Source organism: Hypanus sabinus, chromosome 2, assembly GCF_030144855.1.
Source record: "Hypanus sabinus isolate sHypSab1 chromosome 2, sHypSab1.hap1, whole genome shotgun sequence".
Taxonomy (NCBI): Eukaryota; Metazoa; Chordata; class Chondrichthyes; order Myliobatiformes; family Dasyatidae; genus Hypanus; species Hypanus sabinus.
The window spans coordinates 166,629,985-166,871,521 of NC_082707.1; the positions used below are offsets into that span (position 1 = coordinate 166,629,985).

At 40.5% G+C, this 241,537-nt stretch overlaps 1 protein-coding gene across 1 annotated transcript; it reads left to right on the forward strand.

Moving 5' to 3' along the window:
- Nucleotides 1–13,524: 13,524 nt before the first annotated feature.
- On the forward strand, nt 13,525–222,862 carry cdc42bpb (CDC42 binding protein kinase beta (DMPK-like)). The gene is made up of 37 exons (XM_059958771.1): nt 13,525–14,288; nt 97,617–97,708; nt 134,303–134,386; nt 141,358–141,453; nt 141,657–141,805; nt 154,452–154,545; nt 156,447–156,647; nt 157,857–158,105; nt 159,729–159,808; nt 162,092–162,258; nt 162,571–162,690; nt 166,494–166,627; nt 168,317–168,559; nt 171,145–171,255; nt 171,542–171,786; nt 173,690–173,795; nt 174,750–174,874; nt 174,982–175,087; nt 180,479–180,627; nt 183,674–183,771; nt 183,899–183,978; nt 186,822–186,920; nt 194,291–194,365; nt 195,052–195,157; nt 195,420–195,556; nt 197,503–197,642; nt 203,214–203,295; nt 204,046–204,262; nt 204,370–204,432; nt 204,701–205,297; nt 211,467–211,564; nt 211,667–211,751; nt 213,449–213,569; nt 213,680–213,797; nt 218,566–218,674; nt 221,179–221,240; nt 221,373–222,862. Exons 1-37 carry the CDS (start codon nt 14,114–14,116, stop codon nt 221,499–221,501), a joined length of 5,142 nt encoding a protein of 1,713 aa, XP_059814754.1. The 5' UTR covers nt 13,525–14,113; the 3' UTR covers nt 221,502–222,862.
- The last annotated feature ends 18,675 nt before the right edge of the window (nt 222,863–241,537 follow it).

Here is a 241,537-nt window from a genome sequence, read left to right on the forward strand (position 1 = left end):
AAGATGGCTCTGAAATCTTCAGTCCGTGTGTTGGAAGCTCACAAAAATATAAATGGCAGAGGAATACAGCTGTCACCAAGTGATTTGCCTTGCTGTTCTTGCATACCATCTGTTCCACAATGATCTCATCAGCCAACCTAGAACTCTGAAAATCAGAGTGGAAGCAAGTAAGCAAGCATGCTTCAGGGACTGAGTCAGAGAGATAGAAGGGGAGATAATGAATGGAGCCTAAGGAGCAGTGAAACTAATCTGGCAATGAAAACTGCAGTTTCATAGCTGCCTTCTTGATCACATGAAATTCTTTTTTTCCCAGAAAATTACGTATGTTGATTCTCACTTTTGGAAACCTGAGAAGAAACAAAGTCTTGGAATTGTGTTAATTTTATGAATATTACTTTTTAGCTTCAGCATTTGAAACATCTCGATATTGTTGTCTGATCACTGGGCTTCACTGCCTTTTTTAGTCACTTATCATGAGTGCAGCTCATGCGCAACAGTGTGGAATCTGGAAGAACACCATGAAAGGCAACTATAAAACCTTAGGTACACCAGCACACTGGTCTTTTATAATATTATCTAACTATGATAAACAGCACAAAAACTATACTGGGGCTTTTGTTGCACCTGAGACTATACCTGCATTAGACCGTAAGACCATAAGACATAGGAGCAGAATTAAGCCATTCAACCCAACAAGTCTGCTCCGCCATTCCATCATGGCTGATCCTGAGTCCCACTCAATTCCATACACCTGCCTTCTCACCATATCCTTTGATCAGGAAATGATCAACTTCAGCCTTAAATATACCCATGGACTTGACCTCCATTGCAGTCCACAGATTCACTACTTTCTAGCTAAAAAAATTCCTCCTTAACTCCATTCTAAAAGGTCGCCCCTCAATTTTGAGGCTGTACTTCTCTAGTTCTAGATACCCCCTACTATAAGAAGCATCCTCTCCACATCCACACTGTCTAGTCCTTTCAACATTTGGTAGGTTTCAATGAGATTCCCCCCGCATTCTTCTAAGTTCCAGCAAGTACAGGCCTAAAGCTGCCAAGTGCTCCTCATATACTAACCCCTTCATTCCTGGAATCATCCTCTGGACTTTCTCCAATGACAACACATATTTTCTGAGATATTACCAGTCTCAATCTGTGAATTAACCTTCTGGGAATCTTGCGTAGGACTCCTAAGTCCCTCTGCACATCTAACATTTGAACCTTCTCCCCATTTGGATAGTATTCCACTTCTCCCCATTTAGAAAATAATTTTTATTTATCTAAATCCTATCAACATAAGTCTCTATTCATTTCCCTTCATATAGTTGTCTAGCCTCCTCTCAAATGCATGTATACTATTTATCTCAACCATTCTCCATGGGAGCAAGTTCCACATTCTCACCACTCCGGGTTACAGTTTTTTATTCTGAATTTACTATTGGGTCTTACATACTTAGCTCCGATTATGCTCTTCTAACAGCAGCCAAATTCTCTGTGTATCCACTTCTTCTTCTTCTTCTTCATAAGCCCCTCAGCACTGCTGGGACATTGGCTTCGACAGCAGCTCGCCAGAGTCCTCTGTCCTGGGCTAAAGGTTGGTTGGCTCTGTGTCTTCCATTTTTACCACATGACTTCATAAAGTCTTCTAAGTGAAAATCCTTACTCTCCCAATGATGAGGTCTTTGGAGATTCTGCTGGCATTTCCATAGTTCTGGAATTAATGGGATGGGGTTGCTAGTCCCATATCAAATCCTCCTCCATTTGCAGCTGAGCTTGGACCCATCCATGGTAGAGTTATGTGTGTATCCACTTCACTCAACCAAAAGTTTTCATTTCCTTAAAATCCTAGGTTAGATCAGACCCAGTCATTCTTTTCTCAAGGGAAGAAAGGCCTAACCTGTTCATCCTTTCCTGAGGTGCCTACATTTACATTTCTGGTATCATTTTAGTAGATCTTCTCCATGCACTTGCCAGAGCCTACGTATCCTTTCTATAATAGGACAACTAGAACTGCAATGCTCTAAGTGTGCTCTGACAGATATAAGTTTAATCTAGCATCTCTATTTTTCAATTCTGTTTAATGAAGAAGATGGTAACAGCAAACAATGTGACCAAAGGTGAAGTCTTTCAGACAGTTCATGAACCTACTTCTTCTTCTTTCAAATATGAATTCTGCTACTAATGGAACCTATGATTTAGAACTTGATGAAGTGTTTTCAGGCCGAATGTGTGAACTGGCACTTTGCAGTCTCCAAGGGTGTTTGGTGAGGTTTCAAGAGGAGAGTATGGCCTGGAGATGGGCATGGGCCCATGATAGACTCCATTTCTTGCTGATATCGCTGATTAGAGAATTGAGCAAGATTGAAATCAGCGAGGATGAGAGTGGAAGGCAAGAGGGTGTTCAGTGCTGTCTGCATGCATTTGACAGTCTATCTCTCGCTCTTTCTTGCTTCTCCTGGCGGCAGGTGTCTGCATTTGATTGGTCTCTCTCTCTCCCTCTTATTTGATGCTGCCAGAATCTTGGGTCTTAAGCAAGGTTTAAATGACACAGTTTGTGGATTGGATTCTGTAGTTCATGTTATGATGTGTTTCTGGTTTCTGATCACTCCTTTTTTTATTGCTATTTTGGGCAATTTTGATTGAGGTGGGCTGGCTCTATAGCCTGCAGTCAATGAATGACAGAATGCTAAATTGAACTGAACATTTCTAATTGTTCAATAACTTTATCATTTGATGTTTTATATTCTGTGTTTTTTGATGTTTGTGTGATTTGTGCTTTTTTGAGCACATTTGGTGTTTGATGATTTCTTTGAATGGGGTCCATTGTATTTCTTTGTTTCATGGTTGTCTATGGGGAAATGAATCTCAGGATTGTATGCTATATATATTTGATAATAAATGTACTTTGAATCTTTGAATCCTTGTTGCTCTAGAAATAAACCTAGGTGCTTTGCTTTTTTGTAGCTGCCCTTGTTAACTGGACAGACACAGGAGAATTAGTTGATGTTGTGTACTTGGATTTTCAGAAGGCCTTTGACAAGGTGCCACACATGAGGCTGCTTAACAAGCTACAAGCCCATGGTATTACAGGAAAGATTCTAGCATGGATAAAGCAGTGGCTGATTGGTAGGAGGCAAAGAGTGGAAATAAAGGGAGACTTTTCTGGTTGGCTGCCAGTGAATAGTGGTGTTCCACAGAGATCTGTATTGGGACCAATCTTTTTAACGTTATATGTCAATAATCTGCATGGAACTGATGGCTTCATTGCAAAGTTTGTGGACGGTATGAAGATAAGTGATGGCCAGGTAGTTTTGAGGGAGTAAAGACACTACAGAGGGACTTGGATAGGATTTGGGCAAAGGCATGGTAGATGGAATACAGTGTCAGGAAGTGTATGGTCATGCACTTTGGCAGAAGAAATGAAAAGGTTGATTATTTTCTAACTGGAGAGAAAATACAAAAAAGAGCATGCAAAGGGTCTTGGGAGTCCTTGTACATGATTCCCTAGACAAATTTGCAGGTTGAGTCTGTGTTGAGGAAGGCAAATGTGATGTTACCATTCAATTCAGGAGGACTAGAACATAAAAGCAAGGATGTAATGTTGAGACTTTATAAAGCACTGGTGAGGCCTCACTGGGACTATTAAGAACATTTTTGGTCTCCTTAGAAAGGAGACGCTGAAACTGGAGAGCCTTCTAAGGAGGTTCACAAAAATTGTTCCAAGATTGAATGGCTTGTAACATTAAGAGGGTTTGATGGCTTTGGGCCTGTATTCACTGGAATTCAGAAGAATAAGGGGTGACCTCACTGAAACCTATCAAATGATGAGAGGCCTTGATAGAAGGGATGTGAAGAGGATGTTTCCTATGGTTGAACTGTCTAAATCCAGAGGACACAGCCTCAGAATAGAGGGTCATCCTTTTAGAGTGGAGATGAGGAGGAATTGCTTTAGCCAGAGAATGGCGAATCTGTGGAACTTTTTGCCACAGACACCCGTGGAGGCTAAGTTATTATGTATATCTAAGGCAGAGGCTGATAGATTCTTGATTGGTCAGAGATGAAAGGATATCGGAGAAGGCAGGAGACTGGGGGAGAGAGGACATTTAGATCAGCCATGATGAAATGGCAGAGCAGAGTCAGTGTGCAAAATAGTTATGGTCTTAACCTGTAGCGCAGCATTTCAAGATTGGTGTGTTGGCTCTCTGAGATCACATTATTCTTCCATCTGACTTGGAGTTACATCTTCCTGATTATGTGAAAAACTTCCTTTGTTCAAAGGTCCAATTTAATGTCAGGGAAATGTATGAAATACACATCCTGAACTGCTTTTTCTTCACAACCATCCATGAAAACAGGGGAATTCCCCTAAGAATGAACAACAGTTAAATGTTAGAACCTTAAAGTCCCCTCCCTCCTGCACGTAAGCGGCAGCAAGCAACAATACCCCCTCCCTCCAGCGGCAAAAAAAAGCATCGGCACTCACCACTGAGCACTTCAAGTGTGAGCAAAGCAATAGCAAAGACACACACTTGCAGTTACCCCAAAGACTTTACGTTTCACCTGGTATATGACATTCCACAGGCTCTGTCTCTCCCTAATAAGGGAAAAAGAGGTGTCTCCATTTTCTCAGCGAGTGGGGAGATGTAACAAACAACTCGCTGATTTACGATGTTAAAAGTCACTTTTTTCAAGTTCTGTGTGCAAAGATCTCAAAGAGCTCGGGTCTCTGGGCACACAGCTGTAGGTATTTTGACTCCCCCGACGACACGTGGGTCTCCTGCCATGACACCAATCTTCAATCCACCTGTTTCCAGAGCCCCAAGATCCTAGGCTTCCAAATCTGAGCTGGACTCTTAGGCCGAGCCCTTGGCGTGCCAAACTACAATGGCCCATTATGAAACCCTGAGAGTGGGTCCCATTCCTGCAGAGAAATGGTCAGCATGTAACTCCATGTCAGGGTCTTCAAAAGAACCCTGAAAGGGAAAAATAAAGATATTAAAGATGGAAATAGAGCTGTTTCTGAAGATGCAAGCAAAGGAGTCGCTGTTTAGCGCCATCATTACTCTGCACCGGAATTATATTGGTACTTGTAATTATATTGCTACCTTCTTTTGGTAACCTTTGCAGGAATAGTAATAAAAAATAGTAATAGACAAATTTATGTTGCTCCCACCAAAATGGGTGTGTCTTTAAGCACTAATCTTTGTGAAATCTACATTTATCCTCACTCAATTACAGCCATGCAGGAACAAATGGATGTTGAGGGAGGTGCAGCCCTCAGGAAGCCTAACCAGGAGGAATAGTTCAAAGTTAATTTATTATTGAGGTATTTATATGTCACCATATACAGCCCTCTGATTCATTTTCTTTCACGTATACTTAATAAATCCATAATAGAATCATTGAAAGACCACACCAACTTGGGTATTCACACAGTGTGCAAAAGACAACAAACTGTGCAAATATGAAAAAGAAATAAATAATATAAATAGATAAATAACCAATAAATATCAAGAAGATGAAGAGTCCTTGAAAGCGAGTCTGTAATTTATCCCCTTTGGTTCAAGAGGGGTAGTGACTCTTCCTGAACCTGGTGGTGTGGGTTCTGAGGCTCCTGTACCTTCTTCCCAATGGCAGCAAAGAGAAGAGAATATGACCTGTGTGGTGGGGTTCCTGATGATGGATGCTGCTTTACTGTGACAACACTTCATGTAGATGTGTTCAATGTTGGGAGGGCTTTACCTGTAATGAACTGGACTTTATCCACTACTTTTAATAGGATTTTCTGTTCAAGGGCATCATAGTTTCCATTCAAGGCTGTGATGCAGCCAGTCATTATATTCTCCACTACACATCTATGGAAGTTTGTCAAAGTTTTAGATACTATGCGAATCTTCACAAGTTCTTAAGGAATTAGAGGCACTGTCGTGCTTTCTTTGTAAGGCATTTAAGTGCTGGGCCTAGGGCAGGTGCTCTGAAATGATAACATTGAGGAATTTAAATTTGCTGACCCTATCCACCTCTGTTCCTCCAATGAGGAAATCAATAATCTCTTCAGTCTTGATGACATTGAGTAAGAGGTTTTTGTGGCACCCTTAGATTTTCAATCTCTCTCCTCTATGCTTATTTGTCACCACTTTTGATTCAACCTACAATAGAGATGTCATCAGCAAACATGAAAATGTCATAGGAGCTGTGCTTAACCTCACAGTCATAAGTATATAGCGAGTAAAGCGGGGAATAGGCACACAGTCTTGTGGAGGACTTGTGCTAATGTTTTTGCCAATCCGAACTGACTGGGGTTTACAAATGAGGAAATCAAGGATCCAATTGCACAAAGAGCTATTGAGGACAAGATCTTGAAGCTTATTGACTGGTTTAGAGGGGATGATAGTGTTGAATGCCAAGATGTAGTCGGTAAAGATCATCCTGATGTATGCAACTTTGTGGTCCAGACGTTCCAGGGTTGGGTGAAAACCAATGAGGTGGCATCTGCTGTGGACTTTTTGCACTGGTAGGGAAATTGGAGCAGATCCAAGTTGCTTCTCAGGCAGGAATTGGTATATTTTATCACCTGCCTCTCAACCTACTTCATCACTGTAGATGATAATCTTTGAGGCAGGTTTCCATATTTTTCATAGGCACCTGTATAAGTGAAATCTGCTTGAAGCAGGTGGGTATCTCAGACTGCTGAAGCAAGAGATTAAGGATCTTAGTGAACATTCCAGCCAGTTGATCAGCGCCGGTTGTTAGCACTTGGCCAGCCAAATGGTTTTCATGGATTCACCATTCTGAAGGCTGCTTATATGTCGGCCTCAGAGATTAAAATCACAAGATATCTGGGGTCTGTAGGAGTTTGTGATGGTTCCTCCATTGTTTGATGGCCAAAGTGAGTACAGGATGATTGATTAGGATGTATGATTAGGATGGCTCATTTTTTGACATAGAGGTACAGGATCACAGGAAGATTATGGATATAGGATGATCCAGTCTGTCCAATTCCTCTCTGTCGATCCACATTTTCTTTACAAGTCCTTATCCCGTTCCCTTGAAGCTGCCACAGTAATACCTCTGATTATGAAACTCAAGTGGGATTCTGATTGGGACTGTCAGGCATGTGTAAGCCATGCTTGTTATGTGGCTGGTGCTGCCATCTTGTAAATGCTGAGATCTTCCCACGGCCTAACTCCTGATGTGCTCTTAGCTGACATCTTCTGCGGTTTCAAGCTAATGCACGCCTCCATCCTTACAGCCATTGAGACGTTTGGGCATGGGGACAGCAGAAGATGAAGCACTTTGATCAGAGCCCAGACTTCCATGTGCCCTATCATGATTTTTCCTTACTTGTTTCTTCCAAGCTTTCATGCCAACAGAGAGCAAGCAGGTAGTTTGCTAAGGCCAGCGATATACTGATTGTCAAGATTCAGGTATCAAGTAGTCAGTAGAAGATGGTGTTGTTACCATGGAAACCCATAATGAGAGTCCTGCATTCAAGTGTTAGCTTACCTTCTTTTAAGCTCCATTCAAAGAGCCACCTTTTCCTAGACATAGCCATCTTTATGCCACTCACATTGGAGACAGAACCCAATGACTTTACAAGTTGTTGCTGTGGGACAAAGCATCTTCCTACATATATCATTTTAGTTTTGCTCCAGAAATATTTTAATGGTTGATAATCCCCGACCTGCAGCTTCCGTCCCAGGTGAGTATTGTCCTTCCACTGCTATTCTTCACCATCAGCTCTTGATGCTTTTTGGACTGTGAGGCACTAGGTGAGAAAAAAAAGCCTCTAAATTAAGAGTTACACTGAAATCTGAACATTTGGTAGGTGTGAGTCCTGTGATGGTGCACTTCAGAATGAGTGAGGGACGGATGAGCCTCTATCATCTGAATGTCCCAGAGGATGAATAAAGGCTTTAAGTGTGTAATATTAATGATAATTTAAGCTGCAAAGGTAAGACTTCTATGGTTATCATTATTCATGTGATTACTTAACTCTTCCTGTTAACTCAAGTCAGAAATGGGTTACATACAAAGTGTTAGAATGAGACAAAATTTGAATATTATGTGTCCAAAATATTCCTTGTTTTCCTACTTCAGAAAGTAATGTATTACATCTTGATAGCTATCTCCAAGGTTGCCTCATGTAGCTGACATTCATTTCTAGTTCTCTACCTCACTTTAATGTTGCATGCCCTTTGCTGCTGCAGGTAAAGACATACAAGTTAGAGTGATATGTGTGTTAAACAGACGAGTGGAGAGAACATTAAATGAAATGATAGCCAACATAGATGGGATGAGAGGGCAAAGTGTGACATTGGACTTAACTTGGAACTTTCTTAAACCACAGTTCCAGCAAGGGCAAATATGAATTTTCATCTGGGACTGATGCCCTTGTAATAACCAGTGCCAGCAAGAATATGACGGAAAGATGGACCTTTGAATGTTGAAACATTCAAGGTACTAAATAATCTCTCCTATTCCTGTGTTTCTAGTAGATTGCACATTGATGGTACTGGACAACTGTGCACGTGATGAAGAGCATAGACCAAGAGTGATTCCAGGAGCTGCTGGGAAGTATTGAATTGGAATGGAATTAAGAATGTAGAATATGTTACAAGTAATGTAAACTTCAAGATGCAGACAAATGCACCAATCTGCTCATTACCAATTTCAATGTTGAACTCTAGAGACAGAACCACATTAAGATGTTGCATTTTGCAGCTGTCTTAAACCAGCCCTTCATTGTGTTGCAGCCAGACTTCTTCCTCTTACTAGAAAAGAAAATAATTCTCCTACAGGTCCTAGTGATGCTTTACTGTGACAATTTAGATGCTTTATTGTGCATCTAAATTCAGACAGACATTTTGTCAGTGAACCAATTCAGCCCAAATGATTGGGAAACCTGGGAATGGAATGGTAATGCTCTCTTACAAACACAGAGGGAAAATATTTTGGGTCACATTCATTGTTGAGCTCCTTAATGTGTGTTGAAGTTAAATTTCAATCCACTGTAGGAAAATGTAAACCAATTAAATCACAAGATTTATATTCCATCAACTGAAATTAATACAATTTAAGAGAGGGGAATGAAGTATCTAACAGTGGCTGTGAAATGTTAATGTAACATGAGGGCAGTGATTCTACTTTTAGTTTTTTATTCTTTTTGTTTCACTTCAATGACCAGCCAGTCTGAGAAGGGTGCAGCAACTGATAATGTGTGGCATCTGGTAAATATGAAAGACGTCAAGAGAAAAACGTTCCATCTATGGGGCCATACCTCGCCTAAAGCAAGGTGGTTGTAGTTTCTGAGTGTCATATATCCCAGTCCCAGACATTGCCTTGGGAATTGACCAGTGAACCAACAAGGCCAACCACTTAAATACGTAGTTGCAGGTATACGTCAGAGGTTAGGTATTCTGTAGAAAGTGACTCTTCACTTGGCATCCCAAAGCCCTTCCTTCATCTTCCAGCCACATCAACTGTGTGCTGGAATAGTGCAGTTTTAATTAATAAAAGATTGAACACCATCCAGGAGAAAGCAGTCCACTTGATTTACAGTACTATGCAAAAATCTTAGGCACCCTAGCTATATAATGTATGTATATAATATAGCTAGGTTGCCTAAGACTTTTGCATGGTTATGTAATAATTTTATGCATTGCACCGTACAGTGGCTGCAAAAAAAAAACAAAATTCATGACTTGTGTGAATGATGATAAACCTGATTCTGATATGGCTTTCCATTATGGTCTGAGAGTGGGAAGGTGGCAGGGAGAGAGAAATTATGTTTGCGAAAATGGGAAGGGAGAGGGATGGAGCGAGATACACCAGAGAGACATTCAGTAATGATAAATAAAACAATTGTTTCGAATCAAGTGACCTTGCCTGGTGTCTCAGGGCTGGGCGTGTCTGCACCTGTATCACTTCCTACCCCTGGCATTCCTTCTCTGCCACCTGTCCCACAGACCTCCCGCGATGCCCCACCTTGCCATTCCCAACATTCATTGCTCCCACCGGATTTACAAATTTGCCCTCTGCTCCACATTGATGAATACAGTCCTGTGCAAAAATCTTAGGCATCCTAGTTGCTGTACATATATTTGCCTGAGACTTCTGCACAGTACAGTACCACCATGTTCCTTCCACCACTGATGCACAGTTTGTGCCATCTATAAATTGCACAGTAGTCATTCAGCTTGGCTGCCCTGATAACTTCTAACCTCTCCAATATCCATCACCAAAAATAGGACAGGTAGATCTGTAGCACCCTCTCCAAGTCACTCATCACTCCGACTCAGAAATATTATCCTGCCCTGATTAAATGTGGAATACAGTTATTATCAGAGTATTGCATTTGTGGGGGAGAAACAAAATGTCTTTGGTCTTCTAATTTTTACTGAATTAGAAGATGGAAGTGGATGGGAGACAGAGAACTTTCATAATCCTCCCCTTGATCATTTGACTTTCCTCCAGGTACTCTGACTTCTTCAAAAGTGTATGGGTTAGTAGGTTAATGAGTCACATCAGGGTAATTGGTCGTGTGGGCTCTTTTGGCCAAAAGTGCCTGTATCTCTAAATACATAAAGTAAACCATATTGACAGCTAAGATTTTCAGCTGATTGGCCACCTCAATATCCATTGCCTATAGCAGTACATGATCGATAATAGAGTCTTTGAAATATCCTCCAAAATCTTACAGCCATTTTTTTTAGCATGCAGTACAGCAGGCAGTGAAGAAAGCTAATGGCATGTTGGCCTTCATAACAAGGGAGTTGAGTATAGGAACAAAGAGGTCCTTCTGCAGTTGTACAGGGCCCTGGTGAGACCCCACCTGGAGTATTGTGTTCAGTTTTGGTCTCCAAATTTGAGGAAGGACATTCTTGCTATTGAGGGAGTGCAGCGCAGGTTCACGAGGTTAATTCCCGGGATGACAGGACTGTCATATGTTGAAAGATTGGAGCAACTGGGCTTGTATACACTTTAATTTAGAAGAATGAGACAACATTTAAGATTATTAAGGGATTGGACATGCTAGAGGCAGGAAACATGTTCCCGATGTTGGGGGGGGGGGGGTCCAGAACTAGAGGCCACATTTTAAGAATAAGGGGTAGGCCAGTTAGAACGGAGTTGAGGAAAAACTTTTTCACTCACGAGAGTTGTGGATCTGTGGAATGCTCTGCCTCAGAAGGCAGTGGAGACCAATTCTATGGGTGCTTTCAAGAAAGAGCTAGATAGAGCTCTTAAAGATAGCAGAGTCAAGGGATATGGGGAGAAGGCAGGAACGGGATACTGATTGTGGATGATCAGCCATGATCCCAATGAATGGCGGTGCTGGCTCAAAGGGCTGAATGGCCTACTCCTACACCTATTGTCTATTGTCAGTCAGATCTTTAGCACCATGTTTTCTGCCTTGATTTAACATTTTGTTGAAGATTACATCTCTGGTAGTGCAGTAGTTTCTTGGTGCCTAGTTCATGTGCTCTTGGGAAATTAATGTTGACTCAAGAGAAAGATGCTACAGACCAAGCAATAGCAGATATTCAAATATTTATGACAATGTGTGCATATCAATAGTTCTTCTTTCCAGACAGATCCATCGCTAGACCAATAAAGTTTCATCATCATTATTTCTGCATGTATATTGTCAAAGTCGAGTTTAATGTCAGATCCACACGTATGCTTACTTGGAATACAGCTTCACCACAGGCATATAGCATCATATCAACAAAATATAAACTAAATATATTTTTATAATAAACTGACACAATTAGAAAAACAAAATCCCTTTTAGTGCAAAACTGTCAGTGTTATTAGTAATAGTGTGCTAAACTGTAGTGATTGTGATTAGTTCAAGAACCAATGGTTGAAGGGAATTAATGGTGGTTCAAGAAGCTGGCGGAACTGCTGCCCAATGGTGGCTGCAAGAAGACTGGATGGTGTCTCCTATAGGCTGATGTGAACTTTTAAAATTAAAATTTAAGCTAAATTTTAAAATTAAATTAAATGTTTGATTCACTAAGGATCAAGAAATATGTTAATATAGAAGTAATTTGAATTATAGTTGCAGATTGATGACTTTTGTCAGAACGCAACACTTACAAATTAATAGTCAGGATGTGTGGATAGATAAGGTATGTCGATGTTAATCATTAAATTGTTATATTTTTGTTTCTGAAAGTCTACTAAGCAAATTTTATTTTAACACTTACTTTTCCCCTAGTGCCAACCAACTAATTTCAGCACATTGATGTCACAATCATGATCTCTGGTTCTTCAGACCAATACCAAAGCCTCATATACTGCACCCAATGGTAACTCAAATAGCAGCATTCTCACCTCCATGAGCTTGTATGGGTTGAGCTGTCCCTCTAGAACGGCATCTACTGCAGGTTATAGTCTAGTATGTTTCATTACCTTGTTGTGCCTTGCAATCCATTCCATGGCATCTAAATTCTCAGATCAATGCCTCCTGTTTAAGCATACAGTCAAGCATTGTACAGAATGCACAGTCATTGTAAGATGATGCATTTTATTTTTATTTCTGTGCAAATATTAATTCAAGTTGAAGTCAAGTAACTCCAGCAATGTTAATTCTTTGAAGAAATCTTTTCCCAAATTAGTTTTTTAACACTGCAGATCACTGAAATTTTAGTGCAGAAAATAAATAGCTGCAGGATGTAAAAGTTCAGGTGGTACCCCGCATCTGGCCTGATACTGGGGGAGTGTCCGGAAAGATTGACAGTACAATGGTGTCTCGGCCAATTTTTACCCGTAACCTTAGTTCAGCAAAACAGAATGTAAAACCTTGCTAAGTGCAAATTGAGAGTAAATATCAAAGGTTATTCACAAGGTACCATGCTCATTTCACAAAAGGCAATTGAGAAACAGCACTGTATTTCGTAATTATTTATAGAAGGCTTGAAAATGAAAATCCAATGATTTATGGAAAGAGTTCCTGGAACTCGGCGGCATCTGGGGAGGCAAAGGGCTAGTCCATGTTTCAAATCGAGACCTTGTATCGGGTCATGCTTCTTAGAAAAGACATAGGGTTAAGACCAACGAAAAATACTTTTCGATGAACGCGCAGCCCTAGATTTTATCCGTTCGAGAAGAGAATAATTACAGTTTTGAGACAAAATACACGGACCAATAAGTACACTATTTTCTCTAAAACAGGCATTAACATTTTTCGATCTAGACACTACGTCTTCCTGGGCACTTGCTATACTTGAATGGAAAGCCATTTTTCCCCATTTTATATTACGTTCAGACCTACAGCAGGGACTATGCTCAACATACCCTCAGGTTAAACTAGCGTGTGGAAATTAAAGTGACAAGTTAGTTAGCACCGAGCGTTGTCTCCACTTGTCCGTCCGTCCCCTCCCACCGAGCCCCCGGCTACCAAGCACGCAGCGTGCATCTGCCGCGACACGTTCCCGACCCTCGCGCTCGCGAGCTCGCTCTCCAGGTTCCACCCCGTTGCCAATGGGGGGAGGGGGGGTGCTGTCAATCAGGTGACGTCTGTCTGTTTCCGGTGGGTTGCTTTGTGGAGAGTGTCCGATTGCGAGGAGTCGGGCAGTGTCGGAGTGGGCTGCCCTTCAATCGGCCCTTATTTGCCCGCACGCGATAACGGGGAAACCCGGTCCGTGACGGCCGATGTCTGGGTTCTGGGCGGCAGGAGGACGAGGATCGAGGCACGCAACGAGGCGGACCGTGGGATGAGCGCCGCCGGCTTCACACTGACGACAAGACGCCGAGGCGCTTCGGGAGAGCGAAAAAAAAGGAAATGAACAACGCACTTGAGCAGCCGAGCTGGCTTTGCAGGGCAGGGCTTCAGTTTAACTAAGGCTTAAGTTTATTTTGGCAGAGGAAAGGATCGATTATTTTTGTAGTGGGGAAAGCGAGGGAAGGAAATATTATGGCTAGCTGGGCCTGAATGTGGCTGATATTTTTTACCTTTTAACTTCAACCATGAAAATGTCTGTTCCTGCGTTTTTAATGTGAAATAAATCACTGCTTTGATCTCTTTCGGACGAGTGAGGCGCTCAACAGTCGCCCTTTCAGGAGGATCGTTTTAGGGTTAGACAAAAAATAAAGTTGAAACGATAAAATGTCAGCGAAGGTTCGACTGAAGAAGTTGGAGCAATTGCTCCTAAACGGACCTCAGAATAACGCAAGTTCAATGAGTGTGGAGACTTTGTTGGATATTTTAATATGTTTGTATAACGAATGTAGCAGCTCGCCTATACGACGGGAAAAATACATCGCAGAATTCCTGGAATGGGGTAAGCAAAACCTTAGGTGATCCGTTGTAACATCATAGGCATTATTTGACCTGTGTCCATATGCGCGATCCAACTGTGTTTACTCTTTTTAGAGACATTTTTTATGAATCGCTTTGATCTTCCCTAGCGATGTAAGCGTCGGAAAATGGTATTTATTAAAACTAGCAATTAGTAATCCATATTGTGTTTCGAGCGTCTAAATGTGGTTCTCTTAAAAATACAGACAGATAAAAATAGAATTCAACACAAAGTTTACCTAATGGTAGTAATTGTGTTTGATTCCTGTATAAAAGATGTTTCCTTACTAACATGAATGACAACTGCTTGATCCACTGCAGTCATTACGGCTTATTGACTTTTATTTACGAGTATCCATGTATTTCACAATTTGAAATAAGTAGGTGGAGAGATGATGCTTAAAAGGTGTGGCGCGTTCCTTCTACCACAAGTTTATCCACATTTTAATTCTTGATATTATTCTTCTGGAGATTAGTTTGCATCTGAACGTTGGAGACTGATATATCGTTAGTTACGTGAGAGTAGTAACAGTTTTAATATTCTGTTTGGTGGTCAGCATTCTGTTCCAAATTAAGAGGATTCACTTCCTGTGCTCTTTCATTGACGTCAGTAATAAGATTAACAACTGAATGGTGATGCATTATATCACATCTGGTACAAAGTGCTAAACTATTGGATATCTCTTGGCTGTGTCATATGTTTGCAAGATTTGCTTTGTTCCAAAGGTGAAAGGCAGTTCAGCTTCACTTTTAAATTGCTTGAAAACGATTTTTTCCACAAAAAGTAGTAGCTTTACAATGTGTACAGTTCAACTCATGGAATCGTATCTTCAGCATTATTTGAGATTCATATCATTTTGTGTAACTATCAATGTCTGCTATAGTTTTGGAAATTGTTAGCTTTACAAACCGGTTCAAAGGATGTGGGTGTAGCTGGAAATATCTGCATTTATGGAGCCTTGAGATTAGATGACTTTTTTCAGACTCGGGTCATCTGCGTGGTGAAGGTATTCCCGCAATGCTGCTCGTTAGTTCCAAGATTTTGACCCTTGACCAAGTACCTCAAAGGAATGATACTTTCCAAGTCAGAAAGGTGATGTTAATGTATGACTTTAGGTGGTAAAGTTTGAATGTGTGGTGGATGCTACTGATGCAGGATTGGCATGTTGTGGTAGCACTTTCTCTTGGTGGCATGTATGGCAGCCATGATGTGTTGGGGTGGTGGATAGAATAAATATTTAATAGTCACAGATATTCAATAATGTACACTGGAGTTCTGTACATGCACATACCACAAATGACAATTTTAATTTTGGACTGATTTGCAAAATGCACGTGGAATATAAAAGCAGTACCATTTTGTCATGTATGCATGAATCAGTTACACAGATTATGTAAATGAGCTTTTCATTATTTTAGTAAAATAAACAATATTTCTCAAGAGGTTTAACATCATCTTCTAACCTGCTTTTAAGTGCATTTTATTAAATTACTTTATTTCAGTGTTATAATTTTGAAGTTAGCTATGTAACATTACAGTTCCCACAGCAGTATTTTTTTCATCAGTCTTTTGTTTAAATCAACCATGCAGATGTATTTAGGATGTTGAAGGATTTTGTAATGCACAATTTGCGCCTTGCATCCAGTAAATTTTATCATATTTACTATGTAGTACTAGACTATTATTTTTAACAGCTGTCAGTGCTATATGGGTCATCTCAAACATTTAAATATCCAGGCCTCTGTACTCATGAGAATATGGGTTGTTCAAGATAATATGGTAGAAAAAACCTTCAACAGTGCAACAATGGTCATTTCAATAAACCTGTAAAATATGTTAGCATGTATGAAATTTTACAGATGTGGAAGGAACTCTACATTTGAGCTTTATCTGTTTGTATAGTTCTTAATTTGTAATTTAAAAATTGTACTGGCTTCAGGTTGGTGCTTTTGTTGTCCTTAGTAAGCTTCTGTACATTAAGTTTATAGTAAAGCTAGCTGTCAGTATTATAGAAATTAGATTTCATGTAGGGGGAGATTTGTAACAGCATATTATGATACTTGTAGAATAAAAATGCGATTGAGTTTTAGTTTTGGCATTTTGGGTAATAGAAGTTCGGTTTTACAGAATTAACAAATCACTGTCAAAATATTTTGAGATGTGGAGTAAAAATTTGCTCTTATGGATTTTATGTGGGGGGAGGGGAAAGCCAATTAAGCCCATTGCAAAAGAAACCACAAATGTTATCAGGTGTTCGCATTAAGAAAAATGGTAATACGGGTCTAGGCATGCATCTCCTTTGTAACACGTGTGTACTGTAATCTGCTTCTGTGCTCTTGGATTTATTCATCTATTAATCTGTAATCTATTTAAAAACACTTCTTGAATGTTACCAGTTATGTAAAGTGACTGCAGCTGTCATATACAGATTTCTAAAAAGCACTTGTAGAAATGTCTTCCATGGTAGTAAAGAGAGAACAAGTAGATGTAATTAATCTGGTTTTCAAAATGCCTCTGAGAAAGTACTACACAAGAAGATGGGGTAGGGAAAGATAACATATTTGATTTTTCTATTTCTGTTTTTTTAACTGCAAGAGAGTTGTGGCTGCAGATCAGTACATCATTGGAAAACGGCCTCAGTAAAGCAGTCAGCATGATCAAATATCCCGCCCAGCCTGGTATTCTCTATTCTTCCCTTCCCATCAGGCAGAAGATGCAAAAAGCCTGAAAACACATACCACTGGGCTCGGACAGCTTCTATCCTGCTATTATAAGACTATTGAACAATTTTCCTAGAATGATAAGATGGATTCTTGATCTCATAATTTACTTTGTTGTGGCCTTTCATCTTGCTCTCTGTGCTTTCTCTGTAGCTGTTACACTTTACTGGAGCCTGCACCACCATTCAGTATGATCATGGCTGATCATCCAACTCAACCCTGTACCTGCTTTCTGATGTTATAATGAATTGATCTGTATGTACAGTATGCTAGGCAATTTTTTCATTGTACCATGTGACATTAATAAACCAATTTACCAGTTTAATCCTCTATCATGAAGATAAATTGGCTTTTGAGCTTGTGATGTAGCTACTAAGATTCCACAGAGATTAGTATTGAGTTTTAAGCAATTCACAGGTCATATTAATGCCATATATTAAAAATATAGACTGTGATAGATTGAGGTTAATCAATAATGCAAATCTGAGTAAGAAAGTGATTGAGGAAGACACAGAAAGCCTGCAAAGATTAAGCAAATGAACAAATGCGAGGGGGGGGGGGAAGAAGAGGAGGTCGTAGTGCATTATGGCAAAATGTGGTTGTCCTTTTGACAGGAAGAATAGGGAAAATTTGAGAAGCCAATCAGTTTTTGTGTACAGAGAGATCTTGAGGTGCAGGTTTATGAATCATAAAATCATTGATTCAGTAAGACAAACAGTTTGGGAGAGGAAAAGTGAATGGTTCTTGGCTTTTATTGCAAAAGTAAGGTTACTTGCTGGAATTGTTTTGGAGAAAGTACCTGGTGTACCATGTACAATTTTGGTATTAATTCCTGAGACAGGCTGTACTTGGTGGTGGTGCAGCTTAAATCTACACAAATGTCTCCTGAATTGAAGAGGTCATTGTGCAAGGTGAGAGTGTATTGGATTGGCCTCTAATCTCTGCAGTTTGGATGCTAAGGACATTATGGAAGTAAGCAGGAAAACAGAAGAAGTTTGGGATCAGTCATGATTTTTTTAAAAGACAACAGATCTGAGCAAGTGCATGATGTATCCCTCTTCCAGGTAGCCATCCTCTTCAATTATTTCACTTTGTCTACATCTTCTGCTTGTTTTTTTTTATCTTGATTGTGTTTCAGAAAATATTGGAGTCTGTGACATGCTGTTTAGAATTAGATTGAATGATCTAGTGCTCTGCTGTCCCTGGAGAGGACCAAGAGCATGAGCTGTCTCGTGGAGAAGACCAGAGAACGGGCATGGGGCTGTGATTGCTTTAATTTTGAACTGTTGAGGAAGATTGACGCATAGAGGTGAATATGGAGGAGGCCAGTGGTTGCTCTCCACGGATGCCGTGGGGTCAGTGGAGGTCGGTAGCTGGGTCGGCGTGGTGGTTGCTCTTTATGAAAGGACTGAGTTTGTGCAGCCGGTCTCCTTGATGCTGACAGATGTTTTAGAAATTCTGATCTTTATGTGATTATTGGACTGTAGCTTATATTGGTCTGCTTCAGTTTTCTGTGTTTTCTCTCTTGTTGCCAGTTGGTGGGTGGGCGATGTGTTAACTTTTGTGCGACGGAGGGGTTGGGGATTTGGGCTCTGATGCTCTTGATATTTTTCTATGTGGGCGATCTGTTTTTTGAGTGTGGGAGAGGGGTTGGGGGTTTGATGCTACAGTTGCTATTTTTTTTGTGAGGATGGGGGTTTGGGGTTTTTGATGTAATAGCTGCCGTTTTCTGGATGGGCAATCTGTTAGTTTTTAGGAGGTGGTGGGGGCTGTTTTGGGTTTGTGAGTTTTATTTCTTTTTCTTTTCCGTGCGGGAGGAGGGTGGGTTGATATATTTTCTTTCAATAACACCATGGGTTTTGTTATTACGTGGCTATCTGGAGAAGACAAGTATCAGAGCTGTATTGTACATGGTGGACACTTTGACAATAAAATGAACCTTTATTGCTTGTTCTTGGGTTTGGTGTACGTTTGCAAAGAAGACAAAAGGGTGAAATTTCTTAAGGTTTTCTGAGTCATCTTTGACAGAAGTTTGTGTCAGTAGGGTTTCTGCTCTGTTTTAATGGGTTTGGGATAGGCTTAAAAATTCTTCGCCTTCGGTGAAAGGTAGTATAGTTGGCCCTCCATATCCGTGGATTCAGCAAACCGCGGATCGCAAAAACCTGGAAGTCCTCTCTCCAGCACTCGTTATTTGAGCATGTACACACTTTTTTCTTGTCATTATTCCCTAAACAATACAGTATAACAACTATTTACATTGTATTTACATTGTATTAGGTATTACAGGTAATCTAGAAATGACTTAAAAGTACAGGCAGTCCCTGGGTTGTGAACGAGTTCCGTTCCTGAGTCCATCTTTAAGTCGGATTTGAAGTCGGAACAGGTACATCCGGTATTATTTCGCGTCAGTTAGTCAAACGTTTTTCTTAGTATATAGTACATATTTTACCTTTCTATGCATATAAAACACTTAAGAAACATATGTATTTCAATAATTAAATCACTGCATTGGTTAGTAGTAATTGTAGCTTTCATTGGGGCAGGGCCTTTCACATGCTCCATTAAAATTGTTCCGATTGTTGACTGACTGTAGCCTAATGCTTTTCCAATGACCGATGGCATTTCACCTCTTTCCAATCGCTTTATTACTTGCACTTTATTTTCAATCGTGATTGTGATTATTTTCGTGAACAGAAACACTGTGGATTCAGAGCTGCGCCGCAAGGTCCTAATGTCCACCACACTGAACATGTTAAATAAAGTCCGAGGTTCCGCTGGGTCCTAAAGACCACCACACTGAGCCAGGTTAAAAAAGGGACTTGAGTATCCACATTTTTTGGTATCCGTGGGGGGGGGGTCTTGGAACCAATCCCCCGCGGATAAGGAGGGCCGACTGTAATTCTATTTGGATAAGATGAGTCAGAAATGGAAGATTCAAGTAGGTCGATTCTGCTTCCTTCTATTTTGATGTTGTGCACTTGGAGTATAATGTAAAGTTTCATGTTTGACAGAGGTAGGATTTGGGAAACAGTGAAGCTATTCATAATATTGTTGCTCTTGCCAGCAGTGCTTCTTCTGAGGGTCAACAAAATCCAAGTTTAATGGAAAATTGGATCTGTATATTTGGATGCCAAAAGAAGCATGTGGGGTAATTGATTAGTTTTGATTATTTCTTAAATAAATCCGCACACCTAAAATGGCTTGATTGGCTTTAAAATCAGAGTTATACAGCACAGAATTGAGCTTTCTGCAGCTTTCCCAGTCCAAGTCAAGCTTTTAGACAGAATTCAGTCCTAAAAATTGAATCAACTGTCTAAATCACAGATGACTTGTATTTTTCATATGATTTTTAAATTTCTTGTTGGCCTTTGTACCTTTTCATAAAACATGGCAGAGGTTGATAGATTCTTGATTTAGTCAGGGCATGAAGGGATATAGGGAGAAGACAGGAGATTAGGGCTCACTGAGAAAGTGGATCAGTCATGATGAAAGGACAGCAGACTGAATGGCCAAATTGGTCTAATTCTGCTCCTATTTATAGCTTATAAAACTTGCAGTTTTTAATTTTAAAAATCTGGAAAATTTGCTTGCAATTTCTACTTACAGAATTTGATTAAGGAGGGTGTTAAGTATGTATTAATAATGTGGTTAGAAAAATGTATGCTGTGCATTTGTCTTGCATCAGATCTTAGTACTGAAGGTTTTATGAGCTATTTATGTTTGGATATTTGTATTGTCTTGTATTGGAACTAAGTCATTTGGGCTGCTTGTATATATTTATATATTTTTAATGTTAAAGGAAGTTTAGATGTTTATCCTCATGGCACTTTTTAACTCTTGTATCTGCAATAATTTTGTTACTATGGTGTTCAAGTTTGAAATAGTTCTGTAAATAATTTAATTAAGGGTCTGCAGATGCATACAAAGTAAGTGGAAATTCCATCACATACTTTGTTAGATTCTTATTCATTTTACAGTTTAGAAAGTGATCATATCAAGGTTCCTTTAATACTAAATATCACTTGCGTTTGCAGAGTTTCAGTTCAGAAATCTCTCAGTAGTATCTAAGAAATTACCATGAAACACGCAGATTTGATACTAGAAAAATGAATTATTGAAAAGAACATTTAATTCTACTTCAAAAATTGTATTTGTCATTTGCCTTGGATGTCCATGAACTCCAGAGATTAACATTTGAAGTTTTCAAAATCAGTTTTTATTCAACCTTGCAAATTTTAGCCTATTCTTGAATTGTAAACAATTTGTTCCCTTGTTTTACATGCATCAGAATCAGGTTTATTGTCACAGATATTAGCCATGAAATTTATGGTTTTGTCACAACAGAGTAGGCTTAACAAGTTATAATAATAAATAAATAGTGCGAAAGATGAATAATGAGATAGTAGTGTTCATGAACTGTTCAGAAATATGATTGCAGAGGGGAAGAAGTTATTTCTATAACATTGAATCAGTTGTCAGTTAACAACATATAGATTTTTAAAAATATTAGCCATCCATACAGATGTTTTGACGCCCTAATTATGTTAAAGTCTGGGAAAAGCAGGTAAAGACATACAGCCACTTTGGGGGGGGGGGGGGGGGAATCTCCTTTGTGGTAGTTTGAAGTAGTTGAGCTAAGTTCCTTGAGTGTCAGATCATAATTTTATTTTATCCAAACTAACTAGCAGACTATCACATATCTAGAGATATGTTGTTTGCCTATGAATTGTTAGTTCATTTTTAAATAACGGATCTAACTCCATATTGTGTTTTATTTTAGTTTATATTTAAGGGCATAATTTACTATTGCACAACATCTTTTCTTCCCCAGAAGGGTTTCACATGCATTGTTTCTTAACCTTTTGTTTCACAAATTTCAAATGATTGAGCTAACCCTTAGACAAGTTAAAAGCATCAAACCTATTCTTGTAACTAAACACTGGAGGAAATACGGAAACATTCAGGCAGGATCTGTTGAGAGATAGTTGGTTCATGTTTCTGGTTGATGTAGCTTTTATCAGAACATGCTTTTATTTTTGGATTCTTCATTGACAGTTTATTTGTTTCTTGTTAAATTAAGAATCTCATGTTTTGATTCAATTGATACCTTCTTCAGAGGATGTGTAAGTACCAAGACTAGAAACTATGTTGCAGGTGTACCTGTAATATTAATACATTAATTTGTTTTGTACAGCACTATGTAATTCTTGTTAAATACCAAAAGCAGCAGTTGGTGGTTATATGTAACAAGAAACACTCTTGTTTAATGTTGATAAAAGGCAAATGGCAAGATTATAAAATGGTATGTTTATGCCTTCCATTCATGGCAGTGCTGTGGGCTTCCTTAATTTTTTTGTACTTGAAGAGATCATGCCTCTGGCGTTTAGGGCAGCAATGAAGGCCCCCCCCCCCCCCCCGTGATGTACGCAGTTATAAAAAGATTCTTGATAGCTGTTTTTGTAACTTTTTTTTTGACCAGTCAGGGTTGTTGGCCTGAACTGAACCCCCAGACGTGGAGGACTGGTGAGCCACTCTTAGTGTGACCTCTTCCCTTTGACCCATTTGGCATGGGCAACCCTACCAAGAGCTAAACTACACAACCCTGACTCCAACCAACATAGTTCTCAGTGACATTGAGGCAAGCAAACCTCCAAACCCTACAGCAAGGTTGTGGTCCTCTTCGAGGACTTGAGGATATGGTGCCTATGAAGTAGTTTAATGGTAGGGAATTTCAGGAAGTGATCCATGAGTGGCAATGGATTAGTGAATATCTCAGCGAGAATGGAGATTACTCAGTGGGAACATTATTAGTGACCTCTTCATGCCTGTTAGTGCAGAAGATGAATGTGGTTAGGTCTAGGACAGGCATGGGCAGACTACGGCCCGCGGGCCATATGTGGCCCGTTAAGCTTTTTAATCCGGCCCGCAGAACTTGATGAAATTATATTAATAAACCTTGTTAATGTTTTTCCCCACAATTCTGGTGTTTTCCCAATAGATGATGCACTCTATGTACATTGACCTTTGTTGAGGTGCAGCGTATTACTCCACATTTGTGCTTTACTCTTTGTTCGGCTCGACATATTTGTGTGAACAGGCGTTCAGCGTCATGAACATCAACAAAGCCAGCCACAGATCGAAGTTAACTGACCAACACCTCAGATCCATCCTGAGTATCGCCACAACAAATCTAAATCCAGACTTTGATGCGCTGGCTAAAAAGGGAGACCAACAACACTGTTCCCACTGAAATTAAAAATAAGTTTCTTCATTGTGTTATGTAAAAAATGCATTTGAAAATATTTTTTTCAATAAGCCTTACATGTTACATGTCATTTCTGTTAAGTGATGGACATGAGTAGTGCACAGGTGCACGTACGTTCTCAAAATAAAAAATGCGCTCCAGATCAAATAACGCGATCCGCATACTGGCGCGCTGTCATTGTTCTGTCTTTGTGCTGGTCGTTGTTGAGTTTTGGCACAGGGGACAATTGAATAAGAAGGAGCAGGACAAGCAGACCTGCATCTCCTACCGTTTGTGAAATAAAGACAGTCAGGAGGAGAGTGATAATGATACTATCTTGAAGGATAACAGAATTTTCAGTGCTTTAAAATAACTGTTACTATTAAAAAAAGCTGTATTTTATTCAATTTTCAGTGTTTTAAAAGTCATTTCAATAAATAGCTAAATACCATGGGACTTCAAAGACAGATATTTTGTTGTAATGCATTTGTTCATTTTCAATTGAAATTAAAGCGCATGTTTTCTACATATCGCATGATATTTTATTTTCTCTTATGAGGTGTATTACCAAAACACTCCGTCCATCTGCTCCTGGTCCGGCCCCCCTGTCAAATTTTAGAACCCTCTGTGGCCCACAAGTCAAAAAGTTTGCCCACCCCTGGTCTAGGATCTTTCATGAGGACCTTCCATTATGATGTTTGTCATTTGTCTAAGAAAATCTCCCTTGGCTGTAATTTGTTTGGGTTTCATGTTGAAGTAATCTCAATGCTATTAGACTACTAATACAATAGTCGCTATTTCCTTTGTTTAACTGTTTAGAAATACACTAATGCAAAGGAAAAAATCCTGCTCCAGTTTGGTGTGTAATTATTTCTAATACACTTCAAATAGTACTTTTGAGTTGAGACCCCTTTCTTGCTTTAAAGTAATATCTTTAACTTCATGTTCTGAGTGATAATCTTGTGAAGCTTATTAAGTATCCTGGGGCAGTTTAATAATTGGTTTGAGATTTTAGCTGTAAATTTGATCTGTTGCCTAAGCACTTGTTGAGATTCCCTTAATTAAAAAAAGCTTTATAATATAAAGATGGCTGGTTTCATGTATTATGATATGATTGTGTTATGGCAAATTTACTGAGTATCACTTGTGTTAAACTTTTCCCTTTTTCTTTCATCCTCCTCACTTTTAGTTACATGATATTGCATTCCCTGCAACTAGTCCATGGTATTGAAAATTTAATGAATAACCTTTCAGGTTAGTTGTAATCAACTAGGTGCAGTGCTTTTGTAAGTCTTTTTTAAAAAAAATGTTAAATAGCAGGTAATATGCACACCCATAATGAGTTCCAATAAACTTTTGTTATTATTCAAGATTGTTTATTGTCATTCAAGTGTAAAGGTGAAAGAATTTATTGTTATTCCGGATCCAATGCATCATAGGAAACACAATAAGCGTAAAGAACACAATTTTTAAAAAAATACAAAAAAACGCAATTATAGTGCTTTTGCACTTCATATGTTGTTTGTTTTTATATATTTGAAATTCCCAATAAGTAAACTGGTATTTTTCTGTGTGCCCATTTGGTAATTTATTGTTCTGAAATGTGTGCAATGAAATTATGTTTCACAATTTTGACACCAGTTTAATAGCAGCAGGAAGTGCAATTCTCAAGACTAGCTACAACAATGCAATTTTTGAGGAATTTGGACAAATTACATCCAACCTCTGAGACATCATTACAAATTACACAGTTGTTGGCTTATAGATGAATAGTTTTGGGATTCTTAATACTTGTAAAAATATTAAGCGGTATGAAGATGCTTGTAAATTTATCCTCGGATATAGTTGTTGTATAAGGTCTTGAAAAATTGGCTGTTATTGAATTTTACATGAAATGGGTAACACATTTAATTGCAACCATTTATAATGTAGTATTAGACCCAGCAGTTTTCCATGAATTTATTGACATTATTTAATCTAGAAATATTATTATTTTGAAAGTGAAATTTTTATTAGTTTGGGAAGCAAAAGTCTGTCAAATCTACAAATCAGAAATTTTGATTCTTTTTGTTTCCATAGATCCTGGATTTTATCGTGAATTATTATATCCTGATAATATTTTTGCTTGGATCATGTGCATGCTTTACGGATATCTTCCATCTGTTAAATTCATTGTGATGGAATAGGCCCTCAACCATCGCCCAATTATTTATACTAATGCTACATTAACCTCATTTTATTCTCTCCATGATTCATCATGTTCCCCAAGTTTTATCATTTGTCTACACGTTAGGGGCAATTTACAGTAGCTGATCAACTGACCCACCCATGTTTCTTTGAGATGTAGGAGAGAACTTGGAGCAGCTGGAGTTTGTTAGTGCTGCTCTGGCGGGGGTTTGAACTAGATTTGCAGGTGAAGGGGAACCAGAGTGTTATAGTAGATAGTGAGGTGGAGGAGGATAAAGGTCATGTGAGAACTACAAGTTATGTGCATGGAGTAAAGCCAGATCTAACATATAAAGAGGCTTTCAGGAAAGAGAAGCAGAATAAAGGGTGTAAAGGTAGTAAGGTAGAAGGGCTAAAGTGTGTGTACTGCAATGCAAGTAGCATCAGGAACAAAGGTGATGAACTGAGAGCTTGGATACATACATGGAATTATGATGTAGTGGCCATTACAGAGACTTGGCTGGCACCAGGGCAGGAATGGATTCTCAATATTCCTGGATTTCAATGTTTTAAAAGGGATAGAGAGGGGGAAAGGGGAGGAGGAGTGGCATTACTGGTCAGGGATACTATTGCAGCTACAGAAAGGGAGGGTAATGTAGCAGGATCCTCTTTTGAGTCAGTATGGGTGGAAGTCAGGAACAGGAAGGGAGCAGTTATACCATTAGGAGCATTCTATAGGCCCCCGATTCAGCAGAGATACTGAGGAGCAGATTGGGAGACAGATTTTGGAAAGGTGCAAAAATAACAGGGTTGTTATCATGGGTGACTTTAACTTCCCTAGTATTGATTGGCACCTGATTAGATCCAATGGTTTAGACGAGGCGGAGTTTGTTAAGTCTGTCCAGGATGGATTCCTATCACAGTATGTTGACGGGCTGACTGGGGAATGCCATACTAGATCTAGTATTAGGTAACCAACTGGGTCAGGTCAGAGATCTCTCTGGGTGAGCATCTTGGGGACAGTGACCACCGCTCCCTGGCCTTTAGCATTATTATGGAAAAGGATGGAATCAGAGAGAATAGGAGAATTTTTAATTGGGGAAGGGCAAATTATGAAGCTATAAGGTTAGAAATTGTGGGTGTGAATTGGGGTGATGTTTTTGCAGGGAAATGTACTATGGACATGTGGTCGATGTTTAGGGATCTCTTGCAGGATGTTAGGGATAAATTTGTCCCAGTGAAGAAGATAAAAAATAGTAGGGTGAAGGAATCATGGGTGACAAGTGAAGTAGAAAATCTAGTCAGATGGAAGAAGACGACATACATGAGGTTTAGGAAGCAAAGATCAGATAGGGCTATTCAGGAATATAGGGTAGTAAAAAAGGAGCTTAAGAAGGGGCTGAGGAGAGCAAGAAGGGGGCATGAGAAGGCCTTGGTGAGTAGGGTAAATGAAAACCCCAAAGCATTCTTCAATTATGTGATGAACAAAAGGATGACAGGAGTGAAGGTAGGACCGATTAGAGATAAAAGTGGGAAGATGTGCCTGGAGGCTGTGGAAGTGAGCGAGGTCCTTAATGAATGCTTCTCTTTGGTATTCACCTTTGACAGGGAACTTGATGACGGTGAGGACAATATGAGTGAGGTTGATGTTCTGGAGCATGTTGATATTAAGGGCGAAGAGGTGTTAGAGTTGATAAAATACATTGGAATGGATAAGTCCCCAGGGCCTGATGGAATATTCCCAGGCTGCTCCACAAGGTGAGGGAAGAGATTGCTGAGCCTCTGGCTACAATCTTTATGTCCTCATTGTCCATGGGAATAGTACTGGAGGATTGGAGGGAGGCGAATGTTGTCCCCTTGTTCAAAAAAGGTAATAGGGATAGTCCGGGTAATTATAGACCAGTGAGCCTTATGTCTGTGGTGGGAAAGCTGTTGGAAAAGATTCTTAGAGATAGGATCGATTGGCATTTACAGAATCCTGGTCTGATCAGGGACAGTCAGCATGGCTTTGTGAAGAGCAGATCCTCTCTAACAAGCCTGTTAGAGTTCTTTGAGGAGGTGACCAGGCATATAGATGAGGGTAGTGCAGTGGATGTGATCTACATGGATTTTAGTAAGGCCTTTGATAAAGTTCCACATGGTAGGCTTATTCAGAAAGTCAGAAGGCATGGGATCCAGGAAAGTTTGGCCAGGTGGATTCAGAATTGGCTTGCCTGCAGAAAGCAGAGGGTCATGGTGGAGGGAGTACATTCGGATTGGAGGGTTGTGACTAGTGGTGTCCCACAAGGATTTTTATTAACGACCTGGATGTGGAGGTAGAAGGGTGGGTTGGCACGTTTGCAGACGACACAAAAGTTGGTGGTGGTGTGGTTAGTGTAGGGGATTGTCAGAGATTGCAGAGAGACATTGATAGGATGCAGAAGTGGGCTGAGAAGTGGCAGATGGAGTTCAACCTGGAGAAGTGTGAGGTGGTACACTTTGGAAGGACAAACTCCAAGGCAGAGTTCAAAGTAAATGGCAGGATACTTGGTAGCGTGGAGGAGTAGAGGGATTTGGGGTACATGTCCACAGATCCCTGAAAGTTGCCTCACAGGTAGATAGGGTAGTTAAGAAAGCTTATGGGGTGTTAGTTTTCATAAGTTGAAGGGTAGAGTTTAATAGTCGCGAGGTAATGATGCAGCTCTATAAAACTCTGGTTAGGCCACACTTGGAGTACTGAGCCCAGTTCTGGTTGCCTCACTATAGGAAGGATGTGGAAGTATTGGACAGGGATCAGAGGAGATTTACCAGGATGCTGCCTGGTTTAGAGAGTATGCATTATGATCAGAGATTAAGGGAGCTAGGGCTTTACTCTTTCGAGAGAAGGAGGATGAGAAGAGACATGATAGAAGTATTCAAGATATTAAGAGGAATAGATAGAGTGGACAGCCAGCGCCTCTTCCCCAGGGCACCACTGCTCAACGTAAGAGGACATGGCTTTAAGGTAAGGGGAGGGAAGTTCAAGGGGGATATTAGAGGAAGGTTTTTCACTCAGAGAGTGGTTGGTGCATGGAATGCACTGCCTGAGTCGGTGGTGGAGGCAGATACACTAGTGAAGTTTAAGAGACTACTAGACAGGTATACGGAGGAATTTAAGGTGGGGGGTTATATGGGAGTCAGGGTTTAAGGGTCGACACCAACATAGTGGGCTGAAGCTCCTGTACTGTGCTATACTATTCTATGTTCTATGTAAACCCACATTGAGATAACAGGCAATGTGCAAAGTCCACACAGTTAGCGCCAGAGTTGAGATTGAATCTTGGTTGCTGGAACTGCGAGGCAGCCGCAGCACTAGCCATATCAAGGTGCTGCTTGGGTTGTATATTGGTAATTAAACAGCAATTGATTTGAATCTAACTTCCTCAATAAGGATAATGTATAGAACAATATTGCTTTCTAATAAATTCATTTTCTGCAATCTCAATGTTGCTGGTAGGCCAGTATTTGTTATCCATTCCCAAGTGCACTTTAGGAAAAGGCTAGTGAGTTACTTTCTTGAACTGCTGCAGACCTTTTGCTATGATGCTGTTTGGTAGGAAATTCCAGAATATAGACCCAGCAAAGATCAAGGCAAGCTACTTTGATGTTGGAAGAGATCTTTTAGTTCAACTGCTGCCTTCGTTCTTGTTTGTAGAGGTTGCAGATTTGCGAGGCATATGTAGTTGCTTGAGCGAGTAATTGCAGTGCATTTTCTTGATGGTGTGCACTTCAGTACAGTGCCACTGCTGTGTACTAGTGGTAGAGTGAATGAATACTTAGGATGGTTGATTGGGTGCCACTGCTTGAAATTTGTTTGAGTCATTGTTAATGATGGGAATATAGTTATTATCTACCGTTATTCAAGACTAGCTATGCAGGACTGCAAAGCTTTATTCTGATCTGTTGTCTCTTGCATGCAGTTTTTGTTTTCTGCAGTTAGTCTTGAATTGCAGCATCTTTATGCTGGTACCTCATCCTTATGTAAGCTTCCAGCAAGCCCCTTACCACTGCATCAGCTAGCTTGACAGTAATGGGAGAATGAAGGATCTGCCATTTCATTTGCTTATCGTCCACAGTCAGTCATAACTGCCCAACTTTGAGATGCCAGATCTGATTTGATACTGCCACACAACCCCGCGGATAGTGACCCTGATGCAAAGAATAGGTATTGCCTTCACAAGGTTTTGTTTGGTCACTTAGTTTTGCTATTGTGGACAGATATATCTAGCACAGGCAGCTGGATGAAAATGTGGTCATGTATTCTTTCTGTGGTATCACCACAGTCTAGCAGATGTATTCTGTATGAATTGGCCAGCTTGGCCAGTAGTAGTGCTTCCGAGCTACCTTTGGAGTTGGATATTGAAATTCTCCATCCAGATTACATTCTGCACCCCTGCTACTTTCACTGCTGCTTCCAAGTATCATCCAATGCACAGAATCCAAACAGATTTGAACTTTGCTGTTTAAAAAAATGTTGAAAATGCGGTTTAACCTTAAAAGTTATCATTTGCGTGACATAAACAGAGAAACCTTAGTTAATTTAGAATTGTAATCTGGAGTGAATTGTTCTATTGAAATATGCAGTATAGTAAATAATCAGTGCAATAATACAGTGATGTTTAGAACTGGGTTAAGTTGGTACATGTCCTCAATGTTGGTTTTAAGTTTATACTTGCTCCTTTATTGAAAGTCATTTCTAAGAAGAAGCATTCCAGTAAAAATTCTGCAGTAACTGATTGACTGGGTGATAGTTACACATTTGTGTAGGGAATTCGAAAGCCGTGAGGCTGAACCTTGACTTGCACTGGCTATTAATTTGGTGCTCAACTACTACAGTAGTTCCACATGAACCTGCTCTCTATTTGTCAGAAAGCAATGTTAGTTTATTGGCATTTGCGGAGAAGTATAATTGATTCCCCGCAATCACTGCAGCTCTTTGCGGAATGTACTACCAAGGAAAAGGGGGTGTGCGTATCTTTATCTTTGCGTTGTTTTAGCGACTTTAAAATCAAGTTCAGCACAAAGTTGCTTCATGGTAAATGTGCAAAGTACTGTCAGTATGTTGTGCTTTTATTCTTCAGTTAATCATTGACATCTTTTTAGTACAGTATTCAAAACTAAGTACCAACTATTTAAGTTTTGACCTATCCATGTTGGCCAGTTTAACATTTTTTGGTTAAACATTGTGTCTGTGTCTTAGGAGATTCCAGCTTTCAAAAGTAAGTGAAGGTTTCAACAATAATTTGAACTTGTATGGTGCCATTAATATTGCAAACTTTTACAAGAGAGTGAAACCAGATTTGACTGGGGTTACATAAGATACTGGGAGAGGTGAGCTGGGTTTTAAAAATACATCTTGAAGGAAGAAGGTTATGTTGAGAATTTCCATACTTCGTACTTGGATACCTTCTTCTTCGAAATGACTTTCAATAAAGGAGCAAGTATAAACTTAGAACCAACATTGAGGACATGTACCAACTTAACCCAGTTCTAAGCATCACTGTATTATTGCACTGATTATTTACTATACTGCATATTTCAATAGAACAACTCACTCCAGATTACAATTCTAAATTAACTAAGGTTTCTCTGTTTATGTCACGCAAATGATAACTTTTAAGGTTAAACCACATTTTCAACATTTTTTAAGGGGATATTAAGTGATCGACACTAGAGCCACTTGAGGTTTCAGTGGGTTGTGATGTTGGAGGAGATGTGAGCAATGGAGAAGGACAAGGCCCTGAAGGCTTTTGGAAAACCAGTATGGGAATTTCTCAAGTGTATATTGATGGACTGGGAGCCAGTTTTAAGTCACTGAGCACATTGGTAATGTGAATGGAGTCTTATGTGAATTAGGATATGTGTAGGAAGTTTTTAGATAAGATTGTCTATTATTAGTGTTTAGGTAAGAGAATGCTTGAGTAATCCATCATGGTGGTAACAGGTGTGGAATAGTTTCAGCAGCACTAAACTGTGGAAGAATTGATATTGATTTTGCAGAAATTAGATTGATGGTCTTGGTGGTAGGGAAATTGTGAGATGGTAATTCATCTTGGGGCTAAATGGGGTATCACTCTTTGAATGGTTTAGATTCAGATTTATTTAACACATGTATATCGAAAAATACAGTGAAATGCATTAGAACTGGATAGTGTTAAATGTGTTAGAACTAGATGTTGCTAACTTGTGTATGGAGCTTTTTTTGTAATATTGCCTGGTCAGCATATAATTTTTTGAAAGCACCAAAATAAAACCTTTTCAGGCCCTCTGATGCCTTTGAAATGTGGAGAAAGGTTTGGGATATATGATGCTCAGTGAATCTGGGATGTGAGAGATACTGGATTTGGTGAGAACTTCACAAGCACAGTAACATCAGAAGATTTGAGGTGTGTATTAATGACTGAGATGAAACCTCTCCCTCAGGTGAAGATATTATCAACAATATCAGCAGATATTAATGCATACTCTAAGTAGCATTATATTATTTTTGATCTATGCAAAAATAGTATCATTTACATTCTTCCATTACCATGCTGTTAAGTCATTTGGTTTTTTTAAAAAAAGATTTTGCTCGGTTGACATCTTAAGAGCTTCTTAAAAATATATTGTACTGTGGATGAGCAGATAGAAACCTTTGTTATTCTGCAGCTATATCTTTTCAAAATGCATTTTGATGTCATCAGAAAATTATAATACATGTGAAATGAAGAAAACAATAAGTCATTTAGTAAACAAGAATAGATGTGATCCTTTATTTTTTGATTGTAGCAGGAAGGCTTTCTTCATGTATCTGTGAGTGTGTGAAGCATTTGCCTGAGCATTTCTGACAGTCACTGAGAGCATTTTGCTTGTACATATGGTGAGAAGTGATTTTTAAATAACTAAATTGCTTGGATAGCAAGGCCTATGTGAAGTCTATTTAAATGACTTTTCAGTCAAGAAAACCATCCATTGTCCTTATTAGTTTTGCTAATAACTATGATGACGTTAGTAGAACAGAGCAGGGATGCAGAAAATCACAAAGCTTACAATCATATAACATCTGAGAGTTGACTAAGATCTGTTATTGCTCGTTTATTTGGTGTTTAAGGTAATTTAGTATCTTTTTTCTCAGAATGTGATATCCTAGCTTTGTAGTAGATGTGACTATATAAAAATAAAATCAACTTGGTCATTTTTGTGTTGCTTGCATATGCAATATAAGAGTTTTGGATGCAGTGGCAAAATCAGTGAGATGTCTAGTTTATGAATTAAAAGTAATTGACTTCCTTTTGTATGTGAGATTAACATTGGTCTTTCCTGACAGTTATCCTCAATGCTAAAAATGTAACAATCTGATTGCTCACAATAGTTTAGTCACCGTCTATTTTTCAGTTGGCGAGTTAAAAGCTTTGTCAAACCTTGCATTGTCAAATAAGGAAATAATTGCACAAGAAGGTCATGGAGGCAACTCTGATAAAGCTTACACAGCATCTGGCTGAGCACTTGGTATAGTAGACTATGGACTAGAAAATGTTACTGCTATCAAGATACTGTACAGTGTATACTGTTTATACAGATCAAATCATTACAGAGTGCATTGAGCTTGAATAAATTAAAATAATAACAATGCAGAATACAGTGTTAAAAGCTACCAAAAAAGTGCAGTAGAGATAAACAATCAAACGCAAGATCATAACAAGGTGGATTGAAAGATCCAGTCCATCTGATCATACGAGGTCCATTCAAGGGTTTGATAAGAGTGGGATAGAAGCTGCCCTTAAACCTGGTTGTATGTACTTTCAGGCTTTTGTATCTTCTGCCGGATGGGAAGGGGAGAAAAGTGGATGTCCAGGGTGGGTGAGGTCTTTATTGTCTGCTTTTACTGAGGCAGGAGGTATCAACAGCACAGATGGGAAGTTGGTTCTTGTGATGTGCTGAGCTGCAACTCTGCAATTTATTGTGGTCACATGAAGAGCAGTTGCCATACCAAGCCATTATGCTCCTTGACAGAATGCTTTCTATGAAGCATCAATTAAAAATTGGTAAGGGGATATGAAAAAGAGAAAATGCTGGATTTTCACCATCTACAGTTTAAAAAAATAGTTTTTTGATGGTTTGCTTAGAAACATCTTACTAAAGGGTTGAGGGTCTGTTTCTGTGCTGTGTGACTATGTTTTCAGCTGACATTTGCTGGATGTAGATATATTTCCATTAGACTCAATTAATATAGGTAGGCAGATATATTCAAATTGAGTTGATTCAGATAGTAACTTCCAGACATAGTTTTAATTTGGTCCATATGTGAGGTAAAGCACACATGCCAAAAAAATCTTTGTTTCTTCCCTAATTCGGGTGCCCATGAATTTCAGAAAGCAGGAAAAGCCCAAATGTGTCAATATTTGTGTGTGCATGTATTCCATTATTGCTCTCTGCAAATAAATCTTTCCTCTGTATGGTATGATCTCATGATTTTGTCACAGATGTGGAATGAAACTGGGAAGGTAATATTTTTGAAGAGGGAGTGTGTTGAGTGTATTTAGTTTCTTGCAACTTCAACACATTTTATTTTGCTTTCAGTATTTCTATTTATGTAAAACAGTCATGATAAATGGATGTGCGATATTAAAAAAAACTATGTGTTAAACCTGTATTTGACACTTTATGGTAGAATGTTCGATTTTTCTTAGTTATAATCGCATATACAGGTTTCCCTCACTATCCGAAAGTAGTGTTCCTATGAAACCTTTCGTAAGCTGAAATGGCAAAAAGTAAAGAAGCAATTACTATTAATTTATATGGGAAACACTTTTCAGCGTTCCCAGACCCAAAAAATAACCTACTAAATCATACCAAATAACACATAAAACCTAAGATAACACTAACATATAGTAAAAGCAGGAATGATATGATAAATACACAGCCTATATAAAGTGGAAATAATGTATGTACAGTGTAGTTTCATTTACCAGAATCGGGAAGACAGCGAGCACACTAGAAGATTCTCACATTTTTTTTATCATACAGTTCTTTGTAAGCATTCAAAACATCCTGCAAACCTGCACTAAACCTACGTACCCTTTCAAAATTAAAGTCATGCTTTTCTTCAATCACTGCAGCACTGTCGATCGTAGTGAAAATCTCACACAGTTCAAAGCTATGGCAGCTTGATGCTGAGCGTAGTTGCCGGGGAAGGAGCTTGGCGGTGCCACTCTCGCTGCTCGGGGTGCGCTGCCTCTATAATGGCTTGCTGCAAAACAAGTGCTGAATGCTATTTTCTCTTTTTGCCTTTTTTCATAAAAGTGAAAATTCTCTTCGGATTTCTTTCAGTTAACGAGATCTTCGTAAAAGCGAACTGGCGTAAAGTGAGCTTTCGTAAAGTGGGGGATACCTGTAATGAAAATAAACAATAACAAATTGTCTTAATTGTTACATCACATTTAACCCATGATCAACAGTTTCACAGTACAGAAAATCCTGTAGAGAAGAATGCTTATGAAGTTTGGAAGTTTATTGTTTTATTATTGTCACACATAGAGGTATAGTGAAAAATGTCATGCATACCATTTGTAGAGATGAATTCATTACTGTAGTGCATTGAGGTAGTAGCAGGTAAAACAATAAGGGAATACAGAATAAAGTGTTACAGTTACAGAGAAAGTACAGGTAAGATAATGAGGTGCAAAGTTGTAATGAAGTAGATTGTGAGGTTGAGTGTCTGTGTATCATACTGAGGAACCATTCAATAGTCTTATCACAGTAGGACAGAAACTGTCCTTGAACCTGGTGGTACCTGCTTTCAGCCTGACAGGAGAGTTAACAAGAGAGAACGTCTGATCGGAGTGTGACATTTAGTTATATTAGCTGCGTAACTGAGGCAGCTAGAAGTATACTCAAAATCTATGGTATAGAGTGGAGCCTAGTTTCCTTAAGGTACTAAGCTGTGTCCACCACTCTCTCTAGTTTCTTGCAGTTATGGGCAGAGCAGTTGCTCTATCAAGTCATGATGCATCTGGATAGGATGCTTTCTGTGGTGCATTGACAAGCTGAGGGTCAAATGGAGCCAAATTTCTTTAACCTCCTAAGAATTAGAGATATTGAGCTCTTTTGTCTGTGGCAGCAGGTCCACCCCAAGAAGTGACATCTTCAGAATCATTGATGTAAACTGATACACACACACACACACACACACACACACACACACACACACACACACACACACACACACACACACACAGACACACACAGACACACACCTGCCGCCGCACTAGGCTCTCCATCAATCTTTGATACTGCACCTTTAGTAATGATGCTAACTCACACTATTGTAAACATTATCAATTTATGCAGTATGCCCATGCATTATTAGTTTTGTTAATTTGTTGGAGGAGTCTTTTATGCACTTATTTTTGACTGAAAATGGGATTATGTTCTACCTTTCCATTACTGATTCGGTGATCATAACCTACCACCACCACCACTCTCATACAAAGTTGACAATGTCCATGGTGACAATGTGATGGTACAGTAGTGCTTAAACTTAATTGTTTTTAAAGTTAAAAAATTATGCTTGGTTAACAAGGGATGGGTGAAGGTTAGTGGGGTGGTAGGGTGATAATGTTGTTAGCACAACCATTGGGTATCAATTTCACATGTAACCCCCTGGGTCGCCTCAGGCTCGCTCAGCTCGTTTCGTCTAGGGGGAGCAGCCTTCGGCCCTGCCAAACTGGGTAATCAGCTGGTGTGGATGCTGTGTGATGTCCCCGCCTCGCCCAAAACCAGACAGTACACCATATGTGATTAAATGAGTACAATTTATAAAGGTTACTATAACTAAGTGATTAATAATGATACAGTATATATGAAGAGAAAAAATAAAGAAAAGGTGCCAAACTTATCAAAGTCCAAACCACTTCGTGCACAACCGTTGGAGCTCAATTTCTGAAGTCTTCTGGCCACTATTCGATCCCCACTGAACTCCTCGACTCGCAGCTCAGGACCCTCCGAGTGGTCAACCAAGCACATCTAGCTTCATCCCCCCTCCTCGGAGTACCTCCCGGCCTCAGACCCCCGCTTGGGGTCCGTTCCTCGCCCAGCTTACAGCATTGCGTCCTCTCTCTCGATCCCCTCGCACCGATCTCCCCAAAAGCCCGTCAACAACAGCTTACAGACTCAGAAGAAAGAACATTAATCCCCATTTGGTTTACAAAGGAATAAAATTCTGGTTATCAGTAAATTTTAACAAACAAGCTTCCAGCACTCTCTCGCAACAAAGAAACATTCCTGCTTTTAACAAACAAAGAAACCCTTTCCCAACAGTAACAAAGAAGAAAAAAGAAGAACCCCCCCTTTACACACACATAGAAAGGTAGTTATGGTTGTTGAGGATTTATCATTCTAGTGCATTCATTAAATGACACAATATGTAATCCCAAGGTCTTGACAAACATCTCTAAAAGCAGTATGCATAACCCACTGTGGTATTCTTTAATTTGAATATACAAAATTTAATAATTAAAAATGATTCATAAGAAATATTGTAGCTGTACATAACTTCAGATTCATGTGGTTGATTCTTAAATAGTCTAGCAAGACACTCAGTGGTAACGTGTGGTGAATAAAACATGACTAACTACCTTGGCATCAGATTCAGACATTGCTTCTGGCCCAGTAGATCTTGCAAGTCCTCCTCACAAACATCTGGAAATGGGTGTCTTAATTGGGGAAACTTCTCCACACATTCATCAAGCAACAGCATGATATAGTTGCACTGATTGATAATACCTTACTCAAAAGTTGGTCCTGGAATCCTTCATCACTATCCTTTAAAAAGTCCTGCTGGCAGAACAGAATCCATTAATGGCATGCAAGTGGGAAGGATTGGGCCTGGAGGTCCTCAGTATTGACTGCAGACTCTAAAGTCTCATGACATCAGATCAAACATGGATAAAAGAACTATGTATTATATGGTTACCACCCACCATTCTCCCAGCTAGAATACAATTCAATTCCATCAGCTTGTCACCTAATCAGTCTACTTTCAGTTGATAGTAAAGCAGTAGAAGGTGTTGATAGTGCTATCAAGAAGCATTTGTTACCAGCTCACCATCTCCCAGTTTGTTTTGACAAGACCACTTGATTCAACTGTCTACAGAAGAACTGAATTCGCAAGATAAGTGAAGAGTATTTATCTTCAGCATTATGGCAGCATTTGACTGAATGTGAATCTCACACAAAGGGAGGTAGTTATGGTTGTTAGGGATTTATCATCTCACTCCTTAAGAGTTTATTGCAAGAGTTCGAAGGACATGTTCCTTGGTCCAATGGTCTTTCGTCAGCATCAGGTAAGGGAAGTTAGGAAGTTAGCTGTTAAATGCTGGATGTTGAGTTCCATGTACAAGTCCTCAGCAACTAATGCCACAAGACCTGGAGAGACAGACAGACAGACATACTTTATTGATCCCGAGGGAAATTGGGTTTCGTTACAGTCGCACCAGCCAAGAATAGTGTAAAAATATAGCAATTTAAAACCACAAATAATTAAATAATAATAAGTAAATAATGCCAAGTGGAAATTAATCCAGGACCAGCCTATTGGCTCAGGGTGTCTGATACTCTGAGGGAGGAGTTGTAAAGTTTGATGGCCACAGGCAGGAATGACGCTCAGTGTTGCATCTCGATGAAATGATGGTGGAATGAGAAAGATCTGGTACATGCTGGTAAGTGGTAAACACGTGCAGTGCAAAAGTTACTGACGGTAGTAATCTGCAAAAAGGAAGAGCCTCAGTGGCAATTCAGTGGAATTGCCATTATTGAATCCTCACCAGCAAGCAACATCTCTGGTGTCACCATTGGCTGCAAACTTATTGAAACAAACCACATACATACTATGGCTGCAAGAGCAAGTTAGAGGCTGAGTATACTGAAGTAACTGACTTTCCTCCCGACACCTCAATGCCTTTCCACCATCTAAAAGTTACAAGTCAATGTGATGGACCCCACCTCCATAGGCTCGCAACATGCCCTCCACCCCTCTCTCTGGCACTGCTCTACTGGCTCCTGGGAGATACGGCACCAACACTACTTGGAAAGTCTCAGACTACTCAGGATAAAGCGCTGTGCTTGTTACCCTGTACTGTCAATATTTAGACTGCAAGAGAGCACGTACTATTGGGTCCAAATATAGCTGCCTCTGTGATGGTGCTGATGGTTGTTTTTTGTTTGCAACCCCAGTAATGCCAAGGTAAGAGTAGGTTCTTCAAACCTACTGCAGAACCTGTAAACTCCACATCTATAGTCTTGTATCATGCCCTCCACCCCTGTCTCTGGCACTGCTCTATCAGCTCCTGATATTTGGCTTTCTTACACTCAAACATCTCTTCAGTCTGATATTCCCAGGCACCATCAGTTCTACCATGACCATCTGCTTCAAGATTTTTTACAGAATGACTATGTCATGCCTCAGTGATGGTGATGATGATGCATTGATGTCAGGGAACTTCAATTGCTTGCCAAATCGACTTTCAGTTGCCAGTCAGATGCCTTGGTGAGCAAGCCTGCTGGTGGTCTGGGCTGAGGCTGTTGTTGATCTCCAGCTTTGACAAAGGCTACGGGCAGTCTGGGTTTGTGGAGGTGCATACTGTTGTTAATGGCTGAGGAGATATTTTCTGCCACTGCCTTCAGCAGGTGTTCATGGCACCACAAGTAGTGGACTTCCCTTAGAGCTTTTGGGTAGCTGCTGGGGATGTGTTCTAGTGTCCCTCTGTCAGGGCAGTGAAGACATGATGGTGACTCACTTTGTCCCAAGCAAAAAGGTGCCGAACTAGGCAGGATGTCATATACAGCCTGCATGATGAACTTGATGCACTGGGGTTTTGCCTGCTAGATGTTGAACCAGGAGATCTTCTGCTTCAGCATACCCTCCCAGTTTGTCTAAACTCCTTGCTGCCCCATTCCTTCCATCCTGGTTTTACGCACTTCCTCGACAGCTGCTCACACCTCTTCTTAGAGCAGTTTGTGTCTTCTTAGAGCAGTCTCTGCCTCTGCCCTGGGCTCTGTCAAAGCAGGTTGAAAGGAAGCTGCACAGTCCTGCCTGACCCAATGCCACTGTCCCTACCAGATCTCTGTGCCTCAGGTGAGACTTCGCCATCTCCACTGCATCCTTGGCCTTCCACTTCCTGCCTTTCCGGACCTCAGTGCTTGGGGTCACTGAAATCTCAGTATAGTGGCAATTCAAACATAGCTGTTATAGAATGGGGCTCTTAAGATGAACTCTTCGTCTTTCAATCTACATAAACCTTTCTCAACCATTTTGCCCTTGAAATAATTTTCAGGTCTCAGAGAACTCCTGAGTGTAAGTTATCAGATCTACAGCTAACACTGTAGTGTGATCAGTAAGTTGTAGGTATAATAATCCAAAAATAATTGTCAATACTCTTGAGTAGAGAATGAATTTTTTTAGCCAGTTTTTCTTGGGGAAGAAAAACAGTTAAGCTTAGCTTACCTTTCATTAAATTAATCTTTCTTTCCCTTTCATAAATTTTAAAAGCTCATAATGGAACCATAATAAATTTCTGTTAAATAACTGGCTTAAGCCAGAATGGGATTTAATTATTCTAAAGGTAGACTCAGTAGATTTAATTTAAATAAAGGTTGTTAATTGATTTTAATTAATGCCATTTACAACATTAAAATTTATTGATAATGTTGAATAGTGAAGTTAGTAAAAACCGTAAACCAAAGCAATATGAGTAAAAATATAGCATAAAACATAACTTTATACAAGACTTTGAAAAAACAATTTCTTACTAAGTGGCATGATCAGGCTCAAATATTGGCCAAGCATGTAAAACCTGTGTTTGTATTTTGCTGTGCAAATACTCAATTCTGGTTTGAACTTGAGCTAAGCACGTAAGGATTTCACCTTTAACTGAAATGAGACTATTTCTGTCCTTTGCTCTTGATGCTTGTTAAACAAGAAAAAGCTGGCTCATACATGTAAGAAGTCGAAAACTCCAGCAAAATGTTCATTGCTTTCCTATGAATGGCAGGATACTCTTCTTTCACGAAATTCCAGAACTTTTCCAGGGGCAGGTCAGTAAATCTCATCTTGAGTGCATGATCATTCTGCAGCTCACAAAGTTCTCCCTTTTCTCAAAGTCAAGTTCTCAGGCTGAGCAGAAGATTTGGAGAAAAGAACCCTTACCCAGTCATACAATTGTGTTGAAAGGGATGAAAATTCTGTTCAATTTTGTTCTGCAGTTCTTCCAGCTGGTTTTCAATAAGATTTGAGACTATCTGATATGCTTTCTCACTCTCAAGCCCAAGCAGCAGTGGAAACATTTCAGGATTTCCTTTTGTAACATAATTTTTCCGAAGATTCAGTTTCCTTTTAAATCCAAGAATCTTGTCATTTGAAGGTAAAACATTTTCTGTAGGGCCTTGCAGAGACTTGTTCATCTGGTTCATATTGTGAAACTTGTCTGCTAAGTAGCTAGTTTCTGCACCCTTTCTTCATCTTCAAAGCACTTAGCAAGTTTGGCCTACTATTTTCTTGAAAGTACTCCTGGAATTCACCTTTCAGCTCAGACACCCTGTTGAGAACTCTTCCTCTGCTAAGCCACTGGATCTTTGTATGTAGCTCTTTGCCCAGGTTTTCACACATTCTCGAGTGAACTGGTCTTTGTTTAATAAAGTTAACCATTTTTGTGCATCATCTCCAAGAGTTTTTGACATCAGTACCCCTCTGAAGAAAGCAGTGTGTTGTGACAATGTCAGGGTTTTCTTTTTTTAACGAGAGAAACGAAACTGCTTATGGAGAACTCTTAAGGAGGTTGCTATCATGATCTCTCAAGGAATCTCTAGCAACCTCTCGCAAAACCCTGGGGCTTCCTGATCTACATCGTTATGGCCTTGCTCTTTATTTGTCTACCTGCACTGCACGTCCTCTGTAACTGTAACATTATATTCCACATTCTGTTTGATCTGTTCCAAATTGTACAACCTTGATACACAGGTTTCCCCCGCTATTCGAAGGTAGAGCGTTCCTATGAAATGGTTCATAAGCTGGAATGTTGTAAAGTGAAGAAGCAATTACCATTTATTTATATGGGAAATATTTGTGAGTGTTTCCAGACCCAAAAAAATAACCTACAAAATCATGCCAAATAACACACAAAACCTAAAATAATAGTAACATATAGTAAAAGCAGGAATGATCTGTTAAATACACAGCCTATATAATGTAGGAATACTTTTCTACAATTATTGCAGCACTGTCCACTGCAGCGAAAATCTCACACAAGTGCTCTCGGCAGCACTCGCGGCAAAAACACAAGACGCGAGTGCTCCTGGCAGAAACACTCTTTCCAGTAACCTTTAAGCTATGAAGCTACTGAATAACACATAAAAATACCCAGTGTATATAAAATAGAAATAATGTATGCCCAGTGTAGTTTCACTTACTGGAATTGGGAAGACAGTGAGGACACCGATGATCTCTTACTATCTTATCTGATCTCTTATAAATCTCATACTATCTTTCCTTTCAGTTAGTCCTGATGAAGGGTCTTGGTCCGAAATGTCGAAATCTTCTCCTTATAGATGCTGCCTGGCCTGCTGCGTTCCACCAGCATTTTGTGTGTGTTGCTTGAATTTCCAGCTTCTGCAGATTTCGTCATGGACACTGATGATGGTTAGGGTGGTGGGATACTGGGGTGTCATGTCATCGTCGTCTGTTTCTGTCAGGGCAGGCAGGTCACCTTCTTCTATGTCTGTCTACCTGCCTCAATGTCGAAGGTCAAGTTTCGTCGTCTGCTGTGGCTGATGTGGAAGGCTTGAAAAACGACAGTATGTGTGACTACTTAGCCTTGCGCATTTTTCTATCATACAGTTCTTTGTAAGCACTCAAACCATCCTGCAAACCTGCCCTAAACCTACGTACCCTTTCAAAATTAGTCATACTTTTCTGCAATCATTGCAACGTCATGCAATTGCTTCCCGTTCAGTTCCTGGACGTCTTCACTTTCGGGCTGTTCGCTACTGCGTTCAGTTTCAATTGTTATCCTTCCTTCTTTATCAGCTCTTCATCTCTCAGTTCTTAGTCATCGGATGCCAAAACCTCTTCAACGTCAACTTCCACAAACCCTTAGCCAAACTCACTATGTCCTTACTTCGTTCACCACGATCAAAACGCTTAATTATGTCTAGTTTTATGCTAAGTGTAACACCCTTACGCACTCTTTTAGGCTTTTCCGATACCTTAGAACTCATCTTGCTAACGGATGCCCAAAATAAATCGACATAAAGCACAGATGTTCACAGGCACGTGTTTAAGCAATACTGGCTAGAATGCAGTTCCAGGGGAGGAACTTGGTTGCTCGGCGCGTGCTGCCTTTTTTCATAACAGTGAAAACACCTTCTGTTAGCGAAAACAGGTAACTAATGTAGGTCTTTCGTAACAGCGGGTTGACATATAGCGAACGTTCAAAAAATGGGGGACACCTGTACGTGTGTATGGAATGAAAGGCATGCAAATAAAAGCTGTTTATTTTGTCTTGGTACATGTGACAATAATAAACCATTTACCAGGTCTGTTATTTGTAAGGAGTGCAGTAGTAATAGTTTCATAATGCAGTCTTTGATTTATTTCTTTTAAATCATGTCTTTACTGATTGTCTTTAATAGAGATAAACATTAATTATTCTATACTGCCATTTTATAAAGAACTTGGAAACAAATATTTGGATATATGTATTAAATCTAAGAATAGGTGTTGTAGAGTAACATTTGGAGAACCTTACAAGGGTCATTCAGTGAGCAATAATTTTCCTTGAGATTAGTCAGTTTCCTGCGCACTTTGAACACTTAGGTTCATACATTTGGCTCTATCTTGTATGAGAGGGTAGAGACATTTGAGTCCTATAAAAAATGAGAAATTTTTAATCTTGAAGGAACTCTTCATTCCTCTTGCAAACTATAGATTAGGTCCTTGTTGAATGAAAGTGAGAAAGCAGCAAATTCATTTACTGAAGATGAATACTTAGTTGTACAAACGATTACTTAAAATGTAAATATCAGATGTTACCCACCAACATTTGGACAGTGCTATCTTTATACAAGCACACATATGTTCATTCTCAATGTTGACTGACTGCTCATGTTTGTAATGTGTATTTGCACGTATGCCTATGGGTGATATCACTGAAATGCAAGTTGTAAATTGAAAAGGTGATTCAAAATAGTATTTGTCACTACAGTTGTAGTAGGTTTTGCCTGAAATACTTGTAGATATTTTCTTTTTGAGTAGATAACTGTGAAAATTTCTCTCTTGATAATCAAATGTATTTGGTTCTTTGCAAATACATTTTACATTAAATGTTGTGTAGATTAAATTGCAAACATACTTAAAATGATGAAGTATCACTTTGAAAATAACATGTAGGAGTTTAGAAGAAGAAGAAGAAGAACACTTACTTTTTTGTTTTTATTTATAACTAGGGTAGTAAGAACAGTTATAAAATATTTTGCACCAGAATCATAGAACTGTTATCACATAGAAGGAAGATATTTGGGGAATGAGACCAATAAGCTTGCTTTAGCCAATCTGTCTCCATTCTTGTGTACATTATTCTCTTATGTAGTCATCCTTTTTCATTTTTGAATCCATTGGTGGTTTTTATTTCCACCTCTCCTGAAGGCATTAAGAAATTCTAGTATGCTGTCTTTTAGTTTGGGTCATTTATCTTAAAGTACATTGGCAAATAGGATTTTTTTTAAGAGTTCTGTATAAATAACATCATTTTAACACTCTGTTACCATCAATACAATGTCCAATTATAATAACACTGATTAAAAATACAAAGTGCCTATGCAGCAGCTGGTATAAAGCAACTACTCGACAATAAAAGAAACCATGCGCTGTTAACTTCTGCACCATTATTTTAAGTTTGGGAATTGGAATGTCAGAATCCTCATGAAAAATGGACAGACCCAAATGCTTTACACTACCATAGTTAGGGAATCCAGACACCGATGTTGCTACCTGGCATGAGGTTTGACAGGCAAGGATATTATACAAGATGTGGCCATGTCACCTTCTGCAGGGGTAACAAGAAAGCTGTCTTCATAGAGTGAGCTTCTTCATCAAAACTAAGCCAAAGTAAAATTTATTATCCAAGTAGCTATAATTTGCTACCTCAGGATTTATTTTCTTGCGGGCATTTACAGGAAAATAAATACAAAAGATTTGATGAAAAACTACATAAACAACAACTGACAAATAACCAATGTGCAAAAGGTGACAAATTGTGCAAATAAATAAAATAATTCTGCAAACTTGAGTTGTAAAGAGTCCTTGGAAATGAGTTTGTAGGTTGTAGAATTAGTTCAAAGTGCAGAGTAAACTTATTATCAATGTAAATAGATGTCACCATGCACAACCCAGAGATTTGTTTTCTTGTGTTCATACTCAATAAATCCAGTAACCATAATGGAGTCAATGAGGGACTGCACCTAAAAGGCTAGACAACCAGAATGCAAAAGACAACAAACTGAGCAAATACAGAAGAAAAAGAAATAATAATAAAAAAATAAATAAGCAATAAATACCACGAACATGAGATGAAGAGTCCTTGAAAGTGAGTCCAAAGGTCAAATTAAATTTATTATCAAAGTACATAAATGTCACCAGGTATTCATCCTGATGGCAGCAATGAGAAGAGAGCATGACCTAGGTGGTGGTGGTTGAGAGGGTGTTCCCTGCTGATGGATGCTACTTTCTTACAATAACATTCCGTGTAGATGTGCTCAATGGTGGGGAGGGCTAGGCTGTATCCACTACGCTTTGTAGGGATTTCCATTCAGGGGTAATGATGTTTTCACACCAGCCTGTGAGGCAGCCAGTCAATATTCCATTCTTTGGCATTGACATTCACAGACAACTGTAGATTACTGTCAGTCGATTGAAATTGTGAAGATTTTATGACTCTTCTGCTAATATGAAAGCAATATGCCACAGTCGTCAATTTATATGGACCAGCTGTTGAAGCTTCAGACAAGGCCAAGAAGCACTTCTGCTTGGACCTTAAGTTCCTAGTTTGCATCACAAGGAGAGTCAAACTGAATCTCCTGGGTGACTTCAATGCCAGTGTGTGAAGGAGCACAACATTCTGTCAGGCCTGTTTGACAAAGAAAAAGTAGGGATGACTAACTCCAGCAGGGTCCTTTTCTTGACAAAATGCTTAGAGCACAGTTTCTACTTAGCAACCTGTTGTGTCAGGGAGATTAGCATAAGACGTCATGGCAACTCCCTGGTCTGAGCAGTGGCTTACAATAGGCTTACAGCTTTGCACATTAACTAGCCTTGTCTCCTGACAGATCTGTTAAATTGATATGTAATGTACTGTAAAAGCAACTGTGTGTGGCTGTGTTCTTCTAGATTACTTTAAAGTCCATCATTTGGAATAATGAGGGACCGCAATGGAATTCCACAATTACTCCATTTAATTTGATATTAGAATTTTTAGGGAATATATCAACATGAAAAACTTTATGTAAAATTTTCAACATTTTCTGTATGTTATATTTAGATCAACAGTTTAATGTATAAATATAGTTCATTAAGAATCCCCATTTTTATTTCTGACAGACTCTGTGCATGGATGACTTCATTTCATGGAGCCTGATGCGTAACATACCTGTTTGTTGCTTCTTGGGTTAATACAAATTCTTATAAGGGAAATTTATCCTTCAGTTGTCTGACATTAAAATAATTCAAATTAATAATTTTTATGTTTTGGGCAAAATAATTGGTTCTTAGTGCTAGAATTGGAATGTGTACAGAGTGTTTTTGACATTTCAGAGAAGGTAAATTCTGTACAACTAAGAATTCTCATTGATAACATTGCATCTCCCACGTGCTTTGTATATGTTGCAGTATATCTGCTAAGCGTCCAATGCTTATTGGTTCGTAAATTTTTAGCAAAATTTTTGCTAATCGGGACCATTTCCAGTTCTGAACTGGAAGGTATAATTATCAGACAAGTTGGCAACCACCAAAAGGACTAGAAGCTGGAAGTAATATGATGTGACAGACTGTAGCCTTTGCCCTTTTGACTTCAGACATGAAAACTGATAGATTCTGGGAAACTGCAATAATATTTCCATAGCAATCAATAAAGTATGAGCCATTTTCTTAACCTAATACACTTAATTGCTTGAAAATTAAGTCCGAGATGTGATATGCATAACTCTTCTGGCTGAAGTGCAAAGAACTAGGAACTACTACAGAACAGTTAATTATTTGGCACACAGATAGTAACTGGTTGCCGCATGGTAGCATAGTGGTTCGCGCGATGCTATTATTGTTCAGTTTATTCTGTGATTTTGGAGTTCATTTCCAATGCCGTCTATGAGGAGTTTGTATGTTTGTTCTCCCTGTGAACTGTGGGTTTTCTCCGGCTGCACCACTTTAATCCCACAGTGCAAAGATGTACCAGCTAGCCTAGGGTTAAATGGGAAGTCCGGCTCATTGTTCTGGAAGGGCCTATTCTGTACTGTTATCTCCAAATAAAATAAAAATAAACTTAAAATAATTCAGTTTCCTAATGTATTTTTTCAGAATGATCTTTCTCTTATCACTCCTCACATGTTCAAACTGACTGAACACCTCCCAGCTGAGAACTGAGTTCTTTGTTTCCCAAGTGAGATAGAAACATGAGGTTGTGATTTGGACAAAAAAAAAACTAGTCTTGGCAATCTGCAATTTGTGTGAAAAAAGAATTAAAAGACTGACCAATTTTGTACACTTAATAATCAATCTGGAGTTATGAAATTATGGTTAGCAAAATTATGGATGAACTAAAATGAGAGCCTAGCTTCAGGGAGTAAAACAGATTACAATTTAACTTCCAACTGATTCTTGGCTTGTGAAACCAGTCATTGAGTGTGGGTCATTCTGAATCTGTACCATTGAAACTACATAGAGGAAGACATTAGAAGAATGTTCCTGCTATTAACGCATTGTTAAGGCATATCCCTATCACTTGTGCACAGTTTGAGACTGAAGGGGTATATTTTGGATATCTGGAGTTGTACACAGAAGTTTTTGGAACAGACACCAGTATTGAATATTCAAAAGGGTTCTGCTAGTTGGGATGTGCTACTATTGTTAATATGTAATTCTGAAAATTTACCTGACTAAATTCAAAATTTTAAAATTAAGTAGGTGATTAAAGCAAAGATCAAAGTAAATTTATTATCAAAGCACCCATATGATACCATGAGATTGGAAAGTAGTTAATCATTTATTGTTATCTTCGCATTGTAGAAGTTCAAAACGTTGTGTCAGCAAAGTGAGATTAGCTTGGATCTTCCTGGACTATCTCTCTTGGTTTGCAATGTGAATAAAAATTTTAATATTCCTCGTTACAGCTTTCATGTAGCTCAGTTTTAGACAGTCACAACAACAGCAATAATTTTCAGTATTTAATCAACCAGATATGAATCAATGAAATCAATTCCTGTGTAAGGAACTAAGTAATAAACGAATATTTTTGCATGTGACAAGGAGGAAACTGAAATCTTTATTTGAAAAGAAATTCCTGGTCTTGACATTGGTAATAACATAGGAATTAAAATTCTAGATAATGTTTTCTCTGTGTGACTTGGTGCATAACTAAGTCACCCAGTACACCACAGAATCAGAATATCACTAGCGGTCTCTACAGAATTGGGAATTATTTGGTAATACAATGGTTTCCTGTTAATTAGGAAACAATGGGACCCATACATTTTGGTCCAATTACGCAGCTGCCCCAATTAGCAGAAGATTCATGGAAATAGTTAAAATGGTATATGTGGAAAAAAACACAAATTACCATTAACTGAGTAACAATTATGTATTTAGTTAATGTTAATCGGCTGCCACGATGAACTGATATGGCCCAATTAATTGGAATCCACTGTATGCTATTTGTGATTTGCAGAAATTAGAGTTTTTCTTACTACTTCAGTGTATAACTTGTGTGCAGTTTCTAAACATTGAGTAATAACATTTAACGCCAAACTTTATTCTGTAATCTTCCTTCCAAGTTATTTCTAATATGTGACCCTTATTTTCTTGTCTTGTTGAGTGCTGAACAGTTGACTTCTGATGGTTAATCGGCTTACAAAATGAAATGGCAATTTTCCAAATGAAATCTTGCTGCACCAATAGTCTACCTTTTTATTCAACTCATTTTGAAAACTTGTTAATAAGAATTCCCACTTAGCTAATTCAAAGTCAGCCTTCTGTTGTTCAGCAGACATTAATTAATAAGTTGATCTCTAAGAGTGCAGTACAATTTTTGTTTCTCCTGTTGCTCACAATAAGTTATTGTTAATTATGAAATGAATTAAAGTTAAATGTATCTTAAAATGAAAACTTTGAAGTCAGAGGATTTAAACTGATTGTGACAACTATCAAGCTAGCGAACTACAGCACTAACATAAGAGAGCCTACAGATGCTGGAAATCATGAGCAACATGCACAAAGTCCTTTAGCAATTTAGCAAGTAAGGCAGCAATTATGGAGGGGATTAAACTGTCGATGGGACCTTTCAGGATTGGAAAGGAAGTGGGCAGAAGCCAGAATAACAGGGAAGGAGTACATGCTGACAGGTGGTAGGTGTGACCAGGTGAAGAGGAAGGTGGCTGAGATGGGGTGAAGAAAGAAGCTGTAGGGGTATGTGGTAAAGAGCTGAAGGAGGGGTGATGGATTGTGGAAGAAAGGGAAAGGGGAGGGAAAGCAGAAGGAGGTGTTGGGCAAATGAGGAGAAGTGGGGTGGGGAGGAAATTCCAGAAGTTAGAGAAATCGATGTTCGTGTTATCGAATTGGAGACAGGCCAGAAAGAATATCAGCCGTTACACCTCCAACCTGCTTTTGGCCTCATCATGCAGTACAAGATGACATGGACAGGCATGGCAGAATGGGAATGAGGTCAAATTGAAATAGATAACCATTGGAAAATCCTGCCTCTTGTGGCAGACTGCTCAATAAAGTGGTCCCCCAATTTGCACTGCATCTCACTGATATACAGGAGGCAGCACCAGGAGCTCTGGATGTAATAAATGATCCCAGTAGACTCTCAGATGAGACCCTGAATGGTGGTGAGCGAGGAGACTTCGGGCAGGTGTAGCACTGGTCATGTTTGCAGGGATAAGTGCCAGGAGAGTTCAAGTAGTTCAGGAGGATAAGTGGGGAGGTTCAAGTAGACAATGGAGTCATGTATTGTGCGATCCCTGTGGAAAGCAAATAGATGTTTGGGGGTGGGGGTGCGGAAAAGATGTGCTTAGTGGTAGGGACCCATTCGAGATGGTCGAAATTATGGAGAATAAGGTTATAACAGTGAGGAAATGTTGTGAGGCAGATGTATTGTGGGTAATGGAGGAGATGCAGGTGAGGGCAGTATCAATGGTGATGGAAGGGGAGCCCCATTCTTTTTTTTTAAAAAAAAGACATCTCAGATGTTCAAGAGTGGATAGCCATATTCCTGAGAACAGATATAGCAGAGATGGAGGAACTGAGAAAAGGGTATAGCATTTACTTGTATCGTGAAGAATTTTTGACTTGTGATTGTGTGCTTAAAGTGATTTTTTTTATATCACAAACCGACTACAAACTTGTATTATCCTGCAACAGAAGTTTCCCATGATCTTTAAGGACCTTGCAACCCCATAAATGGGAGGTCATGAAACATCAATGTGATTTAAAACACTTTTTACACATAATATAGGCTTCTAACACCAATTCAAATTAATTGTATTGAAGTTAGACATTTATTCAATCACTATATGAATTGCTTTATTTGTCCTGCAAATTAGATTACTTTGCAGTGTATACTTCGATGTTTTTTTTAAATTGCTAAATTATTTTATCCAAGTGAGCATTATTATTTCTAAGTGGTTTTAAAAGTGATTTAAAAATGTGTTTTTTATCAGAGGCACTGAAAATATGACAGTGACATTGGCTGTCTAGTATAATGCTACTGCCTGATTTTTAAATCCCTCCAGGACTAACCCATGTACTAGATTGTGTAGGTGGATCCACCTTTTTTGTTCCAGAGGCTTCAGCAGGTGGAATATAGAAGTGGTGTTATGTTCAACTATAGTAAATATAAAGACAGTCTTTTATATAAACACAAAGTATACTGCAGATGCTGTGGTTAAATCAACACATACAAACAAGCTGGATGAACAGCAGGTCGGGCAGCATCCGTTTAAAGGAGCAGTCAAAGTTTCAGGCTGAGACCCTTCGTCAGTCTTTTATATAGTTTTCCACTTCATTTATTTGCTATCAACTGAAAATTACTGGCTTTCTTTGAAGAGAAACCCGGAACTGATCCCCCCATGGATAAGGAGGGCTGACTGTATAAATAATCTTCAAGTGTGGTTGGAATTCTTGTCACCGTCACCCTAATGGATGATGAGGTTCAGAACTCTACCACCTTCAAGGTGATATTTTTTCTTCTCCCTTCTAATCCCTTTATGAATTGCTTAAAATCTGAGAGATTTCAAGTGAAAGCCACAGCTGATTTGAGGAAGACCCTATTCAGGGTCAACTCACACAAAGTTGCGAGACCTGGCAGCATACTGGCCAAGTGCTTAGAGATGTGTAGCTCAGCTAACGTATGTTCTCACTGATGTCTTCAACATCTCTGAATCAGACCACTGTCCTGCAGACTTCAAGGTCACCATTATCATTCCAGTGCCCAAGAAGCCATCTGTATACTGCCGTAATGGCTGCTGTCCCATGGAACTCACCTAAGTATTGATAAAATACTTTGGAAGTCTGGTCAGAAGCTGTATTTTGAGCAACTTCCCGTAAAGATAGTGCCTGCTTACAATGCTCCCACAGTCGACATATTCTGGATAGACCATGAAGCCACGTATTTCTTGTCTTTTATGTTTGTCTTTTGTCATGAATGTGACTCTGGAACTATTGGAGCCTGTGATTTGCAGTTTGGAGATCATTTGGGTGTTTCAGTGCTCTGTATTCTTGAGAGGATTCTGGGAGACAGAGGCAGCATGTGTGAACCTTGTGGCATAATGGGTACAGAACATGGCACGAGCCGATGTTCAACTCCATTTCACTGACAAAGCTTCTATTGTTCACCAATTAAAGCAACGAGGGAGATTGAAAGATCAAGGTGAACGTGGAAAGTGAGCGCTGCCTGCCTGCCTTTTGATCATTGGTGGGATCTCTCTGCTAATGGAGAGGGGAGACTGCCTTTTGATCGCTGGTGGGATCGCTCTGCTAATGGAGAGAGGAAACTGCCTTGTCATTGCTGGTGGGATTGCTCTACCACTAGAGGGGGGGGGGGAGACTACCTTTTGATAGTTCATTGGATCTTTTGAAAAGGTTATTTATGGGATGTGGGTGTCACAGGCTAAGCCAGCATTTATTGCCCATCTCCAGTTGCCCTTGAGAAGGTGGTAATGAGCTGCCTTCTTGAACCGCTGCAGTCCCTGAGGTGTAGGTATACCCACAGTGCTGTTAGAGAGGGAATTTGACACAGCGACAATGAAGGAATGGCGATAAGTCAGGATGGTGAGTGACTTGGAGGGGGATTTCTAAGTGTTCCCAGGTGTCTGCTGTTTTCTTCCTTTTAGATGGTAGTGATTGTGGGTCTGGAAGGTGCTGACTTAGGAACTTTGGTGTGTGTTTGCAGTGCATTCTATAGATGGTACACACTGCTGCCTGTTCGTCGATGGTGGAGGGATTGGATACTTGTAGAACGGGTATGAATCAAGTGGGCTGCCTTGTTATGGATGATGTCAAGCTCCTTGAGTGTTGATGGAGTTGCACTCATCCAGGCGATTGGTGAATATTCCGTTACGCTCCTGATCTGAACCTTGTAGATGGTGGACAGGCTTTGGGGAGTCAGGGGGTGAGTTATACGCCACAGGATTCCTAGCCTTTCAGCTGCTCTGGTAGCCACGGTGTTTATATGACTAGACCAGTTCAGTTTCCTGTCAATGCTAAACCTCAGGATTGTTCTGCTGTCAGAGAGGGAAGAGCTACCTTGCCTAGAGACTGTTACCCTGCTTTTCTGCATTTTGGATATGAACTTGGACTATGGACTTTGCATTCTTATAGTTTTTTATATTTTGTCTTTCGCCCTATCTTTCTCTTTTTTTTATGTGTGGGGAATATGGGGGTCGATGTGCCTAATTCATTTTTGTTCATTTTTTTGTGGGGGGTGGGGGGATTTGTGTGTTGATGATCGTGCTTCTTTTCTTTCTTAGTTTTATGGAGAATAAGAGTTGCAGAGTTGTACACTTTGATAATAAATGAACCTTTATTAGTTCCAGCCTTCCCATCACATTGGACCAGTTTGCATATTGCCCAAATTGATCCTCCAACGATGCCATAGCCTCTTCCCTTTATATAGCCCTGTCCCACCTGGACAATGATGTCAAAATGCTATTCTCTGACCAGTTCTGGATTCAATACAACTAGTCCACAGAAGTTGGTGGCAAACTGTCCATGTTGGGTTTCAACATCTCTCTCTTTAGCTGAATCTTGGACTTCCTGACAAGGAGATAACAGATAGTCTGTATTGGCAGCAACATCTCTGACTCCATCACACTAAACAATGGCGACCCCCCCCCCCCCCCCCAGGGCTATGCGGTCAGCCAGCTGTTGTTCACACAGCTAACACACCACTGTACTGTCAAATCCAGTTCTAACCAGATCATTAGGTTCATCCACGACACAACAGTGGTTGGCCTAATCAGTGACAAGGATGAAACAGCATACAGGGAGAGAGAAGAGGAGCTTGTGGAACGATTTAAAAAAAAACAACAGTCTCAACATGGGCAAGACTAAAGAGATAATTGTGCGCTTCAGGAAGGTGCAGGCTAACCACTACCTAATGCACATCAAAAGGGAGGAGGTTCTGAAGAGAGATTTCCAGGAATTAGGAAGGAAGCTGAGAAGCAGGACCTCCAGGTTAGTAATCTCAGGATTACTACCTGTGCCATGTGCTAGCGAGGGCAAGAATAGTAGGATCAGGCAGATGAATGCGTGGCTGAGAAACTGGTGCAGGGGGCAGGGCTTCAGATTCTTGGATCATTGGGCTCTCTTCTGGGGGAAGAATGACCTGTTCAGAAATGACGGGTTACACCTGAACCCGAAGAGGACCAATATCCTGGGATTCAATAGAGCTGTTAGGGAGGGTTTAAACTAATTTGGCAGAGGGATGGCAACCAGAATGATAGAGTGGAGGAGGGGGAAAAACAGAAATAAATCTAAGATAGTGAGCAGTAAAGATGTCAGGAAGGACAGGCAGGTGATAGGGCAAATTTGCAGCCATTGGGATGAGTTGCAGTGCAATCAAAGCAAAAGTACTAAATACTGGACTTAAGGTGTTATACCTAAATACACGCAGCATAATGATGATCTTGTTGTACAGCTACAGATTGGCAGGTATGATGTTGATGCCATCACTGAGATGTGGCTAAAGGATGCATGTCTCTGGGAGCTGAATGTCCAAGGATACACGGTATATCGGCAGGTAGGTGGGGTGGTGGTGTGGCTTTATTGGTAAAAATGCTACGAAAGAGGTGACATAGGATCAGGTCAGAATCTTTATGGGTTGAGCTAAGAAATCACAGGGGTAAAAGGACCTGATGGCAGTTATATACAGGCCTCCTAACAGCTGCAGTGATGTGGATTACAAATTACAACAGGAAATTGAAAAGGCTTGCCAGAAGGGCAGTGTTATGATAATTGTGAGGGATTTTAACTTGCAAGTGGATTGGGAAAATCAGGTTGGCACTGGATCTCAAGAGAAAATTTGTAGAAGGTCTACGGGATGGCTTTTTAGAATAACTTGTTGTTGAGCCCACTAGGGGATCAGCCGTACTGGATTGGGTATTGTGTAATGAGCCAGAGGTGATTACAGAGATTGAGGCGCAGGAACCTTTAGGAGGCAGTGATCATAACATGAGTTCTCTGTGAAATTTGAGAAAGAGAAGCTGAAATCCGATGTGTCGGTATTTCAGTGAAGTAAAGGAAGTTACAGTGGCATGAGAGAGGAACTCGCCAAAGTTGGCTGGAAAGGGATACTAGCAGGAAGGGCTGCAAAGCAGCAGTGGCTGGTGTTTATGAGAGAAGTGAGGAAGGTGCAAAACAGACATATTCCAATAAAGAAGAAATTTTCGAATGGAAAAAGGATGCAACCATGGCTGACAAGAGAAGTCAAAGCCAAAGTAAAAGCAAAGGAGAGGGCATACAGGGAAGCAAAAATTAGTGGGAAGACAGGATTGGGAAGTTTTTAAAAGCTTACAAAAGGAAACTAAGAAGGTCATTAAGAGGGAAAAGATGAACTATGAAAGGAAGCTAGTAAATAATATCAAAGAGGATACTAAAAGCTTTATCAAGTACATAAAGAGTAAAAGACAGGTGAGAGTAGATATAGGACCCAATAGAAAATGATGCTGGAGAAATTGTAATGGGAAATAAGGAGATGGTGGAGGAACTGAACGAGTATTTTGCATTAGTCTTCACTGAGGAAGACATCAGCAGTATACTGGATACTCAAGGGTTTCAGGGAAGAGAAGTGTGCGCATTCACAACTATGACAGAGAAAGTAATCAGGAAGCTGAATAGTCAAAGGATAGATAAATCTCCTGGACCAGATGGAATGCAACAATGTGTTCTGAAGGAAGTAGCAGTGGAGATTACGGAGGCATTAGCAATGATCTTTCAAAAGTCTATAGATTCTGGCACGGTTCCGGAGGACTGGAAGATTGCAAATGTCACTCTGCTATTTAAGAAGAGGGCAAGGAAGCAAAACGGAAATTATAGACCTGTTAGCTTGACGTCGGTGGTTGGAAAGTTGTTGGAGTCGATTGTCAAGGATGAGGTTACGGAGTACCTGGAGGCATATGACAGGATAGGCAGAACTCAGCATGGTTTCCTTAAAGGAAGGTCCTGCCTGACAAACCTATTGCAGTTTTTTGAGGAAATTGCAAGTAGGCTAGACAAGGGAGATGCAATGGATGTTGTGTATTTGGATTTTCAGAAGGCCTTTGACAAGGTGCCACACATGAGGCTGCTAAACAAGATAAGAGCCCATGGAATTAGGGGAAAGTTACATATGTGGCTAGAGTGTTAGCTGATTGGCAGGAAACAGAGAGTGGAAATAAAGGGATCCCATTCTAGTTGGCTGCCGGTTACCAGTGGTGTTCCACATGGGTCCGTGTTGGGGCAGCTTTTTTTTATGTTGTATATCAACTATTTGGATTATGGAATAGATGACTTTGTGGCTAAGTTTGCTGATGATACAAAGATAGGTGGAGGGGCCGGTAGTGCTGAGGAAACAGAGTCTGCAGAGCGATTTGGATAGATTGGGAGAATGGGCAAAGAAGTGGCAAATGAAATACAATGTTGGAAAGTGTATGGTCATGCACTTTGGTAGAAGAAATAAACGGGCAGACTATTATTTAAATAGGGAGAAAATTCAAAGTTCTGAGATGCAATGGAACTTGGGAGTCCTCGTGCAGGATACCCTTAAGGTTAACCTCCAGGTTGAGTTGGTGGTGAAGAAGGCGAATGCAATGTTGGCATTCATTTCTAGAGGACTGGAATATAAGAGCAGGAATGTGATGTTGAGGCTCTATAAGGCACTGGTAAGACCTCACTTGGAGTACTGTGTGCAGTTTTGGTCTCCTTATTTAAGAAAGGATATGCTGACATTGGAGAGGGTTCCCAGAAGATTCACTAGAATGGTTCTGAGAATGAGAGGGTTAACATATGAGGAACGTTTGACCGCTCTTGGACTGTACTCCTTGGAGTTTAGAAGAATGAGGGGGGACCTTAGAGAAACATTCTGAATGTTGAAAGGCATGGACAGAGTGGATGTGACAAAGTTGTTCCCCATGGTGGGGGAGTCTAGTATGAGAGGGCATGACTTAAGGATTGAAGGGTACCCATTCAGAACAGAAATGTGAAGAAAGTTTTTTAGCCAGAGGGTGGTGAATCTGTGGAATTTGTTGCCACGGGCGGCAGTGGAGGCCAAGTCATTGGGTGTATTTAAAGCAGAGATTGATAGGTATCTGAGTAGCCAGGGCTTCAAAGGTTATGGTGAGAAGGCAGGGGAGTGGGACTAAATGAGAGAATGGATCGGCTCGTGATAAAATGGCGGAGCAGACTCAATGGGCCGAGTGGCTGACTTCTGCTCCTTTGTCTTATGGTCTTATGGCTCATTAGTGGAGAGAATCAGGAGCACCAAATTTCTTGGCATGCACATTACTGACAATCTCACAACACCACCTCTTTAGCCAAGAGGGCACAGCAGCACCTCCATTTCCCCCCAGGCTGCTGGACTTTTTAACACCTTACTGCCACATAATGCATATACGCCCTCTCTAAATGCCTCCCCCCCCCCCTCCTCCCCAGCTCACAGACACCCTCTCATACTGCATTGGTTACTTTTAATCTTTTATTGCTGCTGCTTCGCACATTTATACAAAAGTTTGATTTATTATAGCAGTGACAGTAGCATTATACTGTCTTACATAAACATGCACCTTATGCTTTATGTCATCCTGTCAATCTTCAGGCCATACCACTCAGGGACTTGTGTTAATATAGTTTTATGACTGGATTGTAAGTACATGTGCTGTGTGACTTTATGTACTGTGGTTTGCACTTTGTCCCCAGAGAAATGATGACTGATTTAGCTGTATTTATGTCTGGTTGAATGACAATAAAGTTGAACTTGAAATAAGGAGAGATTTTCTCTTGCATGCCTCTTGTTTAATTGCAACAAGATGTGCATGAAGTAATGCTGCTACTTCACCTCAGTGACTTGGGGTTGTTGATACTGTCTTTGTGGAGTTCACATGTCTTCCCTCTGGTGTGGAAATTTTACACAGCAGTTTAAGTCTGTTAAATAAGTTCAGATTTGCGGGACCAAAAATAAACCTGGAAATGCAATAGTTATCTTGGGTGCACCTGTTTCCTCCCATATCACAAAGATGTGCCGCTCGGTTGGTTGATTGGTTACAGTAAAGTAACCCTGCTACCGTTGGTAAGATAATTAGGTGTGTCTTGATAAGCACTTGTTAGAAAATAGATAGTGGGGGAAAGAAAGGGAGTAGTGGGATTGATGGCATTGTTCTGAGAACCAACATAGATCTGGTGCAGGTTCTGGATCTTTGGGTATAGGTCGTGTTTATTTCACCCATCTTTAATAATAAGGAAAGGTAAACAATCATCTCTGTTTGGCTATCTGTTTGTCAGTATCTGGTACATAAGTACAGCTTATCTCTGTAATTCTGATTAAGGTATCTATCCGCAACATTAATTAATCTTTTGTTTTCAGGTATGAGGCTCTAATGTATTTCTGTAATTTTATTTTTATTTAAAATTGGCGCATATTCACATTCCAAAGAGGAAGTGCCGGCAGCTTCGGAGTATATTAATATGGATAAATGCCTGGTGCCAAGCCATGTATATCTTCAGGCTTTGTGCAAAGCTAGGGAAGAAAATGCAGGGCTTAGCAGACTGATGTGAATCATGTTTGGCCATGGATGAGGTATTGGAAGACTGGAGGTTGGCAAATATTGTGCTTTTATTCAAGAAGTGTTGTAAGAACAAGCCAGCAAATAACAGGCTGGTGACCCTAAACCAGTGGTAGAAAAGTTACTATAGGGGATTCTGAGGGACAGAATCTACCAGCATTTGGAAAGTCAAGGAACGATTTGGAAAATCGTATCTTGCACATTAGTTTTTTTTTTGTTTTTGAAGAGGTAACCAACAGGATTGATGAGAGTAAGGCAGTGGATTTTGTCTGTGTGGACTTCAGCAAGGAACTTGACAAGATACCGTACAGACTAAACTGGAAGATCGGATCACATGAGATCCATGGTGAGCTAGCCAATTGGATACAAAATTGGCTTGCTGGAATGAATAAAAGGGTGGTAATGGAGGTTTGTTTTCCAGATTGGAGGCCTGTGATAATGATGTGTTGATGATCAGTGCAGAGTCCACTGCTTATCATAATAATTTGATTATTTAATACAATTGCAGGTGACATCGGGGCATAACTTTCATGTATATGGTAAAGCCTTAGAGAATGCCCGAGAACATAGAGGCTTAGGAATATACGTACCTATTTCACCAATAGCAGTGACACAGTCTTGACAGGGTGGGGAAGTAGGCATTGACATACTTTACTGTACGTTGGTCAGGGCATTGAGTACAGGAGTTGAGCTGTTATGTTACAACTGTACATGTCGTTAGTGAGAACATACTTGGAGAATTGTGTGCAGTTTTGGTTGCCCAGCTATTTAAAAAAAGGATTCATTAAGGTGAAAAGGGTACAGTAAAGATCTATGAAGATGTTGCTTGACTGAAGGACTTAAGTTATAAGGGGAGTCTGGATAAACTGGGGCTTTTTTTCCCTGGAGTTTTGTGGCTGAGGGAAACCTTACAAAATTATAAAATGTATAGGTAAATGGTCACAGTCTTTTTCCAAGAGTAGAGGAGTCTAAAACTAGAGAAAGGATAAGACAAAGATTTAAAAAGAGGCTGAAGGGGCATCTTTTTCTCATGGAGAATGGTGGGTAAATGGATTGAGCTGTTGGAGGAAGCTGCAGAGGCAGGTTCAGTTACAACATTTAAAACATATTTAGATAGATAGATGAACAGGAAAGTTTTAGAAGGATGTAGACCAAATGCATGTAAATAGTTCCATCCCAGATAGACAACTTGGTTGACATGGGTGAACTGGGCCAAAGGCCATGCATAACTCTGACTCTGTGTTCTGTGTCTACAGTTTTTGTTTCTTTTTGCCTCCTTTGCTTCCTTTTTTCTCCCATCCTGATCATTAAATATCGTTAATTCTGTCTAACTGTAAATTGCAGATCATGAAATAGCTTTGATGATCAATTCTTACATTGTTTGAGCTCAGTCAGTGTTAAAAATAGTTGGTCATGAACATGATGTTATTAATTTTAACCTGTAAATACATGTTGATTTTTTTTCATAGTGGTAACCCTTTGCCATGTGAGGAGAATTTGTACATGAAAAGAAGTGGAGTTATTTCTTTATTAAAGTAGTGCAGTCATGTTGATTTATTACTTTCCCATCTTATAATAATGCCTTGAGACTGGCATTTATGGACAGAAAAGAATTTAGTTGTCTAAACATGGATATTGCATAGAAGGAGTACTCACAGCACCAAAGCTCGTTACTCGGTCTATTCTGTTTGGTCATGACACTTTGAAAGAGGAATCTGATTAATCCCATTTCCCCAGTCTTTTGCAGTACAGTTTATTCCTTTGTTAGATATGTGTCCTATTCTCTCTTGAAGGCTTCTATTAACTCAAGTCTGCTGTGAGTTACTGCTATCCAGATCGTAGCTCAATGGCAGAAAAAATATCTTATTTTCTAGTATTGGATTGTGCTGGATGGGATAGACTGAATAAATTATCTTGCCCATATCTCCATCTATAACAAGTGGGCTGTCAGCAGCAGTAGAAGTGTATTCCACTACAAGGTTTGTTATCTTGTGGTCTAGCTTATCCATTGTAACCAGATTCGGGTTCACTGATGAGTGTGGTAGGACATGTTGAGAGCGGTACCAGGATTGTCTAATAATGAGGTGCCTCCTATCCCCTCAGCTCCAGTGAAGCTGCAGTATCAGTACTTTTATGCTAACTACCAAAAAGAGTTTGCATTTGATAGAACTCAACCAATAGATAAGATCAACATTATGTAACTTCTATTTTACAGATAAAAGGAGAAAGAAGCTCCAAATACGTTCCAACTATAAGTTGGCACTACCAGTATGTTAATGCTAGAGTTAAGGCTGTACCTTTTTGAAGTTCATTCAGCCAGAATTTCTGAGTAGGGGATCACTTCTGTTTTCCCGTTTTCTCTAGTATTTAGCCATGTCTATTGATTCTATGTTGTTATCACAAAGAACAAGTGAGCATTGGATTTAGCTAAGATATGGAACCAGATGGTGTCCCAGCTGTACTGCTGAAGACTTGAGCTCCTGAACTATATCTGCTGATAGTCAAGCTGTTATCTATGGTCCCAATGCACACAATCAGAAGAAGGTGCAGAGGGTTGTAATCCTCCCACCATCAAGGACATCTTCAAGGGCCGGTGCCTCAAGAAGGTGGCATTCATCTTTAAGGACGCTCACAATCTGGGACATGCCCTCTTATTATTAGCATTGGGGTGAGGGTACAGGGATTTTAATACTACACACAATGCTTTTGGAATAGCTTCTTCCTCTCAACCATCAAATTTCTAAATGTCCATGAACCCAGGAATACTATCTTGCCATTCCTCTTTTGTAGTATTTTTTAATTGAAACTTGAAATAATTGCACTGCTGCCACAAAACAAAATTCATTATTTATGTCAGTGATCATGAACCTGCTTCTACCACCACCTGAAGGACAATTAGAAGTGAGTAATAAATGTTAGCTTTACTAGCTACGTATGCCAAAAATCCTGAAAAATGTATTAATTTAAAAAGATGTTACCTAACATCTTTTTTATTTCTATACAGTATTTCTATTATCTTTTAGTTTTATTTCAAATTTCCATTATCAACATTTTATTTTTATGTTTAAATGGTTGGATTCTTTGATTTGCTAGAAGTGGCTGAGAAATCCACATAAAATGAGCAAATTTTCACTACTTAAGCACTAAATTGATTAGATTACTTAGTACTAGGACTGCCTGTTCCCAGAGAATGCTTTGATTTTGTTGTGTAGTGGAAGGAAAAGGCGGGGGAAAGCCAAAAATAGAATCCTACTGAAATTTCAAGGAGACATAATCTCAGACATATAGGGGAAATGGAAATGACTCAGGAATACGCTTGGGGGAAGCATTTTGGCAAATGGTATTTTCTACCAAGACTGCTTTTAGAACTTATAATTCTACTTAGCAACAGATTGGTATTGGTTATTGGTAAATCTGGAATAAAGCAGTCTGGAAAGGTTTTCATGTGTGAGGAACTTCAGTATTTCCAACACATTTTTAATTTTTTATTGATTATTTTACAATTTCTTTAGCAAAGTGTTCACCAGTTTGTATTGATATATGTTCTTAGAACTTTTGGCTAGTTATTGTAAGATTTTTAGATGCATTCAAAGCCAGAGTAAGAGAAAATGTTTATCTGGAATTAGAATTTGTCTAGGAAAGAATATTCAAATGTAAAGATAATACACATTTCTTTGAATTGTTTTGAGTTGTATAAAAATGAAGCACGAAGTGCACTCAGTGGCGACTTTATTAAGTAAACTTGTACACTTCATCAATGCATACATCTAATCAGCCAGTCATGTTTCAGCAACTCAGTGTATAAGAGCGTGCAGACATGTTGTTCAGACCAAATGTCAGAATGGGGAAGAAATGTGATGTGCATGGTTTTGACTGTGGAATGATTGTTGGTGCCAGATGGGGTTGTTTGAGTATTTTGGAAACTGCAGATTCACTGGGATTTCCATGCACATCAGTTTCTAAAATCTGTAGAGAATAGAATGAAAAGCAAAAAAGATCCAGAGAGCAGCAATTCTGTGGGTGAAAATGAAAGGTCAGAAGAGAATGGCCAGACTGGTTCAAGATGACGGGAAGGTGACAGTAACTCAAGTATCTACACATTACAACAGTGGTGTGCAGAAGAGCATCTCTGAATGAACAGTACTTCAAACCTTGAAGTGGATGGGCTATAGCAGTAGAAGACTATGAACGTGCACTTAGTTATATTAAATACAGGAAGAACAGTGGCCACTGAGTGTAACTGTGATGCAATAAATTCATTATACACATCTTGTTGTATTTTTCATTAATTAATCTCCTTCCATGTTTGCCATGTGTATTAACCATGAATTAATACATTTATCTTAAATACATAATATTTAGAGAATAGGGTGGTATTTTGTTACAAGGTCAATTGCATTGTCTTGTTAGAAGTTAGTATATTTTTCCTCCACTTTACTAGTATTTCGGAACATGGAATGTTTCTGCTGGAGTCAATAATTATTCAGAAATTACCACAAGCTGTAATCTCAAGGTTATTCTTTTTGACTGTAATGCAAATTGGATTGAATAGCTTCATGTGTAATTTTGGATGGAACATAAATGGTTTTCTGTTTCACTCATTGTATGACACTTTATTGTTCTCTTGTGATAAACAAGACTGAACTGACAGCTGCATTATTTGATTTTGTGCCAGCAAGCAGACCAAGTATTACCAACATAGAGTTCTTTGATCATTATTTAATCTTTTATTTGTTTTGATCATAAAATATGATCGCTTGTATGAATGTGCAGGATCTGAAGACTAACAGAACAAATTAACTTGGATGTTTTTATTGCTAAGGGAGCTTGAAGGTGTAGTCTAGTTGATGTTCACTTTAGAACACTTGCAATACATGGTTATCAGTGTATTTATGTATCACACTACATTTCACTGTGTTGTGAAATGAAAGAAGAATGTAAAGAAGGTGGTGCCTAATGCCATTTTGGGAAAATATTTATCCCTCAATTGTTTGGTCCAGTTCAAAAAGAACATTGTTAGTCTTTTTTTTACCTAGCATTATGTTCCTTCCTTGAATCTGGGGCTAACTTCGAAGAGTTGAGTTAATTGTTTTTTTTGAAATAAAAAAGATGAATTTTATGGAGTTGGGGAGAGGGGCACAGATGATGACTAAGGACCATTTCATTATTTCTTATTTCATTGTTTCCCTTATTCTATTTGTTCAGTATTCCAGTTTCTTTATAATTATAAAGCATCTTTCATTTGCTTTTTCACTAGAATCTGAATTTACAATTTATGGATAATTTTTTTTTAAAAGCAAAAAAATCTGCAGCTTCAAGTCTTGTGATGAGCCTCACCCATCATTATGTACATAAGTCAAATAGTGTGTTATCATTGACAAGCTGCTTTTAGTTCAGTTGAATACATCAATTAACCTTAACACAATGGAAAAATGCCAGGTTTTCACTCACCCTCTCAATCTAGTTCGAGAGGCGTCTCTATCCTGTTTGATCAGAATGTATCCTTTATTCAACATAATGTAATTTCTGATACAAATGGGCGCTTTGTTATTGTTTCGGGTAGTCTTGAGAATAAACTAATGGTATTTGCGAATGTTTGTGCTCCAAATACAGATGGCTCTTTGTTCTTTGAACGTCTTTTCTCTTTTCTGCCTGATTTGAATCAGTATTCCTTAGCGATGGGTGGAGATATTAATTTTTGGCTTGACCCTATATTAGACTGTTCTTCAAGTAAAACCCCTGTCACTAATAAATCAGTCCTACTTTTTAAATCTTTTTTATCTCAATGTGGTATTCTTGATGTGTGGCGTTTCTTACACCCCCAAGAAAAGGAATATTCATATTTCTCTCAGGTTCATCATAAATACTCTCGAATTGATTTTTTTTTTTATAGATAGAAACTTGCTTCCACTGGTAAGATCCTGTGATTATAAGGAGATTGCTTTGTCTGATCATGCACCTGTGCTTCTGGCTTTAAGATTACCTGTTTACTCTGTACCAAATAGGAGTTGGCATTTTAACTTATCATTGTCATCTGATAAAAATTTTCTAAAGATTTTGGAAAACCATATTACTTTATTCTTTAAAGAAAATTTTAAAGGAGATACTGCTGGTAATACAGTCTGAGATGCTTTTAAAGCATATATTCGTGGAGAAATTATCTCGTACTCTACCTATATAAAGAAAAAAGCTGAAAAAGGAAGGTCTGACCTAGCAGCGATATTAAAAGATCTTGATCGAAAGTATGCTCTATCTCTAGATCCAGGTATATGTAATAACCGTATTGAAATCCAATCCAAGTATAATCTTCTGCTGACTTACCCAATTGAACGACAACTGTTGAGAGATAAAACTCAATTTTACATTCATGGGGATAGAACTGGTAGTTTATTAGCCAATTGCTTAATATCTTTTACAGTTAATCATCAAATCACAGAAATTTTTAAAGATAATGGAACTAAGACATCCGACCATTCTGAAATTAACAATGTAATTAAAGACTTTTACCTTAAGTTGTATCAGTCTGACTCTTCTTCAGATGATACCTATATGAATGTTTTTTTCAGTAATATCAACATTCCTACATTGTCTGCTGATAGTCTAACACGGTTAGATCAGCCTATTTCCAATGAAGAAGTGGCTGAGGCTATACGTGCTTTACATTCTGGTAAGACCCCAGGACCTGATGGCTTTCCTGGGGAGTTTTATAAAACTTTCACTACATTACTTACATCTTATTTATCCTCTGTTTTATCAGAGTCCTTTAAATCAGGTAAACTCCCTCAATCTTTTTATGAAGTTTTTATTTCTCTTATTCTTAAAAAGAAATTAAAATCCAGCTGAATGTTCTTCATACAGACCGATTTCTTTATTAAATGTTGATGCAAAAATTTTATCCAAAATCTTAGCTCGAAGACTTGAAAATATTCTACCATCTATTATATCACATGACCAGACAGGATTTATTAAAAATTGTTACTCACATTTTAATATACGTCGGTCATTGAATGTGATATATTCAACATCCAAAAAAATATCAGAGTGTATATTATCCTTAGATGCAGAAAAAGCCTTTGATAGGATTGAGTGGAATTATCTTTTTAAGACCTTAAAGTTTAATTTTGGGCCTAATTTTATTTGTTAGATTAAATTAATCTACTTGTCTCCTACCGCTCAGATTATTACTAACTCCCAAATTTCTAAGTCCTTTAAATTACAGCGGGGAACTAGACAAGGTTGTCCTTTTAGTCCTTTACTTTTTACTTTAGCTATAGAACCCTTAGCAATAGTACTTCGAGAATCTAAGGACATTTCTGGTATATTAAGGAAAGGTATGTCTCGTAAAATTTCATTATACGCTGATGATATTTTACTTTTTATCTCTAACACTGAAACTTCTTTACCTTTGGTTCTTTCTTTAATCTCCCAGTTTAGTTCTTTTTCAGGATATAAGCTGAACCTACATAAAAGTGAGCTATTTCCTTTAAATGACCTAATGTCATCAAATGCCAAATTTCCGTTCAAAGTTGTTACAAGTCAATTTACATATCTAGGTGTAACAATTACTAAAAACTTCAAGAATTTATTTAAAGAAAACTTAAACCCCTTATTGAATTATGTGAAAAAGATGCTTTCTAAATGGTCCCCTCTTTCTTTATCCCTAATTGGCCAAATTAATTCGATTAAAATGAAGATTCATCCTAAATTTTTATATCTTATTCAGGCCTTGCCTATTTTTATTCCTAAGACGTACTTTGATTCTTTAGATTCAATTTTAACCTCTTATATTTGGAATAATAAACAAGCTCGCTTAAGTAAAGTTTACTTACAAAGAAATAAAGAGATGGGTGGACTAGCCCTACCCAATTTTAGATTTTACTATTGGGTTGCCAATGTAAGGAATATTACTTTCTGGTCCTATTATATTTATCGTAAAGATTGCCCTTCATGGGTCTCCTTAGAAGTTGATTCTGTAAAAAAAATTCCTCTATTGTCTCTCTTCTTGGATCATACTCTTTTTCAGCAAATAAAACAACAAGTAACATAATTGTTGAGCAAACTTTAAGGATCTGGTCTCAATTTAGAAAATTTTTTGGTTTAGTGTATTTTTCATTATCATCTCCCATTCTCCTTAATTTTTTTTTAATCCCTTCCATGACTGATAAAGTTTTTAAAGATTGGGATGATCTAGGTATTAAGTGTTTTTGGGACCTGTTTATCTCAGGATCTCTTGCTTCATTTGACCAATTGTCAAATAAATTTGCACTCCCAAAAACACATTTTTTACAGATACCTTCAAATTAGAGATTTTCTATGTTTCCAATTAGCTACTTTTCCTATAGGTCCTGATAAAAATTTACTGGACGATCTTTTAAATTTAAAACCTTTTGTTAATGGTTCTATTACTGGTATCTATAACTTGTTGATTGATTCTAGACAAGTTAGATAAAATAAAAAAAGCTTGGGAGGATGACCTAAATTGTCAGATTTCTGATGATAGATGGAATAAAATTCTTAAACAGGTTAATAAATCATCTTTCTGTGCTCGTCATTCTCTTCTGCAATTTAAACTGGTTCATAGAGCTTACATTTCTAAATAGAAGCTGTCCAGTTTTTACCCGAATGTTTCTCCACTTTGTAATAAATGCAACTCTGCTGATGCCTCTTTAATTCATATGTTTTGGTTTTGCCCTACAATTGAAAGGTTTTGGCAAGAAGTATTTCATACCTTCTCACAACTTTTTAGTGTCCAATTTGACCAAAATCCCCTTACTGCCTTGTTTGGTATTATTGCAAATGAAGATGTAACTTTAAATACTCCTAACCTACAGGTTTTAGTTTTTACCTCTCTTTTAGCAAGAAGAGCAATCTTACTTAAATGGAAGGAGTCTACCCCTCCTACACATCTTCAATGGCTACGTGATATTATGTCTTATTTAAATTTAGAAAAGATCTGCTACTCAGTCTTAAATTTGAAATAATCTTTTTATGATATTTGCGGACCTTTCCTAAATTACTTTTCCAATTTATAAAGTTTAACGGTGCATAGACTTTTATGTATATTTTTATCTTCTCTTCTTAAGTGAATATGTCTTTTTTTTCCTAATTATCTATTGTCATCCATTTGGTAGTTGGTAGGGGGTTGACTTTTTATATAAAAATTATTTTATGATGTATGACTTATCTTTAAATTTTTGATTACAGAGTGGTATACCTTTATGTGTTATGCTATAACATTTTGATCAATTTTATTACAATATATGAATGTCCACAAGTTATGTTGAGATGTATCTATGTGTTGCACTCTGTAAAGCTTGTTTTGAATAAAAATATTGTAAAAAGAAAAGAAACAATATAAATTGATTTCGGTGGAAGAGACTGGTCGTAAATATAATAGACACATATTACCTTATCTCCTGTTACAAATTCTCTGTATATTTGTGTGTTTGATATAAAGATTTCCATAAAAAACATGTACAAAGCTACAGGAATAGGTTTCGGAATATTTTAGGCAGTATTTATAACTGAAATTTGAAAGGCAGATGCATTTTTATACTACTGTTGCACGTGTGAAGTGAGTGCAACCAACGTTGCGAATTATAGATAGGAAGATTAAGGTACAGGAATCTTTTTTCTCTGAAATTAGTCTAAGCTAGAAAATGTATTTTTAATTTGTACATTTGGTTTGATGCAAAACATTTTTGACAAATTGCTGTATGAATTCATTCTTTTGTTTCTTTGCCCTTAGTTTCCCTTTTTGCCCTTACTTTTAATTATGCGCTCAATCAAATTGGTTCGTACTGAAAGTTCAAATGTTATCAAACTAATTTAGGACATTTTTAATAATGCCTATGTGTGCATTGACTAAGTTCTGAAGATTGAGTTTATCCTGAAATATACAAAGAGAAACAAGTCCATATTAGCCACTCTTCAACAACTTAAAAGATCTTTTCATGTAACTTGCAAAGTGTATGTCCTTGGAATTTGATATTTTTTGGAGCTCATGAATAAATATCTAGACCCAAGTCCCTTGGAAAATATTTGGATAATGCCAAAGACTGAAGTTGAGGTGGTGGTAGATTTTTTTTAAGTTTCAAAGGAAGGGCGTAGTCTTGAAAAAGTATCAAGTGCATTCCTGGTGTATATGACAAATAAACTCTCTCTGGCTTCAAGCTGGGTAAGTGTATCAATTTTAACTAACACTTTGATGACAATCTGCCATCTTCATCGTGGATGATGTCTGGGGTATGTCTAGTCCAGTGGTATTTATACCCCTGTCATCCATCCCTCCTGATTGGTTAGTCCTTATCCAATCAGATTTCCACTATCCCACCTTGTTTAGAATCAAATTCTTGTTCTTACTTAGAGCAAGATAATCGTCTTTGTTAAAATTCTATTCCACTAGATTTATTCAATGGCTTCTTTTTCCTAATTCTCCAAACAGATGCACCTCCTGTGCTTCTTGATGTGGGTTTCCACCGTGTTTCCTGTCTGGCTGATATACACTGTTATGCATTCACAGGGAATCCTGTAAACGCCAGCTGTCCTGAGCCCCAGGTCATTGTTGACTTGCATCAACTGTGATTTGAGCTTCTTTATGGGTTTGTTGATGGTATTAATCCAGTATTTCTTCAGGATCCTGACAATCCTTCCAGAAATCATGGAAATAATAGGGAAGTCAGAAAGTAGCGACAGGTTCCTTCTCATTGTAAGGTTTACTGGTTTTTCTGTTGGCCCTTTTTAGCGGCCCAATTAATTCCTTCACTTTGTAGCCATTCTGTATGGTGGAAACCCCCATCAAGGAGCACAGATGGTGATCTGGAAAAATCAGTGGTAGGAGATTGTTGCATTTGCAATGGCTGTAGGATTGATTTTGAAGGCACAAAACTACTGTGTCGCACCAATGGCTTTTGGGACTGCCTGGTGAAGGAAGCCATTGAAATAAAAACAGAGAAAAAGAATTTTAACAAAGATGAAGTTCTCACTCTAAGTAAGAACTGGAATTCGATTGTAAATAAGGTGAGAGAGTGGAAACCTGATTGGATGAGGTCTAGCCAATCAGGAGGGCTGGAAAATAGGGGTATAAATACCATGGACTAGATGTGCCTTGGCATCATCCCTGATGAAAATGGAAGAGTTTGTTATCGAAATGCCAGTTAAAATCGATACCTTACCTGGCTGGAAGCCTGAGAAGAGCTTACTTGGCATAGTATTGCCTTGTACTGAAAACAAAAATTAAATTTTTACTATAAGCAAAGATTTAAAAAAAATCCTGCTGCATCATATTTGGTGGTTTCAGTTCAGTGCTTATCACTAAAAATGTTGTCAGAATACAGACTAAATTCTACCCCTTTGACTGCATTGAGATTCTGTACTCTTTTGTATTTTGATGTTTGGACAGATGGGAAAGTTATAGACAGAGGTGTTATAGAATGAGATAGCACGCACATTTGACTTCTGCATTTGTACATCCAGGTACCTGTATTTGTAATGAGACAGCAAGGCTCTAATTTCAGATTTAATCAGGTCACCTGCAATTAGTGTGCATCAGAGAAAAAATGTGTTTTTTCATATCATATACTAAAGAGTGACTTATTTTTCTGTTATACAATGAATTAATTTCAGTTGGTGAATTACATTCCTGATATCTCCCAGGAAGTGAACAATAGGCCTTGGTTTTCAGTTTTCCATGAGATAAATTCACGTTCCATGAAGCTGTAGCTGGATTTCTAGAAAGATATTTTAAGAATTTGTGATTGTCCATTTAGGTTTTTTGGCATATTCTCCTTTAATACACTTGAGAAACTGCAGTGTTCATTTCACCTTCTTCATTGAAACCTTTTTTGGAAGGCATGCTATTTGATCCTGTGTACTGTGTTTCTTCGATATCAAATTATTTTCTGAAGAAGTATGGATCTTTTAACTTGGTACAACGAATTTGAAATGATTAATAAAGCTATTTGTAGTCCACGGGAGTAGATTGCGGTTTTGTAGGTATAGCATTACGATCTCAATTTTGGTTTAAAAATATTCATCCCGTTTGCATCATTCCATGACCTTGCTACTTGCTCTTTCTAATGAAAGATCATTGACACAAATGATGCCTGAGCTGTTGACTATTTTCAGCATTTTTCTGTTTTTATTTGCAGCTTTTCCTAATATCTAGTGACATACAACCTGAATTTCTTCTTCTCCCTTTCACTTAGAGTTAATTCACAGAATACGATCTTGTATTATTTAGTTTTAAAGTCCAATTATTAAATGCCACAGCACTGAAATTGAGCCATGTGAAATCAAGTAAGTTTCTTCGTAATCGAGTTTGCCTTTGGCTCTCTTTCTGTCTGCTTCCTGATGCTCAGTGACATCATCCGAAACCACAATGACTTGGATTTTGTGGTCAGTGTGAAAGGAATTGATCTTGTTGCTGACCTTGAAGAAAATACTCAGTCATTTTACGATTTGTATAGCATGGATTTTCACTAAGGGAAGGTGGGATTGCTGTATGACGTCCAGCAGCAGTGACATCATTGAACAGGCAAAACATCTAATCAGGCTGTAGAATTTTCACAGAATTAAAAATATTAACTTTGCATTATATTTTCAAATATTTCTCAGAGAGCTGAGATGAAGATGGATTTAACATAAAAGCTGAAATTAGATGAACACTGTGGAATCCAGTTAATTGGGTTATCGGTTAATTGGGACAGCGGCTTATTTGGGCTAACTTTTAAAAAACAAAAACTAATTGAGAAAATAGCTGGGATTCCCTTAATTTATTTGGGACAGTATGCCACTTAATTGAGGCTGGAGACTGTTGCTGAACAGTTTTTAGCTAACATCTATCATGTGTACTTGTGTGGCCATTAGACACTATACTGTGCTTAGAGCGAACAGTTTTTAAATAGCATTAGTTGTGTGTGCTTGTGTTCAAGAATCTTTCTTGTCACTGTTAGTTGGTGAGAATTAAGCAGTAAGACAATTCAAAACTGTTTTGCTGTCCGTGTTTTCAAGCATTCAGGCTTGGAAATGCCAGAAATAAAACAATTTCACCACTTCAAGTTAGGAACAATGAAGAATTTGAAGGTATCGGCAATCGTCTTGAATATTATAATGGAAACGAAGATTTAGAGGATGCAATCATGGAAAGGGTTGTATGAAGGCATTCCATTATCCACACCAAGTGCCTGCAATGATTTTGTTCATTTACAATCAAAAGAACAAGGCATTGTACACTGGATTAATTCCTACATTGATAACTATTAGGTTATAATACTGTAGTAGTATTGATAGTGTTCTAATCTGTTCAAATTTTCATTTAAATACATAATTTGTTACTCAGTTAAATGGTAGTTTGCCTTTTTTTTATATACCTTTTTAACTATTTCCATGAAATTGGGGCATCCAGTTAATTAGACAAAGATGTACTGGCCCTGATGTGTTCCAATTAACCAGATTCCACTGTATTTCATTTAAATAGGATTAAATATTTATCTAAATAACGGCAGTCCGCACAGTAAATTTTTGTGTGCTGGTGAAATTGTTAGGAAGTGATGGCTATTAACATCTCAGTTATACCTGCAAACACGAGGAAATCTGCAGATGCTGGAAATTCAGGCAAAACACACAAAATGCTGGTGGAACACAGCAGGCCAGGCAGCATCTACAGGAAGAAGCACAGTTGATGTTTCAGGCCGATACCCTTAATCCTGACTGTGCTTCTTCCTATAGATGCTGCCTGGCCTGCTGTGTTCCACCAGTATTTTGTGTGTGTTGTTTCAGTTATACCTGATTCATGAAGGTGTGTTTTTATGAGCACCAGCAGGGTGACTGACTGTAGTGTCAGGATGTGCTAATACCAAGTTGATAACATATTTCATTAATTGTAATCAAACTTTCATAGATGCATTCAATCTTATTAGATGTGCAAGGACATTGATATGTAAACAGATGACATATATTTCTAATTCATTGTTCATATCCCTATCTCCACTTTCTCAAATGTATTGTAGCTTATCCAAAATTGTTGGCTGAATAGAATTTTCCTTCAGTCAAATACTAGAGAAGTCTGCAGCCATGACTTTGGTACTTGCAACCAAGACATTTGTAGAGTTGGTGTTGTATTTAACTCAAATGAGTTGCATGCTCCCAGCTCTTGTAACTTTCATGTCCCATTTTCTCTGGATGTTTATGGCCAGACATTCATCTTTCAGCTGTCTGGTAGACCTGCATTGGCTCCTTGTTGGCAATGTTTCAATTTTAAAATACTTGTGGCTTATAAATTCTTCCATGACCTTGCAGCTTCTATAATTTCATGTAGCTAGACAGCTTCCCATGATCTTTGTTCCTACAATTACATTGTTCTTTCATGTGCCCAAGTCCAAGAATTTCCTGTAAAGCATTTCTTTTTTTAATTTTTAATTTCTTTTTCTAATCTTAGTTCCTTCCTTAATGTGCGTAATTTTAATATCTCTTCAGTGACTATCAGTTTTGTTATTAGATCACTTGAGTTATAGTGGGACATCTTGCATGTTCCTTATATAAATAAATCTTGTTTTAGCTTCAGTTGTCACTTTGCAGCTTTTTAAAAAAACGTGCTGCTGATATAATGGACACACCTTTGTTTGCTGTTTTCGTTTTACTTTATCCATGCTTGAGAGGTAATGCATTTATTCATTTTCTTTGCATTGCAACGGTAAACAATTCTGAAATAGATAGCTAGTCCTTTGGTAGGGGTTTGTTTCTTAAAATGTGTTAATTAACTTTTAATGAATTACAGCTGGATATTGGAAGGCCTGGATAAAATGGATATGGAGAGGAAGTTTCTTTTAGTTGTGGCACTTTGGACCAGAGGGTACAACCTCAGAATATAAGGGCTTCCCTTTAGAAAACAAACAAGGAGGAATTTCTTTAACTGGAGTGTGATGAATCAGTGGAATTTGTTGCCATGGAAGACTGTGGAGGCCAGCTAATTAGTTGGGTATATTTAAAGCTGAGGTTGATCGGTTAAAGGTGTTAAAGGTTACAAGGAGAATGTAGGGGGAATAGGGCTGAGAGGGATAATAGATTAGCCATGGTGGAATGGACTAATTCTGCTGCTATATCTTATGGCTGCATCACAGCCTGGTATGGAGCCTCTAATGCACAGGATTGCAAGAGGCCCCAGAGGGTTGTAGATTCAGCTAGCTCAATTAAGGGCATAACTCTCTGTACCATCGAGGACATTTTCAAGAGAGAATGCTTCAGGAAGATGGCATCCATCATTAACGATTCATACTGTCCAGAACATGCCCTCTTCTCATTTCTCTCCAATGGTAGTAGCTACAGGAGCCTGAAGACAAACACTCAGCAATTCAGAAATTGTTTCATCCCCTTTGCCATCAGATTCTGAATGGTCTGTGATCTTATTATTCAATTTTGTATTGTAATACTTTATGCCTTGCAATGAACTGCTGTTGTTTTTAAAAAAAACTAGTGTTTTATATGAGTGAGAATAAATCTGATTCTGAATATACAGAATGAAATCTCTTGTGCTGTATTCAAACATAATTATAAATTACAGCCTGTACTCTATTTTTGTGCACTTTGCACGGAGAATGCATTTTGTTATTGGAAAGACTTGAACTGGTTTTGAAGATTACTGCTCCAAAATTATTAATGTGATGCAGTAAGTGTTTACAGCATGTGATGTACAAACAGGTTGAGACACAGACAGTGTGATGCCTATAATCTTCTGAAGGGAAAGGAATGTGATATGTGTGGTTAAGCGAGGAATTGCCTTACCCAACCTATTTGAAAAGAAAATGCTCTTTGATCATTGAATTTCAAAAGTGTCAAGTCTGTGCTTGTAAAAGACACAATCAGTTCAATGAATTGAAAAGTATTTGGAATGAAGCAAACATATTAACATTGCAGTGGGAGTTTTTAACTCTTTCTGTCAATACATTATTTTCAGATGACAATATAAAGTGTGACTTTAACCAATGGACTTATAATTTTCAATAATGTGGCCTGATTACTAAATCATTATCCTCATTCATTTATTTGAATTAGTTGGATCTGTGCTGCAATATACATAGATTCATGGAAGTGGAGTAGCCCCTCAGCTTTTCTTTGATATTTTGTTAATTATAAATCTATGTCCTTCAGTTATTTATTGAAATAGAATTAACTGAGAGAGATTTCAAAGTGCAGTACTTGGATGGCAACAAAGGACGTTGTCTATTTTCAACCTTTAACTGGTTAATTAATTTTACCACTATTGTAGTAAAATTTCATCTATAGCCTTCAACAAACTTCCATCTTGAAATCCAACACCCATAATTGTGCATAATATAGTAACAGAGGCATAATTTTTTGCATTTGTTCTTTGTGCATCAAATCATATGGCAAAGATCCCAAATGCATTTATAGCAGCTTTATTAAATCAGACAACTTGTAAAGTACTGTGCAAAAGTTCTAGGCACATTAGATTTTTTAAAAAATATAGTTTCAAATGGTATGGCCTGCACAGAACCTTAATCTCAGACAGCCTCAATGATGTTAAGATCATCTGGAGAAACAGAAGCAAGCGAGACTGGGCGATACTCATTGAGGCAGCTTGCCCTGTTCTTCTTGGGCATTGGTATGGTTGTTGTCCTTTTGAAGCAGGTGAGAAGCTCTAACTGCAACAGTGAGAGATTGAAGATGTCTTGAACACTTGCCACTTGGTTGGTTCAAATTTTCAGTGCTCTACCAGGTATACCATCAGGACCTGACACCTTGTGAGAGTTCACTCTCTTGAAAGTTGTTCTGGCGTTGACCTCCGAGACAGAGATTACCAGGTCAGCAGATGATGCAGGAATTTGCACAGGGGTAGGTCATTCTTCCTTTCAAAGCATGCATAAAAGGCATTAAACTCATCTGGTAGTGAAGCATCACTGCCATTCATTATGTTAGGTTTTGCCTTGTAGGAGGTAATGGCTTGCAAATCCTGCCAGAAATGACATGCAATTTTTATCATAGCAGAAGTAATATTCAAGTAATTTACTCATCTATATCCAAGAATAGAGCTAATTTTATTTTCTGTTGAGAATTTTAAAGTGATAAATCATGCTAGCAGATTTTGTTTGGCTGTGTTTAGTATTAATTAATGGTTAATCTTGGAACATACTAACAGCTGTATTTACAACCTATTTCGGTTTGTATACCCAGTAAACCATGGTTGTGCACTGATAAGTAGGATGAAGTCTAAGGCTTGAGTCGTGGTATCAGAGTCGGCTCTCTTTAGTGCTTCAGTTATTTTGGACTATATTTTGTCCATTAGCAACTTAAAAAATGTTTTAGCTGAGCAACTAACATTGATAAGAGGTCAGCTAAAGTATTTTTAAATTCTATGTCCAAAGCTGATACCGAATAAATACAGTTGGCTCTCCTAATCCATGAGGGATTGGTTCCGGGACCAAAGTCTGTACCTGCTCGAACAACAAGTGCTGGAAGAGCACTTACGGGTTTTCGCGATTTGCAGTTGGTTGAATTTGCGGATGCAGAATTTGCGGATAAGGAGGGTTGACTGTATACCTGTTAGAGCTGGAAAAGAAAGTTAACAAGGGGTACCAGATGTTTCTCTAGTTGTTAAAAACACTTCACTGTAACAACATTCATGATCCAGAGATTTTGGGAGAAGTAGTTGAGAGTCAGAACAAAGTGTAATTTTACTTTTTGATACCTTGAGTTTACTTTAAATTACTAAAAAAGGATTGACAGTTGAATGGTGAATTATGGAGGCCATAGCTAATGGTGCAAATGTTGGGCACATTATGAACTTGTCAACACAGCATAAATAGCTTTACCAATTTCCATGCTATTTAGTTTTTCTGATTATATTTGAATCTGTCCATTACAGTATTAATGTATTACTCAGTTTGTTATGCACCTGATCAATTCTGTGATCAAATCAAGGTGAATAATTACTGTGTCACTTCTCTGATTTGCAGTAAGTTTATTTGATTCAAAAATGCAGACCGATAACACATGGAATGTATCTGGAAACTGGAATTGGTGTTTTATTAATTGTTGCAACGTGTCTTAATTACTTATTAAAACATTAAGTAATTACTCACTTTTTAATCCTTATTAAACCAGTATTTTGGCATGGAGGTTGGAAATTTGTAAAGCAGTGATCATTGCTTTTCCAGATGTTGATTGTTGTAGTAAACACAATGTGAATTATTCACAAACACAAAAAAGTCTGCAGATGCTGGAAATCCAAAGCAACAAACAAAAAATGCCGGAGGACTTCAGCAGGTCGGGCAGCATCTATGGAAAAGAATAAGCAGTCAACATTTCAGGCCGAGACCTTTCTTCAGGACTGGGGAGAACAGGAGAAGATGCCTGAATACAAAAGTGGGGTGAGGGGAAAGAGGCTTTTGTCCACTCTTCTCTCCTATCAGATTCTTTTTTCTCCAGGCCTTGATCTTTCCCACCCACCTGGCTTCAACCTTCACCTTCCAGCTAGCCTCTTTCCCCTCTTCCCCCACCTTTTTATTTTTGTATCTTCATCTATAAACAAAATGTTCTTATGAAAAGAGTTGTTTTCTCATTTTAACTAATCTATACATCCTGTTTTGCTGAACTTTTTTGTAGAAAATGTGGAAATTATGCACATATTGATGTACATAATGGATAATATCAATAGGATTTGCTGAAGGGACTATTTCTAGATTCTTAAAATTGAATGCTATTAGATTTTAGTTAGCAGTTTTCTGTGGTTCGATTAATGGGTGTTGCTAGGAAGTGAGCATTTATTGCATATCCATATTTATCCATGAGATGATATTGTTGAGCTGCTGCAATCCTTCCATGGTTCACAGGTAGAAGGTTCCACAGTGTGACCTAGATTGATAAATGGGTACCTGCTTGGGAGGTGCTGTTGGAATAGTTGGGTAACTGCAGTGTATAGTAGATATTGTGCAACTGTGCATCTATGCTAGAGGGAATAATGTATGTTTATGGGATTGGGTGAAGTGTTAATTGGACTGCTTTGCCCTACGTGAGGTTAAACATTTTGCGCTGTTGGAACTGTACTTTTCGCAATGGTGTCAACTGTCCTATGGTGAGATTAAGGATATCAGCTCCACAGAGTTCATATGCTGAAGCCGTTTGTCAAGGTTTTAGAGTATTGAAAATGAGATCCTAAACATTTTGTAGTATCTGCATTGCTGGTTTAGTTGAGTTTCTAGGATTCATAAGATATGGCAGCAGAATTAGGCCATTTGGCCAATTGAGTCTGCTTCATTATTTCATCTTGGCTGATCCATTTCCCTCTCAGCCCCAATCTCCTGCCTTCTCCCTTCATGCCCTGACAAATCAAAAATCTATCAATCTCATGGACTTCCAGAAGGCATTTGCTAAACTTCTTCGTGTGAGATTATTGTGAGCCCTTTGCAATTACCTGGTTTTCTCACAAACTTTTCTTGCCACTTTATATCTGGAGGTGGCATCACATTGAAAGTATCATATTTATAGGTAGACTGATTTCTTTAAGCCTAGTTGCTGGTGAAGTGGAAGGTAAGGACGAGGTGAACCCATCCTTGTCTTAGGTGAGAGGAAAAGGGATAAAAGCTGTCATGTGAAATATGAAATAACAGTTGAGAGTCCTGTCATCGGTTGAGAATGGTGTTAAAAGTGTTGCCCTCAAAATTTCGAGAGTGCTGGTGTTAAAATATTGTGTTGTCTTCAGAATTAATTCTGGGAACCCAGAGAAACTGGGAGAATGAAGTAAAGCCCTTATCAACAACAATGGGAAGAGGTTATCTTGAGCTTGTAATGGGTATTGTTATTCTTAGGCAGCTATGGACTTAATTAAAGGATTCTTTATACATCAATGCTCCTAAGATCCCTGCTGATTTACTGTTTTACCAGAAGTTGACATCCAAATGCATTATCCCACAGTCATCTGGATTAAATTCCATTTCCAACTGCTCTACCAAATGTTCTAATTATCTAGTCTCACTGTATCCTTGCACAATCCCTGTCACTACATATGAGTCCACCAATTTTCATATTGTCTGCAAACTTGGCGGTCGTACGGCTGACATTCTCATCTAAGTCATTTATGTATTTGTTTTACAAACACTGATCAATGTGGTATAATCACAAGCATAAGAATCTCGGTGATACGTCAGTTGTTGCAAAATTTGAGTCCCCATCCACCACTATTCTCTGCCATCTATGACTAACAGCTACCAACACTCAGAAAAATCAGGTGAGGGTGGAGTCCTGAGTAGGACAGAAGCAAGAACTGTTCCATCTTTCATCCGAAGAAGCTACATGTGTTGGATTAAGCTATACCTTTGATTTGGAGGGGGTGAAGCTGAAGAAGTTGTTATGGGGTTATGAGAAAGAGTTCCACCAGATGAAGGAGGGGGCTGATGGATGAAACCTACTGGGAATCTGTTGAAGAATGAAGTAAGCGGCCTTTGGATGGAGCTGGAGAGGGGTTGGGCATCTATTATGAAAATGAGTTGCCTGGGGTCCATCGGAACATTGAAATCAGCTATTTCAGATGACCAGCCTTTCTGGTTTGTCATGAAATACGGGTAGAAAAATGAAGATTTTAAATCTAGTTTGAAACCTGGATTAGAATGTGAGCACACTATCAATAGCAGTAAGGCCTCCATCGGTCAGGGCCGATCATGGATGTTGCGTTCTAGATGCGTAAGCTTGGGCAGTACGATATGGAGAACAAACTGTTGCTCATGTAGCAAGCTCTCCTTCTCCACATATCTGTTGAACCCAAAGGAACAGCAGAGACCGATACAGTTTGGTACCAGCAGCGTTGCTAGGTTGCCAGTCAGCATTGAACTCAATGTGGGACTGCCTTCGGGACTTCAGCTCCAGATTTCTCCCTCAATGTTTATTCCAGAAGCCGTCTCCATGAATGGGTTCTAGCTTCAAGGCAGTGGAGGTTTGTGATCAGAGCTTTCCTTATCCGAGATAAGCTGCCAACCACGACTGATGAACCTCATCTGCCGAAGCGACTGGTTTTGAGGCACCAGTAACCCGCCTTTTGCACCTTCTCATGTCTGTAGAAATGGTTCAGCCAGGTTTCGTAGCTAAGCCATGTGTGAAGGCCAGGAGATGGATGTGGTTGTCGAGGCTATTTGAGGTGCACATCATTGGGAGCATTTAATAGGAGCTTGTCTACATTACCACTCCTGGCTATAACAGCCTTAAGGAACAGTACTATAAAGCTGTGGATTAGTTCCTAATAATTATTGACAAATGATTTCATCCACTGTACACAATCAACCAAAATAGTGCAGATACCTAGTGCAGATAATGGACTGCCTTCATAGAAAGCTAACAATTATATCCTCAATCTTCATTTTTATTGTAACATTCAAGATGATTGTTGATAACTTCAAATTCTTCATAATTTTTAACATAACAAAATAGTGAAATCATTTCATTTTCACTCTTGGCCATTTCTGGCAAATCCAAGCTTGAATACTTTAAACCACAACTGGTAAAACAGTTCTGAATTGTCTTAACTGCTTGTATCTCGCTAAATATCAGAGACAAATATTGTGCTTTTTGCACGCAAACACACATAACTGATGCTATTTAAAAACTGTATCTAATAGCCACATAGTGGCCTTGACTGACGTGAGTTAAAACCTGTTCAGCAACTGTAGCCCAGCCAATTAAGCAGCATACCCAAATAAATGGTGAGTATTCTTTCTCTTTTTTTTCTTTCTTTAGAGAAGGGGGGAGGGGGGAGGATTAATATTATTTTTCTCACTATTTACCATCACATTTATTCTTTGTAATTTTCTAAAATTTAATAAATAAATAAATATTTTTAAAAAAAAGAGCTGTCCCAAATAAGCAGCAGCTCTGATTAACTGATGGCTCAAGTAACCGGAATCCACTGTACTTTCTATAAGCACCACCTCATAAGAGTTTAAAAATACTGAAAATAGTAATATCAGTTGATATGGTGACAGCAAACTGGAAAAGTTTGGCAGAATGCAAGAGCGATAGATATGAGAAAAGTTATTTGGCTTGTCAAGCCCATTCGCTTCCATTCCATGGAAGTAATAAATGATTTGCAGGGAAATTAAAATATTGACTTTTGAAAGTTATCAAGCCATCCCAGCATATCAAATTAATTTAATACAATATATTATTAAACAATAACTAGTTTACTTCCGACTACTGCATCATCATTCCCAGTGTTTAAAGTTCAGCTAATCTTTCTAAAATAATGATATACCTTTTTATGTCCTCAGATTAAATTAGGGGGATTTTAATAGGATATAAAAGAGAATAATGCACAGTAATTTCCTACTTTGCTGACATTTATTTAAAAAAATAGAATTCCTTATAACTTATCAATTAGAACCCTTGGAAAATTAACTGCCTTTAATGGCAATCCATCTGAAGCATTTTAGTCCAAGGTGAGTCCCAGTTTTTATAATTTGTCTTTTGATTCTAATCAGAGTTTTTGAAGTAAAAGTCAATATCCATGACTTTTCAAATTTTTAAGTGAATCACATTCACACTTTTGAGCACAAATGCAGTTTTGTGACCATCTCCACTAAATGAGTGTAGCTAGTAGTAATGTTAACTGATGGTACATTATACATTTGAGTTTCGAGGAAAATTTCGGTTAATGTTTAACAGTGCTACCATTACCCCTTTCAAAGGCCAAACTAAACAAAGAATGTTGTAGCACTAGAACAGCTTATCCTCCTGTACACCAACGTAAATAATATAACCATGTCCCCGTTCCGCATAAGCAAATATTGGAGCTGGTATTCAAACTGCAGTTTTTATTCATCCAAATTGAAGTGTTGCTGTAAGATGCAAATGAATTGATATTGGACTGTTTATCCATAGTGAGAGATAGTACCAACAGACCCTATTGTTTCAGGTTGTATATTTATCTTTAGTGGAGATATACGAACTCTTAAAAAGCAATATAAGGTGATTAAGAAAGCAATGAGATGCATTTTATTTAGTTCTCATTGGTTTAGAAATACACTCAGTGGCTCATTTATTAGGTATCTTCTATACCAAATAAAGTGGACTTCTGCTGCCGTAGCCCATCCACTTCAAGGTTCGACACGTTGTGCATTCAGAAATGCTCTTTTGCACATCATTGTTTTAACATGTGGTTATTTGAAATACTCAGCCTAAACCCACCTGGCCATACTCCTGATCTCTCTCATCAACAAGGTGTTTTCGCCCACAAAACTGCCACCCTCTAGATGTATTTTGTTACACACACCATTCTCTGTAAACTCCAGAGACAGTTGTGTGTGAAAACTCTGGAAGATCAACAGGTTCTGAGCTACTCAAACCACCAGGTCTGACACCAACAATCATTTCATGGATAAAGACACTTGGATCACATTTCTTCCCCATTTTTGACCATGTCTGCATGTTTTTATTCATTGAGCTGCTGCCGTATGCTTGGCTGATTAGATATTTGCATTAATGAGCAGGTGTACAGGCCTAACTAATGTGGTGACTGAGTAGCGCATAAAGCAATGGGAAGAGATTAAAGTTCAAAGTAAATATAATATCAAAGCACATGTATGTCACCATGTACAACCCTGAGATTAATTTTATAGTGGGCAATAAATCCATTATAGAATAATAACCATAATAGAACCAGTGAAAGTGTACCATCTGGCCATTCAACCAGTGTGCAAAAGACAACAAACAATGCAACTACAAAAAGAAAGGAATATTAATAAACAAATGAGCAAAAATATTGGAAACATGAGATGAAGAGTCCCTGAAAGTGAGACCATAGCTTGTGGGAACATTTCAATGATGGAGTGAGTGAAGTTATCCCCTTTGGTTCAAGAGTCTGATAGTTGATAACTGTTTCAGAACTTGGTGGTGTGAATCATGAAACTCCTGTATCTTCGTCCTGATCGCAGCAGTGAGAAAAGAACCTGGGTGGTGGGGCTCCCTGATAATGGATGCTGCTTTCCTGTGCAACACTCCATGTAGATGGGCTCTTCCTGTGATGAACTGGCGCTTATCCACTACTTTTGTAGTATTTTCTGTCCTGATGTGTTGGAGTTTTCATACCAGACTGTGATGCAGTCAACCCATCCACTTCAAGGTTTGACCTGTCTGCCACACATCTATAGAAGTTCATTAGATTTTTTTGTTGTCATGTCGAATCTTTGCATATTTCTGAGTAGAGGTGCTGCAGCGCTTTCTTCATGATTGCGCTTGTGTGCCAGGCCCAAGACAGATCCTGTGAAATGATAACACTGAAAATTTTTAAGTTGCTGATTCTCTCCACCTCTGATCCCTCCAAATAAGGACTAGCTCATGGAATACTGGTTTCCTCCTCCAGAAGTCAATAATCAGCTCCTTGGTCTTGCTGACATTGAGTAGGAGATTATTGTGTCTATTTCCCTCCTTATATGCTGATTCATTCCCACCTTTGTTTTGGTGTCCAACAGTGGGGTTGTTGGCAAACTTGAATATGGCATTGGATCTGTGTTAGTCACACAGTCTTAAATATAAAGCGAGTAGTGCAGGTAGCTAAGCACACAGCCTTGTGCTGATGGAGATTGTGGAGAGGATGTTGTTGCCAGTCCGAACTGACTGGACAATTGAGGAAATTGAGTATCCAATTGCACAAGAAGAGATTGAGACCAAGGTCTTGAAGCTTATCGATTAGCTTTCAGGGGATAATAGTATTAAATGCTGAACTGTAGTCAATAAAGAGCATCCTGATATGCATCTCTGCTGTTCAGATGCTCCATGATTATGCTGTGGCTTAAAAAATAATCCAAGTAAATAATGAGCAGTCCATTCATGACTGAAAAAGATTACATGCATGGTGTATTTATGGAAATTAATATTTTTATGGAATAAATAATGTATTTATGGATGCTTAATATTTCAGTTTCCAGTCAGGGAGTTCGGTCTATGAAAGCTCTGTGAATACAGCACTGCTGAACACTGAGACAAAATTACTTTTAAGCCAGTGGCAGCAGAGTTAATAGCAGTGCTTAACAGACTAGGGATTCTAAGGATGGCAGACACGGGCTATGTGAGAGGAAGTAGAAACATGACAAGAGAGCTGGGGCACTAGCTACACTGAGAGCTAACCTGGAGTGACTGGCAGAACCACCACTTTTCCTGGCCAACTTCTACTCACTAGAAAATAAATGGACTTCCTGAGATTGAGAATGTGCGTAGAAAGGGAGAAGAAACTGCTGTATTCTGGTTTTCACCGAAACATGACTAAACAACAACATACCCAACAACATGAGATGACAACCACGAGGAAATCTGCAGATGCTGGATATTCAAACAACACACAAAAAATGCTGGTGGAACACAGCAGGCCAGGCAGCAGCTATAGGGAGAAGCACTGTCCACGTTTCGGGCCGAGACCCTTCATCAGGACTAACTGAAAAGAGAGATACTAAGAGATTTGAAAGTAGTGGGGGGAGGGGGAAATGCAAAATGATAGGAGAAGACTGGAGGGGGTGGGGTGAAGCTAAGAGCTGGAAAGATGATTGGTGAAAGTGAGACAGAGCTGGAGAAGGGAAAGGATCATGGGATGGGAGGCCTCGGGAGAAAGAAAGGTGGAGGGGAGCACCAGAGGGAGATGGAGAACAGGCAGTGTGATAGGCAGAGAGAGAGAAAAAAGATCAAACAACTAAATATGTCAGGGATGGGGTAAGAAGGGGAGGAGGGGCATTAACGGAAGTTAGAGAAGTCGGTGTTCATGCCATCAGGTTGGAGGCTACCCAGCCAGTATATAAGGTGTTGTTCCTCCAACCTGACTGTGGATTCATCTTGACAGTCGAGGAGACCATGGATAGACATATCAGAATGGGAATGGGACGTGGAATTAAAATGTGTGGCCACTGGGAGATCCTGCTTTCTCTGGCTGACTGAGCACAGGTGGTCAGCAAAACGGTCTCCCATTCTGCGTTGGGTCTCACCAATATGTAAAAGGCCACACCGGGAGCACTGGACGCAGTATACCACACCAGCCGACTCACAGATGAAGTGTCGCCTCACCTGGAAGGACTGTCTGGGGCCCTGAATGGTGGTGAGGGTGGAAGTGAAAGGGCAGGTGTAGCACTTGTTTCGCTTACAAGGATAAGTGCCAGGAGGGAGATCAATGGGAAGGGATGGGGGGGATGATTGGACAAGAGATGATCTGTGAGATGACTCTGTTCCACACAAATAAAAACTCCCTTTTGGGGAAATCCACAGGAGGTGGAATCTGTGTACATTAACCAAGGTTGGTGTACAAACTCATCTCTAGTCACTGTTCTGGGGCAATTCAACATCTTACAATTAAATGGGGCCATTTTACCTGCTCAGGTAGTTTCCTGTTGTGTTCATCACTGCTGTTCACATACCCCAGGAGTGTTAATGGCAAGGACACACTGGGAGAGCTTTACAGTATTATCAGTTCTCAACAAAACAAGCATCCGAACGGTTTCTTCATCATTGTAGGAAACTTCAATCACATTAACCTACGGGATATTTTATCCAAATTCCACCAATGTGTCACTATGGCCACTAGGGGAGCAAGCGGACTCAACTGTGTTTATACAAACAGGCAAGGTTCTTACAAAGCCAGCCCATACCTTCATCTTGGTCTCTCTAACCACATCTCCATAATGTTAATCCTGGCATACTGATTGCTGCTGAAAATGGAGCAAACAGTCAAGAGGACCATCACAGTATGGCCTAATGAGGCAATCTCTATGCTTCAGGATTGATTTGAATAACTAACAATCAGATGTTCAAGAAGGGTGTCGCATAGGAGAAGGCAGGGACCTTAAGGAGTATGCCTCATCTGTCACCGGCTATATCAGTAAGTGTGTGGATGACATTGGTACCACAATGGGTCATCTCACAGCCCAGTCAGAAACTGGCTGAATGCTGAGGTGTGCTCCTTACTAAAAGCCCAGGATGCTGCCTTCAAGTCTGGTGACAGAGTAGCCAGGAGAACCCTCACCGTGGGCATCAAGAGGGCTAAGACCCCCTTCACTCAAAACAAAAATCAGGAATGCTCGTCTGATAATGATCTCTGGCATATATGGTGGGGCATCAAGGGCATTACTAAGGGCAAAGAAAAACAGCGTCAACTGTACGCTGATGCCTCCTTCCCTGACACTTTATTTAAAAAAAAATCTTGTATGTATGCTTTGAGGCATGCAAGACAATACCAGTCACAAAAGCTACCCCTCTCCCAAGTGAGCAGCCTCTGTCTGCAGTAGCAGTATATGTCAGAAGGACTGTGCGGCGTATCAACCTAGGCCCAACAACATCCCAGGCTCAATACTCCGAGAGTGTGCACACCAGCTTGGTGATGTCTTCACAGCCATCTTCAACACATCACTCATCCACAAACTTCAAATCAACCACTTTCATACCTGTATCAGAGAACTCTACACCTCAAGAACTAAATGACTACCACCCAGTGGCACTGATGCCAATCATCCTGAAGTGCTTTGAATGGCTGGCAATGATACGTAACCAAAACTCCATTCTTACCACATTGGGCACTCACCAATATGTTTATGAACAGAACTGCTTAACAACAGATGCTATAGCATCTCTCGTGCCTGGTTGTGACACACCTTGAATACAAACTTGTGTCAGAATGCTGTTGCTGGATTTCTTTTCAACATACAGCACTGTTGCCCCATAGACCTTGGTGAACAAACGCCTATTCCTCAGTCTAATACAGCTCTGTGCAATTCAGTGTTGGGCTTCTAAATGAGTCAACCTCAGATTTTCAGGATGCACAGCTGCTCCTCCCTTCCCATCATCCTCAACACGCGTGTCCCCCAGAGCTGTGTGCTGAGTCTGTTACTGTATACCTTGCTCACACGTGACTGCACACTCAAACACCCGAGTAAGCACTCTATCAATTTTGCCAATGACATAACAGTGGTGGGGCTCATCACCAACAATGACAAGTTGTTATCCAGCTTCTTATCCATCTTTCCACTTAGAGATGAGCTTGTACAGAGAGATTCTCAGATACAGCTGATGCTCCAAAGTATAATGATAGAGTACTGAATTGTCATGACTAATTTGATTGAATTTTTTGAAGATATAACAAAATTCATTGAAAAGAAGGTGATATAATCTACACAGACTTAAATAAGGCATGTGACAAAGCCCTACAATGGGGGACTCATCCTAAAAGTTAGAGCCCAAGGCAAATTGGCTTGGCAAGTACTGATGATAAAGAGTTGGATTTGTGATTAGAATCCTGTGACTATTTCTGCTCCACAGAAATTAGTGCTGCAGACTTTACTGTTTGTCATACACATTAATGATTCGGATATGAATGTAGGAGGTATGATTACTAGACCGGCGGTATAGTTGAAAGTGAGGAGGATAGCCTTAGATTACATGAAAACATTGATCAGCTGGTGAAACAGGCAGAGCAATGGCAGATGGAATTTAATCCAGCCAAGTACAAGTTAATGCACTTTAGGAAGATGAATAAGGGGAGAGCAAAAACAATGATGGGTGGGCTGTAAGACATAATGAGGAAGAGAGGAACTTTAGATGGATCCCTGAAGGTGACAGAACAAGTAGACAAAATGGTGATGGCAACTGGGATCTTTATCAAGACCACAGAATATAAGACCATAAGACAATGGAGCAGAAGTTGGCCATTCGACCCATCGAGTCTACTCTGCCATTTCATCATGTGCTGATCCAATCTCCCCTTTACTCCCATTCCCTCACCTTCTCACCATAACCTTTGATGCCCTGACTACAGCGATACACAGGGAGGAAGTGTAAGGGCAGGTGTAGCACTTGTTCCGTTTACAAGTGACAGGAGGGAGATCGGTGGGAAGGGATGGGGGGGGGGGACGAGTGGACAGAGGAGTCGTGTAGGGAGTGATCCCTGTGAAAAGCAGAAAGGGGGGGAGGGAAAAATGTGCTTGGTAGTGGGATCCCGTTGGAGGTGGCAGAAGTTACGGAGAATTATACGTTGGAACTGGAGGCTGGTGGCGTGGTAGGTAAGGACAAGGGGAACCCTATCCCGAGTGGGGTTGCGGGTGGATGGGGTGAGGACAGATGTGTGGGAAATGGGAGAGAATGCGTTTGAGAGCAGAGTTGATGGTGGACGAAGGGAAGTCCCTTTGTTTAAAAAAAGAAGACATCTCCTTCGTCCTGGAATGAAAAGCCTCATCCTGAGAGCAGATGCGGCGGAGATGGAGGAATTGTGAGAAGGGGATAGCATTTTTGCAAGAGACAGGGTGGGAAGAAGAATAGTCCAGGTTAGTGTGAGAGTCTGTAGGCTTATAGTAGATATCAATAGATAGGTTGTCTCTAGAGATGGAGACAGAAAGATCAAGAAAGGGGAGGGAGTTGTTGGAAATGGACCAGGTAAATTTGAGGGCAGGGTGAAAGTTGGAGGCAAAGTTAATGAAGTTGCCAATTCCTCCGTCTCTGCCGCATCTGCTGTCAGGATGAGGCTTTTCATTCCAGGATGAAGGAGATGCCTTCCTTTTTTAAACAAAGGGACTTCCCTTCGTCCACCATCACCACTGCTCTCAAACGCATCTCTCCCATTTCCTGCACATCTGCCCTCACCCCATCTACCCGTCACCCCACTCGGGATAGGGTTCCCCTTGTCCTTACCTACCACCCCACCAGCCTCCAGGTCTAACGTATAATTCTCTATAACTTCCGCCACCTCCAACAGGATCCCACTGCCAAGCACATTTTTCCCTTACCCCCCCCCCCCCCACCCCTTTCTGCTTTTCTCAGGGATCGCTCCCTTCGCCACTCCCTTGTCCACTTGTCCCCCCGCCCAAATCCCTTCCCACTGATCTCCCTCCTGGCACTTATCCTTGTAAATGGAACAAGCACTACACCTGCCCTTACACTTCCTCCCTCACCACCATTCAGGGCCCCAGATTGTCCTTCCAGGTGAGGTGACACTTCACCTGTAAGTCGGCTGGTGTGGTATACTGAGTCCAGAGCCCCCGGTGTGGCCTTTTATATATTGGTGAGGCCCGACGCAGACTGGGAGACCGTTTCGCTGAACACCTACGCTCGGTCCGCCAGAAAAAGCAGGATCTCCCAGTGGCCACACATTTTAATTCCAAATCCCATTCCCATTCTGATATGTCTATCCATGGCCTCCTCTATTGTCAAAATGAATCCAAACTCAGTTTGGAGGAACAACACCTTCTATACCGGCTGGGTGGCCTCCAACCTGATGGCATGAACATTGACTTCTCTAACTTCTGTTAATGCCCCTCCTCCCCTTCTTACCCCATCCCTGACATATTTAGTTGTTTGCCTGTTCTCCATCTCCCTCTGGTGTTTTCCCCTCCCTCCTTTCTATCTCCCGAGGCCTCCCGTCCCATGATCCTTTCCCTCCTCCAGCTCTGCATCACTTTCGCCAATCACCTTTCCAGCTCTTAGCTTCATCCCACCCCCTCCAGTCTTCTATCATTTTGCATTTCCCCCTCCCCCCACTACTTTCAAATCTCTTATTATCTTTCCTTTCAGTTAGTCTTGATGAAGGGTCTCGGCCCGAAATGTCGACAGTGCTTCTCCCTATAGATGTTGCCTGGCCTGCTGTGTTCCACCAGCATTTTGTGTGTGTTGTTTGAATTTCCAGCATCTGCAGATTTCCTCGTGTTTACACAGATACCTATCAATCTCTGCCTTAAATACATCCAATGACTTGGCCTCCACTGCTGCCCATAGCAACAAATTCCATAGATTCACCACCCTCCGGCTGTAAGGGCAGGAGTTTATTTGATTAGGTCATAGCTGGGTCACTCTGTAGTTCTGGTCAACACACTTTAGAAAGGACATAATTGTACTGGAGAGGATGTAGAGGAGATTTTCCAGAAGGTTGACGAGTGTGGGCTTTTTCCACTTATGAGGAGAAAATGGATAGGCTGGCTTTGTTTCTCTTGGAACAGTGGAGGCCAAAGACAGACCTAACTGTTACACACAAACCTGAATGGCATAGATAGTAGATAAAAGAAGGCTTGAAGACATAGGTTAATGGTAAGGAAAAAAGAGATCTAGAGGGGATCTTAAGAAGATTTTATTTATTCAATAGGGTGCTGTAACTGGAATACACTGCCTGATTAAGTGGTAGAAGCAAGAATTTTTGTAAAACTTAAGCCACTTAGATGAGCACTTGAATTGCTACAGCAAAGAACAAAGCCAAGTGCTGGTACATGGGATTAGATTTGGTAGCTAATTAATGATCAACATGGCCATGGCGAGTCAAAGGATCTTTTTCCCTGCAGTACGACACTATGAAAGGGAGGAAATATACACAGCTTCCTAACATAGGAAAGTGGAAATGTTTATTCTTTGAGAGTCAAGAAGAAACAGCTAACTTTATAAAAATGCACTGGCATTCATGAGCCTGTTGGCCAACAAGTAGGCTAGATAGAGTAGGAGGGGCCAGAGGAGGAGGTGTTGCATTGCTTGTCCGAGAAAATCTTATGGCGGTGCTTTGGAAGGATAGATTAGAGAGCTCCTCTAGGGAGGCCATTTGGGTGGAATTGAAGAATGGGAAATGTGCAGTAATACTGATAGGAGTGTATTATAGGCCACCTAATGGGGTGCGTGAGTTGGAAGAGCAAATGTGTAAGGAGGTAGCAGATATTTGTAGTAAACACAAGGTGGTGATTGTGGGAGATTTTAATTTTCCACACGTAGACTGGGAAGCTCATTCTGTAAAAGGGCTGGATGGTTTAGAGTTTGTGAAATGTGTGCAGGATAGTTTTTTGCAACAATACATAGAAGTACCGACTAGAGATGGGGCAGTGTTGGATCTCCTGTTAGGGAATGCGATAGGTCAGCTGACAGATGTATGTGTTGGGGAGCACTTCGGGTCCAGTGATCACAATAGCATTAGCTTCAATATAATTATGGAGAAGGACAGGACTGGACCTAGAGTTGAGATTTTTGATTGGAGAAAGGCTAACTTTGAGGGGATGAGAAGGGATTTAGAGAGAGTGGATTGGGTCAAGTTGTTTTATGGGAAGGATGTTATAGAGAAATGGAGGTCATTTAAGGGTGAAATTATGAGGGTACAGAATCTTTATGTTCCTGTTAGGGTGAAAGGAAAGGTTAAAGGTTTGAGAGCACCATGGTTTTCAAGGGATATTAGAAATTTGGTTCAGAAAAAGAGGGATGTCTACAATAGATATAGGCAGCATGGAGTAAAGGAATTGCTCGAGGAATATAAAGAATGTAAAAGGAATCTTAAGAAAGAGATTAGAAAAGCTAAAAGAAGATACGAGGTTGGTTTGGCAAATAAGGTGAAAGTAAATCCGAAAGGTTTCTACAGTTATATTAAAAGCAAGAGGATAGTGAGGGATAAAATTGGCCCCTTAGAGAATCAGAGTGGTCAGCTATGTGTGGAACCGAAGGAGATGGGAGAGATTTTAAATGATTTCTTCTCTTCGGTATTCACTAAGGAGAAGGATATTGAATTGTCTAAGGTGTGGGAAACAAGTAAGGAAGTTATGGAACCTATGACAATTAAAGAGGTGGAGGTACTGGCGCTTTTAAGAAATTTAAAAGTGGATAAATCTCCGGGTCCTGACAGGATATTCCCCAGGACCTTGAGGGAAGTTTGTGTAGAAATAGCAGGAGCTCTGACGGAGATCTTTAATATGTCATTAGAAACGGGGATTGTGCCGGAGGATTGGCGTATTGCTTATGTGGTTCCATTGTTTAAAAAGGGTTCTAGAAGGAAGCCTAGCAATTATAGACCTATCAGTTTGACATCAGTGGTGGGTAAATTAATGGAAAGTATTCTTAGAGATAGTATTTATAATTACCTGGATAGACGGGATCTGATTAGAAGTAGCCAGCATGGATTTGTGCGTGGAAGGTCATGTTTGACAAACCTTATTGAATTTTTTGAAGAAGTTACAAGGAATGTTGACGAGGGTAAGGCAGTGGGTGTAGTCTATATGGACTTCAGCAAAGCCTTTGACAAAGTTCCACATGGAAGGTTAGTTAAGAAGGTTCAGTCGTTAGGTATTAATGCTGGAGTAATAAAATGGATTCAACAGTGGCTGGATGGGAGATGCCAGAGAGTAGTGGTGGATAATTGTTTATCGGGATGGAGGCCGGTGACTAGCGGGGTGCCTCAAGGATCTGTTTTGGGCCCAATGTTGTTTGTAATATACATAAATGATCTGGATGATGGGGTGGTAAATTGGATTAGTAAGTATGCCGATGATACTAAGGTAGGAGGTGTTGTGGATAATGAGGTGGATTTTCAAAGCTTGCAGGGAGATTTATGCCGGTTAGAAGAATGGGTTGAACGTTGGCAGATGGAGTTTAATGCTGAGAAGTGTGAGGTTCTACATTTTGGCAGGAATAATCCAAATAGAACATACAGAGTAAATGGTAGGACATTGAGGAACAGAGAGATCTAGGAATAACTGTGCATAGTTCCCTGAAAGTGGAGTCTCATGTAGATAGGGTGGTGAAGAGGGCTTTTGGAACGCTGGCCTTTATAAATCAAAGCATTGAGTACAGAAGTTGGGATGTAATGCTAAAGTTGTACAAGGCATTGGTAAGGCCAAATTTGGAATATTGTGTGCAGTTCTGGTCACCGAATTATAGGAAAGATATCAATAAATTAGAGAGAGTGCAGAGACGATTTACTAGGATGTTACCTGGGTTTCAGCAATTAAGTTACAGAGAAAGGTTGAACAAGTTAGGTCTCTATTCATTGGAGCGTAGAAGGTTGAGGGGGGATTTGATCGAGGTATTTAAAATTTTGAGAGGGATAGATAGAGTTGACGTGAACAGGCTGTTTCCATTGAGAGTAGGGGAGATTCAAACTAGAGGACATGATTTGAGAGTTAGGGGGCAGAAGTTTAAGGGAAACATGAGGGGGTATTTCTTTACTCAAAGAGTGATAGCTGTGTGGAATGAGCTTCCTGTAGAAGTAGTAGAGGCCAGTTCAGTTGTGTCATTTAAGGTAAAATTGGATAGGTATATGGACAGGAAAGGAGTGGAGGGTTATGGACTGAGTGCGGGTAGGTGGGACTAGGTGAGATTAAGGGTTCGGCACGGACTAGGAGGGCCAAGATGGCCTGTTTCCGTGCTGTGATTGTTATTATATGGTTATTATTATTATTATTATTTTATTATTATTAGATTTAGCCTTAATTACTTGCTGCCAGAAGCTAAGTTTCCCAAGGTCTGGAAACTCCAGTCACTAAGGTTCAAGTGACTCACAATGTCTAAAGCATGGAAATAGACCCTTCAGCCCACTACATCTGTGTTAATCCCACTTACCTGATTTCATCCTTACCTATGCTGGGAAAAAGACTGTCACTATCTACCCTTTTGAGCCCCTTTTAATAAAAAAAAATGTCAAGTCACTTGTCAAGAGTCTTCACTCCAGGGAATAAGAGCGCCAGTCTATTCAGTCAAGCCTTCAGAACCAGCAACATTCCTGTGAATCTTTTCCACACCCTCCCTAGCTTAATCACCCAGTTCCTAAACCATGGCAACCAGAATGGCAGACAATTATCCAAGTGCAGCCTACCAATGATTTGAACAACTGTTGGATGCTTTCCCAACTCCAACACTCAATGCCTTGACTGATGAAGACAAGCATGCTATTTACCTTCCTCACCACCCTATCCAATTCTGTCACCACTTTCAGGGAAATATGTACATGTACCTTACTGTCTTACTGTTCAGAAACACTCAATATCTGCCATTTACTGTGTATGTTCTGGCCTGGTTTAAATTGCCAAAATGCATCACTTTGAACCCATACCAGTTAAAGACTTTCCTGTTGTAAACTTTAGGCAATCTTCTTCGCTGTTCATCATACCACCAATTTTTGTGTCACTTGCAAATGTAATATTACCAGCACTCTCATCCAAGTCGTTAATACTTTATAATTTAATAATATATTAGGAAGGCATTCAAGATTTAATGTCATTTCTATTACACAAATGTAAAGCAGAATGAAATAATTCTTATCCCAGATCTGATACAGCAAAAAAATAAAATAAAGACCTCAATAACAATTTTAAAAACAGTAAATATTAATACAGTATGTAAGACAGCTTGTATACGTAGCTTGATTGTATGTCCATAAAGTGACGCTAGACACAGGAGTGTCTGTGCATAAGGTGACTGACAGAAAATGATAAAGTAGTGGTGGTTGGGGCTGTGGAGAGGTGGGTTAGTGGGTGAAAGTATTGATCAGCCTTACTGCAAGAGGAAAGTAATTGTTTTTGAGTGTAGTGGTCCCAGGGTGGATATTACCCTCACGGGAGTGGGACAAACAAGTCACGAGCAGGATAGGTAGAATCACTTATGATGTTACTGACCCTTTTCTAGCACCTTTCTGTATACATGTCCTCGATGGCAGGTAGACTGGTGTTAGTGATGCACTGAACAGTTTTAGCTACTTCCTGTCTGCTGCAATGCAGTTTCTGTACATGCAGTGATGCAGTTTGTTAGTATACTCTCTACTGTGAATCTGTAGATTGACATGAGTACAGATGTGCATAGTCTAGATCTCTTCAACTACCCCAGAAAGAAAAGGCATTGGTGAGCTTTTTTGATTGTGTAGAATGTATTTTGGAACCAAGAGAGGTTGTACGAAATGTGCATTCCCAGAAGTTTGAAAGTGCTCGCCATTTACACTGTTGTGCTAATGATGTAGAGGGGTTGGGAGTGGTGTGAGTTCTCCTAAAGTTGATAATCATCTGTTTTATCTTGTTGATATTAATGAAGAGGTCATTTGTCGGTGGGCACCAGGCCACAAGCTCTTCCACCTCTTCTCTGTAGAAGTTTACTAAGATTTGGCATGGCATCTAAGACTTTGACAAGCTTCTATAGGCGCACTTTGGAAAATATACTCTGGTCTCATCACAGCCTAGTATGGAAACAATAATGCCCTTGAATCAAAAAACTACAAAAAGTAGTGGTTATAGCCCAGTCCATCACAGGTAAAGTCCTCCCCACCATTGAGCACATCTAGAAGGAGTGCTGTCACAGGAAAGCAGCATCTATTTTCAAGGACCCCAACCACCTAGGCCATTCTCTCTTGCTGCTACCACCAGGAACAGGAACTACAGGATCTTCAGGCCCCACGTCACCAGGTTCAGAAACAGTTATTTCCCCTCAACCTTTAAGCTCTTGAACCAGAGGAGATAACTCAAACTCAACGCAGAACTGGTTCCACAATCTATGGACTCACTTTCATTGACCCTATAACAGTTGTTCTTGACGTTTATTATCTATCTATCTATTTATTTATTTTTATTATTTTGGCTTTTTTTCGCTCTTGTATTTGCATATTGGTTGTTTGTCTGTCTTTGTTCTTTGTAGTTACTGTGAATGCCCACAAAAATGAATTTCAGGGTAGTGTATAATGACATAAATGTAATGGCTCCATCTGTCTAAGTAGACAATGAATTTGCCTGTTTCTGGGACGCAGATCTGGTGATGAATATGGAGATCCTGGGCTGCCCAGACATCAAAATCCCTCTCTCGGCCTCGCAGATGTGGTCCAAAGAAATGCGAAGCGGTACATTTGGCATCAGCTTGGCTGCAGGAGCTGCCGGGAGGTGACGTACCGCCTTAGGGGCTCCACTCTGGATTTGTGTAGGGTTTACTCCTTAGCTTTCTCTTCTCCTGAAGATACCCACAAGGCAGTGGGATCTGTAACCCTAGATAGGGTCCCATACTGGGTACTGTCAGCCGGATCCCGCTGAGCCCAGGACTTGCGTAAGGCAGGGTCGTCACACCCTGTAGTAGTGACATATGGAGCCACTATCCAATACTTCATGACATATATGTATTTTGATAATAAATGTACTCTCAACTTTGAAATAGATTAAAAAATTAAAAAGAAAATTACTTTCCCTAAGAATCAGACCAGCCAACAGATTTACAGGAAGATGTTTCCTGCTTGGCGTTGCTGCCTGCCATACTTCCAGCAGTGCCCTTATGGCAGCTCCAGGGTCATCAGCCAACACTTACAAAAGTTACATAATTTTGCAAAGGGTAGTTGCCTGCATTTCACCTCCACTGCCTTATCACTGGGGTCTTTGAGAGCCCGTTTCCCAGAGTAAACATTGGAAATCTTGACAGAATGGAACTCCACAAGTGGTCTCCGAATAGAATGGAGAAGTTAGTGAATTGGTTAATTCTGTTTCATACCTGTGAGTAAGTTAGGGGCTTCTCTACATGCATGGAAGACCTAGATGTCTTTCTGCTTATGAGGAAAACCTAATAGCTCGAACTACTGAATTCTGTTTGGGAAAGATGTCTGTTTTTTTGGTTTCTGAACATCCATTCCTGTGTATTTTTCTGTATGCAGCTCGTACATTAACTATTTAAGTTTCAAAAGTTGAGTTTTTAAGCACGGTTACTACTTTACTAGTTAATTGGAATTAAAGCAATAGAACATAGAACAGTAGAGCGCAGTAACAGGCCCTTCGGCCCATAATGTGCTAAACTAAATAAATTAGTAATAAAATGGCCAACTAAACAAATCCCTTATGCTTAGATGATGTCCATAATGTATCTGCTTCTACCACCAGGCAGCACATTCCAATGACCCACCACTCTCTGCGTGCGTGCGTGTGTGTGTGTGTGTGTGTGTGTGTGTGTGTGTGTGTGTGTATGTATGTGTGTGTATATATATATATATATATATATATATATATATATAAAACTTGCCTTTAACATCTTCTTTAAAATTACCCCCTCTCACCTTAAGTGCATGCCTTCTGGCATGAGACATTTCAACCCTGGGGAAAAAGATGCTGTCCATTCTATCTATGCCTCTCATAATCTTCTAAATCTCAATTGGATCTCCTCTCAGCCTTGCACTACTCCAGAAAAAACAAGCTTTATGCAGCCTCTCATTATAGTACATGCTTTCTAATCCAGGGACCTATGAACTTGTACCCTAAACGCAATTAAGGGTCTTGCCCTTAACTGTGCTTTGTCTCTTTATATTTGACCGACCAAGGCGCAACTCTTCACATTTGGCCGGGTTAAACTCAATCTGCCATTTCTCCTCCCATATCTACAATTGATCTATATCCTGCTATATTCTTTGCCAGTCTTCTATGCTTATCCACAACACCACCAATCTTTGTATCACCTGCAAACTTACTAATTCGCTCATGTACATTTTCATCCAGGTCATTTGTATACATCACAAACAGCAGAGATACAAATGCAGATCTTTGCGGAGCACCTCTAATCACAGACCTCCAGCTAGAATAAATCTATTTGACCATTACTTGGTTTTTATTTCACCAAGTAGATGTCTTGTGGATAATTGGGAGTGTATTATTTTACATGTAGTTTTATTTTTTAGCATTAGATACAATTGTGTATGTATGGTGGACCATGGCACAAAATGTTAATATTACATCTCAAATCTATGTAAACCTATATTTAAAAAATCATTTCATATGTGCAATAACTGTTTTAATAACCTAAAGTATGCAAATTATTTGAAGGGACCTGGGTGTGGCAAAACAAGATTTTGAACGTTGGTTTAATTATAGGAGTAAGCCTATAAATCTTTGATCTTGCTTAGACCTTCATTAAGCTCATGACAGTTCCTGCACCTTATCTATTTACCACCTAATCTCCATAGCCCTTGCTTCTGTCTTCAGAACTCCAAAAGTCACAGTCCTGATTATATTCAGTGTGCATTCAGAGCTTTTTGGAATAGGGAATTCCTGGGTCTTAACAGCTTTTTAACTAAACAAATTTGTTCTCATCTTGGTTGAGACTTTATCCTAAGATTATGTCCACTTGGTTTAAGAAAACAGCCTCTCATAATCTACCTCATCAGTCTTTCAGAATCTTGAATTTTATGATCACTTATTTACATTCTAAATTCCATACAGTATCTACTGATTTGATAACCAGTTCTCTCCCAAATTAGTTTAGCATATTTATACTGCCTTGAAGACCAATGTGGGGTTGCTCTGTATTCTAAGTACAGTATTGTCTCACCAGATCTCTATATATTGCAGATTAATTTCTGTACCTTGATGCTTAAGCTGTCTTGCAATTAAGAGTCATCTACTATTTGTATGTTAGCTTCTGAGTTTCATGACTAAAGCATAGTTTCCATCTTTAAACTCAAATTCACAAGTTGGTCACCATTTAAAAATATCTCCCTATTAATACAATGAGTTGGCACGGTAGTGTAGTGGTTAGCGCTATGCCTTATAGTACAGGCGACATGGGTTCATTTCCCGCCACTGCCTGTCCATTCTCCCAGTGATTGCAGGGGATTTCTCTAGGTGCTCTGGCTTCCTTCCATAATCCAAAGACTTTAATTGGTCATTGTAAATTGTCCTGTGATTAGGCTAGAGTTAAATTGGGATTTGCTGGGTGGCATGGCTCGAAGGGCTGGAAGGGCAGGATCTGCTCTGTATTTCAATCAATTAAAAACAATCCAAACTCTGCCATCTTTTTGGCCTTTTACTTAACGTGTCTATATTATTTACATTTCAGTGCTGTACCTGGATTTATGAAACTGATATTTGATGTTGGCAACCCATCTAATTCTTTCATTTTTGATCTTTCCAGCAAAACCATTTACTTCTACTGTAAAGGAACTGCGGCTACATCGAGATGACTTTGAAATGCTGAAAGTCATTGGCAGAGGGGCATTTGGTGAGGTGAGCATTCAACAACTGCATCTAATAGTAATCAATTTTTTCCTGATATTCTACTTTTGGAAGTTTCTCTTCTAAGATATTAATAAACCATTTACAAATATGTAATTTGATGTTCTTCACAAAAATGGGCTGTAATGCCCTGGTTAAGATTTTTACTGTTATGTGTAGGTAATTAATTTTAGCAGTTCTGTAAGAGCAGTCTGTTCTGCTTTTGGCCTGTTTGGGTTTGAGCTGAGAGGCGGGGCTTTGTTCAGCTTAGGAATGTGGTGTCAACCAGTCAGGATGGTGAAATTGGGAGAAGGTTCTAGAGAATGCTGGGGGAGTAGCTTTTGTGAGAGCCACTGGTGTGGGTCGAGGTCATTTTGGTGGGAGCTGAGAGAAGACAGGAGGGAAAGATGGCTGAGGATTCCATCCCTGTTGTCCAAAGTGCTATGTGCAGATGAATGACTTCAAAGAGGAAAGACCAGTACTCCCATGGGAGAGCTCGTTTGTTGGAGATGGATTTCAAGCAACGTTTAGAAAGGTGGTGTGTGCTTTCATGTAGACCAAGGGTCCAGTGTGTGAGTTACAGGAAACTTCAAGATGAGCTCCAATTTATGTGTATGTTTGTTTAGTTATAATGGGCCTTTTTTGTTTTTTTTCTATTACTCTTTGGTTAAGTTAATATTTATAAATATACTTAGAATTGTATGCAGTGTATGATCTGTTGTTTCTTGCTGATGGGCAATTGCAGGGGAGCAGTAAATCACACAGTATTCACACAAACTGGGGTTTGGCTGGGTGAGACATTGCAACCTCACGGGTTTGGCAGGACCAAATTCATATACACCATCAACCTACGGAGCCTGAGAAAATTGGGTTTCTCACCGCGGACTCCAGTGGCTGTTAGCAAGGAGCTGATGAGCCACATTTCCAGAGACACCCAGTAAAAAGGGGTTTCATAGTCAAAATGTGGACTGTGATCATTTTTATAGTCATTAATTTTGGCTTATAATTATTGACTGATTCTCTGTACAATTTTGGAGATTTAATCTTGTTTTCATGCACATTATATCTTTTTAGTGTTAAACCAATGTAATTACCACATTATCAAAAGTTACCACTATTTGCCCTGAGGAAGTGCTTTGAACACAGCAAAATGTGTTATGGCAGTGCGAACAAATAATATTTAATTGAGTCAAATATGGATGACCTAAAGCAGATGTAAGAAGCTTGATAAGATCAGTAAGATTTAGGGACTGTCTTAAAGGAGGAAAGAAAATTACAATGAAATCTTGATATAACATGCTTGTCAGGAACAATTTTAATGACCATATTATAAATGAAAATAATTTAATTATGGTCTTGTGGAAAATAGTAGCACTCATGATAAATTCAGGAAGCTTAATAAAACAAGATAGCAAGGTTACACTGTACTGAGCTGAGAAAGAAAGGTTTAGGGAGAGAATTCCAGAGCTTGGAGCCCAGACAGCTGAAGGCCTGACAGTCTTAAGTTCAGGAATGATTCAAACTCAGAATTGCAGAAGTTGAAGATATTTCAGATGCATAAAGCTGGAAAAAATTACAGATCTAATAAGGGATGATGCCATGGAGCAATTTAAAAACACGGGTTAGGATTTTAAAAATCAGCTGGGAGTTTGCAGATGCAGTCTATGATGAAGTACCTAACTTATTGTCAGAAACCATGTGTGTGCTTTTTTTTAAAACCACTTGACCTTAAAATATGAGTTTTCAAGTAGATTGTTCAAGCATCCTCCCCACAACATCCCTCTTTCTCTATAAGTGGTCATATCATTCTGTTCTACTTACTTTGTGAAATAAAAAAACATGAATGCAATTGGCTTCCATAATTGCCACTTTGATTAATTTAGACTGTACAGGAACTAGATTCCTAGAGTAAAACACTGGATAACTTGATTGAAATTACAGCATTTAAAATTGTAGTAACATAATAGTACTATATTGGGGAAGGTATTTTTAGAGGTTTTCTCTCCATTTTTTTGTGCTGGAATTGGATAAAAACCATTTCTTAGTAGGACTGGCTTGAGTTCAGAATCATTTAATGTAGTTTGTGTTTCCTGAAATGGGGTGGAGAACTAACAGCCTTTCTGAGAACCAAGAGGAATGCATTTCATAATTTGTTAGATTCTTCCTTAATAGGCATTGTTGTAACAAAGGGCAGATCATTAGTGACCTCTACTACTGTGCATTATAATGAGAAGTATGATGACTAATTGATAATAGTCATGGACTGTGAACCATTAATAAATCTGTAAATACTATATTAAGATTTATTTATGTTTAACAACCAATTAACGTACTAACCAGCATATCTTTAGTATGAGGAAGGGAACTGGAACATGTAGGTGGTTGTGGGGATAGGGGATTTGGGGTGGATCCTACATAACCACAAGGGAAATGTGCAAACATTGCACAGAGGAAAGTTGAGGGCAGGACTGAATCAAGGTTTCTGCAGCAGTGAGGAAACAGCACTGTGCCACCTCATCATGTGTCAGCTGTTTTAAAATCACAATGACAATTGAAAGATTAGTGATCACAATAAAATTAAAATGCAATAAAAATAACATTAATATTTATTATTTTAAGTTTATTTATAGAATTTTTAAGAATATCAAAAAAGTCATATTTGTACATGCAATTCTCTTAGAGGTGCTGTAGTTACCAGATGAGATTAAAAGAAATTTACTGTATTTGCTGGAAATATAATTATTCCAGATTATTAAATGGTGCAAAAACAATATGTGGCTTCACATAAATAAGAGATTTTATTACGTGGAATATAATACAGCAGTAGAGTAAAAAAGATGAGCCTGTAAAGTAATGTAGAATCATCCAATTGTGCAGTGCAGTACTGCCATTTAATCCCTTGCTGTTTACCCACACAAAGTACTGTAGCTATTTTCCTTTTCAACCTTTTGAATTCTACCATTTAAGGTGCTTCCAACCACTCTTTATTGGCAGTGCAAATTGAGTTTAACTTGTATTTTAAATTTTTTCTTTTAGTCCTTTTGCTTATACATCTTGAATCTGTGGCCTCTGTTAACTAGACCTTCTCTACTATAACCGATTTTTCTTATATTCATGATTTTGAAAACCTCAACCAAATCCTTTTAACAATTTCTACACTAAAGAAAACCTCATATTCTCTCATCCCACAATACTAAAATCCTCATCACTAGAACCATTCTGAAATATCTCACCAGTAGCTCTCTGGCTCCAACAAATGTGTGTCTTAAGTGTTTTACTTGTGATCACAAAACCCTTTCAGACTTTGGTAATATAAAATACTGCAAGTCCGATTTATTGGCAGACCGGCAGGGGAGTTGTGTGTCCTCAACCGTTCTGCGGACCAGGCCCTCATGCCATGGCATTGCCTGTTACAGCCACCCAGGGGTACATAATTTGGGAGATAACAAGCGCAGTGGGTGCACTGGAATCTGTGCTGGGTTGGGGACTGGCCCTTCCTGTTGGTGCTGCTCTACGGTGTTCGCTTCCTGGAAGACAAGCTGGATTGACAGCGACTGATGCACTACAAGACAGGATGACTCACCTTCGTCTGCTGAACCAGTGTAAGATGGGAAACTGCTGCTTATTTGTTCTTGCAGAATTGTGTCTCCAGGCCAACATCCTGTGCGCCATCAATATTCACACCATGCCACTTAGGGACTTGTGCTAATATTATTTGTTGTGACTGTATTTGCTGTTGCGATGTGCGACTGTGTGATGTATATACTGTGTTTTCACTTTGTCCCTAGAGGAATACAGTTGCATTCAGCTGTATACACCTCTATGGTTGAATTACAATTAAACTTGAACTTAATTTTTTTGCCTGTCTCATTGCAGGGAGGCTGCATATGAAGGATGTTGTTGAGTGGCAGCATCACATAACTGAGCTCACTTGCTATTAAAATATGGGACTAAGCCAGTACCCCAGCCAGCATGGCAAGTGGAGCCATTGCTGGGGACTAGGAACGGCTGCTTTAGTGGTCATTAGCCATTAAGTTTGTTACCATTAATAGTTAATTGGAATAGAACCAGTTTCAGTCGGATAGAAACAGATCCAGCCAAGGTATGTTGAATACAAAGCTTAACAGACTAAAAATATATTTAAACAATAGGAAGCCTTTAAAGAATGTCAGCCACAGTCGAGTTATGTTCCCACAAGGGAGAAGGATATGGGAACTGATTGATATTTACCATGCATGATCAAAAAGAGAGGGTAAAGCAACAAACAAACATGACGTACCATGTTATTAACACAACCGAAAACTTGGCTGAATATTAAGTCCAGCGGGGAAAGTTTTTTTAAAAAAAAGAAAATGATCACTGATTAGCAGACATGAGAAAAGTCTGAAAGCAAGCATAAAACAAGGAATCTGAAAATATTTTACAGGCATGTAAACAGGAAAAGGGTTATAAGAGGAGATCAGAGTACAAAAAGGGCATGGCTGATGTACTAAATGCTTACTTGGTGAAAATTAGTGCTGTCTTGGCAAACGATATAATTGAGATTTTTGGGTGGGTTGAAATTGATAAATTAGAGATATTAGAAAGGGTAGATGTACTTGGTGATATAAATGTGATGCTTCCATGCTTGCTGAAGAAATTCTGTGCTTCTGGTCATAATCTTTCCAACATCTTTGAATTCAGTGATTATGCCTGACTGCAGAGTTTTAAAAATGTATAACCTAAACTGGGAAACTACAGAGCCGTCAGTTTAACCTTAGTGGTGGGGAAATTTCCAGAAATAATAATTAGGCACAAATTTGTAGTCTCAGGTATGAGCATGAATTGATTAGAGGAAGCAACATGGGAGTTATTTTTTTGATGAAAGATCAGAGGTTGATGAAGGGAATGCAGTTGATTTGTACTTAAAAGGCTATACGGTCCAATGTAATAGGTTTGTCATTAAGGTTGAAGGTCATAGAGTAAAAGTATAAAGTTCAAAGTAAATTTATTATCAAAGTAAATACAGGTGTCCCCCGTTTTTCAAACGTTTTCTTTACAACAACTCGCTGTTACGAAAGGCCTACATTAGTACCTGTTTTCACTAACCAAAGAGGATTTTTGCTTTTACGAAAAAAAGGCACCGGCTTTATACATGTGTTTACCCCAAGAAAGACTACAATGACCGTGAAACTTTGTGCGGGCAGTTGTTTGTACATGCGTGTATGTGCGTATGTATGTGTGTACGTGCAGATTTTTTTTTCCTCTCCAAATCAATTTTGGCTCACCGTCTTCCTGATTCTGGTAAGTGAAACTATACCGTACATACAATATTTCTACTTTATATAGGCTGTGTATTTATCATATCATTCCTGCTTTTACTATATGTTAGTGTTATTTTAGGTTTTATGTGTTATTTGGTATGATTTGGTAGGTTTTTTTTTGGGTCTGGAAATGCTCAAAAATTCTTCCCATATAAAAATTCCCCCGCAATCGGAAAGTAGAGTATTTCTATGAAACGGTTTGCTAACGGCTTCATAGGAACACTCTACCTTCAGATTGCTGGGGAAACCTGTAAATGTCACCAGATACAACCCTGACATTCATTTGCTTGTGGGCATACTCAGTGTTGTTGTTTCATATGGCAGGTGTTTTTCTCTTCACACTTCTAATGCTTCATATGAGGAAGTGTGGCCTGGGAGGGGCAGAAGCACGTCATTCCATTTGGGAGCTCAGTTAGATCAATCTTCATCTGGCATCTTGTCCGCAGCTATTCCAACATGGATGGCCCTGAATTGGCATTGCCAGCTGAAATCCTTGAAACGCGCAAGCCTCCACAGGATCTCAGCGTGTTGCTCCAGATTGCGGAGGGGCATACTCAATAAATCATAACAGAATCAATGAAAGACTGGCCACCTTGGGCGTTTAGTGAGAGTGCGGAAGACAACAAACTGCAAATGCGGAAAAAAAAAGAAATAATAAATAAGCAATAAATATTGAGAACACAAGACAAAGAGTCCTTGAAAGTGAGTCAGTTGGTTGTGGGAACATTTCAATGATAGGGCGAGTGAAGTTTATCCCCTTTGGCTCAAGTGCCTGATGGAGATTGTAGAGATGTTGTTGCCAATCAAAACTGACTGGGGTCAGTAAGTGAGGAAATTGAAGATGCAATTGCTCATGGAGGTATTGAGGCAAAGGTCTTGGAACTTATTGATTAGTCTTGAGGGGATGATGGTATTGAATGGTAAACTGCAGTCAATAAAGAGCATCCTGATGTAAAGTGGTTAAGTAACAAGAAATGCAGTAGTAGTGAAAGAGTTTTTTTTATTTGAATTGGTGGAAATTCCCCTGGAATCACTGGTTAATGTATATTAATAATTAGGTCTTGGGAGAACAGGGTACAACTTCCAAATTGGCAGATGGCCAAAAACAATAGAGAGGAGGATGGGTAATAAATTTTAAGAGCATATATACAGATGGATAAGCTGGGCAGATAGAGAGCAGATGACATTTAATTCTGAGAATTGTATTTTGATTTTTGATGGCAGGAATGAGAAAAGAGAAAGTAAACTGGACAACACAATTCTAAAATACAGGATTGGAGAGAAGGAAAATAATGTTTAATTTGTTGAAAAGGGTTTAAAAAATAATAAACTATATCTTGCATTTTCTGATAGAACCAAGAAAAAGGGAGTGATAATATACCTTTAAAATGGTAACTCAATCACAACTGAAATATTGTAAAATTAATGCTCACTTTAATATAAATGGTTAATTAGGGGCATCCCAAATAGATTTACACAAGGTAAGATAATTATTTTAATAAAAAAAGTTATTGTCTTTCAGACATGCAAAGTTTCAGAAAACCATGTTGATTTAAAACCTGAAGGTAGGATTAAGAAAAGGATAGAAAATTGATTAGCTTTTCATTTATACCTTCACGGTATGAAGTGTTGCTATCTTGGAATAAAGTGAGGCAGAGCTCCAGTTTTTCCTTCATTTCCTCTTTCTGACTCCTTTAATCCTACTCAGAGCTAGTGATCTTTATTTATAATACATCTTCCGTGATGGTACATGAAATAGGCAGTGTTTGATTGCTTCAGGCATTGTACACTCATGCAGTTCATTGACTATGTATGACTGTGGTACCCTTGAAGATCTTGTGCAGAATTGCATTGGACTGGGGCTAAAATAAAGTTGATGGGAATTCAAAATAGTCTATGAAGAAGTCTTGAGGGATAGGAAACTGGAGGAAGGAGTAAAATTGGTAAGTGGAGAAGAGAAAAAGAGGTAGAATACTAGGAAAAAGTGGAACAAACAAGAGGTTGAAAATGGATCATATGGATGGAGGAAGGGGCAAAATAAGATGAGAAATCAATAAACTACAGGAGAGAACACAAAAATAGTTTCTAAATAAAACTGGGTCCGCTGAGATTAATTATATGCACGATTGGATGTGGCAGCGAGATGTGCCACAGCAGGATGAGAATACAAGATGTTGCTAGAGCATCTGCATTGCATTGGGTCAGGGTTTGTAGGCAATTGTGATAGGTCCACTTTTAATAGCCCTCTTGGAATTTGCCTATTAGTGAAGAAGGAAGCCAGTCCACCCCTCCTTCCGCCCCCCCCCCCCCCCGTTTGAATTGTTAGATGTGGACATGCTGCTGGCATTGGAATCTGAATTCTAGCCGAGGGGAGATGCTGCAAAGCTGTGGCAAAGAGTAAATTGAACAATCTACTACCTTAAGCAGGCAAATAATATTGTCAATTGTATCTAGAGAGGAGGGTAATTAGTTTAAACTGTTTTAAAATACTCCAACAAATTAAAAATTTGTGACATTCTACAAAGATATTTCTAATTTGAATTTTTCAGTCTTGATTTGTCAAATCACTATTTTGTTCCAGGTAACATTGTTATAGATGAGAAAGATCATTCAACAAAATTTATCAGTTGAGAAAGATCCTGAAGACCACTTACTATGTCATCTAATTCTTCCTTTAATAATTAAAATTTGCTTCCCATCTCCATCTAGAAAATTGTTCCAAACATCATTGTTGAGAAGGATTTCTCAGTGGTTCTAAATTTACTGTTGCAGATCTGCATTATTTAAATTTTCCATTCTCTTAATTTTGGATGCTTAAATTTGTCTTCTTCACTTACCTCCTTATCTTTAAAAGGGCCCCCTCAAATCGTACGTTAGGAATCAGTCTTATGATTCTTCCCTGCAATGAGTTTTTGTTAAATGGCAATCAAAGTTGGATGTTGTGTTTTCTATTGTCTTTATTGATTGCTGTAGTGCATTACAAAACATTGTGTAGTAGGGTTCAACTTCAGCTTCTGTTTAATCAGCAATATCTACTTCATTCGTGGAATGTACTTCATCCCAGTTTTTCCTTTATGCAGTGTTTTTCTGCATCTGGTATTATTTAGAGTCGAAGAAAAGTACAGCAAAGAAACAGGCCCTTTGGCCCATTTAGTCCATGCTGAATCATTTAAACTACCTATTCCCATCGACCTACAACTAGAACATAGCCCTTAATATCCCTGCCATCCATGTAGCTATTTAAACTACTTTTAAATTTTGAAATCAAACCCGCATGCACCATTTGAACCGGCAGATCATTCCATACTCTCATGACTGTCTTGAGTGAAGAAGTTTCTCCTCATGCTCACCTTAAACATTTCACCTTTCACTTTTAACCCAGACATGTCTCCAGTTGTAGTCCCATCCAACATCAGTGGAAAAAGCCGGCTTGCATTCACCCTGTCTATATCCATCATAATTTGTATAAATATATCAAATCCCCCTCAAATCTTCTACATTCCAATGAATAAAGTCCAAACCTATTCAATCTTTCCTTATAACTCAGGTTCTCCAGTCCTGGCAATATCCTTGTAAATTTTCTATGTACTCTTTCAACTTTATTTACGTCCTTCCTGCAGATAGGTAAACAAAAATTGCACACAATACTTGAAATTAGGTCTCACCAACGCCTTGCACAATTTCAACATAACATCCCATCTCCTGTACTCAAAACTTTGATTATTGAAGGCCGATGTACAAAAACTTTCTTTACAACCCTATCTACCTGTAATACCACTTTCAATGAATTATAGACCTGTATTCCAAGATCCCTTTGTTCTACCGCATTCCTCTGTGCCCTACCATGCACTGTGTAAGACCTACCCTGGCTGGCCCTACTGAAGTGCAACACCTTACATTTGTCTGCATTAAATTCTATCTGCCATTTTTCCTGCTGGTCTAGATCCTGCTGCAAGCTCTGATAATCTACCTCATTGTCTAGTGCACATCCCCAATCTCGGTGCAATCCACAGATTTTCTGATGCAGTTAACCAAATTATCGTCCAGATCACTGAAGCAGAAGATGAACAACAATAGTCCCAGTACTGATCCATGTGACACACCACTAGTCACAGGCCTCCAGTCAGAGAGGCAACTATCTACTGTCACTCTCTGGCTTGTCCTGCAAAGCAATTTCTATTCAAATTTACCATCTCATTTTGAACTTGATCCACCTCCTATGGAGGACATTGTCACATTCCTTGCTGAAGTCCACATAGATAACATCATTGCCTTGCTTCATCAACTTTTCTGGTAACGTACTCGAAAAACTCTATATGAGAATGATTAGACATGACTTACCACATGAAAAGCCATGCTGACTATCCCTAATCAGTCTATGTCTATCCAAATACCCACATATCCAGTCTCTTAGAAAAACTTACAATAGCTTCCCACTACAGGCTCACCATCCTGCAATTTCCTGGTTTACTTGCATCCTTTACTATATCCCATGAGGTGACGCGGCATGACAGCAGCGGCCTTTCAGACCTGGTGTTACTTTAATTTGATACACAATTTTCGATTTAGGGCACATGGATAACAGAACGGCCATCTACCATCACCAGACACTACTACAATACTGAGATCGTCCAAAAACAAACCTTCACAAAGATCTGCTGGCTGAATTACGCAACTTCAGCTTGCTGAGGGGAACGGGCCTACATTCCTCAGATTTGCCTGATGCTGGGAGCCGGAGGTGGAGACGTTGAAAGCGATGTGCGAGGAAGCAGAAACGAGGCAAACGAGGAGGGGTCCGTGCCAGGCTAAAAGCAAACCCCAGCCGGTCGGCTCTCCCGTCTATTCTGCTCTCCAATGTCCGTTCCCTGGACAATAAAATGAACTACATCCGACTCCAACGTAATACTTGGCGGGAGTACAGAGTTTGCTCCGCGTTTGTCTTCACAGTGACATGGCTCACTGATGGGATATTGGACGCTGCCATCCAGCTAAATGGGCTAGCTTTGTTTTGTTTGGACAGAGATGCAGCTGTCTCCGGTAAGGCTCGCGGGGGTGGCTTGTGTGTTTACATCAACACGGAATGGTGTAAGAACTCTGTGCTGGTTTCCAGACACTGCTCATTGCTAGTGGAGTTTGTGGCAGTTTGTTGCAGACCATTTTATTCGCCACGGGAATTCACCTCTGTCCTTATATTCGGTGTCTACATTCCCCCCAGCGCTAATGCTAAGGAGGCGCTCTGTGAACTGTACGGGGCTATTAGCGAACTGCAGAATGCACACCCTGATGGTCTGTTTATCGTCGCCAGTGATTTTAACCATGCGAACCTTAAGTCACTGCTCCCCAAATTCCATCAGTATATGGACTTTGCAAAGGGGGGGAGAACGCATTAGACCTGGTTTACACAAACATCCCCGACGCATACCGGGCAGAGCCCCGCCCCCACCTCAGATACTCAGACCACAACTGTGTTATGCTAATCCCAGCATACAGACCACTCATCAGACGCTTCAGACCAGTTCAGAAGCAAGTGAAAACCTGGTCAGCAGGAGCCATCTCTGCTCTTCAAGACTGACTGGCACATGTTCAGGGAGGCTGCAACCGATGACGACTCTACCAACTTAGAGGAGTACCAGTGACCAGCTGCATCAGAAAGTGCATTGATGATGTTACTCTGTCCAAGACCATCACTATACGTGCCAACCAGAAGCCATGGATGACCGCAGAGGTGCGTGCTCTGCTGAGGTCCCGCGACTCCACCTTCAGGGCAGGCGACAAGGCAGCTCTAACAACAGCAAGGGCCAAACTGTTCCGAGCCATCAGAGGGGCAAAGCGTGCACATGCCCAGCTAATCCACAGTCACTTCCAGGACAGCGGCGACACGCGGCGCATGTGGAAGGGAATCCAGGACATCACCAATTACAGGACAACATCACCTGACTGTACAGGTGATGCCTCCCTTCCAAATGCACTGAATAACTTCTACGCCCAGTTTGAGGCGGAAAATGACGTGGCGGCGAGGAAATCCACCCCTCCTACAAATGACCAGGTGCTGTGTCTCTCTGTGGCCGATGTGAGAAAAACCCTGTGCAGAGTCAACCCATGGAAGGCTGCTGGACCAGACAACATCCCTGGTAGAGTGCTCAGAGGATGTGCAGACCAGCTAGCAGATGTTCTCACTGACATCTTCAACATCTCCCTGAGTAGCACCTCCATTCCACCGTGCTTCAAGGTCGCCACCATCGTCCCCATGCTGAAGAAGTCTTCAGTGTCCTGCCTAAGTGACTACTTACTCTTACATCCATCATCATGAAGTGTTTCGAGAGGCTTGTCATGAGGCATATCAAGACCCTGCTGCCCCCCTCACTTGACTCCCTGCAGTTTGCATACCATCCCAACCGCTCAACAGATGACGCCATTGCCACCACCTTCCACCTGGCCCTAACCCACTTGGACAAAAAAGACACATACGTTCGGATGCTGTTCATAGAATTCAGTTCAGTATTCAACACAATCATCCCTCAGAAACTGATTGGAAAGCTAAGCCTACTGGGCCTGAACACCTCCCTCTGCAACTGGATCCTAGACTTCCTGACTGGGAGACCTCAGTCAGTTCGGATCGGAATCAGCATCTCCAACACCATCACACTGAGCATGGGGGCTCCCCAGGGCTGTGTGCTCAGTCCACTTCTGTTCACTCTGCTGACCCACAACTGTGCTGCAACACACAGCATGAACCATATCATCAAGTTCGCCGATAACACAACCGTGGTGGGTCTCATCAGCAAGAACGACGAGTCAGCTTATAGAGAGGAGGTTCAGTGGCTAATGGACTGGTGCAGAGCCAACAACCTGTCTCTTAATGTGAACAAAACAAAAGAGATGGTTGTTGACTTCAGGAGGGAACGTAGTGATCACTCCCCGCTGAACATCAATAGCTCCTCGGTAGAGATCGTAAAGAGCACCAAATTTTTTGGTGTTCACCTGACGGAGAATCTCACCTGGTCCCTCATCACCAGCTCCATAGCAAAGAAAGCCCAGCAGCATGTCTACTTTTTGCGAAGGCTGAGGGAAGTCCATCTCCCACCCTACATCCTCATCACATTCTACAGGGGTTGTATTGAGAGCGTCCTGAGCAAATGCATCACTGCCTGGTTTGGAAATTGGACCCATTCTCCTTTAACTTGTCTGATAGGGCAACCATATGCCTTCTTTCAGCCTTCCTGATTTCTTTCTTAGGTGTTCTTTTGCATTTCTTAAACTCCATAAGTACCTCATTTGTTCCTATCTGTCTACACCTCCTTTATTTTTCCTTAACTAAGGCCTCAATATCTCTTGAAAACCAAGGTTCCGTCAGCCTGTTATCTTTATCTTATATTCAAAGAGCACATTTAAACTTTGTACTCTCAAAATTTCACTATATCAAATGTAACCCCAGAGAACAGCTTGTCCCAATCCACACTTGCCATATCCTTTCTGATACGATCAAAATTGGCTTTACTCCAATTTAGAATCTCAACTTACAGACCAGACCTATCTTTTCCCATATTTACTTTGAAACTAATGGGTTATGATCATTAGATGCAAAGTGTCCCCCTGCACAAATTTCTGTCTTATTCCCTAATAGGAGATCAAGTATCGCACACTCTCTCTTTGGGACTTCTATATACTGATTAAGAAGACTTTTCTGAACACATTTGACAAACTTTATAACATCTAGTACTTTTACAGTATGGGAGTCCCAGTCAATGTGTGGTAAGTTTAAAATCACCTACTATAACAACCTTATGTTTCTTGTACTAGTCTGCGATCTCTTTACAAATTTGTTCCTCTAAATTCCTGGGACTGCTGGGTGGTCTGTAATAGCTCCATTAACATGGTCATACCTTTCTTATTTCTCAGTTCCACCCATAATGCCTTTCCAGACGAGTTCTTCAGACTGTCCTGACAGATCACTGCAGTGACATTTTCCCTGACTAGTAATGCCACTCCTCCTCCTATAATCCCTCCTGCTTTGTCACATCTAAAACAATGGAACCCTGAAATATTGAGCTGCCAGTCCTACCCCTCCTCAACTACATCTCACTAATGGTTACCATATCATAATTCCATGTCTCGATCCATGCCTTGAGCTCATCTGCCCTTCCTGCAGTATTTCTTGCAATAAAACTTGCACCATGCACAACCTTTTACACCGTGCACAACCTTTTGCTTCCTAACTTTGAGGTCTTAATAACATCTGTCTCCACAATCTCTCCTCTATCTGTTTTGGCACTCTGGTTCCCATTCCCCTGCAATTCCAGTTTAAACCCTCTTTTTTTCCCCCTCCCCCCCCCCCCCCCACCCCACATGCACCACTGGCAAATTTTCTGCTAGGACATTAGCTCCCCTCTAGTTCAGGTGCAAACTGTCTCTTCTGTACAGGTCTCACCTTCCCTGGAAAAAAGCCCAACGATCCAAAATTGTGATACCCTCTCTCCTACACCACATGTTAGATCTTCCTTCTTCTGGCCTCACTAGCACATGGCCTGGATAATGACCCTAAAATCTCAACCCTGGAGGTCCTGTTCTTTAACTTGACACCTAACTCCCAGAACTCACTTTGCAAAACCTCATCAAACTTCTTACCTATGCCATTGGTACCAACATGGACCATGACCTCTGGCTGCTCACCCTTCCACTTCAGAATGCTGAGGACTCGAACTGAGATCCCAGACCCTGACACCTGGGGGCAACTTACCATTGTCTACAGAACCTCCTTCCTGTTGCCTTAGCTAATGGATGCCCTATCACCACAGCTTGCCTCTTCTCCCCACCCTCCCCTTCTCTTCTGAGTCATAGAGCCAGATTCCATGCCACACACCTGACTGCTGTAACTTTCCTTTGCTAGGTCATCCCCTGGAACAGTGTGTAAAGCGTTATAGTTGTAGAGGATCGGGTGGCCACAGGTGTACTCGGCACTGGCTACTTAACCCTTTTATCCCCTTTCCTGACTGTCACTCATTCTCTTGTATCCTGCACCTTGGATGTAACTACCTCACTATATGTCCTATCTATCACCCTCTCAGCCTCCCAAATGTTCCGGAGTTCAACCAGTTCCAGCTACAAATCCTTAACGAACTGTTAGAAGATGGATGTACTTGCAGGTGAAGTTGTCAGGGACACTGGAGGCCTCCCTGCCTTCCCAGATCCCACAAGAGGAGCATTCAACTATTCTGCCTGGTATCATTGCTGTTCTAGCCATGCAATTACAAAGAAGGAAACAATAAATAAACTGGAAGTGGGAGGAGGAACCTACCGACAGCTTTTTTGTTTCCTCCAACTCAAGCTTCTCCTTACTCCTTACTGAACCCTTGAAGAGCTAAAGCTTTGAATAACCACTCTAACATTGTCTACTCCAGCAATGACCACTCTTCTTTATTTTTATTTGTTCTTGCCCATCCATCCCGGTTGTTGATTGGCCACTGTTCAAAAGCCAAACTGCCACAAATGTACTCATTCGGTGAACCTGAGTGAGCTATGCCTTCTCATGCTTCGGATCACTGATTGTTCATTGTTTAAACACCAAACTACCACAAATCAATGCCTTTCTGTCACTCATCTTGATAATTTCAAAGCAACTCAGTTTATTGGTTTGGTATCATCTAAAAAATTGCCATTTTGCATTGAATTTCTAAGTCCTGTGCTTCAGTCGATATGTGGATCTGGTAAAACCTAACATAAATTTGTGAAAGTGAGTACCAGCATAGTTCCACATTATATTTGATGAATCCACTGCCTTTTTCGTTTAGAAAGGAGATGGTGAGCAAACTCCTGCTGCTACTCAGTCTACATACACTACTGTGCAACTGGGTGTTGGGCTTCCTAACCAACAGGCATCAGATTGTCAAGATACACAACCACTCCTCACTTCCCATCATCCTCAACACAGGTGTCACCCAGGGCTGTGTGCTGAGGGTATTTCTGTACACTTTGCTCACGTGTGACTGCATTGCCGGACACCCAAGTGGTACCATTGTTAAATTTGCCAATGACACAACAATGGTAAGAATCAACATCGATAATGAGGTGGCCTACAGAAAGGAGGTACAGAAAGGAGTACCAGGCAAATAACCTCTTCCTCAATGTTGACAAGACAGAGGAAAAGGTTACTGACTTAAGAACTTGCACCAATTCACCAAAGTTAAAATATGGTCCTGTTCTATTTTCAAGTGTTCACAAAATGAAGTAGCCCATGCCTTTGTGCAGCAAGACTAATAATTGGAAGGTGGTATTCACAGGTGCCATTACTCAACAATAACATCTTCAGTAAGAGAGAGTGGTTGGCTACCCTGCAGCTAGGCCTCTCTTGACTTCTCCCTTCACCCCCATGTTTAGTTCTAGACTCTTAACCTCATAATCCTTCCAGAAGTGTGTTCATTCTATCTTGTTTATTTAAACTGCAGTCAGTTTAGGCCTTGCTTACATATCGTCATAATGCAACAAGAATGAACTCTAAATCAAGAGTGTACTTCAGGTATGGAGGAAAGAAGTACACACAGAGCTTCAAGAAGGGTTAGCTAAGACTTTGTTACTTAGATATTCCAGCCCATTTGGAATTAAGGCCAGCATACCATTTGCCTTTGTGACGGCTGCATGTAATTCCAGGTTTACTTTCTGAACTTTTTGAATTGGCTCACCAAGTTTCATTAAGAAACATGTTTTTTTTTTCCCTTTCCATCACTGTGCGTAACTGCGTATCGTACTCCATCTATAACTGTTTTGTCCACTCGCGTAACCTGTCTTTATCCCTGTGCAAGTGCCATGCCTGCCTTGTGGCTCAGTTTCCAACCCAGTTTTATACCATCAATAAACTTGGGTGCTATACTTGATCTCTTTATCATAAGTTTCTGTTCTGTCCTTAAACCAAACCTTCGTCCATGATAGTGCATTTTCTTCTTTAATACCACATGATCTTATTTAATATTACAAACTTTGGGGGATGAGAGTTAATTTATTTAATTGTATTTTGAAAATCAATATGTATTCCAATCACTTACCTCAATCTAACTGCTGTTCTGGTTGCATCCTGGAAAAAGATCAACTGCAATAAATTTTGCCTTTGTGTAACCATGTTGATTGTTTAGGATTTGTGGAACATGTTTTTTGTGTGAAACCTTGTTGATTTTTTAATTATTTTTATTTTTAAATAGTCTGTTAACATATCCTGTCGTGGTGGATTCTGGCAGTAGGATTTGTATTTAGAAACTTCAAAACCTTTCCATAGTCACAAGGCAATGAGGAATGTGTCCATTGCTGTTCTAATGACATTCAAGAAACTTGATACTATCCAGGAGAAAGGGAAGAGCTTGTTTGGTGTTTATCCTTCACACTCTCCACTACTGAAGCTTATGCCACATCTACTAATAATCAAGGCTAATTTGACAGTACTGTTGAACTTGTAGGCTAGCAAGAATATGGTGTGATGGTCTGTGAAAACACCAACTGCATTCTCCTCCAAGTCAACCATTGTCAGCTGTCCGATTTGTCTGCTTTCATTGGCAGAATAATGGATGGTGTTATCAATAGTGCTGTCAAGTAATTCTTGTGTTCAAGAGTATGCTCACTCCTGCTCAGTTTGAGTTTTGCCAATACCCATTGCATTCAGCATTCATTACAGCCTTTTCAGTGCTGAATTTCAAAGGAGAGGTGACACTGATTACCCTTTAGGCAACTTTAATCATGGTATGTGATGTCAAGTAGCTCTGGTAAGCTGAAGCCAAGGAGAATCAAGAGCAAAGCGTTCCTTTGGCTGAAATCATACCTTGCCCAAAGAAAATGCTTGCAGTTATTTTAAATCCATTTCATCCTCGTACCTGAATATATCCAGTTGGAGTTCCTTGTTTCAAAGTAACAGGGCCTAGGTCTGAGAATGCGGGATGACCCGCTGTTTGACCGACTTAAGTGCTAGGCCAGATTGAAAAGGTCTTGGTGTCGGGGGTGGAAGCGAGGGACAGGCCAGTGTTCAGGGGATGTAACATGCAGCTAATGGGCTCCTGGATCGGCTGCAGTGATGACTGGCCTCATGGCTGTGGACTCACTTTTGTGAATTTCAGTTGTGAATGTTATTTGGTTACTTTTATTGTTTGCATGGTATGTTTTTTGCACATTGGGTGTTTGTAGGTCTTTTTTAATGAGATATATGTTTATTTGTTTTGTGGCTATCTGTAAGGAGACACATATCAGGATTATATATAGTATACATACTTTTGATAATAAATGTACTTTGAACTTTGGAGCTGCATTTTAGACCCAAACATCTTCAGGTCCTTCACTAAAGATTAGAAAATAACCTTTCATCATAATGTTAGAAGCAGAAATGTTTGCTGATGGCACAATGGTGAAATCTATTTGCAACTCCATGGAAAATGAACCATCTGTGACTTTATGTAGCAAAACCTAGTTGACTTTTGGGTATGGGCTGATGAACAGGATAAATTGCTTCAAAAAATATCAGACAATGACTATTTTCAAAAGGGAAGAACTGAACAACTACCCTTGAGATTCAGTGTATCATCGTGTTGAATACCCCAATATTAACATCTTAGGGATTTGGAAGCACTTCATTGGTCGAGGTTGATCATGGGTGTTGCATCCTAGCTGTCTATATGATACACAAGTCAGGACTGTACAATATGGAGAGCAAGCTGTTGCCTGTGCAGCAGGCTCCCCCTCTCCAGGAGTTGCCAGTCAGTATTGAACTCGATGTAGGGCTGTCTTAGGGACTCCAGCTCTAGATCTTTCCTTGGGGTTTACTCCCAAAACCTTGCTCTAAGTGAGATTAGCAGGAGTTTCCATTGTCCTAGATGAGCTATCAACCATGGCTGACAAACCCCATCTGCCTGAAGCGACTGGTTTCAAGACCTTTATGCCCCTGCACCTACCCCACCCCCACCCAGCTATAACAACCTTAAGGGACCTCCTAGGGTTTGACTAAAAACTTTACTGGACAAGCCACATAAATATAGTTGAGTCTAAATATATCTCCTGCCAACTTGCTGTTTCTAATTCATTGCATCAACAAAATTTAAGCATTGGTATTTGTTTAATTCTTGCAAGTTTTCCAGTGGTTACACAGACCTTAGCATTTGCGTTGAAATAGCTGTGGTTTTACACACACCATAGGATGACTGCATGCAGGATATTGTCAGGAGAACAATATTTTCAGTGAAAGGAAATGGTGACAGAGTGTGGTTTCCTGAAATACCTTCTGTGATTTTTACATCCAAGCAAGCTGGTGAGAAATTTTGTCTGCATAGTTTTTGCTTATGTAAACTTCTAGTATGTTTTTTTTGGTTCTGGACCATGGTATATTAGTGAGTTTAAATTATGTAAATATTTTAATGATTTGAATAAAGTGTCACAACGGATTTGAGAACACATGAGCCAAGATGGGGGAATGAACAGAAAGTGGGGTGTATATCAGAGTTATTGCAAGTTTCGGGCTGAATAACTGGATTTGGTCTTTCAGTAGAAACTGCTAAAGCGCTAGTACTGTCTGCTCCTGCTTTTTAGTTTTCACTTAATGGGTTACATAGTCTATCAGCTGCTACGTTGGATCTGGCTAGGTAACTCCGCAGCTGCTAGCTATGTGAAACCTTTATGGGACCCCTTTTAGTGAGATATTACTTGCAATAGAAGAAGGTTGCACTGGAAAGGATGAAAAAATTCATCGGCATCTTCCCTGAGATGGAAGGGAAGATTGGATAGGTCTTAGTTTTACTTGGAGCAGAGCAGGTTTTGGGGCAAACTTAATGGAAATGGCCAAAATTATGAGAGACATAGATAAGGTAGATAGTAAAAAAAACTATCCAGCAGGACAGAGGTGTTTTAAGATTAGAGGGTGTAGGTTAAAGTCAAAAATTAAGATGTTTAGAGAGGATTTGAGGAAGATTTTTTTTACTTGAGGATGGTTGCAAACCGGAATACAATGCCTGAGAAGGTAATGGAAGCAGATATTCATGCAACATTTAAGAAATGTGAATTAACAGTTGAATCACCTAGAAGTGTTCTAAATATAGAATTGGTATAAATCGGGAAACCCAACCTGGGGTCCACAGACCCCTCAATTAATGGTAGGGGTCCATTGGCATAAAAATGGTTGGGAACCCCTAGTATAAATAGATAATGATTATCATCAAGAACCTGTTTCTTTGTTATGTGACTTTATGATTGCATGATTATAAATTGAATGAAATTTGGAAAGTCTTTTATATATTCAGTACTGACTGAAATAGGCAGATTAAATTGGTTCTACATTGTTATTGTTGCATTAAATGAATATTTTGAAAACAATACTTTCGACACCCTTCAATGAGATTTCCACTACCTGACATTACTATGTCTCCCCTCCTCTATCAGTTTTAGTAAGGGCATGCATGCTCCCTCTGTGACTTTATAGTTCAGTCTTCCATCTCCACCAACCAATCCCCTTCTCATGACAATTTACAACTGTAAGTAATGCATCATTATCACTACCCAGAGACTCAAACGCTCATTCCAAATGAAGCAGCAATTTCAATTTAGTGTTCTGTTCAGTGTTCACAATGTGTCTCCTCCATGTTCATCCATGGATTGGGTGACTTCTTTGAAGTATTCCTCTATTCAGACCATTAAGGTGACCCCGAAGTACCAGTTTTTTGTCATTTTTATTCTCCCTCAGACTCACACTTTGACGACTTTCTCCATCCACACTGCTCCAATGATGCCTAATTTGAGGAACAATAACTCCCCTTCTGTCTGGGCACATTGTAACTGTTTGGACTTAGTATTCAATTCAACAAATTCAGGTAACTAGTCTTTTCTGAAAATAAATAGAACTGCTGATGCTGGAAATGTAAAACAAGATGGAAGAAATGCTGGAAATGTTCAGCAGGTCAGGCAGCATCTGTTGAAAGAGAAGCAGTCATATTTTGGGTCTGCAACCCTTCATCAAAACTGGCAAGTTCTTATGTACGGTCATCAATCTGTAACAAATGCTGCCTGATGTGCTGGGTATTTGTAGAATTCTATTTCAAATATCTAAACAACATGTTCCTTTGTTCCTTGCTTCTCTGTGTTACCTCTGACTTTAAGTAATTGAGTTGCTAGTCAACCATGGTCTTCACCTTATCACAGACAATACTTTTCCACCCCTCTTCATGCAGCTTAAAGCGTAGCATTGGTTTCTTATTGTTTCAGTTCATTCATCCAAAATTTATGTTCTGTTTATCTTTCCAGTGCTGCATGACCTATTGAATGCTTTCAGCATTTTCTGGTTTTGTTTCAGATTTCCAGCATTTGCATTTATCACCTCAGCAAAAGTGAATCTAGTGGATTTAAAAACTGTACTAATTTGGGAAAAACCTGTAAAAACTAAGTCAATATTATTTAATATTATCACTGCATGGAGCTGTCAGCAATCATATCCATTCCTGTACCAGACCTTGCTCACTGTTACTGTTGTTTTCACTAACTTTCTTTTTAACTCCCTGGTCTTTTTTTATCTTTCACGTTCTTCGGAATATTAGAATAGCTATGTTGGTGCATATATCTTTTGGTGAGTAATTTTAAAATAATTCAGAACAGAACTGCCCTGTTGAAAATATTGTCTTACAGATGAGATATTAAATCAAGATCTAAATAATAGCAGCACTTAATGGAAGAAAACACACTGCTCCCTAAGTGCGCTAAGCTATACACCTCTTATTTATTGATTATTGGCCTTTTGAATATCACAGATTGCTACATTTGCTAACTTAACAGTGGCCAGTCTTCAAAATTAATTGACTGACTAGAAAATTGCTTGGGATCTTCAGAGGGCATGATAGTATTCAGGAATGCTGTCATTTGTTTACTGATGTATGTATGTATTTATGCCTATGATCTTTAACTTGCTCATAGATATTAGACTTGATTTGTAATTATACATGCCAGAACAAGATTTCTATCCTGAGTGTATGTATTGCCCAAGGAGGCAATCTCTTCAATGCGGTCTACTTGTTCAGACGTTTGTAAAGGTCCACTTGAGTGTAAAAATAAAATCCTAATATAAACCTGACTTGCTCAGGGACACTGTAAATCCATGGCATTGAGGTTAACTTGAAACAGACACCAAGGCCCCAGGCAAAGTTATGACTGCTTTCGTCATTACAAATACAAATGCAAGTTCAAGTTTAATTGTCATTCAACCATACAAATTAAGAAGCAGCATTTCCCTGGAGCTAAGATGCAAAACACAGTACCAACAGTCAGACACAGCACATATAGCACATATAATTATGATAGCAGAAAACATGGTCACAAAACAATGTAGCCCAAGTCCCTGTGTGTCAAGGCCAGCAGATTGATGGTGCATAGATGTTCTCCCAGAGCAATGTATCTACAGACCTCATCATGTGCTAATGTAGCCATAGATAAATGCAATCCAGCTTGTCTTCCACTGAGAAGACACTGGAGGGCAGCCCCAGTGGGAATGGCCAGCCAACCCAGCACAGAATCCAGCAGTACCTCTGCTCTCTCCCATGTTGCCTGTGGCATCTCCTTCCCTGGGTGACTGCAACAGGTGAGCCCCACCCCCACCCCCAGCACAAGGGCTTAGCCTGTGCATCAACCGAGGCCAGGAAGCACCCCTGCTGTGGGTCTCACCAATGAACCAGTAATTCGGACTTGCAATATTGTACATTACTAATATCCAACAGGGTCTTGTGATCACAAGAAAAATGTCACAGAGCCAAACTTGACAAAGGTGCTTAAAACATTTAGTCCAAGTGCAAGCCAGGTCCTTTTTACATGCTGCGGAGGGTGGAGGGGGAAATGCCACTTGCCAGATAGGAACATTTGAAACAAACATCTAGGAAATGCATTTCTAGTTTGGACTATATCCATAACACCAATCCAACCCCCCCCCCCCCACACCTTTCCTGTTGACACCAAGCCAACTTAGAGTTGTCATCTGCAAATAAACTTCATGACCCAGTTGACATTCACCATTGCAGTGCTTCTGCAGCCGTGTCTATATCAGTTTCTCGGCCTTTTGGTACCGAGTTAAACATTGCATGGGAGTGCCTTCATTAAAGGGACTGTCACAGTCCAGAAAGATGGCTCATCACAATCTTCTGAAGGGTATTTTTGGATAGACAATAAATGCTGGTTTTAGTAGAAACACCCACATCCTGACAATGAATAAAAAACATGACATACAAAAAGAATTTGTAGTCACATTAATCTACGTTTAACTATGATTTCTATAGCTTACAAAGCATGATCATGTACAGGAACCAAATTAACATCACATGATGATTAGTAATCATTGAATCAGCAATGTATGTTTGGCTTTGGTGAAAGAAATTGAGTATTAATGTGTACAACAATAATCTTAATAAACAACTAAGGTTGTCCAGTAATTCTATGAGTTAACAATTTCCACATAGACAACACCCCAGGATGCTTCCTCTGGACACAGAGTTCTTTACTTTCAGACTTGTTTCCTATGTATGTCCAGCTGCTATAACAAAAGAGGGAATTGAATGTCTAAGAGTACGTAGGTTTTTCCTTCCTGCCCCTGTTCACCAAAAGAGATTTGAAAGAATTGCTTAGGTTGACTACTGATTGAATCAGATTGATTAAACGATTTTTAAGATCCATGTGCTTCCTCTGCGGAAATTGCCATGAAATGTTTGCCCTTGCTCCTCACCGTCATGTATTGTTTTACTCAGGCAGAATATTTTATCTACAGTATTTTGCAATTCACCCTCTGTAATTCCTAATCTCAAATTCCTGATTAACAAAGCAGAAGCTTTGTATGATACCCATGTTTTTGTGTTTATCATGTAAAAATCTTGTGCTTAGCACACAATAGTTGATACTGAGCTTTAATGCAAAGCATTAAACCAAGCATTTACGTCATTGCAAATTCTAGAATCTACCGTACTCTTTTCTGTTTCTGTTCAAACTACATAATCTCACTGAAAACGTATTCTACAATATTAATTGAAGTGAAACACTAGACTCAGTAATATGTTTACCATTCTGGGCGAAACAAAATAATTATTCTAGTGAAAGCTTTCTGCGGAAGTGTTGCTCGTCAGAAATGTAGACCGGTTTCCCACAAATACTGCTTGACTGGCTGAGTTATTCCAGCATTTCCATTTTGTTTCAGGGGAGTTTTAAATTCTTCAAGTAACTTCTAAGGCTTTGTATTTTGACCTGTGTTTTTACATATTATAGAATACATGCTCCTTATTTATGAAGACCCTTCTTCAGCTTGGTTGAAGTATGTCAGTTTCCTTCAATTTGCTTTAGTTGCAGTGAATAGAAAATCAAAGTTGCAATGAATAGAAAATCAAAAGGAACAAGCATTTTTGCAACAGTTTTCACAACCTCATGTGATTAAAACAATGAATTTTTTGAAATTTTGTCATTGTTGTATCATAACCGGACATGGCAGCCAATTTGTGTATGCCTGTCTCACAGGATGTAATGAGTTGAAAGTCAAGGGAAGACCGCTCAGAACTCTTTTGCATTTTTTAAAAAAGTGGTGCAATGGAAACTTCCTAAACTGAATAGAAGCAGCCCATACTTTTTATTTCTCTTGGGCAATGTGAATATTGAGTATTTTACACCTATTTAAGCAGATAGCTTGAACCTTAGTTTTGAGGTCACTTGAATGTTTTGATCTTTAACAGTATTCCCTCAATAATGATCATAGATTATGCATCAAAGTGTCTAGAATGAATCATGAGCCCACAACCATATGACTGTACTTACCGATGGAGCCATTTTGATGCATGTATATCAACTATATAGAATACAAACATACTTGGGCATCTACTTTCCACACCCCCACCCACCATCCAAATGCCTAACATTCTGTAAGCCACCCCAAGTCAATACTCGTTTTGCTGGGCAGTTACCTCATGTAACGATTAACATGAAGCCGTGTTGATATTTGACATTACAGTCTGATGACATCTGTCCTTGTTAGATTGTTTGATATTTAAGAGGTCTTATATATTTTTATAAATTCTTTACAGCAATGCTATAATACTATAATAATGTACTGTTTTGAGCTGTAATCCAAAGCTGTAACTTGCTTGCAATCATATTCTCACAAATAATCTAGTTTTTTACAGAATTTTGCTGTAGCAACCCAACAAAATGGGTATCACCAACTGTAGTTTCTGTGTGGTGGGTTCAACTTCATAGACTATTGGGTAGAAGCTGAAAGTGAATAAAAAGATTGTGGGAAAATGATAATAGCTGTGAAAATGTGGGAGATATAGTGGAGGTGACTGTTGGGTTGCTAACAACCTTTGAAAAGTTCAGTTAAATGACAGATTCAGATCCATTTATTTATCACATGCATATCAAAACTTACAGTGAAATGTGCTGTATGTGTTAACAACCAACGCGACTGAAGGTACTGGAGAGCCCGCAAGTGTCACCACACATTTCGGCACCAACGTAGCATGCCCATAATGTCAGCAGAACAACAACAGCAAAGCAAGCCCTATTCCCATCTTCCCACCCACTCACAAATACCTCCAACTTCCTTTCCTTGGCTCTGGACTTTCAGAATCGCAGATATTCATCTCCAACCTTTCACCAGTCCTGATGAAGGGTCTCAGTCTGAAACGTTGACTGTTTTAATACCCCTCCATAGATACTGCCTGACTTGCTGAGTTCCTGTAACATGTTCTGGCTATTGCTCAAGCTTTTCAACTCTGCAACTGGATCCTAGACTTCCTGACTGGGAGACCTCAGTCAGTCCAGATCGGGAGCAGCATCTCCAACACCATCACACTCACGGGGGCTCCCCAGGGCTGTGTGCTCAGTCCACTGCTGTTCACACTGCTGACCCATGACTGTGCTGCAACACACAGCTCGAACCGTATCATCAAGTTCGCCGATAACACAACCGTGGCGGGTCTTATCAGCAAGAACGACGAGTCAGCTTATAGAGAGGAGGTTCAGTAGCTAATGGACTGGTGCAGAGCCAACAACCTGTCTCTTAATGTGAACAAAACAAAAGAGATGGTTGTTGACTTCATGAGGGAACGTAGCGATCACTCCCCGCTGAACATCAACAGCTCCTCGGTAGAGATCGTAAAGAGCACCAAATTTTTTGGTGTTCACCTGACGGAGAATCTCACCTGGTCCCTCATCACCAGCTCCATAGCAAAGAAAGCCCAGCAGCATGTCTACTTTTTGCGAAGGCTGAGGGAAACCATCTCCCACCCTACATCCTCGTCACATTCTACAGGGGTTGTATTGAGAGTGTCCTGAGCAAATGCATCACTGCCTGGTTCAGAAATTGCACCATCTTGGATTGCAAGACCCTGCAGTGGATAGTGAGGTCAGCTGAGAAGATCATCGCAGTCTCTCTTTCCGCCATCACGGACATTTACTCTACACGCTGCATCCGCAAAGGAAACAGCATTATGAAGGACTCCATGCACCCCCATACAATCTCTTCTCCCTCCTGCTGTCTGGGAAAAGGCTCTGAAGCATTCGGGCTCTCTCGGCCAGACTATGTAACAGTTTCTTCCCCCAAGATATCAGACTCCTCAATACCCGAAGTCTGGACTGACACCTTGCCCTATTGTCCTGTTTATTATTTATTGTAATGCCTGCACTGTTTTTGTGCATTTTATGCAGTCCTGTGTAGGTCTGTAGTCTAGTGTAGCTTTCTCTGTTGTTTTTTTTTTACGTAGTTCAGACTAGGTTTTGTACTGTGTCATGTAACACCATGGTCCTGAAAAACATTGTCTCATTTTTTACTATGTACTATACCAGCAGTTATGGTCGAAATGACAATAAAAGTGACTTGACTTGACTTGATCTGCAGAATCTCTTTTGTTTACGATAGATGAAAGGTCTTGGACCAAACCATTGACTGTTTATTCTCCTCCGTTGATGCAGCAGGCCTTGCTGAGTTCCTCCAGCATTTTTATGTTTTGTCCTGAAATACAACAGAATAATTCAAAAAACAAATGAAGATTGGCAACTAATGTGCAGAATAAGATAACTGTGTAAATAAAAAAAAAATTGAAAAACTGAATTGCTTGACAGACTGGTGAGCGCATGAAGTTCCACAGTGGTATATAAGGAACAGAAGAAAATGCTGGCCAGTGTTCTCTGCCTCATACTTTTGGTACAATGTACAGTTTATTCCAGTTACTTGATGACGTGGTTAGAGATTTCATTGAAGAAGGAAATTAATTATAAATATTTACTACATTCCTTTGCATTGCGAAAGACTTGGCTTGTGCCCAGATAAAAACTAACAAATTTCTAGGCTTCGGTCCAGTTTATTCTAATGGATCTGGAAGATAATAAAGCTATTGATTGAGCGAGCTGGAGCTTTTCTCTTTGGAGTGAAGGAGGATGAGAAATGATTTGATAGAGGTGTACAAGATGCCAAGAGACATATTTGAGTGAATAGCCAGAGACTTCTTCCCAGGGCAGAAATGGCTAGTATGAGAGGGCATAGTTTTAAAGTTACTGGAGGAAAATACAGAGGGGATGTTAGAGGTATTTTTTTTAACACAGTGCATGGAATACCCTGCCAGGGGAAATAAATTAGAAAAAAATAAGAAACTCTTTGATAGGCACATGAATGGTAGAAAAATGGAGAACCATGTAGGAGGGAAACACTAGTTGATCATAGAGTAAGTTGAAAGCTCAGCACAACACTATGGGCTGAAGGGCCTGTATTATGCTTCATTATCCTATGTTCTATGTTTACTGTTAGGTGGTAGGATTTTTTTCCCAGCAATAAAACAGGCATTCAGCACCAACAGCTTCAGACCTATTGGAACAGATCATGAATGCTCAGAACTTCTTTCTGGAATTCTGCCTATTGCTTCCCAGTGTTCTTCCTCAAAGCAGACAGTCTAGGACTCCAGTAATTGGACCTAATCAGTGGTAAGGGTCCTATAATACAGAAAGGAAGCACCATCCTTGAAAACACCAACAGCTACCCTCTTGCTTTGTCAGTAGTACAAACTAGGAGCGAATTTTGATATTTTTTCTATATATTTTACGTCCATAGACAATATGGTGCATATTTGTTGAAAAGTTAGTCAAAACAGTTTTAAATGTTCTTTGGTTGAATGATTTTAATTTTGAAAAAATACAGAATTCATTGTGAGCCTGCACATGTGACGGAGCTCTTGGGGGTGGGGGTGGATATTTCAGAGTCTGATCACAACTCTTTGACCTTTACCATAGCTTTAGACAGGATCGGAGCAGGCGGTATAGGAAAGTACTGAATTTGGGGAAGACTAATTAAGATGCTGTTAGACAGGAGATGGGAGTGTAAATTGGGAACAGATGTTCTGAGGGAAATGTATAAAGGAACTGTAGAGGTTGTTTAGGGAGCACTTGCATGGGATGCTAGATAGGCTTGTCCTATTCAAGCAGGGAAATGATGGCAGGGTGAAGGAATCATGGTTGACAAGAGAAGTGGAGTATTTAGTCAACAAGAGTGAGGATAGGACCAATCAGAATAAAAGAGGAAATGTGTCGGGAGTTGGAGGAGGTAAGGTCCGTAATGATTACTTTGCTTCAGTATTCACCAGTAAGAGGAGCCTTGATGAAGGAGAGGTCATAGAGAAGTACAACACAGAAACAGGTCCTTTGGCCCATCTCATCCATGCTGAACTATTTAACCTGCCTGCTCCCATTGACCTGCACCAGGAGCTTGGCCCTCCATATTCGAATTATCCATGTACCTATCCAAACTTAAACCTTGAAATCGAGCTCATGTGCCCTACTTGTGCTGGCAGCTCATTCTACACTCTCATGACCCTCTTAGTGAAGAGGTTTTCCCTCATGCTCCCGTTAAACCTCACCTTTCACCTATAACCCATGACAGACATACTTTATTGATCCCGAGGGGAAATTGGGTTTCGTTACAGCCACATCAACCAAGAATAGTGAAAAAATATAGCAATATAAAACCATAAATAATTAAATAAAAATAAGTTAATCATGCCAGATGGAAATAAGTCCAGGACCAGCCTATTAGCTCATGGTGTCTGACACTTCGAGGGAGGAGTTGTAAAGTTTGATGGCCACAGTTAGGAATGACTTCCTATGACGCTCAGTTTTACATCTCGGTGGAATGAGTCTCTGGCTGAATGTACTCCTGTGCCTAACCAGTACATTATGGAGTGGATGGGAGTCATTGTCCAAGATGGCGTACAACTTGGACGGCATCCTCTTTTCAGACACCACCGTCAGGGAGTCCAGTTCCACACCCACAACATCACTGGCCTTATGAATGAGTTTGTTGATTCTGTTGGTATCTGCTACCCTCAGCCTGCTGCCCCAGCACACAGCAGCAAACATGATAGCACTGGCCACCACAGTCTCATAGAACATTCTCAGCATCATCCGGCAGATGTTAAAGAGTCTCCTCAGGAAGTAGAGACGGCTCTGACCCTTCTTGTAGACAGCCTCAGTGTTCTTTAACCAGTCCAGTTTATTATCCATTTGTATCCCTAGGTATTTGTAATCCTCCACTATGTCCACACTGACCCCTTGGATGGAAACAGGGGTCACCGGTGCCCTAGCCCTCCTCAGGTCCACCACCAGCTCCTTAGTCTTTTTCACATTAAGCTGCAGATGACTCTGCTTGCACCATGTGACAAAGTTTCCCACCGTAGCCCTGTACTCAGCCTCATCTTCCTTGCTGATGCATCCAGCTATGGAAGAGTCATCAGAAAACTTCTGAAGATGGCAAGACTCTGTGTTGTAGTTGAAGTCCGAGGTGTAGATGGTGAAGAGAAAGGGAGACAGGACAGTCCCCTGTGGAGCCCCAGTGCTGCTGGCCACTCTGTCGGACACAGTGTTGCAAGCACACGTACTGTGGTCTGCCTGTCAGGTAATCAATAATCCATGACACCAGGGAAGCATCCACCTGTATCACTGTCAGCTTCTCACCCAGCAGAGCAGGGCGGATGGTGTTGAACGCACTGGAGAAGTCAAAAAACATGACCCTCACAGTGCTCGCTGGCTTGTCCAGGTCGGCGTAGATACGGTTCAGCAGGTAGACGATGGCATCCTCAACTCCTAGTCGGGGCTGATAGGCAAACTGGAGGGGGTCTAGGTGTGGCCTAACCATAGGCCGAAGCTGCTCTAGAACAAGTCTCTCCAGTGTCTTCATGATGTGGGTGGTCAATGCCACTGGTCTGTAGTCATCGGAGCCATTGGGGCATGGCGCCTTCAGTACAGGAAAGAGGCAGGACGTCTTCCACAACACAGGAACCCTCTGGAGACTCTGGCTCAGGATGAAGACATGGTGAAGTACTCCACATAGCTGGGAGGCACAGGCTTTGAGCACCCTGGGGCTGACACCATCCGGGCCTGCAGCCTTGCTTGGGTGGAGACGTTTCAGCTGTCTTCTCATCTGTTCAGCTGTGAAGCCCACGTGGTGGTTTCCGGTGAGGGAGGGATGTAGTCACAAGAGCAGGGTGGGGGGCTGTGAGGAGGGGTAGGAGGGGAGAGTGGAGTATGAGTTGGTTCTGATTGTAGTTACACCCAACCTCAGTGGAAAAATCGTGCGTGCATTTACCCTATTTATTACGCTCATAATTTTGTATACCTCTATCAAATCTCCTCTCAATCTTCTACACTCTTGAAAAATACTGTCCTAACCTATTCAGACTTTCCTTATAACTCAGATCTGGCAACATCCTTGTAAGTTTCTGCTTTACCCTTTAAACCTTGTTTATATACTTCCTGCTGGTAGGTGACCAAAACCACACACAATACTCCAAATTATGCCTCACCAGTGTCTTATACAACCAGCATAACATCCCAAAAGTTTATTTTACAATTCTATCTACCAGAGAAGCCACTTTCAAGTAATTATGGACCTGTATTTCCAGATCCCTTTGTTCTACCGCACTACTCAATGCCCCTTCTTTCACTTTGGTTCTACCAAAGTTCAAAACCTCACACTTGTCTGCATTAACTTTCGTCTACCATTTTTAAGCCCATTTTTCCAGCTGATGCAGCTCCCTCTGCAAGCCATGAAAGCCTTCCTCACTGTCCACATCACAAGTTACAGGCCTCCAGTCAGAGGAGCAACCCTTTACTACCACTAGACACAAAATAGGCTGCTGATGCTGTGGTCAAAGCAACATGTACAATGGGGGCAGGGGCCTTATAAAGAAGGGGGGGAGGGTGAGAAGAAGGCTGGTAGGTGCCAGGTGAAAAACCAATAAGAGGAAAGATCAAGGGGTGGAGGAGGGGAAGCGGGGGTGGTTAGGCAGGAAAGGTGAAGAAGAAATGTAAGGGGAAAGCACTATGTGTAGTAGAAGAAGGCAGAATCATGAGAGAGGTGATAGGCAGCTGGAGGAGGAGGCAGAGTGAAAGTGGGATGGGGGAAGGGAAGGGGTGGGAATTACGGGAAGTTGGAGAATTGAATGTTCATGGCAAGGGGCTGGAGACTACCCAGACAGTATATGAGGTGTTGCTCCTCCAACCTGAGTTTGGCCTCATCATGGCAGTAGAGGAGGCCATGTATGGACATATCTGAATGGGATTGTGAAGCAGAGTTGAAGTGGGTGATAACTGGGAGATCCTGTCTGTTGTGGCAGATGGAGCGGAGGTTCTTGACGAAGCGGTCCCCCAATCTGCGTCAGGCCTCGCCGATGTAGAGGAGGCCACACCAGGAACACCGGATGCAATAGATGACCCCAACAGACTCACAAGTGAAGTGTTGCCTCACCTGGAAGGACTGTTTTGGGCCCTGAATGGTGGTAAGAGAGGAGGTGTAGGGACAGCTGTAGCACTTATGCTTGCAGGGATAAGTGCCAGGTGGGAAATCTGTGGGGAGGGACGTGTGGACCAGGCCCCTGACACCGCCCTCTTCAGTCCTGACGAAGGGTCTCGGCCCGAAATGTTGACTGCTTGTTTCCACGGATGCTGCCCGACCTGCTGAGTTGCTCCAGCGTGTTGTATATGTCTCTTTACTACCACTCTGTGGCTTCTCCCACAAAGTCGATGTCTAATCCAGTTTACTACCTCATCCTGAATGCTAAGCGATTGAACTTTCTTGACCAGTCTCCCATGTGGCACCTTGTCAAATGCCTCACTTAAAGTTCATGCACTGCCTTATCTTCATCCACTTTCTTGATAACTTACTCAAAAAAACAGGACAGGACCTACCTGATTATCCCTGATCACGTCATATCTACCCGAATACTTATATCTGACCCCTTAGAATACCTTCCAATAACTTAACCACAACTGATGTCAGACTCACTGGCCTGTAATTTTCTTGTGTATGTTTAGAGCCATTTTAAAACTGTGGAACAATATTGGATATCTTCCAGTCCTCTGGTACATTCCTGTCACTAAGGATGATTTAAAAACCTCTGCCAGGGCCCTGGCATTTTCTGCACCAGCCTTCCATAGGGTCAGGGGGAGCACCTTATCAAGCTCTGAGGATTTATCCACCCTGATTTGCCTTAAGGTGGCAAACACTTCCTCCTCTGTAATCACTGTCATCATAGGTTAATGTGCTGGACCATGTCGAGGTTACTGGAACTTTTGAAAAACATTGTGATAGATAGGCTGGACGGGATATACCTGAAGTTACTATGAGGAATGAAGGAAGAGATTGCTGCACCTTTGGTGATGATCTTTGCATCCTCACTGGCCACAAGAGTAGTACCCAAGATTAGAGTGCAGCAAGTGTTTTTCCTTTACTCAAGAAAGGTAATAAGGATAACCCTTGGAATTATAGACCAGTGGATTTTTAAAGATAGGATATTTGAACATTTGAAAAGGTATGGGATCCAGAGAAACTTGGCTGCATGGATTCAGAATGGGCTCGCCCACAGAAGGCAGAGGGTGGAAGTAGAGGGAGTGAATTCTGTCTAGAGGTCAGTGACTAGTGGTGTTGTAGGAGGGATCTGTTCTAAGACCTTAGCTCTTTGTGATTTTTCTAAGTGAAGAAGTGGAAGGGTGGGTTAGTAAGTTTGAACCTTGTTTTCAGCTCAGTCATTTTGTAGCAAGATTTGTTCTTCCTCCATCCTTCTTGTTAATTCCTCATTACGAATGTTCAGGAATGGATTTAATACCCAATCTGGAATTTGGATCAGGAGGAGATACTGAATTCTCTCTGACATGTCTTTATGCAGCTCTTTCAGGTAGGCACAGTATACTCAATGATCAACTGGTATCCGTTCTTTCTCTTCCAACTCGGAAAAGCTCGTAAATTGGAAATGGTCACAACGACCAATGTCACTCTTAAATAGGGTTTGCTTGGACAGAAATGTAGAGATGACTGATGTGACTTTGATAAGATTCACATAGTTCCTTGCAATAGAAGATTAATTTCATTAAAGTTTGTGAATAATTCTGACAAGTAAGCAATGTCATGCTTAATATTCTTGAGTTGATTACTGAATGAAGCATTTGAGTCTTCAAAGAATTTTCTCATAATTTCAAAAAGTGCAGAAAAGCATCTTAGGCAGTTTTGTTTTGAGAGTCATCTGATTTTTCTGTGCAAAAGCAAGGATTCAGACTGTTCATTGTTCTCAATAAAAACCTCTTGAAATAGTTGAAAATTGAAAGCGTGAGACATGATTTTATTTACCATTGTGACAACAGTATTTAATAATTTGAGCAGTTGATCACTTTACTTTTTTGTGACGAAGATGTTGTCAGTGGATTACACAATGAATGGTAAAAATACTTGGTACAGGTTTTTATAAGAAAATAACAAATCCACAGTGGCGTCCTGTCTTTGATAGTGTCCCATCTGTTGCACAAGAGTCCCTTTGAAAAATTGCTCAACAACCCAAAATATTGACTCTCTTTGTATCTGTGTCTCACCTCCTTGCAAATAACAACTCTTGAACCATGTTTTCATCTTTTATGAAGTGAGCATAACCAAGAAAGATTTGTTGCCTAAGTATGTTGCACAATATGTCTTCTACATTCTCAGATATTTCATCTATTCATCTTTGAACAGAGTTTTCCCTGCGCTAAATCGATTTAATTATTTGGTCTGGTGACTTGCGGTATGTAAAACCAAACTCAGAACTTCCCTTACTGTTGGCAGAATCAGTTCCCCTGCAATTGTATGGAGCTTTCCAGATTTGGCAATGAGCACTTGTGCTCCATCCGCCAGAAAAAGCAGGATCTCCCAGTGGCACCTATTTTAATTGTACTTCTCATTCCCATTCTGACATGTCGGTCCATGGCTTCTTCTATTGCTATGATGTGGCCACTCTCAGGTTGGAGGAGGAATACATTGTATTCCATCCAGGTAACCTCCAACCTGATGGTATGAATATTGATTTTTCAAACTTCCGGTAATGCCCCAATCATTCCCCCATTCCAGTTTCTCACTCTCACCTGCTTATCACCTCTCTCTGGTGCTGCTCCCCCTTCCCTTTTTTCCATGGACTTCTTTCCTCTTCTATCAATTTCCTCCTTCTCCAGCCCTTTACCTCTTTCACCAATCAGCTTCCCAGCTCTTTACTTCACCCCACCCCACTCTTCTGGTTTTACCTGTCACCTACTACCTTGTATTTCCTCCTCCCCTCCCCCCCCCACCTTCTTGCTCTGAATTCTTATCTTATTTTCTCCAGTCCTGAAGAATAAACTTGGCCCAAAATGTTGAGGGGGTTGGAAAAGGAGGATGAGCTGCAAAGCGATGGGTGAAGCCAGGTGGGTGGGAAAGGTAAGGGGCAGGAGAAGAAGCAATCAGAATCAGGGTTATTATCACCAGCATGTGACATGAAATCTGTTAACTTAGCAGCCGCAGTTCAATGCAATACATAATCCAGCAGAGAAAAAAAAATTAAAATTAATAATAATAATAAATAAACAAGTAAAACAACTACAATCTGATAGGAGAGGACAATAGACCACGGGAGAAAGGTAAGAATTTTATTTCTTACATCTCACGTCATGAGGGAGTTAAAATTTTTCAGTTGCATCTTTGTTGCCACGTACAAGCAATAAGGAAGGGAAATGTGGAAGGATATTGCCCAAACACTAAGATTGTAAACATAATTGTTTTGTATACATGTATGTACAGAGAAGGATGGGCACTAGGTGAAAGTGATGGTCAGGTGACGGGACGAGTTAAGAGACCAGAGTGGAGAATAGAAAAGAGGGGAGGGGTTGGAAAAAAATTACTAGATTGATGTTCATGCTATTAGGTTGGAGGCTACCTAGATGGAATATGATTTGTTGCTTCTCCACTCTGAGAGTGGCCACATTGTGGCAAAAGAAGAGGCCATGGACTGGCATGTTGGAGCAGGAATAGGGATAACAATTAAAATGTTTTGCCACCAGGAAGTTCTGTTTTTGGTGGAGGGAGCAAAGGTGCTGAATGAAGTTGGACCACCAGTTTGGCTCGTGTCTCACCAATGTACGGGAGACCACTTCGGGAGCAACAGATACAGTAGAAGATTCCAATAGATAAGCAGGTGAAATGGTGTCAGGACTGACTGAGGCCCTGAATGGGAGTAATGGAGGAGGTGAACAAGCAGATGTAGCATTTCCGTCACTTGCAGGGAAATGTACCAGGAGAGAAATCAGTGCAGAGGGACAAATGGCAAGAAAATCATAGAGGGGAGTGATCCTTGTGGAGAGCGTAGAGTTGGGGTTAAAGATGTATTTGGTGGTAGGATCCTGTTGAAAATGCCAGAAGTTATAGAGAATAATTGTTGGATGCGAAGGCTTATGGGATGGTAGGGGAGGACGAGAGGAACTCTGTCCCTGTTAATGCAAAAGAAAGATGGGGTGAGAACAGATGTATGGGAAATGGGGAAGGTGCAGTTGATGGCAGCATTAATGGTGGAAAAAGGGAAACCCAATTTCTCATGCCTTCCAGTCTTAAAGGTTCTTGCCCTGAAAGGTCAACTGTTTATTAATTTCCATCAATATTGCTTGACCTGTTGAATTCTTCCAGCATTTTGTGTGTGTTGTTCTGGATTTACAGCATCTGCAGGATTTCTTGTATTTATGAGCATAACCAGGTGATTGTATTAAAGCACCTTTTACAATTAGTGAAGATGAAATATTGCAAACCATTAGCAATTTTAGTGGATTATTAGTAGATGGTCTTTGATATTGCTTATAGTAAGTCACTGACTACATTTCATAATACATTTATTGGAGTACTTAATAGGGATAATATCGAGATAACTGATGTACAGGCACCGAATAAGTTAATACTTTTAACTGGCGAGAGATTAAATATATACAGCTTTGTCCGTTCATTCTGTGAGCCTGTATTTATGTAATTGTTTATACAGTACTGTTTAAAACTGAAATATAATGCAAATTGATTTGTAATTGCATAATGTTAAGCACTGTGAGGGTGGAATTTTGTTTGTTGTTGAGGAAATCTTGGGTCTGGCTTTCTTAATGAACTGATCGTGAAATCTGGAAGTACTGGAACAGTGTTCCAGTCCCTGTACAATAATAAAACTGTTTGACAACATGGGAAGAGCGTTTGCCTGGAATTCCTGTGAGTTGTGAGCCTGGGATTCATCACAAATGACGAAGCGTAAGCTCTGAATATGAACTTCGAATTTCTGTTTTACTAAATAATTTTGGATAGCAGTGCATAGCTGATTAAAAACTGAAAAATAAGTCCCAACTGATAGTTGACAAAATGTCAATGCAGCATTCTGAACAAAAGTACGCACTACATAGACTTCTGCTGCATAATCTAAAGGCAATTAATTAAGTACAAACTCTTGGAAAAGGTATAAACTCCAAGCTTTGGCTGAGATTTTCCGGTTGGACACAAAATAATGAGTTGAGATTTAATGTGAATAATTATAGTCTATATTATGAAAAGGCAGAAAGCATAGTTTTCTTTCTCACTAGCTAAAGCATTTATAAGCAAAGGGTTAGATATGAGATGATTAGCAAATAAATCAGTAACAGTGGAAGGTTTGATGCTACTGAATGTTTAAAATTTGGAATATCTACCCAATTACTTTGGATTTGGATTTATTAGTAGCTTTTGGAAAATAATTGGATAAGTTCTTGAAATGGGGAAGGATGATCTGGATATGGAGAAAGAACCAGGGGGCCGGGACAACTGTATTCTTTGAAAGGGCCAAGTAGGACAAGTACTTTACTGCTCTGTACGTTAATTGCAAATGTTTTAATGTTTTTGGAACAATGTGCAGGAGCTGTCTAGTTTTTTTTCAGAATAAGATAATGAAAAAGTAAAGATGACTTTTATTAAGATTGATTTGTAAACAGTTTTAAAATGATGTCCTTTTCAACATTATAGGTTGCAGTGGTGAAAATGAAGAACACTGAACGTGTTTATGCTATGAAAATCCTCAATAAATGGGAAATGCTGAAACGTGCTGAGGTAAAAATGGCTTAATGTACATTTAACTACATATTATTCAGTGACGGGTTCTAGGACCCCTACTCTGTGATTTATATAAATGACTTGGATGAGGAAGTGGAAAGGTGGGCTAGTAAGTTTGCAGATGACATGCAGGATGATGGTGCTGTGGATAGTGGAGAAGGTTATCATATGCTCCAGTGGGATATAGACAGGGTGTAGAGCTGCATGGATAAATGACTGACAAAGTTCAATCTGGAAAAGTGTGAAGTGATGCACTTTGGAAAGTTGAACTTGAAGACAGAGTGCAAGGTTAATGGCAGGATTTTTAGCAGTGTGGAGGAACAGGGTGATCTTGGAGTCCATGTACACAGATCCCTCAAAGTTGCCCCACAAGTTGATATGGTGGTGCAGAAGATGTATAGTGTGCTAGCCTACATTAGTCAGGGGATTGAGTTCAAGAGCCGTGACCTGTTTTGTAGCTCTACAAAACTCTCGTTAGACCACACTCTGAGTATTGTGTTCATCTCATTGACGACAGGGGAAAATAAAACAGATGGAGCAGCTGGGGAAAAGGGAGGGTGGTGAGTGGGGACATATAGGCTGAAAGTTCTGAAATCTGAAGATGATAATGTGAATTTTTAAAGGAGGGATGAAGGGCAGATATAGTCAGATAGGATAGGGGATTTGATGGAATAAGTGTATGAGTAATAGGTGGGTGGAACTGGGAAGGGGGATGAAAATGTGTGATTGGATTGGAAGAGAGAATTAAAGGGGGGGTGGAATCAGAAGCAGGTTGAAAGGAGAGATCAGAATCAGGTTTATTATCACTGGTATACAGTATGTCATGAAGTTTGTGGCAGCAGTACATTGCAATTCATAATAAAAATGATAAGTTACAGCATGAGATTTATATAAAAATAAATTAAAACAAATAGTCCTAAAAGAGAGGGGAAAAATAACTGAAGTAATGTTCATGGGTTCGTTGTCCATTCAGAAATCTGATGGTGGAGGGCTGAAGCAGTTGCTGAATTTTTGAATGTATGTCTTCAGGCTCTGATACCTCCTCCTTGATGGAATGAGAAGAGGGCATGTCCTGTGTGTTGGGGCCCTGAATGCTGGAAGCTGTCTTTTTGAGGCATCATCTTTTGAAGGTGTCCTGGATGCTGGGGACGCCATTGCCAAAGATAGATCTGACTAAGTTTACAACTTTCTGCAGCCTTTTCTGATCCTGTACAGTGCTCCTCCTCCATACCAGATGGTGATGCAGCCATTTAGAATGCATTCTGTGGTACATCTATAGAAATTTATGAGTTTTTGGTGGCATAAACAAGTCTGCTGAAACTTCTAATGAAATATAGCTGCTGCTGTGTCTTTTTTTGTGACTGCATCAATATATTGGGCCCCGGATAGATACTCAGGAACTTGAAACTGCTCACCCTTTCCACTTCAGATCCCTCAATGAAGACCGGTGTGTGTTCTCTGAACTTGCCCTTACCTGAAGTCCACAATCAATTCCTCAGTCTTACTAATGTTGAATGCAATGTTATTGCTGCAACACCACTCATCCAGCTGATCTATCTTGCTCCTGCATGCCTTTTCATCACCATCTGAAACTCTGTCAATAATAGTTGAGTCATTGGCAAGCTTATAGATAGCACTTGAGCTGTGCCTAGCCACACCATCATGGGTGTAGTGAATAGGGTTAAGCGTGCATCCTTAAGGCGCACCAGGGATGATTGTCAACGAGGAGGTGGTGTTATTTCCAAAGCACACAGACTGTGATCTCTCAGTGAGGAAATCAAGGATCCTATTGCAGAGGGAAGTACAGAATCCCAGGCTTTGGAACTTGTTGATCAGATTGAGACTAGGGAAATGCTGGTGGTAAAGGTACCTGAAATTGGCAAATTTAGTATTACCATTGGGTTGCGCAGTGCCCAGGCAAAATATGAGGTGTTGCTTTTCTAGTTGGCCTTGGGCCTTGACCTGCCAATAGAGAAGATGGAGAATAGACAGGTTGGCAAGGAAAGGGAAGTTGAAATGGTGTGCAACTGGAAATGTGTCTCCACTTCAGTTATCAGCCTTTTAATCCTCTGTATTGATTCCAAAACATTAAATGCTTTCTTGGATAGGGAGACCCAGTATTGATGCAATACTCTAGGTGTGGTTTCATAAATGCATAATTAACTCAGCAAGGTAGATAAAGTGGTGTCCTAGATGCTGTGGACTTGGATTTGAGAAGATAAATCAGTATAGATAAGGGATTACCTCACAGACAGAAAACAAAGAGAAAGGATAAACAGACAGTTTTAATTTTGGCAAACTTTAAACAGGAGGTGTTTACTGCTGACTGCTCAACAGTCTGCATTAATACTTGTATAAAAAGACAAATTGTGATCTATCATCGTTGCTTAATGTGAAAAGATGGAAAGTGGCCAAAATGATAGCAGATGGCACATAACATGAAAACATTAGAAATGAGTAGAAAAAAGCTAGACAGGAGTTTACTAAGATATCAAGTGGACTATTGCAAAGGGGATGAAATACAAGAGAAATTAAGTCTTGCCACATTTAGAATGGTTAGTGAGATGATAGTGGTCTTGCATTTAGCATTACTCCTTTTTTTAAGGATACATCATGTGGAGGTAGCAGTGTGAAAGTTCACTAGTTTGTTTCCTGTAGTGAGGGAATTGTCCTAAGAAAGATTTAGCTGAATAACCCCATAGTTTTTGAAGTTTGGAAGAATGTAAGGTGATATCTTCATAACACATGAAATTCTGAAAGAGCTTGCAGCAAAGTTTCTATTGGGACAGATCTTTGGAGGTAGGGGAATCTTAAGTGTGACACAGTTCCATGATAAGGAGGCAATCACTATTGTGGATCTTTGGAATTCCTGTCCTTAGAGGCTAGTGGAGATTGGACAGTAGATATATTCCGGGGGGGGGGGGGGTATAATTTTTAGGAGTATAGGAGAGTCAGGTATTAGAGCAGGAAGATGAAGTTGAAATCTTAAATGAGTTTAATGATATTTGTATAAATGGCATAGTAGGCTCAAGGGGCAGAATAGCCTATTCCTGCTCTTCTGTCCTTGTGTTTTCTATACTGAAAGCAACAATTTCCCTTTGATGACATATGCAATGAAGCCACATTTACCTTAATTATACAATTGTATTATAACAGTTATTTGTCAGTCTGGTTGCTAAAAAGTAAGCCAGATATATAAGACCATAAGAAGAAGAATTAGGCCATTTGGCCCATTCAATTCGGTCCTAAATTCAATTCCACGATTGATGAAGGCCAATACACCATACGCCTTCTTAACCACAGAGTCAACCTGCGCAGCTGCTTTGAGCGTCCTATGGACTCGGACCCCAAGATCCCTCTGAACTTCCACACTGCCAGGAGTCTTACCATTAATACTGTATTCTGCCATCATATTTGACCTACCAAAATGAACTGCTTCACACTTATCTGGGTTAAACTCCATCTGCCACTTCTCAGCCCAGTTTTGCACCCTATCAATGTCCCACTGTAACCTCTGACAGCCCTTCACACTATCCACAACACCTTCAACCTTTGTGTCATCAGCAAACTTAGTAACCCATCCCTCCACTTCCTCATCCAGGTCATTTTGTAAAAATCACTAAGGGTTCCAGAACAGATCCCTGAGGCACTCCATTGGTGACTGACCTCCATGCAGAATATGACCCATCTACAACTCTTTGCCTTCTATGGGCAAGCCAGTTCTGGATCCAGAAAGTAATGTCCCCTTGGATCCCATGCCTCCTTACTTTCTCTGTAAGCCTTGCATGGGGAACCTTATCAAATGCCTTGCTGAAATCTATATTCACCATATCTACTGCTCTTCCTTCATCAATGTGTTTAGTCACATCCTCTAAAAATTCAGTCAGGCTCATAAGGCACGACCTGTGCTTGACAAAGCCATGCTGATTACTCCTAATCATGTTATACCTCTCCAAATGTTCATAAATCCTGCCTCTCAGGATCTTCTCCATCAACTTAACCAACCACTGAGACAAGACGCGCTGGTCTGTAGTTTCCTGGGTTATCTCTACTCTCTTTCTTGAATAAAGGAAGAACATCCGCAACCCTCCAACCCTCTAATCCTCCGGAACCTCTCCTGTCCACATTGATGATACCAAGATCATCGCTGGAGGCTCAGCAATCTCCTCCCTCGCCTCACACAGTAGCCTGCGGGGTACATTTCATCCAGTCCCGGTGACTTATCCAACTTGATGCTTTCCAAAAGCTCCAGCACATCCTCTTTCTTAATATCTACATGCTCAAGCTTTTCAGTCTGCTGCAAGTCAACACTACAATCACCAAGATCCTTTTCCATAGTGAATACTGAAGTAAAGTATTCATTAAGTACTTCTGCTGTTTCCTGCGGTTCCATACCCACTTTCCCACTGTCACACTTCATAGGTCCTATTCTTTCACGTCTTATCCTCTTGCTCTTCACATACTTGTAGAATGCCTTGGGGTTTTCCTTAATTCTGCCCGCCAAGGCCTTCTCATGGCCCCTTCTGGCTCTCCTAATTTCCTTCTTAAGCTCTTTCCTAGTAGCATTATAATCTAGATCTCTAACATTACCTAGCTCTCTGAACCTTTTGTAAGCTTTTCTTCTTGACTAGATTTATTGCAGCTTTTGTACATCACAGTTCCTGTACCCTACCATAACTTCCCTGTCTCATTGGAATGTACCTGTACAGAACTCTACACAAATATCCCCTGAATATTTACCACATTTCTTCTCTGGCTTTCACGCCTTGGCTATTCAAGAACCTATCAATCGCTGCCTTAAATATATCCAGTGACCTGGCATCCACAGCCATCTGTTGCATTCAATTCCACAGGTTTGCCACCCTCTGGCTAAAGAAATTCCTCTTTGGCTCTATTCTCAATGGACATTCCTCTATTTTGAAGCTGTGTCCTCTGGTCCTAGAGTCCCCCCAAAAGGAAACATTCTCTTCACATCCACTATCTCGGCCTTTCAACATTTGATAGGTTTCAATGAAATCACCCTCATTCCCTTAAGAATTCTAAGTTCCAGAGAGTACAGGCCCTTCAGTTGCTGCTCATATGGTAACCCTTTCATTCCCAGAATCATTCTCATATTTCCTCAACACTGTCTATCCTTCTACCTCTCTTCGTATCATCTGCAAACTTGGCCATCTCCAATGTTAGCACATTCTTTCTTAAACAAGGGCCCAAAACTGCTGTCAGTACTCCAGGTGAAACCTCACCAGTGCCTAAAACAGCCTCAGCAATACATCCTCGCTTTTATATTCTAGTTCTCTTGTTGAAATGAATGCTAAAATTGCACTCTTCTTCCTCACCACAGCTTCAACCTGCAAATTAACCTCTAGGGAATCCTGCACGAGGACTCCAAAACCCCTATGCACCTTGGATTTTTCAATTTTCTCCCATTTAGAAAATAGTCTGTGCTTTTATTCCTTCTCCCAAAGTGCATGACCATGCACGTCCTGCCACTGAGTTCCATCTGCCACCTCTTTGCCCACGGTACCTCTCTGCTTACTCAACACTACCTGCCCCTCCACCTATCTTCATATCATCCACAAACTTGGCCATAAAGCCAGCAAATTCATCATCTAATACGTTGATATACAATGTAGTAATTGTCCCAACATAGACCCCTGTGGAACACCACAGTCACTGGCAGCCAACCAGAAAAGTTCCCTTTATATTCCCACTTTTTGCTTCCTGCCAATCAGTCAATGCTCTATCCATGCTAGTATCTTTCTGGTGATACCCTGGGCCCTTTATCTGATTTAGCAGCCTCACGTGTGGCAACTTGTCAAAAGCCTTCTGAAAATCCAAGTACAAAACATCCTCTGATTGTCCTTTGTATATCCTGTTTATTATTTCTTCAAAGAATTCCAGCAAATTTGTCAGGCAAGACTTTCCCTTAAGGAAACCATGCTGACTTTGGCCTGTTTTGTCATGTTCCTCCAAGTACCCTGAAACCACATCCTTAACAATTGACTTCAACATCTTCCCAAGCACTGAGATCAAGCCTATAATTTCTTTTCTTCTGCTTCCGTCCCTTCTTGAAGAATGGAGTGACAATTGCAATTTTCCAGTCATCCGGAACCATGCATAAATCTATTGATTCTTGAAAGATCAATGCCTCCACATATCTTCAGATACTTCTTTTGAATGCGGGGATGTCATCTTGTCAGTCCAGGTGACTTATCTACCTTCACACTTTTTAGTTTCTCAAGCACCTTTGCCCTGGTAGTAGCAATTGTGCTCACTTCTGTCCCCTAACACTCTCGAACTTCCAGCATTCTACATGTGTCTTACACAATGAAAACTCTTGCAAAATACTTATTCAGTTAATATGCCTTTTCCATGTCCCCCCATTACTATCCCTCCAGTCATTTTCTAGTAGTGTAATATCTACTATTCCCTTTCTTTTACTCTTTAACTATCTGAAAAGAACATTTGGTATTATTTTTAATATTGGCTAGCTTACCTTCATATTTCATCTTTTCCCTCCTTATAGTTTTTTCTTAGTTGCTTTCTGTTGGTTTTAAAAATTTTCCCATTCCTTTAACTTCCCAATAAGTTTTGCTCTTGTATGCCCTCTCTTTTGCATTTATGTTGACTTTGACTTCCCTTGTCAGCCAAGGACATATACCAGAAGGTAACAAATGTATTCAGTGATAAGTTCAATGAAAAAGATTGATAGCCTGCAGACTATATGAACTCTTGAAATTGATCTATAAGCATAACTATAAAATATATTTACCTTGAGTTATATTGTAAACTGGATAGGTGAGTTTTGCTCTGTTTGTTTAATCTCTTGTCTTTAGATGTGTTTATTGGTTATGCCAGTGATCCAGTCTGAATGTTCGAGTGCAAACCCATACAGAAGTAAATGTGTGAAAGAATACACCCTTGCTGATAAGCACAGTGAAGTTCATAAAGATGTTTCTTGTGTACAGACAGCTTGTTTTCGAGAAGAAAGGAATGTCCTGGTGAATGGTGATTGCCAGTGGATCACTACATTACACTATGCCTTCCAAGATGATAACTACTTGGTAAGTTTGTTTTCCCATAAAATCTTAAATGATAAACAAATAGATAATACAGGTATTTCTGAGAAAATTGTACCTCACTTTTTTATGTCACTGAATTTTTCTTATTGTCAAATTAAATTTGATTAATTTTTGATTATCAAACTATATTTGTAATTACATTGTATGAATTGCCTTGTTATTAAGTGCATTTTATGTGTTTTTAGTATTTAGTTATGGACTACTACGTGGGAGGGGATCTGCTAACATTGCTCAGCAAGTTTGAAGACAGACTTCCAGAAGAAATGTCCAAATTTTACATAGCAGAAATGGTGTTAGCTATCGACTCCATTCATAAGTTGCATTATGTGCACAGGTATATATATATTTTTGTGTGTATGCTGCATTGCACATTTACATTCTGAAATTATGAGGGTTAATTTGTCTATTCATCCTTCTGTGGTCTCCTTTCTGTCCTCCTTTCCAATCTTAAGGTATCCTGGGGTTGCATAAATAAATACTCACTTGTACTTCATTCAAGTAGTTAATATATGCCTTTGAATTTTGACAATGTTGAAAAGCAGTTTAATTGAAGGGCTTATCAAATGACTGGATCTTAGTTTGACATGAAGTCCACATGTGCATATTTCTAGTAAGGGTGAATGGGTCATTCCTCCCTCCTGGGATGTATAAGTATATTGCATTTCATTGTCACTAGTTTGGAAACTGTTAGATAATGGAATTAAGTGAAAGGTATTTAAGGTTGCGCAGGTTACTGGTTGATCTATTTTCTGTTTGTTCGGTGAAACCAATAATTTTCAGCCTCTCTGTGTTGACTCCATTTGCTATTTGGTTGGTGAGAACCTTCAAGAGAAGGGACAAAAATCACTAATTTTAGCCCAAAATTTAGAATTACAAATTAAAGGCATGTTAGGTATTCCTTTTTGTAAGGAATACACTATTGAGACACATTGAAGAATTTACCTTGTATTTAGAATTAAATTCTTAAATTTGCTAATGTCCTTAATATTATATTTACTCAAAGTAAGTTTATTATCAAAGTACATGTATGTCATCGTGTACAACCCTGCGATTCATTTTCTTGTGGACATAGTGCAGTAAATCCAAGAACTATAATAGAATCAATGAAAGACCGCCCAACAGGATGGACAAGTCAAGCTTAATTGTCATTCAACCGTACATGAATACTCGTGAATAAAACCAAATGAAGCAGTGTTACTCCGGGGTCTAGGTGTGAAATGCAATACCAACAGTCACGCACGCACAAAACGCACAAAGATAGCAAGTATAGGTGGTATCGCTATCACGCAATAAAAGAGTCCAAAACTTGCGCCATCAATTTACAGCAAACTGCACTAGAGCTTTTGCCCCACTGAGTGAACACCCGGTGGGGGACAGCACTGATTCCAGCCCAGGCACTGCTCCACACTGCCCCCAGTGGAGTCCACTGGTTTGGATGCTTCTCTCCCTGCAGCTGTAAACAGGCGACCCCATTGCTTGAGGCCCTGAGTCCACGGAGTGTCACCGAAATCTGCAGTCAACCACAACAGAGCTTGGCTTCTGCCAAGCAAACACTTGGAATGCAGCACCAACTTGATCCTGGATGGCTTTCTCCTGGAGGCTGTAAACAGGCCACACTGTGGCTTGAGGCCTAGTCCTCACTACGACCGAGGCCATGCATGCTCCCTTCCCATCCACCACTGCTTTTAGCCAATAATTCAATGAATTGAGCTTGTGGCATACCAGATTAACAATGTCCAAAAGGGTCTTGCGATCACAAGAAAAGTGACCAAGATGACCACTCACTATTAGACTGTAGCCTCCATTGGCTCAAACAGCAGCAGGTTGTGTAGTTCCCTCATGTTTCCCCACCAGCGAGCAACTCACTGCGGTATGTTAAATTCTTATTCGGGATCTTGCAATCATTGGAGATGTGTTTAAATTGGATAGTAGCACCTTTTGTTGACTCCTTTGAATCTGTTGCGACCAAACATAACACCATCTTACCGGATCTTATAAGCAAGCAATGTGCAAGAGACAACAAACTACAAATACAAAAGAGAAAAAAATAATAATAATAGATAAATAACCAATAAATACGGAGAACATGAGATGAAGAGTCTTTGAAAGTGAGTCCATGAACGGTTCAGTGATGGGGCAAGTGAAGTAGAATGAAGTTATTCTTACTGGTTTAGTATTGCAGCTGACTGGCACAGCTTGTACTTTCATTTTACTTTCTTGCATCAAAGTGGAAATTAATTGAGTTCATGTTAAATATTTTGTACATGCTCCAAAGTAAATTAAGTCTGCATTTTGAGCAATAATTTTAGTGTTCTATGCAATGAATATCTTGCACTAGAATACAATGATTCAAATAGGTCAATATGAAGACAATGAAGAAATTTGATGTCTGTGTGGTTAAGTCACAGGTTAGTGGATTATGATTGCCAAAATGTTCCATAAACATTTTTGCCCTGTATTACACATTGTGGCTTAACAAATATTATGACAAACCAGTCAAGCGTTAAGCCAAATAAAATTGAAAAAAAAATTTTTTAATACTTTTGTTCTATCATTACTACACCTGCCCGTTCACCTCATTTTTCACCTGCGTCAACTGGGCTCATCTGTTGTATTAGGTGCTCCTGATACAGCTTCCTCTACATTGATGAGGCCCGCTGTAAATTGGGTGCAGCTTTGTGAAGCACCACCACTCCAGCTGTCAAAAACAGATATTCCCGGTGGCCCAACATTTTAATTACAATTCTCATACTGACCTGTCAGTCCATGGCCTCTTCTTGTGCCATGATGAGGCCACCCTTGAAGTGGAGGAGCAAGCTCCTTATATTCCCTTTGGGTAGCCTACAACCTGATGGCATGCATATTGATTTCTCCTCCTAGTTAAAAAATTATTCCCCCCCCCCCCTTCCCCTCTTCTATTCTCCACTCTGGCTGCATATTTCTTCCCATTTGCCTATCACCTCCCGCTGGTGCCCCTTCTCCTTTCCTTTCTCTTATGTCCCACTCTCCTCTCTTACCAGATTCCTTCATCGCCAACCCTTTACCTTTCCCACTCACTTGGCTTCACCTGTCACCTTCTAACTATCCTCCTTCCCCTCCCTCCACCTTTTTAATCTGGTGTCTTTCACCCCCCCCCCCCCCCCAGCTTCCCTTCCAGTCTTCCCAGTCTTGAAGAAGGTTCTCAGCCTGAAATGTCGACTGTTTATTCATTTCCATGGATGCTGCATGACATGCTGAGTTCCTCCAGCATTTTGTGTGTGTTACTTTGGATTCACAGTATCTGCAAAATTTCTTGTACTTATTTTCCATTTCTCTTACATCCATTACATCCAGGCCCTGACCTCTCCCAAGATATTCTCACTTCAGATCTCTATTCTCAAATTTTAAAATGAGTGGTATAAACCTTAGGATTGGACTTTGTAACTTCATAAGATCACTTCATTAGTTTTAGTTGTGGTGGTGCTGTAATCCCTTAAGTGATTGTACTTCAGAAGTATGTGAAGTTAAAGTGTTGGATAGATTCCAAAGAGTTGAACGTCACTTTAGCCAAGCTGAAATTAATACATTTTAGTGAGAGTGTCTGGAAGTGGATAACACATGCCATTTTTAAGTTATGGCAGCACCAAGGTGGATTATACAGGCAACCCCTGTGTTATGACTGTCTGGGTGATGGAAATTCATCCTTAACAGAATTCACAAATCACTACTCAAAAAATATGAGAAACCGGATTAAATTTGCTGTTAAAAATTTATGTCGGGGAAAAAGAAATATAAACATTTTATTTAAGTTGTGTTTCTTGATACATACTGTAAATAAATGACATTTCCTAGAGCACTAATGTTAACTGCTTTCATGTTACTTAGTTTATTCTTGCTCTCTTTAATACATGTTTGCATCTCATGGCTTTTATGTTCCTTTGGTTATGGTTACTCTCCTTAACCTATAATTAACCTGAATTACTTAATCCCCATGGCATCTTTAGCCTTGCCTTATCACAGATATTACCTGTGTGCTATCCATTTTACCACTTGTCATGCTTGTCATGCTTTTTCTCTTTCTGCAGATGCTATCTGATGTTCCACCATACTTGGTTTATAATTATTACATTGGAAATATGATGCAAGGTGCTACTATTCAATGTAAACTTGTATTATTATTCAAAAAGTCAGAAGTTCTCTGCAAAATTTATTTCTTTTGTGAAGTTTAATTTTAATTCCATATTTTCAAATGAGCATGAACTTGTTTTTTTTCTTCTCTGAACGACGATATTAGTTAAATATTTCAATTGCATGAATTTGTTAGGATGTATAATGCTGTGGCGACCCACTTCCTAGCGCACTCGAACCGGCTCACAAATAGCCAGCGTGCCGGCATAAAGGCCAGTCCCAAAAGGGCGCCAGGTCTGCTTCACTAACAAAGGGAAAAGCTCGTGCGGGACTGTGAATACGTGCCTCCTACGGCATCCGCGCCCGGGGAGGGCGGGATCAGGGAGGCTTTAAAGCGAAGCCGTGAAGTTCAAATAAAATCTTCTTTAACTGCAGTTTACCGACTCCTGTCGTTATTTCAGCGCTGCGTGTAGCACACCACTACAATTGGTGACCCAGACGGTCCAAACGATTTTTGGACCGGAGATGAACGACGCCGCATCTGTCCATGCAGTTTCGTTGAAACTGCCAAGCTTCTGGACGCTGCGACCTCACCTGTGGTTCCAGCAAGCAGAAGCCCAATTCCACGTTCGGCAGATAACCTCAGAGGACACACTTTACTACTACGTGGTGAGCTCCTTCGACCAGGACATAGCGGCCCAGGTTGAGGAGTTTGTACAGTCTCCCCCAGCGGACGGCAAGTACACGGAATTCAAACCCCTGCTCATAAGGACTTTCGGACTCTCACGGCGCGAGCGGACTGCCCGTTTACTGCACCTGGATGGTTTGGGGGGCAGTCCTCCGTCGGCTTTAATGAATGAGATGTTGTCTCTAGCCAGAGGACACAAGCCCTCCCTCATGTTTTAGCAGGCATTCCTGGAGCAGATGCCCGAGGACATATGCCTGCTGCTGTCTGACGCGGATTTCAGTGACCCCTGGAAGGTGGCAGCCCGGGCGGACTTGCTGTGGAAAGCCAAGATGGTGAGTGGGGCGTCCATTGCACAGAACACCAGGCCATGCTCCCAGCAGCAAACCAGACCCGGCCCGGCCACAGAGCCCGCTAACCCCAGAGGCAGGGGTGGGGAGCCCAATGAACAATGGTGCTCCTACCACCAGCGGTGGGGCGCAGAAGCCCGCCGCTGTAGCCCGCCCTGCAAGTTCCCGGGAAACGCCAGGTTCAGCCGGTGCTGATGGCTCCGGCAGCTGGCCATCGGGATAGCCTCCTGTATGTGTGGGACAAGCGGTCGGGACACCGTTTTTTTGTCGACACCAGTGCCGAGATCAGCGTCTTACCTCTGACGAGTTATGACACGCAACAGGGCACCGGGTCCCCCCCCCCCCCCGAGGGCCGTGAACGGCAGCACAGTAAGGACCTATAGGGTGCAGCTACAGTTCGGCTCCAGCCAGTTCACGTGGGACTTCACACTGGCTGCCGTAGCCCAACCGCTTCTGGGTGCGGATTTTTTGCAGGCTCACAGCCTACTGGTCGACCTGCCCAGGAAGAGACTGGTCCACGCCGAGAACTTTCAGACGTTTTCCCTGGGTGCAGCCCAGTTGCCAGCCCCTCACCTCGACTCCATCACGCTGTCCAACAACGACTTCACTAGGGTCCTGGCGGATTTCCCATCGGTTCTGGCACCGCAGTTCATGGCAGCCATGCCCCGACATGGCGTACAGCACCACATCCCGACCCAGGGACCACCTCTCCACGCCCGTGCTTGAAGGCTTCCCCCGGACAAGCTCCGACTGGTGAAGGAGGAGTTCCAGAGGATGGAGGAATTGGGGATCGTACGGAGGTCTGACAGCCCATGGGCCTCCCTCCTGCACATGGTGCTCAAAGTGACAGGGGCCTGGAGAACATGGGGCAACTACCGCAGGCTGAACAAGGCTACAACACTGGACCGCTACCCTGTGCCGCACATTCAGGATTTTGCAGCAAACCTGCATGGCGCACGGATCTTCTCCAAGGTAGACCTCGTCCAGGGATACCATCAAATCCCGATGCATCCGGACGATGTCCCCAAAACGGCTCTCATCACCCGGTTTGGCCTTTTCGAGTTCCTCTGCATGCCGTTCGGCCTGAAGAATGCCGCACAGACGTTCCAGTGGTTAATGGATGCGGTGGGACACGACCTGGACTTCGCTTTCATCTATTTGGATGACATCCTCATAGCAAGCAGCAGTCGTCAGGAGCATCTGTCCCACCTCCGTCAACTCTACGCCCGACTGAGTGAATACGGTCTAACAATCAACCCGTCCAAATGCCAGTTCGGGCTCAACACCATCGACTTCCTGGGCCACAGGATTACAAAAGATGGGGCAACCTCTCTGCCCGCTAAGGTAGATGCAGTATGCCATTTTCCCCGACCCACCACAATCAAAGGCCTTCAAGAATTCGTGGGTATGGTAAATTTCTACCACCGCTTCCTCCCTTCAGCTGCCCGAATCATGTGCCCCCTGTTCGCCCTGATGTCGGGTCCGGGCAAGGACGTTACCTGGGACGAGGAGAAGGCTTGGCAAACGCTGCAATGCTAGTGTACCCCAGAATGGACGTCCCTACCACCCTCACAGTGGACGCATCTGACATGGCAGTCGGTGGGGTACTGGAGCAACTCATCACGGGTCGCTGGCAACCCTGGCGTTTTTCAGCAAATACCTGCGACCGCCCGAGCTCAAATACAGTGCTTTCGACCGGGAACTGTTGGCGCTATACCTGGCAATCCGGCATTTCAGGTACTTCTTGGAAGGTAGGCCCTTCACCGCGTTCACAGACCACAAGCCGCTTACCTTTACTTTCATGAAGGTGTCCGACCCCTGGTCGTCCTGCCAGCAGCGCCATCTATCCTATATCTCTGAATACACGACGGATGTCCGGCACGTCTCGGGTAAGGACAATGTCGTGGCGGACGCGCTCTCTCGCCCTAACATTCATGCCCTTTCCCAAGGGGTAGACTTTGAGGCGCTGGCAGAGGCACAGCAGGCAGAGGAGGAGATCCCCAGTTACAGAACTGCAGTCTCCGGTTTGCAGCTCCAGGACCTCCCTGTAGGCCCAGGTGAGAGGACCCTACTCTGTGACATCACCACCGGCCAACCCCATCCCGTTGCCCTGGCAAACTGGCGGCGCCGTGTTTTCGACTCCATTCATAACTTAGCGCACCCCTCCATCAGGACAACAGTCCAGATGGTCTCCAGCAGGTTCGTTTGGCACGGAATCCGCAAGCAGGTCAGTAAATGGGCCAAAACATGCATGCTCTGCCAGATGGCCAAGGTGCAATGGCACACCAAAGCCCTGCCGCAGCAGTTCCACCCCACCCACCGGCGTTTTGACTACATTCATGTGGATATCGAGGGCCCCCTGCCAGTGTCGCACGGAGTGCGGCACCTCTTCACTATCGTGGACCGGTTCACCAGATGGCCAGAGGCGATCCAGCTCACCTACACCACCTCCGAAACTTGCGCCCGGGCACTGATCACCACCTGGGTGTCCCGCTTTGATGTACCGGCCCACATTACCTCTGACAGAGGCGCCCAGTTCACCTCCAGCCTGTGGTCAGCTATGGCCAGCCTTTTGGGGACACAGCTGCACCACACAACTGCCTACCACCCACAGTCGAACGGCTTAGTGGAGCATTTCCACTGTCACCTAAAGTCAGCTCTCATGGCCTGCCTGCGAGGAGCTAACTGGGTGGACGAGCTTCCCTGGGTCCTACTCGGCATCCGCACGGCACCCAAAGACAATCTGCACATCTCGTCAGCCGAGTTGGTGTATGGCGCACCCCTGGTCGTCCCCGGGGAGTTCATACCAGCCCCAAGGGGGCACGACAAAGAATCCGCAGCAGACCTGGGCAGACTACGTGAGAGGCTCAGCAACCTGGCCCCCATACCCACTTTGCAGCATGGGCAGAACCTGACCTGTGTACCCAAAGACCTGCAGAACTGTAAGTTTGTGTTTGTACGAAGGGGCGGGCATCGGCCACTGCTGCAACGGTGCAACCACGAGGGGCCATTTACGGTGCTCAGGAACAGTGGGTCCACGTTCGTGCTGGATGTTGGGGGGAGAGAGGAGGTTTTCACGGTGGACCGCCTCAAACCGGCCCACGTGGACGTGGCGCAACTGGTCGAGTTCCCGGTATCGCGGCGCAGGGGCCGACCTCCCAAACAGGGTCCAGCCCAGTCTGTGGACATTGGGGGGGGGGGGTGTATCGCCGGTTCTTGGGGGGGGGGGGAGGTTATGTGGCGACCCACTTCCCAGCGCACTTGAACCGGCTCACAAATAGCCAGCGTGCCAGCATAAAGGCCAGTCCCAAAAGGGTGCCAGGTCTGCTTCACTAACAAAGGGAAAAGCTCGTGCGGGACCGTGAATACGTGCCTCCTACGGCATCCACGCCCGGAGAGGGTGGGATCAGGGAGGCTTTAAAGTGAAGCTGCGAAGTTCAAATAAAATCTTCTTTAACTGTAGTTTACCGACTCCGTGTCGTTATTTCAGCGCTGCGTGTAGCACACTGCTACAATGCCACTTTTTTTGGTGACAGCTAACTGTGGAGAAACTGCTTTAAGTTGACCTTCTGTTTTATTAATATTGATTTGGATTTGCTTTGTTCCTGCTGTCAGTTATAAGTTAAAATTTAGTACAATGATTTTCCTCAAATATTCTGTCTTCATTGTTTCCAAATGCACAACTACATTCACTTAATGTAATCAATACTGGTATGTTCTGTTGCAGTTTATAGCTATTATAGCCACACTCAGGTTGGAGGAACAACACTTTATATACTGGCTGGGTAGCCCCTCCTCTCCTTCTTACCCCATCCCTGATGTATTTAGCTTTTCCCCCCCTCCTCCTCTTTTTTTCTCTCTTTCTGCCCATCACTCTGCCTGCTCTCCATCTCCCTCTGGTGCTCCCCTCCCCCTTTCTTTCTCCCTTGACCTCCTGTCCCATGATCCTTCCCCTTCTCTAGCTCTGTATCCCTTTTGCTAATGACCTGTCTGGCTCTCTGCCTCACTCCGCCCCCTCCAGTCTTCTCCTATCATTTTGCATTTTTCCCTCCCCCTCCTACTTTCAAATCTCTTACTATCTTTCCTGTCAGTTAGTCCTGACGAAGGGTTTTGGCCCAAAATGTCGACAGTGCTTCTCCCTATACATGCTGCCTGGCCTGCTGTGTTCCACCAGCATTTTTTTGTGTGTGTTCCTTTGCCAGTGTTTGTTCTGTAACTTCCTAAACATTTCCTGTTACTCTCCCTGCTTCAACTCTCCCCCCCCACCCTCAGCAGCTCACTCCACATATATGCTGCCCTCCTCTCAACAAGAAGTTGCTCCTCAAGTTTCTATTAAATCTTTCTCCATTTACCTTATATCTATGCCCATTCATTCTTGATTCCCCAACCCCAGGAAAAAGACAGCCCTACCAAAGTGTATATCTTGTACTTCAGTGTGTTAAAATTCATCAGGCATGCTTTGCCAAACATTCTGTTTCTCCTTGAAGCGTATAGCTGTTTTCAGTGTTTACTATGCTATCAAGTTTTGTGTCATCTGCAAATTTGAGATCATGCCTTGTCTACCAGTTCATTAATGTATACGAAGTAAAGCAGTGGTCTTGTGATGAATCCTAAAGGAACAACGCTATGTATCGTCCTGACAGCCAATCACCATGCCATTCTTTTTGTCTTAAACAAATTTCTTATTTATTGTATCTCTGCCCCTTTTATATTAAGTCATAGAGTGATAACTAATGGAAACAAGGCCTTTGACTCACAAATCTCCACTGACCATGAAGTGCCAATCCTCTCCACATTCTGTCAGCTACCCCCAGATTCTACTGTTCATCTTCTCACTTGGCAATTTACAATGACCTATTAGCCTGTCAACACATACCTTCTTGCGATGTGGGAAAGCTGGAGAAGCCAGAGGAAACACAGCATTTACAGGGAAGATGTGCAGATTCCACACAGGCAGTTTTGGAGATCAGGGAAACTCACCACTTTCTGATGTGACACCACAATTATACAAATTAGGAGCAGCAGAAGGCCACTTGGTCCCTTGAGTTTGCCATTTAACAAGATTGTGTCTCAGCTGTGTTTCTGGATAGATAAAGGAGAATCAGAAAATTGTAGGATGTTTTGTACTTGGATTTTCTGAAGGCCTTTGACAAGGTGCCACACATGAAGCTGCTTAACAAGTTAAGAACCATGGTATTACCAGAAAGATGCTATCATGGATTGAGCATTGACTGATTGGCAGGAGGCATTAAGTCAAAACAAAGGGATCCTTTTCTGGTTGGCTGCCAGTGACTGTGGTGTTCCACATGGATCTGTGTTGGGACTGCTCCTTTTAAGTTGTATGCCAATGATTTGTATGACGGAATAAATGGCTTTGTGTCCAAATTTGCAGACGATACGGAAGTAGGTGGAGGGGCAGGTAGTGTTGAGGAATCAGGGAGGATGCAGAAGGACTTAGACAGATTAGGAGAATGGACAAAAGTGGCAGATGGAATACAGTGTTGGGAAATGTATGGTCATGCACTATGGTAGAAGAAAAATTATAGGGGTCAAAGGGACGTGGTGTCCTTATGCAAGGTTCCCTAAAGGTTAATTTGCAGGTTGAGCTAGTGATGAGGAAGTCAAATGTGATGTTAGCATTCATTTCAAAAAGACTAAGCATGGATGTCATGTTGAGGCTTATAAGGCACTGGTTGTGCCTCAATTGGAGGATTGTGAAGCAGTTTTGGGGCCCCTTATCTAATAAAGGATGTTCTGACATGGAGGGTTCAAAGCAGGTTCACGAAAATGATAGTGGGATTGAAAGGCTGATCATATGAGGAGCTTTTGATGGCTCTTGGTCTGTACTCACTGGAATTCAGAAAAATGAGGGGGTGGGAACTCATTGAAGCCTTTAAAATGTTGAAAGACCTCGATCGAGTGGATGAGGTGAGGATATTTCCTTTGATGAGGGTGGTGGTCTAAGGCCAAAGCACACAGGCTCAGAATAGAGGGACATCCATTTAGAATAGAGATGAGGAGGAATTTTTTTTAGCAAGAGAATGGTGAAGAACCTGTGGATGCCAAGTAATTGTGCAGATGTTGATAGATTCTTGATTAGTCAAAGCATGAAGTGATATGGGGAGAAGGCAGGAGATTAGGGTTGAGAGGAAAATGGATCAGCCATGATGAAATGGTGGAGCAGACTCAATGGGCCAAATGGCCTAATTCTGCTCCTATATCTTATGGTATTGTATGTCATATTTCTTTTCACCATAGACAGAGAGTTTTCAACCCATTGTCTATGCCGGCTCAGAGAATAATCTCATCAAATCCAATCCTCCTCTTTTTTTTGTGATCTATTATTTCACACATGACCTTTAGCACTTCCAATCATCCTTCCACCCACTTCACGTGTTAACAATAATCCTTCACTCTTTTGCAAACCAGGAATCTTTCTATATTTAATTAGATATATTACTGTTTCATGTAAAAGTAAAAAAAAATGCAAAATTTTGTTCACAATTCAAAAGTGGTATTTGAAAGACTGAGCTAGTAATCTACAGCTTGTGCATTTATTAGTTGGAAAACAATTTTAAGATCCAATAATCTATTGAATTGTATTTTGCTATTTAAGTATGCATAACTAATATAAATAGATTGCCTATGATGCAGTACCACAGTACATCAAATTAATTCACTACATATAAAGGTTAATGAACTTTTTAAGAGAATTAATAATGCAAAACATAAGTTAATTAATTTAAGCCGTCTTCCAGTTGAAGTGATTTTTAGCCGTGCAAGGATGCATTTTTGCAAAGTTATTCAGTTGTAATTTAGGTCCAGACTGCATCTAACTGTATATTGCTGTGTACATACACATTATCAGAATAAACTAGAATAAGAAATATTAAAAACAGAAGACCAGGGAAGTCACTTCCTTTAATTCACCTATCTTTGAGAAAGAAGGAATTATTCTCTCTGCTATATCTTCAAACGGGTGGTGGGATGAAGTAGGTCTCTGCCAAAGGAGGTGTAAGACACCCCTTCCCCTCACTAACCTGCAGGTCACCCTTGGGTGAGTTGTAGCACCTACCCCCCCCCCCCCCCCACCCCTGCCACAGATCAGGGTCACATGAAGCCATGGGAGCAGGTGGCAGATGGTCGTAAGAGCAGCTGGTGCATATCACGTCTTGGTTATGCGACCACTGACATCAGGCAGGCAATCTCAGAAGAGTACTGATAATGGCTGGGTCACCCGCCTTGTAAAGACACTGCCCAGAAAAAGGCAAAGGCAATCCACTTCTGTAGAATCTGCTGAGAACAATCATGGTCATAGATCTTGATCGCCCACATCATACTACATGCACATGACGATGATTATCTTTTCAAAACAGAATGGAAAAGAAATATGAATAATAGGCTTAAATGATTGCAAGCTTCCATTTTACAGCAGTGTGGATAGTTGAAGTTTCCCTTACAGAATTTACAGATTGCTACTCAAAAATTGAAGATACAATATAGCATTCACTCTCAGAATTGGTTTGGGAGGATAAAAGTGAATAAATAAGAAACTTATTTTCTTTCTTCTTAAACTCCAGTTTCTTAAACACGTAGATGACACAGAATTACAGTACTGTTTTCTATGAATGTAAAAAGGAGTCTCCTGTAATATGATATTGTTGTTTTTTGTCAGCTATATTCACTTGCTATTGTTATCTGTTTAAATGAAATGTTTTTACTAATGCAGGTAAATAGGACAAAATTGATACTTTGGGCGATATCAGTGAAAATATTATTTGATGTATGAATGCTTTCTTCCAAAAGGATTTTTGGTTAACATTTGCATTTTTGCTTAGGGATATAAAGCCTGATAATGTTTTACTGGACATGAATGGACATATACGCCTTGCCGACTTTGGTTCCTGCCTGAAGTTGATGAATGATGGCACTGTGAGTACTGTTTCTTATAATAGCTGCATAAGAACAATATTCATTGTATAGATTCATACTATTCAGGAAATAGATCCATTATGTTCAGAATATTCAATATTTTAATACCATATCATCTTCTGAAGGAAAGTATAAACAAAACAAGAAGTTGTCTGTTAAATTCCTAGTATTTTTACATCACTTTTGTTTATTTCTTGTGGTCTGTAGCTGCAAGCACAATATCTAACAATTTGTTCCATTTTATTGTAAACAAGACTTCCTATTGCTAATGTCTACCAAACAGCAGCATTAAGAAGCTTCCAAAATCTTATTTGATTCAAAGTTTTTCTAATCTGATGAAAATCAGCGACTTTAGAGAAAACTGAGCTGATGGAAATTTTGATAAGTATGGAATGAAGAGAAGGTATGTGAGGAATTCTGTAACAATGCTTTAAGTTTTAAATAAAACATTAAATTGTGCTAAATTAAGGCTCATGGGATTAAAAGTATTAAATTGGCATAGACTATTAAATTAACATGAGAAGAGGCTGGGAAAGTGGAGTTACTTTTGTTGGTTGTAGGGTATGGGATAGAGCAGTGCTTAGGTTTTGACTCATTACAGTCTATTTGAGTGGCATATAAGGCGACTGACAGTGGTTTGTTCACATTTGCTGAAAGGACAAAACTATAAGGTAAATTGAATTGTGTTGAGAACACAGAATTGGAAAAGATGGTTAAAATGAAAACAGAATTCTGGAAATGTCCAAATGATCAGGCAGCATGGCATAAGCAAAACAATTAATGTTTCCATTCAATGACAGTTCATCAAAAAATCCTGATGAAAGGCCTGGAACCTGAAATAAAAGCACTTGTAGACTGATCTGTTAAAAATGCATTTTCTGTTTTATTTTTGGTTTTAACTTACTAGTATCCACACTATTTTGCTTTTGCAAGGCATTATAAACAGTTACAGATAACTGTGATTATTTGCTTTGGAACAAAAATGAAAAAAAAAAGCTGAAATTGTTTTAAAAAGCAAGTGGGGGAATAGTTGACTTTAAGAGATACATTGATGACTTTATCTAAGTTGAAGCGTGCAGTTGGAAAAGCAATAGTTTTTTGGCCTTTATTAAAAAAGGTTTAAAGATGTTTAAATAAAACTTAATGCAATCATGTAAGGCCAGGGTGAAGATACACATTGAGATTATTACTTGAGGAAAGGTATATTTGTCTTTGAGACAATGCTACAGTGGTCCAACTGTGATAAGCATTGCTCTATAAAGCGAGGTTGAATTATTAAGGCTACAATTTAGAGTTAAGAGCGCATCTTGTGCCTTGCAACGTTATTAAGGGGCTTAGCAGAGGAGTTGAGGGAGAATTTTTCCGTGGTTATGGTGTCTAGAATAAGAGATCTGTCTCAGAATAATTAAGTTATCCTCTTAAAATCTAGATGAGAAAAGGTTTTCTTTAGTAAAGGGTGTGAGTTTTTAGAATTTTGTACCTTGAGAGTTACAGATGCTCCTTTAATTAAACATATTCAAGAGAGAATTCAAAATAAATTTGAATAATAGGAAAATTGAAGGATTTGAGGATAATGTGGAAAAAGTAGGTGATGTTAATGGTTGGCCATTATCTTAATAAATAATGGAGCAGGCTTAAATGTGGCTTAATCCTCCCACTTATTTTCTTATTTCAGTAATTGAGCAACAAGATTTGGCAATGGCAGTCAAAATTTAAAGCATTCAGTTAATATCTTCTAAGAGTCTTTATACACTCATTTTCTTTCCATAGGATATCTGAACATGAATCTTTAAACCATAAATCAACCTGACTTTTTAGACACATTTTATTGCATGTGTTTTATTTTATCAGAGTAAAGCATACCCAAGTTGGTTGTAATGTGTTTCCACAATTGTTCTCAGGTACAATCTTCTGTAGCAGTTGGTACTCCTGACTACATCTCTCCAGAAATCCTGCAAGCAATGGAGGATGGAATGGGAAAGTATGGACCAGAATGTGATTGGTGGTCTCTTGGTGTATGCATGTATGAAATGCTTGTTGGAGAAACACCATTTTATGCTGAGTCATTGGTGGAAACGTATGGGAAGATTATGAATCATCAAGTAAGGCCCTCTTATTTTTTTAGATTGACATTTTAAACAAATAGTGTGATAATTAAACACTGTAGTGAAATACAGCAGTTTACTACTTTGTAGAAGAATAGCAATATTGCAGAAGAACATATATAGCAAACTGTTTAAATGTTTTAATTTCAATTTTGATAAAGCTCTTTTTACTTTTACAAGCACAGTTTTTGAGTTTCCCTATTGTACTCTGTGATAATAATAATGAAGTTCAAAGTACATATATGTCACCATTTATAGCCCTGAAATTCATTTTCTTGCTGACATACTCAATAAGTCCACTAACCATAATAGAATCAATGAAAAACAGCACCAACAGTGCAGACAACCAGAGTTGCAAAAGACAACAAACTGTGCAAGTACAAAAATAAAAAAGTATTAATAATTATAAATAAGTAAACAATAAATATCAAGAAAGTGAGTCCAAGGTTTTGTGGAAACAGTTTGGGGATGGGGCAAATAATGAAGTTTTCTCCTCTGGTTCAACAGCCTGATGACTGAAGGGTAATAAGTAACTGTTCCTAAACCTAGTGGTGAGAGTCCTGAGGCTGCTGTACTTTCTTCCTGATGGCAGCAGTGAGAAGAGAGTATGACCTGGGTGGTGGGGGTTGCTGTTGATGAATGCTGTTTTTCTGTGACAGCACTCCATGTAGATGTCCTCAAAGGTGGGGAGATTTTGCTTGTGACGGACTGGGCCACCACATTCACTACTTTTTGTAGGATTTTCTATTTAAGGGCATTGGTATTTTCAATCAGGCTGTGATGTAGCTAGTCAGTATACTGTCCCTCACATCAATAGAAATTTGTAAAAGTTTTGGATGTCATGCCAAATCTTTATAAACCTTCTAAGGAAGTATAAGCGCTGCTATGCTTTCTTCATAATTGAACTATAATTGAACTATGCTGAACCTAAGACAGATACTCTGAAATAACATCTAGGAATTTAAAGTTGCTGACTTTCTCCACCTCTGATTCCCCTGATGAGGACTGCCTCATGGACCTGATATAATTAAGTTTATGATAAAAATGAAATAAAAATATTTATGGAAAGTGTTAAATTTTGTATCTTTTAATTTCAGGATATCCTTTTTTTTAATTCAACTACTCTTTCCTTTGTACAGAAATGGCATTCTTGTTCTGCAAGTATAGTGTGATATTGTAGCATTCTGACTATATTTTGTTTGACAGGAACGATTCCAATTTCCATCTCATCTCACTGATGTATCTGATGAAGCCAAGGATTTGATACAACGGTTGATCTGTAGTAGAGAAAATCGACTTGGAAAAAATGGAATGGAAGATTTCAAAAAGCATTCATTTTTCAAAGGGATCGATTGGGACAATATTAGAAATATTGAAGCACCTTATATTCCTGAAGTCAGCAGCCCAACTGACACTTCAAATTTTGATGTAGATGATGATGTACTCAAAAATCCAGTTAGTATTTCAGTTTTTGTGGAACACCACGTGTAATTTTTGATGTACACCAGCCAGTATCAGGATTTGTCTATAGATGAATTTTACATTTGGTTCTTTCTAGTACTTGTTATTTTGTGGAATTCATGTGTTTATTCAGGGTTATGAAATTTCTGACCAATGTAAGATTAGGACTTATTCTTGAGAGTAGAAAGTACAATCAAGATTACGTGATTTAAATGGTAGTTAATTTTCCATTGCCAGAGACCAAATTTTAGTCACTGTTCATGAGGTAGTATGGTTATCTGCCCTCATTCCTTTGTCAAATCCCTTGAAAACAAGATACCTTAAAATTCTTAGAATCAAGGCTTCTTAAACTTTCCAGCAGAGTGACAGTTACTGATAATAAACCTGTCAGGGATGTAAATAATTTAGTGGAATCTTGTAGTCCTACTTGTTTTAGGTGGCACTAGCTTGAATTTGTTTTATGTAAGCAGACACGGGTTCAAATAGACAAAAGGAACAGTTGAGACTTTATGTAGAATAGCCAATGCTCGGAGTGGCTATTGTTTCACACAACAATTATGTTCTGTAATATGAGGAAAAAGAAGGGGCGGTAACTTACTGGATACTTGAATAGAGTCGTAGAGAAAAGGAGCACCAATATAGCCTTTCAGTCCATCAACTCTGCACTAACCATTGAAGTGCACATGCTATACTAATTCTACATTAGTCAGTTTTCATTCTCCCGACTTTCTCTTCAACTACCCTCAGATTCTGTAACCCCCCCCCTACATACGTGCTTGGACAACTTCCAGTGGCCAATTAACTTATAAACACTCAGCTTTGGAATGTAGGAGGAAATCTCAACACTAGGAAGAAACCAAAGTGGTCACAGAGAGAATGTGCAAACTCTAGGCAGACAAAACCCCAAATTAGAATTGAACCCAGATCTTTGGCATTATGAGATCGTGGTCACTACATGCTGTACCTCTGTGCAACTTGTATGCAGGTGTTGTGCCACCGTGCTGACATTGTGCCCAATGCAGAGAGATTGATCAGATCTCTTTGTATCTGCACAATTTAGTAAATTGATCATTACTCCTGGCCAGTACAAGTTCAATTTCACATGATTTGCCTCCTTCTTCTGGACTGAAGATTAAAATGTATTGCTGGAAGTCCAGAGTAATACACAAAAAGTTGGAGGGACATCCACAGAGAGGAATAAATAGTTGATGTTTTGGGCTGAGGCCCTTTATCAGGACTGGAAAGGAAGGGGGAAAAGCCCAGGAAGGAAGGGGAGTGGGGTGGGAAAGAAGGAGTAGCTGTGAGCTGATTGTTGGTTTTCCTTAATTTGAGAAGAAAAGCTGTGTCGAACATAGACGTGAGAGGTTTAACCAAACATCTGTTTATTAGCAATTTGCATAATTATTGCTTTCCCAATATAGCAGGACTGATCGGTGCCTGAAATAATGCTCTTCAATGATAATGCTATTATCTTAACTGGTTTTATGAAGCAAAACTCAATCATTTGTCAGATTTTATTCTACATTTAATTAATTGAAATTAAGTTATTATTTTGATAATTTATTGGATTAAATGTAAACTTAAATTTGTGCTGATAAATGCTTTCTGTTGTTCTAGGAACTGGTGCCTCCAGCCACTCACACTGCTTTTTCTGGACTGCACCTACCTTTTGTAGGCTTCACATTTACCACCACCAGGTAGAACATTATTCTAAATATTTTGTATATTGTTTGTTTGTGCTTTAATTAACCATCCACTATTGCTAATGATGCATGAAACTAACTTTAGTGACATAACAACATATTTTGCTTTTTCCAAAACACTTAAGTAACTTGTACATTGATTAGATTTATTCAGACATGTACGTCAAAACATACAGTGAAATGTGTCATTTGCATTCAACCAATACATCCAAGATGAGTTGAGGGAACCTGCAATATTTGAACTTAATCTTTGCTGTATAGATTACTTAGAAGGTTTGAGTAATACTTTATATTAATATGGTTTGTTTAAAATTTTGTATCAAATGATTTGTGGCTTTATCTCCCATTTTGTATTAGAAAGGAAGTGGCTTTTACCTTGGTTAGAATTCAAGTTCCTAGCTCTTAACAGTATCTCATTCAAGTGGCTCTACTTCAAACCTGGGAGCTTGACAAAGGTGGTGAGAGTTAAATACTGAGCAGGAACAGACCACACTACCTCAACAGCTTACTTTGCCATTGTGTAAAGTGAAGGTTCATCTTGTACTTGTATCTACTCCACAAATCCCTTGGTTTTTTTTTAGTTCCAAAAATCCTTTGCCTACAGCCTTCAGTGTATTCATTACTGAATATCCATAGCCTTCTAGAGTAAGGAGTTCCTCTGTTTTAAAGTTTACTTAAAAACAAAATGCTAGAATTATACATGTTCCTGAACTTGAGATGGGTTGATCTTTCAGTTGGATGGGTTTTCATAAGTTTATTGGTCTGAGACTTCAGTTTGATTTCTCCCTTGTTAGAAACTGCATTACCCTCTGAGAACTTCCAGTCTTCTGCATGTCTTTCACATGTCTTTTTCCACTTCCAGTATCTGCAGTATTTTGTCTACAGTAAATGTATGTATGAAAGAGGAACTACAGTCTGCCCTATGTATCTACTGTGCCACACAATAATTTCAACAGAATTTCCTCTGTTTTTCTTTGACTGTTTAAAGTTTAAATATAAATTATGTTCTGTGTCTCTACAATTTATTCAAAGATTTTGTTACTGAAGCTCTCTGAAGTAGAAGTCCAAAGAGACAGAAGCCTCTAAGAGAGTAAATTCTTTCTCGTCTGTCGTAAATAGCCTACCTCGTGTTTTGAAATTCCTGCACCCAGGGTCTGGGTTCCCCAACAGAGGAAACATCCTCTCAGCGACCATCTCAGAATTTTATATGCTTCAATGAGAACAACTCTTACTTTTCTAGGCTGTGATAAGTACAGGTTCAATCTCTCATCAAACCTCATCCCTTGTACTAACATTCTTCTTGTTTTCCTAATCACTTGCTGCACTCCCTGACAAACATTTCTGCTTCATGTACTTGGATCCCTAAATTCTCTGCAACATTTTGTAATCTCTCTATGTTTAATGAAGTTTTTTTTAAATTCTTCTTTCTAGCCTTACATTATTCATATCATACTCCCATCTGCCAATTTCTTCCTATTCATTTAACCTATTTCTATCCATTTTGAGGCTGTTTGTGATTGTGGTAGGGAATTCAGTGAAGTTCAGGAACCTGTTTAATTTTTCCTCTGCCTCAGATAATATCAGTTACTGTACCCCACTGAAATCCCAGCTATGGTCAACTTGGTGAGTACAGGATTAGACTCGGATTTTCCTGGCATTCTGACTTAGCTTCTGACAAGTACTATATAACTGTTTTCACGTGGTATTGAATCTGTTACGTTGCTTAAGTCATCAGATTTGAAATTATTGTTTCAGCCATTAATCTCTATAGCATGTCATCAGACACATACTATTGCTTATTTTCTAGTGAGGCATTATAATGTCAGCTTTGACAGTGTGGTGACGTTATTGCTCTGAGAGAGAAACCTACCCAGAGATTTGCTTTATTAGCCAAGACTGATACAGCATTGCATCACTGAGAGACTATATTACTACACAACATGCTGCTCCTTCAATGACTCTCTTTTCTGCCTCCTCAAGTACATGGGAAAGTTCCAGTGCAGCTATTTATGGAAAATGGGAATTCTCCAAATAATGTGGTTTGCACATCCCTCAAAACAACCTCTCTGGAAAAGATAACTGATCACATGCCATTTTATGGGATTTTGTATGCATAACAGCAGTCACCTTAAAAGATAGTGACTTCTGGTGTATGGTAAAAGCAAAAAAAAAGCTCAATGCAAAGTGTATCTTTCTGATGACTTCCAATGAATAGCAAATTAAAGTTTCATTGAGTTGTCTAATTCTTGAAAATATAAATAATGTTTGCTGCTTCAGTCCTTTGTCAGATAGAACTTCTTTGAAAAAAGGCATGCGGTCAGAATCGATTGACGGAGATGCAGATGTACGGATAGATTTGGAAAACAGTTTACAAATTGAGGCTTATGAGAGGCGAATCCACAGGCTTGAACAAGAAAAACTGGAACTATCTAGGAAACTGCAAGGTAACCCTGCAATTTAAATTGTATTTAAAACATGAAAGCTCAAAGCAAACCAATCAGCATCTGTGGGGATAAAAAGAAATGTTTTGGGTAGGTATGTATTGTCAGCACTGAAACTTAAGCTCCAAAAATAAAACAAAGATTAGATTTCATTTCAAAAGGAGAGTGCTTGTCCTAGAAGATAAATTTTTATTGATATTGATGTCTATTTACGGCATCTTATATTTCTTCTTGAATGTCATAATTAGATTGTTGTTGATTTGCAATGTTCACTCCATTTACTTGCTGATTAAATTTCATTTCTTGGACCCTTAGAGACTACACAAGGGTTACAGTCACTTAATAGTTCAACACGTGGAATGGGTACCATCGGCAGAGATAAGGAAATTAAGAAGTTGAATGAGGAAATGGAAAATCTAAGAAAGCAGTTAGCAGGTATATTTTTATTTGTTGATATTTTACATTTTTAAAATCATACCAGAGCTTCTTGATAGATCTATTCATCCTGCTAGTTCCGTTTGTTAGGAACCGAGTAGCCTTTACGCATAATATGGATGGGTGCAGGAGCACCCATTGGTTGGTTAAGAATCCTTCAGCGAGTATCTCACCAAAGCCTGGTTGTCATCTACAGAGCTCAAGTCAGGAGTGTAGTGGAATACTTTGATTTGCCTGTATTAGTGCAGCTTCAACATTTCAAGAAGCTCAACACCGTACAGGACAGAGCAACTTGCTTGATAGGCATGTAACTGCTGCCTCCATCACTGATGCACAGTAGCAGCAGTTTTGTACCATCTGCAGGGTGAAAATCACCAATACTCCATAGACAGCACCTTCCAAACCTGTGACCTTTGTCAGCTAGACAGACAAGGGCAGCAAAGCATGGCAAATACTGCTACCTAGACATTGCCCTTCAAGCCCCACACCATCCTGACTATATCACTGTCCTTCACCATTGCTAGGTCATTATCCTGGAACTCTCCCTAGTACCTCCAGGACTGTAGTGGTTCAAGAAGGTAGCTCACCACCACCTTCTCAGGGGCAACTAAGTATGTGCAATTAAGTGACACAATCAGCAATCGCCTCTGATCTGGGCTGATATTTACTTGCTGGGCAGCACCTAATTAATTAGCTTGTTTATTTCGGCATTTTTCTTAAAGATGGGCTGAGTGCGTTCCGGCTACCGCTGCACCCCTGTGTGCTTCGCGGATCGGTATCGGTCCACGGTCCAGAGGTTGGGGATCACTGCCCACTGCCCTACAACCATTGTGTTCCTGAACCGGCATGGATAACTTAATTCATTGCTACTCTGAACTGATTCTACAAACTCCAGACTCTCGGCAACTTGAATTTCTCAATATTATTTTTAATTGTAGTTTGTCGTCTTTTTCACATTGGTTGTCTATCAGTCTTTGTCTGTGTATAGTTTTTAGTAAAACTATTTTATTTCTTTTTCCCTGTAACTGCTTGCAAGAAAATGAAGCTGTTTTAATTTCAAGTCATTCTCATTGTGATTTTCCTTGACATCCTCATTTGTGTTTCCTTGACAGTGTTACATTCCTCCTGATCTTAGCTGCACTGATAAATCACCTACCATTGTTTTAACCATCTTAAAGCCTTCAATAAAGCTCAGTACACATCTTAATGTTTTGGTGTAACTTCACAAGCTGAGTGATTGTATTTTGATCATCTCCACAGCTTATCCTCACAGTAGATTTTGGATTTGTGATCTTATTCATTTCATCAGCTTCAGGTCACGATTCAATCCTGGGCCTGTTTCTGAACTAGTGCATTTCCAATCGTCGTCACTTCTAATCCTCATTATACAGAAAACTTAATTTAGGAAAAAATCTTGAATTAGATTAGTTGTGATTAGAAAGACTTGAGTTTTAGAATTATACTTTACAATGCAAAGTCATTTTGGCTCACTGGTCTCTGCTGGCACTTTAATCCAGAGAAGTTCCTCTTTCTGTCCCCATAGACCTAAAAGGTGGTGCTTTTCACATATGCATCCAGTTAACTTTTGAAAGGCACAATTTCAGGTAGTGCTTTTGCTCTATTTCTAAATTGCCATTATGGACAGAGACTAATTTCCAGGATAGGAATCCTGTAATCATAAGTAATGAGAGTCAATGTTTCATCAGAACTGGGAAAGAGAGAAAAGGAGCTCATTAATCTTCAGTGAGGATGGGCAAGGGGTGTCATCTCTGAAACAAACTAGGACAAAGGAGAAAATCTGGAAATCCGAGCAACACGCACAAAATGCTGGAGGAACTCAGCAGGCCAGGCAGCATCTATGGAAAAGAGTACAGTCGACATTTCAGGCCAAAACCCTTCAGCAGAACTAGAGAAAAACAGATGAAGAGATTTAAAAGGTGGGGAGAGAGAAACACAAGGTGATAGGTGAAATGTGGGAGGAGGAAGGATGAAGTAATGAGGTGGGAAGTTGGTTGGTGAATGAGGTATAGGGCTGGAAAAGGGCGAGTCTTGATACAAAAGGACAGAAGGCCATGGAAGAAATAGAAGGGGTGGAGGAGCACCAGAGGGAGGCAATGGGCAGGCAAGGAGATAAGGTGAGAAAGGGAAAAGGGGATGGGGAATGGTGAAAGGGTGAGGGGCATTACCAGAATTTTGAGAAATTGATGTTTGTGCCATCAGATTGGAGGCTACCCAGATGGAATATAAGCTGTTGTTCCTCCAGCATGAGTATGGCCTCATCGCGACAGTAGAGGAGGCCATGGATTGACATATCGATCAAACAATCTGCTCAATGAGTGAATTAGAGAAGTCAGAGAGTGAAAACTTAAATAGGTGATAATTGTGTCTGACAATTTCAGCTAACTTGATTTCTCTGCCTCTATCAGTTGTCCTTCAGTTTTTTTCTCTTTAAGTGGAAGGAAGTGCCTGTCCTGACCAGCTGTCTGACCTACTGAATTCTTCCAGCGCTTTCTTGTGTTTTTATGATTTCCAATCATTTCTGTTTTTATTTTGGATTTCCAGCTCTTGGAGTTTTAAAAAAATTTTAATTTAAGTAATGAGATTAATTTAAATATCCCATATTGCTGATTTGTGATACCCAGTGTGTTACCCACTTAAGCTCATCATGGTTAAGGACCTCTCAAGCTAATTGCAGTGATAAATGAAAGATGACTGCTAACTTGAAATTGTTATAGAGTTTATTTTTTATACCTGAAATGAAATGTACTCTCATGTTCAAGTGCAATTGGTTAATATATATTTGCATCTCTTGTATATACTTTTGTATGTTTGTTTTGTTTAAAGTTCTTTGCTAAACATTTTTCTTTTAAATAAGAATTTATTTCTATTTTGGCCATATACCTCTTGAGTAATTGGTAAGTTATAGTTGACAAGAAATGATTTTACTGTGGACTGTTTTTTTAAAAAACTGGTCGTTTTGAGGAAAATACACAGCCTTCTTTAAATTGAATTCATGTATACTTTGGATTCATTTTGCAGTTTTTGCAACTGCTGTCAATTAAAGTTTGAGAGGGAAATTCCTCTAGCAGTGGTGCAATACAATGACTAAAAGAAATTAACCATATGAAAATGAAATGAACACATTTCTTATTCCTGAGCTATTGTCAAGGCAATGAACTTCATGCTTTCCTTAAAGAATTGCCAAATATATGACTTTTTTATCAGTTTATTCCTAGATGTAATATGAAATGTTCATTTAGAAGAGCCTAAAGGTTCCAGTGCAGAAATAGATCTTTCAATCTCAACTTTTAAACTCAGCTTGCACAGATGTCTTAAAGAGATATGGCATGTCTTGTCCATGATACTAAACTTTGGTGCAAAGCCATTATTTGTTAAATGTACTTGTAACTTTTCACAACAGTGATTTGCATAGATTGAGGAATATATCCAGTAATCTGGCTGATCATATCAAATGAAAATTTGATTCCATTTAATTCTAAGCCACTTTGAGAGCATACGTTAGGGCTGGTTTGGATTCTGTCATGGAAAATGATTGTGTAAATTCACTTTTTTGCTGATTACTGATGTCTTAATGTGTAATCATGTGAAATCAAAATGTGACATATTCTTGAACTTGCTGCATTTTTAATTTAACAGTATCCTAAGTACAAAGTAAGTAAATTAATCTAATCATTAACAAAACTGTACTTGTTAACTTTTATATTTTCTTTTCTTTAACATTTGAGTTTTATGAATTTAGAATGCAAATTAACACAACTGTTCTTGTAATCATTTTGATTTAGAATCAGATCGGTTAGAACATCAGCTTGAAAATGCAGTGTCTCTCCGTCAAGACTTTGAGGAATCTACAAACAAAGTAAAAGCACTTGAAAAGCAGATTAGAGCACTTAAGCAAGAAAAAGAAGAAAATCACAAGGTACCCAAGTAAAATTATTTTGGCCATTACTATGAAAAAGTGATAGGTAATGAATAAAAGACAGTATGATTGTAAACTTTACTCACAGCGTGGAAATGGCTAATGTGGGGGAGAGGTAATAATTTTAAGGTGTTTGGAGAAAGTGTAAGGGACAATATCAGAGGTTTTGTTTTTAACATAACGTTCTGCGTGCATGAATTGCCCTGCCAGGAGTAAAGTAGAGGTTAGGGATATTTAAGTGACTCTTCTGTAGGCAGTGGATTAAAGAAAAATGGAGGGCTATGTAGGAGGAAAGGGTTAGATTGATCTTAAGAGTAGGTTAAAAGGTCGGCATAACTTCATGAGCCATAGGGCCTATACTGTGCTGTACTGTTCTATGATTGATTAATTCATTGGGATTTGACATAGTTTGCTTTTGAAATCAATGATGTTACATAATCTGAAGTGCTAATTTTTTCTTGTGCTATCCTAGTGCAAAGTAAACAACGTAGCTCTTTGAAATGTGGTGTAGCTATAAAATTGCCTAAAATATGCAGGTGGTCAGTCAGGATTTGGTTTATGGTTTATGGCTTATGTTAGTTGTGATGACAATGCCACACTTTGCGCTTCCTGACTAAGTATTTAACAAAACACCAAACAAATGTGAGTATTTAGATTGAACATTTTGTAGCTGTCATCAGTGACTTCCATTTCCTCTATATGGAAATATGTTTGGATCAGAAAGGTTAATACTGACTTTAAAGAAAGGAGAGGAACAGTAGTGGCAGTGCCAATTTGCATCAGAATGTTGGTGAGCAAAAGATCAGCAATAAAACACCTTAAAAAGAACTGAGGTTCCAGCTTTGCATTAGTTCATTTCCGGCGTCTTAGTCAGTATTCAACTTTATCCTGTGAGTGTGGTTATATCTGTTTCATGTATACAGCAACTTCAAAATAGATCAATCATCATTGATCAACTTACAGTTTGTAAAGCCCTTAAAAACTAAGGGTGTAAGATGATCTCTAGTAGTTCCACATCAGCAACAATTACTATGCCATGCCATTTTTGGAAGTCTAACAGTAAAATATAGCAAGTCTGACTGCAGTGTTTCAGTTATTCAGATCACCTGTGTGCCTGCATCTTACTTGAAGCAAATTGTAGCCCAGTAATTTTAAAATTCTCATTACATACGGTTTTAGTACTCTTAAGGTTCCTTGTATACAGTGCAAACTTGTATACAGTGTATACCAAATTGTAATAACACTTTTTTTAAAAAAAGTTACTTTTAGGTTGGATAACTGTTAGCTCACCTTCTTCACCTTGTGTCATTAAGTTTCAGTTCTATAATTTCTAAAAGCCTTAAAATTAAGGTATGAGACCATCTCTATTTAATAGTTCCACACCACCAACCATTATGATGTTGAATACAGATTCATCTTTCTGTCAAGCTAGTTTTCAAAGAGCCTCGTAAATTTTTGAATTTAATATGAAGAGTATATTGCTTTTGTACAGTATTCGGAGTTAGCTGCCCTTTAACTGATGAGTGCTGTGTCATTAAGCTTAATGTTGCTTAAGCTTAAGTTTTACATAGCTATTAGCATAACTTAGTGTTAGCATTATAATGGCATTTTAAGTGGTAGTAAATTATTAACATTACGTGAGCTTGTGTTTTATTAATATAATGTCTGTACAATCTACAATTTTAATAGCAACTTGTTGAAACCCTTGAAAGACAAAAATCCCAAACCAAGGAATTAAAGGATGCACATCAGCAGAGGAAGATCGCAATGCAAGAGTTTTCTGAACTCAATGAAAGGATGGCAGAGTTGCGCTCTCAGAAACAGAAGTTGTCCCGCCATCTCCGTGACAAAGAAGAAGAGTTAGAAATAGCTATGCAGAAGATTGACACAATGCGTCAGGAAATCCGAAAAGCAGAAAGAGCAAGGAAGGAGGTAAATAATTTCAAGTAATTAACCAAGGCAACATAACTTAGTCCTAGTTTGGAGAAGAAACTGGATATAAATAACAAGTATTAATTTCTTAAATTAATTTTATCTATTAGAAGCTATTTTTTCAATTCTTTAAATAAAAATTAGTTTTTCTATTCACAGGAAAAACTGTATTTAACTACGTAGAAAAAGAGGAGAAAGAAAGTGAAATGATTGCCATTGATATCCACTCAGTAATTTGTTCAATGCTGCTATATATTTCTAACTGCAAGTTCCTCACAGTGTTTTCTTCCATTGTGCTTCTTTGTAGTGATCCCATTATATCTGTATTGTTCTATTTTTTTGTCTTTTTTCTCTTTTAATTCCATATGCCATTTCATAAGTTTAAGTGCAACAGTTTTTTTAAACTCTCCTTTCTATGGGACTTGACTGAGATGCAATGTCATAATTGAACGCCTTACCAAGCAAGTTGGTGTAGAAAGGCATATTTCTTTGGAATTTGAAATGTAGCCTGATCAGGGTCCTTGTCTGTCATGCCTTAACCCTCTTTATTGTACATCTGCTCTGAATCACTAACTTGTATTCAAATGATAATTAGATTTTTTTGGGCCAATGGCTATCTGAGTTGTTAACTCCAGGACTCTGTGGTCATGTAGTCAAGGATCCCTCCTTTCCTGCAGACTCCAATTTCTATCATTTATTGGGCTAGATCATGCTGACTTTTGAAATGCGTTACTTTTGATTTATTGGGTGAACACATTTCTGTCAATTAAGTATTCTGTCATTAGAGTCATTGGCCTATCAAGTCCATGCTAGCCATTTACTAAATAGTTCAATATATGTTGTACCCTTGCTCTGTTTCCACAGCCCACTAAATTTTATTTCCCAAATGAAAATCCAGTTACTTTTGAAATAATTAATCATCTCTCCTTTCACCACTTTGAGGGTGCTAAACTCTAGATCATTGCATTAAGAAAGGTTTTTCCTCAAAGTCTGCATATCTCTTGCTCAAAACTTTAAAGCTGTGACCTTCTTGTTCATGTCTGGTCAACTAATGAGGTGTTATAGTTTGTCTATTATTTCATTTCTGCAAATCTTTCTTAGTCATAGAGCACTGCAGCATAGAATCAGACTCTTTGTACCCATCTAGTTTGTGGCAAACTGTTATTCTGCCTAGTCCCAAATGGTCTATAGCACCTCCATACTTTCCCATCCAAGTAATTATCCAAACCTCTCTTAGATGTTGCAATCAAACCCGCAGCCATCACTTCCACTGGCAGTTTGTTTCACACTCTCATCACCATTTAAGTGAAGAAGTTTCCCCACAGATTTTCCTTAAATATTTCACCCTTCACCCTTAAACTGTGACCTCTAGTTCTAGTCTCACCCAACCTCATGGAAAAAGCTGTTTGCGGTAACCCTATCTTTACCCCTCATGATTTTGTATACCTCTGTCAAATCTCCTCTCATTCTCCTAACTTCTAGGAAATAAAATCCTAACCTATTCAATCCTTTCCCTGTAATTCAGGTCCTCATATCAGCAAAATCCTTGTAAATCCAACATAGATTGGGTACACCTTTTCATTGAGCACCTTCATTACAGACGGGAATTCCTGGTAGCCACGCATTTTATTTCCCATTCCCATTCTGACATGTCAGTCCATGGACTCCTCTGCTACCGCAACATCGCTTTCATTTTAGTATAAATCATTACTATGTCCTGCAAAGAAATTGAGCACAGAGTTCTCTTGAGTCTCCCTTTTAGCCACCTGTTAATCATTGCTTTTTCCTTTCTGCTATTTTCTTTATATCCAGTTTTTCTTGCGTCCCATAGACATTTTATTAACACAACTGTGTCTTATTCTTTTGTTGTCCACCTGCTGCAGAATATGGTACCTTCACTAATTTTGCTCTTCTCCTTCCCCAATTCATAAAGGCAACAGCTAACTCCAATAACTGCTTATGTCCTACTCAGATATTTAGAATTTTATTTGATGGCATCATGATCCATTGAAGTACATGGCTCTTTACTTACTGAATTGCACTATATTGACAAAATCAAGTTTCTAAAAATATTATTCTTTATTAAAACACTGTTTTACTATTGAAGCGATTGTTCTTTCTTTTAAATGAAACATGGTAACTGCAACAGGCAGTATTTAATTGATTAAGTTACTGATGTAGCTTTGTCATTTGGGAAACACAAAAACTTATGCATTCTGTTACTTGTGAGCTATTGTAGTAAGCTATGTTGCAATTTGCAGCATTATGCTGTTATTGCAGCTATCCTTTTTAGCTCATTAACCATTTAAATCTATTTCCACTTCTTCCAAATAATACTTTTTTTTTCTGCACCTCCAGTATTATTTCACCATTTTTCAAAATTGCTAATAGAATATTAAGAATATCTAAAGCCATTCACTATTTATTGATTTGTAATTTAATCCAATAATATTAAGCATTTTCTGGCAGCTGAAACATGGCTGATATGAATCAATGGTGAATGTATATGTAAAGGATAATGTATCGGCTTTTGTGATGGGAAAACATGTAGGTTTGAGTTTACTTTGAGGCATTTTTCTTCTTAGCTGGAAGCTCAGTTGGAAGACTCAATTGCTGAAGCATCAAAGGAACGGAAGCTTCGAGAACACAGTGAAGCTTATTCCAAGCAACTGGAAAGTGAAGTGGAAGCATTAAAGGTTAGGTTCTGTTGAAACTTTGTCAAAGCTCTATGTAATTATCTTTTATCAATTACCTTTTCCTTGAGGAAAATATCTCTTCAAGTATTAACATCATTTTGATTTATTTAGCTTTTGTATGTGAATTAATAAATGAGAAAATGTTTAAAAATGTCTTTGTTGAAAAATGCCATCCAAAAATGTCTTTGTTGACTTTGTTGAAAAATGTCATCTGTCTTGATCAAAGGGAATCTCAATAAGAAAGTGTTTTAAAAGTTGGCTCAGCAATTTTCTTTCTGCATGTTAGTTGAAGCATGGAGGTCGGACTACAGGATCCAGTTTACAACATCAGCAAGAACTCTCCAAGGTTAAAGCGGAACTGGAAAAGAAACTGGTCTTCTATGAGGAAGAACTGATGAGATGTGAGGCTGCTCACAGCATAGAGATTAAGAACCTTAAAAAGGAGGTCCATGATTCAGATGTGCAACACTTAGCTCTGCAAAAGGATGTAATGATACTCAAGGACAAATTGGAGAAGGCCAAGCGAGACAGGTACTTATATCCAAAGAAAGGCACTTAATCGTTAATTATTAAGATCAACATGTTTGTTAGTTGCTTTATGTACGTGAAGAAAATTTCAGAAAATGTACTAATTTAATAGTGAATAAGAAAACAAAAGGACATCTAGTGGGGCAGCATGCTAATATAGCAGTAAATATAACGCTATTACTGCACCAGTGACCTGGGTTCAATTCCTGCCGCTGTCTCTAAGGAGTTTTTATGTTGTCCCTGTGTCCAGGTAATCTGGTTTCCTCCCATATTCCAAAGACTTGTGGGTTAGTAGGTACATTGATGGCATGTGTAATTGAGTGGTGTGGGCTCATTGGGCCAGAAGTGCCTGTTAACGTGTTGTATCTCTAAAATTAAGAAGTTACTTTTATAAGGTTTGTATTGTATTGACAGAACATTAAAATGTATGCAGGTATTGATATATACTCCCTTTCTTTTAAATTAAAATCGACAAGTCAGTGCCTTAGGTATTTCACCAAGGTAATCAGGAGAAGGTCATTCTATGGAGAAGTCCATTCTTCACTTGACTTTAATGCAGTTTTAGAGACCAGGGAGTGAAAACAAAATAGCTAATATGAAGATGTACTGCTATTTTAATAACCAGCTAAGATGTTCTTCTAATGAGTTTATCTGAATTTTCTTTGGAATGTTTATTGCTACTAAGATGGATTCATAACAATTGTACTTCTAATGAACAGACACTTGGTTCACATTTTTTCCACAAAAAATATTTTTAATGATTTATATTTATCTATGCTTTATTAGTTGTATTGTTCACATTCTGTAACTCTGTAGTCTGGCCAGGCAGTTTTTCTGTATTTTATTAACACTTTGGCTTACAGTGTTCAGATGTTTTGAGGGAAAATGGAAATATTAAAACTCTGCTTTTGGCACATTACTTAATGAAAGCTGTGGAGTGTTCAGTGTGTTTTTCAGAAAATCTAGCCAAAAAAGTTGATTTGAAGTTTGAAGTTGTAGCTGTGTATGATTTTCAAAGGAATTTTTTTCTTTAGAAAATGATTAGTTTTTTAAAAATCTAAATGATTTCAATTCCTAGTAACTCATTTTCAAATAAAGAAAAACTTGGGAATTATTTAGAAGATGATGCCCTTACTTGCTGATCTAACCTGACTCCTGTTTAATCATGCCCATTTTAGCTACAGAAGGAGGCCATTGAACAGTTCAATTTTAAAACTCATCCTTGTTGTAACATCCCTTTATGCCTTACCCATCCCATTCCATGGGATTTTCTCCATATTCTTCTAGGATATCCGTGCAGCATCACTTCTGAACTCTTGCGCATCCCCACATTTAAATACTCTACTCTCATTTGACAAAGCCTTAAAACACCAGAATTTCTTCTCTTAACCCTTCCTTCTTTATTTTAAGATAGCTTTTTAAAACTTTGACCAACCAATTTTCCTCTTTTTCCTGAAGTTTGTGAATGTTCTTGTAACTTTAAAGTAGCTGTTTAAATGAAAGTTTCAGCTAAACAATGACTTAAGATTTATTTCAGTCACGATTATTGTTCAAGAGCAGATCCACTACTTGTTAAATATGCAAGTATTAGAAGAATTATTAATGTTAAGCCTCTTTTTTTTTTACCATTTATGCTGTTAAAATTTAACTAAAGAAGTAGTGAATGATTAATGATTAATTTTATAAGTTCTCATATATAATTTAAATAAATGAGTCTGCCTTTTGATTTTTTTTAACCTGGATTTAAATCCCTATTACTTGTTTCAATGATATTTTGAAAGCAGCTTCTTTTAGTAGACAATTATAATTGTTATAATAATATATCACACAACTGTAACTGATCAGATGAACTAGTGCTTTATGCATGATTTGGGGGAAAAGTGGTGAATAAATTTCTTGTGTATAGGCAGAATGAAATGGAGGAAACACTGAGTGAACTGAAGAAGAAATATGAATGTGAGCGAAATATGCTTATTGAAGAGAATAAGAAATTTTCAGCTGAGAATGACCGAGTAAGTCCATAATTCACCTGTGATGTTCCAATATTATTGTCATCCTCAATTCTCTTTTAAATGTCTGTTGAGAAAAATTTATCATTAATACCCTTTTTTTAGTGTAGTGTATAAACGAATGCATGTATTTGTAGGTGTTTATTTTAGGTAGGATTCGAGGAATTATTTTGAAATAAGTCTGTCAAAAAACATCAGTCACTTAAAAGGTTTTTCTTGACACAGCTAGTCAGTAGCATGTGGGACTATCGCCGAGGGTTGTGGCACCACAAGGAAAGTGCCTGCAGTAAGGAGTTAATCAAAGCAAGTCAGCTGGCCTTAGTTGTAGAATAATGTTCTTTCATTTTGTTTGTTTGTGGATGTCATTGACATGTTATTCATCCCCAATTACTCCAGAGAAGGTAGTTAACAGGTAATCACATTGGTAAGCTAGGATATCTAATCAGACCTGCCTGCGAATGATTTCCTTCTATGCAGGACATTGAAGCACACTTAGGTAGTTTTTTGTGATAAGACTAGTTTTTCGTTCTCGAGGTGGTTATTTAATTAAATTTCCCAGCCACTTGGCTGGAATTTGAACTTGACTCTGCACTGGTGATCCAGAACTCTGGTTGCACTTAAATTGCCCATAATACCACTTAAGTTTGCTATAGGAAAATCTACGGTGTTCTGGCTTCTTGTGGGTTTTAGGTGTTTCTCCTCTCTGTGTGGACATTGGATGAAGACTGAAATTTTTTGATTCAGTATGCATGTTTAACTATGCTATGTTATATAACATGTTATATGCTATGGACCAACAAATAATTGTTTTAAGCTATTTGGATACTTCAAGCACTTGAGAATTTTCTAGTAATAAATGATTATAGTTTGTTAACAACATGTGAAATATTCACAAAGTGTCCACTTGAAAATATTTGTACTGTTCCCATTTTATAAATTGCAGCTTTTGATTTTCAGATGTGCACATTTGTGGACAAGCTTACAGCACAAAACAGGCGGCTTGAAGATGAGTTGCAAGATCTTGCAGCCAGGAAAGAATCAGTGGCTCACTGGGAAGCTCAAATTGCAGAGATCATACAATGGTGTGTAATAGTCTTTAAATAATATTAGTATGTAAAGATTTGAACTGGGATAAAGATTATGTATGTAATATTGTTTCCATAATTATGCTCATCTTTTAAATGTTTAGGGTGAGTGATGAGAAAGATGCAAGAGGATACCTGCAGGCTCTGGCATCCAAGATGACAGAAGAACTTGAATCCCTCCGCAATTCCAGCCTTGGTTCAAGAACATTGGTATGCTTTAGAGATTAAGACGTAGAAGCAGAATTAAACCATTTGGCCTATCAAGAATGCTCTGCCATTCAATCATGGCTGGCTTATTATTCTCTTTCAACCCCATTATCCTGCCCTCTCCCTTTAACCTTTGACACTCTTCCTTATCAAAAAGCAGTTAAATGTACCCAATGACTTGGTCTCCACAGCCGTCTGTAGTAGTGAATTCCACTGATTCACCACCTACTGTCTAAAGAAGTTCCTCCTGATCTCTGTTTTAAAGGGATGTCCTTCTATTTTGAGGTTGTGCCATCTGCTGCTAGACTCTCCCACTGTTGACAACATCCTCACCATGTCCACTCTATCCAGGTCTTTCAACGTTCAGTAGGTTTAATGAGATCCCCTCACACTCTTCTAAACTCCAGTGGATACGGGCCCAGATGCATCAAACCTTCTTATAAATTAACCATTGTATCCCTGGTATCATTCTTTTAAACCTCCTCTGGCTGTTTTCCATGCCGTCACGTCCTTCCTTATAGGAAGGAATATGGGACCAAAACTGCTCACAATATGCAAAATGAATTTTCTAGAGGATTATAATATAGCTCTTCATAAGTAATTTTCTAATATAACTAGAAAATAACTGTTATTTTATTTGTTATTAGTTACTTTCTCTCTTTGAAGTCTGATCACTTTTTAAAAATTTTTGTTTGTTGTTTAAGAAGTATTAATTTATTGTAAAAATCTTGCTATTTAGAAAAGTTCGCAAAGATATGATTAAATGTTGAATAATTTCATAGATGAAGGAAAAACCATGTACTTTTTCACATCTAGTTAACTTTTATCATAATTCATTTGTATATTATTTGATCAGCAAATCCTTAAAGGAACTTTACAAAATAATAAGATAGGCTTTGTGCCTGTAATTGGAAAATATATTACTGTGGCGCCCCATTTCCTAGCGTATCCGAACCGACTCACGGGGGTTTGCGAGCACAGAGCTTTGGAGCCTCTATGCCATGGGGGGCCGGTTGACAGAGGCTTAAAAGTGAGGCTGAAGTTTTCGAATATGTAGCACACCGCTACAATTGGTGACCCCGACGGTCCAAACGATTTTTGGACCAGAAATGACCGACGCCGCCTCTGTTCATGCGGTTTCGTTGAAACTGCCGGGTTTCTGGACACAGCGCCCGGACCTATGGTTCCAGCAAGCCGAAGCCCAATTCCACGTTCGCCAGATCACCTCAGAAGACACCCGCTACTACTACGTGGTGAGCTCCCTCGACCAGGACACAGCGGCCCAGGTCGCGGAGTTCGTACAGTCGCCCCCGGCAGACGGCAAGTACACGGAATTCAAAGCCCTGCTCCTCAGGACTTTCGGACTCTCACGGCGCGAGCGGGCTGCCCGTTTACTGCACCTGGACGGCTTGGGCGACAGACCTCCATCGGCTTTAATGAATGAGATGTTGTCTCTCGCCGACGAACACACACCCTGCCTCATGTTTGAGCAGGCATTCCTGGAGCAGCTGCCCGAGGACATACACCTGCTGCTGTCCGACGCGGATTTCAGTGACCCCCGGAAGGTGGCAGCCCGGGCGGACTTGCTGTGGAACGCCAAAAAGGTGAGCGGGGCGTCCATCGCACAGATCTCCCAGCCACGCTCCCGGCAGCAAACCAGTCCAGGCCCGGCCGCAGAGCCTGGCAACCCCCGGCCCAATGAACACTGGTGCTTCTACCACCAGCGGTGGGGTGCAGAAGCCCGCCGTTGTCGCCCGCCCTGCAAGTTCCCGGGAAACGCCAGGGCCAGCCGCCGCTGATGGCTACGGCGGCTGGCCATCGGGATAGCCTCCTGTATGTGTGGGACAGAAGGTCGGGATGCCGGTTTTTGGTCGATACTGGGGCTGAGATCAGCGTTTTACCTCTGACGAGTTACGACACCCGCAGCAGGGCACCGGGTCCCCCCCTGAGGGCCGTGAATGGCAGCACCGTAAGGACCTATGGCACCCGCCAGGTGCAGCTACTGTTCGGCTCCAGCCAGTTCACGTGGGACTTCACACTGGCCGCCGTAGCCCAACCGCTTCTGGGTGCGGATTTTTTGCGGGCTCACAGCCTGCTGATCGACCTGCCCAGGAAGAGACTGGTACACGCCGAGACCTTTCAGACGTTCTCCCTGGGTGCAGCCCAGTTGCCGGCCCCTCACCTCGGCTCCATCACGCTGTCCGACAACGACTTCACCAGGGTCCTGGCGGAGTTCCCATCGGTTCTGGCACTGCAGTTCACAGCAGCCATGCCCAGGCACGGCGTACAGCACCACATCCCGACCCAGGGACCACCCCTCCACGCCCGTCCTCGGCGGCTTCCCCCGGACAAGCTCCGACTGGCGAAGGAGGAGTTCCAGAGGATGGAGGAATTGGGGATCTTCCGGCGGTCCGACAGCCCATGGGCCTCCCCCCTGCACATGGTGCCCAAAGCGACGGGGGGCTGGAGACCATGTGGCGACTACCGCAGGCTGAACGAGGCTACCACACCGGACCGCTACCCTGTGCCGCACATTCAGGACTTTGCGGCAAACCTGCACGGCGCACGGATCTTCTCCAAGGTAGATCTCGTCCGGGGATACCATCAAATCCCGATGCATCCTGATGACGTCCCCAAAACGGCTCTCATCACCCCGTTTGGCCTTTTCGAGTTCCTCCGCATGCCGTTCGGCCTGAAGAATGCCGCACAGACGTTCCAGCGGTTAATGGACGCGGTGGGACGGGACCTGGACTTCGCGTTCATCTATTTGGATGACATCCTCATAGCCAGCGGCAGTCGTCAGGAGCATCTGTCCCACCTCCGTCAACTCTGCGCCCGACTGAGTGAGTACGGTCTTACAATCAACCCTGCCAAATGCCAGTTCGGACTCGATACCATTGACTTCCTGGGCCACAGAATTACTAAAGACGGGGCAACCCCTCTGCCCGCTAAGGTAGATGCGGTCCGCCACTTCCCCCGACCCATCACGATCAAAGGCCTTCAGGAATTCGTAGGTATGGTCAATTTCTACCGCCGTTTCCTCCCTTCAGCTGCCCGGATCATGCGCCCCCTGTTCGCCCTGATGTCGGGTCCGAGCAAGGACATTACCTGGGACGAGGAGTCCGCCGCCGCTTTCGTTCAAACGAAGGAAGCTTTGGCGGACGCCGCAATGCTAGTACATCCCAGAATGGACACCCCTACCGCCCTCACAGTGGACGCATCTAACACGGCAGTCGGTGGGGTGCTGGAGCAACTCATCGCAGGTCGCTGGCAACCCCTGGCGTTTTTCAGCAAACACCTGCGACCACCCGAGCTTAAGTACAGTGCTTTCGACCGGGAACTGTTGGCGCTCTACCTGGCAATCCGGCATTTCAGGTACTTCCTAGAAGGTCGGCCCTTCACCGCGTTCACGGACCACAAACCGCTTACCTTTTCGTTTACGAAAGCATCCGACCCCTGGTCATCCCGCCAGCAACGCCACCTGTCCTACATCTCTGAATACACAACGGATGTCCGGCACGTCTCGGGTAAGGACAATGTCGTGGCGGATGCCCTCTCTCGCCCTACCGTTCATGCCCTTTCCCCAGGGGTAGACTTTGAGGCGCTGGCAGAGGCACAGCAGGCGGATGAGGAGATTCCGAGTTACAGGACCGCAGTCTCCGGTCTGCAGCTCCAGGACCTCCCCGGATGGTTTCCAGCAGGTTCGTTTGGCACGGACTCCGCAAACAGGTCAGTGAATGGGCCAGAACGTGCATGCACTGCCAGACGGCCAAGGTGCAGCGGCACACCAAAGCCCCACTGCAGCAGTTCCATCCCGCCCACCGGCGTTTCGACCACATTCATGTGGATATCGTGGGCCCCCTGCCAGTGTCGCGCAGAGCGCGTTACCTCCTGACTATCGTGGACCGGTTCACAAGATGGCCAGAGGCGGTCCCGCTCACCGACACCACCTCCGAATCTTGCGCCCGAGCCCTGATCGCCACCTGGATATCTCGCTTTGGTGTACCAGCCCACATTACCTCCGACAGAGGCGCCCAGTTCACCTCCAGCCTGTGGTCAGCTATGGCCAGCCTCTTGGGGACTCAGCTGCACCACACAACTGCCTACCACCCACAGTCGAACGGGCTAGTGGAGCGTTTCCACCGTCACCTGAAGTCGGCCCTCATGGCCCGCCTGCGAGGAGCCAACTGGGCGGACGAGCTTCCCTGGGTCCTACTCGGCATCCGCACAGCGCCCAAGGACGACCTGCGCGCCTCGTCGGCCGAGTTGGTATACGGCGCGCCCCTGGTCGTCCCTGGGGAGTTCCTACCAGCCCCAAGGGGGCAAGAGGAAGAACCCGCAGCAGTCCTGGGCAGACTTCGCGAGAAGCTCGGTAACCTGGCCCCCATACCCACTTCACAGCATGGGCGGCACCTGACCTGCGTACCCAAAGACCTACGGAACTGTAAGTTTGTGTTTGTACGAAGGGGCGGGCATCGGCCACCGCTGCAGCGGCCATACGAGGGGCCGTTTATGGTGCTCCGGAACAACGGGTCCACGTTCGTGCTGGACGTTGGGGGGAAGGAGGAGGTTTTCATGGTGGACTGCCTCAAGCCGGCCCATGTGGACCTGGCGCAACCGGCCGAGTTTCCGGCGCCTCGGCGCAGAGGCCGACCTCCCAAGCAGGTTCTGGCCCAGGCTGTGGACATTGGGGGGTGTATCGCGGTTCTTGGGGGGGGGGGTTATGTGGCGCCCCATTTCCTAGCGTATCCGAACCGACTCACAATTAGATAACCTACGGGGGTTTGCGAGCACAGAGCTTTGGAGCCTCTACGCCATGGGGGGCCGGTTGACAGAGGCTTAAAAGTGAGGCTGAAGTTTTCGAATAAAGTTTTTTTCCTTCAACTGCAGTTACCGACTCCGTGTCGTAATTTTAGCGCTGCGTGTAGCACACCGCTACATTACCAACTTTCAGAAAAAGCACATCTACATGATAATGAGATTTTCTGCAGAATTGTTTTATATTATAGTCTTTGTGGACTAATGCTGTAAACTATGCACAACCTGAGAGAAATGTTTCTTTGATTTTGTTTCTACATTGTTGACAACAGCAAAACAAATAAATTCAGGAATATGAAAATGACCAGAACTCCACACCAACAATGGCCCTTTTAGGAGTTTGTTGTACATTTAGTTTTAACTGTCACTCACTAAATTTAGAAGTGAGCATTGAACTTAGAAATAATTGAATTCTAAGGCATTAGAAACCAAATTAGCATAAATAGATGCCACTGGGAGGGAAAATTTAACACGGTGTAAATGTAACTCAGCTCCTTGTGGGGAACTGGCAACTCAGTAAATAATATTCTTATCAATTAACTGTTCTTTGTTCATTCTTTATGTTTGCTCATCCAGGATCCTCTTTGGAAAGTGAGGCGAAGTGCAAAGTTGGATATGTCAGCCAGATTAGAGTTACAGTCAGCACTGGATGCTGAAATACGTGCTAAGCAGTTAGTACAGGAAGAGCTAAGTAGAGTGAAAGCAACCAACATGGCAATTGAGAGGTACGGTTTTCATGGTCAAGAATTTACATGAAATGTAGATTGTCATTTGAATGTTTAGTTGATGTGAAGCTTTTACATACAATTTGAGCAAGTTGTGGAACATGAAGCTTTTTCTAAAATGAGAGCAAGAGGATGTCATGTGACCTTTCCCAAGCCAGCTCTTAATACCCTTTAATCCCAGATATCTGGTGATTTAGGTCTTAATACATTCGATCATACACCCATTAGGGTTAAGGATTTCCAGTGTATTCATAATCCTCTGGGTGAAGGAATCTGTCATCTCAGATCTAATTGCTTAAGCTTTCATCTTTAGATCATAACCTGACTCCTCCAGATATAGACTGCTCAGTCACGGAAAGCAGTTTATCAGCAGCTATCCAAGATATGTGAAAGATCATGCTTAGAATGCCCAGGGCTTAACATAGGAAGGAAAGAACAGTCCAGGAGAACACACAGCAGACATTTACTCAGATTATCTTAGGGATAAGTAACTACCATTTTGAGATGAGTCTTGGTACTTAAAGACTATTTCTCCTGGAACAGAGAAGAGGAAATTGAATAGATCCTTATCTTTTTTGTGAGATGGTGAAGTGACAAAGAAAGAACTTTTTTTACTCTTACTAAGAAGTTAGTGATCAGGGTTTTCAGTTGAAAGCTGTCTTCCTTGAGTGTATAGAAGTTAGGTCAGATATTGCAAAAGAGACTACTGTACTTTCAATAAAATTGAAAAGAGGATGCATTTTGAATAAATGAAATTCCAGGACCATGGGGTGATGTGTAGTTAGTGGGATTAATTTGGGAATGGCAGTACCAATGCAGTGGGACATGTAGTCTCTATACCATTAACTTCCATTAATTGGTGATAACATTCCTTGTGACTGAAAGTACAGTCATTCACAAGATTTATTAGCATCAGCTAATGGAAGGCAGTGACTAGTCTGAAAGCACACTGCCTAAGAAGCACACACTACTGTTGATAAAGATTTGAAAAGACAGTCAGTTGAATGGAATTCCGAAGAGATTGCTATATTAGCAGAAGGTGCACACTTCTGTGAGCTATTACACAAACTTGGTCTTTTCTCCACCTTCACCGTTATAACATTTGAACTGGGAGCCTGGCTGGATATGGCTTATCAATTGGTTCATTGCCCTTTATTCTTGCCTTCTCACCTTGTCAGGACATTGAAGATGATCCTGCACATTTCCACCCTATTAAGTTGAGCAGCAACTAACTATCAGGTGATGTAATGCTAAGACCCAACTTTTGGAACATCCAGGATAGGTTTTATTGGCTAGGAGCAGGGCATTCAGCAGTACATCAATTTGACAGATTGTAGTGGCCTCCGATCCTTGGAAATTCACCTGAATATGATCCAGACTACTAAAGTGATAAAAGCACTGTAGATATTGTCTCAAGTAACAATGAATATTAACACTGAGGGAATATTTGAGTATCACCTGGAGTTTTTTATTAGCAACAAATGAATACAAAGGTGGTCTGAAATCAGAGGATGGAAGTTTAAAATGAGGAGCAAGAAGTTTAGAGGAAACCTGAGGAAGAGTTTTTCATGCACTGCTGAGAGAGTGGGCGAGGCAGGTACACTCACAGTTTTTAAGAATATCTGGATGAGTACATGAATTGCAAGCCATAGTAGATATTATTAATGCAAGTAAATAGGAATAGTATAGATTGGTGGGCTAAGGGGCCTGTTTTCATGCCATATGATCCAATCACACCATGACTTACTGTATGAAAGTAAGTTTTCAGTAAGATTTCGTGACAGCAATTAAGACGCCATGATGCTAAAAGTAGCGAGTATGGCCCAGTGCATCATGGGTAAAGTCCTGCCCTCCATTGAGCATATCTACAGTGAGCGCAGTTGCAGGAAAGCAGCATCGATCATCTGGGACCCCCACCATCCAGGGCATGCTCTCTTCTTGCTGCTGCCATCAAAGAGTGCCTCAGGATCCCTCAACCATCAGGCTCTTGAACCAAAACAGATAGCTTTATTCAACTTCACTTACCCCATGACTGAACAGTCCCCACAACCTATGGACCCACTTTTAAGAACTCTTCATCTCATGTTCTTAATATATGTTCCTTATTTGTATTTACGAAGTTTGTTAGCTTTTGCACTTTATTCGTTTGCCCTGTTGGGTGAGGTCTTTCATTGATTCTATTATGCTTCTTGGATTTACTGAGTATGCCCACAACAAACCAAATTTCAGGGTTGTATGTGGTGACATTATATGTACTATGATAATAAATTTACTTTGAACATGAATGATAAAGCTCTTAACTTTTTATGCCATTTGAGTTCGATAGTTTGTTGCGAAGACACCCAACATCAAGGGTGTTCCATGTACTTGTATGCCAGGTCTCTTGGTGAGATGTGGAGGAGCAGATCACCTTAGATTAGCAGCTTCATGAAAGTTAAATTTGTTGTTTTGTGGTAGGAGTACAGTACAAGACATAAAAATCACTAAGATCTATATTTTTAAAAAATGCAAAAGAGGAACAGTGAGATAGTGTCCATGGGTTCATGGACCATTCTGAATTCTGATGGTGGAGGGAAAGAAGCTGTTCTTAAAATGTTCAGTGTGTGTCTTCAGGCCCCCGTACATCCTTGCCGATGGTAGTAATGAGGAGAGGGCATCCTGGATGGTGATGGATGCTGCTTTTTGAGGCATCACCTCTTCAAGGTATCTTGATTGTGGCCATGATGGAGCTGACTGAGTCTACAGCCTTCTGTAATACTGTGCATTGAGTCTCAATACCAAGCTGTGATGGAACCATCAGAATGCTCACCACTGTGCATTGATAGAAATTTGCAAGAATTTGGTAATGTGTCCATTAGGATATTAATTTTTCTCAGTCAAAAATAAGATTGGTGAGGAATGGATCATCTGTAAATACTTCCCATTCTGGCTTTCCATCATCCTAGCCACTTAAAATGATGGATTGGTGACATCAAATATAAAAACCAATTCAATTGAACTCATTTTGGTATTCTGCATTTTCTCTTTCATGGAAACTATTTTATAGCAAACTGAAGGAAGCAGATGCCAAGAATCAGCAATTCACAGAGGAGATAATTAACCTAAAAAAAGAATTGGAGGAAAGCAGGACTAGAACAGAAAAAGGTTAGTGACATTTGCTGCTTAAAACAACCACTCTGTGGTATAAGTATAAATTTGGACTGTTTTATAACATTAAAATGTGTGTCTTTTAAAAATTTTTTCACTTCTATGCTTACTTTTTCTGTTAAAGGCCTCAAACTCCCAGATTTTCAAGACTCAATTTTTGACTACTTTAACACCTCTCCAGTTCCACATGACCTAGGATTTAAAGTAAGTGTTTATTATATAGTGATTAGATCATACTCTTGTAAAGACATTTTATCCATGGTGCTATAAATTTCATTTGAGCAGTCAAGAATTAAAAATATAGCTTGGTATATTTCAGAACAGAAAACCTGTATGTGTTTGAAAATGTTAATCTTAGCTATGCAGTTTTCTTTTTGATTGTTTAAAGCAATTTGATGTAGGTTTTAATCAAAAATCGAATATACTGAAAATAATGCAACATTTATTAAAGATCCCCAGAAACACGGTATCCTTGTAATTTCCCTGTTATGTGTAAATTCCATTCACATGTTACTTTCCAATACGGTTTCCTCACAAATTAGAACTTGAACAAAATTATACTAACTGTTCACTTCATGGTACTGAGTTATGCAGATTCCAAATATCTCTCAAGAATCTGTCATCTGTTCTTTTTAATAAAATCATGGTTTTCCTTCAAAATAAATTTGATTATATCCAAATGCAGTAATCTCTTTGCAAGAGGTGGTGTCCTGATGAAAGCCTTTCACTTTGCAGAAGGGAATTCACTAAGTGTGTTTTTCTCGTATCTGTTGCACTAAGGGTTCTGTTTGTTCTTCGTCTACATCATCTCTTCTAGCATTTTGGGAAGAAGTAAGTTTCTGTGCTTGCTTTTTCACCCTAACTATTACAACCTGCAAAAGCTGACCCTTTGAACTAGCTGAGTTTCTGTGTTAATCACTTATGCTGTCGCTTTATGTGAAACCTTCTATACTTATTTGGTTGCCATTGCTACTGTTTGAAACTTGCTTGTATTCAAAACTTGCTTAAGTTTCAATATATTAAAATAAACAGTTGATATTTCATACTTAACTTCCTACATGCTGTTACTATAGTGCTTAAACAGAACATTATCCTTTGATTCTTAATAATATAATTCAGCAGTCTACTAAACAAAAAGGTTAACACTTTTGAAACCTACTTGTATAAAAGATATACTCTAAAGAATTAATCAAGTGCAGGAGTTCAAGTAAGTTGTGACAAATGTTTAGAATCATCCCTCATTAATTATTTTTGATTCATTTTGTCTGATTAATTAAATCTGTAAAATAATCAATGATTCGAATGTAATCTTGCAGTATTACCTGGTAACGATGAGCATTTTTGCAGTACCTTGTCATTGGCTCCTAATTCCTGAATCTATTAAGGAGTTTACTGCCATTTATTTGAACTCCTGAATTTGGACATTTAGTAAGCATGTAATGATCTGTATCCTAGAGTTTTTGAATTTACAGAAACTAGGTGATCTAACATTTACTCCTCCCTGTCTAAAATATTGTTTCAATGATTCTTGTTTTCTGGCTATCTTTTTCAAACTTGATGTCTTCCATCAAGCCCTGCTTTTTAAAGAACAAACATGTAAGAAAATATTTTGCCATACCTGACAGCATCCATTCCTTAGTCCGTTGTAGACTAGGTTATGGTTTGACAATAAGTGATGATTCAAATAGTTCTTGTCACTTTATATGAATGAACTGTATCTCCATGGTCCTTAGGTGGAATAATATTGTCTGGTTGTTAAAATATGCCCTCAAATAAATGAGTCTAAAGTACACAAAAGATCAAGATCCAAGGTCCATTAGTTACATCAAACACTTATTGTGCAGCTATACTAAATAAAAGTACTCAGCATCTTTGAAAAGAGGGACAAAGTTAAAACCGAAAAACTGTGAAAGGCAAAGCCATGTGACAGTTGTATTTAAGGTACTCAGAAAGCAGAATATATTGGAACTACTCAGTCGTTGGGGCAGAATTCTTGAAGAGACAGACTGAGTTCACATTGACTCTTTATCAGGCTGGTAAATTTTTGAATTCTATTTTGTCTCTGAAATAGGACATTCTGATTTAAAACTTGCTTCAGAAATCATTTGTAATCCTTTACTCCTTTACATAGTACATTTAATAGCATGTTCCTTTAGACTTTAGACATTTATAGGAATATTTGAAAAAGAACTGGAGAATTTCTTCTATTATCCTCGACATAGTCATACCTTAAACAGCACCTAAAACAAACAATCTGACCATCCATTTCATTGATGTTCCAAGTTGACTACCACTTTTGCCACATCTCTACACTCCTCAAATTGACCCTAGCAATGAATGGATTATGTTTTATGCAGATCATAATTTTAATCATTCCATGAAACAAGAAGATAATTTGGCCATTTTGGATGCATTCTATTTTAAATAGTTGTTTTGTTTAGTCAGCATATTGTGACTCACTAGCTTGAAATATGAGTGGTTAAGCAGACTGGTCCTATACTAGCTTGAGTATGAAGAAAAAGGTGATTTCATTAAAATGTACAATGGATTGAATTCACAAAATAAGAGGATGGCCATTCTGGAAAGAGATAAGGAGAAACTGCTTCATTACACGAGGTATATGGGGGGTTCAGTCACAGTATATTCACGGCACAGTTTGATAGATTTTTGGATATCAAAAGAATCAAGGAATCCAGGGTTAGTGTGGGAAACTGGCACTAGGATAAAAGTTTAGCCATGATCTTATTGAATCGAGTAAGGTAGGGACTGATTGCCTGTTGCCTTTTGTTTCTTGCATCTTAACATTTAGTAACTTGAATAGCATTCAAAGACGTGCTTCATCAGAGCTTATTTTTTGATTGAAGAACCTTCCTTGGACTGGTAAAAGTAGTACAAATGAAGTAGCAAGAGAACCATTTTAAAACATTTACAACTTAAATTTTTCACTTCTGGGAAACATCTTCTTATGAATAGAAAGTAGATAAGCCATTACTTATTTTTGAACAGTAATCTTTAACAGAGTATTGTTCAAAATTTATATTTTCTAGAGTGGTTCTGTCAGTGAATCTGATATTAGTGCCCTGAAACCAGAAGCATTCTCACTTACTCCGTCACCATCAGCTTTGAGCAATGTGGAACGGAAGGATGTAAGTATTGCTCAATTTGTTGCATAGGTAGAAATCTTTAATGTGAAATCATTTAGCATTGTAAAGTCTACTAAGTCACCTCATGAATTTAATATTTTCCTAAGGAGATTGATTTATTATGTCTTTCTCAACTCAGTCTTCTGTTTGAATGCTGTCCAGTTTCAAGTGGTTTTTATGTAAAAGCCTTAACACCAATCTCCTTCAAACTGACCCATTTTAGAAGCTGTTAACCTCACTGATTCAGTTTTATCGAGACCATGTGGTACCCTAACTTTTACCTACTATTTTAGAACAGACTGAGAATCCAGTCACACTTTATGAACCAAATAATGATCTCCTGTGCTGTATAATCCTGATTCAACAAAATCGGTGTGATTTAATGCTGCAGCAGGCTAATGGCACATTAAGCCATAGTAGAAATTATAGACAATAGACAATAGGTGCAGAAGTAGGCCATTCGGCCCCCCGAGTCTGCACCGCCATTCTGAGATCATGGCTGATCATTCACTATCAATACCCAGTCCCTGCCTTGTCCCCATATCCCTTGATTCCCCTATCCATCAGATATCTATCTAGCTCCTTCTTGAAAGCATCCAGAGAATTGGCCTCCATCGTCTTCTGAGGCAGTGCATTCCACACCTCCACAACTCTCTGGGAGAAGAAGCTCTTCCTCAACTCTGTTTTAAATAACTGACCTCTTATTCTCAATCCATGCCCTCTGGTACTGGACTCTCCCAACATCTGGAACATATTTCCTGCCTCAATCCTATCAAATCCTTTAATTATCTTAAACGTTTCTATCAGATCCCCTCTCAATCTGGTCAATTCCAGTGTGTACAAGCCCAATCTCTCCAATCTCTCTGCGTAAGACAGCCCTGCCATCCCAGGAATCAACCTAGTGAATCTACGCTGCACTTCCTCAATTGCCAGAATGTCCTTCCTTAAACCTGGAGACCAAAACTGTACACAATATTCCAGGTGTGGTCTCACCAGGGCCCTGTATAAATGCAAAAGAACATCCTTGCTCTTGTATTCAATTCCCCTTGTAACAAAGGCCAACATTCCATTTGCCCTCTTCACTGCCTGTTGCACTTGCTCATTCACCTTCATTGACTGGTGAACTAGGACTCCTAGGTCTCTTTGCATTTCTCCCTTACCTAACTCTACACCGTTCAGACATTACTCTGCCCTCTTGTTCCTGCTTCCAAAGTGGATAACTTCACATTTATTCACATTCAATGACATCTGCCAAGTATCTGCCCACTCACCCAGCCTATCCAAGTCTCCCTGTATTCTCCTAACGTCCTCTTCGCATGTCACACTGCCACCCAGTTTAGTATCATCAGCAAACTTGCTGATATAGTTTCCAATGCCCTCATCTAAATCATTGACATAAATCGTAAAGAGCTGTGGTCCCAATACAGAGCCCTGTGGTACCCCATTAGTCACCTCCAGCCAGTCCGAGAAACACCCATTCACTGCTACCCTTTGCTTTCTATCTGCCAACCAGTTTTCTATCCATGTTGAAACCCTGCCCCCAATGCCATGAGCTCTGATTTTACTCACCAATCTCCTATGTGGCACCTTATCGAATGCCTTCTGAAAATCTAGGTACACAACATCCACTGGCTTACCCTCGTCTAACATCCTTGTTACACCCTCAAAAAACTCCAACAGATTAGTCAAGCATGATTTGCCCTTTGTAAATCCATGCTGGCTCGGCCTAATCCTATTTCTGCCATCTAGATGTGCCACTATTTCGTCCTTAATAATGGTCTCAAGCATCTTCCCCACGACTGACGTTAGGCTAACAGGGCAATAGTTCTCCGTTTTCTCCTTCCCTCCCTTCTTGAAAAGTGGGATAACATTAGCCACTCTCCAATCTTCAGGAACTGATCCTGAATCTAAGGAACATTGGAAAATGATTACCATTGCATCCGCAATTTCCTGAGCCACCTCTTTTAGAACCCTCGGATGCAGACCATCTGGACCCGGGGATTTATTAGCCTTCAGTCCTACCAGTCTACTCATCACAGTTTCTTTCCTAATGTCAATCTGTCTCAATTCCTCTGATATCTTATGACCCTGGCCCATCCATACATCTGGGAGATTGCTTGTGTCCTCCCTGGTGAAGACAGATCTAAAGTACGCATTAAATTCTGTTGCCATTTCCCTGTTTCCCATAACAATTTCTCCCAATTCATTCTTCAAGGGGCCAACATTGTTCTTAACTATCTTCTTTCTCTTCACATAGCTAAAAAAGCTTTTGCTATCCCCTTTTATATTCCTGGCTAGACTGAGCTCATACCTGATATTTTCTGTCCGTATTGCTTTTTTAGTTAAGATCTGTTGTTCCTTAAAACTTTCCCAATCATCTGTATTCCTACTCGTCTTAGCCCTGTCATACTTTTTTTTCTTTAATGCTATACAATCTCTGACTTCCTTTGTCAACCACTGTGGCCCCTTCCCCCTCTTTGAATCCTTCCTTCTCATTGAAACGAACTGCTTTTGCATCTTTCGTATTATGCCCAAGAATATCTGCCACTGCTGATCCACTGTCTTTCCTGCTAGGGCATCTGCCCATTTAACTTTGGCCAGCTCTTCCCTCATGGCTCCGTAGTCTCCTTTATTTAATTGCAACACTGACACCTCTGATCTGCCCTTATCCCTCTCAAATTGTAGATAAAAACTTATCATGTTATGATCACTACTTCCTAATGGCTCCTTTACTTCAAGATCACTTATCAATTCCTGTTCATTACACATCACCAAGTCCAAAATAGCCTCGTTCCTGGTTGGCTCAAGCACAAGCTGTTCCAAAAATACATCCCTTAGACACTCACAAACTCCCTATCCTGGGGTCCAGCACCTACCTGATTCTCCCAGTTCACCTGCATGTTGAAATCTCCCATAACGACTGCATTACCTTTAGCACATGCCAATGTTAACTCCCTAATCAACTTGTACCCAATATCCACGCTACTGTTTGGGGGCCTGTACACAACACCCATTAGGGTCTTTTTACCCTTACTGTTCCTCAGCTCAATCCACACAGACTCTACTTCCCCTGTTCCCAAGTCACCTCTTGCTAAGGACTGAATCTCATTCCTCACCAACAGGGCCACCCCACCCCCTCTTCCCATATTTCTGTCTCTACGATAGCACGTATACCCTGGTATACTCAATTCCCAGGCCTGATCCCCTTGCAGCCATGTCTCCGTTATCCCAACAATATCGTAGTTCCCCATTTTCATCTGAGCTTCAAGCTCATCTGTCTTATTTCTGACACTACGCGCATTCAAGTATAGAATTCTTAGCCCATTCCTCCTCTCTTTGCTTAAAACACTGTCTACTGTACCTAACCCAGCTCCTTGAACTTCCATCGGGCTAATTGCACCCTGAATTTTGATGACCTTCTCAAGATCACCCAAACCTTCTACACATTTAACCCCATGCTCCTTCTGACCAACCCTCTGGATCTGGATCCCTGCCCCCTGCACATCTAGTTTAAACCCCCCCGAGCAGCACTGGCAAACACTCCTGCAAGAATGTTAGTACCCCTCCGGTTCAGATGTAGACCATCCCTTCGAAACAGATCCCAATGTCCCTGGAACAAAGACCAATTATCCAAAAACCTGAACCCTTCCTTCCTGCACCATGCTCTCAGCCTCGTATTAATGTGCATAATCATTCTATTCTTCGCCTCACTCGCACGTGGCACAGGTAGCAATCCCGAGATTGTCACCCTGGAGGTCCTGCCTTCCAGCTTCACTCCTAACCTCCTGAACTCTCAAAGCAGGACCCCCTCACTCACCTTACCTACATCGTTGGTCCCTACATGGACCACTACATCTGAGTTCATGCCCTCGTTCTCAAGAATAGCCTGCACCCGATCTGAGATGTCCCGGACCCTGGCACCAGGGAGGCAACATACCATCCGAGACTCCCGATTTGCCCCATAAAATCTCCTATCTGCCCCCCTAACTATAGAATCCCCTAAAACTATCGCTCTCTTCTCTTCCCTTTCTAGTTGAGGGTTCAACCTCTGTGCCAGAGGCAAGACCACTACAACTCATTCCTGGTAGGTCATCCCCATCAACAGTATCCAATACGGTATATTTATTGTTAATGGGAATGGCCGCAGGGGTGCTCTGCTCTCTCTGCCTGCTCCCCCTGCCTCTCTGGACCGTCACCCATCTGCCTACTTCTTGGGTTTTTGGTGTGACTACCTCCTGATAACTCCTATCTACCTCTGCCTCTGCCTCCCGAATGATCCGTAGTTTATCCAGCTCCAGCTCCAACTCCCTAACTCGGGCTGATAGGAGCTGCAGCTGGACGCACCTCTTGCAGGTGTGGTCATCAGGGACAACTGTGTTGACCCTGACTTCCCACATACTGCATACGGAGCACACCACTGCTCTGACTGTCTCCCCCATGCCTGAACTGAATTAATAGAATAAGTCTAAAAAGCACCTAGCGACCTTACCTTCTTCCCCTCAGCGAGCAATCACACAGGCTTACCGAAGTCCCCTTATACCGAAGCCCACTTAGCCAAAGCCCAGTACTCTGCTTCCACGGACTCCGCTGCCCGCTCTGACAAGAAGTCCTGCCTTTTAAAGTGCGCGCTCGACGCTGACGTCACTCGCACCTGCGCAGTTCCCCCTCCTCCACAGGTATTGACCAGGTAGGCTTAAATCCTACCTACACGGTCGAATTCTCTGAGCTCCCAGCTGAATCACAAGCTGTAACTTGCTCCCGATTCAAATCGGGATTATTGTAGATGGGATTATATGGTTTGAAAACTAGTGGATCAGTATAATTTATTCTTCTGGCGTTAACTTCCTTTTCCTCCCCCTTTCAGCAGGCAGATTTCACCCTTCATATTTTTGATGGTTGTAAGCTTGATATACTCTAATTATAATTTCCCCCTTGCACAGCTGCAGTATTTCCTCTGGTGGAGAGACAGAATTACAACATGGAATGTTTATCATGGCCACCTCCATCATAATTTTGTGGAACAGAATCAATGATGGACTTAAAAATGAGTAATACTTAGCTTTATAAAGTGTTTTTTTTAACCCAAGACAGCATTAAAAATCAAATGAGATCTCAGTGTAAGAATCTGTGGAGTGTTATCATCATTTGCCACAGGTACAAAAGTGGTAATTTCACTGAATAAGTAATCATGAGGATTGATGATCCACAAATCTGATAACTATGATTATTTAAATAATTCTAATTTTAAAAATAATATTTGTAATAATGATTACAGAATTACTAGATTTTCATTAAGTTAAAAACCATTCAGTTAATTAATTCCTTTTAAAGAAGAAAAATTATTATATTATATGATCGTGGTTCAACATTGCATTTAACTTTTAAGTGCCCTCTGAAATTAAATTGCATGAAAAAACGTTGTTCCTGTTTAAGATGGCAGTTCAGCCCCTCTACCCTAAGGCTAATTAATCGTGGACTTGAGACTATGAAAGACTGGAATCAAGTGCATGTTCTTTGTCTCCTGAAACCTGTTGCATTATTTAAAATGTCATGGCAGCTCTGTCAACTCCACTTCCTGTATTAGGCATCAAATCCATTGATATACAAAAATTACCCTTGGTGGCACAGCAGTTAGTTCTGCTGCCTCAGAACTCTAGAGACCCTGGTTCAATCCTGAGCAAGTAATCAAACTGTGGGTCAGGCAACATCTGTGGAGTCTGAGGTATAGTTGATGGTTTGACACTGCATCAAGATTGAGAAATAAAGGGGGAGCTAGTGAGTATAGGGGTAAGGTTAAGTCAGGATCTAAAAGGTGATAGGTGGATCCAGCAGAGGAGGGTTTGATGGGTAGATGGAGCTAGGTGAGGGAGCAAGAGGTGGAGAATAGCAATGGAGACTGGGTTGTGATGGCAGAGACAACAGAAGGTTGCAGATAAAGAAAAGCAATGAGTGGAACCAGATAAGGGAGGGATGTTAGGCACAGAAGAGCAGTGGGGGAGAATTGGATGCTGTCCATATAGATTGAGTGTATTCTCTCTGACCAGTTTTTCTGTGGTTGCCCTGATTTCCTCCCACATTTCAACAAAACACTTATAGTTTAATTAACTGCTGTAAGTTAGTCTGATTATTTCTAAGGATCTATTTTGCCTTCTGCTTATTTAGCTTCACTACCATTTTTAATTCCTCTTCTCTCATTCTGGAATTGACTCAATAACTTCTGCAAACTTTGTTCATTTTGCAGATCTAAAGAAGCTTCTAAGGTCTGTTTTTTAATGTATCTCACCAGCTGATTCCCATACTTCACTTTGCCTTTCCTTATCAATTTCTTGGTTCTACCTAGATAAATCCTGAAATTTTCCAAATCCTCAGACTCACTGCTCATGATAAACAAGATTATAACTTTTCCCTTTGATCTAATACTTCTGTTGTTAGGCACAGGTGAATTATTATTATTTTGTTGGGGTTTTGTGCCATAAAAGGATACACACATTGTGTAAACTATGTATTCCCTTTGTTATTGCTTGCTAATGCTATATATTTTCGTAATTTTCCAACTTCAAGTCTTGCCTCAAACCTTCATAATTTACTTTGTTTAATATTAAGGTCTTGGCTTAAAATTAAGACCCTGAGCATTGAATGCTGGATATATTCATATTTTTATGAATATTGCTATTACTTCATTGTCACTGGTGTAAATACTGTACCTACCTTTCAAAAGACACTGATAGATCTTCAGAAGACCTACATGTGCTCCGCAGCACTGACTCCTTTACACTACAGTTGACTTTTTTTGTTCAAATTGTATTAATTTTTGCATATTTTTAATAATTTATGTTGGCTTGTTTTTCTTGTGACATAATGTCATATCCCTGTGATACCAGTGGAAATAAGTTTTTATGGCACCAGGGCAAACATATTCTTGTGCATATGACAATTAACTGGGCCTGACTTTTGAGCATTTCAGTGAGCTAGGCAATGAATGTAGGAATTTTCAGGGATATCCTCTTTTTTGTTAAAGAATAAAAAATTGTAGCAAAGGAGCAATGTTTTAATTGAAGAATAAATTAAAATCCCAGACAACAATTGGGAATTTTGTGAAATCAAACTGGTGGTGAACTGTTCAAATGTCAGGTGCAGTTTATTGTCACATGCACAAGAACGATGCCTGGGTGCAATAAAAAGACTTACTTGCAGTGGCATCACAGGCACGAAGTATCAGAAACACAACTTCATAAGTGAAATATAAATTAGCATAAATTGTACAAAATTTTGCAAAAAGGAATACGTTTAGAAGATTTCCTTGGAGGGTGGCATTAATCTAAGTGCTGAATCAGAAGGTTGTACCTTAATTTTTCCTTTTTTGTAAATTTCAGGAGCCAGTGACACCTCAGCAAACTACACCTGTTGCTACTTCTCCAATATTTGTGCAGCCTACACCTTTGCCAAAGGTAATGTTTTCTGTACTTTAATAATTTGTGCCTTTCTTTACAATGTAGAGCATTCAGCTTATTGAATGCATGCTGGCTTTCAGAGAGTAATTCCATTTCACCCTTAGTTTTCTGTAATCTACTATAAGACCATATGACTTAGAAGCAGAATTAGGCCATTTGCTCTTCGAGTCAGCCATTCAATCATGGCTAATTTATTAACCTCTCAACCCCATTTTTTAATTTCTCCCCTTAACCTTTGATGCCCTTACTAATCACACATTCTCATGAACACTATTCTGATTGTCCTGCCATCCACGTGCACTAAGGAAAACTCCCACTGGCCAGTTAACTCAACACTTTCTAAAGGATGTGGGAGGAATCCAAAGTATCAGAGGAAAGCCAAGTGGTTACAGCGAGAACATACAAAGTCCCTGCAGCAACTCTAGAAGTCAGACTTGAACCCAGATGACTTGAAATGTGAGACTTCTGACAATGCTGTTTTGCGGCTTGAGTTCAAGCCTCATTTATTTCAGATAATTTCTGCAAAATATTTCTAATGAAGCTCATGCAAAATGACAGGTTTAATGCCAACTGAATTCCAAACTCTAAGAAAATTTTAATCAATCCTATTCAGTAGAAATGTTAACACTATATCAATTTACTGTTTCTTATTTTGGACTATAACACTTTTTAATTTCTTTTAGCCTAAAGCCCATCAGGTCAGCATTAGAAATTTCTCAAGCCCTACACAGTGTAGCCATTGTACATCTCTGATGGTGGGTTTAGTGCGACAGGGATATGCCTGTGATGGTGAGTGATATATTAGTATTATTTGTAGTAGTACCTTTAATATTCATATTTAACATTATTTATATCATATGAAACTTTGCAATTTGTAGAACTAATTCTCTACCTGTATTTTGTTTCAATGCAAAATTAACATTGAGTGAAATTTTGTGTAGTTGTTAGATAGTATCCAAATATCCATACAACAGTTTCAAATACTTGCATTGCAATAAAATTTGTTGCATTTTATTAAATAGTTAATAAAATTACTTTATTTGTTCCATAGTTTGCTCATTTATTTGCCACGTATTGTGCAAAGACAGTGCTCCTCAGGTATGTCCGATTCCATCTGAGCAAGCAAAGAGGCCACTTGGAATAGATGTCCAGAGAGGGATAGGAACTGCATACAAAGGTTATGTCAAGGTATGAAAATTATTTTTTTCCGTAGTTTATAGCAATGAATCAGAATCAGGTTTATTATCGCCAGCATGTGTGGTAAAATTTGTTAACTTCTGTTAAAATTTGTAACTACAGCAGCAGTTCAATGCAATACATAATATAAAAGAGAAAAATAATAATACATGAGTAAGTAAATCAGTTACAGTAGATGTATATTGAATAGATTAAAAATCATGCAAAAAAACAGAAAAAATATATATTAAAAAAAGGGAGGTAGTGTCCAAGGGTTCAGTGTCCTTTTAGGAATCGGATGGCAGAGGGGAAGAAGCTGTTCTTGAATTGCTGAGTGTGTGCCTTCAGGCTTCTGTATCCCCTACCTGATGGTAACAGTGAGAAAAGGGCAAGATGGAGCTGACTAAATTTACAACCCTCTGCAGCTTCTTTCGGTCTTGTGCAGTAGCTCCCCCCCCCCCCAACCCCCACCCCATACCAGACAGTAATGCAGCCTGTCAGAATGGTCTCCACGGTACATCTATATAAGTTTTTGAGTGTATCTGTTGAGATATCAAATCTCTTCAAACTCCTTTTGAAGTCTTGCCGCCTTTATAACTGCATCGACATATAGGGACCAGGTTAGATCCTCAGAGATCTTGACACCCAAGAACTTGAAACTGTTCACTCTCTCCACTTCTGATCCCTCTATGGGGATTTCTATGTGTTGCTTTGTCTTACTCTTCCTGAAGTTCAGTCAGCTCTTTCGTCTTACTGACATTAAGTGCCGGGTTATTGCTGCGACACCACTCCGCTAGTTGGCATATCTCACTCATGTACACCCTCTCGTCACCATCTGAAATTCTACCAATAATGGTTGTATTGCCAGCAAATTTATAGATGATAATTGAGCTATGTCTAGTCATGTGTATATAGACAGTAGAGCAGTGAGCTAAGCACACACCCCTGAGGTGCTCCAGTGTTGAGGTGGAGTTATTATCACCGATTCGCACAGATTGTAGTCTTCTGGTAAGAAGTCAAGGATCCAATTGCAGAGGGTGGTACAGAGGCCCAGGTTCTGCAACTTCTCAATTGATTTGTGCCTCAGTATTTACTCAATATCAGACCATTCTGTTGTTTTGTGTTTGTCACTGTATTTGTTCTTACCATGTATTCTGTTTACTCTGTGATTTGATGCAAGCAAGGGATTTCATTGCAGACTGATATATATGATAATCTAATCTAAATCACTTTTGTTGTATTAGCACTCGTGTGAAAGAATGGGAGTTTGTAGACTGACATACCAAGATGTCTCTTTGAAAATTCCTGTTCAGATGTTCTCAATATTGAACATTTACAATGTTGTTTGTCTATAACATAAGTAAAACGGAAACACAAGGAGGCAATCGGCTTGATATCAACTGGAGTATCAATTCCAATAGGTGGCTAACTGTGCCATAGCGCTCAAGTAGGTTTCTGATCAACATTGTGCTGCCTTAAACAGTGTACCAAGTTTTTTTTTGGGTAGATTTCATTCTTTAGGATAACAACACATAATTATTTTTGGAACTGCAAAGATTAAAATAAAAAGCAATAGTTGTCTGTATCTAGACGTACAAAAAAGCTGGATGAACTCAGCAGGTCGGGCAGCATCCGTTGAAAGAAGCAGTCAACATTCCGGGTGGAGACCCTTTGTCTTGACCCGAAACGTTGACTGCTTCTTTCAACGGAAGCTGCCCGACCTGCTGAGTTCATCCAGCTTTTTTATACATCTTGATTTGACCACAGCAGCTGCAGTGTACTTTGTGTTGTCTGAATCTAACTAGTTGAGGAAAAAGGTATAAAAATAGTGTAAAGGTTTTAGAGAAGACAATTGAGTATTTCAATATTTAAAGGAATTTGTGCAGAGATTCTAACTGAAATATCATGTTGACCAGAAACATTACAACTTTAATTTGCTTCCTTTGTTGGTACTTAAGGTTCCTAAGCCGACTGGAGTGAAGAAAGGATGGCAACGCGCATATGCAGTTGTTTGTGATTGTAAGCTTTTTCTCTATGATGTAGCTGAAGGCAGATCCACACAGCCTGGAGTTGTTGCTAGCCAGGTGCTAGATTTGAGGTAAGTTTTCATAGCTAGAAAGAGTAATAATTTGTCAGTGTGGATTATTGATACTTCCTCTTTCAGACTAGAGGATATCAGTGTTTATTTCCTTTGATTTATTTATGTGCTCATAAAAGGGGAAAAAAAATCAATACTTGTGACTATTTCTTCATGAATCCTAAACATTATAAAATTTAGATCCATAGCAATATTCTCTTGAGTTTGACATCACTAAGCAGTACTTAAATCATTTCTTCATACTTGGGATGTTAATATGACTTGCATGGACTGACAGTTAAAATCCTCATTGTTTGAATTGGTTACTGATATTACACGAGATGAATTTTGCGCACCACAGTTCCCAAGGAGGCATTGGATTGTATAATGGGAGAGAAATTTCAAAAGGACATTCTGCACACTGCAGTTCTCAAGGAGAGTGTGCATAATTAGGCACTTGGCAAGGTCCAATAAAAAGAAATTAAGCGGAGTAGCCATTATGTAAGTGGGCCAGTGTTGGTAGTTCAGGGCTTTGGCGAGGAGAAGAGACTGTAGGTAGATTTTATTTTCATTTAATTTTTCTTGCTTTCTTATTGCACAGTTAAGAGCAGTGGGGTGCCAGGCAGGATAGTGGAATGTTCCTCTTGCTGTATGAAGGAAAGCAGGGAGACCTCCAATGTCCCTGCCAAATGAAAGAAGTGTATCCAGTATAGTTTCTGTCAGAATATGTTAAGGAATTGGAGCTGGAACTGGATGAACTCCAAATCATTTAGAAGGCTGAGGGGTTGATGGACAGGACATACAGGGAAGTAGTTACACCCCTGGTGCAGGACACAGGTAACTGGGTGACCATCAAGAGGGGGAAAAGGGATAGTGCAGGGTAGCCCTGTGGCTGTTTTGCTCATGAGCAGATAGACCATATTTTTATACTGTTGGCATGAGTGATTACCCAGCAGAAGAAAGTCACCTCAGTCAGGTCTGTGGCTCAGAATGGAAGTGGGGAGAAGAGGCGAGCTGTAGTGATGGGGGATTTATTGGTTAGGAGAACTGACAGGAGATGTGAAGAAGAATGAGATTCCCAGATGGTATGTTGTCTCCTGGGTGCCAAAGTCAGGGACATTTTGGATAGAGTCCAGCAGTTTTAAGTAGGAGGGTGAATGGTCAGAAATCAAGGACCATACTGGTACCAATGACATGGGTAGGAAGAATGATAAGGTCTGGGAAAGTGAATTCAGAGAGTTAAGTGCTAAGTTAAAGGACAGGACCTGCAGGGTTGTGATCTCAGGACTGCAAATTTATGGATGACACCAAGGTTGATGGTGTAGTGGACTGCAAGGAAGACTATCAAAACTTGCAGCGGGATCTGGACCAGCAGGAAAAATGGGCTGAAATATCGCAGGTGAAATTTAATGCAGTTAAGTGTGAGATGTTGCATTTGGAAGGACCAACCATGATAGGTCTTACACAGTGAGGAGTAGAGCACTGAGGAGTGCAGTGGAACAGAGGGATCTGGGAATACAGGTTCATAATTAATTGAAAGTGGTGTCATGGGTAATTACAGTCGTAAAGAAGGCTTTTGGCATATCAGTCTTCATAAGTCAAGGTAGTGAGTAAGGAGTTGTTAAAAGTAGTGTAAGACATTGGTGAGGTGTATTTTGGAGTATTGTGTTACGACAAGAAATATATCAATAAAATTGAAAGAGTGCAGAGACAGTTTACAAGGATATCACCAGAACTTGAGGACTTGAGTTATAGGGAAAGGTTAATAGGTCAAGACTTTATTCCCGAAAGCATAAAAGAATGAGGAAAGATTTGATAGAGGTATACAAACGACAGGGTATCAGGATCCAGAGCAAGAGCTGATGTTGCTCATTCTTCATGATGGTCACTCCTCTCTCCATGTGCTAAGGCTATAAAGACTGCTGCATCAGCTGTGCTCCATGCCCGCTAACATGAACTGATATGCCAGGCTTTAGGCCTACTGCGGGCTGCTCTGGGTTTGGATCCGAGGACTCAGTTTTGGTTCGGAATGCTGTTTGCTTTAATTGCTTGCATAATTTGAAAAAAACTGTCACTTTCTTGTCGTGATGTTGCTTGTGGCTCTGCTGGTGCAGGTGGTTAGTTCAGTTAGTGTAAATAAAACCCTTCCAGGAGGAAAAGAAGGTTCAGCTTTGTGTTTGATGATCTGCCCAACAAACATGCCTTTGGGAGCCGTGGCCGCAACTGGTTGATGTGGCATCGCCAGCGATGTCTGTCCATGGTTACATCATAGAGCACTCTCCCCATCCGTTTGGCAATCTGGTACACAGTGATCATTGTGATTTTGACTGGCCCACCCTGCAGTTCTGGGCTTGAATAATTTCACCTGTTGACCGAGATCTGTGTCCCTGCCTTTGTGCACCTGACCATCTGCTGTCTTGGATATTGGACACTGTCAATATTGTGTCCAATACTGTGCGCAGTTTTCTTCCGAAAATCGCTTCAGCATGAGTCCTGGCTGCAGTGAAATTTGAAATGGCACCAGAAATGTGTTGAGAGCCTTGGATGATGCTCCTTCCCCTCTGTATTTCAGAAGTGACCATTTGAAGGTATCCGCAAACCTCTTTCCTTGCCCTTTGAGTTGAACTGATGTGGATATTTCCACTGTCCTGGCGAGAATGCAGCGAACTATGAGCTGAATTGAGTGTAGTTGTCAGAAGTTAGCATTTCTGGCATCCTAAGGCAGCTCAAGATCCGTAGCATCTGTTGAATGGTAGTTTCTGTCATTATTGACTTCATAGATAATACTTGTAGCTATTGGAATAGGTATCAACCAGGACAAGGTAGGTACTCCCATTTATTGGGTCAGCGAAGACAACATGTGCTCGACTCCAAGATCTGGTAGCCTGAGGTCCTGGTTGTGGATCGGCTCTACTTGGATTCTTTGCTGCCACAGAGCACTGAGAATGCTGCTTGCATTGGACGTAATAGCTTTCTGTTTGTCCAGTCAGTACACAAAGAATCTTGTCGGGGCTTTCATTTGAATGATGCCCAGGTGACCATGGAATTGTTTCAGTACTTTTTGTCAAAGTGTTTGTGCAATCTCAATTCTGCTTTCAAGTATGAGGCAGGAGTCCACAGTTGAGAGCGACGTATGATGTCAGTAGAAGGGTACAACGTCTTCCTCAACCTTGACTGGCCATCTATTATGGAATCTGGAGATGTGTTGAAGAAGAGGATCTGCAGCCATTTCTGCTCTGATTTTGTCAACTGTGACCGGAAGCCCTTCAGCAATATCTGATACAACCTAGTGGACTTCACAATCAACTGAAATTGCAGCCGCAATTCCACCACAAGGATTAAACTGACTGATCTGTAGTTACTTTATGTCAGCTGGTCCAGATGAGATGCATTTTAGGTTGCTCAGGGGAGGAAATTGCAGGTGTCCGGCTATAATTGTTCAAATGTATAGATTCAAAAATAATGTCTGAGTGGAAGATTGCAAATGATAAACTCATTCACATAAGGACCAGGAATAAACTCAGTAACTGCAAGTGGTTCAGTTTAATTATGGTGATGGATTGCCTTGTCGAAACAGTAATTAGCAACAAAATCAATAGTAGTCAGGTGCAGAATGATTCAAGAGAGAAAAATGCATAACTAAAGTGTATTTGAAAGCTGCAAGGATCAGGAAGGGAACTTAAGCTAATATAGTATAAATGGACTAAGTAGTTGGTAAATATATCTAAAAAGTAGTAGTCATGGTACTGACTTTTTAATGAATACTAGACATAATTCTGATCTGAAAAAGAACTTTTCACTATTCCCTTTGTAGGAAAAGATTTTATCAACTGAGGGAAGTGTGCAAGAGTTCTTCAGATATTGGTACTAGGATTACCAGTTTACTTAATGACTGGGATATTTTTAATTCATTCAGGGGATGTAGAGTTTGTAGGTTGAGTCTGCATTCATTGCCCATCCCTAAATGTCCTTGAAGGTGGTGGTGAGCTGCTCTTTTGACCTACTACAATTCTTGAGGTGTGGGTTACTTATATTGCTTTAAGGACAGGAGTTCCAGGATTTTAATCCAGTGGTAGTGAAGGAATGGTATACTTATAACTGGGGATGATGTGTGTCCTGGAGTGAACTTCCGAGTGGTGGTATTGCATACCTTTGCTGCCCTTGTCCTTCTAGCTGGTAGAGGCTATGGGTGTGAAAGGTGCTGTTAAAGGAGTTTGGTGAGCTGCTGCAGTGCATCTTGTAGATTCAAACTGTTGTGTGTTGGAGGTGGAGTGAATGGGTGGGGATGCTGTCAAACAGATTGCTATGATTTGACTGTAAGTGGCCAGATTTCAAATGAAGCTTGGAGATATAGTGAATTGTGAGGAGGATAATAATAAGCTTTAAAGAGTTTCAAATCAATAGGTTGGCGGAATGAATGATTTGGTGTTAGATGAAATTTGATAGTGAGCACTGTTGAGTGTGACATGAAGAATGAGGAAGGGCAATATAAACCAGAGGAAACAATACCCAAGAGGAATAAATAAAGAGAGGGATCTTGGATATATGTGCGTAGTTTGTTGACAATGGCAGGGCTTGTTGAGAATGTGGTTAAAACACACAACACACTGGGCTTTATAAAAAAAATAGGCATAGAGTACAAAAGCAAATTAGTCACAATTAACCTTTTATAAAACATTGGTTCAATCACAAATTGGAGTATTGTGTCCAGTTCTGGATGTCTTGCTCCATATTCCAAGAAGGATGTAATTTTTATCTATGGAGAATGCAGGAGAGATTTATTAAAATGACTCCAAGGATGAGGGACTTCAGGTATGTGGATTTCCTAGAATTCTAAGGTTGTTTTTGGAATGAAATAGCCTGTAAGTGGATCTGAAATAATCTTTTAAAATCAAAAAAACGTGTAGGCAATGAAGGAAGAGAAAAACTGCTTCCTTTGGCAGTGGGGTCAATTACTGATCATCATAGAATGTTGGTGAGTGGAAGAACATTTCTTTTATGCTGCACAATGTTGGGATCTGCAAAGCAAGTGCAGTGGCAGCGATGTAGGGAGATGCCTAATGTGTGGAATTCAAATTAAACTAAGCATCTAAGTATAAACTCCCTCAATTCCATTTACATCACATTGTTATGCCAAATACTGTTCATGTTGCTTTACCCAGTGCATTCTCTACCCAAATTCTTAGTCTTAGTGGAATATTATTAGAAACACCAATTTGCAGTAGGGTAACTAGGGATGACCTCAAAATAATTTATTGAGTCAGAAGTAATTGTACTTACATTTGTCTTGGAAAGTATTTTATAAATAAATAAGGTTGTATAACTTCCAGTGATTATCCATGAACTTGTAACAAAACATACTTCATCCACCCTTTTTTTTACATCTATTCGCAATGTCAAATGACCCATAAATGACTTAACGTACAAGGGAAATGTTAGGCATCATATTTATTTGTAGAAGATTGGTAAATTCATATTTAGAGTGCATATATTTTCTAGAAAAATATAGAATTCTCTCTTATGTTTTTATATTGTGATGATATCATTGGGATATATGATATGTGATTAATGTTGTAAAACTTTAATTTGCAGAGATGAAGCTTTTTCTGTGAGCTCAGTATTTGCATCTGATGTAATTCATGCCACCAGAAAGGATATTCCTTGCATTTTCAAGGTTAGCATTAATCACTCAAAATAAAATCTTGTGATTTGTCCTGGCATATAGAAGTACATGAAATGAGAGTTTCAGTTATGATTGAAAGCCCTTAATCCATATTTTGTTTTCATACCATTCAGGAATAACAGGCTCTGTATGAAATTCAATTTGAATAAAATTATTCTTTGTCAGGAAGCTTCTTCCCATCATCCACACAGCATTTCAACCCATTGATTTCCATTACTGATTCATATATTTCATCAGCCTCTGTCCACGTCAGCTTTTTCCACACTTCCCTGTTCCATACCTTGGCCCTCCAATGTGACAATGTGATTAGTTCTTTACCTTCAACTTCAGTGGATCCTTTCTTTCACTCCTCACATTATTCTTTCTCAGACCCATTCCTCTCCCCATCTCACTTTCTCTGCAAAGGCAGGATATTGTGGAAGAGAGAACTATTTTGTACCATTCATTCATAGACACTGTGTTGTAGTTTATTGGACCCTTCCTTCCAGTTATCCAGACCCAGAGTAGGAGGTTCCTTTAGAAGTATTGCTACTGAACTTAGTGATTTTGTTTTGCAATTCTGTGGCACAATCCTGCATTACACCACATAGTGAAAGACAGAGATACTTTTTTAAATTAATAACATGGTTGGCAATATTTGGTTCTTGTGGAAAAATCAAAACAAATGTTGTTCACAGTAAGAAAGATTGATTACTTTTAAATGCAATTTATTGATGAATATCACTCCAATTTGTTCAATAGGTGACCACAATGCTCCTCTCCTCGCCACCAAGGACTTGTTCATTGCTTATTCTAACAGAAAGTGAAAGTGAGAAGAGGAAATGGGTTGGAATCTTGGAAGGGCTGCAGAATATCCTACAAAAAAATAAACTTAGAAATAGAGTTGTATATACTCCACAAGAAGCATATGATAGTACACTGCCATTAATTAAAACAAGCTTATCTGCTGCTGTTATAGGTAAGTTAATTGGCATATTTTTTACTGAATTATCAGTACAATTTCTAACACTAAGCTTTAGAGTTTCTTTTTGCACAATCAAACTGAATTTCTTTTTTCCCTCCTAGATCGTGAGCGTATAGCTCTAGGCACAGAGGAAGGACTTTATGCAGTAGAGCTAACACGAGATAGTAAGCTACTAAATAATCGATTTGCTACTTTAATCTTAGACTATCAACATTAGTTCAGTAATTGTAACTGAGCAATGTTGCCAGTTTCAAAAATGTGTATTGTAACACGTTGAAGCAAATAATAGAAATTAACTTCTCTAAATATTTTACTAAATTCAGAAAGGTTTAAAGAGTTAGCAAATGATTAAAATGTACTTTAATTACATTATTATGAATTTTGATAGCAGGAAATCTTACACTGTATAAAATTATTTTTCTCTGATTGCAGTGATAATACGTGCAGCTGACTGTAAGAAGGTCCACCAGATTGAACTTATTCCCAAAGAAAATCTAATTGTCCTTATTTGTGGCCGAAACAAACATGTTCATTTTTATCCATGGGCTGCTTTTGATGGACCTGAGACCACCTTTGATGTTAAACTTGCTGAAACAAAAGGCTGTCAGACTATGGTTACTGGATCTTTGCGGCAGAGTGTTGTGAGCTGTCTGTTTGTGGCAGTGAAACGACAGATCTTGTGCTATGAAACTAGCCGAACTAAGCCTTATTATAAGAAATTCAATGAGATTCAGGCCCCAGGCTGCGTGCAATGGATGGCAGTATTTGACGAAAGGTTGTGCATTGGCTACCCTTCTGGATTTTCGCTGCTTAATGTCCAGGGAGATGGACCTTCCATTAACCTTGTAAATCCAATGGACACATCACTTGCATTTCTCTCTCAACAATCTTTTGATGCTCTATGTGCTGTGCAGATTAGCAGCAAGGAGTATTTGCTCTGCTTCAGCCACATTGGGGTATATGTAGATTTGCAAGGCAGAAGATCGCGCATGCAAGAATTAATGTGGCCTGCAGTTCCTGTTGCCTGTGGTATGTATAGTTTTTCATGCTGGTTCCTTTCAGGGTTTCTTTTTGGGAATTTTCTACTTAGTCATATTCTTTCTTACTTTAGTATAAATTTGTCATCTATAGGCAGCCTAACTCTAGGTTTTCCCAAAGCAGTTTCTTATGTAAGAAATCTAATAATTATCCATGGAATTGAATTAATATTAAATAATTTGGGCTTCAAGAAGACTGTGTATTCTACACTTCAATTTTTTTAACAAGATTTTAAAAAATACAAATATGTAGAGTATTCTGAATGGACCAAGATGGACAGGCTGAATAATATTGTAGCAGAAAACCAGTTATAGGCTTGATTTGGTGACTAACTCTGTAAAACAGAAACCCATACAATAACATTACCTAATCAGACAGTGAAAGATCTTTCATTAAACTAATTATATTTTCTAAATATTACTTTTGAATAGAAACCTCTAAAGAGTAACTTCTGTGTTTGGATCTACTCTTTGTGGTGGGAGAGTATCCTTAGGAACCTTCAACATTTACTCCAGACTCCATGAAGTCTAATGGACTCAGTGTGGAAAATGGCCTGATTTCCACTTATCCTCCCTCAGCTGATGCATCAGCGCTTGGAAGAAACACTGAAAGTAGCAATAGGAACAGAATATAATCTTGGTTGGTTTTCAACATCCACCAGTATGTGTTGCCTGACTGAGTCCACTGACTGAGTTGATCACACATCCGAGGATACAATTGTCAGGCTGGGTTTGCAGCAGGCAGTTGGATGAATCAATGCAGCAGATAAACTGGCCAGTCTCTTCCAGGTGTATTTTATTTTAGGGCTGTTCATCTTTCAGAGTCTTGGCATTGCTGGCGAATCTAGATTTTATTGCCTATCTCTGATTTCCCTACAGAAGGTGGTAATGAGTAAGACTGTTGACCGATTGCACTCCTCATGAAGGTGCTTTCAGAGAGCTTGTGAGAGGGAGTTCTGGCATTTAGACATCGGTGGTGAAGAAGTGAAACTTGTTTATAGTCAGGATGGTGCACAGCGCTTGTTGCCGTTGTGTTATCAGAGGGTGCATTTTGAGAGCTGCTGACATTGGAGTAATCTAGAATAATAACTGGAGAACATTTTGTGGTTAACATGCACTTATGGCTATGGTGTGTTGGTGGTGGTGGGAATTAATGGCATGGTGGTTGGGACATTATTCAAGTACATTTCTCTATCCTGGATAGCGTGATGTTGCTGGAGCTGCACTCATCCATTGCTAATGTGCCTTTTTGATGGTGGTATATCTTTGGGATGTCAGGAAATGCCTCCATTTGTTATAAACAACTGAACCCTTGACCAAGTCTTATAGGTGGTTGCATTTGAGATTCTGGTCAGTGGGTTCCCCCAAGACAGCAATGGTAATGTTATAGCAGATGCTGAAAATATTGTGTAAAATGCACAAAATGCTGGTCAGCAGGTCAGGCGGCATCTATTGGAGGGGAATAAACAGTCAACGTCTTGGGTCAAGAACTGTTTCTGTAGCTCAACTCTTTACATCTAGACATCTTTACATCTCAACATCTAGGATGTTGTTTGATTCCCCAGCTTTTCCTCTTACCTATTATTCCATAACAGTTTTTGTCAAAGTTACCATCATACAATTGTGGATTAAAATCCTGATTTCACACTCATCTCATCACCCATCCTATTGTGTTAGTTGGGACAGACAGGATTGAACTGGAAGTTCCTAAATGGAGAGGTACTGATGATCATGATCAGCAGCAGAAATGTATTCCATTAGTCTATAACCATAAATAAGGTGCTACTGTGCTGAAGCTGCAAATGGAACAATGTCCATGCTAAACAGCAAAATCAGGAGCATCTAGCCTTGGACAATAAAACAGCTCATGGAATACGAGCTCCAAGGCATTGTAGTCATCTACTGATGGCAGTGTAATGCCGAAGACTGTATTCAGCCAACAGTGCTGAGTGCATTATCTATTTGACAGCAGCAGACGGAAAATAATTCCAAAATGAGAAGAAGTTGCATTATATCTGCCTCAGAGAGGTGGCTTCTTATAAGCTATTGTTCTTAGTTTCATCTGTCAAGATATCTCAGAGTCTTGTATGTTTCATTTGTCTCCTCACTTTTCTAGACATAACTGAATTCAAGCCTGTTCTCTCTAAACTTTTCTCAAATGACAGCCAATCCTTTTAAGGAATTTCTCTGGTAACCTCTGAAATGCCTCCAAGGCATAACCATCTTCCTTTAAATAAGGGGACAAATAATATGAACAGTGATGCAAATGTGATCTCATTGAGGCCCCATATAACTGAAATAGTAAATCAGGAACAGTCATCCTCTAGAAATAAGTGGAAAAATTTTTAAGTCTTTCTTCAATTGTTCTGTCTGCTTGCCAGCCCTTTGGCACACAATGCTGTGCTGAATGTGTACTTACTTTAGAAATTACCTAGGGTTATTCATAGCCTTCTATTTTGCTAAGCTCCATGTACCTATCCAGGAAAGACCCTATCAAATCCACTCCCCACCCTCTGCGTAAAAAAAAAACTTACCCCTGACATCACCTTAAAACTGTGCCCTCTCGTGTTAACCCTTTCAGCCCTGGGAAAAAGCCTGACTATCCACACGATCAATGCCTCTCGTCATCTTATACACCTCTGTCAGGTCACCTCTCATCCTCCAAGGAGAAAAGGCCAAGTTAACTCAACCTATTCTCATAGGGCATGCTCCCCAATCCAAGCAATATCCTTGCAAATCTCCTCTGCACCTTTTCTATGGTTTCCACATCTTTCCTCTAGTGAGGTGACCAGAACTGAGCGCAGTACTCCAAGTGGGATCTGACCAGGGTCCTATATAGCTACAACATTACCTCTCAGCTCCTAAACTCAATCACACGATTGATGAAAGCCAATACAGCATATGCCTTCTTAACCACACAGTCAACCTGTGCAGCAGCTTTCAGTGTCCTATGGGCTCAGACCCCAAGATCCCTCTGATCCTCCACACTGCCAAGAGTCTTACCATTCATACTATATTCTGCCATCATATTTGACCTACCAAAATGAATTAGCTCACAGTTATCTGGGTTGAACTCCATCTGCCACTTCTCAGTCCAGTTTTGCATCCTATCAATGTCCCGTTGTAACCTGTGACAGCCCTCCACACTATCCACAACACCTTCAACCTTTGTGTCATCAGCAAATTTACTAACCCATTCCTCCATTTCCTCGTTCAGGTCATTTATAAAAATCATGAAGAGATGGGGTCCCAGAACAGATCCTTGAGGTACCCCACTGGTCACCGACCTCCATGCAGTGTATGACCCATCTACAACCACTCTTTGTCTCTGTGGGCAAGCTAATTCTGGATCCACAAAGCAATGTCCCCTTGGATCCCATGCCTCCTTACTTTCTCAATAAGCCTTCCATGGGGGTATTTGATCAAATGCCTTGCTGAAATACATGTACACTACATCTACTGCTCTACCTTCATCAATGTGTTTAGTCACATCCTCAAAAAATTCAGTCAGGCTTGTAAGGCACAACCTGCCTTTGACAAAGCCTTGCTGACTATTCCTAATCATATTATGCCTCTCCAAATGTTCATAAATCCTGCCTCTCAGGATCTTCTCCATCAACTTAAAACCACTGAAGTATGAGTCACTGGTCTATAATTTCCTGGACTGTCTCTACTCCCTTTCTTGAATAAAGGAACAACATCTGCAACCCTCTAATCCTCTGGAACTGTTCCCATCCCCATTGATGAGGCAAAAATCATTGCCAGAGGACCAGCAATCTCCTCCCTCTCCTCCCACAGTAGCCTGGTGTATATCTCATCTGGTCCCAGTGACTTGTCCAACTTGATGCTTTCCAAAAGCTCCAGCACATCCTCTTTCTTAATGTCTATATGCTGAAGCTTTTCAGTCCACTGTAAGTCATCCCTACAATTGACAAGATCCTTTTCTATAGTGAATACTGAGGCAAAGTATTCATTAAGCATCTCCACTATCTCCTCCGATTCCATACACACTTCTCCACTGTCACACTTGATTGGTCCTTATCCTCTTGCTCTTTGCATACTTGTAGAATGCCTTGGGTTTTGGGAGCACGAAGTGCAGAATCAAATATCGCTGTGATGATTGTACGCTCTAGTATCAATTGTTTGGTGACAGTAAAGTAAAGTTTTCCTTAATCCTGCTCGCCAACAGCTTCTCATGTCCCCTCTGGCTCTCCTAATTTCATTCTTAAGATCCATCCTGCTAGCCTTATAATTTTCTAGATCTCTATCATTACCTAGTTTTTCGAACCTTTTGTAAGCTTTTCTTTTCTCCTTGACTAGATTTTCAACTGCTTTTGTACGCCACGGTTTCTGTACCCTACCATCCTTTCCCTGTCTCATTGGAGAACATCACGCAAATATCCCCTGGACATTTGCCACATTTCTGCACATTTGCCACATTTCTGCCATACATTTGGGAACATATGTTCCCAATTTATGCTTCCAGGTTCCTGCCTGATAGCTTCATATTCCCCCTTACTCCAATAAAACACTTCCTAACTTGTCTGTTCCTTTCCCTCTCCAGTGTTATGGTAAAGGAGGTAGAATTATGATCATTATCTCCAAAATGCTCACCCACTGAGTGACCTGACACCTAATCAGGTTCATTTCCCAATACCAGATCAGGTACAGCCTCTCCTGTTACTGAACACACCTAACAAACTCCACCCCATCTGAACCCCTTGCTCCAGGAAGATGCCAGTCAGTATTGGGGAAATTAAAATCTCCCACCACAACAACCCTGTTATTATTGCTCCTTTCCAGAATCTGTCTTCCTGTCTGCTCCTCGATGACCCTGTTACTATCGGGTGGTCTATTAAAAAAAGCACCCAGTGGAGTTATTGACCCCTTCCTGTTTCTAACTTCCACCCACCGAGACTTATTAGACAGTCCCTCCATGGCTTCCTCTTTTTCTGCAGCTGTGACACTATCTCTGATCAGCAGTGCCATGCCCTCACCTCTTTTGCCTCTCTCCCTGTCCTTTCTGAAACATCTAAAGCCTGGCACACTCAGCAGCCATTCCTGCCCCTGAGACATCCAAGTCTCTGTAATAGCCATAACATCATAGCTCCAGATACTGATCCATGCTCTAAGCTCATCTGCTTCGTTCATGATGCTTCTTGCATTAAAATGGACACATCTCAAACCATCAGACTGAGCACATCCCTTCTCTATCACCTGCCTATCCTCTCTCTCACATTGCCTACAAGCTTTTTTTATTTGTGAGCCAACCGCCCTTCCTCCATCTCTTCAGTTTGGTTCCCAGCCCCCAGTCATTCTAGTTTAAACTCTCCCCAGTAGCCTTAGCAAACCTTTCTGCCAGGATATTGGTCACCCTTGGATACAAGTGTAACCCTTCCTTTTCGTACAGGTCACGCCTGCCCCAAAAGAGGTCCCAACGATCCAGAAATCTGAATCCCTGCCACCTGCTCGATTCATGTGTTGCTTCTATTTACTTTGCTAAAAAGGATAATTACGTTTTTTTCTCATTTCTTTTATATAAAAATTTCTAATAGTCCTTCCTTTCTTCATAAATTGATAAGAGAATTATACATTCTATATCAAATTCATACTTTGTAGATCAATACTATGTGTGATTCTGATATTGTTTATTTTACTTTCTGTATGTGCAGCTGTCGACGTATATACCAGAGATATTCTCTTCCTGTTTGTATACACACTTTTTTAAATCAATAAAAAGATTGGAAAAAAAGGATAATTACAGCTCTATTTGCCCACTTAACTTATCTATGTCCTTTTACAATCCCTTCATTCTATTCACAACTTAGTCTCAATCCAATAATTTTAGATTCTCTATTGTATTGTTTGATTGTCAACTGTGAGTGTCAACTCTGAGTTAGGAGGCTGTGTTCACGTATCACTCCAGAAATTCTAATGCAGTACAAAAGGTATGCAATTTTATTTGGGGTGTCATCTTTCAGATGAGACATTAACCTGTTGTAATATCTTTTAAACCTATGCAAAGATTTATTGAATTTACATTTACAATGGTTATAATCTGTGCCTGAAATTCTCACACATGGGTTAAGCCAATTTTGGACATATGGAGATACACCCTTCACTCAATTTGACTGATTATATGCTTTTTTTGCCTATACCAGGTTATGCTACTTCATATCTAACAATCTACAGTGAGTATGGTGTGGATGTTTTTGATGTGAACACCATGGAATGGGTCCAAACAATTCCTCTTCGAAAGGTATTGTAGGTGGTTGCAGTTCCTAATACAAAGATCTGTTCTTAGTGACATTACTCTGCTTCAATTTTGCATTAACAAGTTTTATTTTATTATTGTAACTAGATCCGACCATTAAGTAGTGATGGCACACTAAATCAGCTCAACTCAGAACCTCCAAGGTTAATATATTTCAAGAATAATTTTTCAGGTTAGTTTTATTAATTTCATATAGCCGTATTGAAATTGTAATGTTTTTCCATGCATTTTGGAGAATTGTTTCAAATCAGTCTTGTGGAATCCTTGCCATTTTATCCTGAACAAAATTGTGCTTTACCCATTTAGATCATTATGTGCCTTCACTGTTAAGAAGCAGTAGCATCCAGAAAATAAGAGATTTGATCAGGGACAACAACAACTTTTCCCAGGGTTATGCAGTATTTATTTACACTTTTTTGTTTATTTAAAATTTCTCACAATCTGATTTGCATTTTGCAAGTCTAAATCGAGAAACTCTACAACGAGCACAACATTGTGCGTAATAACACTATGATACATTTTTCAGTATTTATTTTTGTTAAAGGGTGAACAGTCTCTTATGGAAAACATGGTAAAACATCTCTATGTGCTACATTAAGTTTGTATTGCAAAAAGTCTTCAGACTTGATTTCATTTTGTGCTGATGATTGTGGAGTTCTGGTCATTATTTCTGGAACAGTAAGTAAAAATAATAGAGCTATTACTCTGACTGCTCATCCTTGAGAGAAAATTACACAAGAAAATACCAAATGAAGAAAGGATAATTTATAGCTTGCCAGAATACTTGAAATGATCTGGAAGGCTACCTGTGTCATTTCTGCTACAGCTACTATTGAGCGGACTGTCTAAACAGCAAAGATTTTGGAATGCAACTGAATGTCCTGAGATTCAAAAGTATTTAAAAATAATTTAGCAAATTAATAATATTATAGGAGTTGTACATCCTGCAAATGCTACTGTTGAATTGCTGGCTTATAAAGACTGAAAACTTACTGCATGGTAGGGAAAATGTTATATAATAAAAACACAAGTGTATAGTAAGAAGTGAAACTAAAAAGCCTGGGGTGCACTTATTAACAACATCCAAAATGATTTGGTAAATTCACCATGGCCTGCTTTTGTCATATGCTGTTTAGCTCCTGTCTGCTATCACTATTGTACTTACTAAAGAATAGTGAAATGTATGAATCCAATTGCTAGAAATAACACATAATTTAATGTAACAAACATTCTTTTGTGTTTTTTTTAATTTACCATAAAACAGGGGTTTCCAATCTGGGGTCCACAGACCCCTCAGAAAATGGTAAGGCTCCATGGCATAAAAAGGTAACCCCTGCCATAAAAGACCATTTAAAAATTTCCATTGAAATAAATAAGCTGTGGATGCTTTACCATGTCAAAGCTGTTGAAGAATCACAGCAAATCTACTATCAGGTTTACTCCCTAGAATCAGTAGGCAAGTATAGAACTGCCACGTTTTAGTACATGAACCACAGTTCCAAATCCGGTGTGCTTGCATGCTTCTGTACTGCTAGTTCACATGGAACTGCCATCCTACCATTAGATTTGTTCTATTATTTGCTACTTTAAATCAATTAGTTACCAGATACTTATTTAAAAGGCTTCTCAATTCTTTTATACTAGAAGTTGATGCATTTTTTTCTCTCATAGATTGTACATTACACACAATTCCTCACTTTTAAAAATACTGTATAACTTTTGTAGGATTAGTGTATAGTCCTGCAAGCACACTTGGTGAAACTTTGAATAATTCACTTAAGCCCTTCAATATTATTAAACCAAAGTTATGGAGGCCCTGTGTCTTAATTGTCAGACAATTGATTGGGTTTATGGTGGGCGTTATTACAGATGGAGACAGCTTGAATGTGCCAGACACATCAGACAACAGCAAAAAGCAGATGCTCAGGACACGCAGCAAAAAGAGATTTGCTTTCAGGATACCAGAAGAGGAACGGTTACAACAGAGGCGGTAGGATGTTCTCAAGTGGCTTTATAACCTGTGTAGTTTTCTGTTACTGAGCCATTTTGTGACCAATTTCAACATGTGATTTGTTTATATTTATGCATATTTTTTAACAGTGAGATGCTGAGAGATCCTGAGATGCGGTCAAAGCTGATATCAAATCCAACCAACTTCAACCATGTGGCTCACATGGGACCAGGAGATGGCATGCAAGTACTTATGGATCTTCCACTGGTAAATATAAAAAATAATTATGACCAGCAATAGTTTTCTTGTGAAATGTTGATTACCACTTGAGTAATCTGAAAATTGCATTCTGCGATGTTAAAATAAATCCTACAAGTAAAATTAAAACAATGTGTTAAAAGTTTTACAATATTAAGTACAGTGGATTCCAGTTAATTGAGATGTTGGGACTAGTACATTTTGGCTCAATTAAGGGGTTGCTCCAATAACCGAAGTTTTATGGAAATGTTTAAAAAGGTATAAAAAAAAGACAAACTACCATTTAACTGAGTAACAAGTAATGAATTTAAATGAAATACATAACAAAATCAGAACACTGCCAAAACTACTACGGTTCTATAAAACTGTACTAGTTCCTAATACTTATCAGCAGAGAAATTTAACTGCATGGTGTTCTGTAAATGGACAAAATCAGCACAGATTCCTAGTGCAGATAATGGACTGCCTTCATACAATGCTTTTGATGATTGCATCCTCCAAATCTTCATTTTTATTTTAACATTCAAGATGATTGTCAATACCCTCAAATTCTTTGTAGTTCTAACTTGGAAGTAGTGAAATCATTTCATTTCAATTCCTAGCCATTTCTGGCATTTCCAAGCTTGTTTGCTTGAAATCACAGCGAGCAAAGCAGTCCTGAATTGTTTTACTGCTTATTAACTCAACAACTATCAATGACAAAAATCACTACTTTTTGAACACAAACACAGGCAAGTGTCACTATTTAAAATCTGTTCACTGTAAACACAGTGTAGTGTCCAACAGCCAAACAACATGCGCGTGACTGATGCTAGTTCGGAACTGTTTGGCAACAGTATCCTGTCCCAATTAAGTGGCATAGTGTCCCAAGTAAACAAAGATAATCCAACGACCATGGATTAGCCCCGGCTGTCGATCTCGGCTGCCCCAGCAACCCAGGGCATATTCACAACCCGGACTCCAGCACCATCAACGCGTGTTCCAACGACCTTGGACAGCTTTAAAGCGATTGCGCCTCTAGCCTTGAACTCCAGGCAGGGTCTTCACATGCTACGATTGTGGCTCCCGTCTCCCCTTCCCCCACCACCACTCTGCAATCCCCTCTCCCTCAGATCCCATCGTCAGCTCCTGGGCCCTCAGAGGCTCCATCTTCTTCTCACCCCAACCCTCCCCTCTCCACTGACACCACCAGCCTCCCTCCCCACTCTGATCCCATCTCTCATCAGTGCCAGGTCTTTACCATTCCCTCCTACCTTCAATTCTCTTGAGGCAGAGCTTTCTGTCCTCGGTAAGGGCCTCACCTTTGTCCCCCTTTGCCCACACCTCAGCGAGTTCTGCGTACGCCATGATGCTGAACTCTTCTTCCGCCGGCTCCGTCTCCGAGCTTACTTCTTTGACAAGGACTCTCCTACACCCACCGATGACCTCTTCTCCCGTCTTCAACCCTCCTCTTCACGGACACCCTGCTCTGGATCTCTTTATTGCTAACTGCCGATGGGACATCAACCGTCTCGACTTCACCACACTGTGTTCCAATTCCAACCTCTCTCCTTCTGAACGCTCTGCTCTCTGCTCTCTCCGTACCAATCCCAACCTCACTATAAAACTCGCTGATAAGGGGGGAGCTGTTGTAGTCTGGCGTACTGACCTCTACCTGGCCGAGGCACAGCGACAACTCTCTGATACTTGCTCTTATTTACCCCTTGATCATGACCCCACTAAGGACCCCACTGTCTCCTATACCCGTCACCAACCTTATCAGCTCTGGGGATCTCCCATCCACTGCCACCAACCTCATAGTTCCCACACCCCGCACTTCCCGTTTCTACCTCCTACCCAAAATCCGCAAACCTGCCTGTCCAGGTAGACCCATTGTCTCAGCTTGCTCCTGCCCCACCGAACTCACTTCTGCATGCCTTGACCCTGTTTTATACCCTTTTGTTCAATCCCTTCCCACCTATGTTCATGACACTTCTCACGCTTTGAATTTTTTCAATGATTTTAAGTTCCCTGGCCCTCACCACCTTATGTTCACCATGGACGTCCAGTCCCTATATACCTCCATCCCCCACCAGGAAGGTCTCAAACCTCTTTGCTTCTTTTTGGATTCCAGATCTAACCAATTCCCCTCTACCACCACTCTCCTCCATCTAGCGGAATTAGTTCTTACTGTCAATAATTTCTCCTTTGGCTCCTCCCACTTCCTCCAAACCAAAGGTGTAGCCATGGGCACCTGCATGGGTCCCAGTTATGCCTGCCTTTTTGTTGGCTTTGTGGAACAGTCCATGTTCCAAGTCTATACGGGTATCTGTCCCCCTCTTTTCCTTTGCTACATCGACGACTGCATTGGTATTGCCTCCTGCATGCATGCTGAGCTCGTTAACTTCATTAACTTTGCCTCCAACTTTCACCCTGCCCTCAAATTTACCTGGTCTATTTCTGACAACTCCCTCCCCTTTCTTGATCCTTCTGTCTCCATCTCTGAAGAAGGCCTGATATCTACTATAAGCCTACAGACTCTCACAGCTACCTGGACTATTCCTCTTCCCACCCTGTCTCTTACAAAAATGCTATCCCCTTTTCACAGCTCCTCCGTCTCCGCCACATCTGCTCTCAGGATGACGCTTTTAGTTCCAGGACGAAGGAGATGTCTTCCTTTTTTAAACAAAGGGGCTTCCCTTCTTCCACCATCAACTCTGCTCTCAAACGCATCTCCCCCATTTCCCGCACATCTGCCCTCACCCCATCCGCCCACTACCTACCCCACTCGGGATAGTGTTCCACTTTGTCCTCACCTACCACCCCACCAGCCTCCAGATCCAACATATAATTCTCCGTAACTTTCGCCACCTCCAACGGGATCCCACTACCCAGCACATCTTTCCCTCCCCCCCCCCCCCATTGCTTTCTGCAGGGATCGCTCCCTACGCGACTACTTTGTCCATTCATCCCCCCCCCCACCCCATCCCTTCCCACCGATCTCCCTCCTGGCACTTATCCTTGCAAGCGGAACAAGTGCTACACCTCCCCTTACACTTCCTCCCTCACCACCATTCAGGGCCCCAGACAGTCCTTCCAGGTGAGGCGACACTTCACCTGTTTGTATACACTTCACCTGGTGCGGTATACTGTGTCCGGTGCTCCCGGTGTGGCCCTTTATATATTGGTGAGACCTGACGCAGACTGGGAGACCATTTCGCTGAACACCTACGCTCTGTCCGCCAGAGAAAGCAGGATCTCCCAGTGGCCACACATTTTAATTCCACATCCAATTCCCATTCTGATATGTCTATCCATGACCTCCTCTACTGTCAAGATGAAGCCACACTCAGGTTGGAGGAACAACACCTTATATACCGCACACACAAAATGCTGGTGGAACGCAGCAGGCCAGGCAGCATCTATAAGGAGAAGCACTGTGCTGACGAAGGGTCTCAGCCCGAAACGTCAACAGTGCTTCTCCTTATAGATGCTGCCTGGCCTGCTGTGTTCCACCAGCATTTTGTATGTGTTGTTTAAATTTCCAGCATCTGCAGATTTCCTCATGTTTGCACCTTATATACCGGCTGGGTAGCCTCCAACCTGATGGCATGAACATTGACTTCTCCAACTTCTGTTAATGCCTCTCCTCCCCTTCTTACCCCATCCCTGATATATTTAGTTTTTTTTCCCCATCCCCTTTTTCTTTCTCTGCCCATCACTCTGCCTGTTCTCCATCTCCCTCTGGTGCTCCCCTCCCCCTTTCTTTCTCCCTAGGCCTCCCGTCCCATGATCCTTTCCCTTCTCAGGCTCTCAGCTTCACCCCACCCCCTCCAGTCCTTCTCCTATAATTTCACATTGTCCCCTCCCTACTTTCAAATCTCTTACGATCTTTCCTTTCAGTTAGTGCTGACGAAGGGTCTTGGCCTGAAACGTCGACAGCGCTTCTCCTTATAGATGCTGCCTGGCCTGCTGTGTTCCACCAGCATTTTGTGTGTGTTGCTTGAATTTCCAGCATCTGCAGAATTCCTCGTGAAAGATAATCTTGGCTATTTTCTCAATTTATTTTTGTTCTTTAAGAGTTGTCCCAAATAAGTGGCTGCTCTGATTAAAAGATGGCCCAATTAACCTCAAAAATCTAACATTCCAGCATAGTACTGAGAGCTGTTGGATAGAGGGACGAATGTCAGTTACGAATTTGTATTAAAGGAAAGAATTATACTAAAATATCCAGTGAAGATTCTGATACGGTTTAAATTTAATACCTTTTAAATTATTTGCAGTATTGAAGTAGCATTCTGGTGTTTTATGGAGAAACAAGTCTTTGAATTTCAAAAATTATATATGAAGCAAGCTCTTACTATTGGTTTCAAATGTTAATCACTCCAAAACAAGTACAATAAAAATTATATTTGTTTTTGTATCTTCTAACTTCAATTAGTAACAGTTAAATCCATGTTCTAATTGCAGAAATTACTGAATAGCTTTTTAAAAAATTATTTCCTTAAATAGTCTGTTTCCTTTTGTTGATTTAGCACAGAATGAGTTTCCTTCCCATTCATCCTCAACACCACGTCCTTGTATCTCTTCCAGCCAACTTTGAGCACATTTGTCACATGATTGCACTCTGCACGTCCTCTTCCTGTCCCTCTTCCTCCTGCTGGGAATGCTGTAACATCTTCTATCTGGCTTTTCCTTCAAAGCAACATTAAATATAACACACAGTGTTTAATGATATATTGAACTCTTCTCCAGAAGGAAAATCAAATTTAATTTAACATTTCACTTGTTGCTGCAGAGTGTGTCACCAGTATCACAGGATGAACAGATAAAAGAAAAGCGTGTTTCACATTCCAATCTTCCAAGGCAGCACCGTAGCAAACAGCATATTACACGTACAGTTTCAGGTAATAATATTTTATTAATCATACGTATTAAGCACCTTGACTTGTTATTGAGTGTCGATAACCACAGGACTGAGAAATATAAACAATTTATTTAAAAAAATATTCTAGATCATCTCAAGTGCAGCGATGTTTGCTACTGTTAAGGACAGCTGGAGAAGAAAGCCTAATATTAATATAATACTGGTTATTTTTAGATGGCAAATTGAAGCAGAATAACTTTTTCTTCATAAAAATCGTTTGTTTCTCCTTGGTATGAGTGTGAAAAATGTTCATAGAAAAGGCTATTCATTAAAATTTAGAAGAAAGAAATCTGTGGAATTTCCTTTTATTTTTATGCAGGTTATTTTTATATTAAGCAACTATTATAGAAAAGCTTCTTGTTTGTCAGCTACAGTACTCAGTATTCAAAAGTCTCAGCTCCACATACGCAAGAGACCTATTAAGTAGCGAGACTGAATTTGAAGCTAGTGGAAATAGCAAATTTTCTAGAACATTCCATTGTTGCAATATTGCTGCTGGAGATAGCATCTATTTTGATCAAATATTTTCAAGTTTAAAAAACAGCAAAGCTTGAAAGACTCATTGGGCCAGATAGCATCTGTGGAAAGAAAAACTGAATATTTTGGATCTAATTTGGCATGGAGGTGGGAACCGTAGTGATAGGGCTGAGGATGGAGCAGTTGGTATGTAAGTAGATGCAGTGCATCATGTGTCTGTGAGGAAGGGCAAGCAAATGATAGGGCAAAATTGCAGTCAGTGGGGTGAACTAAGTGTAAAATGGGGGCAAAATTGAAATGGGTGATGAATACAGGACTGAATGTGTTATATCTGAAAGCACGTGGTATATGAAAAGAGGTAGAAGATCTTGTAGAGATTGGCAGGAATGACATTGTGGGCAACACTGAGTCATGGCTGAAAGATGCTCACAGTTGGGAGCTTAACATCCAAAGGTACACATTGTATCAAAAGGACAGACAGGTAGGCAAAGAGGGTGGGGTGGCTCTGTTGGTAAAACAATAAAATCAAATCCTTAGAAAGAGGTGACATAGGATCGGAAGATGGAGAAATCTTGTGGGTAGAGTTAAGAAACTGCAAGAGTAAAAAGACCCTGATGGGAGTTATAAACAGGCCTCCAAAAGTAGCCAGGATGTGAGATACGAATTACAAAAGGTATATAAAAAAGGGCAATGTAAGAATAGTCATGGAAATTTCAATATGCAGGCAGATTGGGAAAAATCAGGTTGATGCTGGATCCCAAGAGAGGGAATATGTAGAATTTCTACAAGATGTCAGACCTGCATCTGCATTTTTTTAATCATTTGTTTTTTGCTGAGGGCATCTTAACAAGTTCAGCTGTCTATCTTGAACTGCTGAAGTGAAAGTGTTGTTGGTTCCAGAATCTAGAACTATGGGCATCGATGGAATGTGATGTAATTTCAAGTCAGCATGATGCACATTTTGGATGGGAGTCTACGAATGATGTTTCTATGTACCTCCTTTGCCTTTGTGAATTGTAGAATTTGATAGTTTACAAGGTGTATTGGAGTACTCTTGATAACTGCAATGCATATAATTTCACTTTGCGTTTTTGGTGGAAGGGATGGTGATTTGTTCTGATTGGGTTGAATTGCTTCAATATTACTCTAGCTGCACTCATCCAGGCAAGTGGAAGGCATTCCCTTATGGGCCATGTAGATGCCTTGGAGATCCTTTGGGATCCCAACCTTTTCCTGTTCTGGTAACAGGCCAAGGGTGGGATGGTTTCAGTTGTTATTCTGGTCAGTGATTTCATCCAGGATATTGATGATTGGACACTCTGTGATGGTAAAAGTATTAAATATCCAGGATAGTGAGATTCTTCCTTATTGGAGGTGCAAGACCTGACATTTAAGTTTGTGTTACTCCCACTTATTAGCCCCTGCATGTACACATGTCAGCTAGGCAGGTACTTCTCCATTTGCTGAGTAACTGGATGTGCAATCATCAGTGGGCCTTTTCTGAACAAATGGGAGGAGGGTCATTGATGCAGCAATGAAAGATGCAAATGCATGAAATGATTTCCTGGAGCAGAGATAATTGACTTTCACTAACTATAGTTGTCATATTTTGTGCAAGGTATGACTCTCCTCTTTGGTGTGATTCCCACTGGTGTCAAGAGCAGTCCCTTTCACATGGCTGATCCTTTGCTTTCTTTTAGTCAGTTACTGATAGACACCCTTGTCTTTTGCTAAGAATTCACTGACTTTAGTTTGAATTAATATTTTTTGATCTCTGAATAGATCAAATCATATAATTTTCTGCTAGTTCAAGATACCATTTCAGCAACAATTGGAAGTTGATTCCAGAGCTGGTCGGCTTTTATTACATTACTTTGGATATTCTTCACAGCTTCCTGATTATCAGGCCTGAACTTTATATGGTATCTATAAATAATCTATAAATAGTTATGGTACTCATTAAATATCAAGGTACTTTCTTTTGATGTACTTATTTCTTATACTTAGGTGGGGAGGCTGTTATGACATCACGTAATATTTCTGATCCTGACCAAGATTTTGAGAGAGAAGTAAGTATTTGCATGTAATTGCCCAATTGCAGTTCACCTACCTTATTAATTAAAATACTTCAGTTTTTCATTATGCTTTCTTGACAATAAGTGCAACATAAATTGATGTGCATACCTTTTATTTCTCTTCAGGACTCTGATTCAACAAGGCATTCAACACCTTCAAACAGCTCAAATCCAAGTAGTCCACCGAGCCCAAACTCTCCTCACAGGAACCAAGTTGCACTGGATGGTTTGGACCACTCTACCTGTGATGCATGATGATAGACTTAAGTAACACTTTATCTTGGTTATCATATAAGCCACAAACCAATAGGATTTTCCATTTTTATTGAATCTAGAAACATGATTTTTTTTGTTGAATTGCTACAAAAAAGTGCCAAGAATGAAGAATAATTTCTTCTTTTAATTCTTGCTGATTGCACATTAAATTATGTATTCATGCTCCTTTATGAACAATTCCAGCTTATTTTGACTGTCAGCCTGTTAAAATGACTGTATCATTCATATGCATTGGTGATTATGGTTTTGTGTAGTGTTGATAAATTGCAAACTTTAACAGCCAAATAAATTTGGGATTGTGAGGCTTACACATTCTTTTACATCACACATTCCTTCCAAATTTCTAATAGTTGGTAAATGGTTAAAAAATTGTCCTTATTTGTGCATTTTAGTTTATAAATATAAAAGAAAAAAGTTTTCTTCAGGGTATACATGACACCAGTAAATAATACTGTGAATAAGAATTTTAGTTGCATTTTGTATTACTGTTTTTAAAGTAGATGTATTATCTTTGTGCTAGCATTGTAGTGAAAGGCCACATCTGTCTATAAATTATGTGCCCAATGCAGAAACATTAATGTTGGGAAATGCCAGACATGGACCTGCTGCATCTTAAAATATACAATTATTGTAAAAGACATTAAAAAAGTGTGATTGTTCTTTTGCTGATTGAGGTAGTATAGATGTTTGAAGAATTAGTGGTCTCTGGGATATAAGGAAGCCACATTAATTTGATCCTTTTCCGAGAGTCATTGCATGAATATACATTCCTACAAAAGTGTTGTTATATTATTGTAAAAACAAACTTCATGGTTGTCTTGTACATTTTGATATGCACCTGCTGACTGGAGTTAGTGTGCGTATGTCAGTGTATATAACTCATGTTCAGTGTATGATAAACATTAATACTCAAAATTTTGTCCAAATTGCATTAAAGGCTTGTATACTACAGCCAGTATATCTGTTTTATCATCACACCTGTGTGCCTTCTGTGCTGTATTTGACAATTTACTGTTCATACAGATGCAGTATGATTTCCCTACTCAAAGTCACTGTAAAGAGATTGCATGTTTTAGTCGACCAGATTCCTGTCTGAGTGGATAATAATTGTGACGTGCCACATTAAGCCACTAATCAAACTAGTTATTTCTCATTTTCTTAAAAGGGCTCACTGTGGAGCCTAACACTACTGGTGAAACAGTTTGATTTATTTTGTTAATTTGTGAAAGTGGGTAGTCTTAAAATCAGCTAACCACTCTTTGTAATTATGGAATTGTGCTTTGATAAAGTACTGAAAATTGAACTGTCAATAAAGCATAAAAGGAAGGTACCAAACTGCTTACTGGCCTGTGAACAAATAACTGGTGTGGGGGTTGGTGAGGGAGAAGGGAAGATGTTACTTTGGTGGAATTATGTTGGAAATTGTGAAGGATAATAAGGTGACTACGAAGGAAGGAATGTCCAGTACAATCCCACCATGTCACATCATCTCCTACCCACTTTGGGTTTTACAGGGACTGTCTGCCTTGTTCTGCTCTTCCATCCCCTTCTCACAGCACTTCGGCCTGAGGACCTATACAATTGTCCTTTTACCTCTTCCCTTCCAGCAATCTGTGGATCAAAACAATCATTCCAGATGAAGCAGTATTTAATTTAACTACTTCTACTGCAGTCAGTGATCACAATTTGACTTTCTCCACACTGGATAAATGCAGATTAGATGATCACTTTACAGAGCACCACTGCTCAGCCTTCAGGGCTGATCTGCATTTGCTGCCACTTTAATTCTCAGGCTCTTATCTGTTGCTTTCTCCATACTAGACGTGCTCCTTATCAACTGATCTGTCTTAATGCATTTCCATTTGGTCTTTTCTCCTTCACCAAGCTCAGCCCCCTCCATTTTCCCTTAGTTCTAAGGAAGTGTTCCAGACGCAAACTATTAACGCACAGATGCTGCTGTTTCTTCCAGCATTTGTTTTTGGTATTGAAAGAATGGCTGGTACTTAAAATAGAAATGTTGCTGCCCCTACACCTCGTCATTGCAGGATGTGCAATAACCTATAGCCACTAACAGGCTTCTTTCTCCTACAAGCTGTGTGCATCACTCCTGGATTCATGTGGGAGGCACAAGCTGTTTAATCCCACTCCAATCAGTAAAGGTAATTTTACTTAAGTGTCTCCGATCTATTCAAGGATAATAATCTTCTCTCCAATTTATCTTGAGGTGAATCCTTCAGTTCCATCCCCAGATCAACCATTGGCCTTCAACACAGATTCTCCTTCCTTCCACCTGAAGCAAGCAAATGCAAAGGAAAATGCAAAGAACCAAATATCACCCACAGGGAAGATGAGTGTAATAATGAGACCTGGACAAGCACCACTATCAGAGATGGTAAGAGGGTCAAAATGTGGGTTGAGATATCCTAAAATGCAATCTGACAATTTAACCAATTCCCTTGAAAGTTACATGATCAGAACATCAAGTTCTTTTTACAATAAAGTAAAATAAGTAAACTTAGCCAGTGAATAGCTTGATTGTTGCTGTCAAATTATCATTGGTCCCTCAAAGTCTCCCAGAAATAAAAAGATAGTGAGATAAAGTCATAGAAAAGTACAGTGCAGAAACAGGCCCTTTGGCCCATCAAGTCTATGCCAACCCATTTGTACTGCCTACTTCCATTGAGTTGCACTGGGAATACAGCCCTCCATAACCCTACCATCCATGTACCTATATAAACTTCTCTTAAATATTGAAATTGAGCTTGCTTGCACCACTTGTGTTGCCAGCTCATTCCACACTCTCACGACTCACATTCCTTTTAAATTTTTCATCTTCACCCTTAACCCATGACCTCTGGCTGTAGTCTCATCCAACATCAGTGGAAAAAGCTTGCTTTCATTTACCTTACCTAGAACCCTCATCATTTTGTATACCTCTATCAGCTCTCTCAATTTTCTACGATCCAAGGAATAAAGTAAATAAGGAATAAGGAATAAATTTTCAATTCGATCTTTGAATATAACTCAGATGCTCCAGAGCCATCAACATCCTTGTAAATTTTCTATGTATTCTCAACCTTATTTATGTATTTCCAGTAGGTAGGTGACCAAAACTGGACACATTACTCCAAATTAGGCCTCTCTGATGTCTTATACAATTTAATTTATGAAGGCCACACTGCTAAAGGCTTTCTTTATGAACCTATCAACCTGTGATGCCATTTTCAATGAATTATGGACCTGTATTCCCACAGTTCTATATTCAATTTGAAATATACTCAAGTATCCTGATAAGCCACTTTAATTAGTACTTTAGTTCACTTCTGTTGAATATTTTTGTATTCAGACTGAAATACAACATCATAAGTACCATCTGATTACAGAAAGTTCTAAATAAGATATACAAGCATTACAGTACAGTACAGACCCTTTCTGCCCACCATATTGTACTGACATTTTAGCATACTCTGAAGATAAATTCTACTTATTCAAACTACTCTAACCCTCCTTACATAGCCCTGCATTGTTCTATTATTTATGTGCCTATTTAAGAGTTTGTTACATGCCCCTAATGTGTCTGTGTCTACCACCAGTCCTGGCAGAGAATTCCACATACCCTTCAGTTAGCTGGTCAGTCTTCTATCCATGATAGTATCTTTCCTGTAATACCATGGCCTCTCATCTCATTAAGCAGCCTCACATGCTGCACCGTGTCAAACGCCTTCTGAAAACCCAAGTAAATAACATCCACTGACTCTCCTTTGTCTATCCCACCTGTTACTTCCTCCAAAAATTCCAATAAATTTGTCAGGCAAGATTGCTCCTGAAGCAGACTTTTCCTTATTTTATCATGTGCCTCCAAGTACCCCAAAACGTAATCGTTAATAATGGACTCCAATCTTCCCAACCACTGGGGTTAGGCTAAGTGGCTGATAAATTCTTTTTGCCTCCTTCCCTTCATAAATAGTGGAGTGACATTTGCAACGTTCCAGTACTCCAGAACTATTCCACAACCTAATAATCCTTGAAAGATCGTTAATAATCCTCCACCATCTCTTCAGCTCCTCTTTCAGAACTCTGGGGTGTAGACACCTGGTCCAGGTGACTTATCTACCTTCAGATCTTTCAGCTTCCCAAGCACCTCCTCCTTAGTAATAGCAACTACACTCACTTCTGCACCCTGACACTCTTGTACTTCTGGCATACTGCTAGTGTCTTCCACAGTGAAGACAGACACAAAATGGATATTAAATTCATCCACCATTTCTTTGTCCTCTGTTCCTACCTCTTCAGTGTCATTTTCCAGTGGATTGATATAAAATCAAATAAAATCAAATTAATTGTTATTCAAACCATACGCCAATGCAGCCGAATAAGACAACATTCCTCAGGGGCCAAGGTGCAAAAACATACCCGCACATTCAAATTAATGAGAAAGAGAAAGAAAAGTTATGTAAGAAAACAAATTTTAGACCAGGTTCCTGAGTTCTGAGTTCCAAGTCCTGCAAATTAGTGGTTTCTAGCTGTGCAGCCTGTAATTCCACCAAGCTGTCACTGGAGGGCACCACTAACAGGAGCGGCCACACCCAACCCAGCCCGGGCGCCACTCTGCAATGCAAGCCTGACGACTGAGGCTTAGTTCGAATTACAACTGCGGTGGCACTGCCTCCTCACCGTCTAACCCTCACCAAACAAGGGAAGCAGGCCTTGCAGCAATCAACGTCCAACAGATTTTGCAAATGCAAAAGAAACTTCCAAGAGAATCACTCACGGTTTCACCGCACGTCACCTTCAAGCCAACGCGAAACACCAACTCCGGTATCTTCGAACAGCAGGCAGCTGCATGGTCTCCAGCCAGGTCAGCTCCTCCAAACCCAAACTGGCTTCTCGGCAGGCTGATTTGATATCCCCGGCCCACTATTCTCGCCCCTCTTTTATTCTTAATATATGCCTGAAAAAAATCTTGTATCCTATTTTATATTATAGAACATAGAACAATTTAAGCACAGTACAGGCCCTTTGGCCCACAATGTTGTGCCAACCCTTAAACCCTGCCTCCCATGTATCCCCCTGCCACCTTAAATTCCTCCATATACCTGTCTAGTAGTCTCTTAAATTTCATTAGTGTATCTGCCTCCACCACAGACTCAGGCAGTGCATCCCACGCACCAACCACGCTCTGAGTAAAAAACCTTCCTCTAATATCCTCCTTGAACTTCCCACTCCTTACCTTAAAGCCATTGTATTAAGCAGTGGTGCCCTGGGGAAGAGGCGCTAGCTGTCCACTCTATCTGTCCCTCTTAATATCATGTATATCTCTATCATGTCTCCTCTCATCCTCCTTCTCATTGACTATCTTCATATTTCATCTTTTCTCTCCTTAAGGCTTTTTAGTTGCCTTCTGTTGGTTTTCAAGAGCTTCCTGATCCTCTAATTTCCCATTAATTTTACCTGTATTATATACCCTCCTGTTATGCTGTCTTTGACTTCCCTTGTTATACACAGTTGCCTCATCTTCATCTTCGTGATGCATCTATCCTGCACATTCTGAATTGCCTCATGAAACACCATCATCCTTGCTAGTGTCCCCTTCCATCTCCTGTCTCATCCCTCTGTAATTCCCTTTACTCCAATGGAACATGGATATATCTGACTTTATCTTCTCCCTTTCAAACTATAGAATTCTATCACTATTACCACAGCCTCCTAAGGGTTCTTTTATCTTAAGCTCCCTAATCAAATCTGGTTCATTACACAACCAATCTAAAATTGACTTTCTCTTTGTGGGCTCAACCACGAGCTACTGTAAAAAGCCATCTCATAGGTACTCTACAAGTTGTAAACACAAACTACACATTGGCATGAACATCGAATTCTCCAACTTCCGGTAATTCCCTCCCTCGCCCTTCCCCCATCCCAGTTTCACGCTGCCTCCTCTTCCAGCTGCCTATCACCTCTCTCATGTTTCTGCCTTCTACTACTCTTAATGCTTTCCCCTTACATTCCTTCTTCACCTTCCCTGCTTATCCCCTCCCTGCTTCCCCTTGCCCACCCCTTGATCTTTCCTCCGATTGGTTTTTCACCCAGCACCTACCAGCCTTCTCCTTCCCACCGTCCCCCCACCTTCTTTATAGGACCCCTGCCCCCTCTTTCTTCAGTCCTGACAAAGGGTCTCGGCCCGAAATGTTGACTGCTTGTTTCCATGTATGCTGCCCGACCTGCTGAGTTCCTCCAGCTTGTTTGTATGTGTTGACTCTACAAGTTTGCTCTCGTGATCCAGCACCAGACTTATTTTCCCAATTTACCTGCATATTGAAATCCTGATTGACTATCGTGATTGACCTTTACCATAGTGCTGGAGAGGGATAGGAGCAGACATTTTGGGAAAACATTTAACTGGGTTAGGGGGAAATATTTTGCCATTAGGCAGGAACATGAGAACATAAAGTGGGAGCACATGTTCTCAAGGAAATGCACAGCAGAAATGTGGCAAATGTTCAGGGAACATTTGCATGGTGTTCTGCATAGGTATATTCCATTGAGGCAGGGAACGGATGGTAGGGTAAAAGAACCATGGTGTACAAAGGATGTAGAAAATCTAGTTGAGAAGAACAGCAAATCTTGCATGTTTCAAGAAACTAGGTACTGATCGAGCTCTAGGATATTATAGTGTTGACAGGAGGGAGCTTAAGAATGAAATTAGGAGAGCAGAAGGGGCCATGAGAAGGCCTTGGCGAGCAGGATCAAGGCATTCTACAAGTATGTGAAGAGCAAGTGGATCAGCTGTATGAGAATAGGAACAATCAGGTGCAATAGCGGAAACATATGTATGGAGTCAGAGGAGGTACTTAATGATTACTTTGCTTCAGTATTCACCAGGGAAAAGGACTGTGGTGAACTACATATACCTGTCTGGACACGCCCCTCTGCTGACTGCTCCTGTGGCTCCTCACACAGACCCCGGTATAAAGGCGGTTGGAGGCCTGAGCCCAGCCTCTCAGTCTCCAGGATGTGTGGTGGTTTCTTGCAGCTAATAAAAGCCTATCGTTTGCCTCCTGTCTCCGAGAATTATTAATGGTGCATCAAGAACCTTGATAATTGAGGAAATGACTTACACTGGACTGAAATGCATGAGCATATAGACATTAAGAAAGAGGATGTACTGGAGCTTTTGAAAAGCATTAAGTAAAATATGTTGCCAGGACCGGACAAGATATACACCAGGCTACTGTGGTAAGTGAGGGAGGAGATTGCTGAGCCTCTGGTGATGATCTTTGCATCATCAATAGGGGCAAGAGAATTACTGAAGGATTGCAAATGTTGTTCTCTCGTTCAAGAAAGGGAGTAGAGATAACCCAGGAAATTGTGGACCAGTGAGTCTTACTTCAGTGGTGGGCAGGTTCTTGGAAAAGATCCTGAGAGGCAGGATTTTATGAGCATTTGGAGAGACATAAAGTCAGCATGGCTTTGTCGAGGGCGAGTCATCCCTTATGGGCCTGATTGAATTTTTTGAGGATGTGACTAAACACACTGATGAAGGTAGAGCAGTAAATGTAGTGTATATGGATTTCAGTAAGGCATTTGACAAGGTTCCCCATGCAAGGCTCATTCAGAAAGTAAGACCATAAGACAAAGGAGCAGAAGTCAGCCACTCCGCCCATCGAGTCTGCTCCGCAATTTCATCATGAGCTGATCCATTCTCCCATTTAGTCCCACTCCCCCGCCTTCCCACAGTAACTTTTGATGCCCTGGCTACTCAGATACCTATCAATCTCTGCCTTAAATATACCCAATAACTTTACCTCCACTGCTGCCTGTGGCCACAAATTCCACAGATTCACCATCCTCTGGCTAAAATAATTTCTTCACATCTCTGCTCTGAATGGGTACCCTTCAATCCTTAAGTCATGCCCTCTCATACTAGACTCCCCCACCATGGGAAACAACTTTGCCACATCCACTCTGTCCGTGCCTTTCAACATTCGAAATGTCTCTATGAGGTCTCCCCTCATTCCTCTAAACTCCAAGGAATACAGTCCAAGAGCAGTCAAACGTTCCTCATATGTTAACCCTCTCATTCCCGGAATCATTCTAGTGAATCTTCTCCGAACCCTCTCCAATGTCAGCACATCCTTTCTTAAATAAGGAGCCCAAAACTGCATACAGTATTCCAAGTGAGATTTTACCAGTGCCTTATAGAGCCTCAACATCACATCCCTGCTCCTATACTCTATTCCTCTAGAAATGAATGCCAACATTGCATTCGCCTTCTTCACCTCCAACTCAACCTGGAGGTTAACCTTAAGATTATCCTGCACGAGGACTCCCAAGTCCTGTTGCATCTCAGAACTTTGAATTCTCTCGTCATTTAAATAATAGTCTGCCTATTTATTTTTTCTACCAAAGTGAATGACCTTACAATTTCCAACATCGTATTTCATTTGCCACTTCTTTGCACATTCTCCCAATCTATCCAAATCTCTCTGCAGACTCTCTGTTTCCTCAGCACAATTGGCCCCTCCACCTATCTTTCTATCATCAGCAAACTTAGCCATAAAGCCATCTATTCCATAATCCAAATCATTGATATACAACGTAAAAAGAAGCAGCCCCAACACAGACCCCTGTGGAACACCACTGGTAACCGGCAGCCAACCAGAATGGGATCCCTTTATTCCCACTCTCTGTTTCCTGCCAATCAGCCAGCACTCTATCCACATATGTAACTTTCCCGTAATTCCATGGGCTCTTATGTTGTTTAGCAGACTCATGTGCAGCACCTTGTTTGTCAAAGGCCTTCTGAAAATCCAAATACACAACATCCACTGCATCTCCCTTGTCTAGCCTACTTGTAATTTCCTCAAAAAATTTCAGGTTCAGGTGTAACCCGTCCTTTCTGAACAGGTCATTCTTCCCCCAGAAGAGAGCCCAATGATCCAAGAATCTGAAGCCCTGCCCCCTGCACCAGTTTCTCAGCCACGCATTCATCTGCCTGATCCTACTATTCTTGCCCTCGCTAGCACGTGGCACAGGTAGAAATCCTGAGATTACTACCATTTCCCTTCTGTGTGCAACCTGCTACCTGCTTTACTACCTGATTTCTACCTGCTTCTCAGCTTCCTTCCTAAATCCTGGGAATCTCTCTTCAGGACTTCCTCCCTTTTCCTTTCCCTCTCCTGACAGTCACCCAGTTTTCTGACCCCTGTAGCCTAGGGATGACTACCTCCCTGTAGCTCCTGTCTATCACCTCTTCACTTGCCCTAATAAGCAGTAGGTCATCAAGCTGCAGCTCCAGATCCCTAACACGGTCTCTGAGGAGCTGCATGTCGGTGCACCTGGCACAGATGTGGCCGTCAGGGAGACTGGAGGTCTCCCAGGGTTCCCACATCTGACACCCTGAACAAAGCACTAACCCTGCAGACATGCTACCTAATTCTACAGGAATGAAACAAGGAAAAGTAAGTCTACTCACCCACTTACAATAGACAATAGACAGTAGGTGCAGGAGTAGGCCATTCGGCCCTTCTAGCCAGCACCGCCATTCACTGTGATCATGGCTGAACATGGCAAGAATGTCCTTCCTCAAATTTGGAGACCAAAACTGCACACAATACTCCAGGTGGGGTCTCACCAGGGCCCTGTACAGCTGCAGAAGGATCTATTTACTCCTATACTCAATTCCTCTTGTTATAAAAGCCAGTATGCCATTAGCTTTCTTCACTGCCTGCTGTACCTGCATGCTTGCTTTCATTGACTGATGTACAAGAACATCTAGATCTCGTTGTACTTCCCCTTTTCCTAACTTGACTCCATTTAGATAGTAATCTGCCTTCCTGTTCTTGCCACCAAAGTGAATAACCTCACATTTATCCACATTAAACTGCATCTGCCAAACATTTGCCCACTCACCCAACCTGTCCAAATCACCCTGCATTCTCATAACATCCTCCTGACATTTCACACTGCCACCCAGCTTTGTGTCATCAGCAAATTTGCTAATGTTACTTTTAATCCCTTCATCTAAATCATTAATGTATATTGTAAACAGCTGCGGTCCCAGCACCGAGCCTTGCGGTACCCCACTGGTCACAGCCTGCCATTCCGAAAGGGACCCGTTAATTGCTACTCTTTGTTTTCTGTCAGCCAGCCAATTTTCAATCCATGTCAGTACTCTGCCCCCAATACCATGTGCCCTAATTTTGCCCACTAATCTCCTATGTGAGACTTTATCAAAAGCTTTCTGGAAGTCCAGGTACACTACATCCACTGGCTCTCCCTTGTCCATTTTCATAGTTACATCCTCAAAAAACTCCAGAAGATTAGTCAAGCATGATTTTCCCTTCATAAATCCATGCTGACTCGGACTGATCCTTCTACTGCTATCCAAATGTGTCGTAATTTCCTCTTTTATAATTGACTCCAGTATCTTTCCCACCACTGACGTCAGGCTAACCGGTCTATAATTCCCTGTTTTCTCTCTCCCTCCTTTCTTGAAAAGTGGGACAACATTAGCCACCCTCCAATCAGCAGGAACTGTTCCTGAATCTATAGAACATTGGAAAATGATTACCAATGTGTCCACGATTTCTAGAGCCACCTCCTTAAGTACCCTGGGATGCAGACCATCAGGTCCCGGGGACTTATCAGCCTTCAGACTCAACAGTCTATCCAACATCGTTTCTTGTCTAATATAAATTTCCTTCAGGGTAAATTATCCTTTACCCTAGTTCCTTTGGCCACTATTACATCTGGGAGATTGTTTGTGTCTTCCTTAGTGAAGACAGATCCAAAGTACCTGTTCAACTCATCTGCCATTTCCTTGTTCCCCATAATAAATTCACCTGTTTCTGTCTTCAGTGGCCCAATTTTGGTCTTAACTATTTTTTTGCTATTCACATACCTAAAGAAGCTTTTACTATCCTCCTTTATATTCTTGGCTAGTTTACCTTTGTACCTCATTTTTTCTTGGCGTATTGCCTTTTTTGTTATCTTCTGTTGCTCTTTAAAAGCTTCCCAGTCCTCCGGTTTCCCGCTCATCTTTGCTATGTTATACTTCTCTTTTATTTTTATACTGCCCTTTACTTCCCTCGTCAGCCACGGCCGCCCCTTACTCTCCTTAGGATCTTTTTTCCTCTTTGGAATGAAGGGATCCTGCACCTTCTGCATTATTCCCAGAAATGCCTGCCATTTTTCTTCCACTGTCTTCCCTGCTAGGGTATTGTTCCATTGAACTTTGGCCAGCTCCTCCCTCATAGCTCCATAGTTCCCTTTGTTCAACTGTAATACTGACACATTTGATTTTCCCTTCTCCTCCTCAAATTGTAGGTTAAAACATATCATATTATGGTCACTACCTCCTAATGGTTCCTTTACCTCGAGGTCCCTGATCAAATTCGGTTCATTGCACAACACTAAATCTATAATTGCCTTCTCCCTGGTAGGCTCCAGTACAAGCTGTTCTAAGAATCCATCTCAGAGGCACTCCACAAACTCCCTTTCTTGGGGTCCAGTACCATTCTGATTCTCCCAGTCTACCTGCATGTTGAAATCCCCCATGACAACTGTATCATTACCTTTGCAACATGCCAATTTTAACTCTTCATTCAACTTACACCCGACATCCAGACTGCTGTTTGGGGGCCTGGAGATAACTCCCATTAGGATCTTTCTACCCTTAGAATTTCTCAGTTCTATCCATACTGACTCTACATCCCCAGATTCTATGTCCCCCCTTGCAAGGGACTGAATATCATTCCTCACCAACAGCGCCAACACCCCCTCTGCCAGTCAGTCTGTCCTTTCGATAAGACGTATATCCTTGAATATTCATTTCCCAGGCCCTGTCCACTTGAAGCCATGTCTCTGTTATTCCCACAACATTGTACTTGCCAATTTCCAACTGAGCCTCAAGCTCATCTACTTTATTCCTTACACTTCATGCATTCATATATAATACTTTTAATTCGGTACTCCCCTCTCCTTTCATATCAATTCCTATTTCACTTGGCCATACTGTATGATCTCTTCTTGAGCTTTCTACTCCATTGATTCTGTTGTCCTTTTTAACTTTTCTTATTTTTACTTTCCCTTTAACTCCATCCTTATATTTCCAGTTCATCCCTTCCCCCCCACTACTTAGTTTAAACACATCCGTGTTGCAGTGGCAAACCTGTCTGTCCCCGCCTATTAAGGTGCAACCAGTCCCTTTTGTACAGTTCATCCCTACCCCAAAACAGATCCCAGTGGTCCAGGAATGTAAATCCTTGCTTCCTGCACCAGTTCCTCAGCCACACATTCAGATCCATTATCTCCCTGTTCCTGCCCTCTCCAGCACGAGGAACTGGAAGCAAACCAGAGATAACCACCCTGGAAGTCCTGCTTTTCAGCCTTCTTCCGAGTTCTCTGAAGTCCTGCTGCAGAATGTCCTTCCTCTTCTTCCTGATGTCATTTGTGCCGACATGCACTACCACTTCCGGCTGTTCACCTTCACCCTTGAGGATTCCCTGCAATCGGTCCGTGATGTCCTGGATCCTAGCACCAGGGAGGCAACACACCATCCTTAAATCTCGCCTGTTGCCACAGAAACCCCTCTGCGTACCTCTTACTATGGAGTCCCCTGCTACCATGGCTCTTCCTGATGTCTGACTCCTCGGCTCTGCTTCTGCACCAATTTTCAGCTCACAGACCTGTCTGCCTCTCAGACTGGCAGTATCTTCTGTCCTGACAGCTTCCAAGAAGGTGAACCTGTTTACGAGAGGTACATCCCCTGGGGTCTCCTGTACTTCAAGCATCCTTTCCTTCCTCATCGTCGCCCCCTTTCTCTCTTCCGGTATCCTCGGTGTAACGACCTCACTGTAGATCCTGTCCAGAAAACCCTCGTTTTCGCAGATAAACCTGAGGTCATCCAGTTCTTTCTTCAGTGCTGCAACATGCTCCTTCAGAAGCTGAATCTGGACACACTTTCCACAGCTGTAGCAGCCGGGGGCACCATCAGTGTCCCTGACCTCCCACATCATGCTCGTAGCACTCTGAATCAGCTTAGCGGTCATGTCTTCACTCTCTGCAGTTGTGCCTGGCGTAGTCTCCTCGCCGAAGACTCTCGAGCCAAAGACTGGCACTTTTCACACCAGGCACTTCCCTCGACCAGGCCACTTCCCGACAGACTACAAGAGGCCACTACCTTGCCAAACACACGAGCTTTTAAATACCGTTAGTTCGTACCATTAGCTGTGTGAGCCCTGCTGTTCCTCCGTCTGGCCGGGCCGATTCGCCAAGGGGAGAAAAAGAGTTGGTGCCTCACTCTTGCCTCTTCCCGTTACCGCCCAAGCCCGCTGAGCCAAAGCCCTACACTCTGCTGCCACCCACTCCGCTGCCCGCTGTATAGGGTGGTCTTCTTTTTAAACTCTCCACACTGTCCTGTCTATGTCACATGTCTACACAGTCTTGCCCTTCTTGTACACGAAGAAGCTTTTAAAAACTGCCTTCCTTCAGAATATAGCTCTCACACCGCCCTTCTTGTCTTGATCCAAAAGTAAGGAGGCATCACTTTCTGGATCCACAGTTGGCTTGCCCACAGAAGGCAAATGGTAGTTGTAGATTGTTCGTATTCCGCATGGAGGTCGGTGGCCAGTGGTATTCCACAGGGATCTGTTCTGGGATCCCTCCTCTTTGTGATTTTTATAAATGACCTGAATGAAGAAGGGTAGGTTAGTAAATATGCTAAGTAATATGTTAGTAAATATCCCCAACACTCCCAAAGTTTGGGGGTGTTGGGGATTGTCTGGAGGGGTTTCAGAGGTTACAGTGGGACATCGATAGGATGCAGAACTGGGCTGACAAGTGGCAGATGGGGTTCAACGCGATAAATGTGAAGTGGATCATTTTGGAAGGTCAAAATTAAAGGCAGAATATAATATTAATGGTAAGAGTCTTGCCAGTGTGGACGATCAGAAACATCTTGGGGTCCATGTCCCTAGGATTCTCAAAGCTGCTGCGCAGGTTGACAGTGTTGTTAAAAAGGCATATGGTATGTTGGCCTTCATCAACCATGGGACTGAGTTCAAGAGCCGAGAGGTAACGATACAGTTATATAGGACCCTGGTCAGACCCCACTTGGAGTACTGTGTTCAGTTCTGGTCACCTCACTACATGAAGGATGTGGATACTATAGAGAGAGTGCCAAGGAGATTTACAAGGATGTTGTCTGGTTTGGAGGGTGTACCTTATGAGAATATGTTGAGTAAACTTGGCCTTTTCTCCTTGGAGCAACAGAGGATGAGAGGTGACCTGATAGAGGTGTATAAGATGATGAGAGGCATTGATAGTGTGGATAGCTGGAGGATTTTTCCCAGGGCTGAGATGGCTAACACGAGGGGGCATATTTTTAAGGTGCTTGGAAGTAGGAAGAAGGTACGAGGGGATGTCAGGGGTAAGTTTTTCACACAGAGAGTGGTGAGTGCGTGGAATGCACTGCCAGCAATGGTGGTGGAGGTGGATACTATTGGGTCTTATAAGGGGCTCTTAGGTAGGTTCGTGGAGCCCTAGAAAAATAGAGGGCTATGCGGTAGGGAAATTCTAGGCAGTTTCTGGAAGGGTCCTGATGAAGGGTCTCAACCTGAAACATCGACTGTTTACTCTTTTCCATAGATGCTGCCTGGCCTCCTAAGTTCCTCTAGAATTTTGTGTGTGTTGCTTGGATTTCCAGTATTCCAGATTTTCTCTTGTTTGTGATCGGACATCCTTCCTATAATGAGGTTACTGGAACTGAACACAATATTCCAAGTGTGGTCCAATCAGAATTTTACCTTGCAGCTCTCAAGCTCAACTAATGAAGGCCATTGCACCATACACTTTTGTAACCCCCTGGGTCGCCTCAGGCTCGCTCAGCTCGTTCTCGTCTAGGGGGAGCAGCCTTCGGCCCCGCCAAACTGGGTAATCAGCTGGTGTGGATGCTGTGTGATGTCCCCGCCTCGCCCAAAAACACACAGTACACCATATGCGATTAAACGAGTACAATTTATAAAGGTTACTATAACTAAGTGATTAATAACGATACAGTATATATGAAGAGAAAAAATAAAGAAAAGGCGCCAAACTTATCAAGGTCCAAACCACTTCGTGCACAGCCGTTGGAGCTCAATTTCTGAAGTCTTCTGGCCACCATTCGATCCCCTCCGAACTCCTCGACTCGCAGCTCAGGACCCTCCGAGTAGTCAACCAAGCACATCTAGCTTCATCCTCCCCCCTCCTCGGAGAATCTCCCGGCCTCGGACCCCCCTTTGAGGTCCGATCCTCGCCCAGCTTAGAGCATTGCGTCCTCTCTCTCGACCCCCTCGTGCCGATCTGCCCAAAAGCCCGTCAACAAAAGCTTACAGACTCAGAAGAAAGAACATTAATCCCCATTTGGTTTACAAAGGAATACCATTCTCGTTATCAGTAAATTAGCATTCCTGCTAGTTAACAAAAAAGAAGAAACCCTCTTTACACTCTCCCTCCACCAAATAAAAGTCATGTCCTCATGACTACTAAATAACTCGCCACCTTTCCTGCCAACACACCGTAACCCAAGCACAAACAGTGACATCTCCTCCCCACACAGTAACCCTCACGCCTGAGTAGTTCCTCAGGCGCTACTTAGGCCAACTATCTGGGAGTTCCCTAACCCTTCTGAGGCCTCCGTACCCCCTCACCTAAACCCTTCAGGCTCGGACACAACTGGGGATACCTTGGGCCCACTACCAACCTCTCTCAACCTCTCACTCATGCCCCACACTGCACACAGCTAACCCTCCCCGCTACACCTGACTCAATGGGAGAAGAGCCAAAGGTCTCTTCCTCAATCGAGGGAAAGTCAGCAAAAGGCAGCATGTACCACACATCCAGCACGTTATCCATTGAATCTGTATCCTTCCTCATTCCTGTGATTGGTAGCTGCTGTTTGATCTTCTCCAAACGGAAACACGTGGCCTGCACTGCTCCCGCAGTCTCTTCAGCCTCCTGTTCAGTATTCACTGCACTTCTCTCCAGCTTTTTCTTCCTCATGACTTCTTCCAGATCAACTTTCAGGTTTTGCACTTCATTTGAACTGTCGATGGTCATCTTCAGGTTCCCTTCAAGCTTCCGCTTCTCTCTGCTGAGATTCATCTGTAATTTCTTCACCTCCGCAAACTCCCCTCTCCGGGTTCTCAGTTTGCTATTACCCTCAGTCAGACAACTTTCTTCATTCTCTCCAACTTGTAAGTCTTCCGAATGGTTCCAGATCACTTTCTCCAGTCTCTCTGTCTTCATTTCAAACTTGATTCCGTAGAGACAGTCACTCACGAGCTGCGACCTTCGCCAGCCCTGGGACGTGTCCCGAAAACACTTTAACTCGGTAGTTCTCAGCTGCTCCTGCAACGACCTCACTTCATATTCTCCTGAGGCAAATCCAAATACCAAGCGATCATCCACATACACCAAAACTCCAAACGCCTCCACATCCCCTGTGGTCTTCCACCTGCCCCGCAGGAAGGTTGCAAGGGCTCCAGATATGCCCTGTGGCATCTTTTCGGACCCGAAGACTCCTAGGGAATTTATAATGGCCGTCTTCTCCTTGTCGGCCCCACTCATCGGGATCTGGCAACATCCACTCCTCCGATCCAGCACCTTAAACCACATCGCACCACTCAGACAGGCCATCGCCTCTTCGGCCCTCAGGGCCATATTCTGGTCACTGACAGTGCGCCTCTTCAACGCAATATAATCCACACACACGCTGCCTACGTCTTCCACGGCTTCAGGGGCCAGTCGCCGCAACCTCTCTCTCTCCGAGGTGTCTTCAGCAGTCAACTCCACTCCCTCGTGGTATTTCGCAGCGTCCACGAAGAGGGTCTCACCCTCAAATACTTCTCCCAGGCCGTACCACCACTGGCTCTTGTTTGAATTCGGTATCGGCCCAATGCTGCTACACACGTCCGCACAAGCTGCTCGAAACTCTGGGTGCATCGACAATGCCTCCAAACAGCGCTCACCCACCTCCTCCGGGCAGGCCCCCAAGCGCACCAACAGGATATTGGTTCTCTCTAGAACAGAAACGCTGCCCGTCTCAACAGGGTCCGGACACATCAGCATTAACGATTCCTGAACCTCAGTCTCCTCCACATTTGCCTCTAAGAACTCCATTTTCACTGACCAACAACCGTCATCTGGATAATCACCGGCACTGGTACCCCGAATCTCCAGTGTCCTCAATGTTGTCAAGGGTAAATGCTTCCAATAACGGTTATGAAACAAACTGTACAGCAACTTAACCGGCGCCCCGGTGCCGAGGATGGCTTTAACTTGACTTCCATCCATCCGTAACAACACCTGTGCGCATGGCCCCTCTAAGCCTTCAGGAATAGGGTCTGTTCCTTTCGGGAGTTCCTTGGTACATTGCTGGGAACGTGCTCCCCCAGAGACCCCAAGCCGTTCCCCCACTGGGCCTCCTCTAAGTTTCCCGACACCTCTCGAATCAACGGAACAACTGATCCCCTTGACAGATCCCCTTGGCACCACAAGCAATTTATCTGCCCCCCTAGGCAAAAAGGGATACCCTACAAACTTCCCACCAATCTCCTGCCACGGATATGATAAGCCCCCCAGCTGCGGCATTTGACTTCCAGTCAAACCACACGCATTTTCCCACACTTTCCCAGAACTGGCAGCGGTCATTTCGAGGTAATTGCGCCCGACAGTTCTAACAAAGTCACCAGCCCGCCTACTCAAACTTTCAACCCGTCCCTGTCGCTTTTCCTCAGCCAAGCACTGCCACTCACCCAACAACTGAGGGGTCCGCTCCGCCCACGCCTCCGCCCCTTTAGGGCTGGACATTATTCCAACAACCGGGCGGAGCCCACCGCTGCTGAAACATCCCAACCTGTCACTCCTCACTCTCCAAACAGTACGGACAACCCATGGTCCCACCACCATTTCGTCAGCACTAGTTGGAACTCGAACAACGACCTCGAGGCTAGCAACAGCAGCCACCCCACCCAACACACACGCAGCGATAACCAGCAATCACACACCCACAAAGGTACACCAACTCTTCGCCGCAGACACAATTTAAAGAGGGTGATCACACAGCTTCCACAGAAATCAATCCCGGACGAGCACCCCACAATGTAACCCCCTGGGTCGCCTCAGGCTCGCTCAGCTCGTTTCGTCTAGGGGGAGCAGCCTTCGGCCCCGCCAAACTGGGTAATCAGCTGGTGTGGATGCTGTGTGATGTCCCCGCCTCGCCCAAAAACACACAGTACACCATATGCGATTAAATGAGTACAATTTATAAAGGTTACTATAACTAAGTGATTAATAACGATACAGTATATATGAAGAGAAAATTAAAGAAAAGGCGCCAAACTTATCAAAGTCCAAACCACTTCGTGCACAGCCGTTGGAGCTCAATTTCTGAAGTCTTCTGGCCACCATTCGATCCCCTCCGAACTCCTCGACTCGCAGCTCAGGACCCTCCGAGTGGTCAACCAAGCACATCTAGCTTCATCCCCCCCCCCCGCCTCGGAGAATCTCCCGGCCTCGGACCCCCCTTTGGGGTCCGATCCTCACCCAGTTTACAGCATTGCGTCCTCTCTCTCAACCCCCTCACGCCGATCTGCCCAAAAGCCCGTCAACAAAAGCTTACAGACTCAGAAGAAAGAACATTAATCCCCATTTGGTTTACAAAGGAATACCATTCTCGTTATCAGTAAATTAGCATTCCTGCTAGTTAACAAAAAAGAAGAAACCCTCTTTACACTTTCTTAACAACCCTATCAACTTGCACAACTTTATAAGACTGATGGACATGACCCTAAGATCCCCCTGTTCCTTCACACTGCTTAGAATCATGCCTTTACCTCTGTATTCTCGTTTCAAATTTGACCCTCCAAAATGAATCACTTCACAATTTTCCAGGTTGAACTCTATTTGCCACTTATCAGCACAGCTCTGCATCCTGTCAATGTTCTGCTGTAAACCATTACAAACTTTACATTATCCACAACACCACCACCAACCTTTATGTCATCTGCAAACTTACTAACCCATCCAAGTATTTAAAAAAATCTCAAAGATTAAGGGTTCCAGAATAGACATCTGGTGGAACATCACTGATCTAGGCAGAATCTGTTCTCTCTACTGGCATCCTCTGCCTTCTTCGGACAAGCCAATTCTGAATCCACACAGCCAAGCTTCCACGGATCCTATACCTCCCAACTTTCTGAATGAGCCTATCATGGGGAACCATAACAAAAACCTTACTAAAACTAATATACACCACATCCACTGCTCTGCTTTCATCAATGTGCTTTGTCAGCTCCTCAAAGAATTCAGTCAGACTTGTGAGGCATGACCTGATTAAGATGACTATTCTTAATCAGACTATGTGTCTCCAAATGCTCCTAAGTTTTGACTCTAAGAATCTGCTCGATTAGTTTGCACACCACTGAAGTAGAGCTCACTAGTCTACAAATCCTTCTCCTTTCATGAGCAAAGGAATAACATTTGCCTTGTTTATTTACCTCGTACTACTCTTAATGCCAATGAGGACACAAAGATCATCGCCTAAGATGCGGCAATCTTCTCCTTTGCTTCCCAAAGTAACCATGGGTATATCCAATCTGGCTCTTGGTGTTTATCTAACCTAACATTTTTCAAAAGTTCCAGCACATCTGCTTTCTTAACATTGACATGTTCTAGCATATCAGTACATTTTACTCAGTTCCCACAATCATCAGTGTCTCTCTCACTAAAGCAAAGTATTCATTAAGAACCTCCCCTACCTCCTCCAACACCAGGCACATTTTCTGTTCTATCCCTAATTGGTCCTACCCTCACTCTGGTCATCCTCCCACTCTTCATATATGCCTAGAGCACCTTGAGGCTTTCCTTAATCATACTCGCCAATACCTTCTCATGCCCAGGTCTAGCTCTCCTAATTTCATTCTTAATCTCTTTCCTCGCTACCTTGCAGCTCTCTGGAGCCATGTGTAATCCTA

Excerpts from the sequence above, each read along its gene's own strand:
- cdc42bpb (XM_059958771.1), top strand. The coding sequence starts at position 14,114 with ATGTCAGCGAAGGTTCGACTGAAGAAGTTGGAGCAATTGCTCCTAAAC. Across the intron at positions 141,806-154,451 it reads AAGTTGCATTATGTGCACAG|GGATATAAAGCCTGATAATG; the intron begins GTATATATATAT and ends ATTTTTGCTTAG. Across the intron at positions 175,088-180,478 it reads GCCTTGGTTCAAGAACATTG|GATCCTCTTTGGAAAGTGAG; the intron begins GTATGCTTTAGA and ends TTGCTCATCCAG.